Source organism: Hylaeus anthracinus, unplaced genomic scaffold, assembly GCF_026225885.1.
Source record: "Hylaeus anthracinus isolate JK02 unplaced genomic scaffold, UHH_iyHylAnth1.0_haploid 12002, whole genome shotgun sequence".
Classification (NCBI taxonomy): Eukaryota; Metazoa; Arthropoda; class Insecta; order Hymenoptera; family Colletidae; genus Hylaeus; species Hylaeus anthracinus.
The window spans coordinates 7,633,838-7,922,195 of record NW_026534349.1 but is presented as its reverse complement, the minus strand read 5'-3'; the positions used below and the strand labels follow the sequence as shown (position 1 = coordinate 7,922,195).

The 288,358-nt window shown below is 39.9% G+C and overlaps 1 protein-coding gene and 2 non-coding genes across 6 annotated transcripts; 1 reads left to right on the top strand and 2 right to left on the bottom strand.

Annotated features, from left to right (window-relative positions):
* Positions 1–133,978: 133,978 nt before the first annotated feature.
* Positions 133,979–269,872, bottom strand: LOC128891648 (homeotic protein distal-less). Of its 4 annotated transcripts, none has more exons than XM_054151301.1 (5): positions 267,609–269,872; positions 250,414–250,655; positions 139,798–139,969; positions 138,376–138,688; positions 133,979–137,323 (listed from the first exon to the last, which is right to left on the bottom strand). In XM_054151301.1, exons 1-5 carry the CDS (start codon positions 268,102–268,104, stop codon positions 137,305–137,307), a joined length of 1,242 nt encoding a protein of 413 aa, XP_054007276.1. In that variant the 5' UTR covers positions 268,105–269,872; the 3' UTR covers positions 133,979–137,304. The 4 variants fall into 4 exon arrangements, with proteins under 4 accessions (XP_054007276.1, XP_054007278.1, XP_054007277.1 ...); XM_054151303.1 differs by having other exon boundaries at positions 250,414–250,637; XM_054151302.1 differs by having other exon boundaries at positions 267,624–269,872.
* Positions 199,936–200,054, top strand: LOC128892568 (5S ribosomal RNA). The gene has a single exon (XR_008461097.1). It is a non-coding gene; the product is annotated as a 5S ribosomal RNA (ribosomal RNA).
* A 146-nt stretch (positions 269,873–270,018) lies between the features above and the next one.
* LOC128892571 (U6 spliceosomal RNA) lies at positions 270,019–270,124 on the bottom strand. Its single transcript, XR_008461100.1, has one exon. It is a non-coding gene; the product is annotated as a U6 spliceosomal RNA (small nuclear RNA).
* Between the last annotated feature and the right edge of the window lie 18,234 nt (positions 270,125–288,358).

The window sequence follows — 288,358 nt, the reverse complement described above, 5'->3', positions numbered from 1 at the left end:
ATATCTCGTAGTTCAAATCGATTGCAATTAGTCAAGGGATAAGTTTCTAGCCTTTTGAATCGCGAATTATTGCAAAAGTAGATCGTAAATTTTCCTTTTTAAGCAAGCAGTGAATGGGTTAAAACAATTTTTCTATCTGTAATGCTTTCTGCCTGGTGAAAATGTTTAAGATCATACAAAATTGATTAAGCATATGGATTTAAGGTAGTTGTATCGAGATAGTCACGTTCAAAAGTGTAGCTTATCAAATTTAAAACTCATGTCGTTTTTTATCAAATTTGGGTGGTCAATTTAAATCGAAATAGGCTCATTTGATTCATATTTAGTCAAAGAACAATCAAGTGAAGTTTTGTTAAAATCCTTCATTAAATAAATCCATGGTAAATATATTACCTTGATTCTAGAAAAGTGTTAGATGTGAATCTCTGTGGCAGTGAACGTGTTAATGTTAATAGATTACGTGTCAGACACGTTGGTAATAACTCTGTGGGAGAGGAGAGAAGGCTAATGTTTACCCCTGTCTTGTTTGCGGATTGGATAATTGTATCAAACTCAATCTGATGGGGTCAACGTAATTCGAGGTTGTTGAGGGCAATCTTGGCACCGTGTTCTAATCGCGACGAAACAATGAACAGATCTGCGGCTCGCGATCAACCGATATAACAATTCAATACAACTTACGGAATAATAGCTGTATTACATTGCTCGCGAAATTTCTCACAACTCCAACCTGTTCTGTTTCAATGTAAAATCCTTCGTTTAGTATGAAGAATATAATTTACAGAGTACAGGCGAGTCGTAGACGCACAAGTTGCGCTTTTAAATGTTGAACCTACCAGAAGATTGGTTCAGATTTCTTCAAATAACTTCTTTAAGCGAGCCCACCGGCGTAGTTAGACCGTCGTTTTATAGTTGCAATTTACTTAGCTCGGTACAAATTGCTAATTATCAGTCACGAACTTCCATTTCACAGACAGAGGTAGGCTCTTCTTTTCGTTTTCTTCAGGAATATGGCCCATAAACATGCCCTCGCCGAAGGTCCAGTTCACAGAGACATCTTCTCTTCCTGGCAGACGATATGGTGCACGAATTGGTGCATGTGGATTCATTAGATTACTTGGGTTCTTCTTTGAGAGCACGATGGTTTACGGAATAATACAGAATAAGGATGGGTAAACGATTAGGTGTTAGAGTGAATAAATGCACTGTTACTCAAAAGTATGCGGACACTAGGGTGGTCGTTAAAAATTAAATTTTCACAGACGCCTCATAAAGAGCTTTCGTTTAGTGAAAAGAACCGAGGAAAATTTTTCTTATTCAAGACAAATTTTTTAAACACGTGCCTCCGGAGGATCGAACTTCATGTTTTAGATGAAAACGCAGTTTTTTTTTTAAATATCTCTTGAAATATACAGAATTAAGAAAAAATCATAGAAATGGTTTTGTACGAAATTAAGCTCTCTACATAAAATGTTGTATCCATTTTTCTTCAAAAATATCTATGGATCTTATCTAGTAAGCATTTTAATCCATTATAACCCTTAGCTTTTTGTTTTTAATATCATACATTCAGTTGTTTTCTGGGGTATAGCGAAGGACCTATATTTCGTTACAGGTCGCGCGATATGGTCCAAAAAAGCCTCCCCTTTACTTTTAAAGCGACTCACAAGTTTAACTGTACGTGCGCAATTGATTACTCTGGCAGCTGAATTCTATTTCCTATGATGAGATCGGAAAGCTTCCTATCCGATGGAGAAAATGTATTTCTAAATCCATTTGTATTTTTATCTATCCTCAACAAAGCTCTGTAAAAAGAAAATCCGATTTATATTTGAACGAGCCTCGTACATCCAGTCATCGAGTTATTCTTAAAATTTCTTCAAGCGAAAAGACGTGTCCTTTTATTAGTTCCGAGATTCGGTTTTAGCAGGCTACCCCCTCGAGTCACGACGTCCGAAACGTGTCTCAGAGGTTCAGTTTCGAGGTCGCAGTCGGCTGTGTTTGGCGATGGATCGTGGATGGGCAAACGGATCGCGTAAGCCTGGCTACGCGGGCCAACCAGGACCGCGTAATAACACGGCAGCACGAAACAAACCGACGAATTAGGTACTATCGGGTTCTGCGAAAGCGGTCGACAGACGGACGTAGCCGGACGGGGACGGATGGACAGACAGCTAGCGCAAGAGGCCAGCGTGCCAAAGAACGAGGAACTGTTCGGGGGGGTTTCGAGGTCTGAGGTGGGAAGGGAAGTCTCGAGAGGGCCCGGCCTCGTGCAATTACGGGGCCCTGGCAACCCCGGCATTATCCCCAATTATCCGCGTGCGTTTTGAGGTTAGGTTTTCGGGGCCCTCCGGGCGGGAGACGCGCGAGAGCCACCGCGAGCCACCGCGACCTGTATCGTCCACGTAAACCCCAAAGAAACGGGAGACAAAGGCCTCGGGACTCGGAGAAGACTTTTCTGAATCTACAGGAGATCCATTATGTGGCGTCTGGGCGTCAGAAGCGGATCGATTCGACCAGTTTTTCTCTTTTCTCGGCTGTATGCTTTCTCGCGAACCGCATAACCGCAAGGCATGCAGCCGGTTCACCGCCAAGGGTTGATCTATGACTGCTTCTGCGACCGCAGATCGGACATTGCCGATGCAACCGCGGCGAAAGAGGTCGAGACATTCTGGAAACCGTTAGGGATTCGTTTTCGTGACCGAGAGGTCGCTTTCAAGCTGCTCTTTCTCTTTCTTTTTATAATTACCTGCCAAGGAGAACAGTATTGCAAGTATCGATCCTTTTAAGTATTTCTCCCAGGTAAAGATAAATGTTGACGTTGTACTCCTCTCAGATGTGTAAATAATAGCTGGAATAATTTTTCGATGCGGCGCTATATTTTCCATGTATGCACATGTGTCGTTGATACACGCGGGCACATTGCTGTTCATCACAAAGACTCGTTTTCTTTTCGGTCGAACATTTTTAGGGTTCACTATACTACTGGTAATTTCTGAGATACTATTATTTTCTAAAAAAATTGACGTCTCGTCAAACTCTAATGTTTCGTATTGATATCTAAATCAGCGGTGCTTTCAAACCAGAGGATCGATTCACCTGCTACAACCTCAGGTCTATTTCGAATTAGTAAATTTCAATCATCGACCACTGGTAGAAATCCAAATATACATATTCACCTTGCGTAGTTTAAATCTTGTGCTCCATTTCTACTCTAGAGTACTATCGACGAGAATCAAAATGATTCGAATGAAACGTTACCGCGCGAAAAGACGATCCTCTCCAACCAATCTAATAATTGCAGCAGAACCGTTAAACGGAAAGTTAACCGGGTCCAGCGAACTTCGGCCCGTTTCGGTACCGCGTGTAATTCGATGTACCCTTCGTGGTACGCGATACCTAACATTAGTTGCTTCGTCGAAGCGCAAACGAATCGAAATAGTATATTCATAACCGGCCGGTTGTAGGAGTCTAACCACGGTATAGTTTACTCTAGACTGACAGAACGCCCTGTTTTCGCATGAAGGGCGTAGTTCTTCGCGGTATCTGCTAACCTTTCACCGATCGTTCGCTGCGATCTAAAGCACTCTAAAGGCGGGAAGGGGTGAGGGAATGATAGCACGTTGAAAATAGGGCAGTTTCGAGGACTCGGGCGGACTTCGTGGCGGTTGGCGTGCTGGAAAAGATTTACAGTCTCCGCACCGGAAAGGATATCGAGAGGGCGGTTGGTGGAAGAATGGTTTCCGACGGTAGCTTCTACCTTCGGAGCCTACATCCATCGGGTCGATACGCGTGCCAGCCTGCGATAATAATCGGGGCTCCTTGCAGAAATTTTATCAACGCTACCAAGTTTCTTTTGGGCTCTCCTCTATTAGTCATTCTGTTTGTATGCGCGTCGCAGCGTCGACAGTTTTTAGCGACCATTACGCCTCGTCCTAATTGCACGTCGCGCGGTGACAAAATCGCGCGTATCTGAGCCGGCCGATTCAAACCAGCTCGAATCGTGTTGCTCCTTATCCAACTTTTAGTTACTAAAAGGTATTCTGAAAAGGATGTAATAGAATTGTGATGACAAACTCATTGCATCGCAAGTCCTTGCATCATCTTCCAAATGTCTGCGAAGAATTAATAAAACTTCACCATTGTGTCTAAGATGTTGCACTTGCAAAGCATGGCATTCCACGCACCTACTTGTTATATCCAAAGATATCATTACAAGTTTGCAGCCATTAGCTCGCTATTACTCGCGACAAAGAATAAACAAATGATTCTTTGTCGCGAGTAATACCGATTACCAGATCTCACCACGTGGAGGTTGCTGCGAGTGGAGACCCGCGAGAGAGATAGAAGGAAACAAAGTTCCCTCGATCTCCCTCTGTACAATCTTAGAAACTAAATACGCGAAGAAGGAAATAGAAGGAAACAAAATTCCTTCGATCTCCCTCTGTACAATCTTAGAAACTAAGTACTCGAAGAAGGAAATAGAAGGAAACAAAGTTCCTTCGATCTCCCTCTGTACAATCTTAGAAACTAAGTACGCGAAGAAGGAAATAGAAGGAAACAAAGTTCCTTCGATCTCTCTCTGTACAATCTTAGAAACTAAGTACGCGAAGAAGGAAATAGAAGGAAACAAAGTTCCTTCGATCTCCGTGCCTGTCTCTATCAAGCAATCGATTTAACTAAGAAAATGAAGCTAACACGCGAGAATAGACGCGACGCGACGCGAACCGTACAATCGACTTACTAGGTCAGTCCCGTTTCCTTTTGGCGAGTCCGATTCGAGAGAAAGACTGACGTCTCCGATCAGTACTCAACTCCCTGCGTCCGCAATCGGAACTACCGTAGGATCCGGCCCAAGACGACCGACAGGTAGACTCTCTGCATCCAAGTCGGGAACCAAATTGACTCAAAATCAAGATACTAAGAGATATCGTCTCTGCATCTCCCCATCGGGTCATTGCTGACCCCGCCTCGCGCGCGAGAACTGACACCGCCACGTTTTCGCGGGAGCCGATCGGTCAAGCCGACTTTTCCAGGTAGGAGGGGTTATGCCTCGCAACGGCTATGGCCTGCCTCTGTCATAACGCCCACGTTCAGGGGAAATACCCCATCCGCGTCTTCCCCCAAATCATTGTTGTATTCGAGTCAAAATAAGGGGAGTAATCTCTCTGCGTGACTCTATACCCAAGACGTCTTACGAGAAGAGAACTCCCCGAATGTTGTTCGAAGCCAACAATAATTTGAGTTCAGTACGTCTTACGATAAGGCATTACTCTGATCGTGTTTGTATACAACTCGGCCTTGGTCCATAAACCGACTTACGCGAGGGCCCACTGCCCGAGCAACCCGTTTCACCCGTCTTACGAGTTGGCAGACTCTACCCGAGTGTCGAAGCCAGCAACGACCCAACTTGACACGACTTACGATAAGATAACTCTCTGAATCTTGTTCGATAGTCAAAGTGGACCGACTCGGCATGTCTTACGAGAAGAAAACTACCCTGCACCTTGTACCGAATCCCAGGTAGATGCGACATAAGACGACTAACCAGGAGAGAGTGCTGAATTCGGAACGTATTGTCTTTCTCTCGAATAAGACTAACTAGAGGACGGCAACCGACTGTTCAGTTCGGTCACACGGCCGGTCACTTGCTTATTACATGAAGTCAAGTGACCGAAATGTGAATCGAAACAACGTGCCAATATAGGCAAACGAACCAACAAACGAAGCTACTTATTCACGATTGTTTGACAAGAGACAGCCATTCGCATACGCGCGGCTTAAATTATATTACAATAAATACGCGAAGAAGGAAATAGAAGGAAACAAAGTTCCTTCGATCTCCATTTAGGTACAATCTTAGAAACTAGATACGCGAAGAAAGAAATAGAAGGAAACAAAGTTCCTTCGATTTCCTGGTCTGACTCTGCCAAGCAATTATTGAAAATTTCCCTTTTTTAAAGGAGAAAATGAAGTTACAATGAAATCGCGAACGCGACGCGACCGTGTAGACAGACTTACTGGGTCAGTCCCGTTTCCTCTTAGCGAGTCTTTAGCAAGAGAAAGACGATGTCTTTCTTTCGAAAAAGACTAGCTAGAGGACGGCAACCGACCTTTCTGTCCATCTACACGGTTGGTCACTTTGCTTATTGCATGAAACAATAAAGACCGCAATGGACGAAATTACGCGCCTCTGAAGGCGGCCGAACAAACAAGAGAAAAACGGGTAATAATTACTTGGCCTTATGTTCTAACGCGACTTAGAACTAAGGTTCTCACGGCGGATGCGATGTCTTCGCTCGATGGAAGCAACATATTCGTTCGATGAAATACCTAGATAAGAGAAACTGAAAATCAGAATAGACATACGTATACATAAGTAATATAATGGAATAATTTGAAAATAGGAAAGGAAAACTATCAATTAAAATATCGAGTTACATAAAACTCCATCGATCGATACATATGAAACAATCGATCGCAGAATTCAAAGAAACAATTCAATTGCGTGTCGTTTCCCCACCATGCGAATCTACCTAGCAAAGAGAAATCAAAGCACTAGAACAATCAGGAAATATAAATAATACCATACAAAATAATTAAGGTAATATTAGTGCCGAATGAAAAAATGATAAATAATTAAAAATTAATACAAAAATAGAAATTAATAATTATTAGAAATAAGAATGAGAAAATTAAATTAAAAAATAGCCTGAAAATAAATATGCAAATTAAACATAATGTTGTATAAATTTAGTTAAACCTAATGAGAAAATTAGATTAAAAAATAGCCTGAAAATAAATATGCAAATTAAACATAATGTTGTATAAATTTAGTTAAACCTAACCAAAGACACATAATTGTGTCTTGGAATACAGGGAAATATAAGCGAGCATGATTATAACATTGCAAAAATAAAGAAAAAATAAAAAAATTTGCGTTCGCTCACCAGTGCTGATCATCATTTACCAATTGGTCAGTAGTGGTCAGTAGTGGTCAGTAGTGGTCAGTAGTGGTCAGTAGTGGTCAGTGGTCAGTAGTGGTCAGTAGTGGTCAGTAGTGGTCAGCATTGGTCAGCATTGGTCAGCATTGGTCACCCCCTGGGCATCCTAGGCCAGCTTCGGTCCTCGGTCGGCTCAACGCGCACACGCGAGGTCCGTACGACCTTTATCGCCCGAAGTATACGCGAGGACTGAAGACTCTGACGCTTGGGTACGTATCAGTCGGTGAAGGCCGAACGCGGATTGGTCGACGTATGTCAGCAGAGTCTGTCCGATCCAAGGACAATGGAATTGACGAAATGTTAATATTACAGAAAAATTATATTCTCGATCATAGTTTAAACAAATACTGTTAAGAATTAATTTAACTATTGTAAAAAATTAATATTTAAATGGTTCAATCAGTAGATATTAAAATATTAACAAATTATTCACGATTACTGTATAGAATGAATACTTATTTTTAATCGTAATTGTTATTAACGTTTAATCAAAGACTGAATGTTTCTTAAACATATTACAAACGTTCAATTATGTCGGAGATATTAAGTTTCTGAAGAGATATTAAGATATGAGTATTTTCTTTCAACTTCCATTATGTTTACAATTTTGCACATGTCTCGCGATTTATAGGTACATCGACGATGAAATTGTATAATAAAGAAGAAAATACTAAATAAACAAGAAAATCTCGAAACAAAGGATTCATTTAATTGATCCTATCGAACAATCAATGAATGTAAATTTTATTTTTCGTCAGTTTTTATATGCAGAACTCCGTTGTCTTGACAACCGTATAAATTGGGGGATAGGGTTCATATGCAAACAAACAAGGTATATATATCTTTTAATGCATGGTTAATTTTCCCGTGTCTTTCAATAGCCGTTCCATATTTCGCAAAGAATTCGCTAAATTATTTTCCACTCACTTTCTGGCATGCGTCGAACCACATGTCGATTTACCCCCGTCCCGTCTTCATTTTTATTATCGTTCAATCACGTGTCAGGTAACGCGCGTACGATTCTCGCATGTGCACGGTAATTCGTCATTGCATTCGCGGGTTACACCTTTTGAATACAATTTTCATAATGATATGCGAAGCGTACGCGGTACACACGGTCTGTTTCGTGGCTCCACCTGGCTTACAGAACGAAACGAGCAACCAGCTGTTCAATCGACGTCCACCTTCCAGTATTATATGCTTTCGAGCTCCTACTCTTTGATTCCAGAATAATGAGCCCTATGGATCGCACTCTTTCGTGTGGATAGCATATGACATTTACATTCTCGTTGTATCTCGCATTTCACAGCTATGGATCATCGAAGATTTACGATCGAGGGGTCGCATTTTATGATTTCGAGTAATCGAACATTTCTTTTCACGCAAAATTATTTCTTGGATCTTTGAAAATAATCCAAGTACTGTGTTTCATTCACCGTTTCGTTTATCTCTGATATAACGTCATGTTCTACTAAGGACAAAGAAGAACTAAAAAAACAAAACTATTCATGAAAGTAGAGAGGAGGAGAGGGAGAAACTTCAACATCTTTATAAAAATTAAAGTACCCCCTTTAGAAACGGATCTGTCACAAAATGCGTTGAGACTCAAAAAAGTTGAGGAAAACTGCTCTAACGCATACTTTCGGCCCAAGAAAGTTGTATTCCAAACTGAAGCCTTATTTTCAACGTTTTTTTTGAACTCCTCCCTTAAAAAACGGTTCTGACAAAGATAGCGTTGGGAATCAAGATGGTTGAGAAACACTGCTCTAAGTTTTGGCCCAAGAAAGTTGGATTTGAACAACGAGTCAGCTGGAACATGGCTGATTTCTCACGCAAATTTCCGCGTGCAGTAGGAATCGCGAGACCGTGTATTCGAACGATGTGCACCACAGGTTGGCTCTCGAGCGCGTGTGCAGATTTCGAAATATCATGTTGCCCCGCTCTATAGTTCGGTGCCTATCAATCACTTGGCGCATGGTCCGGCAATAAGACTTCTCCAAGGAGGGAGCTATTATCCTGCCAGACTCCTGTGATGCACGACCTCCAAGCCCGACGCTGGACCTTAAGCTCCCGCCGAACGATCGCGCGGCGCACGAAAATTCCGCAACTGCACACGATCCAACACGAACAGAGCCATGCCCATCCCCCGGAGGTGTGATTCTCTTCTAGGAAAAGCCGCCTGAGCGGTGTGAAATGCCTTATGCCTTCAAACTCTGCGTGTCAACGCTACATCGAAACCTCTTGGCACTTACGAGGACTTTCTCATTGAAACTGTTGAAGGTACATAGGTGATATTAACCGAAGCTTCCGGGTGTCAGTCGTGTCCTTTTAGCACGATATTCTCACGTTTCACCAGCGTTACTGCTAGCTTTTTCTGGGGTCACATGACATTTTTATTAAGCGTAAAAATTAATGACGTAACTTTACATTCGTACGTTTGTAACTGTAGTCTAAGTGGAAATATTTACTGGTCATTTTGTTACGTTAAATTGCTAGGCTTTTATATCTCGAACCTGATTTTCATTACAGCGGATCTTTGTAACCTAAAACTCAACCTGATGAACATTTCAATTTAGTTATACAGTCAGATATAACTTCTATATTAACTTCCTCCATTGAAGTTTACTTATACTTGCATTAATGATTACATGAGATTTTACCGATATTGTAGCTCCATTAAATCGATGTAATATTAAGTAAACTTTTCATCTTTCTCTATAGAATTACATAGAAAAAGAGGAAAAGCATGACTTACAATTGGATCTTTTGCTTAGGATTTGTAAAAAGCCTAAACGTTTCATTTCATACGTAAAAACCTGATATAAATGAATGGACTGAATGTATTCGATCAGAAATATATGTAGTAATATACTATAATATAATTAAAGAGGAAAATAAATTCATCACCGAAACCTGCACCGAAACCTGACACTTTAATTAACGCCACGCATCTTTTACGATTAAGAACCCCTTGCGTTTAAGTAGAAAACCAAATAATTTTTGAACCATACGAGCCTTTTAATCTGAATGGATAAATCGATCACAGATGGACGATTCGTCACAGTATGAGCATGGAAATGTAACAGCGCCGGAATAAATTACGCGCCAATGAAAAAATAACGTACGTGACGTCAACATTAAGGGGGAAGAGAATTATGATCGCAGTATGGCCCAGAAAGCTGTACGTTCGTGCTTTATCTTGGGAACGACGGTATAATGAAAAATCGGACACTGCGCATAAGTTAAAACCTTCTCGAGAAAGAACGATCGAGCTCGTTCGCCTCTTGAATATTCATTGATCATGGCCTCATCGTACAATGGCAGGGTTGAAGCCATCGAGCGAGAAAAGTGGACTTTGGTCACGTCGAATAAATGATTCGTAATTTATTACGATTCGTTAGAAACAAGAACCCAATGTCCTTGGACAGAGTTGTCGTTAATAAAAAGACACTTGATATAGTGCCATGAACTTCATAGAGCTATTAACTAGATAACAACCGAACTGGAACTTATTCTTATGTCTGGAATTTTTTTGTTTGGGTAATTGATATTATATTCTCGAAATGCTAAATTGAAAGAAGAGTACTAAATTGGACCACTTTGGACATTTTCTTGAACTGTTATATTTTCAAGTAACAAGTCGAAAGTATTTTAACCAATCTTTTCTTTCAATCGAGTCTTTCTCCGTGCATTAGAGTCGAATACATTCAAAGTACAAATACATACGTACAAATATTTTCGATTTGTTGGCTAAAGATATATAATTTAAAGAAACGTAGAAAGGGATTCAACTGAGGTAACGATCTCCTATAAATTTAAGTTCTTCCAGACATAATGCATCATTCAGGAAGCTACATGAATTATTTTATAACCTACTACTATCTACAATGAACATCAAAGATGAAACGGATGATATACCACTGGGGGGTACCAGGAGAAGGTGTAAATTGGTTATCGTAGAAATTGAGAAAGAATAAAACAACGAGTCGCATGCTTGAAAGAGTTCTTCTCTCAGAAACGTATGTCGACTGGGAGATAATTACAATTGAATGCATATATACAGTGTGTCCCACGAACTTTTATCACCTGAACATCTTCGTTATTTCACGAAGAAGATGTAAGATCTCATCAGATATTACGTTGTCCCTAAAGTTTCTTTTGGTGAAATTTGATTACCATATAGGAAAATTAAATTGTTTCAAAATGAAACATAATTCATGTATTTAAAAATTCATACATACTAAATGTCACGGAGAATTTGCAGTAAAAACTGCAAAGAAATTTAAAATGCAGTGTCCAACTGAACTGGAGATGATAACGTCGTTTTGAATTCAACAAAATCCTTTGGCAGATATATTTTAAAAGGTGTGCACTTCGAGTAAATGGAAAAATAGGTCGATGTTTTGAAAGTTCTAGACTGCAATGCCACCTTAAGGCGTCTAGTTTGAAATGAAGAAGATGTTTAGGTGATCAGAGTTCCTGAGACACACTGTATTCCATGACATTCTAATAAAGCGAGCCGAGGAGTGACGTTTCCGTTGCATCCGAACGGGAATACTTCCCGTTTCCTTTCGGAGTCCTTCTGCAAATTCACACTGGCTAGGTGCAAGAGGAGATTAACCTCAGGACGAAGTTGCGTTGCGTGATCCGTGAATTCCCTGCGGTTGGGCTCAGCCTTCGTTACACCCGCATTCGTGACAGCTCGGCTGTGTGGGATGCGTGTGTATCTCGTGGCTGAAAAGTATTATCGGTGCAACGTCTGTTCGCGTTATGCGCAAAACTACCAGAGCGTAATACGCACGCTACTGTATTACACATCGGCCTTATCCTTCCCAGCGGATTTGTAAATGCTTGCTTTACACGCAATTCCAAGGAATGCAGAGAGATGGTCTGCGCGACTTCTTGGACTTCAAATGCAGATGTCATTCGTTTCGGTAGAGTTCGACCAAGATTTTATGATTTATTTTCTCAAATTTAGAAATTAACCTGTGGTGACTTCCAGGATCTCAATTGACCTAACTCTGCTTAATTAAACCATTCACTGCCAAGATGCCTCGTAGTTTGCCCTACAGGCTCAGATTAATTGTAGTTAGTCCAAGAATAAGTTCATAGCCTATTAAGTTACGTATTATTAGAAAAGGAGAATGAAAATTTTATGTAATGCATATTTTCTTTTAAAGAGCGAATTTAATATGACTTCTTATCATCAAAATAATAACTTGGATTACATTGCAGCGTGAGGTCATCATTTTGAACAGTGTCCGCATTAAATAAGTGATAACAAAATAAGTAAGTGTAAATAAATAAGAAGAAAGACGAAAACTTTTTCGTTCCTTTTTCACTATTTTCTCTAAAACGGAGCAAAAACGAGCAAATCTCTGAAGGAGTCTTTTTCTTAGTTTATCGATGCCCTACATGCTCCCAAAGTTTTGACACTGAAATTAAGAACACCCTGTATAGAAGTCGTTTTTGTTTATCCCTAAAATAAAACTTCATGTTCCACTAAGAACAAAGAAAAACTATAAAAAAAAGCTATTTCTGAATGTAGGGGGGAAGAGACGCTTCAATATGTCTAAACGCGGCAAATTTGAATTTTTCGTGTTTACTCTAATACATCGATGGTTTTTTCGATTGTATTTTGCCCAACTCTGGTCTGGAATCACGAATTACGTTGAAAATGGACGCTGGGTATCGGTTGAAACGTCGAAAGTCGGGCGAAGTAAGATCTAGAGATTGAATTGGATTCTCGCGTTTCTCAAATGTACTTACTGAAGCGGCTTTAGGGCGGGTGTAATCGCTCACGAAGTGACATGCAAATGCAGTGGGCATCCAAGGCGAGTCTGGTTTTTCAGGGCGTTACCCTCGGAAATTCTGGTCGGTTGGTTGGTCGATAGCGAACGTCGAGGGCGGCGCATCTGTCAGCTGAAGATTTATATCCCGAGGCCGCGGTTCCTTCCACAGACTTACCCGTTACCAGTGTTACCTGCGTTGGACACGCCAACTGAACTTACCTTGCCTCGAATCTCTCGAATATTGTCCAATCCAGTTGCACCACTAATTATTGCGACGCGGAGATCGTTAACTAATTGGAGACATTTGGAACACTGATAACGAGCATATTTACCGAAACAATTTATCACATACCATTCAATATGTTCTTTTATTCAGTGAAGACTTGCTCGCTTGATTTTTCAAAGTTTCCAATTGTATAAGTTGGCGATTAGATAACAAATTTTTGTACGAAAATTTTGAATGTCAACATCCTCAGGTGCGAAAGATAAATATGTATTTGCGGTTGATAAATGAAAATTATTTAGGAAGTGAAGGTGAACAATATTTATTCACCTAAAAAAATATGTCCAGCTTCAGCATACAAACATTGCAAGGCTGTATGCTTTTCAAATTGAATTTCGCGGATTTTGCTGAAAAATAAATGAATCTAATCTGATCTTGACGTTATTTCGTGACTCTTGAGGATCTCTATTTTTATCTATCGGGATAAGGATGCCAGTGCAAGTAATCAGCCACATTTGCGAGCGTGGCACCGAGGTTACCAAGCTCAAACTCAAAATGGAGGACTCGGCCAAGACGGCGAGAAAACGATGCTCTTCGGCGCGATTATACTCGGCCGCGAGGGCCGTCCGGTCTATCAAAACCCGCTCGGCCATACATCAATGCCATCTATACGTATAATTTCGTTGTCGACTGCCGCTCGTTTTATTTGCCGCACGCAAAATTCGAGACGTACGCAGCGCAGTTTAAAGTTAAGTTGATCGACACTGCACACGCACTCTCGCGCTCTCAGCGATTCCGTTTAATCGAACAATGCAACACGGTCATTTGTAGACATTTATAATGCAGACAAAAAAGATTAATTTTAAAAATTAAATTGAAAACCGCACTCCTTGTTTGCATATTTAACTAGGGGCAACGATGTATGAGGCGTAGAGATGAATTCTGAACCTTCATATTCAATGATCTCAATTAAGTTTACATATATGATTCTAGTTTAAGTAGAAGTAACTACTTGACATTTTGCTGCATTCAAATACCAATCTTCAAAATCTTCAACTTAATCTCCATGAAAAGAACTCAACAATGAATTTATGTATATATGTAGATATCCTAAGTCTCAAACTGATGGCCATGAGAATATATCCATATGTTCAAAGTTCATTAGCCAACAAACTCTACTTATTGTTGTTTGTCTAACAGATTACAAATGTACTTGATAGTTATAATAATAGTAAGAGTATAATAATAAGCAAAATTTCGTGGCCATTAAAGTTTGCATAGATGAATTGCAATGGACATCGACACAAACCTTCGTTTATTACCAAAAAGAACTAAGAATAAAAAAACAAAATACGAGCAGAGTACGAGCAAGTACAAAACGTTTACAATATGTTTATATTTATATTTTCCTTTGATATACATAGATCTGATATTGCAACACAAAGGAAATTTAATAGTCTTCTAGTCTACTATTTTGTAAAAATTCTTGGACAATATATTAAAATAAATCGACACGATACAAAATAAATGAAATATTCAATTTTGGAGGAATTTTGATTCAGACCACTTTCATAATCACCAACATATATATTTGGTAGAAAATGATGGGCTAGTCAGGAACGACTTCATCGATTACGTGCCTTTTATTCGTAAGACAACGAACGTTGATGCGCGATAAATTGTTAGTTAACGTATTAAGACGCCGCGGAAGATGCACGGTATTATTGGCAGTTAAATGACACGGTATTATCCGAAGGCAATAAATGTCACAATGCAATGTAATGACTCTGTAATTTTGGTCACTTAACTGACGTTGCACCGTCATCTGTAGGGACGCGAGCGCCAACGTTGTCGATCTTCATTTAGTTTGCGCGGTAACAGGTTGAACAGATAAAGCCGCGATATTTATTGCGTTTTCCGTCTAGATACAAGTCTGCCGCAACACGTCTTGCTCTACATCGTAAATTTTCGCTATCCATCAAGCGGAAGAAAGTATTTACACTTGGACGTGTTGCTCGCTTTTCTACGTCGAGGGGAATTCGATTAAGCGTTCACAATACTGTAAACATTGTTTGCAAATCGATTTCTTTTGCATTGTTTGAAAGATACATATTTTAACAATGTTGTGCCAAATGTCGAAGAAGAAATCACTAAGATTGCCAGTGTCGAAACAGAAACAGAAACAGAAACCCCTTTTAAGCAAGATACTAAAAGTAACAGTTTGTAAATTAGAATGTTTCTATGATTTCCACTTACAAAAATTCATGTGTATTGTAGATACACCAACGAAAAAAACATGATAAATCAAAATTCTTCGATCCCAATATTTTACAAGAGAAAAAATCGCAAATGTTGCCTATTTTTTGACTGAACAAAACAGAAAGCCCCTTTTAAGGGTCGCTTCGGTTTTGTTGCATGCCTTCGTGCGCCTCTTTCTCAGACCGCTTCCACGAGCTGACACTTGGGAATTAACAGATCGCTCGATGGCAATTAAATCCCCCAAAAGTCCGACTCTCTTTTGGCCCCCTGGTTCCCATGGTTGCGCTATATGGCCCGTATCCTGGCGCACGCAAAAGGAAAGCACCGAAATGGAGGAAACGGTGGGATCGAGGGGGTTCAGCGGGATGCGGGACGAAGAAAACAGACATCATCGACAACCCTGGCGTACCACGGGGTACACGAAGATCCTACGGTTGCGCCGGGGTCGTGAGACCAGCGAGAAAAAAGACCCAGAGAAGAGAGAAAAAAAAGGGTCGTGGCCAGAGAAGATACTGCGCCGCTGCGGAGGGCAATATTTACGAGAAGGGTTGGGTTCGCCGAGTTTCAACCACGAGACGCGTAATTGCACCGGCAGGCTGCTCTGATTTATTGGGTTATTACGGGTCCCGCGTAAGAAAAGTTCCAGCGCGTGGTGTATGGATTTCTTTCGACACGCGGACATATCCGCGGCTTCCAAGATGGCGGGGGATACGTCGAAAATGATGCTCTTGTAAACGTAGCGCGCTGTGCTCTTCAACCCCACGCGTACTATGACGAACCTGCAGTAAAGAAAACTAAATCAAGTATAAATGCGCAGAGTATTTTTTATTGTATATGCAGGAATTAATTCTGTGCTTTTATATTCAATCTTAATTTTGTTACATTAAATTCTTAACATTTTACATTCTCAACCTAGATAACCAAAATCCTAATCTGATGGCCATTACAATTTATCCATATATTTTGCCAACAAATTTTGCTGTTTTTCATAAAAACTAATTATAGTACGATATTGATCGTGCCAAAAGAAAACAACGGACACGCTTTTCAAACATGCTTTCGTATATTCACATGAATAATGTAATTATTAATGACGAGACTATAGATAACGCTTAGAATCATAAAATGACAAAAGACAGTTCCCAAAAACATTTTCTCACATAGGCAGCAAATCTGTCAACGCACCAACTCTTTAATGTTTACCAGAAATATTGAGTCACCCTTGCTGGACAACTGTTACCGAATATTTACGTCACCGATGAATTTATTTCGTTTTTCCATCGATCGTGTAATTTTTTTCGAGACGTTCTTGGATCGAATTGTTGGTTAAGTGTGACAGCCAATATTTTGCGAAAAACGTTTGCGACATGCAACTGTGCGGTTGATTGACAGGCTACTTATGACGGAGAACGAGTGCGCCAGTGAAATTGTGGGATCCTAACAATTTTTTCTCTTTTTAAAAAGACCAGGAGACATTTACAATAGTCCTATGGGTCGCCATTATCGTAACAGAATATAAAACTGCTGTTCCAGACTGACGATATCCTCTGTTGCTTTTGTATGGACATATCGACGAAAAGATATCCACGAATAAATGTCCTTAGACCACATGAGATTAAAGTTGTACGAGGACTTGAAGTATATAATCAGGATGATTTAGGCAAACTATTATAAGAGAAGAAGGTTAGTTATTTCAGCATCGAGTCTCTTGGCTTTTGCCTTCTGTGGGAAGTATAGAATATGTTCAAAATGGCACCTGGATCCTGGAGTGTAACTCGTATATTTGGTTGAGGGTTATGTATAATATGTATCATTGTGTATACACAGGGTAGCCTCAAAGAATTGAATTATTTATTGTTTAATTACTGTTAAACTCATTGCTCAACAGCTCATTGATTTTTATCGATCTGGCATTGAAAATTTGCACACTAAATGGCAGAAGGCTGTAGATAATGAGGGCGATTATATAATTAATTAAAAGCAGAAATTTTATTAAAAATTTGTACACGTTTAATGTAAAAGAAACAGGATTACTTTCTAGTCTACCTAATATAATAAAATGATCGTTATTTACGATCACAATGCCTCATAGAATTAAAAATTATATGTACAATATTAAAGTTGGTCAGCATATTTCTAACCTTTCCTTAAGGGCTCCATCAAGTTCGAATACCCCAATTACTCACGGTATAGGAATGGTTGGAGATTCGGTGCAGGGGTGAAGCAACTTTATTCCGAGCCATTTTGGATCGGACGCCTTCGGCGTTTTGACGTTAGGCGATAAATCTCGAAACGAGGAGGCCCGGAGGGGTTCCCTCTCGAGCGCACCAAGAGGGAAGAGGGAAAAAAAAGAACGGAGGATGCGAAAACGAGAGAATGCGCTCTGCCAATAGATTTACGAGGCTATCCGTCTTCGTAGTGTGCGGCGGGCGCGTGTGTTCGCGAGAAATGACCCGCCTTAGTGTGAGTACTGCACGTATACAAATGTACCTACGATTCCAGAAGAACGGCTCGTTATTATAAGCCACGGGGCGTAATTGTTTCCAAGGAACCGACACGCCGGGGACCTTGCCTGGGAACGCCGAAGTGTTAGCCGCGTTCTACAGGACGTTCCACCGATAGTTACGGCCAACACTGGCAATTCTAATTACATTCCTGGATAAAAATGTTAGTACATGTGTCCCATCATCCAGTACTCAAGAATAGAGTCAAGATTTTTCAAATCTAGCTAACGGCATAAAAGAGTGACATCGTGTAAAATGATAAACACAAATAAAAAAATATTTGCATTTATCTATAACTCGCTCTGCAGAACGTTATTCTGCTCCGCCAGATTGGATTCGCCAGTTTTATTTCTGAATTTTTAGTCCAGATTTGTAATCGATAACCTCTAAAACTTCAGCGTACTAACTTTTATCTAAATTGAGTAGTTCTTTGCATTTTTGCATTTTAATATTGGGAACGTGATCATAAAACGAAGGAGTACAAAACTGAAGAAAACAGCGTAATTTATAAATTACTCTATGTAATATATAATTAAAAAGCTCTGCAACATTAGACACCTACCAACTCGAACGCATCTATCCGCCAATTATTTATTATTTCCGTAGTATGCCACGTAAATACCTAAGTACATAGAACCGGTACTAATTGCATTTGTAAATAGTTAGATTCACAATAAGCAATTACATTTAACCAAGAATTTTTCTATTTTCACCGATCGCGAATACGTTAATAGAACGGAAATGAGACCAAAAATACGACGACGAGCACTAGAAAAAAGAGAACTAGGGTTGTAAATTCGAAATGGCGGATATTTAATCTCGAGACATCCGTTATACGCTGCACCGGATTGCTGTTACATCATGATCGCATCAGATAGCGAGTCAATCTATCCCGAACCCTATTTCTATGCCTACCTGTGATACGTAGAAGGTGCAATTAAAATCCGAAAAAATTCCTGGAAACCAGTTTCAACAGCGGGGAAAATACTTTTGCCACAGGGCGGGCACGTAACGACACTGATCCACGATTATCTCATTTAATTACCGCAATCCAGTTATTCCCTCGATTCGCTATCCTCTGCTGACAAACTATTTATCTACAGTATCTTCAATAAGACCGGTTGTGATATAATCTGACGTTTGATTTCCAATTAAGGAGAATCTGTGCTGGGTAATAAATACATTAGCAGGCTTTTCTGATACGCGTTCGCTCGAAGATGTTAAATTTTAATTGTGCCACTGACCACAAGTTTATTTCTGCACTGAGGCTACGGAGTGTGGATCATCGATTTTAACACGTTGATACATAATATTGACAGAAACAATGAACTTTAAGGAACTTTGTTATCACGATATATAAATGATTAAATGTCACTTTTGACAACTCGTTTATTATCTAGCTCAGATTACGACTGAAACGTGAATTACAACTTGTATTCTTATTACAAGGTGTGTTTAAATGGCCTAAGAGCAAACGTAAATATATATAAATTTAAAATAACAAATTTTGTTTGATTTATTAAAGATTATTATAATTTGTGTAATATATTTGTATCGTATCATACACAGAAGCATTAAACTATATATTGGTATACAATTGCCAATCATTTAGGACGATTTTCATGTTTCGTACAAAAAAGTAGGTCAACTGTAATTGACGAAGTTTGGTAACCAAGAAATTTCACTTAGCGTTGTCTAATCTCCATTACAATAAATCTATACTCACAACCCAAGTCTCAACCTGATGGTCATTACAATGTATCTATACACAACCTATACACAAACATAAATAGCCAAGAAATTTCACTGATGGTTGTTGTTGTATAAACCTTCCAATCTCTGAATCAGTAGATGTGGGACTTTAAGTGACAGACACTATATGCAGTCTGACTGTATAACGCCGTTTCTACTTTAGAAACATCCTATAGAGGTTTGAACCTTTGAACATTTCTGTTTACTATATAATTAGGTTTACATTGATCATTCTCGATTATATGAATAACTTCAAATTATAATATTCCTGTTAAATGAAAAGATACACTCCGATCAAGTTTAATCTCTACACAAAAATTTGAGTGTTAACGATTTCGTTCTGTTAATGCGAGTTTGGGTTGTTTCGACCCATAGCCCGCGTAAAAGGTAATAATTCAAAAATGACACTTTTTAAAATTTATTTACTTCATAAATACATCCCTTAAGGTCGATGATGCGCGTTCGTAACCGCAGTAGAATACTACCTCCATTACCACGCGCGTTTGCATGCATCGCGATTGTAATTTTCGCTCCTTGGTATAACAGAAAAATTGGTAATCGACGGTGCCGTAATAACGATGTCACGTTTCCTGGAAGCAATATTCCTCGTTTGGTTGCATTCATAGGTCGGGAATTTTTTATGTTTTGTCGTAATAAACGGTCGCTGGTGGCAAGTATGGTACGCGTATGCGCGCGTGTCGTAACTTGATACGATACTGCTTCTTGGAAACAGTTTCGTCCCACGAGAATTACATTCGTACCGTAACGCGCGAAGAAAAGATTTCCCAGTTATTAGTACACGTTTGCGATTTTATACCGTTGCGAATTCGAGAAACGACGGCCATATCGGATGAAAAGAACGGCGAGTCGTCGAGTGGGAGGACATGGCCACCATTTTGAAAGATGGCGTATCCTGCGAGCCGTGGAACCTACACCCACGCAAAGGTAAGGCCGTGGAGAAAACTCGGGTCACTACACAACCACCCACGTTCCATTCCCATTGGCTGAGGCCTCCTCACCCACAGGATACCACACCACCCACGGACTACGGACCCCGTGCGGGTCACTGTCAGGCCTCTATGTACAGGGTGTTCCTAAAGTAGCCACACCGAATGGACTTTATACAGTCAGACTCCATACAGTGACTGTCTATATTGATATTTATTCTTTAACATATCGGTGACGAAGTTATGTGATTCTCTTTAGGGAAAGTGAACAGAAAACGTACCTAATAAAAAGAAGGAAAAATAATGTTCTTGAATAGCAGAACCACTTTGGGTAATTCAGAATGTAAAAGTCGCATTAATGATAAAAATATATATGTGAGTCCCACGATGGACATGCAAAATCGATCCAGTATTGATCAAGTATAATAAACGAAAACGACAAAATTAAACGACACGGATACGATTGTCCGTCTTGTGTACCTAATCACGTTAAATGTATGATATTTATGAAAAAGAAGAATTAGTAGAATTGTTGTCTGTAACGTTATAATTTACTGTAGTTTCTATTTTATATTTCTTGCAAAGCAAGATCATGTAAAATATGTATGCAAAATGAAGAGTTCATTTCTACAAAGTAAATTGTAGACAAATTGTAAATCGACATTCTCACTTGTTTTCTGTAATAATGTAACTTAAATACGTAAACATTGTTACTGTATATATACCTAACTAATGGCAAGTGGATATGTAAGAGAGGAATGGAAATCAGTGTAAGAAGTAAATGTTTATGCACGTGAAAAAAGTAGAATAACAAGTCGTTACGTAGCTGGCGCTTTACTAATGACGTTATATAGGAGTCGTCCAGTCTAGATATCGAAAATTAGGCATGCTCTACGAACCGAACCAAACGAAAAAATGGTATTATTATGCGCAACTTGTTTCACACTTCGCACGTAGATTTTTGCATATTCAAATACTAGTATAAACTTATTCAAGCATTAATGATTATTTATTCTCAAGTCACGTACTATTGTGTCCAAGGACTCAAAAAAAAAGAAAAACAATCTTTTTGATGTTATCAACGATTATGTCAGTTGTTATTTGAAAAAGAGGAAAATTGTGAAGGTTATTAGTCTGTACGAGTATTGTATGAGTATGGCTGACACAAACATGAATGAAATATCGAGTTTACAAAATTGTAGTAATTAAAAAGGGTAGACTTCAGTTTGATTGAATTATATGTATATAAACATATATATAGATATAACATATATTTTAGATTTCTAAGATTATATATATATATAATACTTCATGTATTGGATGCAGAAAGATTAAATAAATATCACTTATTCATAATTTATCAAATTATTGTTCTTCCCTGTCCTCCCTATGTAACAGTTGAATTTCTTATCAATTTTTTTATGAAATTTTTAAATAATTTTCGTATTAAATTTCTTATTTCTATTCTCCGACAATAAATCCGACAAACAAACAAAAGTAACCTGAGTCAGAACCAGATACATGGAACACTGACGAGAAAGTTTCTAAACATAGGCAACAAAAAGAACAAATCTTATGCAATTTACAGAATGCAATTAATCTTACGACGTGCGGCTCATTTTTTCTCGATTGTCATGTTTGACTCGTATCTAGTTCTGACGTAAGTGCCGTTACTAATAACTAGCCTGTGGAGTTTATGCAAAGTTATATTATCACAGATATAGACAAAGAATTGAAATCAAAATGGAAGTACGTTTTATCTTGTAAAATCTTTTATCTTTATAACGCATATTATTGTTAATATTTTATATATCTTAGCATTTGTGTATATTCTCATAAATGCCAGAAATGCATAAACATCCACAGTCTAACTAATAACTAACCCTTTGGACTCGGATGTCCCTTATGAGGGGACATCGTAAGTCTAAAGAATTTTGTTAGCGACACCACTTCAAATATAAAGCCTTTATAAAGGATTTATGATCAAGTCTAATAATACCAAAAAAGATACGTTTCCAAAATTGGGCTATTTTATGTAATGCCATTCCTGTTCGCACATTTTGCAACGAGATGGGGCAGAGTAGAAAGAGCTAATATTAGACTATTGCTTCGTTACAAAATTATGGTATTGCATGAAACCAATGAAAATGATCAGTTTGATCAGAAAAGTATTCTCTGTTTCATGTTGAATGGTTCAAAGCTTATCTGAATAACTGTTCAACGAAATAAACATCACGAATAAATCGTTAAGCAAAGTCAATCTTCGTAATCCTTTATTCGAATAAAATTTCTTTCATCTCTGGACGAAGGATATAGTCGATACCAACCGAATTCGACAGTCAACGTTCAAACAGCATTGGCAATTTTTGCCGAATGTACGCGCTAGAAACACGCTCAGAGGAATGGAGCAGGAAGAGGAGATCGACGAGTCCCCGACACGACTGCGCCGGCTCTCGGATTACACAGTGGGTTAGACCTAGCGCTAGATTATCTCAGTGACGGTAAGTATAGGTTGGATCGGCAACTCTAGCCCATCTTGCAGCCATACCAGGAGCATTGCTTCCCCGAACACGTAAGTTCCGCACACTCGAGGCACGCCGTGCCACGCGATAATTCATGGAACTTTATGCGCACCTCCTGTAATGCCAGTTTCTGCATAATTTTGTCTTTTTTCGAACGTCATGACGCACCGTGTTGCTGCACGGAGCCTTAAAAATCCCGTGGACGGTACATTTCAACGTGAAATTAAATGATAGTTTCCAAATAAATGTTTCATTATAAATGGACATATGTGTAACTTAGAGCAATATTGTTTTCTTATTCAGGTGCTGATGGAAAAAATGATGGGAGATAATGAAACGAAAATTTTCGTGTAAGATCAAAATTTGTATGCCAAATACAGACTTGGATCAACGAAAAATACGATTCTCGATTTCGAATACAAAGTTTCTTTTTCTTTTCAAGAATATATTTCGGTAACTACAAAATTGTGTAGAAAAGAATGGAAGACGCAGTACCTTTTGTATCTACAAAAATGCCTTGTGAGTGAAGCCATAATAACGTGATATTTCAATTAAAAATATAATAAATAAGGAAAAAAGACCAATAGATTTGTTTATAAGATATCATTAACATATTTCTTATTTCACTTACTTTTATTCCATCTTCCGTTGTCAGACGCAAGTTTAAATTATTTTTTTCGTCAATTTAACAAATCAAATTATATATCATAATACCTACATATTCAAAAACTTATAATTAACGATGTACACTTTGATTTTATAAGGAATATTATTAAAAAAAAGTATCTGATCGATTTCGTGAGTCTCAGTATGTGTATGTATCGATAGATTAATTAAAATGATTAACGGCACTAGTTAGGAGATAAGATCGATCGGCATAGTTTGTTGCAGCCATAATTTTGTAGGTTAAGACAGAGGAGATCGTTTATGGATGGGTGCCTATTAAAAACAACATTTTTCCCCTATTCCGTGGCCACTAAATTTTACTACAATTAACGCCCAGGAGCAAATTGCTACCGACGATCGCGGAGATAACCTAATTACTATATAATATCAGGCAGAGTTTGTGTGTATACGATGTGCCGCAAGGAAGGGAGAGGGAGTTTAAGTGCACCCGAAGCTTTAACGCCGCGGCGACCGCCGAGATAATTTTTCCACTGATTATGGGCGCGTGCAATATTTCCATTAGTTGTCAATTTAGTTGTCGGCGCCTGATGGACGTGCCGCGGGATATATACCTACAACCGTACGGAGAATAATTAACAATAAATTATCCGCGCGAGGTATCATTATGGCAGCTAATCGTGACAAATTGACCGTTATATTATTAAGTAGCTTGCAGACGTTAATTGCGTGCCTCCGTGTGAATCGTTTCGACGAAAGCAAGTGGATGGTCGTAATTGAATAATGAAAACCTCGGACTGATCGTTTAGAGCCGTAAATTGTGCTAAGCAATTGATCTTCTTTCGACCACTGGATTGCTACACTGCCTATCCAAATTGTAAGTCATAGATTTTCGAGGTTTCAATGTCTTGAAACAGTTTTTTATAAAAACTAATTATAGCACGATGTTGAACACGGCAAAAACATATTTCAATATGGAAAGAATTGACGTTATTATAGCTAAAAGTCGATTTATATACTTCTATTAGGATTTTATTACATCTCACGTCAAGCTCGTTTCATTGCTCGAATCTTGAGATCAATCTGATCTCCATTGCAATGAATCTATACTCACAACATAAGTCTCAACCTGACGGTTATTATAATGTATGTATATATACATATGAAGTATGGTAACCAAGAAATTTCACTTATTGTTGTTGCATTTGAATATATCTGTCTTTAGTTAAATTACAATTGAGACTCGAATGAACATATGCTAACAATAATGAACATCATCTACGTTGGGGAAAATTATCCCTTCTCATCCGACTATGGCTTTTGATTTATAGCCAATTCCAATAGTTTAATACAATTAATTTCTAAAAGAGAAACGAATAGAATTAAAATAGAAAACACCCATTTGAAAGGGTTGAGATAACACCAGCTTCCATATTCTAGTCTTCAACTGCATGGGGTTCTTTCGAGGTCAATAATTTTCCCATCGACTCTATCGAAACGTTTCGGATCTACACCCTCAGAGGACGCCACGATGCACGACTGAAATGCGAAGTTAGTTACCGCGCTGGCAGATGGCAGAGGCGGTATTTCAAATTGTGATCGCGCATCCAGGATCCATCGTGGAGAAACGCAGAAAGCTAGTCGATCGAAAATATTAGGTGTAGAAATCAATTCTGTGCTTTTCCAAAGTAAACTTACCATTTATTCGCAATAGAAGATCATACAACTTTAAACTCCTTACGGACGACTCACGTTTTGGTCGATTGAAAAAATGTTATCTCGATAAAGTTATACTAAAAGTGGTCCTTTGAATAACATTCTACCGTTGAACCCCGAAAACAGCCTTAGAAACTCGATTTATAACACACGACACCTAGAACTCATCTGTGACTGTGATTTACATGATCAATATTTATATACATACATATGCGAGTCATAATATAATCGAAATAAATGCGGAAAGACTTTTGGTTAAAATAACTAATTCTTACATATAACGATAATTATGAATACTACCTAGACGTATATTTTAGAAAGTTGTAGTGTCTCGTTAATTCTTGTTTATATTTCTTCTGAAATTCATGTCCTTTGTGAATAAGCTGGTCTTCAGGGTGGATAGTTGGTTTCGTATTTCTCGAATAATATTATGCATCGGACGTTCTTCTAACATATGTTTTACTGTGATTTTTCTTCACAGATACAATTCATCTTAAAACACAGAAAAAAAAAACTGAAATTTAAAATCAATGTATATCTTATCTTCTAAACGGTAGAACATACACATTCCCATACATTTCCTCATAATTTCATTTGCAGATACATTTGTGATGCATAAACATTCTCAGTTTAATTATGACAGCAAATGTCACGGTTTCAATGTTACTCTGTTAAATACGACACAAGTCCTGCTTCGACAATTTGCAAGAAGAACATGGCTCGGTGGTCGAAGCCTTAATAATCGAAATCGAACAAATTGTCCATCCACGGATTACATAATTGCCGATTCGCGTACAAAATTACTACCCAAAGGATGTCGATTGAAAAAGGTAGAAAAAGTAATGAAAAACAATAATGCCTTCTATTTAGCAAATGAACGGTTCTTTTTCGCTCCTACCGTTATTACTTATCGCGCCGCTATTGCGGCGGAGTAACTGAAAAATTAGCTCCGAGTAATTTAGTGCGGCGTTTAAGTTGATCGCCACGCTCTTAACGGATCCATTACGTTATCCTTGTTAAAGTAACACGTGCAGAGCGAAAACGCGCGCTCGTGTTTAACATGCGATCTTGAATTTAGAATTTTGACAGCGCGGTAAATCGTGTTCGCTGCGCTCAGCGCTAGGGTTAAGATATCACAGACCACCGAAGTTGCAGGAACCGCGGTGGTCCTCGATGATATCCTCGAAAACATCGAAATTGATATTATTCTTACAAGACGATACAAGTACGTTTTATATAATAAACAAATTCTTGTGAACGAAGGCCAAGCTCTAGGTAAATCTACGTCGATGCGGGAATCCCAATCGTCCGAGGTTTATCGGGTCGACGTGGCAAATGATTTTACACTCGAAGCGATTTCAATTTCTCTTCTTTCCCCTCTTGACACGGCGTTGCGAACGATTCCTCGTAATACGGGTCGCCCCCCGCCCACCCCACCCCCCCTCCGATCAAAGTGTAGAACCGCTCACGATCTCGCACAATCGCATATCCAAGCGAGTCGAAAGTGCGAAGCGTTTACACCGGTATTTGAACTTCGCTGATGACGGTAATCACGCTCGCTCGACGCTTCAATTGCACGTTTCGTCGGGTTTCTGCGCCTCGGTTACTTTACGATCGGGAGTAACCCAGCGCGGTGGTCAGGATCGGCGTCCTCCTCGTCCTCTTCGTCAATCTCTATCCCTCTTCGTTCGGGTCCTTTTTTCACTTCTCCTTCGCGGCCATCCTTTCTCGTTTCGGTAAATTAACGATAGGCGCGCGCGTCACGGCGCGTTGTTCCGCAGGTAAATTTATAAACTGTTTCCCTCGCGTTGCCGCGTGTCACCGACGTTGATCGATTAAGTGAGATTTATAGGCCAGTCCCCCATGGGTATTTTAATTCTGCGATTATTACAAGTAAACGTTTTAGAGCATTAATGGGTGCGAGTTTAACTCTGTTAGCGTTGACCCAAGAAGTTGAACCAGAGTGACAAGTGTTGAGTCTAACCGATGTTGTTTGATGTGATTTGATGAAGTTTGAAACAAGAATTGTATGAATTTAGATTTAGACGATTATTAAAGCTACGGGACCGTTACAAAATTTCGGAAAATACGTATGTTGTAGTTTGATCTGTAGTTTAAAAACGCAAATTGTCGTGATAATTAACTAACATTTTGCAATAAAAATGTATTAATGTTAATACATAATTTATAAGAATGAATTTTTCGGAAAATTGATCATAATCACGGCTCCTCGGTGTTGTCCCTGTTAATCTGAATGTAATCTCACTTTACACTGTACACTTTACAGAAGCAGCTTATGATATTAACAAAATTTTATGTGACATTGTTTGTCAGCGCAGCAGTCACGGCGTCATATGTGTTGGCGATCGGCAATATAATGAAACATTTTGTCGAGATCTCGACGAGAATTTGGAATAATCTTGATCTCGCCCAAATCTCGAATAACAAACGAACACGAAACATCGCAACTCTTCGTAAACGCCAACTTAACCCAGATCAGCGATTGACATTTACATGGAAGGTTGGAACCGTCGAAACGCCGCGGTGTAAACGCTCGAACCAGAATTTTATTATAAATGTACTAGCCACGGCAATTTCTCGTGTTTGCCCTGTCATTAATCGCCACCGCAGTAGAAAATACGGCGCCGCGACGCGGTGCTCGTAGCGCCACAGAAATTCTAGGATTCGCCAACAGTCGCGCGGCCGCAGTTGGAATTATTTGAAGTGTTTCTATACGGGGACGAGTTATTACGGCAAATTACTATTGTCACGGTTTCCCAGCGCTCGGTAACCGTCATCTTTTTGACGCGTACCGCGACAAGCGGTGCCTTTCAATTCGGGTTACTCAAATTAGCCGCGGTTCGATGTGTACACGGCTCGCGTAGTCCTTGACGAGTGTCGACGATCGACGAATTGGCCTGCCGAAATATGCAGCACCGGTTATAAGTTATCAATCGACCATCGAAAATTGGGAACAGGAACAAAAGACGTGATAAACATCACTTTTTTTTTAACTTGTGCGGAAAAGTTTATACTCCGTGGCAATTTTTGTAAAGTCTGCGAGAAAAATTCATCGCACTCCGTGAAGTGCGTCAGAGTGCGTAAACTAGTTAAAAAAAAAAACATCACCTCATTTTAAAGGAGATGGCGAGAAGGGGGAAGGAGGAAATAAAAATATGACAAATTCCGTTCGAAGTAGAGACTTCAAGCTTTGAAATGAAAAAAAAAATTATCTCATACGGTAATTTTTCGCGGAGTTATGATTATTTAAAGTTGAGTGAAATTTTAATAAGAATTTTTGTTCAAAGCGGTACTATAAATGTAAAATAGGACGTGAATATTACTTTTTCAATTTTATAGTATTTGGTACAAGTGCAATTTTTTTAATGGTTCATAACATATGAAATTTTCAGCAAGTTCCTAAATAGCATTTTGATTTAGATAGAAAAAATTCACGCGAAAATCTGTACGTTCCATAAGAGTCTGTGTTCAAATTACAAAATCTTGATATCGTCGAAATGGCTCGTATGATTCATGTTTAATCAACAAACAGTCAGGTGAAGTTTTATTAAAATTCTTTATGAAACAAATCCATGGAAAAACTACCTTAAGGGGGTATGCCTATCAAAGAGTACTCAAGACACATATATCTTTAAGAATTTTTTCAAGAGAAATCCTAGACTCTTGCTTTCCAAACGTTTGTCTATCGCAATAAGCATATTTTGATAAAGCTCTAGTAATTTTTTCAAAGTTTCCAGATGAGCATAAATCTTCGTATTCCTCGAAGAGATAATGTTCGATGTTCAGCAGCGACGGCCGCGAGTTTCGGGTCTCGCAGCGGTGGGTGCACGATAAGAGCACCGTGGATGCGGAACGGCGATGAGAATACCAAGAATACCACGGTTCGGATTCATTATGTTTCACCTGGAAGCGGTCCTTCCCGGACGTCCAGGCTGAGGATAAGTCGTGAGACTTCTCTCGGTCTTCTCTCTGGTCTAAGAGCTGGAGGAAAAAACAAGAGGGACGTTCCCCCGGAATGGTGGCGCGGCGACACGGTCGTTCGACGGTGTTCGGAAGGATGCTGCGACATTATCCTTTCCATGTAGCGGTGCAACGACGACGAATGCGCCCGCGCGTGTGGAGGACATACGCTCCGCGGGTACAGGAGCACGGAATCGCACGCACCGCACCGGTTCGACCGGAATCGAAGCTTCGTCGAAGCCCTGTGGCTCGATCTCTCACGACGAGAGAGATCCCGAGCGCGTGCATGGATGCATGCACACGTATACATACAGACGAGCAACACGAGGACGCACGCACGCGGGAACACGCGCGGAAAGTCCGAGCCAAAGCCCGGCAGTCGGTGGACGCTTTGATGTGGCCGCCGCCGCTACCTTCGCCACCCTGAATACCTTTATATCTCGTTCTGATCCTCTCCCTCTTTTCCGTTCTCCCGCAGCCACGTCTTCTTTCACTTTCTGCAGTTTCTGTCCTACTTTGAACCCGCTGCACCACGCTCACGGGGGTTTCGTTCCGCAATTCATCTCGGTGTCCGCGAGGACGCAGCGTCTGAACTTCACCCCCTGTTGCGACGGCTCGCTGCGAGTGCTGTGACGATCTCTTCCTGTGACATTGGCTATTCTTTCCTTGTGTTTTGGAATCTAGAGGATTCTTAGAGGGTTCAGGGAAGACGAGTCGAGGAGTGTTTTGGGTCGCGGGATGTGCGTGTCGTTTGGTCTTTAGATTCTTGTGTGGGGATTAGAAGCAGGGTCTTGTTTAGGAGAAAGGAAAAGATGCTGGGAGTAGTTTGAGGTATACATATACATACATAGTTCGCGAAGTTTCACCTTCAGATTTTATACTTTTGTTTCGTGAGTAGCTTGTTATGTAAGCGAATGAACGATTTAATTCTATTGTATAATTCTGTTTAATATTGGCGAGAAATGAAGAATCGAGGACAATCTTGGGTCTCCTTGTGATTGAAGATCTACTTCAAGATTGTCACGTATTTTCTTTCGTTTATCCATATCCATTACTTTTGTAACGTGTAATGGAACGGTCATCTATTATCCACTACTTCTTCAATTTCTAATGAACTGCTCTTCCATTGCCCATTACTTTTGTAATTTGTAATAGAACGGTCATCCATTGCCTGTATTTTTTCGTAAGTAGTTAATAATTTTTACATTACAATTTTCACATTTCTGGCGACTCGACACTCGACACGTTAATAAAATGCAGGAAAAGCAGGATCGAGGAAAGAGTCGCGAAATTGGCAATCTCACCTCCTACGAGGTTCGATGGAGATGTGTTTTGGACGCCAAGAAGCGATACGAGCGCGTATCGACATGTCGATCAAAGGAGCACGAAAGAGTGACGGAAAGCAAAATCCTCGGCGATGCCCGACGTGGCCGGAATGTGGGACGTAGAAAAAGCGGTGACGTCCCTTTCCCCTGCTTTGGCGGTACCAGATAGGAGCAGCACGAGGATATCGCGTTCCTGCGGGATCAGGAAAGAGGACGACTGTGACCAGCACCTGTAGCACGTAACCGTGCATCCATCTGTCTACCCGTACCATCGCTGGGAAGCCAAGTCCCTCACTTCTTGCAGTACAATCAATCGAGCCGCCGCCGTTGCCAGTTCCTATTCCTTTTCGTTCCCTTCTGCCCCCTCGACGTCATCTTTTCCGCTCATTGTACTCCACGCGTCTTTGGCACGTACGGTAAGGAGAAAAATGGACCGATCGCAAAAATTTGACTGAAGAGTGCTTTTTATTGTTTAAGCAGTTAGAGTTACTCGGGAGGTCGAAAAAAGATACGTGTTCGTGATTTTTCTTCTGTGCTCGGTTGATATATTTTATAATCAGTGTTTCTCTGTTCGAAAGATATATGCTTGAAGATGTAGCACACAAATTTTCATTTAAAAATACTTAAAATTCTTAGAGATACGAGCGACGTATTTGAGAATCTCCAAAAAAAACATGGTTAGCAGTGAACAATGATAGACAAAGCTGGATCATCTGGAATTGTAAATTCCTAAAGATTTCTTTAAAATAATGTTATAACTAGTATTCGATCGTAGCTGTCGGAAAAATATTGACTTTTAGAAAAATTGCGCGCATCTAAAGTCAAAAATCGCTTTTTCATGGAAAAGGTTGTTTTCAAATGCCTCGACTTTGAAATGCTTTAATCCTGAATTGTTTTATTGCTAAAATGCTTCCATTCCAAATTGTTTGTATGCTAAAATATTAAAATCCAGAAATGTTTCAATGTTAAAATGCTTCAAGTTTAGAGTGTTTTAATCCTGAATTGTTTCAATGCTAAAATTCTTCCCAGCTGCAATGTTTCGATGTTGAAATGCTTTAACTTTAAAATGCATCAATGTTGATCAATGTTATTTTGGGCGAATAAATTTTCTTTTTCTATTTTACAGCAAACCCTTCCAGAAAGTTTGGAAACCATCGAGTTCCTGACGCATGTCTCGAAACAAATCGTCGACCCACGAGAAAAGTATGAAGTGGAAAGCGATTCCGTTCGGTCGAGTTTTAAAAGTGGAACTCGTGTTGACGTTTTGCGAAGCGGCGAGAGACAAACGTGTGCGTGTTACGCCCGAAGACAGTTACGCAAGACTTCTCTGGATTTCATTCCCTTCGCGGTGCAAATTGGTAAAAAAATTCTGGCAGTGACAATTTATCTGGATCGATTTCGAAATTCCGTCGTGCCGATAAAGAAACGACGTCGAGTCAATGGCTACGAATTAAATAATATAAATGCGAGGTGATATTTACACAAGGTGATCCATTGTGGATTGTGCGATTGACGGGAGTCCGAATGACAGTGATTGCAATGGAAAGGTACAGGAAGATTGCAGGAGACTAAGAGTTGATAGATTCTTAAATAGATAAAGAAATTAGAATGTATAGCGTATTTAATTTTTCTATCCGGTGTTAGGACTTTGTCCTGAGATTTCAAGGGTGTGTCGAATTCATGTACTATTTATTAATAAAATAATATTTGTATAGACAAATTCGTCGACCTGTCATACGTGATCATTCACTGTAATCAATTTTGTATCAAAATTGTATCTCTATTGTTGAACTCCCCCTCTTCCTTTTCAATTATGCAATTCTAGGGACAAAACAGGATGACACCTCTAAAAAATATTGCTTCACAGTTTTACACTGGTCTACAACAGTGCCTGGGAGAAAAGTATTCAACCTGAACTGCAATTGTCAATACTTCTCACGCTTCTAGAAACGACAACAGCGACAGTAACGAAGGATGAAACGAATCCTGAAATTCGTAACGCTCGCAGGTCGAAATCTGCATAGCCATCGACCTTCTCTAGGATCCCTGTTTCCAGAATAGAGTGAAACAATGAGTCGAGGGGGCGGAGCCAATGGGAGGTGTTGAAGACAATCGACTGGTGACAAGAACAAGCGAGTCACGCTTTCGAATTTTTCTACCTCAGATATCGGATTATCGTTTGTTTTTTCCTTTTCCTTTTAACTGACACGATCAATTATCACGGTTGAGCTTCGAGGATCACCACAAGCTCTTTATCCATCAATTGTGTAATTTATATATGTTACGCTGTTTAAAAGATAGGGCATACTTCCATTGAAATCTCAATGTTTTATCTGAATCTTTACGAGAGAAACATTAACGTGTTGTTCTTTCATGTGATTGTATAGAAAGATTACCAAAATAAATGTGAAATCGACTATTTACAAATATTGCCTAAATCAATCCGCATAAACTAACACTTAACCCATACTAGACAGTACAGGTACTTATAGATAATGATTCCATTAAGTACTAAAAATATGCAATATAAGAATGCAATCAATCGTCGAGGAAGAATACTTTTGTGACTCACTGGATGCCTCTCCTAAATTGACTCCTATGTAAGTTCCTAGATATTTGTGCAATGCGATACGTCTAGCTGATCAGACGCGTTGTTCGTGGAATAACTGAGTTTGAATCGTCGAATAATAACCATAATCATATTCCACGCAGCGGTACTCGCAGCACCGGCACAATATAATTAACAGTAGCCATGTGCACGGCGTGCACAATGTCGGCTCGTCTTTGATGAGGGGACCCCCTCTGGGGGCGATAATTTATTATTTTCATTGGGGGTTATTCATCAATGACTGAATCTCTTTCTCCGTTCGCCATTTCCAGGTCGTCTAGAGCGGACGGAACAGGGAACAGGTGTCTAGATTTCGTGAGAAGCAACGTAATTGGCTTCGTGGGCAGCTTCTTGACATTTGTGGTAAAAGACTTCAGTGGCAGGATGGATCTTTTGTGTTCCAAAGTAGCAACGCAGAGCTCCAATATTTTGGTATTAGGCCCGTAGGCGTCGATATACAGAATTGAACGAGGACCATTTAAACCCTTTCTGAGTTATTATTATACGGCAGTTATTGTGTTTCAGATATTTCAAAGGACGATGTTTAGGTTTTAGATTTAATTAAATACAATTAACTATTTACATTTGATTGAATACAAATTTATGTGTTGGAAAAAACATTTTTTCAACGAACTTTTACATAACAAATGGTTAAACTATCAATGACATTTGAATTAGTGGTATCTTTATTTACCACTTCAGAGATGCCAAGTTAACAAACGGAGTCTTGAAATTACTTTATAAATGTTTTATTATTACTATAGTATCTTTAATCAACATCTTGAAGACGTCACGTGAAGAAAATGGAGTTTTCAAATTACTTTTTTTTATCATTAATTTCTTGAAACTTTCATGACATTTCTATTGGTAGTATTTTTAGTCCACATTTTTGAGACACCATGTTAAAAGATACTGCCTAAATTACTTTATGTACTTTTTATTATAACCTTCTTCAAACTATGTACTACATCACTGTCAAATCCCTTTAATCAACATCTCGAAGACGCCATGTTAAAGACATGGAGTTTCCAAATAATTTTTTATGGATATTTTATTATTACCTGAGTTCGTGCTGCTGGCCTACCGTATCGGTCGTTCTCGATACCGGTCTCTTTGCTCTATTTGCATTTAAACGGCTTGCCGCGGTTGACAAATGAGGCCGATATTATCGGACAATCGATCGGCGGGCTCGAGGAATCGCTTTGCTCGCGCCCGCCAAGCTGGTGAATCTCTTAACTTCGCGAGCCCGTTTTAGAAGAGGGCCGGGAAGAAGAGAACAATCGGGCCAGCGACATGCCTCTACAAGTGGACTCCGTGTTCTTCGTGTCTTCCCAGTTCTCTCCAGTGTTTCTCGTTCTCTTTCTTCGTCCATCTTCCTTTTTTTTTCTCTTATTCGTTCCTCGATTCGTGCGATTCGCCAAAGAGCGCCCCGTGTCTATGGGAACGAGTAAAACGCACGCTTTTGTAAGGAACCTTAAGGAGTTTGTTGTTCGGAATCATTCTGCGCGAAATACACCGTTTGCAATGGAGCGAGGAGTTAAAGTTAAATTTTATTAGTCTAACTAGCGTCGCGGTTTCACCCGCGTGGAATGCTATTTTTATTCGCGTAGGTGCAGTAATTACTGTAGTGTTTATGCGAATATGTAGTTAGGTCCTTCGTAACCCATGAACGGATTTAACTGGGTGTAATGTAGATGTGAATGTTAACGGCGAAGATGATCTATTATTCATTTCTCTGTGAATCGCATTCATTGTTCATTATCTTCTAAACTATGCGACCAAATAACATGTTGTACAGGGCAAATTTTATCTTTATGAAATCTCTCGGATGATAAAATGATTCTTTTTTTATAAAGATTAATTTATAAAGATAATTTTTATAAACAACCATTGCTATTGGAATCCCATAAATAATTTCAAATGTTACTCAAAGGTAATTATGGATAACGCGATACTCGAGGAGTTAAGGGTTAAACAAAGCCAGGGTAATGAAGTTATTTTCGGTCAAGGGCACGAGGTTTCTGAACCCTCTGGGAATCGAATCGGATAATGTTCGGGTCGCGTATGTCGCAGAGGAAACTCGGCACAGGCAATTACAATATTTCCTACGTTGTGAAAGAGGATGGGCTTGGCTGACACTCTGACAGCCCGTAGTCAAATGTTCCACGCTCCCTTGCGCTCGCATCTACGTTCGCCATTGTGTCTGTATATGCACATGCTTGCTTCTCTAACGACTTCTCCTTTTCGAGGTACACGTGTCACAGCCACGGAACCTTTCACTTGTTTCGCGCGATGTCTGATCGCTGATAGTCGAATCCACTTCGTCTGAACGGTTGAACATCTCAAACTCTCGTTGACCGACCAGTTCTCACAAATCATTAGGCACAAATCATTATTTACTTAATCGATAACATGCAGCAGTTACTTTTCGTAATATCATTCCTCAGGATGTACTTGATCATCTATACAGGTTGGTAACTTGTACACCTTAATTTATGAAAATGGGAATTCTGAAAGCAGTGCGTGAAATTCTCACATTACAAAATACTATTAGAAATAAAAAAGCAAACAAAATAGTTTAGATTCGTTTCACAACAACGCTTTTAGCATTTGTTCATCTTTGGATGATAGAAAACTTATGTCCAGTAGCGTCGCTAACAGGAACCTTTAATTTTACCTCAGCTTCGTATGGCTGACTCGAATTTAACTTCTGCTCCAAATGTATGCCTCGTTTTCCCTAATTTTTCCTTACTTCTCATCTTTCGTAATTTGCCTTCGATTGCCTCTAGCCTGTTTATCTACGAATAGTTTCCACTCTCTCTTTATTTCAAAATCACTCTAAAATCCTGAACAATTAAGCTAAATACGTCTTAGCACCTAATGCAGATTACACGACACCCCCTCACTCCTAACTTGCGTCCCAATATCGTATATTTTATGATTCACTGGTCAAGCTTGTTGCTGTTCACGTCGATCGAAATGACCATCGTTCACGTCTCCCCTTCGACCATATCTCTTTATCGACAGATTGCTGATCAGTGGTCGCGAGAGTACCTGGTGAATTCCCTAGCACGGAGAGAGGGACAACGGTTAATCCATGAAAGAATGAAAGGCTCACACTGGTGGATGCATTGCGCAAACGAAAATCTCATTATCGCGAGACAAAGGTAGGACGATTAATCATCATCATCGGCGTATCTCTTTGCGGGCAGTGCGGTATGGCTCGCGGCGGAAACGCGGGATGATAGACTCGAGGAGTCGAAACGGGAGAACGAAAGAGAACAGGATGAGGAACGAGCGTCACCGCGCGGCGTGGCGGTCGTGAAAGGTCCATGCGGAACTAAAGTCGTCGTTCTTTTGTTCTCCCGCTGCAGGAGCGTTCTGACTGTCTACCGTCGTTCCAGCTTCTTTCCCTTTATATATATATTTTTTTTCTTTCTTTATCCCCGTCTAAAAGACCATTTTTCCTCGAGCGATACCGCGACGGGAGTTCGATTCTTTCGCGATTCGACGCGGTTCGTGTGCGTATGGATCTCGACGATTCCGCAGGAGAGGACGACGCGCGCCTGGTCCCACGACTGCAGGGTAACGTAATTGTAATTGTATGCGCGGTGTAATTGTATTAGGTTGTATTAGGTTGTAGATTCGCTCCAATGAAAATCAAGATAAGGTTTAAGGAAGTTAAACGAGAATAAAGAAAAATTGCCAACAAAAGGAACCTGGGAATAACATCAAATTATTCACCAAAAAATTCCCCTTCTGTATATTCAATCAGGCACTTCATTAGCGCTAATCTTGCAGACACTTGAACCTGCATAGAATTAGGGTAGAAGAGACATTTCTTACATCCTTTGAAATAATAGTCGAATAAAGAAATGAACAAATAAGAAGTACTTAGGGGTCCCTTTAGCGCGAAGAGCCGAAGCCGAGGTTTCATTAGCTTCACGGTACATCCGCCTCTGGTGTTTATTACCGACGGCGCGTTTTCAATCGCAGCTACTTCATGTTGCGCGTCACTTAAAGATTAATTCGTGCCTTTGCAATCGGAATCTCGCCCCAGGGACGTAGCAACTTCGTACACCGCTTTTGAGCACACTTTGATTGCCGTGAGGCTAGCGTAAATATTAAAGGTACCTCGTGTGACACATGGCTGATGCGTTCCTGTCTCGTCGTTAACAATTTTACAACGGCGACCGCATGACTCGGAGCACCTGCTACCTCGCACGTATTTTTGGAAAACAGACGGCCGTTCCACTTTCCATTCAGAGTCTCTACAATTCCAGAAACGCTTTACGAATTGTGTACTCCGGGTAATTACAGACTTGACAAGGTATGTCATGGAAAGTTATCGGCTGAAATTTCAGGTCCCTCTAGTATGTCAATGTTCGTAATAGTAGCCAACTAAAAGTGGAATTGAGTAAAAATAAAAGGAATACGAATATATCGAGACTTTGGCTTCGGATGACGCAAGTACGTGTCATTAAAATTTATATATAGATTCTTGTGAAATTTATTATATGTAGTATCTCTTTGATATCATCTTAACAGTGGCTATTACGTAAAGACTTAACAAATTATAATATTTGAAAGAAACATTGACAATCTTGAAAATTTCATTAAAAAATGACCCTGGAAAAAAGAATATTTAAATCAGTGTTAGACAACTTTTATCGTTTTTAGGTATGAACCGCGTTATTCTATCAAAGATTAGACTCTGTGTTATTATCAACTATTCTTTAAGTTTAGAGTACCATTTGTTAACATATTTAGTGTAAAATTTTACGTTACAACGATGATTCCGTATCATGATAGAGGATCTCAAAATCAACGATTCAATGAATCGTCGAGTATATATTACATATATTGCCCCACCCTGTATATGTATTTTGTTTGCGACGGAGGACACAATGTCTTAATACATGAATATAAATTACATCAATTTTTCTTTAATAACAGTGATCAATTTTTCCCATAAAATTGTTCGTTACACGCGAAACGATGAACACGGTGGTCCATCTGAATAATTTTATTACCGTTCAAGGTACAGAAAACTGTTCAATGGCATAATTTGCAAAATTACTATAAGAAAGTACGATGCAAAACGAATTTTGTTGTTCTCAAGGTTAATACTTTCAAAGTTATAGAGGTCACATTTTTTCTCGTGAGTATACATATTTTCATTTTTACCATTTTTAGTTGAGTAAAAATGAAAGTAAGTTAAAGTAATGAATTTAAATATTTTTAATTATTTATTTAATTATATAAATTTAAGATCGACTATCTATATACATCTACGAATTTACATTATTTGCATACAAATCACAGTCTATTTATTATTATTGATTTCATGATATTACTTTATATTATTGATTGATGATGATTGTATGAATATGAATAAAAAAAAAAAGGAAATAATTCTTCTTCAATATGTTTAAATAGTATCCACAGTAAATCTAGTGTAAGAGACGCGTGGCCATCCCCACCAGTTCTTGGAATTGCTTACTCAAAACGAGCCTCGGCGTTAGGTGGCTATTTCTCATTTGTAACGTGAGACGCAAAGGCTGATTAAGAGGAAAACGGCTGATACATAATTGAAATGGACCCTATTCGACCCTCTTAACGAGCTTGTTTGTCGCGCCTTCGAGATTCGAGGTTGCAACATTATTAATTAAATGACAATTAACCCTTTTAGTGCCGACACGAGAAGTTTAACCTGACCGAGAAATACCGAGCCTAAATGATGTGGTTTATTAGAGTTTTAAACAAAACTTTAGAGCAGCATAGTTTTAGATAATTATTGCATAATTTAAAAAGAAACATGTTGCGATAATGGAAAAATTCATTACCGATTGAAATACTTCGATATTGGTTAAAAATTGATAATGTTTATATGAAATATAAAGAAAATTTGAATCGATGACTATCGCGCTTATAATTATCAACTTACTGTACACGACCATATGTTGTAGAAGCTTATCCCACTACTTCGATATATACTGTGTGCAATAATTAATCCGTGTTAATCTTTTATTTTACACCAAGCATCTGTCAAATCCTGATATCCATTGTAACAGAAGTTAAACTTACACAAACGTTATTGCTGGATGATTTACTGCGTGAAACCTAGTGGTGACGGAGAGTCATCTCTCAAGCGTAAAGGGTTAATACAGATGTGTAATCTAGGTTATTCGTGTTTAATACCAGTTCCAACACACGGTATCCCTTCACGCCAGGTAGCCAATGCACTTTAACGCAGCGCAGTTACGCGAGTGTTTACCATCTTTTTACTCTTATGAAGAACGGTCACCTTGTGGTACTGCACCCCGCGGAACGCATCTTAACCTGAGTTATCGCACCCGACAACACGATATCAATGATTCTAGAGTGTTGGCTTCTAATCTAGATTATCATTTTGATAACAAAAAGTGATATTAAATTTATTGTTTTAAAAAGAAAATTTACAATCTTCTTTTGCAATAATTCGTGACATAAAAGGCTATAACCTTATCCCTTGAGTAATCGCAATCAATATGACATCTCGTAGTTGCCAGTGAATGGGTTAATCGTGATCAACAACAATTCCCGTTCCCTTTGAGTTGCCCATGCCCAGTTGCAAGCCCCTTTGACAGTATTCACAGTAGTTAAATTGAATAATTAAAGGATAAGGAATTCTTAGGATTTTCAATATCGGGATTGAAGCTTCGATAGATCCGTTCCTGATACTGAGTATCGTAACGCGGGCCCGCGACGCGAAATAGAAGGAAAAACGAACAAAGAGTAAAGAACGTAACGCCTGTCGTCTCGCCAGCGAGGTCGAGCCGATCGAGGGCTCGTAATTATTGGGTTCTCGAACGAAACGGTCGGTGACGACAATGAAAAATCCTGGAAGAAGGATTAATTTCCACCTCACGGCACCGCCACTGGCTCCCGGCACCCTTCGGAACCGAAGGACGCGGCACCGTCTGCGCGGAAGTCCCATCGAAATTCCGGCGTGCACGTGGGGCCCATCAATCTTATTTATGCATATTAGAGATAACGCGTATATGTAAGTACACGGGATGGTACACGATACCACCGTGCAAAACGAAGAATTAACAACGTTGTCCGGCATCAATCTCTGCCTACGGTCCGTTCCGATGTCGCCGACCGGTTTTTAGGCGAACCTGCGGTGTTATTAAACGCTATTAGACACGCTGCTTGAGACAAGTGCCTCCGAGAAAAGCTCATCGAGCATCGACAACATTGATATTCCTATCGTAATATAGTTTTTTCTTTCTAACTTTAGAAAGAACTTTCTTTTCTTCTTAACACGTTTATCGCTGTCATATATGGATGACGGGGGGATCAGTTTCAAAATTCTTATTTTCAGATGACTTTGCAGTGGTAATAGCTGGTAACTCTAGGAAGCAAATGAAGACTAAAGCAAATTTTGGAAAAAGTCACTTATGAAGGTACGAAAAACAACACAACAAGGATTAAACGAACTCTTCAGACATTCTTTATGAAGAAACTGTACGACTAATTGTTTTTAAAGTTTCATTATGATTTATTGAATATTCAAACAAGCAAAAGCTGATCTCACAATGTCATCAACATGACTTTTTAGATGGATCAAAGTCTTTTTTAATCAAGATGATACTTTCAGTCTTTCGTCTGTGATTAATTCAAGATATTCTTCTCCATCCAACATCGATACAAGTTTGTCGTCCAGAGATATGACGTATAAGTAATTTTCTTCCGTGTGAAATATACATGCACCGATTCGATTTTTGTTAGCCTTTGTTCGCCGTTTGGAGAAGCATAGCTGCATCTGATCTAGCGTTAATCTCGAGGCGACTAGTGTCACAGGAGGTGGTCCACGATGATGAATGCGAAGCCTTAGGCGGACCTCACCGGTGGAATGGTAGGTAGCCGGATAGCCGACAGCACGCAGCAGGGATTCTTTACACCTGTGGCTCGATGGCACTGAATTACAAAGAAGGAACATGTTTCCGTTTGTGGGAAGCCGAGAAGTTCGATGTCTCTTGATAAGAAGTGTTTGCTACTTAAGGAGACAGACCACTGTAAAGCTACTTCTAAGAGAGATGTATTCAAGAAATGTTTATAAAGAAACTGTGCTATGAAATGTTTTGAAACTTTCAGTATGTTTTACTGAGCTCGATTTTCGATTTTCTCTTAGAAGAGCTTCATTGGCTGACCGTTTACCAAACACACCCTGTATAGTTGACAAAATATAGTAGGACAGATTTATATTACTGGAACTTCTTCCGTCCGATAACAGGTGGATAAAGGTATCCGCGATACGGAAGCACGCGAGACTAATTTTGCGTCGAGTGGATGATGAATTATCGAGGTAATTAGAAGCCGCGGTATGTGGAAATCGGGGTGTACGTTGAAGCCAATCGTTCAGATTTAATAACTCTTTCGCGAGGGATCATCGATCCCCTCGAAAACCATACGTTTCGTTAAACGTCTGTAATTGCAGGACAATCGTAACCTGTTCGTGATGCTAATCGTTGCCTCTTAGTCGCACAAAATGATTATCTCCGTATTTGGTACCGATCCTTACTTAAGAAATGAAGTCTCATAATAATCATGTAACACTTTTTTGTCCTTAGACAAATTTAAAAAATCGTTTCTACAACATTTAATTCTTTGGTAACAATACTCAATCGAATGTAACTATTAATTATCTGTAACTCCAGTTTAAACAGAAAGATTGACAGACAATATCATGAAAATTGTATATAAACTGATAAAAAATTAAACAATCAGCCCCTTAATTTGTACACATAATCCTTTACATACATGTATAAGTGAACGTACCAAATTTCAAGAGTTTGTATCAATTACTTTGGCTATAAAAAATTCACGAATATTGCCTCGAGACTTGTAAAAAAATAAAATAGTGCCCTCTTGATTTGTGTACATAACGGTTAACTTACAAATAAACGTTTACTTTGTTCTGCGTGAGCGCGAATTATCTGACACATCGAAGTCAGGGTGAAATTCGACTGGCTTTTCCACGTCGCGTCCGCAGCAGCTCTCCCACGGCTTGACTCCGCGAAAGGTATCCCCGGCACTCCTACTTAATTGTTGTTTAGTATCAAGCAATTCTTTTCAAACCTTGCCGCCCCGCGATATACGCGCACAAACACGCGCGTGGAGGCAGCACGTTAAAGAGACTCTCGCGTTTCACGGAGGCGCCCTTTTGTCGAGGAAGGCCGCATTTTTAACCTCTGAACCGGCGCTGACGGTCGCCGCCTCTTTGCGTCCCGACGTTTGCAAACGCCACTTTTTGCGTTCTGTAATCCCACACCAGCAAATGGGGTGTTTTCCTTTCTCTGCAACGATGCACTCGCCCTTCATCTGCCTCTTTACCCGTTCAATGTGAAGTATCTCTGTTGCGTTTGAAAAGCTCCGTGGCGAACCCAGCTAGAACATCCGACATTATTACACAACAGATAAAATAACAGACTTATATTGTTCATATCATGGTCACGTAGACTTTTTCTAATTGAAAAGTTGATACTCGGTTCGAACTTTCAATACTTAATTATTCTTCTTGTGATTTATTTTATTAGTCTTGTGTTTGATTCTTTCACATGTACAATAATTCATCTATAAATCCTACTTTCATACTCATTATTCTTTTCTATGTCTTGCAAAGACTGAAAAAGTGTTTCGATATTATTACGTAACAAGTGGCATACCAGATTCATAATACTGTTGATATCATAGATTCGTAGTGTTTTCATTGGACACCCGAATCGTGAAGTTGATACTCAGTTAATACATTCAATACTCACCTGAATTTTTAAAAATGTTCGAAAATATGTTGAAAATATTCGCTACAGAATGCGAGATTGTGGGGAATGCAAAAGTATGTAAAATATTAAGAATAAAATACATAAAACACTGTTTAGAAGATAAGATATACTTTTATTTAAATTTCAATTCTTTATTCGAATCTGTAAAAATGTGAATTTTCATACAAATCCGCACTCTACTTAGCAGATCATAATTCAAGTATATAGAGTTAAATTAAATACAATTCACCATAAAAGTTCACCATAAAAATTCTACCTGTCGTTATTTCAAATCTTCAGCGTGAAAATTCTTCGTGTAAATTGGACTTTACTGATTTTATAAGTCGAGGAGGATTTTCGAGACTCCATGAACAGTTTGCATGGGGGTTGCAAGCCGTTTTAAGGGGGCGGGTCGCATCCCCATGACAACCGTTGACCTCGCTGATGAATCGACTTCGTGCGCGGCACATCGGTACACCGTGAAATGTGATTCCAGATTACTTTGAAAGTTACGATCCTAATTAACGAGCCATGGACGCATTCGTTGCTTAAATTACCGCTTTCGTGGGTTCACGGTTCGGTGCACTGGAAACGAGTTCTGTAATTGAACCTCTGATAAAGTTCCTTAACAACCCAGACCTTAAAATGGCTTTGTTACATATTAATACATTGGATGGATCTTTAATATTTTCAGAAATCATTTTAACACCTCGCCGTGTCGGTTGCTTTGCACTAAGAATGTCTTCGATCCTTGTTTGAAACAGAATGATTAACATTAAACTTAACGACATTTTATTTATACCTGTTTCTACAAATGATTGGTCTTAAAAGATACCTTTTTCAGTTAGATGTAAAAATATTTCACTTGGTACTAAATTGGTTAATACATGAAACAATTGTAAATAAGAACTGCACACAAAAGCTTGAAAATGGTCATTTCACAGGTCGTGGAAGGTTTAGTGTTGAAGCATAATAGTGTTATTAATAGCGTTTGTTGGCATTAATGGCGTCACAAAATAAAAAAATCTTTAATTTTTACGTACACCTAAATACGTACATATAAACAAAAACGTTTTATTATGCTTCGTACTATACAATGAGTTAAATGCCAAACAAATGACAGCTTCCATAAATCCCACGACTAACCAAAGTCCGATACAATTTACTTAAGCCAACGAGACATGCCCAAAGGCTATCGTAACCCTGCGATTAAAGAGCCATGAAGCTGTAAAATGTCGCATCAAAATCTCGACTTCTAGCCATCCGTGGAGTCGTTCGAACGGAAACTCGCGGTGAAACGTTGGTCTCTATCTCCCTCTCGCCTCTCTCTCATCCATGGTAGAGACATCAGGTACTACGGTCGCTTTTCAGAAATTTTCCGCGGAGGAGGATGGAACGCCAAGTCGCGGGCTGTTGCAAATGTATCGCAAATTGTCGTTGCGAAGTGCTTAATGCAGGAGGCGAGAGGCGGTGGTCGTTGGAGGTGGCGGAGGACGCGGGCCAGGATTGAGGAGAGTAGCGGAGACGCTCTTAGACGAAGGGAGACGAGCCATTTCGTCGTGCCCGCCCACGCTCGAATTCGAAGCTGCCGTGACGTCAGAGGCGTAGCGGAACCGTCATCGGCGGTGGCTGACGGCAACGACTCCGACGATGCTCCTAATGGTTCGGTAATGTCGCGTGTAAAGATAATCGACCGTGAGATCTTCGACCGACGGCTTTCTTCCACAGAAATCTCCATGGGACCGCGAATCACGCGTCGCGAGGAAATGATTTTCCGCCTCCGGGACCAGCCGCGTTACACCGCGCCGCGCGGATACGCGAGGAGCGTTGTCATCAAGAGAGTGCACTTCGTGATGGAGCGTTCTTTGAGGTCTTGCTGCCGGTGACGTTCGCGAATTGTTTTTATCGCTACGCTCCACGGTAAATAGAGGCGTGATGCGACGTTCGCGATGGAAATCGTTCTTAGTGGATTTCGCTCCAGAACGAGGAGCTCCTGGTTCGATCGTGGCGCTCGCTGTAAATTTTATTTACTTCGTAAAATAGAGGAGTGTTTATGCTTTTGATAGGAGACGCTTTTCGAATTTATTGCACTTTTTCAAGCTTTCTATTCCTGAATAAATAATATTATCATGAAAATTGATTTTCTGGTCAACGTTATGTGAATCTCTTTTGAATAGATTGTGTTAGATTTATAAACTCTCGTCAACCACATTTTTCCTTATTTATTGAACAAGATATTCATCTGCCTGCAGTTATCTTTAAATTTCTGTAACAATATTTGAACACACCTTTACGTTTACGTTTGAAAAATTAAAAATAAATCAAACTGAAAAGTTATTACAGGCATTGAGAAGGCTTTCCTTAAATTCTCTATTCACCAACTTTCTTCTCCGTACGATGGATTTCCATTCGAAAGTACATATATCATATTGAATCCCTGGTAAAGGTCAGCTCCAATGCGTATTTCGGAGCATGTAGATCAATAGCTGAAAGTATAACTATAGGAAAGTTAATGAATATTTGGCACGGTCGTTTGGTCGTTTCCATCGGCCGTCTGGAATCTGCATTGGTACATTCGACTCAAATGCAGATCCGCCGCTATGTAGTAACATAATGGCCCCAACAACCCACGAGGGGTTGGGTCGGTGGCTCGGTTGCCCTCAAATCATCACGGGAGTGTGAGGCAAATGACGTTCGGCCACGCGGAAGTAACGCGATAATGGCAGCCATGAAAGGCTCCACCGTGATATCTGGTGCTTTGATGTTCTCTCCCGATGCTTCTTGCTTCAAAATCCATTCTTTTCACTAACACTTTAAAACCTCGAACCGACGAACAGCCCGACCGGCGCTCCGTTCCATCGATCGATACTTTATTGCGATCCGAGTGACGTAATGATCAGAATAAAATCAAGTACCGTCTGTCCGAATGGTAACTCGGTGTTGTAATTGACTGCAAGCAAGAGCTGCTGGATTCGCTACAGTTAAAATCACCCACGCCACTGATTGAGAGACGTGTTTCGATACATTCGATGCATATACGATTGATATCGATACTCTTGTGTCGAGTCATTTCAAGGAATGTCTTCGGACTGTAATGCGAACCTATTCGTTAGATGTATGTATTTATTTGTTCTTTCAAATTATGATACCAACCTTTTATTCACTCAGAGTCAGATGCTTGTACAATGTATATTGAAACATTACTCAGCGCCACGGGTTGTTCACTCAATGCTTTTAGATAGGATCGAATTTTTTATGTCTGCAGGACTGTTCAATATCAACGTAAAAGTAGAAAGTTACAGTTTGTAGAGACTTATAGTCATTTTTTTTTAATTGTAACCAATGTATTACAGTAACGTCATCAAGTCTCGAGATTTTTATATAGACATTTTATATATTTTTATATTCGATAATACAACAAATATTTTACATGCAACTTGATTGGTTTAGAGTGATCCATTCGTTGCCATACATTTTTTTTCCAATGTCTTAGTTTTTAAGGAGATTTCAACCAGCAGAAGCCATTTCGACCAGCAGATATCTTACCCTTGAAATCTCCTTAAAAAAATACGACGTTAAAAGAAAAGTATATTGCAGCGTATAGGCATTCTATACTATTCAAGTTCCATTTGGATTGCAATTTGATTGTATCATTGTTTGGACCCTTGGTAGCGTCTAACATGTTAAGCTTGTTAAAGACTTCTACAACGCTTATTGATAAAGTAGTGTTACGTTCGGAGACTTCACTCCGTTTTCGTCATTTCTATCAAACCTCTTCTCCGTAACATTTATTTGGCGCAACTCTCGCGGGACTTTGAGCGTCACGAACGTCCACGCGGAAACAAGAATGGCCCCGAGGGTGGGTTTTATTCTCTAATACCGGCAACGTTCGTGCGTCCCAACTGGATCACCTGTGCACGTTGCAATTTCCAGCGGAGCCGCGGAGTCGCCGGGCCATCATCCAGCCACGTCATTACGATGCTCCGAACCATGCTGGTATCTCTATTTATCGAGTTTGCTCTGGAGCCCCCACGGGTACCGTTCCATTAAACAACAAGGCAACTCGCAGCGGCAATTGCTACCCCGGGGATCACGAGATCGATTCCGAAAACCGTTTTTGACACACCGCTGGAAAAGGACTAGCAAAAAAAGGCGAAATTACGTCTGGGAACGGGCCGAGATCGCAGTCTACCGGAACATCGAGGACTCCCGTCCGTAGTCGCAGTTTGTCGGCCAATGGGACCAGACAGAAACGCAATCGCAATGCAGGCCAATCCCTCTGCCCCGTTCGTCCACCCGCTCGCTCGCTCGCCCTCCCGTTCCCGGTAATGACAATCATTACGGGGAATGATTGCAGCGTCGGGTCCGCCAGCCCGCCAGCCGCTATTGGGGGATGGAAACCACCTTATAGAGTCTCTCCTCGGTCCTCGATGCGAGCGGATTGTCACATGCTCCCGGTGCGGCAAAGTGTTTCCTCTTCGTACCGGCTTCCTTCGACTTCGATCGGCCGCCAGTGAAAAAAGGTTCCTTTCTCCGAGGTGCCTCATGGGATGGGAAATCGAGCCCTCGGTGAACACACCCGCGCTACTCGAATTACCCTCGACGCCAACATGGACAACTCCGCAGCGCGAAAACTCGAACCTAAACCTTGCGATACTCTCAACGATCCACATATTTCGATCGCGTGACATTTAGAGTGAATTCGTACGGAAAGAGTCTTAGACTCTATGAAAGTGCTCAAGATGGAAGATTAGAGTTTCGGGATACCGCTTGGGATATCGAGGACGAGATTCGAGTAAGTAGATTTGTAAGATTTTCATGTATTCCTGAAAATGCCGACGGCGAGGTCGTGTAAGCGTCAGTGATATGGTATGTCGTGTATTTTGAGATGCGAGTAGCTGAATGTTTCGAAGGGTTGTCAGTTGTCGGTTGTCGGTGAATGTTTGGATCATTGATCGGTGTTTTTGAGGTAAAGAAATGGCTTGGTTTCTCCGGCGACGGGGATCGAGCGCGAAGGAGAATATGGCGGTCGCTCGAGGCACCACGTGACCGCTTCTCCGCGTGGACGAAGTCGTATGGGAATTTAAAGTAACCCCAAATATTATGAACTGAACTCAATGATCAGTGAGTAACCGTACTATTTCGGTAATAGAGTCGTTAATTTGGAAAGTGGCAAACGTCGCTTTATTTTTTAATCAAGATGTACTGGAAACTGGCTCCCTTGGGACCACTGGTTAACCGAGACCTGGGGAGAAAGAGTTGATAGTGTTATTTGTATATACACCAGATATTTTAGTTGCATGCAATTTACTAATACAAATACAATCATAATTGTTGTCGATACAAATATATCACTACTGCAAATACTTGGCTTACATATTTCTTGATTTTGCAGAAATGTGTAAGGCTTCTTTTGGTGTATTACCACACTGTTTAAAATATCAAAATGCACAATATAAAATGAAAACGCATGATTCTTCATTATATGTTTCATTTTGAATACGAGCGAATATGTCTGCGAAATTTCTTTTTCATTTTCGTACATCCATTTTTCAAAATTACGTTCGTTTATTTCTTTCCATCTTTCCATATGATAAACATTTGAAAATTATATATAGTGTGTCTCGTCAAAGTCTCTAGTAACGCTTTTTTTTTTTAAGACTTTTAACTCCAACTTATTGTCAGTTTGGGACTGACTATTCCGATAGTAAGTTCTTCTACTTCTCTCGAAAACAAAAATTCAAAATAAATAGTATGGATTATCCATACTAAACAATAATGCATGTACTTATTCGACAACATTTTTCCAATTACTTCAGAGCAAATGCCAACTTTCGAAAAGATATTTACTTGTATTTGTTATCTCAGGATGCTTATATTATTTCTCAGTACATATAATTACATATAGTCGATACAAAATTACAATTTTTTATTACGGTAAAATGACTCATGCCAGTTTCAAAACAAACTGGTCAATTATGGTACGTGCATCTCACATCTACGCTGACCTAGTTATTGTCAATTTCATTCCATTTCATTATTATAGTTTACAACCCTTTACATTCGAAAGGTAACTCTATGTTGTCACTAGATATAAACTGCAACTACAACTACAACTTACAATAATGCAGAAAATGATATTTTGTAATGATATTGTTATTGCATGTTGCATAGATTCACATACATTTTGGTTATCTTCAATATGAACCTGGAGTTGCTAGGTTTTTTAGACAACACAAACACAAACAGTGGCATGAGCTTTTTAAATAAGAAAGAGCTCAAGACGAGATAACTCATTAACCCATTAACAATAAGCTCATGCGATTTAACTCGTCTTGAGCACGACAAGAACAAAATAATTTGACGAGTATACTCGCGCAGAGGACCGAAAAGGTTAAATACAACAAATATTATTCACACTCCACGAAATTCTCTGTCCTCTCATATTTTTGATACAAACTTTTCATACTTCTCACACTTCTATCATCCAAAGGGAAGATTTAAACAAATTTCTCGATAATTGGAACAATTAAATTCCTCACTAGTCGAATATGTCCAGTATCGTTATTTAAATCCACGCACACTCGATTCATTTTTTACCAGCCGAATCTATCGCGACGAACGGCCATGGCGGTTATTATTGTATCTCCGCTTGTTGCCTCAGTCGCTGGAGACCCGCCAAGTTTGTTGAAACTTCAGTCGAGATGCAGGCATCCGTGACTTGTAGAGTTAGGCGTTAATTGTTGTTTGAAAACTGATCGTTACCTGGACTCGACGAGTTACTTCGTCTGTGCTGACTGCGAAAAAGGCTGACCAACGATACTGGTAAGTAGATTAACCCAACCAGTGCCAGACAAATTTAAAGCGTTTTGCCTTGGGCGCCAAGACTTGATACTTCTTTTACAATAATTCGTGACTCAAAAGGATATAATATAAACTTTTACCTTGAATAATTGGAATCACCTAGGATCAAGAGGGGAACGGGTTAAGATAAATTATTTGATCGATCAGGGCATAAATAGATCCAAATGAATTGTCGATAGATTTAGTGCTAATCGTGTTAATTAATAGACTCTGTCGAGTACAATTTTATTCTTATTTTGTTAAATGTGATTCACAACAGTCTTTGAACAAATTTGATCTAAGATCTATATATTGACTGTTTTAATGCTTTAAGTTGTAAATGGAACAACACTATACTATACTCTTGACATCGTGGACTCTCATGCGATTTCATACAATTCGAGTCTACAAAAAGTGATCTTGTTTGCATATTTTGTGGCTGCAGTGCAGCTAAAGGACCCTCTTTCTTAGTTTACCGGTGTCCTACATGCTCCCAAAGTTTTGATACTTAAATTAGAGACATCCTGTACAATAGTTATGAATGAGGATGGAAAAGGTTGATTCGAAGCACCGAGTTCTTATGGATATGCACCTCAGCGTTCAGAACTTACGCCCTAACCCGACGCTAACATTTTTTCTCTGGCAAGCCAACTAGAACCTCGTCCAGCTTTTCCCCGCTCCATTTAATCCCGATTCAGCTGAAAGTATCGGTTAAAAAGTATCAAAGCGAGCCACGAGGTACGTCCAAGCACGCAAGAAAAGGAGATTGGAGACTGGGTGACCTGGGGATTCGCTGGTACTCTCAAGACTCGTGCGAGTGTGCGAGTACTTGGAGTTTGTTTGCTAGTGTGCGCGTCCTTTCTCGCCGCGGAAAATATAATGATGGCGAGCGAGCGGAGCTGCGAGCGTTCGTTCGTTCGTTCGTTCGGTCGGGACTCGCGTTGGAAACCGGCGATAAGGAGGGAGTGTCTACTGCCGCCATAATGATAGCCCTGAGCGGCTCTCTGACTCTGGTACACGCTGCACCGAGTCGCGGTGTGCACGTCGTCGGCGACTATGTGCGGTCCCGCACGGCGTGTGCACGCTGCACATGCACCGAGCCCAACACGGCATGCAGGCACGCATGCACGCGTGCACGCACTTTACGTGTTGCCCGGCCAGCGGGAAAGACCGAGACAAGGAGGGAAACAATGAGCGCGTTTCTTGCCGCGGCGAACCTCTCCAGGAACCAGAGATGGGGCGAAATTCTCTACTCGTATAATATCGGATAGAGGAGTGAGTTTTACTCGGTAAACTTTATTTACGTCGACATTTTTTGTCGCCAACATTTTACTTATTTCCAAGGGAAGATGAATGGAACTTTAATTAAAGTTTAATAGTTGATCGAATTATTATAGGTACGGACATTTAGTCTGTGCCTTTGTAGAGTAAACTTACTATTTATTTATACAATCGTTCATTCAATCGCATAGAACCTCTTTCTGGTGACCATTATATTAAAAAATATAGCAGTAATGAGTATAAGAAATGAAGAAACAAAATCTCTTCAATATATCGTTAATAAAGTTCTCGAAGAAAGTTCTAAATTTTAGAGAAATTATTAAAATATATTTTCTCAAGTTTATAACCTCTTTGTGGCGCCATTTATAAGGGATTCTTTCAATTAATACATGCAAGTTAGCCAAATGCAATGCTTAAAACTGCAAACTAGAAGTATTAACACGTACTTTTATCAACGCATCATCAATTTCATTTTCAATTCAGTGAAAAATCTCTTTATTGTCGATAAATCTAATCTGTCGACAGAATAACTTTCAACAATGTCTAAACAGTAAAAGGCACGCGTTTTTCCCGTCGGAAAACGGCAGCGTTGAAGTCACTACCTACTTTCTAGTAGCGATCGGCAGAAAGTAAGTGAGCCACTTTTAACGTTATTAAATTTAATAATAAATAATAAATTTTCGGAATAGAGCTTGATGTTAGGTTTTACATGGAACTTCCGGTTTCCTATCTTTTGATTCCGAATCCATCGAATCTTATAGCTAACAGTTGTTAATTGTGTTTGGAAGATTAGTACGAAACGTAACTCAAGGGTGTCCGTCGAAGATGAAATTTGAGAAACACTGGCGTAATGAATAGGTATCCCGCAAAAGTTAACACATTGTTGGACGCTTTAAGCGGATGGACTTTATTCCGTAACGCGCTGGTTAACACGAGATGTGAGGTTTGCGGCGAAAAGCACGAACGACGATTCCAGTTACCGAATGATCGCACAATGTTAACCTTTTAACTGTTGCGGCTCCGTTAATTCCATATTTGAAGAGCTTATTCTCAAAACGTCTTATTAACTTCAACAAATACGTAGTTGAAAAAATTGCTATTTTCTACTCGGTAATTAAGACACATACTTATTATCAATCTATACTAATATTGTACAGCGGTCGAATTTATGGTCCATACAGGGAATAATTTCTAGAACTGCTGAATTGATTCTAAAACTTTTTTCAGTAGTACAAAGCTACCCTTAGCAATATGTATATTTTATCTTGATAAAAATAAATTTTCGATTGGAAATCTCAATGTTTGTAAATCAAGTTGGAAGAAAAAGCGCTTCGTACAGATAGATTCAATTCATTGTAATGGAAACCAATTTGAGAATTTAGAAGGTTCAATGGCCAACAAAAAAGTTATTATAAATGTAACAAGTTGAGTATACCGGATGCGTTGACACTTATATTTAAGATTTTTTTAAAAGTGAGTCAATCGATTTGTGCAGTGAACGGCTCGTACAAGAAAATCATAGTTAAAAAACGATTAATAGGCTACAAGTCGATCAAGTGTTAATATTTGGACTTTGCATGTGGTAACCCCCCTTAAGTCCACCGCGTTGTATTTAGATGGCCCCTTCTCTAAATTTTTGCTCCACCTAGTATTAAAACCGCCTTATAGAACTGTTCCCCACATATTTGAACATTCCTAATGGGAATTCCCTGATGCAAGCCATAAATAAGCAAGAGATCAGCGGTTTCCCCGCTGGAGGGGTCGATCCTCCATCGCGTCGGAGATTCGCCGCAGTCGATAAATTAACCGGGGGACCGTGCCGCGTTGCGTAATAACCGCTGGAAATTTTCGAAAAATCCGCGGCACGATGCGTGCGTCGCTGATTCCGATCGCAGAAAAAGAGGAGGATTTTTCGATCGGTGCTCACCACACCCTGGGTTCCTGGTGTCCACGGACATCGCCACAAGGGTTACACGGGGTTCAAGCAGGAGTACGCCGAGGTCCCGCGATTGGTCGGCTCGGTTCGGATTCATTAGCACGCGAACAGCGATTGGCTGGCCGGCGGGGGCTATCGTCTTTTTGCTTTCTGCCCGCGTAATGACGTGCTGCGCGTCTCGAGGCTTATATGCAACCGAGCGATCGTGCATGGCAGATAGGTTTTGCTCGGTGTCTGCATGTGCATCGCCTCCACACCGACGTATGCGTACACGTACATACACGTGATCCCTACGTCGATACGTGCACGTTGGTCTCGCACACCTACGAGAACCGGCACGTCGAACCTGGAAGATACCACCAAGGGGCCAGAGGGGGAGGTTGTTGGTGTTGGTGTTGGCATCGGTGTGCCCGGAGTTACCTGCATCGCAAATGGGTCTCCGCCACGCAGCTCAGCCCCGAGTCTCTCGAGGATATATGTACGCCCTTTCCCTCGCACCCTCGGCGAATCGGCGATCATCGAGGGGAAACCCCGAATCACCTGATCGAGATCCCCAGATTTGGCGAAAAAATAATTACAACCGACGGAGGATACGTAGACCGGGCGAAATTCGACCGGGGGGATGCACGAACCTCCGCGGGCCTCCATTTTGAATTCCTCGCGTCGAGGGTGTAGCTGCTCGATCCGAGCGGCGATCGCAGTAATCCTTTCTATGTATTTCCCTTGTGTTTCACTCGGATGTGTCTCCGACTCTTGCCACTTTACAGCGGGAGTATTGTACTCGAAGTGCGCGTCGACACTTGCGCTTTGCACTACTAACAATAAGCACTGCATTTGGCTAACTTGTTAACAGATTCGCGACCGCTGGCGTGAATTCACGCCACTTCAAATTCTATTCTTCATTACGAACAAATTATGAAAATCTTTTTATTTTATACACTACGTATTTATAATATTTTGTAATTATTATCTTCGCCCTAACGATTCTGCGTCAGTTTCTTTATTGAATTCATATGTATACTAAAATACATGAAATGAAGAAAATAACATACATTCGTTGTTATAAAATGAATTACTGAAATGTGTTTTCCAAATAAGAAATTGTACGCTTCGATATATTTTTTGATATATTGAAGAGATTTTGTTTCTTTATTTTTTATACTTATTAATACTATATTTTGGAATACAACAGATATCTTACTCTGAATGTGTTTTTATAAATTCCATACTTATTTTTTTCCTTTCTATACAGTTCAATGTAACACACGAGTTTAACAATGTTCTCGACTAAAACTTTCATTATAAAACTATTCTGTTTAAAATTTTTTTCATCTACACAGTCATCGTCCCAATCATATTTTTGCATCCTGATGCCGCATTAGAATTGCTGTCAGTACAAACAGTTCTCATCTAAATTCCAATCATCGATATCAGACAAATTTTGAAGCAACTTGTAGACACACTTCGAACGCTGACATGAAAGAGGAAGAAGTAATAAAAATAAATGAAATTCATTTAGCGAGTAGAAACCAAATATCCATGTACGAAAATGTAAACAAGATAAAATTCCTTACAGAAGTGACTACAACTCGACAATTTGGTGCCAAATACTGCTCACCATGTTTAGCTTTAATTTTATTATTATAAACAGATCGTCGAATTAGGCATCGCAAATTGATATTCGAAGCGCTTCGACATGTAAGAATTGAAAAAATGAAAAAGTTGGCTGATACATCTGCCACTTAATATATTGCGTAACACTGCTGCGAAGAAGATCGTATTGGTTATGCGCATGCTAAGCGCCCAATTAGGGAATCACTGGACAAGGTGGACGAGCATGCCAAACGTCTAACAATATTTCATGTGACAGTCCTTTGATAAGCTTCCTAAACCAGTCCCCAGAGATTTTTTACGCGATATTTGCACAATTTTAGTCGAAATTTAAAACGCTGGATCTTGAGTATATTTTTAAAGTGAAATAGAAAGTAAACATGGTTTAATTTCATTTGCAAAACTCTGTATAATATCAACGATACAGTGCAAATATTGAGAAAACGTATCCTCTTCATCTCTTCTTTCCATTCATGCCTAACTGTGCCTGCAGAATGTAGTATACTATTACATTGATGTCCAAATACACCCATTAACGTAATAAAAGATCAACATCTATTTTTTATGTACTTATTTACAGGTTAAGTAAAATATCTCTTTACTACATAAATTATTTAACAGCTATAAAAATAGTGGATTACAATAATATTGATAGCTACGAAGTCATCTATTATTTATTTATTATTTCAGCATATAAATTATTTATCAGTTACAAAAACAGTGGATTCGAGGTGGAATACAAGAAGAAAGCTATTTCGTGATAAATTCATATTTATTGGCGTGGTGTAATCATATTTGAATTCATTGACAGGTTCTTCATACAAGTGGATAGATGATTTACTTAAATTTTACTTTCATTAAGGGACCTCATTGCTGGAATAGCCAGTGCATTTTAGTCAATTTTTAGTCTCTGGGGCTAGCTTATAAGATTCAATCGCGACAGCAGCACTTGGTAGGATTTCTACTTGTATCATGTGTTTTACAATGTGTAACTCGAGTGTCCCCTGTTCATTCCCTTGCTGTTTAATTACCGATCCAGACCACTGTTTCCTCTTAACGTTATAAGAGGCTGTAGGGCCGTGACTCTTAAATCGGTGCTCGAGTACCAATGCGTGAATGTCGTGACAGTACACCCCTATGCGTCGCCGAGAGGGCGCCGGGTTACATGTAGGGTGGGTTCGAGGGCCCTAGGAATACCGTCGAAAGCACTTCGCCTAACGTGGAGATCCTGTGTCTAATGCCTCGGAAAGAATTGGTCTTCGTTATCGGGTTACCAGCGTCGTCGTTCTTAGCAACTCTCAAAACATTGACGGATTCAAACGCAATGTACCGTTTCCATTTTAAACGGGAATTGTACTATACTACTATATCGTTCAAAATAAATCGATAGATATTTTTAGTGAAATTAAATGCTTCTACACGCGATGCATATAAAAATTGACAAAATTGAACAATTAAAAAAAAAAAAGACATTCATTTCTGGACGACCCAATAGATCTAATAGAAATAAATAACAGAATATCCGAGAGAGATAGGAGAAAACGATGGAACATTATATTAATTTCGTTTTTATTAAAAAGTACCTATTTTAATCCCACTGCCTGTAATAATGTGATAACCTCTTTCTTCTATAATTTTAACGTAAATTAAGCTAAGCAAACTAAATAATCCATCGCACTTTAAATATCATTTAAGCATGTATTACTTTTGTAAGCTCTAGAATGAAGTGGAATTATGTAAAGTCAGGAGCACGTAACGTTAAATTGTATGCAACATTGTTCGTATCACCGTTGCTTCCACGTCCTTTGTTTAAAATTTCAGTCCCAAGCGTCCTCGCGCATTATCCTCTGTCTTTCGATGCCTTCATTATCCGAACGCGATGCCACACTCTTTATACACCGCCGTGTTTCCCTGTCACGCCGCTGTTTGACTCTTCAACGATGCAACTCTCTCCCACGAGTTTGCATTTGACGTAATGATACAGCTGAAAATAATGCGTGACATTAGGCTAAATGTTAAACGGACACCACTACTATATGTAAACAGGAGAAATGTTTAACTGTTTTTGTAACGAACCGTGCCAATTTTCGCACTGAAAGTCGAATGTGATAACTAGACTGCGGACGTTTGTGCAAATTCATATTTTTACACGTCGAGATGAAAAAATAAAATGTAAATGAAAGTATGTCCTATAACCTAGGTCTCAACCTGATTGACAGTTTATTCATTGGACGTTTAGTTTCAAAAATAAAGATTAAAAGCTTAGAAGACATTTTTCCTGAAATTCAATTTTTCCAACGAACTTCTAACTGTCGAATTTTTATTTTCGAAACTAAACGTCCTACGAATAAACTGTAAATATGAAAGAGTTTCGTCTCATCATCCCTAATAAGCTGATATTTTTTAAAAATTGATTTAAAGGATATAAATATATCTCTGAGCCCATTTCTCGAGGGCGTATATATACGCCAGTTGCAGTCAAAGGGTTAAAGCGCGCCTTCGCGCGTTCGTTAACAATTGTCACAGTGTCGCAAAATTGTGCGAGTTTACCAAACGACTTTTAGTACATACTTTGGGGCATTGTGGGACTCGAAGACAGCCACTCTTCTTTCGCGACCGAATCCAAAATGGCCATTCAAACGCGATTCGACGCTAGCAGATATGGATCGCCCTCTCCCCGGAGGTCGGTGGGATCCCTCTGGTGCACGGGGAAACGGTGAACTGCCGGAGGACGGGGTTGGTGTCGCCATAGCAACAACGATCCCTCAGTAGCCGAGCCCTCCTACACCCTTCATTCAACTCTGCCACCCCTGTAATCCGCTCGAACTCGAAGACAGCCACTACGCAATTCTCGTGAGAGGATACGCGTTTCGACAGTGTCTCTCAGGGAGGAATTTCCACCAAGATCTTCGCAACTTCGATAAGGGAGATGGATAGAATTTTATTCGAATAGCATTGAGTTGAGCTTTTCCAGTGGATTGAGAATGCGTTGGCGTCTTTTTGTAGAACGAAACCTCTATGAGTTCGTGTAACTTTCAGGTAACATGTTAATATATCGACATTTTACTAATAAACTTTAGTTTTTTCACAAGATGACGTATACGTCTTAATTATATAATTACCTCTAATACCCAATAACAATATCCATGACCGTAGAATAAATTTGGTCATTATTAATTCATATTCCTAGTGCTCCTAGTTCTATTCGAATGATTATTCTTATAAATGATTCAATTATTCCAACTTATACAGCAGAAATAAAATAAACTATGCCAATATTTGTATGATTTGTATTAATAGAATAAAATCATTTTGTTAGTTTATATTGACGACACTGAAAATAATATTGGTTCGTAGTACCATCAACCGAACATATCAATGTAAATGCCAAGCTGTCTGCAAGAATAAAAATTCGTCTCACAGAGGGTTAAATACTTTCTAATGATCTTAATGCTCCAATTTCGAATAGCGCAAGGAAATTCGAGCAATGTCGAGGTTGAGCGATGGGAGCACAAAGCAGTAAGACGTTTAATTAATGGAGGAGTTTAAAAGGGCGCGGTTGACAGCAGCCGTCATCTGGATCCTTCATCAGGGTGTCTAACGAAGCGTCAAAACGCCGCTTGAATCGACAAATCGGTCAAGTCTGGCCTAGATAAATATTCATGAGCTCTGGCGAACCGCGAGCAACTTTGAAAACGTTTTCAAAAGCTGAATCGCTGCCTTCACCGTCGGCGCATCCATATTTTCCCATCTGCGACTCTTTCAAATCTAACCAAATGTAGGTACTTTAAGATTGATGAGGACCTTGTTTTAAATTTAAATATGAAGTCAATCTAGGATGGAATTCAATAACAAACGGATGTTGCGACATCCACGTTCGAGCTTCACTTCGGACGGCTCTCCGTCGCGACGGAACCCCCGCGATTTTCGTGCAGTCCTTTGCTCAGGAGTTTACGTGGCAACTCGATTGAGCCGTTCATTGCACAAATCGAATAACCCCATAAAACAAAAAGTTGAGAACTGCGATCAAAATGGCCTCTGAAATAAATTATTTATTATTCAATGGCGAAGACAATTTTGTCGTGTAATGGTGTTAATCTTTATTATTCGAGAAAGATATTATAAATATAAAAAATTATGACCTTAGCAAGGGTCTTGACACTTAAAGTTAAAATTTGTCAAAAAGTGGAGTTAATCGATTCGTGCAGTAAACGAATCAATTGGCTGTCGCGTAACGGCGACACTACTCACTCGCATTTTGGGTATTGGCTGCGTCGGTCACATCTACGAACTATCCGCGTAACGAAGGTCGCAAACGAGACATATCGAGACAACCTGGGAGAGCAAAGTAACTATTGGCGTAGATATATGTAAGAAAAATTTTAAAAATCGTGAAGGGTAAGATACACTTTGTTTTTAATCGACAATATAATATCTCAAAGGAAAGAGAGTTTCAGGGGTGAACAAAGGTGAACCGAACGGCGTAATCTCTTTGCTTCTCTCCCCTTCAGTTGATAGATGCCTCGCCAACTCCTTAGCAAAAGTCTGTACATTTTTCGTGAAGTTTTGCAACGCGTCGCGACGACTGTCGGGCCATCCATATATGCATAGTGCGGTCGCGGTCCAGACGTAGGCGAAAAGTCTCGGCGGGGACAGCCCTCGGGGTGGCGATACTAGGTATATTGTAATATCGTCGGCTCGATTAACATAATATCTCTACTCCTTTCGTATTCAAAATGGGCCACCGCCACGGCCGGGCTAATGGTACTCTCCATCCGTGTTTATACTAATGCTAGGTTCCCCGGGACGAGCTCTAAGATCATAATGAGGCTTCGATCGAATTAGGAAGGCGGGTGACTCTCTCTGCCAGGTCTCCCGTTACTCTTTCGCTCTCTTCGCTTTGGTGGCCACTTTTTTCGTCTCGTTTTCTCGGGGAACTTCGATACACTTTTTCACGGGGGCCTGGCTTTATTACGTGGAGGAGACGCCGCGCGATGCGTATGGTAACGCCGACGTTCGACAACCCCTTTCGCCCTCTTTCTTCGTCTCGCTCTTGTTTCACGGCTGATATTAAAAACGATTCAGAGAAGCGTCCCTCGAGCCCACCGATATTAGACGAGACGTCGTTACGTTCGCAGGATATTTTCTAATTGGTGAAAAGAAAAAAGGAACCTGGCCAGACGGTTCAAGCGCTGGATCGTCTCCTGCTCGGTTCGATTACGCTTGGTTGGGTCTCTCCATAGTAGTGCCGAGAAATAAGGTACAATATTCAAAACGTAAATAAATAAATATATATATTAACTTAATTAAAAATGTAACACTAGCCCTATAAAATACGTGCAATTCTAAATCAATTGCAGAGGAACGCATAGTAAATTAAGTGGATTTACCATTTTTAAGCAGAAATGCCTACTTGTTATTTTTTTATATTAAAATACCGATCTTTTGAAAGTCTTCAACTTAATCTTCATGAATCCATCTTTAAAATGAGTCTATATAGGTGGATAATCTAAGTCCCAACCTGATGCCAATATTTCGACTTGCTGTAATAAACATATAATAAACATCCACAGTTTAATTATATGTACAGATTTATTGTAATGGAAACCAAGTCGAGGACCTAGAAGATTAATAATTTAAGAAAATAATAATAAAATGGCGACGAAATATTCTACTTAAATTAGACTTATAAGTGATTCAATATAAAGGCACAGAATTAATTTCTACATCCAATATATTGTCAGCCATCGATCACTGATGTGTCGCTTCACGTGTTAATATCATCCAGCCCCGACAGGGTATCGATTCTCGAACGCTGCTAAGAGCAGACCGAGAGAGAACACGCACGGGAAAAGTAATTTCTCGTTCGTGGAAAATCAACAGTTTTTCCACGAAACGAGCTTAAAATCTCCCCCTCGTTGGCTGGAGGAGTACCATTAGCGGCGGCAGCGAGTACTTACTTTAGAAGCTTCCAGCTTCCCCGCCGCGCCGTTGCATCACCGAGCTTTCGAGTGAGGAGACACGATGTCGTCGTGGTCGTTGTTCTTTTATCGTCAATGACGTTCACGATATTGCACCCATTCCGCGATTCTCTCGTGAGGGGTTACTCGAACTGTTGCTTTCTTTTACTTGAATATCGAATCGGAGTCTCTCGGAAAATTCTAATTGTATTTTGCTTCATGTTTTTAAGAATGAAAATGATAATTCGAATTGCCACTTGACACGAAGTTTAACATTGTTAGTTCTTTAAGGCTTTCGACTCGAAAGAAAAAAATAATTTGGTCTGGACGGATTACAATCTCATCACTTACTCGGTATTAAAATTAGTAAGAATATCAAATAACATGTTTTTTATGAGATGTAGAAATTAGTTGTGTGTCTTTACATTTGATCATTTATTACTGTAACTTGAATATAAATATTTAGGCCCAATTTTGTTACGCTGACATTTCATCTACTTACTCAGTTTTGAAATTGGTGAGAACATCGAGTAACATGTTTTTTATTAGATGTAGAAATTAGTTACCTATGTGTCTTTACATTCGATCATTTATTACTGTAACTTAACGTATAAAAATGGTGCCTAAATATTTATATTTAACACTTTATCTACTGGAAGCTTAATTATAGGCTTTTTAATTCCAATGTTTACCTCCTGGTAATAATAAGTAGCTAGTCGAGAAATACACAAACTCTTCAATGTTTACCAGAATATCCAGAGAATGTGTGCAGAGAATATTTATCCCAATAGTAAATTTATTTCGTTCTTCCATCAATCGTGTAATTTTGTTTAATAGTAGTTTTATCTTCAGTTTGAGAATGTTTCCGATTCTATTTGTTGTTTATTAAATACATTAATGTTCCTGAATCACCTAAGACTACTTATTTCGATCTTTGTGTGCACCGTTATATGCGAAAATATCAACAAGAAGAAAGTGGGCAGTGCAACCCCCCCCCCCCCCCGTTCCCCTAATGCGAATGTATTCCGCGCATTTTTATTTGTCTTTTAAATCGTGCGCCTCGGAGAGTTAAGTGTTTCCACGCAGAAGATGACACGTTCCCTGAAATTCTGCCGCGTTTCCGTCTCGACGTCGCGTAAAAACGGTACGGAGCAATAATGCGCGTCCGACGCGCGAAATCGCCGACCGGGAAACCCGAGCGTTTAAATCGCACGGTTGCACGCCGAGCGACCGCGTCCCTGATCCAATGCGAATCCGGGATTAATGCGTTTTTAATAGTGACATAACTGCGCCGCTCGTTCGCCTTTTTTCCCTCCCCCTCGGTTTTTACACGCCAAGGAGTGTCGGTCGTTCGTCGTCGAATGCACTTCGCGGAAAGCCGAAACATCGGCCGTCGCAAATCGCAGTCGCAGCCGCCGCGCAGCCCGGAGTATTTTTAACGACCCCGTCGCGAAGAGAAAAGGAAAAGGCGCGGGCCAGAAAATCGCTTGAATACATTATACATATGCAACGACCGCGCTCCACTTTCGCGACGAAATCGCGTTTTGCAAGAAAGTCAACGGCGGGGCAAGCCTCGCCCCCAACTTATACAGAGGTGCGCAGAGTTCTGTTCTGACCTATCAAGTCTGCGCGACCTGGGGAGAAAAACTCGATCGTTTTGAGTTTTTCTAGTATCGTAGCATTTGAACCCTTTGCGCTCCAGAGGTGACTCTCAGTTACATCTTAACGTGATGCAGTAACTCGAGAGGTGACTCTTGGCCACCACCAAGTTTGACGCAGTAAATCGACTAACAATAATGTCTGTTTAGGTTTAGGAATACAAAATTCAGGAGTTTTAAAGAACGAATTCAGGTCCAAACGAACTCATTGCGAAGCAGAGGATCCGCTAGAATTGTAAAGAATATATGCAACGATCCACTTGCTTTTTGCAAGCGTATGGAGGAGCTCAGAGGGTTAAATAGATTAAATGCAGATCAGTTCAAATATTCCCCTAAAACCGTTTCCCTCGGCCTGCTATGACTAGATTGTCGTTCTTCATTTTCTGTGGCTGAATATCGCTGACGATCAACACCGATATCTTCCGCATCGTTTTCGCGAAACGGCGGTCACTACTCGCTGGAAGATTAAAAGCTTCTCCCTCGGTCGGGTCACGGGAAAAGGAGCCGAATAATTATTGGGATCGAGGGTTGTCTGTCGCGCCTACGAATTTTTCCTTTTCGCTTCAAATGGGGGAGGGGAAGGTGGTTCTTTTGACGTAATCCCGATACGAGGCAGGTGGAGAGCGACGCGATACGCCGATCCGTATCATAGTTTTATTCCTTCCACGGTCGGGGAAAAAATGTAATTGGCCCCGACCGAAATCTATCGCCTGGGCGGGGGGAGAGGAGAAGGCGCAGCGTCGAGGGATGCCAGGGGATGAACGAATGAGAAAAAAAGCACGTGTGCGAACGGGCGACCGAATGTAATAACAATGATTAGGACAACGAACGGACCATGAAAAAAAAAAAGAAGAGCAAGAAGGGGGTTCTGCCTTGGCTTCATCTCAAAATGGCGCTCAGCGAAGCGGGCCACGTGCAACCATCGACGGGCCCGCCGAACGGTACCCGCTTCTTTCATCATCGTGAACTCACGAATAATACGAAGACGCATTTAATGATGTACGGGAGGTAATCGAATTAATCGAATATCTTCGTAATTACGACATTTAAATGAACAAATTTGTAGTTATAAGCTTGTTTTCAATGTCGAGTTTCGAATTTAGCACGAATTCTTTTATTTTTATTTAATTTTAGAATGGAATTCGTAGATATTTTTAAGTTCTTTATTCTTAAATAAAGTTAATAACGTAAATATCGGGAAATATTTTATATATTGATATCTTTTAGTTAGTTTTTAAATAAAGATTGAATTTTGTGCATCGATGCCCAGTACTTCCTTGTGCACCAAATAAATTGAAAATGAAGATGAGGGATCAGGATGATTGTAAAAGCTTAAAGTGTCTCTAGTCTCGACTAGTGTCACCAAATACCCAGATTGAAACGGTTTCAATCACGTCAATATTCATAGACACGTGTACGCCGTTGTCGAAAGTATCCAAAAGGGTCGTGATTTATGAGCTAGTACGTCATTTGCAGTTTAATTTCACGGCGATCGGAGGTAGCACCACTATCCCGAGGACCAAGAACCACGATCCTCTCTTATCTTCGTATCTCCGAGTAGGTTAAATCGAGGGTTAATTCTTTGTCGTCGTCTCTTTTCTTCGTGTACGATGCGCCGGGGCCGAAGGAGGAGGTTGGAGGAGAAGGCGGAGGAAGCGAAGGAGGAAGAGGGTCCAGCATTGTTCGCGGACATTGTAAGTATGTCCGGAACAAAGAGCGGTAATCGACCCGTGTAACATTTATAACGTAATGGGAGGGCCTCACCGGCCCATAATAATATCAATTACGGGCCAAGCGGAGAAAGCAAGAGGGAGTCTAGGTCACCGAGAAAGATAGACAAGAGATAAAGGGAGATCGAAGCGATGAGCGAGACGGAAGACTTTAGATCGGGGGAGAGCATTGACGACGCGGATTCGCGAATCTGTCGGCCAGAAAATTGACCAAGGATCCCTCCCCAGCCAGCCAGATGTCTTCAGGGTCGGGGGAGGTCGTCGTGACGCTCTTGTTAACTCTCGTAATCAAGCCCGACGGTAACCAGATTCGCGTTTAACGGGGACGATCTCTTCTTTAGGTCTTTTTAAACCATTCGCTGCCAGGCAAATTTAGAGCGTCTTGCTCTGGGTGTCAAGATATATAATTAATATGTTACAACCGTATCGTCTAAATTATTATTTTTATAATAAAAAATGATATTAAATATGTCTTTTACGCTGCTATAAAAATATTCGCTGACCGATTATAATCAATTTAAACTTGTAGCGCAAACTACGAGATTTCTCGTAGTCAACGTTTCTCGTTGTTGGCAGTGACTGAGTTAAATCTCGAGCACTGGTCTTCCTCGAGATTTGGACAAGTTGGGGTTTGGGTATTGCAGGGACTACAGACGTAAGAATTTCTTGTTGTTGACAGATTGTTTGCCATGGCGGACACAGTTGTCTTCTCAGAATTTAAGCTTAAATTTAGTAATTTTTAACAGGTTGAGTGTCAAGTCGAATCGAATAATCTTGCCCCCTTTGTCGAGAGAAAAATTCAGGTTTCATTTAACCCATTCACTGGCAACTACGAGATGCCTCGTAGTTCAAATTGATTGCGATTACTCGAGGGATAAGTTTATTGCCACGAGTCACGAAGATTTATTATTACTTTTTATTATCAAAATAATAACCTAGATTGCAAACCAACGCTCTAGAATCATTGAAACTGTATTCTCGCGTGCGATAACTTAGGTTAAGATCCGCTTCACGGGGTGTGCGCAATACAAGATGGAGGTCCGTTTTTCACAAGAGTAAAAAGATGGTAAGCGATTGGATACTGCGCTGCGTTTTAACCCTCTGCAGTCCAGATTTTTTAACTTCGAGCCTGACTCGACATAGGACAGCAAAGGGTTGAAAAGCGTTGGCTACTTGGCGTGAACGGAACCGTGTGTTGGAAAGTGATATTAACCCTTTACACTCGAGGCCTTTTTTTCTGGTATCTACCGGCAACTCGAGATGCTTTCTTAGCATTCTATTGCCACGAATGCTAAAATTATATTGACTTCGAAAATGAGATCTCTAATTTGAGATTTGAGAATCAGGTCACCTTTGCCTCGACAGCAAGCATTTTATTGACACTTCGAGTTGCAAAGAAACGAAACCTAGTGAAAACCTAGTGGTGACTGAGAGTCACCTCTCGAGTGCAAAGGGTTAAACAACGAATAATTTAGATTACACATCTGTATTAAATCTTGGCGCGAAAGGTTAACCTCCCACATGATCGTGCCTAAAGAGACGGAAGACAACGTGTTAAATTTCCACCTGGGATCGATGGGATGCGTAGCGGACCGACACGTCGCGAGGGAATTACAATTGGTGTATAAGCATCGAAACGGTGCCGTGGCAAGGTCGAGAACGTATCGAGGAGGGCCTGAGACCCTTCGTTTTTTAATATCGCTCTCTTCTCGCAAGGTTTTATTTAATGGCGAAGGCGGTAACCACGCATAGAGCAGCCGACCAATGGGAGCCCGGCTGGAAATCATACGCGGCATCGCTGGCAGCGCGGCTGCCTCCGAGAGTGGAGGTGAAGTTAGGTTAGGTGAGGTTATGTTCGCTCCCCGCCGTCTCCTTAACATTCGACGGGCCTGTCCCGGCACGGCATCGCTCTCGCGAGAGGTGGGGCTCCGACTCTTCGATCGGCGTCAGGCATTTCTTCTTCTTCTTCGTATGCCTCCTCTCCCCACCTCCCTTCTTCTTCTCTTTTTCCCTTTTTTCCCTACCCAACACTTTTTCATCGGCGTTCTCCACCTCTTCTTCTTTCGTCGCTCCGTCATCGCCTCCTTCGCCCTTCCAATCTTCGCTTAGAAGGGTATTGCTCGCCGTATACTTATTCTTTGGGATTGCTTTCGTTTTTGAACGGGAACGCAAACCTCGAGATACGCAAACCGCTATCGCGAATACAAATGAGAGGTCAGAGGTGGAAAGGGCTGGCTATCGTGGCTCGGTATCTTTGGCCGAGAATATGTAACGACGGAGTGATAACACACTCGTCGCTTTTGTTTATGTTAGGCGCGTATAAGAGGGCTGAGTTTAAAAACGAAATTATCTCGGAAACTTATAAAATTTCATTCACCTGAAGAAAATCTGAACCGCAGAGGGATGTGAACAATCTTCAATCTTCAATCTTCAATCTTCAATCTTCAATCTTCAATCTTCAATCTTCATAATATCCATTGAAGATCGATTATGATAGCAATAGTGTTTTATACCTCGTATTCAGGTAAGAAGCTCATTTGTCATGAATTTGCCAGATTGTTCGAGCCATCACGAATATTCAAGGACTCCTTCATCTTGGTCTTGTTTCAATGGCTATCGGAAGACGATCGAATCCTGTAGGTGCTCGAATAATATCTCAATAATACAATGATTTATAGGCGCGATCTATGGACAAAAGAAATCTCATGTAAAAATGACAGTTAATTAGATTACGGCAGACATCTTCTATCAGTTCTCCACATATAGAAATTCCACCAAAAGTGGAACTATCTTGAAAACTAATGACATTTAATTTTCCCGAAGATAATCTAGACCGAAGGAGATAGAAACAATCTTCATTCTTTCTACTACGCTGTATTAGACTGTATTATGCTATATTATGCTGTATTGTTCTGTATATTAGCTGTATAATGCTACATCATGCTGTTCTATGCTGTATTATACCATATAAGGCTGTACATATTATTTTGTATCACTCTGTTTTATGACCAAGGATGATCGACCGTGATAGTAATAGTGTTTTGCACCTTGTATTCGAATAAGAAGCCCATTTGTTATCAATTTACCAGTGGTTTCGAGGCATCACGAATATTCAAGGACTCCTCCATCTTGGTCTCGTTCCAGTGTCTCCTCGATCAAATCTTGCGCGTGCTCGGATAATTCCCGACATCGGATTGATTTGTAGACGCGATCGATGGACGAGGGAAACGTCGTGTATAAAATTCTTCTATCGATATCTGGTTACAGCGAGATTGCCAATGGGTTGGATTTCAACTTCGTAGCTTCTGCTACTCCTGTGCTAATAATCAGGTTATCGGGCATCGATATGCCGAGAACTCTAATTACATTCTTCTGTGTTACTGCTTAACCGCGCTGCGCGCAATACCCTTCTCTTCTGTCAATACCGAACAAAGCGTTTCGCAATTCCTTTCGAGTAGAAGAAATTACGGGGTACGATTCGAAGACGTGGGAAGTGGAGGAGCTCCTCGAAGACCGAGAAACTCGCGGGATTATCGATGCTGTGGATCTGTCGATTACAGATAATTAACGTCGTCGGATGGATGAAATGCAGAAGAATGAAATCAGAGTCGGCTAAGGACAAATTAAGAAATCGATTATTAATGCAAAGGGTTAATTATTAAACTTAACAGACTTACCCAGTTCCTGTTGGTAGGAAATTATGATACTATCGCTTTGAAACTAAACCAGAAAAAATTAGAAGGAAGAGGAGAAAAATAACCATTGATAGAGTCCGCTTTCCGTTGATTCTTGCGTATATCGACCGATGTGACCGTAATTTTCGGATCGCGTGCCACATCACCTGCCACCTTCCTTTCCGATGCAGACCAATGTTATCGGGACGCCGAGCGTTTTTCCTCAAACTCGTACAATACTTTATTCTTTACACGGGACCAACGAATGCTCGTGTTCCTCGGACCGACGATAGAAAAAACTGATTAGACCTTGTTTGTAGGTTCACTAGCAATTATTTTTCCTTCATTTCTTGCTGGCAGATTTACGTTGCATCGACTTGGTCATTAGCGATTGCTTCGAGCATTTATTTCGGTATGAGGTCTATCTTCGAGTATATGCTGGAGTCTTCGAGATACTTTGTCGTGATTTTTATGTAATTTTATGCTGCCAGAACTGTAGTTTTGTCTTTGTGGTTCAAGTTTGCTGAGATAAGTTAAAAAAAAGAGTAATAGATATGGTTGTGAGTTTTTTGTAAAAAAAATTCAAGAGTTTCCTATCCAAACACGAATTTAAAGAGGATTGTAAGGAACGAAAAATTTATCTTGAAGCAAACAAAACTTAAGCATTGGACTTCTAAAGGAATCCCAGAATTCGTCTTATTTATTGATTCTTAGACAAAAACTAATATTTCCAACTGTTCAGTCAAACAACCGTCGCCGATGAATCACTTTTCGTTGCCACAATAAAATTTTCTTCGGTTCTGGCTGGACTTTACAGTCGGCAGCCAGTGTTGGAAAAATGGCGCGCAGGACGACGAGACGGCAATTATGTTTCCGTGTTCTTTTCTGTTGCAGGTGCAGCGCCGACGCATGGGCTAGGGGGAAAAAAGAGAACGAGAACCTTGAACCAATCGTAAATGGCGTGGAGTGAAAGCGGTTGGTCTCCGCGGTTTTCCCAGAAGAGCGCGCGAGCCACGAAATTATCGACCTGTAAATCGGAACGGGGGATCTCGTTTCTTACCTAGCGAATAGGCTCGCTTGCTCGCGAGGCGAAACACCTTCCAAATAGAACCTGAACACCGTATTAAATCGTCGAAAAAATTTACCGAATGTGTTATTCATCGACCAGGAAAATAATTATTATAAAAGATCGAAAGGGTTCAGCTTCGACGTCTATAATATTCTATCAAGACGTACAGAGCTGTGAAAAGGAATCCTCTATTCTATAATGTAGATAACTACTGTAGAAATAAACAAAATTGAAGGATGGTACATATTAGGTTAATTATTGCTCGAACATAAGTTGATTTTGTTGTCGGTACCAGAAAAGTATGTATTAACCCTTTGAGTGCCAGAGGGAATTTTCATACATATCCGAGAAATGCCAGACAATTGTCAATTCAATTGTTATACTTGTCTGTATATATAGATAAAAGTCATCGTAAGTGGTTGGAGAAAAATATAAACATATCAAAATCTATTTAATCGAAAATATTTTTATTGAAAAATATCAAGAAATCATATTAAAATTGACAAGGATAATTAAGCAGGCACACGCGATTGCATGAATATATATATATAGATCTAATTATAAGGACAAATTATATAATGTGGTTTTGTATTTTTAATGTTGTTCCACGCATTTGCCACCATGTAACAGCAGACTTTTAAATTTAAGTCTTTATATCGTCCTATCACACCGTCTTCATTTAAGTAAAACGTAAACAGAAGTTTGTTAAGCAATTCTTTTTTATATAGTCGTTTGAAGCACTCAAACCAGAGCCATATGCAGTAACTGACAAACCTAAAAGAAAACGAAAACAAAGAACATCTAATAGTTGGGAACACTATTCCTCGTATAAACGTAGACGAAGTTCAATACTCAAGCTTATACACCAAACATTCTTTTTCCACTCGATTCGTCGTTGTTTGCTATATCAATAACTATAAGGAGTGGCCAGAATATTTTAGTAGACAGTCACCTATAATAGACATTGCATCCCTATGATCGAAACTAGAGATCAGGAATGATCACTGCGAGAGAGACGTAGCGAGAACATCGACGAATGGAGAGACCAGGATCTAGGGAAACAAAATCGATCATAATGCTAGGCGATACTGCATCAACCGACTAAATCAGAAACGGTGGTCGTGCCCACGAGAAAGGATTCGACGCTGTAGTCACACCTCGAGCGATCAGAGACCCGCGATGCGGTTCAACGTTGACGCTCCGCGGACAATACCCTCTTGACTCGATTACACAGGAGTACCGTTAATCATCTTAATAGCGCGTGTATAATGCCAGATACGATCTGCGCGCGCCGACTAGATTCGTGCCACGCTTCTCCGCGGCTCCAACGGCCCACGTTCGGTCCGCGTTGCGCAGAATATGCCAAAGATGAAACGTTCTCGTCACGGATGAAAAAGACTCCGGACTAGGGGTGCGCAACCTAATCAAAGAGATCAATGCAGTTTGACACGTTGACTGCCACATCGCCCGTTATGTATGAGTGACAGTGTTTTTTCACTGAAGAACAAAAGAAATTCATTCGGGAAGTTCAGAATTCATTTTCTTTGACACTTAAGAAAATGAATTTTAATGAAATACTTGAATCTCGATGAAGTTACCAAAATAAATACCACAGTAAATGTTTGATTCTGTAGATTCCTGTCTGTAAATAAAATTTAATCACAGTAGAAATTTTCAAGAGCGTTAGTCTGGCAATCAACGTGTTAAAGGGGGAAGCCTAGCTAGGACGGTCCGAAAGACGAGCATATTTATGAATTTTTTGAGGACGACGGACAATTTTCTGGTAATATGTTCCCAGGCATTCGAACGAAAGTTTCTTAGTTCATGTGTCGCAATTTTTGTAATTTGTAACATTGTAACTGAAGTGATATTAAATAAAATAATTTAAAAAAAAGACATTGATTCTATTTATAGATTGATGTTACACATATGTACATAGAGTGTACCTAAAATCTGGTCATATTGAAAATCTTATTAAATACCTGGACAACATTCCTTATTCTCTATGTGAATGGTATTATTTTACCAAATAATTTTAGTTTTTTCACAAGATGATGCATACACCTCAATTATATAATGTCCCCGATACTCGATAATAATATTGACGACGGTTGGCAGCACCATCAACCTGAAATATCAAACTAATCCTTTGCAAGTTGTTTGCAGAAAAAAATTCGTCTCATAGAAGGTTAAGTAACTGCCTAAATTATGCAAAGTTTGTTCATTTTTTTTTTATTTATACATTTATTCATACTGAAAGACATGATTGTAATTTACACGATATTTTGAGGAAACGATCTTCCATATAAATCAGATGGTAGGCGTATAACAATTGCCATGCTTGCGATATAATAATCCTCGAACGTGAACAACTCGGTAAACCAGTGTTTATTGCTAAACAACCTTATATAAATGGATCAACGGACAGTACAATTGCGCATCCCTGTGATAGGCTGTGAATGAGCGTAAGAGACAATCGGGGGGGCGCCTGAATTCCGATTGGACGTTGCCTTCTAATTGAGTCATCGTGTCATGAGCGGCGTAATAATCGCGGGTCGTGCAAACGATACGTCTTTCTCCGTCGGCCGTTCGGTGTCGCAGGCCTCGAAGAACCGTACGTAGATCGGTGACCAATTACGCTCAATTACCCACGCCGATAATCGGCCACCGTCGGTAAAAGAATCATTATTCAGCGACTGATCGGTTAGAACGCCGACCTTGACTGGTATTGCAAGATCGATTGTCACGAGAAAAATGAGAAAGGGAAATGAAACGAAGAGCGCGATGAAATATGATCGAGGTTGATACTTGCTGATAAAAATTAGGTGCCTATCGACGATACTTCGGCAACTTGATAATGATAAGTTTTACAGGAACAGAATGGCAATTCTTTATTCGAGTAATGAGTGTCGAAATCTGTTATAAGGCGTAGAAATTGATTCTGTGCTTTCATATTCAATCATTCATGGCTGCAGTTTAAGTAAAAATATTTACTCGTCATCTTGTCATGTTGAAGTATAAACTTTTGTATTATTGTAATGAAATACACAGATTGGCTGGACATCTTGTTTTTTTTTTTTACAACTGTAGGTGCTCTTTTGGAATGTGTAACTAAAAGAAGATCGAAAGTTGTATGGTTTTTCTTAGTAAATAAATGGTATGTTTAGAAAGAAAATTTTAGAAAGGGACAGAATTAATTTCTACTTCTAATTATTAGCTTAACTACGTATTTTTAACTACATCGATTCGACATGATATTCATTGTTAAACGACATGCGAAAGACAAGCTTCTTTCCAGGAGTGAAATAAAATTTCCCCCTGAATTGAATCGGAATCCAGGTAATAATCTCGACCGTCAGAAATAGAATCGTGTGACGTCGTTATAATGTACATTCATCGAGGCCTATTTCGTTGGAATCCGAACGATGGGGAGTATTTTCGTAGCGAGTTGCCGGAACATCGCGTGCTGCCGAAATATTCTGGAAATATGCTAATTACCAGTTAGTCAGTTTCTCGTGGCATTGCGCCCGTTTCTACGATCGCTATTGCCCTAACCCTTCCAAACCCTGCTCTCCCTTTTTACCTTCTCCCACCGGTTCCTTCTTACCGTTTCTTCGTCCTGGTTTCCAGTGATATTCCTGTCGTTGCACTCCACTGACTCCGATCGTCTTTTCGTCGAACATGCGACGAGTTTACTATGTAGCGATTAGTCATCGCAATACCCGAACAATTCGGTACCAAACTGCACATCTGAATTACTATCGCAAGAAGAATTAGAATCGATCGTTTTAAATCAACCCACGTCATTAACAAATATTTTGATTGCCATCGTTGAATCACATTCGATATTTTCTCTAATTGTATTTTTTCTAATATATAAATTGAACATATTCTAATTTCTTATAGATTACAATGGAATTTTGGAGAAAAAAGTCCAAGATGCATCAACTCACCTATTATTAATACATTAAATGTAGGTACATTGATTAGGTTCGTGCATTTAATTATCTTTTGTAAAAGTAATACAAAAATTAGAACGTCTATAAAAATTCTCGTAGATCCATATATTTTTTATTTATGTTCGTCTCTTTTTTTTTTGTATGGACCAATGTTTTCTTTTTTCTAATATCACTTTATACTCCTAGTAGATGGATTAGAAGTGTTCATTACGTATTCATTATGTAACATATTGTATTGAATTTGTAAATAACTTTACTATAATTCAAAGTAAAGGAGCATCGTCCAACAACGAATTCTTATTACCGAAGCTGCATCGTTTGATCCTCGGTTCTTGTCTCTCGAGGGCTGAGCAGATCATTAGGCGTCTTCCGGTTCCGCGGCGAGACGACATAAGCAGAACAAAACACCATAAACCATGTTAAGCAGGACCATAAAACTCGGTCTGATGCGTGCGTATTCTAGCCGCTTGATTTCAAATCCCTGGAAGGATCCCCGATCAGGTTCCTTTTTACCTTGACACAGCCGACGTGTGTCGTATATATTTATCGGGACAATAAACCGCAATTATGGTCACCGTATAACCCCAGCTAACTATCCGCCTTGTGGTCGCCGATCACGATACTTTCAGGCTAATTTTCTTTCTTATTCTTTCTTTGACTAAACAGAACCGAGGTGAAGGGTCTCTCGTTTTCGGCCAATCGCCCCTTGCACCGTGAACCTAAATCGGTTGGAGATCGAAGAGTAAAGTTTCGCTGGGGCGCCACTGTGAATTTTCTATAATAACTACTTTCCAACACACGCTTTCCTTCACGCCAGGTAGCCAATGCTTTTTAATTAACCTTTTGATATCCTATGTCGAGTGAGACTCAACAGAATAGTATTGAAATCAGAAAATCTAGACTGCAAAGGGTTGTTTTGTTAAACCTAGTGTGCAGTGTATCATCTTTTTAGCTCTTGTGAAAGAATACACTCTCAATGATTCTAGAGCGTTGACTCGTAATCTAGGTTATTATCTCGATAATATAAAGTGATATTAAATTCGTTGTTTTAAAAAGAAAATTTACGATCTTCTTTTGCAATAATACGTGACTCGAAAGGCTATAAACTTGTCCTTTGAGTGATTGCAATCGATTTGAACTACAAAGCAGCTCGTAGTTGCCAGTGAATGGGTTAATATATTTATCCCAAATTTCCTAAATTTAAACTCACCGTAGTTTGAGTTACAAACTACATCGTTGAATCGTAAACGTGGCTTTAGTAATTATTCTAATTAACTGTTTGTATTAGGAGAAGAACAAACACGATCGTTTGCAAACGAAACCCCAACGAGACCAAACGAATCAACCTCGGCCTAACGACGAGCTCGTCGAGTGACCATGAGCCCGCAGCATAGCTGGGCATCGGCCAACGGATTTAATGATTATTACCGCGGCGATGATTGCGCCATAAAACAACATATTGCCGTACCTGGAACTCCGCGACGATGAAACTTCGGCTAGCTCGTACAATCTTTCGGGCGATAATAGAGCCGCCCTTGTTTCCGGTTGTTCTCCACTGTTGATGATTTTGTTTTCTGGTTATTCTAGCGTACAATTGTTTCTTCTTTTGCTTTGGTATCTGTTGTAATTGTAATCAGTAAAAATGTCAGTAGTTAGTGGGTGACTTTTTGACTGTCTTTTGTCTTTCTTATAGGCACTTTAAGAAATTTATGTGTTTCTAAAGAAATATACTTATATACTAAAAGTATCAGTGTATTCATTATTAGATTTACATATTCCTTTTAAGTTTCTTTGTTTATGTCTTAATAATGCCTAACCTACGTTTAATCTACATTATTTAAAAATTCTAAGTTTATTATATATATATTAAACCCATATTATTTTGCATATATCCCTTTGAAATTTCTTTGTTTATGTGTTACTAACGCTTAACTTACCTTTAATCTACATCATTTTGGGGATTACCACGTACTATTAAAACGTTAACAATTAAGGGAGGTAAATTAAAAAACGAATATAACAAAGTCGGTATTTAGAACGAAAAGATTAAGAAACTTCGACATTATATCTCCAGGTTTCGAAACACAGAAAGGCACTGAAAAACCAGAGTGGAAATCCAAGTATGCTACCTTTTATCTATTCTCGATTGCACGAGTTGTATCGATAATTACATGTCCAGCAAAGCTCCATGTTGCAGTTGTATAATATACCATTACGAGCCGATGGTCATGCATCATTCGTCGCGTTTAGAGAATTCTGCATCCTTCCTTGATAACTTAATGATAGCACGCGTAAGCTATCTTTTCGTCGTGGAGTGTATTTGAATGAATAGTCGATTCGAATGTGGACGCACCGACGCTGGATGGAATCGTACGGAAGCTTGCGGTTTCGCAGAAACGGGAGCGCCCTACGCGCGATTTCAAATGAATTTTTAATATTTCCAGCAGGCAGTAAGGCGGCAGTGTCGGCAAACGCGCAGAGGCAGGGTCGTATCGCGTGTAAATACTGGCGGTACATATTCAATTAATTCAGGGCGGATGTTGTAGGCCGACGATAGAGAGCCAAGGCTCGCTCCTCGGTCTCCAAACGGGAGGATAGCCGTGTACACGATGGAGTTAATTAATGGGAGCGAAGACAGAAAGTATACACGCTCGCGGTGCGAGCAACAAAGGAGCAAGGAAAGACGAGCGCTCGCGAGGTGTCAGGAAATCTTCAATTACGCCGCTCTGTCACGACATTATGACAAACGGATTATTCTACGCTAAATCGATTACTGCACTGCCTGCTATTAATTTCAATACACCATTGTATTTGTCATAATTCCGCGGTGGGATGCGAGTAAAAAGATAGTTTTTGATAAATGCATATTTATTGAAGCGAAGTAATGATATTTTTATTCATTAACAGGTGTTTCAAATAATTGGATAGATGATTTACTTAAATTTTGTTTTCATTAAAGTATCCTTAAAGGATCTTTAACAGGACACATAGCAGCCTACTGCGTTATTTTAACTGTAAATTTTTCCTAAAAGGAAACGCGTGTCTTTAGAAAGCAAAATTAAAATTACAAAACATAGCTTCATATATTTATTATTTCATGAATTGATATCCTCCTGTTTTTCATTTGCATTTTACCCTTGTTTCCATCATAATAAATGAATTTTATTAACCCTCTATGGGCCTATGGGTCTTTGACGTTTTTTCAAACAGGATAGGATTATCTTCGTTGTCGTAATATTCTAGCCGATAATAATAACAAATTAAACATGTATAATATGTTAACCTTCGGACAACATTGTGATGACTTATATTTATAAAATCAAATTATAACGTACACAGTCAACATATCATACGTGTTCGAATGTAAATAGACGAATCAGACAAACAAATAGAATAATATACAAACTGTAAGAGTAAAGAATTAAGTATGAAACTCGAGTACATGACTATGCATTCTAACAAACAAAATAAAACGAAAAAATAGTATTCAGTGAATCACTCTGTATAATAATGCGACAAGTGGGCAACGATAAATCGTCGTAAGGGTCTGCAAAAAGTGTCATGGTCCTAGTGTCGCGATCGAACGGATCTGTCAGGGTCTTTTAGCCTTTTCGCGATTGAAATTAAAGACCAATAATTCACGATGTATACCAAGGCTTACCACGTTATTCACTTAGCGCCGCTTACACTCGTAGACTTAATTGCGGCGATCAATTAGCCCGTCCTTGTCGTTAATTTCATTCGAAATTAGCCGGAAAAGAGACTAATGCTTTTATGCTATCCATAAGAGTGCGTAACGATAATCAGCTTAACGGTTAGGGTCTTTGTAATGTCTTCATTCGCGTCCAGCCGATGCACTGTGATCTGAACCAACTTGTTTGGTGATATCGGTGCATAATTTTTTAACTACAGTAGATGTCGAAATGAAATTTGTACTGAAAAATAGAACAAAATTGTCTGTATCCAATAATGCATAATTTAATATATATGACGTTTATTTGATGCTTCTTTATTCAATTTTGGTATGTTAATTATTATAAAAAAAAAAGGGCAATGGGACATTTCATATTTTATTTAATTTATTTTTAAGCGATTTGAATTGCATGTTGAAGACGTTTTTCCATTATTAAGTTGTAAAGAGAATTCGGCAGAAAATCATTGATATAATTAATATAATTATTAATATATATTTACAGGCTAGAGAAGTTAAAACATATTTTTATTTAAATCTTCATTCTTTATATAAAGTGATAAAAATATGAATTCCTCTAAACATCCCTGTGTAGATCAATTATGTATGTATAGTGTAGAGCGACGAGAGACAAACAAAGTTTTTATTGCTACGCAAACGTCCATTTGAAGTTGACCATTGTACAAACGCTGTTTACGTCCATTGTATAATTCGTAACCGGTGCATTCCCGATGTTCGATATTACAGAGGAGAACAGTTCTCATTATCCCTCGGTCGTCACGTTTGCCAAGCGTTTTATCAATTATATTGTTAGATCGTGCCGGTGAAATGGCACGGCATCTCCGTGTCCGCTTCGGTCATGGTAAATACACGGGTGTACAACAATGTCGAACCACCAAGCGCGTTAGTATAATTAAGATAAGAAGTAACGAACTTCTAATTGGCGCTCATCGACGAAACGTGGGGCACGAAGTGACTACACAGGAGATTAGAAAAGTAGAACGTTTACGTCGCTTATTTAGTTAATTATTGCGCGTTATATAATAGACGGTTCTGAACTGCCGTGGCGATGCACGCCAGTTGGCGACATTTCTGCGAGCGCGATAAACTGATCGGTAAACGTCAACAATTGTCCGTTTGGTCGATGAATTTTACCTCTAAACCTACCGCGACCGGTCAAATGACAGTTTTCAAACTATAGTGTATACTTCTTATATCTAATATTTGAATTACTAACTGCGTCCCGCGGTTTCACCCGCGTGGAATATCTATTTTTATTCACGGAGGTGCAATAAGTACCGCAGTGTTTAAGTAAGTACGTAGTTAGGTACTTCGTAACAAATGAACGCATTTAACTGAGTGTGAAGATAGATTTTTAAATGTAAATGTTAATGACGAATTCGATCGTCTGATGAATGACTTATAATTCATTTCTCGGTAAATTATTTTTATTTTTCATTATCTCCTAAGTTATGCGAGCAAATAACATACTGCAAAAGGTAAATTTTATCTTCATGAAATTTCCCAGATAACAAAATAAAATGAATGAAAAATTTAAATAAAATATTAAACTGTTCGATTACGAGTAATGTCAACTTTTTCAGGTTAGCCTATTATCTCTGAAACTGTCTAAAAATCGAGATGTACTCTCGATCACCGAAGGAGAATCGTCGAATCTATGCTGTCTTTGATCTTCGTGGCCTAGGAATCCTCGAGCCGTCTTCTGCGGACTGTCATTACGGGAAAACAAGTCGGGCTTTAATGTTAGGGTCGCCTCGAGATGGTTTCCGAAATTCCCAGTAAAGGAAACAAAGTATGGGCGAGGGATGGGAACATATTAAGGCGAAATGCAGCTAACAATTTCAAAAAGAAAGCCTTTAAGAACCTCTCGAATTAGATTGACTACTCAAACCAGGTTCAAGCTAGAACAATGAAACAAAATTAATTAGTTTCCTTAAAGAATGATTCGATTTTTTGAAACTACTAAAGTGGTGTAACCCCTTAAGTGTGCGTGAATATATTTCGGCCCGTGTCAATCGCGTCAGTATCGTCTGCCGCCGAGCGAAAGAATTTTGCAAAGAAAGACTGTTCACCGCGACGAGGGGAATAATACATTAACCTTCAGCAGTCGTAGCGTTGCGCGTCTTTATTTCATCAAGCTTTTTCCGGGTAAACGACATGATGGACGCGACGGGAAGAATGCAGTCATCGCGGCAAGAAGAAGGCGAGCTGCGCATTCTTACATAACAATCGCGAATTCAGTTGATAAATTATGATGCGTCTCAGGGTTATCGAGAGTACAAATAGATCTAACGATATAATTATCGTTGAGACATCGACGACTTGGATATGTAAACAGAAACATTGCATTATTGAAGAAACAGGAATATGTGGGGCGAAGAAGGCTGAAGAAGCCCACATAAGTATCTCCCTTGTCCTTTAATATATGAGAATTGTTTATTGTATGATTTCAATGATTTTGGAGGAGGAATGGTGTAGATAAGTTGTTCTTCTAACTTCAGGGCCTTTTCTATTAATATGACAATCTGTAATTGCTCATTTCAGAATGTCCACATGGGGACGAATTACTTTTAGGCAATCTGGTTGATCTGTGACAACTTGAAATATAATAAATGTTTTTGTTTGAAAAAATTTGAGAATATGCGTTAAATATGTATTAATATACAGACATCGTTTGGAATATTAAATATTTTACATAAAAATCTTGCGACCACGTTTGGAGTCGCGACCCATAGTTTAAGAAGCCCTGCCCTAAATGATACTATAAGTGTGCTATCACTTTTTCTAGGTTACTATGCGTCCCAGAGCTAGGTTTCCATTTAGTTTGACTAATTCGATTTGCAACATTTCCTAGTAAAAGATAGCCAGTGAAAGGAAACTTTCTGAAACTCTGCCAACGCTGTTGAATTTGCGGTTTACTGACACTGTCGGTACGTTCTGAAATTCACCTCCACGCGAACGGAGCTAGTAAAACCGAGCGATAAACATTTTATACCTCCGCGCGTCGTACGCTACGTCGGTTCCCGTGAAATAAATGCGACTTTCCTCCGTGCATTAAGGAGCCGGCCGCACGGAACGGTCTCACGAAGACATTTGCATAGACCGACACACGAAAGGCAATCGCGATGGCGCCGAAACTGTCGGTTCTGGAATTTCACGAAGCATCGTCGTGAGATCGAGGAGATCGGTGACGCACAGTAGCAGGGATCACGAACAGCGCTATGTGGAACCGTCACGCCAACGCTTCGTCATCTTTAAACGTAAAAAGGGTGTGATTCGGAGAAAATTCGCGAATGCAAGTGCAGTAGATCACTCGTTATTCGTTGTAATTCATCGTAATGGAGACCAGGTCAAGAACCTAAAAGAGTGGTAATTTAGCATGGAGTTATAGATGATTAACTCTAAACATACATGTCTATTTAAATTAGAGTTACAAATGATCGAATATAAAGGCACAGAATTAATTTCCACATCTAACAAATACAAGGAAGTTGATTACTCGGCCAAAAGGCAGATAATTTTCGGATCGGGAGCAGCGTGGGTCGGTGTCGTCGGTCGCGTATCGTGAAATCCGAAGCGCGTTGACGAGCGTCTCTCGCGATATAACTTTCCCTTCTACCGAGGATCTTTTTCGCGCACGGTGAACGGCACGATCGATGCCCAAGCGAAAAAATGCGGTCGATGCGGCAGGAAGGACGCAAGGTGGACACGGTCGAGAGAGGGTGCAGCAGGGTCGGTGCTTTCCGTGAATGCCGGCGGCTTCGTTTGATGGTTTTTACCGGGAGTCCTGGATACCGTGCGTTCCTATAGCACGATTGGCTCCTTCCATGGGCCCGCGATCGGTCATTGGTCCTTTCCAACAGGATCGTAGGTGCCCGTGGGACGACTTAAACAGACGTTACCGCGCCGCAACTCTCCGCGGCTCGCGGTGCAACTCTTTCGACTCCGCGCCGCGACGTGTGTATGTGCGTAACACCGCGACCGGCGAAACGACGGTTGACATTCTTTGGGCCACGTACGAGTAACCCGTACGAGGTTCGACCACGGTGAAAATGAAATAGTACGCAGTGTCGTTACGGGTGGCCGCAGGTTTCGCTTTTTACGGGCCGCGCGCGCGCCGCCTTTTCCGTCGATGACGGAAAAACGCGCACTCTCGCCCCCACATGCGGTCATGGCAACGTACAACCGGGAATTTGTGTCGAAGAGGTTGCCAACACTTTTCTTTTTGCGAGGAACAGGAAAAATGTAGGTTTTCTTCTTAGGAGGAAAAATGGAAAAGGGGAATGTAAGCTTCAAAGGAGTAAATGTTTAGGAGTAATTTACCCACAGTTAAGGGTGACTGTCGGAAGGAACATTGCCCATACTTTTGAGTTTTTATGATAATAACTATAATATTATGTAAATAGAGAATGCTGAATATATTATAACACCCTTGTAATCTTATATACACAATCTGTTAATGAGTTCTTTCCATTTATATAAATGAATAAGCGCAATATTTTCAATTATAATAAAACAATCTACTCACGCAGACCGCGAAACAAAGCGATAGCGTGCAGTATGCAAATAGCTCGATTCAAGTCTTCTACCAATGCAATCTTTCCTTAAGACTCAAAATTTCGTAATTATTTAATTATAAAATTCCATAGATTTTTGCTAATGGAGAATGAAATTATGAATTCTCGTTTTTGAATTTTACAAACTCCACGAACGTGTTTTCCACGCTTTCCTTGTGAACCATATATGGCTACTTCTCTCCGAGAAAGTTGTCCAAGCTACTAAATAGATGATAATGTGCGAGAGAGAGTAGTCTGTTGAGAAAGGCGCACGAGAAGGAACATTGTTTCCATTTGTTACAATTACCAGAGACATTTCCAGGATTACAACTTCCAGAATAAATAATTGTCAGTAGAGACCTTCTAATGAGATTCATGAAACAACGTTAAGGTAACGCTATTTTTCAGCTAATTCCATGATATTAAACGAGACAATAATGCGAATACATATTTGTCAACAATGGAGAGTTAAGTGTTAAATTCAAGTACACGACTAGACACTCTAATAAATTAAGTAATTAACTAACTATATTTGACAACATTCTTTCCACTTGCATGCAACTTCTTCAATGGCGAATTCTTCAATCTTCAAAGTTTTCAAAGACTTGTAAAGATACTCGAGTGAAGTTGTTTGAATTGGATCTAGAACTTTAGGATCCTAAAAAGATAATATATGATACTAATCCTTTTAGAACAATATATTAGTGCACCATAGTTAAGTATAGATCTTATTAGTGCTTTGTATGTCCATTATAGCAAACAGGCTAACGGACGTTTCGCCGGCAGGATCCGATTCTGGCGCGAACGCACAGGCTTGCTTCTTCATTATGTGGAGAGATGGCGCCACTATAGCGATCGATACGTCCTTCGCGGGAAGTACTTAAATTTATATGGATCTCTGCTCATCTGGGATTAATTGGCAATGAAGAGGCGAATAAACTTGCCAGAGAAGCAATCAACAATCATCCTCGATTCTTTTCGAAGTTCCGAACAGACGACTTTATAAGAAAGAGATGGAAAATAATTTGTTCAATGTGGGGAATAATTTGTTCAATAATTTGACCAATGATGCCTCTTCCTACATTCAAGGACCAAATAAAATTAAGCATTTGATCTTGTGCTTCGTCCAAAGGAGAATGGTTCCTTGGTTCCTCCGCATAAACCAATCAAAAAACATCGTTTCTAATTTCTATAGATCTGTATCATAGATGAAATCTTAGCCGTATGAAAGAATTCCTATTGAAAATGAATGTTATTCCTTAAAAATTCCTTCTCGCTGAAACATGAGCCCCATTTTACCATGCAATTTCCATATTTGAAATTTTCCATTCGGCCGATAGTTTTGGAGTTAGAGCTCCGTATCACTTAGGCTGGGACACTCTGTATGTCTTTCAGATACCAACCCCCCCCGCTGCCAGCCCATTCTTATTTCTTTTGTCCGTAGTTTCGCCGAAGTAGCCCCGACCACCGGTGTAATATGATCCTCTCCGATTGTTACGCTTCTGTCCAGTGTTTTCTTTTTCTCGGACCTCTTTCTTCTTTCACTATCTGTCCTTTTCTACATTCGACGCTCGCCTCGAGTCAAGTGTAAACAGATGACACCTCGAGTGTCAATATCTTGGGTCTCCGATTTTGCGTGCGTCCTTCAGTCGTTACTATATCGTCTAATGTTTTGCCAACAAACTTCGAGTGTAGAGAAGGACAGCGAATGAAGAAGAGGACGGAGCGACATGCGAAAATGGCGGCCAACACCGGGATTATTTCGGTGAGACAATATGTAGTAAATATGTTGCGAATTGAGTCGTGTTTGGTCGAAAAGAAAAATGTCAGGAATATGATGGTAACAGTCTTACGACAAAAACGGTAATAATAAAAAAAGTTTGATCGTTGCGTTAGCATTGTCTCATCGAGATATCCGATCCCGGATCATCTTACTGTCCATTTATCGTAGAGAAACTTGAGCATTTAAGGAGACTGTTGAATTATATATGTTGAATTGTATATGTACAAATTTAATAAAATTAATTACTTAATTCAACCGAAGAATGATAAACACCGCACAACATCGTTTTAAAATCTGATAAAATTCGAACAATTCTGCTTTTGCAATAACTCGTGGCTCAAAAGGCTATAAACTTATCCCTCAAGAAATAGCAATCAATTTGAACTACGAGACATCTCGTGGTTACAATTGAATGGGTTAACATGTTGGCTGACAGACCAAAATTCATGAAAATTTCTACGAAGTTCAAATTTCAATAATTTAATATTTGTCGTAGTATTAAATTGTCTAACCTCTCCAAGCTAGAAAATTCTGTCTAAATTTATTTTCATTGTCGCCTCACTTTTGGAATTAATATTTTTCGTTCTTTCGTGAAAAGTCCTGTCATCCATTTCTGGATCTCGGATCTGAAAGATGAGTCGCGCGCGGAAGACGTCTGCGAGCAACGTTCGAAGCTGAAAATCACGTCGCACGTTAAATTGTTACACGAAAAGCACCAAACACGCTGATGAAGTGCTTACAAAACGTTGTCCAGAGGAGAGACAGAATGGCAGGAGGGAGGAGGAGGACTCCCCCTTGCTGTTCCTTCAATTCAATTTAATTCTATTCCAGCGTGCAGTTGATATCATTGAGGTCGCCACTTAAATCCTCATTGTCGTTCGTCGCTTATTGTTTCACCCTTCATTCGGGTACCGACGAATGTACATACGTACGTTTCTCTTTCACATCCGTGCCCGCACCTCTAACCGACCTAAAGGAGGCCCAGACCACGAGGGTCCAGGGCACAGCCAGCTAAGAACGTAACTGTCGTTGTGGATCGAAAACTATGCTCTCTAGATACGGAGGAGTGGTTCCAAACGAAAATAATAGATCCAGCGTTTCCCAGCGAGACTGATCCTTGATAGACCTTCTAGTTAGGTGAATGGGTTGTAGTCCGTTGCTCAGGAGTTGGCGAGCCAGTTCGATTTGGCTGTCCTGTACATGGTTAATAAGAAGTGTGTCAACGCAATACAACGAAAACAAACAACGTAACATTTAATTGTTTTGTTCTGTCGGTTATTGAAGTGCTTAATTATTTTACATTAGTTATTACACTGGATCTATACATCGTTCCACACAATTATTTCCATTTTTCTTATCATTACTTTGTTTTCTATGACTCCTATATTATTTGAATACTGTTTGCAGTATCTTTTAACTCTCATTTTAAAATAGCCTTACATACAATGTTTTACCTCTGGACCAATCGATTCTGTTCGATGGAACACTAGATGAACGCGTTTATATCGGTTCAGATATGCGATTCTTCGTCGAAAGCTCTGCGATTCGTGGTCTAGCATACACAAACTGTAGAATAGACTGAAATATGATGTTTTACCTGTGGACCGATCGATTCCATTGAGTAGAACACTAGATAAACGCGTTTGTGAGTTTCTCACAAACGAGACTGCCCTAGAACTTTTAAAACAGAGTAGTACATTTCTCCGCGTAGTTTAACACTTCAACTATCGGGCTGTTTAGACACAGTTTGCAATTTTAAAAAGAATTTCCCACATTAGTATATTCATTTGTTATTTTAGACTGGCATTAAGTAGACACTCGATCACAAAGTGAATAAATTTCAGATGTTAAACACTGAAATTATAAAGCTTATAAATAGGTTTCCAGTAAACAAAGTGTTAATGGATATAGTACATCGTTTTCGCTCCACGACGGTCTCTACGTTAAGTCGTACAAGAAAATTTTCAAAAATTGTTTACTTAACGTTTAAGAAACCCTTCGCGTTTTATATACAATGAAAAAGAAAACCTGGTTTCTTGTTCCATCTGCGAGGTGAGGCTTCTCACGTATCAGAGAGAAACGTCAGACATTCGAACGATCGGAGACCACGCCGATGAAGCTTTTCTTCGATCGACCAACGTCCTGCACGTCTAAATAACAGCTTAGGTACTTGGAATCCGAATAACGCTGGGAGGGAGCAAGGAATATGCATAAATAGAGAGCGCAGCGCGGAGATGAGACTGGGCAGGAACCAAAAATTTGGTCACCCAACTCCCCTCCTGTCTGCCTGAAGGGTTTCCCTCGACTTCATCACCGCTCGAGGACGCAGGTAGCGCCATGCGACTCGACGCTACTTGCCGCGTAGCGAATTTCGAGGAGTGCACTTCAGGGTCTTTCAACAGTGGCCGGTGCGGTGGAGAACCCTTCGTACACCGCGAGGCCTGCAGCTCCGGCACGATGTTGTTGGCAACGCTTGCGACGGGGGCTACCCAACCCCCCCGCCGTCCAGGGAACCCCCGGCCACATGGAAACGTGGACGGAATAATGGACGAAGTGAAGTGCGTCGCGGTTGCTCCCGAAGTGGGCATTGTTGGCCCACATGCTCGCTCGAACAAACCAGGTTGATCGACTTCGTAGGAACACATGGGAACGCCGACCGTTTCTCCGTCTCTTTCGTCACGATCGCTCTATTTTTCTCACTTCTATTTCACCCAGCTTTGCTTCCGTCCGGTGTTGCGCGTCTAAGGCTAGCCACATACCATCGGCATTCCGACGATTAAGTCTGGGAAAATAGTTTTGACTTTACGTCGTACAAGAATTAGGTCTCGAGTCGGTGAAAGTCATGGGCCTGTACGAGAACAGTTGACTCTAAGACAATAGTATAGTCGAGATTAGGAACGAGAAATTCAACAAGTTCGTTTGGGGGATCTTTAAAATCAATTCTGTGTCGATTTTTTCTTCTTCTACTTCTTTTGATACTGAAACCACCAACGGTGAACGCATACCTATTCTACATGCGTATATTAGGGTTGTTTTTGTAAGGGTGAGTTTGGAATTTTAATACTCCCAGATGGCTTAGACGCTTCGAAGTAACTAAAAACAATTTCCCTTAAAATTTCAACTCTCTATCTCAATTCTTCTACTTGCATCACAAAGAAAAGGAGATAATTTGTTCTAGTCGCCAAAACTTGTCTTGATTGTGTTTAAATGGAACTGTTTCATAATAATAACGTGGCATAAATGAAGAATTTATTATTTTTCTTCAGTTCATTGTACATTAACCCTTTGGAGGTTCGGCAGGATAGGCCCACACAGCTCCAAAACTCCAAGTGGATCATCTGACGCCTCTTACTCTATCTTTCTTAATTCTTGTCTTATTTTGTCATGTAGAATTATCTTAGATTAGATTTATACGAAGCCTAGGGTTTTTGCCTATCACTGAGCAACGCTATACTTCTGCGATATCTAGTCAAAATCAAAGGGCTCCAAAGTACCAAACCTATTTTCCAGTTCCAAAACATAGGCTTCGAATAAATCCGAAGTTCGTTGATACGTTTGTCTCGTTTCCTTTTTAAACAAATATTCAATAGAGAAAAAGAGGGGCAAACATGTCAGCAAACTTCAGATTCATTCGAATCCTAATGTTTTGTCCATCGCTGGCGAATGCGATATTCCTGCGACGTAAGTCTGGCAAGATACTTCTGCGTTCGCCAGGATCAAAGGGTTCCAGGTTCCAAACCCATTTCCCGCTACGACGAGCTCTAGAAGCCTCGCAGCGATCGTGTAAAGTGAATTATCCCATCTGATTATATCGTCATTGTCATTAGGTCCCGATCTCTATCGCCTTCTCTCTGTCCCAACCACCTACGGTGGCCCCGTTAACAATCCCACTTGATTCCGTCATTGGCGACGTTGGAGTTCCTGAATGAGTTCGTAACGAGATGCGCAGCCAGAGGGCTGGCCCACGTCGGGGTTGCCAGCACGTGTCCTCAATGGACCAATCAAAGCTCACCCTCTTCTCGTCTAGTCTCACTCGCCGACTCCCTGCGTTTCTCTCCACCCGAGTCGAAGCTTACGTACATTAGCCTAATACGATGCGGAGGATTTTATGGGTCGGGGAGATTATCTTCGAGCGGAATTGCGCTCGACACGGGACATTTTCGCGACAAACAGGACCACGTCGCGTCTGCTCCTACGTTTCTTTGGCGGATTCGCGCTGGGGCTGTTGACTCGAGAAGTCCAAGGGCCCTAATCGTTGTAACTGGACTGCAGATTTTGTGTGCACATACCATTTGCACAAAATCCGTAATCTAGTTATAACCATAATTAGTGTTTGAAATGAATTCTGTGTCTTTCTAAAGTTTTACCATTTACTTTATAAAAAAAAGTCACGCAACTTTTGGTCTTCCCTAAGTCACACTTCCCAGAAAAGAATGTATAGTTGTAAGACTATACTTAAGACGGACTTTGCATCAATGTTTCCAGCTTTTCTTGTTGTTCGGTGGGTTAATTGTCGTGGAAAGATGAATCTGGGAATGATTCGTCGCCTTCCACGACGACGAATTCCGTGGGGATAGGACGCAATTCCGTCCGAATGAACACACGCGCTCCTCGTAGCGTCCCGTCGAGTGGTCCATCGCGTAAGCGGGCTTAATTTGCAATTTGACTTCTATAGCGACGCATCTCGGGCTTGTGGCTGCTTTCAGAGCATTCACAATGATTCATCGCGAAGATTTTGCTATTGGGAATCAACGGAGTAAAGAGTTTGTTTGCTACCCTATGTTCCTATTGAATAATTCAAGTGTAACGCAACTCAGTTGCATTTCTTTCTTGTTACTTCTTATATAACGACTTTATTTACCGTAATGAAAACAAAAAAATGAAGATTTAGTTACACGAGTGTAGAAAACAAGGTGAAAGAGTGTTGTTTTACTACTGCACTCCTGATTCAAATCTAATTTAACAGTTAAAAGTACGAAAAACATGAAAATATGGTGCTATTAATAGTATAATAGTACAATAAGTAGTAGAAATATATTAAATAATTATAAGTTGGAGATTTATAAATGTAATATTATTATTAATAATTACGTACAATAAAATTACGATTATTCATAATCGATAACTAATACGTATTCAGAGATTTCAGACTCTTGTTTATTATACAAAAGCCAAAATAAGGAAGCGATCAGGTGGTCCACGACGGTACAAGTAGCTACAAGCATCTTAGCCCTATCATTACAGACAACCATCTGTTTCCATAAAAACACATGCTCTTATACATGACGCACCGGTTCTAACAGCCATTATTAATGTCTGCCTTTACTTATTATAACGGCTAAAATATTATGCCGATTCATGTGTATTTATTTGAACGAATTCCATGTTATGGCCATAAAACTCACATCCTCTGGATAATACCGCTAGGTGGTTGAAAACTTGAACCTGTTTCCCGTATGTTTTATTAAGCAAATGACTCCGTACAGGAGTCAATTGAAGGAAGCAGAAATTGCATCTATCAGCAACCCAGGACGAAACGCGGTTTTATTAGAAAACCAGCTGTTCTCATAAAAGAGCATCCTCTAAACTCTTTGTAAAAAGTAACAGATCGATTCGAGTCGCCATTAGTAAGGCTCGTTATCGCTATTTATTACAAAATATTTTCCATTCAAACAGTTGAGAGAAGATTATGAGGGTTCATTTAGATTATCGAGCGTACTGTGTCAAAGAAATTTCTATACACCGAACTAGAATTTCTCAGGTGTTCATATTTATTACCATGTTACAGTATGTTATGGTATGTTAGGTAAATGGAACGATTAGCGCTGGAAAATTGATTTATCTGTTCCATTTCGTCTTTACAATTTTTAATTTATTCTTGCTAATTCTGATAAATATTAAGTATCTGTAACATAACCATATCTCTCTAAAATAAGATAACCTAAATAATAGAATATCACTTAATGTCAACTATGAAGAGCCTGGTTGTGAAAACCTCTGATATCTTAACAATACTGTACTTACACTTTTTAATCATATTTTCTAATTCTGATATATACGAAATTAATTTTTAATAGCCATATATCTTCGAAATAAGTTATTGTAAATAATCCAATACCAGTTAATATTACCTTTGAAGGACAATTTATGATTCATGATTACCCATGAAGAACTAGACTGTGAAAGATTTTTATACATATTTTTTTAAACCGTAATATTACGAAATAACTTACTGTAAATAATCGTGTTTTATACACCATTATCCAAAACATTTGACCCGGCGGTATCTTTAATTTTACCCAAGAAATACCTCTTCTCGACGACCACTGCGGCAGTTGTAAACCACGAAAATCCTAATTGCACGCGGAGTAGGCAAGAACGCAATAACGCGACACACGTACATCGTGTACGACCTTGTGTGCGCACGTAATACGTTTCTGTACATATTCAAGAGATTACGGAAAGACGTTGTATGTTGCGCAGTCCGACCAAGCCACGCGGTGGCTCGCCGACGACGATTGCGAAACTCCTTTTAACAACCACTCTCGACATCCAAGAGAAACTTGTGACATCAAAACTTCGAAGTACGCGATTACCGACACCGCGATTCATCGAGAAGGGACTCCTGAATACCCTGAATCGAAGCCCTGACTCGTCTCTACGCCGAGAAATCCGTGCGACGTTTTACACGACTCTCTCTCGAGGAATCTTTCATGTCTTCCGAGTCGAGTATCCTTGTACTTGAATTGGAAAGGTGCTGGTATTGGAAAGGTGCTGACCAGATGGCGATTTAGGATCCGCTTTCTTTGATCTTTTCAATGTTTATTCCAAATCTCTGTAATGATTGAACACATAAATAAAAATTGAAAACTTAAAAGATCATTTTCCCGAGATCTCGTAATGGTCTGAACCTGTTGTCTCAAAGAAAAAAAACAACAATCTAACAATCGAATTTAAGAAACCACCTTATAGAGAATGGCAAAACGAAACATTTTTATATTTACAGTTTATTCGTCACGATGCCGACGTTTAGTTTCAGAGATAAAAACTGAAAACTTAGAACACCTTTTTCCTGGAATTCAATTTTTCCAACGTACTACTAACTTTTCAATTTTTATTTTCGAAACTAAGCGTTCTATAAATAAGCCGTACATATATATAAAACTTTCGTCTTCTCGTTCTCTTTAAGATGATATTTTTGTTAAATTGATTCAACGAACATACACACTTCTCTGAGACCATTTCCCGAGGGCGTATATATGTATACACCCTTCGCAGTCAAAGGGTTAACTACAGTCTCATATGTTATAAGAATGTTTAACCTTGGGCATATATAGCATTGCTGAAATGTTAAGAAAATGTATCCTCCGAAAGCCCAAGATATAACTCTTCACTTCTTCACTTCCAGATTCATCCCGACCATATAACTAATATTCAATTCCAATCTTGAACTGTGTAAGAACGTTCATCCTCAAATGTCTTTACTGTTAAAGCTTGCAGTAAACAACACCAAGCTACCTCAACAACTCTTCCAGTCTTTCCACAGTTCATGATACCAGAATCATCTCCCGAAGGTATCCGTTCGTTTGTCGTTCACGCTCCCCATTTTCCTCGACGGAAAAATAACTCCGCGGCAGGCAACGTCCGCGAAAAGAACAAAAGCACTCACCAGCGGCGAGGAGGGTGGGGGGTACGCGCACCTAATTGAGAAAATCTCGACGGACGCTCCAGTAACAAAACGTGACTTTCGGGCGCGCCGCGGTTCGTGGAACGAGAACGGATTGGCTCGGGTTTCCACGGCGCGAAATAAAAGCCGCGCGGAGTAGATTCAATCAGGGCACGAGGTGGTTCGACGAGGGGTCGCAGGGGGGTTGAGGGAGCACAGAGCTCGATGGGGAGAGTGCTGTTGCGAGAGGCAGTCGGTTGAAGTGCAAAACCGAAGGGCCTCGTTTAATCCGTGCGTGCACACACGTGAATCACAGTGCACATCGACGTGCTCGATTCATGCGTGTACTCCCTAATATCGTAGAGTGCCTTGCGCGTTAAGTTAAGTTACACTTAACGATCGTCGTTGAACAGGATTACGCACAATACGTTAATGCACGCGCGCACAGCCGAGTGCGTATTGTTGGACGGGAACGCGAATTAAACGAGTCTCATCCTATGAATACTGATGTTAAATTATTACATAACGTTCGTTTAGAATCGCTTTCCCCCCGCTTAACTGGATCCTAATCGAATTTTCACGTGGGCGAGCAAATATTTGGGAACGATGACGTTGGGTGGATTTGTGACGAGATATTTATTGGTCTCTGGAGACCAGCGAAGGGTAACCCGTAAATTCTGTTAGGAAGATACTTTCAACTAAATCCTTCGCTGTCTCTGTTGAGGAAGATAACTTTGATCTACATCTTGGGCACCCCACTGACGTAGTTTTAACCAGCTCTATAACCATCATTCCTGAAGTAGCTTTGATCTACACCTCGCACATAACAATCCAAGTAGTTTTAACCAGTTTTTTGGACATGTTCGAGGTAGCTTCAACCACTACTTTAAACGTCATAATCGAGATAGCTTTAACCAGCTCTTTAAACATCATATTCGAGGTAGCTTCAACCACTTCTTTAAACATCACAATCTAGATAGCTTGAACCAACTCTTTAGCCATCCTCCCTGAGGTAGATTTAATTTCCACTTTGTAAATCATAACCGAGGTAAATTCAACCAGTTTCTTGGCTATCACCCCTGAAGTAGCGATAAATGTCTTGAGCATCATAACCAAGGTAGTTTTAACCAGCTGTATTTGGACATCGCAACCAAGGTAGCTTTCATCAGTTCCTTGGATCCTGTTTCGTAGTAACGAACGTACACGTGGGGTTACGTTTAAGGCTTCGTGGGTCATGCTTATAGGTCATCGCGTCAAAGGTTCTCGGTATCACGAATAGCCAGGCTTTCTGCACGCATTCGTCACAGCTCGTGTCGGTTAGCATTAGGCCAGTCAATTGGCCGCATCTGTTGACTGGTAACCGGGTGACCTCGCCTCTTATCAAGTGCGTTGACGCGATACGAGTCGAGAGGTCCATTTGTTGGGCGTTAACGTTGCATAAAGAGAACAAGCGAGGGGGAAATGCGGCGTTGATTGCGCGATACGATTGTCTCTGGAACGATAAATTCGGCCCTTCGTAGGGCTTCTTTTCTTCCCTCGTTCCCGACCGGGCCCGCGGGTAAATTAGACAATTACGAACGAAAGAAACTCCCCCTTTGACCCCCTGGCCTTCCCCTCCTCCAACATCTCGGTCGAATCAACGTCGCATCTTCGGTACGCACGTATGTAGGTAACCGCGAGGTCGAATGAATTAAATCCGTCTACCCGCGGCGATGACGGATCGAGACGAATAAATGTCTTCATGGGATTTGTGTGGCGCAGTTCTGCCACGCGCGAACACGATACATGGCGTACGAACTTCCTGACTCAACTTCCTGTCTCAATCAAAAATCAAATTATTAACTTAGACATAAATTCGTACAATGTTAGTTGTTAATACTTCTAAAGTCCAGGACAAAATGTAAGTAGAGGTAAGAATTTACTTCCTCCCTTTATTTGCCAACAGCTAAAATAATCTTCACTTTTCTTAAACCGTGAAAATACGAATGCTAATCATCTCACCATCTAAATGGAATTTCTTCTCATCTCTGAATATTACTCGCCACCATTGTTTCTTCCAACGTATGTGGACTTTCGCCAATTGTCTATGTACTGTAACGTTGACGGAGATCGATGCATCAATTTTTGTTGCTTTGTATGTTTGCACTGCTGCAAGTTGCGTAGTACATTTCTTTTATTTGTTGTAACATTTGCCGCTGGAACGATTTCTCTTGCTGCTTCTTTTAGGATTCGGAACTGTGCATTTAATGACTCGTTTTTCGCGTTCTGCTATTACTCGCGGTCGTCCAGTACTCTTCTTTTTTCCATAATTCGAAGGATCCTTTAATAAATTACTCGCTATGTCTCTACTGCTGTTTATTATGATAGTTTCTCGATTTCTTGCATCAGAATGCTTCTCTGAATTTTTGAAAATCACATTTATTTGGAACACCATCACATATGAAACGTTCGTTTTCTAGGATGTACCTTAATATGCATAGAATATTGAAGTTTATTTTCATAAATTATTTCCTGTACAAAATCGTTACGTGGTAATTGTTAGATGCCTCTCGAGATAAGTAGAAGGTAGATATAATAAAAACTGATGTCAAGTCACACTCGACATAGCAGTAAAAAGTGTTAACCCTTTCAGCCCTGAATTCACTTTGACTAAAATTAGTATGGAAAATATAAAAAAAATATTCTAATAGTGTAGTTTTCAAGGAAAACTGGTATTTCTTCATGTGCACAGATAAGAACATTCGCCTTAAACGATAGTTTGTCGTGGTAGTAAATTTTGTGTCCTCAATTGTGGACGCCATGTCTGAAAGGGTTAATAAGGACTTTTATCAATTTCTCACGGGAACCAAATATAACATTTATTCCAACCCGAATAATCTCATACGAAATGATCAAAGGATTGCATTCATATCAAGGTCGCGCCTGCGCTTCTTTCTCAACCCTCGTGTCTCCAGATAAGTAGAAGGTAGATGTCCGGTCGTTTTGCGAAATTTAATTGTGGGTTACGGGTCGTGGAGTAAGCAGCGCGATTAATCGGTACCATTATAGAGGGAGATCGTCGCTGAGGCGTCGATGTCCAGCTTTAAGAGGGGCGGCCAAAGAGTCGGCGCAGCCGTTAATCGAGGAAATTCGGTGAAACCGTAATTAGCGGGACGATCGTCGTTATGGCGGGCAGGAAAGTTCGTCGGCGGCAGCCTAATGAGTTCGTTACATATTTACACGTTGTTCGTGCCGGCAGACCGGCTCGGTGAGATCAGAAAACCACATCGAATTAAGAGGTCCTTTCGCAAATTGCAGACGGAACACGAGAGAGCGATTTAACCTTATCGATCCGTCAAACGACTTTCTGATCGGCTAAAGGCACACGTTCTCCACCGCCAGCGTTCTAGTTAACGATCGCGGACACGGCTGTTAAACCACTAATTCGATACAATTTATTATGAATTTATTATTGTGTATGCATACCTATTATCGACAACAAATTATTCATAATGAATTAAATATATGTTATTTTAATTAGAGTTTAATTACTCCTTGCGCAAGCTTTTGCGTTCGTTTTCTAGGAGTGTTGTGGTCTAGACTTGAAGCTATTTAAATAATTTTCTTGTATTTTGTAATATTTACAGAATATCATTTGAATACTTAAATATCGGAGTACCATTTGAACGTTTCGTGCGTTCACACGTGGATACACGTTAATGCGAACTGACCATTGTTCTCATAACCTGAATCGACTGCTAAATTAGCTCTCACGTGATACGATACACTCTGTATATATCACAGAAATTGGTGGCTAAACTACTCCACTGCTTATCGTTAAGTGTCCCCATCGCTGGTATCAATGCGGCTTTGTTTCATTAATTCGATACACAATACTCTAGGGCAGTGGTCAGCAACCTACGACATGCGAGTTCAACTGTGATTCACGGTGCCATAACAACTGATCCATCAAACTAGTACGACATGAAAAATAGTATTAAATAAAGTTAAGGAAAATTTGGTACTCCGTATTAATTTTGAATGCGAAAGTAACCATTAGACAGACACTAGTCAATATAACAATTATCGTTTTATATCTTTAAACCCTTAAGTTTATAAATCACTTTTTAAATAATTATTAATTAGCTATTAATTTCAACCTTAACATTTTTGTTTTCGATACAAATTTTAAACTGACATTTCTGCTTTGAATAAACAACTTCAACTTTAACGTTTTCATCTTCATGTTGTCACTCCTACTTAAATAAATACTTTCAAGAGATAATGAAAAATGAAAATAATTCACAGAAAAATTAATTATAGGTCATTCGTCACACGACCGAATTCGTCATTAATGTTTACATTTAAAAATTGATCTCTACTTTAGACCCAGTTGAATACGTTCAACTGTTACCAAGTACCTAACTCCATACTTGCATAAACACTACAATAATCATTGTACTTACGTGAGTGAACAATGCAATCACGAACGTGACATAAAAAAAGAATAGTATTCCACGCGGGTGAAACCGCGAGGTCCAGCTAGTTTGTTATATACATATATATATCTTAATACACGTAACACATTTGTATTTGATTTTCCATGGTATTCGAATAGAAACCTTTAAGGGATCATACACTTTCACAAATTTTACTCTCCCATAAATGTATCGTGTGTAATCACTAATAAAGTTTTCCTGGATTTACGATGTCCCCTCGGAAGAGACATCCGAGTGCAAAGGGTTAAAAGGTCACGCGAAGGTTGAGAAACTCTGACGTGAACCATGCCCGAGCCAACAATCTAATCACCCGTGGTTGGATTCGCTCGATTCCTCGCGGAATCTCCTTCTTTGTTGTCCTCTCTCACGAGGACAACGAGGTTCGCCAATTTGTCGTGGCATCGGTCGCGTTGCGTTCCTCGACAGAGACTTCGACCGTCGAGCGACGTCCAACACGGCAACGCGTGCGTGTTTGTGTGCCGTGGGGTTAATTGAATCAAGCAGCACGCAACCAGCTCTGTATACACAGCCGGGTCATCCGAGGTCAAATCGGTAATGGGCTGACCCTTAATTCGCCCATGTGGCCGGCCACCGAACGCCGATACGTCGTCGCTTCGTTCCTTGGGACATGCGAGCATCCTAGATTACCCGAATGACCTTGAACTCGAAACTGCCGGGACGACAGCGCGGATCCACGCCGACAACCTCGTCGACACGAAACCCACCCTCGACCCCGTACAAACACCGACCGGGCCTCGATAACTTCCGTTCTCTTTCGGGGCATGGTGTCATATCAGTAGATTGCGGATCTTTATGCATTTATAGGAAATTTGAATGTGCAAGAAGCTACAAAATGCAAACAATATGCAAGAATATAAAAAAGATTGAAAGTAAAGTTCACGTTATTATATTTGCAGAATAAAATAGATTTCTATTTAGGTGAAATTTTTCTAGGCACGTTCGCGAAGATTTTATTTCGCATAAAGATCCGCAGTCTACATATCAGGTTGACACAGAAGCTTTACTCGCGACTTGCACTCGGGTGGATCGTGTGGTAGTGTCTATGTAAATAAACAACCTTATATCTTAGAAACACGTTGCGACCGCTGACGTGAATTTACGTCATTTCAAATTCTATTCATGATTATGAAAAAATTATGAAAATCTTTTTACTTTACACGCTACATATTTACAACATTGATATTTCAAAACGTATTTTGTAATTTTTATCTTCGTCATAACGACACTTTGCGATGCCCAGCTTCAGAATTTTATTATTTTCGCCAGTACTCGGTATTGGAAACGTAAAATATCTGCCGGAAATCTATGAGAATGTGCACAAATGCAAAATTAAAAAATTATATTGACCTCCAAATCTCCTCTATTACTCCACTCACAAGGAAACAATTATTACTACATGATGTAGTCCGTCTTACCAAACACCTTTTTTAGGAACAGAAAAAAAAATTATTGAATATAGTCATGATTTCCATGGGCCCAAAGTAACTTCCTTCTTAAGTTCACCATCTAATACGAACAGCTCGCATCGAATTCTTCAAAAGACTCGCACGCAGTCTTCTTCAAACTACAAAAGCCCCATTCCTGGTTTAAACAAATCGGAATCGATAGTACGAAAGTAACCCGAATCGATTTCCCTTCCCAAATAGGGATAAAATTCCGCGGCAATTTGAACGCAACTGTCGGAACGAAGTCGATCGCGTCTCGAGGATGCAACACGTACACACGGACGAGACACCGCGAAGAGGAAGGTTGATTGCTGTTCGTACGGTACCTTAAACGTTTACAAGAAAGCGCATGCCTCGCTCCGCTCGCGATTTTGGGGTGCAATCATCCCGTCGTGGACCCTGACGAAGAGTACCTTGCGATTCCGGGAATTGATTTACCAAGGCGTGGCGCGGTATAGCATGTTTAATATCTTCATGCTGCGAATTCGGAATGGAGATGATCGATCGACGATCGATACAATGTCCAGGATGAAATTACACGTTACGCTACGATGTATTACTACGATTAAACGTTATCGTTCGACGGCTCCGCGAATCTGCATGCTGATATTACAGACGCGTTAGCTTCTTCAGTCATCCAACAAGAGAAATTTTGTACCAGGATAAATCTGAATCTGTAGTAAAAATTTTATTTCTTCTGACACTGACACTGACACACTGACTCTCAGACTTTGATCCGAGACTCCGACTCGGACTCTAAATCTGAGGAGGAACGTACCATACAGAGTGAGTGATAACACACTGATCATCACGTCACCCACATATATAATCTCATTTTTCACTGAGAAACTAAACAAATTAATTCTGAAAGTTAACTGTCGAAGAAAATGAATCTGAATGAAAAATTTGAACTTCGATGAAGTTACAAAAATAAATACCTAAATAAATGTAGTTTCTAATAGTCTGCAAATGAAATTTAGTCACAGTAGAAATTTTTAACAGTATCGGTCTGGTAGTCAACGTCTAATGAAAGTTCGAAAACTTTTGGAACAAACCATGGATAATAGATATGATATAGATATACATATAATAATAGATATGAGATTATCTTGAGTATATTAGAAAAGTGGCTGGCACGAGAGAGCAAAAGAGATCGATTTGGCGTGGAATGAGCCCTGCGCGGCTTTACCAGAAGCTGGCAGCCGTCATCCGTGGTCCGAGTGTGACCAATAATTCTTGATTAGAAAGCCGGTCGCCTTCATCGGAAGCGAAGGCGTACGGGCGGCGTGGAACGCGAAGCAACAGAAGAAGGGAGGAACGAACGTTGCGAGACGAGAGAGCATCGTCTGATTCGCCCGGAGACCACTCGGAGAGAGGATCCATCAATCACGAATGTCCCGCACCTCGAGAGTGCTGTTTCTCGCCGGTAGCAAGAACCAGCAGAAGCGTAGTAGCTTTTACAACGACGTCGCGGAGGAAGTCAGAATCCATCCTCCGAGCTCGGTCGTTCCAGGGTCGCCGAGCAAAAACCGCATAATAATCCATCGGCCGTTGTACCCCGAGCCAGAACGGGATAATATCGTTCTGTTTTCGAGGCGTTTCTTCAAATTTCTTGCGTCCCTTCGAATTCAATATAGGGGAGACTCGGATTACTCCGTGATACCGAGTACTTTTTGCTCGATTTGCCTCGAAAAATTAACACCGGGACTATCAAGCTGGCCGATGTGACCTACGTTAAGGGACAAAACCGGACGAGTCGCAAAAATTTGGCTTGGGGAGTATCTTCTATTATACGAAAATTCGCGATGAAGGGAAATTAACCCATTAGTAGACACGATCCCCATTTGGCGATTTTGGAATTTTACGTACACCACTCGCCTCCAGAAATATATTTGGTACGTCTCGCAGGCGTGTGTGTCGTGGCACATGAATTTTATTCTAAAATTCTTCGAAACGAGTATCGAATTTGAGCAGTGAAGTTGGCAAAAAATAGTACGCATTATGAATAAGATGTTTTCAATAATTCCAATAGAATTTAGATGAATTCAAAGCGAACTTTCGCGTCAGCCAATCTAAAGTAGAATATGTCTGCATAGCCAGACAACATGTCACGCTCTTTGCCGTATGTTTAGGATCCTCGTCGTGTTGGAAACTGATTTCTTCTTCGATGAAGGGCATATCGTATCGGTGTCTGTTTTCTAGATCTATTGATAATCAATATTCTTGTACTCATTATTTTCACGTATACCCAACAATTTGGTCAGCGAACGTTGATAAAGTAGCCAGGCAACGTTTTTCCTTCGACTTGATTTACAAATTTTCAGATTTCAAATTGTCTACGTACTTTTACCAAAATAAAACATAGCCTACGTTACTCAGGGATGCCGTAGTTTTCTATTACTGAAAGCATTTTCAAGGTCGGTTCAGTAATTCCGGAGATTAACAAAACTTAAGGAGATTAAACAAACAAACTTTACCTCTTTACAATATTAGTATATGTAGATTTCCGTTGACCGAGACATTTATAGTCTGCAACAGATCAATATTTTTGTAAGTATACTCATACACATTTCTCTCAAACAAAATTAACTTAAACAATAATAACCAAAGTCCCTCGAAATCCTCAGACAGTAATAAATTAAAATTCCTTCGGGTTCTTGACTCGGGTCACATTCCCAATTACCATCACAAATGACTCCGTTTGATACACCTAATAGGAAGCAATGAAAGAACCACAAGCCTTGGTCGATCAAAGAACTCCCCGATGCGTTATGCTTCCACATTGACGAATGAGGGTCGCGATAACTAATTTCTCTACCAGAAAAGGATTAACTCGGTTACCAGATTCTAGGATATTTCCGAGGCGTGTCGAAAGGAGTCGAGAGAAAGCCGCGGAACGGACGGGAAAAAGGGGAAAACAGGAGGGAAGAGATGGTCCATGGGGAGGAAGGAAGAGAACAACGAAGCCGACCATCTCGGAGGCGAGATTGTGTGTTAATGTATGGCTGGCATTCGGACGACAACCGTGACAAATTGCTTTATTAGGTTGGCAGCCCGGGAGCCTTTCCACTCGCGGCTCGCACCTCAGGGCCGCTACTCATCGTGATTGTACGCTCTATTCTCCTCCGCCTCTGTTTCTTCTGGCACGGCGTCGTCCTTCTCTTTCAATGCGAGGCGGAAGACAACGTAACACGCGGCGGGATGAATGGATGAACGAGAATGCTCCCCGCGGGAGGCCGATGCTTTTTTGAAATCGAACCGAATCGACTCACTCGAGCCCCGCGACTCTTGCCGCATCGATTTTCCTACCAGGCTCGAGATGAACGTGCGATGAGACTGTTCCCATCCACGCGGAACTAATCTCGGTATTTGTGATATCCTCTGATAAGAAGTTGAACAGAGAACGCGATAATTTAGAGGATATTTTTGTTTCTACCCATGACTGCTTCGAATTTGAATATTTTTATTTTGATGCTAAAGCTTCAATTTGGCAACTTTGGAAACTTTTCGTAGCTTCGAAACTAAATGATATATCGTAATGTTATTTGATTCGTATAAATCTATAGTCATCGAGGAGCATATCTATTGAAAAGAGCATAACGAAATATAATATCTTACAATTTTCTAAAGTATGGTAAAGTTTAAAGCTGTTATATATATATATATATATATATATATATATATATATATATATTATTATATATTAGGGTTGTCCTTATTCAATGATTTTGGAAATCTATGATACGCACCTCTTAAATATCTTGGAAATACATAAATAAAAAATTCCTGCAAAGTTGGAACTCTAAATTTTAACATGGACACGTGTTCAAATGTGTCCATAATTTGAAAGATTATACCGTTACTTTAGAATTTAACGTTTTACTCATTGGACTGGTTGCATTTGTTATTGCAAGAACCTCGATCAATGCACCAGTTTTAGTCCCGGTTTCCTACAAATATCAAGGTTCTGTTGCGCATAATTTTCTGTGAAGAAGCAGACTCAGGTCCAGGACCTGAGCCGTGCGACGGTAGCCAAGTCCAGGAAGCTGAGACGAAGGATTGACCGCTATTACGTCACCTGGCCAAGGCTGCCACCTTGCAGCTCGCGTCCGCGCGGCAATCGAGGCGAAGCTGCGGATTATTAATGTTTGCGTCGGGTCGTTAATGGATCGGGGTCTCCCATTCGAAGCGCGGGGAACGTAGAATGCGGGTCCAGCTGTGAACGCGTTATAAGATCCTTTTTTGCGCGGTACAATGTTCTGGCGACTCCCGGATGCGGCATCATTAAGTCACCTTCCCCCCTCGGACCCCCCGACACTCTTCTTCTTCGTCTGTTCCGCCGTGGAACTTTTGCTACACGTTCAGCCGACGAACCCCGGCGGAATCGAATATCGACGCTCCGAGGCTCGTGACCTCCCGTTTCTCTTCCTTTCGCTAGGTTATTAACTCTCCCCGGGGTAATTAGCCACCGTTGCTTAAACCAAGTCAACCAGCCTTAATGGTCTATCGTCACCTTCGACTCGCCGTTCTCCTTCACCCCTTTTCCTCCGCTCGCCTCGACCGGCCAAGACTCGACGCTCGTTCCCTCCTCGTTACATTTATTCCACCTGTTTAGTCGACGAATCGGCTGCTCGGAAATTGACGTACGGCTTGTTTGAAGATCATTACCGGCTACTTTGTCGGAATCGAATCAAGGACTCGAGTTTGACGGACTGCAAGGTTCTTTCGGCGAGTTTGATGGATGTCAGGGTGAAGTTTATTAGAGAGGCAGGTTGAAGAAACGGGTGGAAGTCGTTTCTCTATCGCAGGGGTCGTCAACCTCTTAGAGTGGCCAATGGTAAATATTTTCTGTTTCGAGGGCTGTGTGTAGCGAGATAGACGAATGACCGATAAAATAGTTTGCCTTTTATGTTCGACTGGATTGTCAGGTGGCATTATGAATAATATTAATGCTGATTGATTGACGAATGAATAAATTTAAATATTTTTATTGGAATATACGGTTACAGTACAAATTGATGATCAAATTATTCATAATATATAATAGTAATTAATAAAATAGAAATCACATTTCTCACCATTTTGTTTTATGGAGTTAATCGATTTGTGCAATAAACGGCTGATATTACTTTATGTCGGAAATGCAGAAAATCCGCAGTGTACGGAATCAACGTATTCGAGGGACAGTCGTAGGAGAGCAGAGTCTATTCGCATCCGAGGCCTGATAGGGATGTTTCGCGGGAGCTGGGTGGAGATGGGTGTGTTGATTCTGGAGCTATCAGACATCGTCTAAAGTCAGACGCGTGCGATTGGACCAAATGCTATAAGTGGAACATGGGAACAGTCCGGATTTCTGGTCCACGATCACGTCGCGCACGTCGGGCTCGTCAACGAATAGATAACGAAGGAGAATGAGCTAGTTGAGGCGGTTTGATATATCGGCGACATCGCCGCAACATTCATCTGCATAATTCATTCTTATCAGTACGATTCCCTCAAGCAGGGATTCTCAACCATCTCCCAACCGTACCTACGAGTTCCATTGTTTGCTCTTTCTGACGTGAAATATTTCGATCGATCACTGTATACAAATTTTTCCTAATCACTTTCCAAAACGATCGATCTTGCAATCCACTCGCGATCGAGAACCCGTACGCGTGGATCGTCGCGATTCCACGTAATCGTACACCGGAATAAGAACGTTCCAGTTCAGACCTCCCCCCCCCTCTCTCTCTCTCTCTCTCCCTCGTTAAAGTGCCAACATTGTTAACGCTGTTAAACTTGCCCGAGTCTTAGTCGACGGGCGAACCGAGCCGAGTGATGCCTTTGACGCGATGGCACGATATTAAGCGTGGTTCACAGGTCGCGGGATTCGCGTTCCTCGCACGTAAGAATGAGACGCCAACCGTATTTACCCGCTCTGAATTCCCGAGTCCGCGGTTCGCCCCCTCGCGAATTGTTGCGCAGCGCAAACCCAAACTCTTAACTCTTAAGCTCGCATGACTCGCCCGCCTGACCATCTAACGGGTGTCTGGCAACGTCCCCGAAATTTATCGACGATGGTGCATGAATCTTTCAGACAGAAAAATAAAAAATAAAAATATCGAAGTACTTTATGCGTAGTTTCGATGGCGTGCCTCGTAGGTTCGGTATTAATGGTAGTTTTAAGAGTGAATGGATAGATTATTAGTAAGTTCACGTTTAATCTAGAATTAGATTCAACCACTACGAAACAAGCTTTCGATGTGAGTAACGGTACCATCGAGTTATAAACTTTTAAAGTATCACCTCGTATACCTTTCGGTGATTAACTTCATTCCGTATGTATTTATTGATTGATGTATGGATTCTATATATTTTATGTACAAGAGTAGTATCGATGAAGAAACTGCCCCATCCATTGTCTCGTCGTCGTCATTGCAGAAGACGGGTGTCCACTCGTGTGTTGAGAGGTGATTTCTTTATTTTCAGTTCGGGACGAAGGCCACCGGCAGTGTCAGGCCAAAGATAAATCGCGATACTTCAAGAACACCCCGTACCTACACAGATGTTTAAGAGCTAAGCAACTACTCAGAGCGAGTGAGTTGATGCGAGCCGCGTATCACGAGAAGGAAGTTCAATTTAACCCAATAAAGGACAATCAGAGGCCGACGGCGACCAGAGACGAGTACCTACTACTCCTCTGATGGCTAAACGGATCGAGGGACTTCGCCTTTGGATCTTTTCGGGCTCGGAAGACGGAATATTTCTGGCCGAATTCGGTCTTCGTGTGAGCCTCGAACCATCTCAAACCATCTTTATTTATTTGTTTGTTTAGTTACAGGTTCATACGAATGAAGATCTGCAGAAAATGGACATTCTATTGGTTTTGAACTTTCTATTGGCCACAGGTGTAGCGGAAATAAAAATATAATAAAATAAATTGGTGAGTCATGTTTCTTTTTACTGTCGACTCTTGTGCTCACCTGGATCCCATCAAAGACAAAGTAGTGATAAGACGAATAGAAATAATTATATGGAAAGATGTATAGATCCAGTGCAACAACTAATGTAGAATGGTTAAGCACTTTAATAAACAACAGAACAGAATAATTAAATCTTAGAACACATCTTTTTAACATTTATATGTCGGCTACTTCGGATGGGTCGAACAGTTTAGTTATAGCACTGGTTTTTGTCGAGCGACGATTTTCATAATGTCGAAATTCATCGAACTACGTGTTTGCGTTTAATTTTGTATGAAAAGCAAACTTAACCGCTGGAGTCATGTAAGACAAAGTAATGATAAGAAGAAATATTATTCAAGAAGAACTTTTAGTGTAATAACTGTTGTATATGGTTACATACATTAATAAATAACGGAACGGAACGCATACTTTCATTCCCCGCATTTATTCGTTCCATTCGCTAGGAAGAGTTTTCGATTGGCAAATGCGTGTTACGGGCCGACCGACGGTCCACGCGAAAATGGAAAAGGCCAATTCGGGTTCATTCTTCGGGCTCGCTGCCCTGCGAACGACCATAAGCGTCTAGCTGTCCAATGGGTCGTAAAACCAGTGACATGGACCAAGTGGATTTTCAGGGGAGCGTGTCTCTTACAAAAGGACTTGAAAACACGGCGAAAAGGCTGCAGCGATCGGCCGTGAGAAGAAAAAAAGAGATACGATCAAATGGATTTACAGACTGATTCAAAATCCTCAATCGTGAGCATCGTTTTCGACAGATTCGAAAAGAGGCGATTGCTATCCATGAGCGATTCAAGAGTTTGATTAAAATGTTCGTATCGTTTCTCTCTTTCCTGTGCCGTTCTTCCATAGACGTTAAATTCCCTCTCAGTATAAGAAACTATTCTTAATAGAAACATAACTCTAGTGTCAAGTGCGACACATCGTTAAGAGTACGAGTCCTCGACGTAGAGAATATTAATTAGTTCAAGAATTCTATTATGTTACTTACTTAATTTTTGGTTTGTTATATAAATAAATATTGTATTGGTCGTACAACATATATTTAGGTATTTTCATTTCATTCACCTGGAAAAACATGAGGCGAAATACGACAGTTTTCCCTAGTGCGCAAATCTACAGTTAGAAACGGTTGAATGTAAATGCAAAAAAATTAATTCTTACACTCAATAGATCCACTTAGGTTTTCCGAAAGAGAGTACGTAACTTATGTTATGACAGAGTACGTCAGTTATATTATGTTACAATACAGGAATATTAATTAGTTGGAGAATTATATTATGTTATTTCTTTAATTTTTGGTTTGTATTTGTCTTGCAACATATGAATAAAACTTTTGTTTAACTGTAATGGAAACACGCAACACGCGCCCTATACAATTATTTTGTGAAATCCTCCTAAAGTTCGTTTCGATAGATACTTGGACGATATCGAGACTCTGAACGACCGAAAAATGGCAGCGATAATGGAGTGCAGAACGTGTATACATATATCGGTTCGCTTTCGAAAGAAATACAGAGGGAATCCTCTCGACGGGAGACGCGAAAGAGGCGAGAGCACTTTCGAAAATCTCGTGACTCGTCTCTTCCCTGTCATGATAATACCATCTAGGTGAAAAGAAGAGGTCGCGAGTAAGAGAGGAAGGAAGAAGAGAGATAGTTGCACTGGCTCGTAAAAGGAAAACGGAATCGAGGGTGAGACGGAGCGTGGCCATTTTGTCTGTTTAGTTCCACACGGAGACACTCGATGTATGGGCTCCGCGGTGCGTATAATCGCTAATGCTCAAACCCCCTTATCCATTCACGGAGAGGACTGAGCCCGAACCCCCGCTAATCTCGTACGTGCCTCTCGCTCTTTTCACGACACCCGTGAGATTTCGGGGACACCGTCGGTTCCGGTTATCTATCCAGCTCTACACGCTCATAAATTCATTGCAATTAACTTACACGTTTAGCACGTCGAACGTTAATTACCAGAGACTGAAAGTTAAGGTTAAATTCCTATAGTATCTTCAACAATATTCTTTTACATGTACGAAGTGTAGCAGTCATCGAATTTTTCCTTTTGTCAGTATTCGGTCACGTATAATTGTAGATTAAATACAAATATTTACTCGCTATTTTGTCTTTGGAACTCTTATGTGAACTCTTAGAATGTTGGAAGTTTTTCTTCAAAAATGAAGGGTAAGTTAATCTTGGAAAGGCACAGAATTATTTTGTACGGCGAATAAAGTCGTACCTTTGTAAATATCGTCAATAATCTATCGATAGATAAAATTGTTAGGCGATCGTCATTGCAGATTTTATCTCATAATATTTTATTTCACAACAACATAGAAAACATACATACAATGTAAACGATGTACGTTAACTATATTCTACAATTGATATAATAATGTTATTATTTCTTTATACATAAATCTACATACCTTTCAGTTATATTTAGCATGTATTTATTATATTTGTTTATGTCATAAATTCCTAAAATGAGCAGTCTAATCATTTTAAATAAAACTTCGCGCAGCTGTAGATCGCTCCAATTTTGTTCGCCATCTTCAAGTACCTATCTGTCCCGCCAGGATCACCGTGTCTCGAGATCACGCCCCATGCACCCTGTGACGCCGAACTATCGGGCATCCCCCCCCTGTCTCCGCGGGGTTCCGTCAGGGCACACTCTTTCCCGTTACAGTGGATATGCATGGGGTAATCTCTTTCCATTGGGACCCCGTAAACATCGGCTATTGAGAAGGGCATCCGCCCTCGGTAAATCCCTGGGCATGTTTAACACGATCATTTCGAAAATCGGATTTAGCCCCATTGTGCCCACTTAAGGGGATGACACCGATCTTACCCTCGACGGGTAAGCTACTTTCGTTTGGCGATGCATACCGCAACACGCCGCGACAGCCGACGAGACCCTTCGGGGACATTCCTGTGGACCAACGCGGGCCATATGGCGGTACTTCGATGGAATCTTCAGAGATTTATCGTCATAATATTACCTCTTGCTTTATTTATTTATATTCACACTTTCACGTATCCATTTTTATCCTCTTACTAGCATTAGAAAGCATAGAGAACATAGAAAGAAATATAAATAAGGTATACTAAATTGGTACACAAAATGAAAATATTTTTAATGAAGTCTGCAACTCTTACAACAGAAATTCAACCGTTCAAAAATTGCGACGTGAAATGCATACAGAAGAAAAATTACGCATAAAGAAAACAAATTTATATGGTTTCTAGTTTGCTGATAAAATATCATTGCAAGTGCATTTTTATGTCATTTATTAACGATTCATTACGTTCAATTTCAATTTTTTTATATTTGCAATACTTTTGGAAAAACAATGGCGATTTTACGCATGAACATAGATGAATTCGCAATTAATGCTTTCGTATTATACAAACAAATATTTAGCGTTCTATTTAAAAAATTAAAAATCACCCTTGTTTTTTTACCTCATTGTCGATATTAGATTCAGCAATTTAAATAGAAATCTTCAATTAAATATGCCCTTTTGACAAATTTGCGTTCGCGTAACCTCATCCTCTACAATTACTAACAAAGTTTGCGATGCTTCCACAGTCCTCTCAATGGGAACATCCGAGTGCAGAGGGTTAAAGTGATAAAGTCGTTTGATCTGGTGACACGTTAATTATTTGGAACGGCGTACGTTTACAGGAAATTTCGTGCGACGTTGAGACGGTTTAGCGTTTGGATTTGAGTATCCATTGATCGACAGCGGCTGTCAGGAAGTTCATTCAGAAATTAAGACAACCAGCGTTCGGCCTTTGCCGCGACGACTTTAATTGCGGCTAATTGTTACGAAGGTCGGAAGCGGTCCGTAAAGACGCGAACCCACGCAACTGATGGTCACACCACGCGATAATACTGGGTGATCGAGTAATAACGGCCTCGCGAGTCGCTTCTCCATTACAAAAGCTCAATCGTAATAGTTTCATGATTATTTAACAAACTTACATTTTTGTTCGTCGAGAAAGCAACTTTCAAGTAGCTATTTGTGAATTAAATCCATGACTGTGGTCCATTTTTGATATATCTAATGTAATGCATATAATGTAGTGTATATAATGTAATATATGTAATGAAATGTAATGTAATGTAATGTATGTAATGTAATGCATGTACCGTAATGGATCAAATGTAATATAATGTAATATACTTTATTTATTATGAACAACTATTCATCTAAGAATTTTTCTTCCAAACTAGAAATAAGTATAATGGTATTTATTACAACTGAATAATGATTTTAATTAGTATGATTATTTCGTAGAGTTTTTGAACTAGAACTTAAATTAAGTGTAAGATAAATCTTGAATACACGCAATGTATGAACAAGTACTATCTAATATATCAAAATAAATATTGTTTACCTATTTGGCCAACTCCAAACCATTATAAGATCAATCTTGAATACGTATAATGTATGAACAAGTATCGTAGATATCGTATAGAAAATGCCTAAGGTGGAACGAATACGATAAGACGCGAGATCCTTTTTCGTCCTTGAAGACGCGGACGATATTTTATCGAGCGTCGTACCGGCGCGTCTGATACTCGAAGAAGGAGGGAGAGTATTGGCTGTAAACACGTCGAAAGTATCAATCACCGATAATTTATTTCTCCGGGAAGCTCGCGGGATCGTTGTAATTACTTCATTAGTCGTGGAATTCTAATCTATCATTGTCAGTCGGTTTGTCCTTTAGTTCCTGCCCGATACAGTAAGGAATCAATTATAATGGTGCCCCACGGGTAATGCCATTAGCACGCAAACCGCCGCGTCTACGCTTCCACCCGGAGGTAAAAGAAAGAGGGAAAAGAATCTGTTCGCGGTTGCGTAATGCAGATGAAATCACGAATAGGACGGTTTTCCCGAGAACAGACGGATATTTTCCTGCGAACTCACGACAGGCAAGGACAAACACACCGCGTTACTTAACGAGCGTCGAGCGACTTTTCCGCTCGTTCCGTTCAGCTTCTCTAACATCGTTGGAGGATAGGGGCAAAATGATAATCCCCCATAGTTTTTGTAAATACACTGAAAATCCCTTTCGTGGAACGATCTTTACGAAAGTTATGGGAATAAGTATAAAACGAAACTAGAATTTGCAAGAGGTGTTAGAGCGTACGATCATATAATTTTTTTTGATAATGGTCAAAGCAAAAGCTTTAGATAAAAAAAGGGACATTGAGCAAATTCTGTATTATTAATGTGTATTCTGTATTATTAGTGTATAAATTAATTTGCGTATAAATACGTCAGTCATAAGAATTTCCCTAAAACATACGCGAAATCGCTGAGAAAAAATGTCATTCAAACGCAGAAGATTAAGATCTGCCAGGACAATTAACCTAAATAGCGCAGAATTGTTCCAAGAGTTTATTCGACCATTCCTCTGTTCTACTGAGTGATCGAAACGATGGTAGCGTATATGGACGCATCGTTAAAAATATTTCTTGTATTTCTTTACATGGCATCACAAACTTGGTGATACAAGCACGAGACGCGGTGTGCCAGCGGCTCGTATCGTGCAGAAATGACAATGGCCGAAAGGCAAATTGCGTCTGCGTGGCTCGACACGAAAAGCCGAGAGGCTCAGCCTTGAGAGACTTCGCGGGTTTCTTCGGTAACGTGAATAAAGGTGAGAGCAAAAAGAGGCGAACGAATACGATCCACGACAGGCGAGTGTGCACGCTAGAATTTTTCCCTCGCGTTCATCGTACTCGCGGCTCCTGTTCGTCCCTACCTTAACCCTTCATGCTCCGCCACTTTTCTTGTGTTTCGTTCCAGCGGCTCCCAAGGATATTGAGAGGATTTCACGGAAGCATCGCGCACGGTGTTTCGAATCTGAAGAAAAGTCTGATGAAAAGCAAATATATGTATATAGTGATATAACATATATACTGAGAGATGCATTACTAATTGTAAGAATTTTTGTCTCAACGCTTCGTTCTTGATTGTGAAAGCTTATAAAAAATTACCGAGATTATTGGTAACATTATAATCATACTATATTCGTGATTAATTTAATATTAACGTTACATACTGCACAGTGAGTGGTCTACCAAGAATTTTTAAAAAATAATACCAATATTTTATTTATAATCAAAATATCATTAAACAAATTTAAGAAACGAAGTGACAATAATGACACCGTACTGGTTGACAGGCTGAATGGGAATGGTTAAAAATTTCAATCTGTACGTAAATAGAACGCAGTAATATCAATTGAACGCATTCGTGAGTCGCAATGATCATCCGGTGACTCTCAATGAGGTAACTATAGCACCCACGATGATATAGTTTAATTCAATCACATTGCGTAATATTCTATCGTCGTGTGCTTGTGACAGTGAATATTTTACGTTATGACAATAATATTTATTATTTTAGAGTGAAAATGAAATATTGTCGAATACATTTACTTGAAGTTTTACAAAGGAAAAAGACGGGTGTCCAAAACGTTAGTAATTCACATTTAAATACAAAAATATTTTGCATAGAATGTAAAATACTGCAAAATATAGAATATTCCAGCATCATACAACATTATCTTTTCGTTCGAACGATTTCACTTCCTATTACTAAATTAGTTATATAATTTTGATCGATTAACAAGCAAAACTTTCTGTTACACCATATAAAAAAATTGAAACAATTAAAAGACAGGTATACAAGGCAAGAGGGTGCAGTTGCTCCCATGCACTGTCCCCTCCACCCTTAGAAGGGGAGGGGCACGAGGAAGATGGAGAAAGGGTAGATCTGCTCGAGCAGCGAAGCAGGCTCAACTTGGTGGCCAGGTATAAGCCGGTGGGATTCTGGGATTCATTAGCGTAATTAACGGTCCCTCATTAAGCGTATTATGGAATGAACGGGCTTCGTCCTTGCTTAGCGAGCCTCCGCATCGGGTGGCTTTCTGCAAACGGAACCACGCGTCAATTAGATTCGAGTCGCGTGCTGCTCGTTTCGCTGTGTGCCTCCGTTTATCGTTCACCATCGGCAGGACCTGCCTTTCCGGGGGTAAAGAAGTTCACGCACTGTTTTGTAGTAATTAACCCTTTCGGGCTGCGCGCCGAATTCAATTCGACGACATATTCGGTAGCAGAAATATTAAGAATGTCTGTAAGTTATATGGTTCTTTGATACTGAATCTACATTTATTTAAGGGGGTATTCTAGTGTAGAACTTTTAAGATATCGATTTTTTTCTTGCATTCTCACAACGTGTAGATCTTTAAAAACATATGTGCCAAAGGATTTTATTGAATTCGGCAAATTAACGAACTTAGGGACTGCAACTTGACCGAATGTCATCGAAATTCTTTCAAATCAATTACTGTTTATTAATATTTGATTGCAAATGAGTAGTTGTTGTCACAATCCTGTAGTTTGTCAGAGATTAGAGATGATTAAAATGCAGAATATTTTGTAGGGCACCTTGATATTGCTCCGATGGAAATTTATTCCTTCGATTAAATCTACTCTTCCCGTATTTCCGTTGTCTTTTATTTTCCCGTATCAAAGGAATCTTCGATCAACTTAACAGAAGACTATTCCTTGCCATAAAGAGATTAAAACATAATTAAATATTCCCTTTTCGTTGAGAGTCGTGTAGAGAGGCATACAGTACAGCTTGATATGAAATGTGCAAAGACGCAGATGGCCGTGATATAATGCTAGGGGACTGTAAAATTCTTTGTTGCCATTATTGACCCTTCGTAGTTATCTACGTATCGACATCACTTTCCGTTTCGAATTGAATTCTAAACAGGACTTTACGAGCCACATGCTCCAAGGAACACGTTCACTTTACCATTATCCTTATTTAATGACTTTCTTGGGCCGTGACAGAATACACATAAACTATAAGGCACAAAACATTTAAAACAGCATAAGCATTAATTACGCTGTGGAAAGACTATGACAAACGGGCAGGGTTTACGCTGCGGAGAATAACTATAGCACCACCTATATTTTTAAATGTTTCATACTTTTCAGTAGAAATGGATAAACTTTGTTACCTTTAACAGAGTTTTTTTTTCAATTTCAGAGTGCTAAGAAATCCATGAAAAAATCGAAAACGCCACCAATACAATTGAAAATTGAAATAACTTAATCATGTACCTTAAACAAACAAAACTATTCACCCATTTAGACGTGCCAGAAATTCATGTAATTGCTAATAAACCTGTGAGGTGGATGTAACTATAAAAACACAATAAAAAAAAAAAAATCCTTTTCTCAAAATAACCAAAACAAGTTCATACGACACTTACACAGTTGCATCGAATGCACAGTTTGGCTTAAAATAAAAGAGTACCCCACTCGCTGAAACGTGCCGGCCAAATTTCATTCTAGCCATCATCTAATGAGCGTTAAGTCGCACGATCCCGTTGACGGACAAATTCGAAAATAACAGTTTGGCGTGACCCGTTGTAAAATAAAACGCGCGATGCATGCGCCTAACAAAGGTCGAAGGGCGCAGCGTAAGAAGGGTTGTCGCGTGCCATCCGATCCCTGAAATCCGAAGCGATGATAGGTTGAAACGGTGATCCGTCGTCGCACCTCCGTCTGTTTCGTTATCGAGGCGACACGAGGGATCCCTTTATTCGACGCCCTTCAAGGAGGCACAACACTGTAGGATTTTTTTGACAAATCGATTTTGTTTTGTTCTTGAATTTTGAGAAAGAAATAGATATCTAGAATCGCTAGGGTTAAAATCTTGAGGGTGGAACGGTGTTAATTGTTCGACTCAAGGCTACCTGCTGAACTTTCAGGAAACGTCACAACGTTACAACGTCATAAAATTTAAAAAAAAAAAAATGGTTTTCTGTGGCTTTGTTTTAGGATTGTTGTTTCAAGTTTTGAGAGAGAAGTGTCTAGAATTGCTAGAGTTACAGGCTATTACAATTTTTAGGAAACACAACATTATAAAGTTTGAAAAAGAAATCGATATCTGTTGCTTTTAGATGGATTAGTCGGATCAATTTTTATTTGTTTAAATATTCAATAAAAGGTTATGAAAATTTGTTAAAACGTTTCATCGTATAGGTTTTTCATAAAAAATGTCTGAAGGCACTGCTCTTTTTAAGACCGTTATTGTGTTATACCCCCTTAATTTATCATCTTGCACGGGCTCGACGAACGTTAACTCGTTTGCCTGATGTCGATCGCGCACGATGCACGCTTTATCAGGATTATGGTCATAAACGGGCGCACGGAAATATGTACCGTCTGTATGCGTAAGAAGACCATTTTGTTAGAACCTGGACAGAACTACTCGAAGATGAGGGTACGTAGAATGCAGGACTGTAGAAACATGTGGACGCTCGCGACACGTTCTCGCTTCTAGGTAAAATATGACTCGTATGAATATGTAAAACACAATAGGTTGCTATGAGAGCGAAGAAAGGGTTTAACCAGTTTGCTGTCGCGACCACTTTGAGAAATGTATAACTAAAATGTGATGCAAACACCGTGACTTGTCAAACACAGAGTATATGCTATTGTTGTAAGAAAGAATTAGGTTGTGATGAAATGATTGCTTTATTTTTTAATTTTATTACTGATCTGGGGTAACCATTTTTAAGTGACGAGTGCGTGGAAAAGAGATTTGTTTGAGATAAAGTTGTTTCATTCTGTGTAGGGTGAAGACAGTTCTCGTCGAAGAAATTTTCTATAAAATATGCGTTATATGTTTCTCTCACTCAATATTTCACACGTAACTTGACGTGGAAACATTGATTTTTTGTTTATCTGTTTTACACTCGTTCCGATACTGTCGAATGTTTTTAAGGGTAAATATTTCACACTTGGGACATGTAGACCGTTGACTATACAATGAAAATATAGAGATGTAGCCGAATTCTATTTTCTATAATGGGATCAGAAAGCTTATGGATGATTATCTGATGGAGAAAATGTATTTCTGTTGAAGAAAAGTACGGAAAAAAATAAGGCACTCCATTTATCTATCCATCCACCATGTATCTATCACGAATAAAGTTGTGTACAAAAATTCCGGTTCATATTTGAATGACTCTCTTGACTATTTAAAAAACTTCAGCACCTTGAATCTCGAGGCCTCGAGACGGCAGCCCTCCAATGGTTCCCTTTAATCCCGCTCGATAAAGTCTCAAACTATTTCGGTCGATCAGACGCGGGCGTGGCGCGAAAGGGGTGGCGAGGAGGTGGCGACGAGTGGAATATTTTATAAATTAATGTCAATGCGAACGGCGATATCCGGTTACACCGGAAGCACCCGGTTCTGTGCCGCACGCGGCCGACTTACAGTCAGGGGGGTTGCCAGCACAGCCAAACAGAGAAAAGATAGAGGGAGAAGCAGGGGGAGGAATGCTGAGGCAGGGTGGAAAAAAAAAACTTACAACGGGGCCCGCACGAATTCCTCCCACATTGTAAAGTACCCCTGCGCTCCCGACACCGGTCTGCTTTTTCATCGCGAGCTTTTTTCCGTTTCTTTTTTTTTCTCCACCCTCCTTTCTGCCGCGACCCGATCGCGATTGTGTCCGAGACACCGGGGGCGTGAACTCGCCAATGCCGGCACTGGCCTCGAGGCGTTTTTCGCATTTACAAGGGCCCCGAAGGACCGTTGACGTTGGCGACTCGCGAGCTCGTCCAGCTGGCAACGCGCGAAACGCTCAAGGAGGTTGCGCGTGGTATGATTTTTATCGCGTCACCCTGTACGTATGTTTGCAATGGTTTATTTTATTGCCAGGGTATTTTATAAATTTAGTAGTGGCCGTGGATGCTCTAATATCTCGCAACATTGCGACTTATCGAACGGAGTCGATTACCGTGTAAATAATGAAGGGATTACACCACTTTAGTCGTTTCAAAAAATCGAATTTTTTGCTTGGTTAAAGTACTCTTTATATATACGAATGTTATCAGATTAATGAGAAATTGATATTGTAAGTATGAGGACAGTTTTGTGCTTCAGGAGTAGAGGCCCGCATCAAGATTGTCGTGCATTGTAATGACCACCAGGTTGAAACTTACACGGGTTATGTATTCAAAGTTTCAATTTCGAGCCCATTGTAATAGAGATTAGCTTGGAAACTCAAAATGACTTGTAAATATTCCTACGTATTCTAGAGTTATACATGTATGAATATAAAACTACAGAATTAATGTTGCACCTGATAATTTTTAAGTATGTTTATCCTTTGCACTCTGCGCCATCTCGTTACAAAATGTACGAACAGGAATGGCATTACATAAAATAGTCTAACTTTGGAAACGTGCCTTTTTTGCTGTTATTAGACTTGATTATAAGTTTTCTAAATGAATATAAACTATTATTTTAACAACGTGGTAAAATATAAGTACAATGGTACCTACATTTCCATTCATACTTATGTTTTATCTTTATCATTATTAATTTTAAGCAGTATTTTACATTTCGAATTTTTAATTATTTCATTATCGATTTCACTTAATTTGTCTCTACTGTCAATAAATAACCACGTCTGAGCTAACACAGGTTTCTTCTCTGTCCATTTCTGACAAATATTCCATTTTACTTCACTTTTTCTGCTCAGAGCTACGTGCACACCATACGTTTCACTCTACACGTCTAATTTTACAATTCACCGTATTGTTCTTCGCCTGAAATAATAATTCCAGGCTATGGCGTCTTCGAATGCTCGATCGCAATTCCCTGCAAAAGAAAACGTGTAATTGGCATCTTCGATTTCTCGACCGTAATCCCCTGCTAAAGAAAACGTGTAATTCGCATCTTCGATTTCCTTTCCTTTGCTTTGATTCAGAAGAAAACAGAGAAAAAAAAAGAAAATAACGTTAACTCTCCTAACTTCTTCAATTATTTATTTAGCTCATAATCGAGCGTTCGCTTTCCCTGTCTTTTTCTACATTTCCACGTGGGATTTTCAGACGACCAACCTTCGGGGACTGTAGCTCGAGTCTCGAAGACGCTAGGGGTGGTTCTATGAGGCGTATAGAATATCGCAGACAAGGGGTGGAGAGCTTCCGTCCCCACGATTTCATACCTTCAACTTTCTTCGTACTTTTCACTCGATTGTGACTGCTAACTAATTTATTGATATTTATGAAACTTGCCTAGAAATTAATGTAAACTTTTAATGCCTACAGTTCGAAGTCTCTCAATGATTATAGAGGACTGAATAATTATTAATGTCGATATCCCCAGCGAAGGCACATCACTATAGGTCATTGTATCTGGCTTGACCTCTGGATTACCATAACAATGTAAACATGAAGTTTATTAAAATATGTTATCTGTGATATATTGGAATCTAGAATTCTGATTGAAATGATCAATTATTTCATTATTAAAAGTTTTAGCTCTTTAAAACGTTTGACAAGTAATGTTACTTGAACGTTCGCCATTTTTCGTTATGTAATAGATTACTTACCACATAGAGTGTTACAAATTTCGTTCGTTCGTTGGTACGAAATGTTTTTCAAAGATTTAAATTACCAACATTAATTACCACCGTATTTAGATCTATAAGTGTACGATCTTCTAAGTGTACGAAGTTTCAACTAAATCTGAGATTACAAGTGCTTGCCTTCTCCTTGTAATAATTTTAGTCTCAACCTGATGGCCATTGCAATGCATCTATACGAACATTAGTAGTCATCTTATTTTGCTTATTTTTGCATATAATATAATATATGTATAAATTCATTGAATTGAAGGTTGGTAATTTAACATATAATAACAAAATGTTGATTAAATATTTCTACTTAAACTCAAGTTACAAATGATTGAGTATGAAGGCACAGAATAAATGTCTACGTCTAATATATTTAAAAAATTTTGCCCATTAGGAAAACGTAAGAGAAAAGGATACTTTCCATCCTGAAATGGTAAAGAAACTTTCTTAAAGGTAAGAAAATTTCAAGAACTCCCGCAAGTAGATGATCGGTGACGTCTACTTTAATGGAGTGAATAATACATGAAATGTTGGTCTTAGCAGCACGACAGACCAACTATCGACATAAGAAAGACGCACGGTACACGGAACGTTCGTTTAACCCTCCTAAATCATGCATGGACAATAAACAGACGTATCCGTCAATTCTAACTAAACTAATTTGTACCATTCGATTGGATTAAAAATCATTCTTTTTTACACCTCAAAGAAATAGCTGATGATTCTTTAGATATACATTTTTTTAATGCTTTATTAACACTCAACTATTCGTTAATTAATAACACAAATGTCTGAACATCACTCGTGCTACGTTTAATTTTGATTAGTTGTACCTGCAAAAAATTGTGTATGTCTTAAACTGTGAATAAATATGTGTGCAGAACCTTTTATAAAAATTCATTATAGATTAAAAAAGAAATCTTCATAAGAAACTAAAAATTGACGCTCTAGACTAGAATACCCCTTTATGGTAATTGTTTCGGGATACTCACGTTGAAAAATATAATTGGAAACTATCAGAAAAGTACAGTGTCACTGCTCTCACACACGTTCATGATACATCAGTATGTATATTTAAATATACATTCGTGATACTCGAGAAATGATTGTGGCAACACCGGTGACTATTACCGCGTAACTTCTCTAAGTTTTGTTTTAGAAAAATTCGATTTTTTGAAACGACCGGACCAGAGTGGCGTAGCCCCTTAATTCATCCCTCACTAAATCGAGTGACGGGGGAGGAAAGCCAGGTCGTTATCGAGGCCTCGATTTCGTCCCAGTTTCAGGCCCGTCGAGCAGATAAGATCTAAGATGATCACGGGCCCCGTTAACGTCAGATTAGCGTCACCAGCCCTTTCCTAAAGTGACCCCACTTGAGAGAGTGGGTCAGAGGCTCGGACGTGCGCCCGCTGTCCAATGGGCTTCAAATTCACCCGGCTTTGCGACTACGGTTGTCCGAAGCTGGATAGACCTTCCTTCAAATCTGTTTATTTTTGCATGGCTTTGACCGACAGGTAGCTTCTCCTCGAGTTCTTCGTCGTCGCAGGACTACCGCGACAGGAAAAGGAGCTCGTGTCCTCCGGAAACCGTACCCTACATCCAGGCCCACCGTCCTAATCCCTTAACCCTTCTTAACGTCAGACGTAAAGGAAGATGTCCATTGATCCGTTCGATGCACTTGACTTTCCACCTGAACGAAATCGGTGAACGCGTTTCGCGACTTCCGATTGGTCCACTCGCTCTAGGACCACTGGCGAGTCCTGATCAAGAATTGAGTGCGAGAATTAACTCCACTTTTCGAAAAATCTTTAATTCAAGTGGCAAAGTTTAGTCATAACTTTTTATATTTATAATAGGTTTCGTGAACGATCAAGATTAACACCATTAAACTACAAAATTTTGTTGGCCATTGAGTAATAAATAATTTATTTCAGAGACGATTTCATCGAATTTCTGAACTTCTTGCTTTATGGAGTTAATCGATTTGTGCAACGAATGGCTCATATATGTTTATAATGAAGTATTTATTCGGAAACACCAAACTCAGCCTAAACTATCGCTTAATTTAGCTTAATTTCTTCGATAGATATAGAAGGTACGAATACTTATAGGACTGACTGTATGTATACAATGATGCACTGAGTTTGGTGTTTCCAAATAAATCCTTCATTATGAACATACAGATGTATTAAATTTATTTATATATTGAAGTATTTATTTAGGAACATCGAATCTATATTTAATTTAAATTTCTTCAATAGGTATAGAAAGTACGAATACTTAGAACTTATACATATATAAGTAAATGAACGATGCAATTCTCATTACACGTGAAAAATTCAATATTCACAGATTTAGGAAGTGTTTGAAAGGGATTAACATTGAACGGGACAGATTTCCGTCACAGCAAGTGATCGAAAATACGTTGTTAAAGCTCCAGCGTTTTACGAAAACAGAAAAGCATAAATATTGACGAGAAACGTTTACTTGCTGGTAATAAGAAGCGAACCGAGACTCGAGACGACGGGATTAGCAATGGCTCCTTAATGAGCGTTAATGGCACGTGATTTCTTAATCACCTTAACGATCACCATGCGCATAACTCGTCGCCATGGACAGTCGGGAACCAATAAAAACCAATTTATCCGATATACTCTCCGCATTATGCCGATTTTTTTTCTACAACGCGGCAATAATTATCTCGCAGACATTCGTCATGAATGTTGATTGTTATTTTATGCCTTTTTTTTTGCCAGTATCAGTGTTACGTACGGTGTGTCCATCGCAATATGAGGCAGCATTTCAATTGACAATGTCACTTTGCAATTGTAATATATCGGGAAAGCGTACTTTGGCGAAAATTGTGAAAAATTGAAAGTACAGGCAATTTACATTACATTCGTTATAATTTTTTATTCTGTCCAGTCTACTCTCCAAGGTTCAATTGGTATCAGCGTAAAGGACTTGAAAAAAATTTACGCATACAATAAATCAATACTACGTTTAATGTTACGATCGATATGTGCCTTACTAACGTCGATACTGCTTTTTATCTACTTAACAATGAAAACGGGTGTGCCGTAAAAGAAACGAGGTGACTTGTAAATAACAAGATACCATTTGAAAGTTAAATGCTCGTGCGTACATATGTACATACTGTATCAAAGTTCAATCCTTTTTGCACGTCTACCTAATATTTCGTTTTTATGGCACCTATTTCACACGCCATTAACTCTATTATCCTGTCCATTCTACATTTTCCTAACACTATTTGCTAATATGTTGTATACGTCACTTTTTTCTTGGTGACTAATAAATAATTTATCATGTGCAGTAATATTTCTTAGCGACGACTGTTCTTTTTTTATCCATTTGTAATGTTCATCAGATGACAATACGATTGTTGCGCGTTATATTCTGTGAAAGATATTTATTATTAATGACTCCTTTAATGAGTACTTGTCAGGATTTTTCACAAACTTGAACTATTCAGACGTGAACATATAAAGAAGAACATAAATTAAGTTGAAGAAAACGAAAGTAAATGAATCAAATAAAACAAATGTAAACTCATGAAATGAAAAACGAAAATATCAATTTCACTTTCTTATTTATAATTACTGAATTGAACCAAGGGCAAGAAACTGAAACGAATAAATTTTCACCCTAGTAACGGTTTAGTCGAATGATTATTCCATATTATTCGAATGTAACGTTGACCATCTCAGACTCGCTGTTAAAATTCATCGAGCTCGTGTGCGTCTTTCTGCCACGTGGCTTCAACCCTTGCGAGACAAACGATCTGCTGGGCGGAGTTCTGCGTTCGTTTCCTTCCGACCTTTGTGCTCCTGTCCCGTGCAACTTCGCCAGCTGGATGTCCAGAAGGCGTCGCGACGGTTCCATTGTATGTAATGGGTATTTTGATATTAGTAGGGCACGATATCGGAGATGATTGCAAGAAAGTTCGTACGACAATGGGCTCTCTTCGACATCGACTTCAAATTTCGACCACTTCTGTCTCAACAGAAGTGGAAAGTTTCCAAAATTATACTACATAAGATTCTGGTTTATTTCATACTTCATATAGACAACAGATTAATCATGATTAGAGATGAATAAATAAAGTTTATTTACATTAGTAATATCGTGAATGTATCAGTGTGGAACAGATAATTACTTCATAAATATTAAATAACACATTCATGTTCATTTTATAAGTTACAGATTTGATCTTCCTCCGTACTCCTACATAACACTTATTAACAAATAATGCACATGTTTAATCGTAGTGTACTTGCGGTGACATGATTTGAGAATTAAAACAACTTTTAGGAAAATGTTAACTTAATCTTTATACAAATTGTAGTATATACATACGTCAAATCAAAAGGCAAACGTAGAATTTCAATTATAATTCTTCGACTATTGGAAACATTGAAACGAATGCAAGAAAATTCAACAAGTAGTCCGAGTACCTAATTCCGTTTAATTATAATTGAACGCGCCATATCCAAGGCAAACGTAGAATTTCAATTATAATTCTTCGACTATTGGAAACATTGAAACGAATGCAAGAAAATTCAACAAGTAGTCCGAGTACCTAATTCCGTTTAATTATAAATGAACGTGCCATATCTAAGGCTAAAGCAGAAGTGAGAAGAGAAACGTGCTCGGTCTCGCGTTATAACGACCAATCGAGCGTTTCAATGAACAAAAGTTGACTGTGAAACAGGTAATTCCCGGGCAGCGTGCTGATTAAAACGTTCTCATTCCTTTTTATCAGTTTTCCCAGCCACTCGAGTTTAGTTTAATACTTGTAATTGTGAAAGCAACAGTGACACCGTCGTCCCCACTCGACCGTAAACGTCGTTTCCTCGAGTTGCGGTCTTCGAGGGCGAATTCATTGGTTTTCATCCACATAAGAGTATTACGGGATTAACGCGCGAGGGTCGTCGAGAGAAAGATGGCAGGGGAGGCCAGAAGGTTAGGGTCGGCCGACAATGTCGCGCAAACGAGCGAGCCACCCCATGCGCGAGTCCGCCACGCCCTTCTTGCTGCGTGGAATCGCAAATTGGCACCCCCAACCTGACCGCCTCTTGCTTCTTCCGCCTCTAGCTTTTCCTCTTTTTCTGCCCAGCCGCCCCAACCCCTTTCGCTGCTCCACAGTTACAACGAGAATCGATCTACATGCATGTACGATTCTACTGTTTATTAACGATGCGCACGAGACGAGATAAATCTCGATCTCTTAGATATAAAAAGTGTAAAGTGTAAAGTGAGATTAGATTTAGATTAACAGGGACAACACCGAGGAGACGTGGCTGTAATTAGTTTTCAGAATAATTCATTTTTATAAATTATGTATCAACATTAATACATTTTTGTTGCCAAATGTTAGTTAATTATCACGACAATTTGTGATTTTAAATTACAGATCAAACTATAACATAGATTTTTGTGATAAGTACGAATTTTAACGAACTCGATGTGTTTCAGTACCTGAAATTTCCAAAGTATGCAGAAACAATGTTGTCAAGATTCGTGCAGTAAGATGATGGTTCAAAAGATTTTAAAATTACGATTTGCATATAATATTAGGATATTTGAAATATTAAATTCTAAATCATTCAAGCAGAGGGTAACAATTATTTTATTCAGCAATTTCTCACACAAGCTGTTAACGATTGGTTAACGCTTGTTATTCGTCGTTGTCAAGGTTCGTCGTGCAATAACTCCATGAATCTGTGGAGCAATTGTGTCTCGAATATTGATTTCTTATTTTTCGCTATCAGCTGACAATAATTATGAAAAGAATTCTATGAAATTAAATATACATGGACACGTACATAAATATTATACATAGGGACTTGCTAGTGCCTACTGTTTCGAGTAGTGGATAATTTCGGCGATAATCGCGTGTGAAAATCAAAACGGGACACCCTGTACAATTCATAGACGTATTGTAGAGCAGGAAAGGGAATTAGTATCGTGCAAGGGGTCAGGAAGAGCGAGCCTTGCCTCGTAAGACGGCGGACGATATCGAATAAACAAACGAACGAGTGGGAGTGCGGAGGAAGTGGCGGATATTAAGGTCTTCGTGACGGAACTTGGCTCGTATTATAGCGAGCTAAGTGAGGAGGCCTCCTCGTCTGGTCGAACTAATTCTATTACTTCATCCCTTCCTTCCACCGCTGTGCGCGACGTTCTATCTACCGTGGATCATCGTTAGACGGGGACCTCTTTCGGTCGCTAGAATTGTCTTTGGGACGGCACAGTTCCATCGCGACCGGTGCCAAGTGTCTGATAAATGTGTCCTTCGTTTGAATCGATGGAACCAATGGTTTCCAAAAGGCAGTCCTTGATTCACCGAAACCAGCTGAACAGAGTTTGTTTAACTTCGAGATTAGAAACGTGAACTGCTATTGGAAATAGGAATAATGAAATCGGTACAATAAAATACTAATTTTATTGGTCAAAAGTTTTGCTTTTATTTCATAAGCTGAGATCTTCTTCTCTACGAGGAACTGATCAAGACTAACTGACAAACGTTATAAGTAAAAGGTAAAAAGAATTTCTAGCACATTTGTGTAGAGCAGTTTAGGCTCTAGGAGAATATAGGAAGGGTCCTCAATGGCAATTGAGGGCTATATCCTAAATTTTCTCTTTTTCTTATTCTGCAGTGACTAATATATACATTGTACATATATTCTCAGTACACTTATTTTTGTAGTAAAATAAAAGGTTGAATTATAGTAAATATCCCAACGCTACAATATTAGTAAACATTTTGTGCGAAAGGATTTGTAGCAACGCTGGTACACCGTGAATATCTGTCAGTAAAATAAAAGGTTAAATTATAGTAGGTAAATATTCCAACATTCCACCTTACAGTTTATTCTGTTTCACACATCTTACCTCACACCGGTTATACTATGTTATCCTACAATGTAAACATATCATTCTTACCTGGCTCGGGACGATCCCTTCCACATCGCAAGATTTTTGTCCAACAGAGGGTCTCTCGCCGCTGAAATGCCTAATTTGACTGTACTAGAGGCGAAATCCGATGTGGGTTAAATGCTAATTGGTTGAAGTCGAGCAACCCCGTGTGGTCGGGTCGTGGCACGATCGCAGGCCACGATAAGAGGGAAACTACACGAAGTCCTCGCGTTCTTCTCCTCACCTACGTACCCGTGGGTCGGTTGAGATGATCACAACGCGCGATACTTAACTTCTCGAGCACTTTAATAGTTTAATTCTCTGCTCGCCTCCTGTTTGTTCTCCGGAAAATATTCGGATCTCATCTTCGGGAACGCAATTAAGGGAGTGGGGCAGACGCGCTTAATAGAATAGGGGATTTTGAGGGAAGGTGAACTAAACGAGGATTTATTCTATACTAGCTGCGGCCCGCGGTTTCACCTGCGAAATACTATTCCTTTTTCTTTTTTGTTTATTTATTGTCGCATCAGCTTGTGAGCTATTAGCGGCCACTGTGAGTTACATATTCAACATTTACAGCATATTAAATGCAATGCAACCTTTCCGGAGCGTAATTGATTAAAAATAGAAATTTATTAAAAATGTATTTGTTTGAATTTAACGTAAGAGAAATGACGTTACTTTTCGGTTTCCCTAATGTAAAGTGACAAATCTCCGACGAACAAAGAATAAAACTTATCCAAATTATAAATGAAATTTAGGAAGTCATTTATCCTCGGAGTATCTTTCAAGTACACGTGTAACCTGGCAGACTTGAATCGTTTAGATAATCAAGAAAATATTAAGTGGTCGCAATCAGTGGAGATTTGAAGAAACCAGATAAGAACTTCAAACTTAATCTTCATTAGTTCGAAGCCTAAGCAAGCTTATCAACATGCCTTCTTAGTCCATTATCTTTTATCTCACATCTAAATTCACACTTTCGGCGTTTTGAGCCGCGCTATGATATTCGCAGGACGCCGATCGACTGATATTTCCCAGCAACATTGTAAACTTGACTTCTAGGAGGTATATAAATTTAGATTCTACGAGGATCTACGGGTTGTCGAAGTCTTTAATATAGCGAGATAATGTGGCATGCACGCGACGCACCGATAAACTTGTTAGACCTGCTCTCGCTGGTCTATCGATATCTACCGTGTGCGCCGTTCGAAATTTACTGCGAGCAATCGATTCGTCCGGTAATGAAATACACGAGAATATTGTTATACACTGTTATTGTTATACACGAATACACTGTTTGAAAATTGCCGCGGAGGAAATATTGTTTCGCCTTCCAGGAAAATTGTTCATCAAAGAACAATTTTCTTATTCATTATCTACCACTTTTCATTCCGAATCTGTTAAAAATGTTGATAACTAATGCTTGGACTAAAACATTTTTATCTAAAATTCAAGCGTTAAAGATTTTTTTGATACAAGTTAATATAAAAAAATTAATGAACCTAAATTGTAAAATTGAAAGCGTTGAAAGAATTGGAAGTAAGAGTTAAGGTATTCTTGTACCAAAATGTCTCCTAATAAAGAATGGATGGATGGGTTCATGAAAATTTACAAAAATAAATAAACACGTTCAATTAGCATCGAACAGCAAATTGACCCTAATAATTCATATGATCCTGTTGCAAGTAACGTAAGCGACTTCTTTTCAGCCTTTACATGTGCGTAAGCAAATGTCATCTCCGCGGCTTTCTAACAGCGCCGCGTGATTAATAGCAAGCGTCTCCATGAAAACAATAGCAAAAACAGGAACATAGGAAGTAATAGCAGTATCTGACGTAACCGATAACGATGCTGCTCGTCCTTATCGGAATAAGAATTGACAAAGGAAAGCAAGCATAAGTTCAACTAGAACAAAAAATTATATAAACTCCACGGCTCTGGATTGCTCCTTGGTTCTACGTTAAATGACCCTTTCTGACCATATTTTCTGAGGGAATACTTCAAAAAAACATTACAATATTTCTTTGAATATATAAGTAAAGTGTTCTCAAAATTTCGATAGATTGAATATATTCGTGTCTTGAGAAAAAAATTCATACGTATCACTAAAAAAACGTAGTTCTAAACCTATTTCATCCCTTAACCAGCTGAAATTAATCAAAATATAGATTCCCTCTAATCCAACAACGATAAAGGTCGAAACTCGTAGCCACCGTGGTACGAACCCCCCGACATCGATGGCGTCTCGCTCTTCAGAACGAAGGAAAATCGGAGAACATCCACTCAACATAATCTTTTGGAAGGTACATCTCGGATGAATGCTGGTGCCTTCCCAGCCGAGATCCATCGACCATTGTGTCCATTATAAGTTTTTGTCCCTCGGTTGCAAAGAGGTTTCCCGTGAGTCCTGTGAGACTCTATGCCGCTGCATTGTCGTGGCGTCGCTCGCCTCGCTCGCTCTTTCGTTCGATCTCTCGCTCCACTTCCCTTTTTTTCCCTTTTCACCGAGTATAAGTTTACGTTTGGAAACCGCGGTTAGGCGCGCACGCTGCATTCATCGGGACATCGGTGCACCTTTTTCTGCCGATGGTCCCGCACGGACGGGCATACGTAGTCGCGCGTAACGAACGACTGACAAGGAACATCACTCAATTGTAACACGCCGATTTCGATGAAACTTGGTATACAGGTAGAACCGGTACAAATATTCGACGCGTACTTTATTTATGCTGGGCGATATTCGTGTTCAGGGGGTGAAAACTACCCTCCAACGAAATAAAATAACTCTTAGGTCGTTAACTAATGTCTAAGTTAATAAACGAAATTTATTGTCTACTGAATCTTATATATACAGATATATTGTAGTCCATCAGATTGAGACTCAGGTTATGTGTCTAAATTCATTGTAATGAGTATTTGGTTCATGTAGAAGGTTAGTACTGTAACAAAACAAAATGAAGAGCGAATATTATAAGTGTGTGAATGTAAAGAGATGGTTAAAAAAACTATATGTTTCCAATTGTTCTTGGACAAATCGGAAAATTGGGGAAATATGTGTGCTTATTGTCTGTATTCGTTTTTAATCATTTGCACTCGAAGTCATTTCGTTACACAATCTGTAAACAGGAATCATGAGATATTTATACACCGGGGAATACATTTATGCCAACAATCGACATTTTATACTACTCTATTACGTAGTATTAAGCGGTCACTGATATGTCCTATCTTTCAGGTTACAACCTTACAGTCTTAGAAAATAATCAGTTTCATTTTGCCAGCAAAATCATGTTTCGCAAGAAATATTTATGAAAAAGTTATTTTATTCGCAACTTGAAGGGTAATCCACTTCCACCCTTTGAACGTAAATATCAGCTAATATAAACAAAATTACACGCACATTATTTCTCAATCCTATACATGTGCTGGTACCAAGTTTCACGAAGATCGGCGTGTTGCAATCGAGTGATGTTTCTTGCGAGAGAGGCTCCGCTGGAACATGCTCGCTTTTGTCGGCCAAGAGTGGTCTTTGTCTCGCGGAAAATCGATATTCAGATAAACGAACGATTTAATCGCGCGGATACATAATCGCCTTATTAAGCTCTGTCACGGTTATTACCGTTGGCCAGAAGTGGCGAGCGCATTACAGAATCAACGGACATCTGGATCGGTAATAATCGATTTTTGATGGCATCGGTCCTGGCACAAGATGCGGTTTCTGTTGTTGAATTCAAATTCAGAGTAAGTATCCAACGAAGAATGAAGCTCTCCGATGCATTCTTCTACAATTGTGATTCATCAGAAGTTCGTAATGGCGAATCATTATAATCTTAACCTTTTTATGCGTACGATGGGGCGCTAGTCAGTAGAAAAATAAACCTGGCACGGTTATTAACTCATTTACATCGCACAGAAAAGTTGAGGGTACAATTTTATCGTAAAAATGATCCTTCAATGTGTTTAAAATTTAGAAATTTTGGGTGACGATCTTGAAAGTTGCTGAAAACATAACGGCTTGAGTGTACAACAAACGCAGAATATTATTGCACTGACATAAAAGGATGCATTGAAAATTAATAAAAGAAACAGAATTACGTGGAATCTATTTTGATTAAATATAGAATGTTTTAAAAATATTTAGTATAGTTAAATTTTCATTTGTATACATATACGACATTTCATATGGACCAATCTAATATTAGATGCAGAGTAACCATGTTATGCTTGCAAATTACGAATAAAAGTATTCCTAAAATTATAAGCTTCTCTTATATAGTGAGATAACACTTACTTTTTATCGATGAGAGTAGCACGAGGAACAATGTGTCACACCAACGCTAGAAAATCGATCGGAGGATGGCCTCTGCGTTTCACGAACTTCCCGCGGACATGACTTTTCAAAGACACCGGGTAGACACCTAGCAAGACGTGGGATAGTCGGTGACTTCGCTTTAAGCGAGATAGGAGTACAGTTATCCATAAAAGTAGACCATGCGTACGCTGCGCCGGCTCTAGAACGGCAGGTGGTGTCCGCTACCGCTGAACAAAGAGAAAAGGAAAAAAAGGAACTCGAACCTACCATCAGGACACCGCATGTCCGTTCGGCAGTCGTTCCTCTGAAATGATTGAATAATTGACCGACTCGATCGAAAACGCGACATGGGTTGCTGGTGGACAAACTAAACGTGTCCCGTGTCCAAGTGATCGGACATTTGATAAAGCTGTTCCTTAACATGTACAATATACCCTTACTAAGAAGTTTGCGTTCCTTTGCAAAAGTCAAGAAAATCGAGATTACAGTTATATCATTTTTTAGCAGTAACGTGCTTGAAGAGAATACTTTCTGAATGTTTCATTTACACATGACCAATACGCCGGTGAAAGGACATTTGATAGAGTTGCTCCTTAATATGTATAAGATACTCTTAATAAGAAGCTCGCATTCCTTTAAAAGTGTTAAGAAACTCGAGGTTTCGATTATATAATTTTCTCATAGCAATGTACTCGAGGAATATTTCTACACTAATCGTTTTTTAGATAAGATTCATGAAAGGGGAGTGAAGCGGACGAAGGGATGGGTAGAATAATTCCGACGGTCGATGTTTAAATTGAATTAATTAGTTATTATTCATATTTTATACAATAGTAATCATAATTAAGGTATTTTAGTCCTCGTAATATCTATATTCGTACAAGGGTACTCGATAAAATTGATAAATTGGGGTCTGCCGTGTTGTTAACCTATATGTATATAGACGATTTCTGGCTTCGCTCGCTTTCTTTTTCTTTCTCTTTTTCGTTCTCATATTCTTTACACTCTTATCACAATATCGTATTTTACACAGATTTTTTTCATTTACGGCTTACGTGCTAAGGGGGCGATATTTTGGGGGGGGGGGAGATTCGGGGGAGGGGGAGGGGGCCCGGTGCAATATGTACACGCATTCGGGGGTACGATCGCTCTGTCCACGGTGCTCTCGAATCGATCCCTGTGGCTTGCACCGAGACTAGTATACGCTAGTAAACTCTACGGACTCTTTCTCTCCACTTTTTTTCTTTTTCATATATTTTTCTTTTTTTTTTTCGTTTCCATCAAACGATACGTTCGCTCGTTCTATTTCGCGTCCACGGCCGGTGCTCTATCGAAGATGGGCGAAATTCTCAGTTAAATAACAAACAACGAACAATGAATGAATCGGTGAACAACCTTTGATACGTTATCGAGGAGATTTTATAACCTTTTTGTATTGCATTCGTTCGGTAACATTCGCAATCTTGGCAAATCGATCGATCTTTTGAGCGCAAATTTTGAAAACGAAAGCTGAGGTCAACGTGCGCACGGTATATCGATTATCTGAGGACATTTCTACGGTATTTTGGTCGTGTTAATGTAACAATTTGAATTTATGGCAACATCGTGTAACCTCGAGCGTAAATTAACACGTTCCGTGTCACGGAGAGGTGTGTAAACCCCAGGATCAAAGTTTTCCTTCAAACCGTTTGTAATTTTCATTGAGAAATGGAAAATTTTGTACAAAATTTGCTATGAACTTCGGTATTGACATTTGGATAACATACAAATCGTGTTTAACGTGTCGTATTACGTTTATAAGGCGTGTGATGATCATTTTTTTTTTCAATATATATACATATATATGTCAAGATTGGGCCAAATATATATGTCAAAATTGTTAAATTTTTATTTCTTCTATTAAACTAGTTACTCTAATAGAAGAAATAAAAATGTAACAATTGCACGAATACTTATTGCTTCTATATTTCTATCGATTTATTGTGTTTTCTTGTTAATTTCGCAACATATATAAATGACTAATTCTTTGTTGTACCTATTCCAGAGATTTCCAAGAATAATTTCATTAATAATAAAAAAGAAGTTAATAAATTACAATTTCACATAGATTTTTGGAAATTGATCGGTGTACGAATACTTTCTGCACCCACATAGTCTCTTTACGAAAGTAACCAAAAATTAGTGCACCACGGAACGCGTTAAACGTCGAAATAAAGTTTACTCGACTTTTCCAGGAAATACAATAAATCATCCAAATTTTCTCATTTAATTGCGACCGGAATCGCACGCAGTCGATTTACCTATCGCGGTAACTGTACAGACGAGTAAGCGTCATAGAAGATGTCCGTTCGCGTTCTATAATATTATCCGAATAAAATTCTGCCCATCTCCGGGTTCTATTATTCCGCGAGCCCGACAGAAGCGTGACGAAGCTGAACGAAGCGACGCGTGGCGTCCCAGGCCGTGGTTTGATTTGTCAACGACAGGAAATTGCGGACCGTTCGAGACGTTCTCGGCAGCGTTTCGTCTCGTTTTTCTTTCCTCCTTTACTTTGCCCCCAGTGGATCCACCGAATGGGGAAATAAGCTCGCGGTACTATATAACGGTTCCAGGGATCCCCGGTGGACGTCCAACGGCATACGCGAGCGACGCTTTCGTCCAGCTGCGTCGTTTCACGCTGTTTCGCGTAATTCACTCGCTCTACGCGCAATTTAGGAACTGAGGGAGCTTCGTCTTAAATTATACACGCATGCTGCTCTTTATTGCACCGAATCTAAACGCAACCCGTCTCCGCTGCTCGAGGTCGTTCCGCGCCTCGCAGCTCTACGCTCTAACTACACTTATTAACGTACAACCGAGGAATCCTCGTCGTCGACGTCGCGGCGCTCGAGCGCTCCCCGCGAGCCAGGAATTACGATCGACGATCGAGTTATTAGATCCGCGAAAAAGTTCTGACCTGTGGATTTTATATGATGAAAACGAAACTATTGTTTTATTTTACTTTATTTTATCGTCCTTTTACGGTTGCCAAGCGTCGACATTTAATTGTTTAAAATGTTACGCGATTCGGCATTTGAAGTATCGTTTTCGATAGGTATAACGAAAAAATGCATTCGTTACAGTATCACCTCGATGAACTTCCGTCATCGAAGAATTCGCAAACTGTCCATAAGGTAACGAAAGGTCATCGATGCAAATGGCGAATATTTTGTAGATTGTTTGTTTTTAAATAAAGATTAAATTTGTTTGGTACGTCACAGTTCAGAACGTTTTTGCGCACCTGTTACAATTGGTTTTCGTTCGCTTATCGTGATTCTTTCTTCTCGAGCCTTACGCGTGTACACAATCTGGCCATAGGTTCTGTTAACAGGGTAATATCGTACATAGCACAAGAACGAAAACACTGACTGTATGTGTATAAAGTTTCTATATGACATTATTATTCCGCTCTACCTGGCGTTGCTGTCCTATATACTTCTACAGTTATTGACAGAACCTACGGTGGGACTATGTACTGAAGGGTAGAATGAAACTGTAAATTTTTGATAATGAAACAGGAATAGTTGAGGGAAAATGAAAATTTCTTATTAAAATTAAGATTGTTCGTGTTCATAACAAACGTAGCTTTTGAATTTTTGAATAACATGTGTGCTTCTAACTCGTTTATAAAACATTCTTCTCGCGGGTTGTACCCAATGTTAAGGCTCGTAGAGGGTTGAAATATTCCGTTTTACGTGAAAAAAATATTTGTGGCTCCATAAGATACAGTGTTACCTTCGGATAAGTTTTACAAATATTATACGTTAGGTCACTGTATGATTGAAAACCTTAACAAATAAAGATACTTATCTAGAAAAAAATTGTTTTTTTTTCTTATTGAATTTTAAAATAAAGAGAAGGAACACGAAAAACCTACATTTGAAACATTTTTAAATGACACAGTTGGGTGAAATGTTTAAATTCGATGCTACAGGGCTACCTTAAAACTTAAATGGGTCCTGTTTATGAATTCTATTCCAGTTTCATCGCATAAAAAGTTGATATTTTATGTACAGATTCACTCCACCTTACTCTGGACTCGGTAGTTACAGTTTAACTTAATGTTTCTCAAACTGGAGTACCCATGTTCCGAGGAGACAAAGAATACGACGTCGTACAAAACACAACACTTCTTTGAACATTGTAATTTAATCACCCCTCCGTTTGGAATTTGGATCATCGAAAACCTGAACGAAATTTGACTTTTCTCTGACCTCCAAATTTATTTGTAAGCACTAATGTTGTAGAGACCTTCAAAATTAACTTCAAATGTTTCTAGACTCTTTGAAAGTCTGCTGCAGTAAAAATTAAACGTATTCCTGGAAAGTTTTCTGTTTTCGGTACCAAAGACATTAAAGAAAAAGCTGGAAACTGAAAGTCTTGAAAATACTTTATACATATATTTTCCTTATTCGTTATTCGTTACTTTTCATTCCGCTTTCGATAGGGTGAATACGAAATGACACAATCGATTAAACTTTTCGTTGTTCAATGAAACAGACGAATATGAATGAAAAACCAAATTGGATTAAATTTTTCGTCTTGCAATGAAACACCTGAAAGTCTATATTCTTTCCTTTCTCTAGTTCTTCCTCCTATATTGACAATTTGCATACAAAGTGATTAATTTCTTTCTTCCTAATTTCACTAGTGAATATTTAAACAAATGATCTATCAATAAATATCAAATTAACCCACTCTATTCACATTTTTCATACAAAATGAATTCCTTTCTTTTCTTTCCTCTCAATCTTAATCTTTTGCTCGCAACAGTTCATTTAGGCCCCCGTGGCTCGGTTTTCGAAACGTCTGTGGCCAATTTGAGGAATCCATTTGGCAACCGTTGAATTCCGTTGGGAAAGGACGTCCACTGGAAAGGAATCCTCTCGGCGCAGCTACTTTCCGCGGGTTTCGTGAAAGAAGGCAAAATCAGGAAGTGGAGGGATCGCGCGAGACCGCGTTCTCATGAGACGACCATTGTTGCACCGACACGCTGGAGGATTTGGGTCAGCGGTGGGGCTCCTCGGACCTCCCAGTTTCCCGTAGTCGCGAACCGCAACCGTCATTTTCTGCGGTTTCGTGGCGTCTCTTTGAAAGCTAGCTGACACGCTCGCGGGACGCAAGATGGCAAAGGTGACGCGACATGGCCGACGGGAACACTGCACAAACCGCTCAGAACAAGACAACTATCTCAGCCGATGCTTTAGATGGTTTACATTCTACAAACGAATTTTACGAATTTCAATTCAAAGTAGAATCATCGTTTCAGGAACTTTTCTTTGGGTACCATAGCGTTTTAACTCTATATTGCACAAACTTAGACTTTCCTTTCAAACAGGAAATATTTCTTTGTTATATATATGAGCACGAGGTAAGCAAAACGTGGTTCCAAGCTTGATGGTTTATCACCATTCTAAATTGCATTCTCGATTGCAGTCTCTAACATCTTCTCAGCTGATGCTTTCGATGATTTACATCCTCTAAACAAATCTAGTGAAGGTCGCTCTAAAGTGGAATTATAGTTTCAAGAACTCTTCTTTAGATACCAGAGCGTTTTAAGGCTGTATTGTACAAACTTTGACCTTTCTTTCAATTAGAAACTACATTTTTGTTACGTACATGAGCACGAGGTAAATAATATTCAGATAAAGCAACGAGTAATTGAATCTATGAAGAATAACAAAATCTCTATGAAATACAGGGTTAAATCATCTCATTGTTATTTTCATTCGAAAAATTGAGTGACAAATATAACACAGAGTACGGAAAAATTGAAGAAACCGCGCAGAACAAGAAAAGTCCAAACCGATTTTGACCTTAATCCACTTCTGGTTTGGGTTTTACAAGATATTGCGTATTTCGAAATCTTAATTTATCACGCGACAACCACAACAAAATGTGATTCCTAGCGTGGTGGTCTGTGGTCTTCTGTCACCGTTGGAAGCAATTGCATTCCTCAGCTGACGATTCAGATGCAGTTATCTCGTTAGTTATAACCACGTTTTGCTTCCAATCTCGAGAAACATGGCCTCGTAACAAATTTTTGGAAAAATTCCTTGCCAGTCCAAAGTAAAATTATGGTTTCAGTATGTAAGTATGGTCAATATTTTTTGGCGTAACCGATTAATAGAACGGAACGGACCTATAAACTGTGAGCAGTCTCTGTATAAACTTTACCTTTACAGATTATTCGTACAATGAGTCAGCATTGTATTTGTTAACGCAGAAAGTCCTTGTGGATAAAGTAATCGGTATTGTTTATGCTCTAGAGGCGACAGCTTTCTAATACGTAATCAAATTTGTCGAAATGTTGAAATTCATTCATTTTACAACGTAATAAATTTTTACGTTAGATATGATTGAGTCAATCCATTCACGTGACGAGCCATTCGAGTGTTACGTCAAGTATTTAAAGAGGCCACAAAGTTAACGATGTCGTGTGTGATAATTTGTGCAATTATTGTTGGTACGACTCTTTGTACGATAATAGCGAGGCATGTATGGTTTTCGTACGACTAGATTCAGCCCTTCGGATACATTTCCTTGGATATCAGAGCGTTTTGACCCTATATTACACAACTTTTTCCATGCATTTTAAACAGAAACTTTCTCTTTGTTATATATACGAGCATGAGGTTTGCAATATTCAAATCAAACTAAACGTACAAACAATAATAAAACATATTACCATGACTGCTTCCTTTGAGTTCTCATTTATGCAATACAGAGTTAACTCAATGTCTTCGTTCGAATAACTTGAGTAGAAATTTGATCCATTTCAGTGGCATTAAGTAAATTTTAACACGAACTCACATTAACATGATTTTTATTATAAAGAAAACATAGCACGATCGACTAATCCGTTTGCCACTCATTGCTAGGAAACAGGAATCTATAAGTTCGAAATACCTCCCATACGAGCATTTCGCGTCCCATAAGCAAAACAATTCTCAGAATCTCGCGTTCGTCTTTGAGGAGAAAGTGTTACTACGCGACTTACACAAAAAAAAAAAAAACAGAAAAGTTCAAGAAATTACTACTGAAACGCATGCAAATGTGTACCATGTTGCCAAACCACCAATTTAAGGTTTACGCAGGTACCGACGCACCGCGAAAACCGATAATTAAAGTTTGTAAAGTTTTTCATATTGATTTCTAGCTGAGTATGCAGTTCCTCGTGGCTCGTTAAAGCTATTCGTTTGATATCTGTTTGGTTTCATTGAGATAGGTAAACTTGGAACACCTTGGATGGTAGAAACTCTATGTTCGCTACAAAATCTTTTAATTGAAATCAATTTAGTCAAATTTATTTAAATTTATATGTTTCTCCTAATACATCTTTTAATTTAAACAAATTTATTCAAATTACCCAATACATTCTTTTATAATGTTATTAATTTGAATAAATTATTTCATGTATTTGTGTATTTTGTAAATTATTATATGTATTTTACTCAAATTTATTCAGACTCGTATATTCTTTCAATAGACCTTATAATTTAAATAAATTTTATTCAAAGTAATAAGGTACCTCGTCCATTAGGTGTTACAATATCGCCCTGCATTATGATCGAAAATTGGGACCAGGAGTTATCAGCGTGGGAGTGACATCGTGAGAACTCTGTGGTCGCAACTGGTCGAACTCAAATGCCACGGAAATCTCGATCATGGTCCCATTTTTGCGTGGGTTGGCACTAAGCGTATCAACACTTTAACTACTGGCCTATTTAGGAACAGTTTACACCTCAGAGGGGAACTCTCTACATTAATTTATATTAATCTAGGTTGACGTTGGCTTCTGTGTACTGTTAAAAATTGAGCATTGTAAATAGACTACTAACAACACAGTTAATCAATCCCAGGAAGTAAACACTGGAATTGAAAGGCTTATAAATAGATTTCCGATAGGTAAAGTGTTAAGAGGGTCGATGCAGAAGAGAAATCGATCCCTTCGCGGACTTTTTAATGGGTCTTTAAAAGCAGCAACTAAAAAACCAGTGGCAAGCGTAACTTCTACTTTTGGAAACGGAGCAACAAAATCACTTTTAGTGACGAGCAATACTACTTCGACAAAAGGAATCGATTTACTAGCAATCATTATTGCGAAAGTTCGGAATTTTGTTGTAATGGTGATTTCGACCTGTTTCATTGCCAAAACGAAAAGTAATTATTGTACATTATTAACGTTATCTGAATCACGTTTCTGCAAAGTTACGAATTTTTTGGGATTCTTGGGTCGTCGAACTTCCCTTGTTAGTCCCGAAGTACTTTTGCGAGTGTCTGAATTTCAGGTTTTAGGCATTCATGGGAATATGAAGAGCATATGCAAAATGAACAACATATTAACTCATGTAAAATTGAATGGTAAAATCGTTATATTAGTTTATGAAATTTGTATCTTTGTACAAAATGTATAAAGCAAATGTATGAGCAAAGTCGAATCGAACGGCGTAACCCCTATGCTTCCCTCCCCTTCAAATCGTAGGTGCTTCGCCAACTCCTGAGCAACGAAGTGTACCAGAGTCGGTTGCCCCATCCGGAAAGGCGGGACTGTTGATTCCGCGTCACCATAACTGTGGTGATCGTTTCGAGATCGTCAATAGGATTTCGTTGCTTCTAAACCGCCCGGAGGACCGACTTGACGAAGTTTATACAACACATCCCCCCCCTTCCTTCATTTTTTCCGTTCTCCGCCACCGCGATGGTCGTTTCGCCGTCGTTCGATCCGCGAGATCCAGCTTCCAACGCGAAGTGGGTCAGACGCGGTTGGCCAACTGTCGTGGGGGATCGAGCCGATCCAACGTCATCGACGATTGACATTTACCGCGGCGAATGGGGATCGGTAGGGATCGTGCCTAACCGCGGGGATCCCTGGGTGGAGGGGTGGCGAAAATATCCTCCGTCCGAGAGGATAATTGTTCGCCGGCGTTTCGAGAGATCGACCGCTATCTTGACATTTAACGAAGGAGATTGTCGCGGCTGGAGTGTGTAATCGGTTGCGATCATTGAAATTCTAGCGGTAATAGACCGTGGTTGACTCGCTCGGCTCTCCTGGCTCCAGAGATGGGGAAAATTCTCATCTAAATAGATAACTTCGAGCAGTGGGAGGTAAACAGTTCCTCCGTTCCTCGTCCACACGTTCACCGCGATAACTTTCTTATTAGGTCAAATAGTTGTAAGCATCTGTTTCTATTTTGTATTTCGCGAGATACGTATGACGTATTTGCGACACGGGTGTTGCTCACGTTCTTTTTCGGCAGTTAGGAAAAAGGGGGGACGCTAATTTTATTTTAAGCCGTTCTTTTGATTCCTATCGAAACATTTGTACTGGCCTCTAAAAATAAAGAGCTTAAATACTCTTCGTACATGGACTTTTCATTTGGATAAACGAGACCTTTAACGTTCCTTATCGTAGACACTCGAGAAAAAATAAAAGTTTCGTGCCGGGGCATGTATGTTCCCGTTCCGCGGTGAACGTGTCGAATTCGATTTACGAAAACGAAATACTTCGGAGGGAACAAATAAATCTGTAACTCCCCAATGGAACAAACGTGACGAATAAATAGTCCTACGAAACTTTGCCCATCTCTGCATCGGGACAGACGCAAAGATTCTCGGTTCTTGGACAGAAAATTCCTCGTCTGGATTCTTACTCTTCGGGTGCAACGTAGTCTTCGACCAGTCTCGTAGGTCAGGGAACGAGATCCTTCTCGTCAGGTCTGAATCCTCGAGATCCTTCTCGGATCCATGGTGGCTGGTGGGGGCTCCTCGAAGCCGTTGAAGGTGCCCCCTGTCGATCCTTGGGAGACTTAGCTAGTTTCGTCCGCTTTCATCGCGTGTTTCATCGCGCGGCTAAATTACTATTATCGTTATTAGTTCCCTGGCAGGACACGTGTCACGACGTCGCGATTAATCTTTCACTTCGACGGACGACCCGCATGGATACCGCCTGGCCGACCTGGCAGACGCGGCTCCCTCGTTAAACGAATAGAAACAATATTAACATCGAACGCGAATTCCATCGTGACAGGTGCTACACGTATTCACACTTTGGAGCTGGGGCGCTGGCGCGTCCACGGCGCTACGAAGAAGTGGTTCCTCCTGAACACAGCTCGAAGGACGTCTTCGTTAAACCGCCGGCCACACCCTGAAAAAGACGACAGACGAGACCGATTAAAACCCAACCCTCGAACCAACGATATAAGGAGAGGTAAATATACTACGAGTGGGGAGGTGAAGTCGTTTCTGACCGACTTCTTATTGTTAGCTTCGTATTAGCTTGTTCGAAAAGTTTCTTTCGTTTCACTAATAACAAGGGGAACTTATGATGTCATGGATCTTTATAAGAATTCTTGGGATTATTCTACAATATTAGTAAACATTTTGTGCAAAACGATTCGTACCAGAGAATCTTCGTTTTCGAGCAAAACAATTAAAATAATTTCCTCCGTAGGTTCCTTTGTATTCGTGCTAATAGGGACTCAATTTCGAAAATAGTTGAACGAGTATGTTTATGTTTTGAACAAGAAAATTACATAAAAATTACGATCTTTAAAGATCGTGCATGTTGTAAAAAATGTTAATTATTGTATAATTGAATAGTTTAGAAGTACTTCTATTTATATATTTCGTATACATAATTTTCTTGATAAAATAATCTATCGTCTACTTTTTTTTCGAAATCTGGTAAAAAATTCAGAAACGTTGGTTGCAAATAAAATCATTGCAAAAAACTGACCCGCAGCAAAATGCAAGGGGTTTCATCGATTTCAGGCAGATAAATAGTACCTTTTTTGCGATAAAAGTGGTAAAAGAATAAACCAAGGTCAAATGTTCTTTCATGGGACCAAGTGGCAGCGGTGCCCTATCAGATCCAAGAAGTGTTAATCCGATTGGTTTATCCATCTCAGAGTAAGCGGCAGTACACAATTTTTCGGTTTTTTTGAAAGAAAAAAAAAACAGGTAAAAAATGAGAAATCGCAAAATGTCTTGATAAACCTGGACCACCTGGGAGACATGCCCTACAAGATGCAGAAGGTTTCATCCCCATTGGTAATCGGTAAACAAACATAAAAAGAAATACATGCCGAATTGAGTAACCTCATTCTTTTCGAAGTCCGTTAAAAATCTCAAACAGTCCCGAGTCTTCCCTTAAAGAACTAGATACGAAGAAGAGAAACGTTGAGAATTGGTACTTACGTGAGTAGTCCAGGATTAGGATCCGCTTGGTACCAGGAGTACTGTGGCATGTAACCCGCGTGATGCGGCGGTGGCGGCGGGGGCGGTGGATGGTGACCCGGCGTGTGGGGGTGGTGGTGGGTGTGTGGTGGCGCGTGGGGGTGCGGATGGTGCTTCATCTCGCCCGGCCAGGAGGGCGCGGGTGGGCTCTCATTATGCTGAGGCGACATCTCGCTTCCGGGACTCGAACTGCCGGGGGTGTGACCCCCTGCGCCGCCTCCCATTCCCCCCAGGTAGCCTGTCGTCGGACTGCCCGACACGGAACTTCCGCCTCCTGAAACACAACAGAGAACGTTCGAGATCGATCTTCGAGATACTACCGTTATCTTTCGACTGCCACCACTGGATAGTATTATATTTTAGTCTGTACATTTACTATATAATTCATCTCTACAACCCTCTAGCCTATATTTTTTAGCTTCGAAGATTCATACTATTACTAGGTACCAATTCAAAATTGGACTTATCAACGGGAACCCAAATGGCATGTTGCTTTTTGACAATGTATGGGGTTGTCCAGAAAACATCGTGACAATTTTTAAGAAAAAATTGAAAGACACGTTTGAATTTTCATATATATTCATTGAATTATATAGGTATTATTTCGCTCCACAACCTTTCTACTTTTTAAGGGATGTACACATGTTATTTGTTTTCAACCATTCACGAACTTTCCAGACCACGCAATATAATACAAAATTCGATTTTGTTTAGGAGAAAGTTTGTAACACTTCGTTCACTCTAAAAACCTCTCGAAAAGCGGCTCTAGAATTCTGTTTTATTATTTTGATGGATATAAAGTTGATATAAATACGATTAGCTCGCCGTATGACTTATATTTCACTATCAAAGTATCGCTAAAATTTAGAATCTAGAACTCTGGTAATTTAAAAGCAATAATATAGAACGATATGTACATGGATATGAAAATATAATTGTGTATACTATCATAAAACGACATTACATATTGATATATGTACATACATGTAGATATTATACATATTCCAGTTTATTTGTTTTCCATTACATTCTAAAACTTCTTTTACTTCTTCAAAGCCTCCAGAAAAGAATGTAGGATTTTATTCCTAACTCAAACTCAAATTCGAAATTCGTTTACGAAATATGTTGATATAATATGTCTCGTTGAAAAATTTGCGAACAAGAATCGCGTTACATAAAATAGTCTAACATTGGAAACGTGTCTTTTTTGGTATCGTTAGACTCGATTATAAATTCTTATAGCTTTCTCGAAGCGTTGACTAACAAAATTCGTTAGACTTACGATGTCCCCTCATAGGTGACATCCGAGTGCAAAGAGTTAGACTTAAGGATCATCCGACTCAAATTGTAGAATAGGTTTAAAGCGATTACAAAGAAACGTACCTCCTTGCATGAGACTTCCGGGTTGGCCCGGTTGAGGGGATGGTCCTCCTGGCAGAGCGGTTCCACCAGCTAGAAGGCTGCCGTGCTGTCCGCCGCCGCCTCCGCCGCCTTGCTGCGCGGCCTTCATCATCTTCTTGTACTTACTCCTTCTGTTCTGGAACCAGATTTTCACCTGCAACAAAAATTGAGAGAACGCCCGGTCAGGTGAAACTCGTTTCGCGAGTTGTCAGTAGCTATTGCTCAGGAACGAACAGGTGGGACGCGAAAGGGGTGAGGGGTAGGGTGAAAGAGGGGGGAGAGTGTCCGTCGGACGGGTTGATGTACTATTTGACGTAGTTCGAGAGACGTGGGAAGCCAGCAATTTTCACTGTCTCTGCTCCCGTCCTTCCGTCCGTCAAACATCCGATAATTACAGACCCCGATATAAAGTTTCTGCGGAATACACACGCACCGCGTAACGATACACGCCTGTTCGGTTGGCAGGTATCAGGTCATTTCATAAGTCCGCGCGTATTTCAGTCTGGAAACTTTCGGACGTTGTAAACATGCTACACTGTTTAAAGAGTTCCAGGACAGGCTCGTTCGGGGACAGTAAAATGTCGTGGTATTTGCATTTATTGTGTGGTAAAGAGAGTAAATAGTCGCGTAGGGGCGATGAGTTTTTTTTTTCAAAAAGCATTTTTAAGAAAAAGGACGCCATTGAAAAAGAATATTTTGGTCTTTCACATTTTTTTATTTTTTATTTTCTTAACTAAATACAATTTTGACAAACGGCCATCACGAGAACATTTTTTTCACAAATTTTGTCTTAACTATGTATTAAATTTGTAACCTTCAACAATTGACTTTCTCTTCAGCTAACTCTCTGGTAGTCTGAAGTAGTATGAAGCTGTATACTATACATATACCGATCACCTCTGAAAACGTCTAAAATGGCATTTTGCCCTAAGATCCTTACATGCTTTCAACAAATTATATGTATTAACTCCGGTAATTCCTAAACGTCCAAAAATTAACTTTCCATCATTTTAACGGTTTACTTGAAGATCAATGTGGAGCTGTATATAGCGATCAATTCTGATAACACCTAAAATGGCACTTTGTGCTCTGTCATCCTTACATACTTCGAATAAAATGCATTAACTCTGCCATCTTCGAAATCTCTAAAAATTAACTTTCTCTCTATCATTTAATCGATATCCTTCGGAAACAGTATAGCGATCAGCTCTGACAACGCCCAAAATGATCAGCTCTGACAACACCATCAGCCCTGTCATCCTTCCAGTACGACGGTCGATCATACGTCTGGCCAACGGAACCCGACGTAACGCGTATCATCGTCGCGCTACCGAGTCGAGCAAAGGAAAAAAACCAGGAGAAGAAGAAGAAGAAGGAACTGCTCGTTTCGTAACTGTCGTTTCTTTTGCCTGTCTCTGCCTACACGCTGCATACAACGACGGGTACGGCCTGCAGCGGATACTAATGCGCGTGTGCCGCTGTTAGGATTGCACATGCGGTATTTTTTTGTGTCTTCGCGATCTATACGTATGCCGCGTGCACGTGACGTGCTGCTCAATCTTACATAACCTTGCCTCATAGAGTCCAACGCTGTGGAGCAACAGAGAATCCGACGGGAGGAACGTTCGTGTTTTGCCAGGACTAAATAAACGCCGCTCCAACCCCGATCCTCGAGAATTGCGCGAAGAGGAAGAAACGCCGTTCGTTCGGTAGGCTTTTTAAGGAAAATCGGCGTAAGTCCGGTCTCTTTTTATCCGGCATTGTCAGCTGGGAAATAGAATTTCCTGAGAGAAGGAAATATCTTGGTTGTAGCAATGTATACTTCAATATTACTCGTTTTTTGTTTAGTGGTGCAGTCTTTTCTAATGAGGAAGGCGTAAATCTCACGAGGGCCAGTTTTGAATATTTTAAAAAATGTTCAAAATTTAAGTAGAATTAAAAAAAATTTATGTTGCATCCGTCACCAATAGTTGCAGATATCCGTTTCCATAAAACTTTCTTCTGTTTTGTACCAGTGTACCAACACCATCTCATAACAAATTAAGATAAAAGTACTGAGTATGTATTATTTCACACCAAGGAGTGTTGATTGTCGTATCTTTAAAAATTTTAATACATTTTATAAACAATTTTAAGGGTCACATGAAACTCTTGCTGGTTCAAAGGCTAAAATATTCGACTTCTCTACAGTCCTGCAATTATGTGAAAAGAATATTTCTAACTAATAAATGCGATACTCCTGTAATTACCTATCACTGTGGATGATAGATTTTCTGATTTAACACCAATAAATTTTCCATTCTGGATAACTCAGTCAATGGTAGTGAATTTATCTCTTCTGGTCATGCAGCACGAAGAAGAATTCTCAGGAATGTAAAATGATGAGTCCATTAATACTTTGAAGGAACAATGGCATGCCTCTGCGATGAGGCAGAAACGAAATACCGAAGTGTAACTTGATTTTCAGGAAAATTACTATTGCTTTTCTTGTCGCCATACTTGGTTAAATATAGCATTAAACGACTTGTTACGGAAAATAATATGTAATAATAAGATATAATAATCACTATTTCCAAATTATGTATTTCCTTGTTTGCATTAAAAGTTGTTAGTTCGCCATGGCTGTTCTGGGTATTACCATGTCTCACTCCTTTCAGTGGCGAAGAGGAAATTGTAACACATCCAGTGATAGTGCACAATGTCATATTTCACGAGATTTTATAGTCAAACGACATGATAAAGGTATACTATTACGGCACGACGCGATAATAGTAGGTTGACCAGACAGGTGGTGCATTAATATCTTGATTGTAGTGTTGTGCATAATAGGTGTCTTGAAATTATTCAAAATTTAATTCTTTTCTTTACGATACAAAGTTACGCTGTTTGTGGTTATCTTTGGCGTAACCAATCAATCAAGTATTTTGTTTACATATAGTCTTTTGCACAGGAATTAGCGTGGCAGCTCAATTGGCTATCGCGTAAGGGTGACACCTCTACTCACACGCATTTTCGGTATTGGCTATTGTTAGTCGAGATAAACTGGGAGTAATAGTACCCATTGGCGTAGATATATCTAAGAAAAATTAAAAGAGTTCGAGACGGATAAAATGCACTTTGTTCTTAGCCGACAATGTAGTGTAGACTACGACTGTGCAGTGTGACTGCTCGAAAGAAAGGGGAACTCTGGGGAGACAAAAGCTGACCAGAATGGCATAATCCCCTTACTTTCCTACCCTTCAGTTCGTTGGTATCCCGCCAACGCCTGAGCGAAAGTCTGTACGTTCTTCATTTCCGGACACTGAATTAGGGTACTCCATAACTGTGCAAGCGCTGATTGCTGAACAACCATATTGAAATTTCGTAAGCTACTCAAAAATTGCCTAATCCTTTGATTGTACTATTATCAAATCAGACTATGTTATTATACATTCAACATGTTTTCTTTAATTTAATTTCTTTCCATACCCTCTTTAACGCCAACAGAAATAAATAACTCGGTATTATTCAAGAAAATTAAAGTTACTTTGCTATTCGAAAGAATCTACAATCTTCTATAAACTTTAATAATAAAAATTTATTAAATATTCCTTGATTAATTTTCTGCACACTTTCTCGTGCCTAATTATAATTAGTATTCGAAGAATCGTGAAACCCATTACAATGAACATTCTCGACACCTGTAATTTTTGTTAACTATTTCAAAAGTGACAAGGGCGGCACTTGCCATCAGACTCGAAAAGCTGGTTCAAATCGGTACCAGTGGAATACCTGTTGATATAAAGATGTCAAAGTTACATCACAGCGAATGAAAAATGCGCAAAACTCCTACAAAAGTCCAGATAAAATGCTAATGATAGGTAGTACTCCTTTCTTTTTTCTACGTGAGAACGTATAACATTTGCAATTGCGGACAAGATAATTGCTTTTTACATAGACGATCCTTTGTTTTATAGGCCTGCATTTATATAACACCATTTACACATCGTTCATTTGCGATAAGAGTGATACGACTCGAAGGTAATAAATTTGACAGGAGATACTTTTAAATTTTGCTGCCGACTGAAACGCAAATAATGTCAATGCAATTTGCAATCGTTCCTGATAAAAAAAGTCAGTACGGTAGGAGTCCAATGCCATCAAAAATGCTATATTTTTTTACATTTTCAGTCGTGTTAATTTTAAATAAATTCTCCAATGGACCTCATCTTTTTTTCAGAATATTTGGATGAATGGTGTACAACCATTGAAAAAAAAAATGGAGTTTCCGCGAGTAACGTTAATTACAAGTTTATAAATAAACTTCAGGTTTATCGCATTGGTAGGTTCCTGTAATCGTGCCGAATAAAGTTCAAATATAACGAGGAAAACCAACAGACTTGGTTAATGTAATCAAGAAAACATTTACTATGAAAATTGCCTAATTATATGTCCAGAGACATGAACATTTATAGACCAAAGACATCAATAGAATATCACGACGTTGAAGTAATAGTGGTGATAATGACAAACAATAAACATACATTTTTGAATTAATGTAACGGTTAAGAAATTAACGAAATGAGGGAACTGAAGTGAAGTGTATTGTATTCGGTCATTGTTATACTTATAGGTAATTTGAAAGTTAAAGAAAAGTAAGAAGAGCGATTTACAGCTGGAAATTTGAGTTATTACGAACCTATAGATTATATGATAGTTCTTTAAATTATATATTATCAGTCAACGGTGATTAACGCTACCTCAATAACAAGTATGTTGTCAGTCACTGGTAATACCATATTGTTAATTGTGAAAGTGGTGTACCTAAGTCCTTTTGTGGTCATCGAAAATATATTTCTTAGTAGATAATATCTATATGTATACTACAAACACCTGATAAACTTACCCATTTGCAGTCACTGAAAGCATACGACTTTATTTTCACATAGCAATAAATTTTATATCACAAGATAAGGATAAATTAACTTATACTATTACCACGATGCAGATCTCGTATATATGTACATTTTTCTTTAGTAATATTTAAAGAGTGATGTTCAAATATTGATGTACTGATATTAGAATACTCGTGATATTATAACGATACTAAAATATCTCGTATTCGACGTTTATTCGCGATACATGAATACTACAACTCAAGTAACAATATCGGAATAGCAATGCTCGGATACTCAGATAACGAATATTAAAGGAAATTTATACGTGATATTCTAATACTAGGCAAGAATTTGATTAATTAACTATTCTACTAATCCCAGGTTAAAACTGCCCGCGTCGTTGATTCCCAAGATCGACGCGCGCTGGTGAGTCGCGGTTGACGGACAACGAGAAGACGCGTATATACTAACGCAATGTCCCGCTCGTCAACCCTCGTTTCCGGCGTTGCGTAATCGTGTGCCTTCGAGGCCCTCCGGGTACTGGCGCGTTCGCGCGTCGACGACTTTTTACGCCTCGGGCGTCAATCAAAAACCGTACGGTTACTTTAATTAACTAAGTCGGGCCCATGGAGATGGGCCCCAGGCGGGACTAGGGGGGCGAGATGGTGGCTAGAGCCGCGAAGAAGAGGAAAGCTAAGCCAGAGAGGGTTGGGAGAGAGCGGCGCAGTCGTCACGTCAAAACGAGTTCATTAAAACCGCAGTGCGGGTTCGGCATAACCTCGAAAGAAACGCATCAACTTGCCACCCGGCATTGTTTCACGTTTCGTACGGCGGAATCGGCTCGCTGAAACGCTCTCGCGAAACTTGCACGCGCGCATCTGCGGACGAACGCTTGGAATGCGCGGCGTACGGGCGAGCAGCGCTCTGGCCAGGCCTTGGATTTCTTGCCGAATTTTTCGGTATTCGAAGAGTATTCCGATAACCAAATGTTCGGAGAACATACGAAAAAAGAGGTACTAGAAGGACGTTCCGGTCACCAAAGGATCGAACGAAGACTGTTGATTAGCGTTAACTGTTTTATAATCCGTGGATCGAAGGACAATGATTACGGTTGGTGGCAATTTTTGAGAAAAATTCGAAGGCACATTTGAATTTCGATACATATTTGAGCAGCTTATTGCACAACAAATCGATTAACTCCATAAAACAAAAAATTGTGAAATGCGATGATATATACATTGTTTTTTAAAATTTCCTTTGTAATATAAATTTAAATAAATATTGTAGAATGCATGAATAAAGATGTAGCTTTCATCTAACGGCGTGTCAAATTAATAAGAAGGAATAGCCGAAAAATAATCGTCAGTAATGTTGTAATTTTTATATGACTGATGGAGTATATCGATTTGTGAGAATCACGAAATGTGAAACGTTTTAAGCTCGACGCTAAGCCCAACGGGATCGAACACTTCCATTGCACGTTCAGCCAGGATGTAGAGTTGTTCCAAAGGATTTTCGCTGTACAGACGAAGAACACGGTTTGCAGTTACGAGCTACGGCGAATGAGAAAGTTTCGTGTCGCCCATGTCAGGTCAAGAAAACATGCGCTACTAGAAATTGCCTGGCACGTTACAGAAAGATTCTGGTCGGTATACAAATCTTGAACACTTGCAACGTCTCTGGCAGGTACTCCGGTGTTGGTTGAAAGTTAACGACCGGAAGTTCTCCTTGGAATCATGTATTTACCGATCTGTTTTCCCTGTTCTAGCTAGATGAATCCGAAATGTTGCCATTTAAAAATCCGTGAAGGTGATGTGGAGAGAGTTTATTTCTATTCAACAGGCAATTTAGAGGAGCTCCCCATTTCTATTTGAACCCTTTATATTACCGTGTCGCTGTTTATTTCTACCGCGGCGGTCACTCGATACTAGAAGAATCTGCACCTGCGCGCGTTCGTATGACAAGGGGACGCCGACGTTCTGGCAACTAAAAAAAAAAAGAGACGTAACTCGCGAGTCAGCATCGCGGACAAAAGCAGGGTCTCCGTCGGCCGCGGCATCGTATCCCGTGTCACGATGGTTGTAAATATCAATAAACAAAGCCAGTGGCGGTGGCGAATACTCGGGACTCGGCCGAACGCGGCGAAATAAACCACTGCGAGATGAGGTTTTAGCGCTGGGCCCTTTGTCGGGCGCCATCTCCTCGGCGCAACCGCGGCCGAGTTTTTCAGCGAGCAATTAGAAAGAGATTTATTTGCGTCGGCACGCCGGGCGCACGCTCGCCAATAAGACTCAACTCGCGAGAGAGAGAGAGAGCGAGTGAGAGAGAGAGAGAGAGGGGGGTGGGGGGTAAGCCCCGCAGTGTGTTCCAGCGCCGGCGTACTTTTCGACCGATACGCCGCGCACTACGCCGGCCATTTTACGCGACACGCGTCGATGACGGTCAGCGCAAGCATGGGACGAAGCTCGATGAAAGAGTGCTTTGCCCATTATAGTCTAACAATAAGAGCTAGTCACGGTTTTACTTACACCCTCGTTCATAAATACATACACTACCGATCAAAGGAACCTGGATACTTGCGAAATACATACGTATTAGCATTGCATAAAAGTTATTCAAGTACCTAAGGTAGTGACCAAAGTCAATTTTTATTAGTTTCTTACGAAATATCTAACGTTTTAAATTAAAAATTGCGTACGTGGAACTTAACAATACTACACTAAAATTAAGTACGGGTTTCATCGATGTAGATATTACCGCTTTCACCAATCTTGCACTAATTCTTATCTCACTCACGAGAACAGTGTACAGACACATAATGCATATGGAACAACTCCGAGTTCGTTTTGCGTATAGATGAAACAAAACGGAAATTGAGATTCTTTTAAAATTTTTCTCAGTAAAAAAATTAACTAAGAGAGAAACGAAAAGCAGGAAATTGAAGAATTAGGTGACGTAAGAATTTACAAAAAGTCAGGTGAGTGAAAGAAGTATCAATAAATGTACATTTCTTTTTTTTTGTTAAAGTAAAGTTTGAAGAGGGTCGTTTGACTTCGTTTGGTACGCGTTTACTATTAACGCTGTCGCTACAGTATTTCTCGCGGTCGTGCATGTTAATCACGAGTGCAGTGAACAGTTTTGCGTGATTTGTATTTTTGTTTTGTGTTTTGCGTGAAGAACGTGGGAATATTCCGGAAGCTTCCAGCTGTTTTTCAATTTAGAACTCAAATTGTACAATATTATAAAACAAAGATTAGAAAACATTGATTTATTTATTAGTGTCACTACTACCCCTTAATTTAGAAGAAATCATTCTATTTCTCTTCCACGCGTTAATTTGCGTAGATTCCCAACTCGAAATCTGGATTGTGTCAATTTGTCTAATCGCACGAACGGTGAGAAGAGACATCCGTGGTTGGATGGGAACCGACGAGAATTCAGGTAAAAAACGTTCGGTCCGTGGTTCGAAATGTATGCAAATGTCCGTGACGAGTCATCACCGCCTCGCGACGGAATACATAAGCACACGAGGTGGAGGCAGGAGCGAAAGAAGATGAAGAAGCGACAGAAGAAGAGCCGACGTATGCGGACCGAGTTTAACGCCGATGGCCACTGGAACGACGCGGTGGCAAGTTTCTTTTCCAAAGTTATAAATAACTGAGTGTAAAATATCAAAATGATAAGTAAATATTTCTGTTAGATGAAAAGTTATAAATAATTAACTGTAAAGTGATCAAAAATAAACCAAGATGGAATGTTTTTTTTTTATTGGACCAAGTGGCAGTGATGCTCCAGCATATGCAAGAAGTTTCCAATCCGATTGGTCCAATACACAATTTCTCGGTTTTTTGCAAAAAAAAAAAAAGGTAAAAAATGAGATATAGCAAAATGTGTTGATAACGGGACCACCTGGGAGACATACTCTACCAGATACAAGGGTCTCGACGTAATCGGTGAATGAACATTTAAAAAAAAATACATATATATATATATACATGTCGAATTGAGTAACCTCCTTCTTTTCGAAGTCGGTTAAAAAACAAAAGCAGACGGAAAAGTACTACGATGTCGTTGGGTGGCGTTCCCTCGAACGTCGTAGAGACCAGCTCCCGACGCCGACGTAGCTCCCGGCGGGACTGGTAACAGCCCCCGCTGTCGATATCGACGATGCATACTCAATGAGCGAGAGATCGTCGCCGCAGGGTAGAGGAACGTGGGGAAAGGAGGCAGACGATGGGTACAACAGCAGCCAGGACAAGCTTTCAGAGTAAAAAGTACGGTAATGTTGCACCAGCGCGAATCCTATTTAAAATTTATGAAAAGCATCTTGGAATAATCTATGCCAAAATGAAAACGCTCTCGCTGTTTCGAGACACCGAGACTGCCTGGGACAGCTGCTCGATTTCACTGGGCTTTCTATTTGTTTTTTGAATGGATATCAACACTTGGTTTACGGAGAACGATCCTTTTGGTACATTCTGAATCTCACGAGGGATGTTTCGGAAACTATTTACGTTTTATATCACCAACCACTTGTGCTGACTTTAATCTACGTAAAGAGACAAACTTACATTCAAATTACTCGATGAACAAATATAAACTTTTGCAAAGATTTTATTTTGATAACCGGAAAATACAACAAAGCTATAAAATATACTTTATTCTTTAGACTTTTAATAAATTTAAGGTTATTTTCGTAGCTTGATTATATATACATCTATATGTATAATATTCCAGCATAAAATAAATGTTGAAAGGACGTATTTCAGACGATGTTCGTAAGATTGCTATCTTGTAAACGGGCCGAAGGGATAAGCTTTGTCCTTTCCCTAGCCACGGTTGACCGATATTCGTCGCCGCTTTTATCGAGTGATGTATGTTAGCCGTTGGATGCCGTAATTGGTGCTCGCGAAAATGTAGTCCTTGACTTGATAATACTCGCTGATAGCGCCACGCCGCTTCACCGCGGCTCTGTTAACCGTAGTTACAACCTAGTTACGACAAGCACGGACGATAAAAGTTTCGGTGGGCTTCCAAAGTTTATGGTGAATTCTGACGTAAAAACGAGGAAGTTGCGTCTAACCAACGCGCGCCAGGACTTATCAAACAATGCTAGTGTTGTTTTCCTAGCAACATTTTTACAATTACAGCACTGGAAGATAACTTTAACATAGATAATAAAAAATGGCTATTCGATGTAATTGAAAATATTAACTGTAAGTTTTCTGTTTAGAGGACTTTCTCAGAAATATTATTAAAAATTTGTATATGATACGATTTTTGAGGGATGAAGTTGGGACACAAATTGAGATTTGCACTGTTATCGGGCAAACCCAAAAGAAACTTCGTACTTGATGAATTTAAAACAATTCGATGAATTGGAGGAAAATTTATGAATTTATTTAGGAACTTAGAATGCATCTTTCACCTTCAGACTATTCGAAAGTTTGCAATGTAAAAAAGCGGATCGTAATTACAGTGTTCTTCTAAACAGTATCTAACAGGAAACAATAATTCAATTTTTCGTAAGAGGTCAGGTTACTTTCTTCATTTTATGAAATACCTTGGATAAATAACAAATATGAACGGTGTTACGGTAATGGCTTTTCGATAGACCGCGAAGGTTATCTATCCCAATAACGGGTTAGCTGTATCATGACTCGAATAGTCTAAACCGAGGCTCGACAATTAAAAGCAATTACTCTAATGGCGGCCGCTGCGTGAGCAATAACGCGATACGAAACCAATAGAGCGATGGCTGGACGCTATAATTTCTTCAACATTGATAAGCCCTCGCCTGATATTGTTCCACGTTTTTAACACATTCCGTTTGACCACCGGCCACGATATTTATCTACGTATAATTACTTTGTTTTCGAATGAAGCGCATCGGTAAACCTGTTTACGCGCGTTCAACATACGCCAGCTATCGGCCTCTACGAGTGCCAACTGCACGGCAACTATACCAGCTAACTTATCATACTTCACGCAGCAGAATGTCACAAGTTTTAAAAATAATTCTTTCTGTTGTTAGGATCCCCGTGAGAAGTTTACTAATTTCGTATGAATTATTTTTACATGGAAGCTTAACCGATTAACGCGCGGTTATTCTTTCAAAGCTGATTGGTAACAGGCAGAACAATGTTTGAATAAAAATGTTTTCATGTATTTCATGATTTTTAGATGCATAGTAGTAGAAATTAAATATACCTAGAAAAATATAATAAGATAAAAATAAACGAGATGAAATGTAAAGAGAAATATATAATTTTGAATTTTAAAGTAAAATTAGAATGCAATTGCAATTTAGTGTAATTACCACAGACGAAAATAAACGACGTAGAATGTACGCATAAACAAAAATATAATTTTGGATTTTAAGATGAAATAAAAAAAAAAAAACATAAATGAAACCTAAAATCAACGGGACCTAATGATGGCCTATTTGAAACGACGTTGCATTATAAATATGAGGTCGCATAAGTAGCCAAAAATATATAGAATTATAGATAAATACATAGATAAGTACATTGCACAATATGTACGAAATTAATACTCTTAAGAAATGATAAAAGATTTAAATTAATCTGTACACTATTTAGTTTTAAACGTTATCGAATTACCCTACACGTTATTTGTCCTTAAAAATTGTTTAAAATGGGAAATACGACCATGGACATGCCAGAACTCAAGACAGCTTAATCTTTTGCATGGAAAACAAAGGTTCGGTCACTTGTATTTGTTATCAACGACAAGTGAATAATTCCTTCACAGAAGCTGAAGGCAAACAGATAGAAAATACAAAGGACATTAATAATTCATGTATGTGGAAGTATAATGTGGATATACAAAATAGTAATCAATTATTCATTTATCATATAAACACATTTTCCATTTTTGGTGTATTTATTTAGAAAAGTTAGATCAAAATATTTGTGCGAGATCGCTATTGAATTCTGACTTCCCTTCGAAATTCAAAATTATATTTTTCTTTATACGTACAAAATTCAAAAAATGACAATAAACGAGATTTGATGCATATAAAACTGCACATATGTAGATACATTGGAATGTCCATCAGGTTGAGATTTTCACTGTAACGAAAATTAGGTCGAGGCTTTAAATAGTTGGTACTTTGACGTAACAAGATGACGAGTAAATATTTCTACTTAAAGTAGAGTTACAAATACACTGCGAATTTTCATACATTTATGACGTACAGAAATATGGAAAACATATTAAAAATATGCATAATGTACGTTGAATATATTTTACAATGAATATACTGTACTAAACTTGTTATTTCACTTTGCACAAGTATACATAACTTCTGGTTATGGTTAGCATGTATTCGTTACATTAGTTTGTACCATAAGTGCCTAAAATCTCGTTATAAATGTATGAATATAAAGACACAATCGATATCTACATCTAATGTACATCTAAATAGAAACAAAACCAATGAGCGGGCTATCATTCCGTCCCACACCGTTTTGCAACGCTCTCGCCCCTGTTGCACTCTAGGGTCAGCCTATTCGCGATTCAACTAGTTTCGTCCCATCGGTTAATAGCTAAATCGTCGTGTCTGTGGACGCAATTAGGCTTTCAGCATCACCGGCGTGTCAGACACGAGTCTTGATCCTCCCTTCGTCGAACGCGAGTTCCCGCTGTTATGCAACAGCGCTCGAATTACGCTAGGAAATACAGCCGCGAATTATTTCACCAATGATGGCGATTCAGCCCCTTCCAGGGCAGGCCAGGCCGCGTGCAGACCGTCACTGACACAAAATTGGAGGTTATATCACAGTGGCGTATCGCTCGTTGGATCGAGTTATATTCCAGCGGCGGGTCGATCCCCGCCGTACAGAAAGGGACCCCCGTCGGCGTGTTCTGAATGATCCAATCTGTCCGCACAATAAATAATCACGCGTATCGGTACGGCCTACCTGCGCCCTCCGTAAGCCGAAAGCCGTAACAAACTAATCCGTCATCGGTACCGGACGACGCCCGCCCGTACAAATCGCTGAAGGGTTTTTCAACGGGCAGCAATCAGCGGCGACGGCACCGGGTACCGATGCATGGAGAGGCACGAGAAAACTCAGCACGTGAAGCGTTCTGAATTCCGAACGCGCGGGGGGACGAAACTGGACTGTTTAATTAACCTTTGTCGTTGAACGGGAGCTCGCGATTCTGAGAAATCGTGGTGGATCGTTGCTTGGTGCTGGGATAACTAGCAAGCCGTAGCAACTGTCTCAGCAAACATATATTCATCATACTATTTTTTTATAGTTTTTGAATTTTTTTACTTCAGACTATGTTGCAAAGTCGAGGAGTATTTTCCTAAATCGTGGAGCGAATTAAGAAGGTTGAATATTGCCGATTTGGTACAATCGTTCAGGAAAAGGGTCTTATTTCTTTAACTCAGGCTACAATTTGAGCACATAAAGAGCGAAAGGAGATTGTTTAATCAACAATTTCGTATTACATATTTCGCGGATTACATTCCCGTGACGACGATATTTAAAAAGACATGGTTTTCACCCCCAACTTTAGGGGCTGTTTTTACCCCTTCAACATGCACGATTGTCGATGAAAGAAATACGTGTCAAATAGTTTTTTTGAGGACTACCTACCACATAAATTTGATTAAAATCGGCGTGTGACAGTTGGATACGTTCCCTTGTAAGTTTCATTCGGAAACTCGCGTTACAATTCGCCTGCTTCCTTTACCAATACCATCCCCTATTCTTCTACACACGCTTCCGTTACTCTAGTTGAGTTAATTTCCAAATCGAATCCTTTTCTGATAAATCATACACGCGTGACACAGTTTCATCTCTCGCTGCCAGGATTCCACGACGCTACATTGGAGCCCGTCCGCAAGGTGTTAATATATTCAAATGTATACATAAACGGACGACATATGTCGCGTTTTCCTAACGCGGTCGTATGGTCGAACATGCGAACAGGTATCGCGGATACCTACGTTTTCTACCAGCGTAGGGTGGGTGGGCGGGTGGGGCGATAATAACAGCCGTGTAAATGCGTCACTAGGGCCCCGTTCGTTCGCATAATGCTATAATGCATCTTTTTCTTTTTTTTTTTTTTTTTTTTTTATTTCGCTCGCCCGCTTACTCCCACAATGCAACGCCGGTTCCCCTGTCCCCCGTGCCCCCCAGCGCCGTCCCCCTCACTGCTTCGGTGATTCCCACTTCCTGCCTGGCATCGGTGATGCGCAGTGCCACCTTAACAACAACGAAATTCCCCAGTGGTGCAACGGCCCCCTCGTTCGCGCTTTGTTATTCATCGTTTGGTTTCTCTCCTTCCATCGGGCTCGCAAATGAACACCGGGGAACCTCCAAATGTACTTATCCTCGTTAAACTCGGCATTAAAGTTTAAATGGGCCGAGGAGGGCTCGAGGAAGTAAAAGAAACCAGAAATTAAGCGAACTGATTTTATCGGTGGAGGTACATCAACGTTAAACCTACCGCGACCGGTCAAACGAACGTTTGTAAATTTTTCTATACTGTTTTCGTATGCAACGTATGAGCATTCTTCGCTTTTTAAAAAATCTTAAATTTAAATGTCGAATCACTCGGTATTGTCATAAGTTTTATTATTTATAATAACTTTCCTGAATAACATAGATTAAGACTATTAAACGACGAACATTATTACATCGCGTTTCTCAAATTTTTGTTTTATGGAGTTAATCGATTTGTGCAGCAATAATGTATTTAATATATAATACATTATACATAATTGTTTCATGCATTATTCAATTTATATTTAGATAGATTTCTTCATATTGACCTGTACGCCTGTGGGATTATAAACGGCATCGATTACTATTAAATTATTCCAATAATCTGAATCGAGTGGAAAAGAAAGCACCGTCGACACCCTGAGAAATTAGCATACCCGTTACCTAGTCCGATATGATCTGAATTTAATTCGGTTTCCGGTGTTCAAACGAGGTCGTTCATGACGCGCAGCGAGCAGATACCGATCGACGTTCACGCGACACGAGATTCTCCCGTTTTATCGCATCTCTGCTCGAGTCTATTATTTTTCATTTTTTTTTTTTTTTTTTTTTTTTTTGAATTGCGACGGCGAGAAGCATTTTGTTGGTGGCAACGATAACAATAGGACACGTGCCGGGCGTTTGTTCGCCGCTCGGGGGAATCTTAATCGGAAACGCGATTATCGCGATCGTTATTACGCGTCCCGGCGTGTATCTATGGTTCGCGGTATCGAGACGGCGAAAAATAGCTGGAAATCGAAACACTGTTTTACAAAGCGATCACGTAGCCGCGCTACAAACGGTGACACGGTGCTGTGACAGCCGGAATACGAGCGCGGCAAAGCGGTACACACGCGTACCCTGTCACCGTTCCTTTGTGCTGGGACCATTTGTTATTTTGTACATATTCATAACGGCGTTACATCATCGCGTACCGATGCATTCTCTCCTGGCCTTTTCCTCTTCTCTCTTTTTTTCCGTTTACTCGTTTCAGCCGCGCGCGAACGACCGAGTCCGCGCCGGTTACACTGTTCATCGATACCTCGATCTGAATTTATGAATTCGGTTGACAACGTTCCGATCGTCCGACACCTCCAAGCTTTGTTCGCGATCTTTCGGCTGACCAAGAGTCGATTCACCAGGAAGAGTGTATTAACATTAACCCTCTACGGGCCCGTGTAACTTTCAGATTTCATGCTAATATACTGACATTTAACACGTTCACGCCGGACTGCTATTTGCGATTCTCGGAGATGGGCAAAACACTAGGCCTCAAATAAATCTGAAGATTGCCGATGCGTTTGTCTCGTTTCCTTCGATTCGTTGGTGCCTCGCCAACTCCTGAGCAAAAATCTGTGCTTTCATTTAAGTTTCAATTGTTTTTCTATGTGGGAAAATACGATTTTGCATAAACATCCACAATATATTAATAAACTACGCAGTTCTCCTCGCTTCCGAACACTAAGGGTCTCTCCGTAGAAGTGAACGGTTCAAGACGAACCGACCTTCCGACGAAATATTACTCCACCGAAGGAAAACATAATTCTAACCGAGTACGCTCTAATTGTGGAACATTAAAGTAGCCGCGAGGCGAGACCTTGGACGAAGTTCGAAAGGATGCGAGGATGGACGCGGTTCCGTTAGTCGTTTACGTAGCTTTATGATAAAATGCAGATGCGGATCGGAGCGAGCGTTGAGCCACATCTCGCTGCTAGAAAGAGATCCTGCGTGAGAAATCTTAGGGAACCGTTATTGTATATCGTACTCCTTGTCGTTCGCAAGGCACAAAGGCCCTATTCATCCGCGTGCAATCGCATGCACAGGAACCGATCCTGACTTCCAGCATGCCTCGCATCGCATCGCTTCGCGCCATCCTCTACGTCAGGTACCTCCTTGCCCGTTCAACCTCGTTAAAGGCGAAAGAATAATATCCGGCGTCAGGGGATGCCATTTCACAAAATGAGATTAGGTGCACCTCGCCTCCGCGACTTTCTCGAAGGCTGCAGAATATTAAAGAAACTTGGGATCAAGCTATACGGGGAACATCTTAGTTGAGTTCAAATCTGTCCTACTAGCTTTAACGTTTTGTTTGAAGTTTTTATTCTGGTGACAATACTGTGGACCAGACTTGGTCACTTTTCGAGTGATATTGGTTGAAATATTAATAATAATAATACTTTATTTACGGGTAATGTGTCCTTGATATCAATCCCAATAACCAAAGAAAAAACACACAAAAAATCAAAGAAATGCATACTATCAGAGCGTATCATTGCATCGAATAACGTATTATTTTATTTTATGATTATCTGAAATAATTGTGAAATTGTTTTTCGAAGTTACATCGGGTGAAATCTTGAGTATATGACGATTTTGAATTCGAAATCGATGAAAATAAAATAGTAAACAGTTGCACTGTCCAAACTGAAGGATAAATAAATGTGTTGACAATTCGAAAAGGTAAAAGAGATAAATATCGAAAACTTAGAAGACGTTTTTCCTGAAAATCAATGTTTGCAACAAACTTGTAACTTTTCAATTTTTATTTTCGGAACCAAGCGTCCTATAAATAAACTGTAAATATAACAAAATTTCGTCTTGTCATTCCCTATAAGACGATATTTGTTAAAAATTGATTTAACGAACATATATATATACGTCCTTTGCAGTCAAAGGGTTAAGTAAAGTTCGCCTTCGATAGAGAAAGCGTGTAGCGCTGAGTAATCTTTCCTGCAAGCATCTACCTCGGTATAAACAGGAAGCATCCAGCAGAATTTGGAAGATAGGTAAAGAACAGATAGGTAAAGATGCAACGGGTGGGTCAAGTCTGCACAGCAGTATCCAGCAACTCATCATCCAACACCATAATGTCGCAAGTCGTCCAAGGCGCCTCGTTGAGCAGCCGTCACCAGAAAAGAGAAACTCGGTAGCGACGGAAGGTTAGGAAATCGAGGACCTCGTGGTCAACGACTGAGCCCGGTGTTTCGGGTGGTCTGTCATTGGCATAATCAACGATGAAGCGACGAGCCCGAGCGGTCCCGGGTCGATTCCCATGTCCGTATTCGCGAGTTTCCACGGGCTGGTCTCTCGGAATAAGTCCTCGTTTGTAGGTGGATACCTTCGTCACGGTGAGCGGTTCGCACCGGACAATCGTGGTGGACGCGCTCGAGGACGATGAGCGGAGACAGGACAGGTGAGCGAGAAAGGAACGCCTGGCTGAGAAAGAAGGAAAAAGAGCGACGTGTGGGACGAGGAGGGCGCGGGAGCAAGACAGAGACAGAAGGGACCTTCTTCTTGGTAGCGAGCCGCGGAGGAAGAAAACGTGGAGACCACCGGGAACAGGGAGGCAAGGGGCAAGGAGAATGTCGTGCTGTGCTCATCGAGGTGTAGATCCTCGTCCCCTGGGTCGTTCCTACGCCGTGGTCAGCGTCCCACTAAGCCACGGTCACGTTTACATTCGCGTTCTGACTACGTTTAAATTGCAGTTGCGCGTAGAAAAATGAGCCTCGGTTATTCCTTCGGTTGCGCTCGTTCGAAAAGAATGTCCTCGTCGTACTGTTACGCCGTAGACGAGTGGAAAGGGATGGCCTGCTGCTCGAGGAGCCCTCCTTAGTACACGGATAACACGATTTTCAGTGTGATTGGTCGATAACTAACTTCAGAAAATACATGGAACTTGATTAAATAATTCACTGCCAGTCAATATAATCTTGGCATTCGTGACAATAGAATCCTAAGAAAGCATCTCGAGTTGCTGGTAGATACCAGAGAAAAAGACCTTGAGTGCAAAGGGTTAATATACCACTCCCCCAACACACGGTTTTCTTCGCGCCAGGTAGCCAACTTTCTTTAACGCAACGCAGTAACGAACGGTTTGCCACCTTTTTACTTATTTGAGAAAACGGTTACCCATTTTATAAGGCACCCCGCGAAGCGCATCTTAACTTCATTACCGCACGCGACAACAATTATCAACAATGGTCTCAATAATTCTAGAGCGATGCTCGAAGCATGCCAGAGTCGAAGCTGCATTTTTTTGTAAATAGCTTTAGTAGCGGCATTTATAGTATCTTCGTATGAGATTGGTAGTGATTTTCTGTTTTGTTGTAGTTTCTAGCAGTACCAAAATAATGTAGGAGTTACGTAAGACAAACTAATGTTAAAAAGAACGGAAGTCATTGTATATAAAGACTGATGTGTGGATCCAGTGAAACTAACTGAAGTTTAAATCAGTCACACACTTTAATAAACCAACATCAAGCTCGGGAAGTCCTTCTTGCTCGATCTCCGTCCGTTTCGACACCTCGTACAAGTTTCCGACTTCTCCCACCTTCTTTCATCCATCATCGCAATAACGAACAGGCTCGCGGAAGCGGACAAAGCAAATATCTTGATCTCTCGCCGCGTCTAACCAGCAGTCCCCTAACAGGAGCCATGGACGTAACGATTTTCCGCACAATAATTTGTACAACCATCATTCGTACAACTATGGTCGAAACAGTCGTGTTTGAACCATAATTGCTAAGTGCGCGAGGCTGTTGCGCAACCTGACGTACGACGTTGTCGCGCGACTGTACTTGTTACTCGATGGCTGACTCGTCGCAGAATCGTTAGGTCTATGGATATACCGATGCTATCGACTTTCTGTCGCGCTAGAGTCGGTAGAGTTGGTAGTGGTCTATGCTACGTGTCCTCTCGAGACTCTTTCACTCTCGACAATCGCTATTGACATGAGAGAGAGAGAGAGAGAGAGAGAGAGAGAGAGAGAGAGAGTTTTCTTAGACCAATACATCGATAGGTGTTTCGGCAACCGAAACAATACTGTTAGGAGTGTCTACGACAAGTATGACACGGAGATTCGAATCCACGATCCTCGGGTCCACAGTCGACCGCTGTTCCTATGTGATCAATCCCGTACCCTACGATCTGTGTTGTCATTTGACTTAACTTATTTTTGGGTATGAGGGGGAGGGGTGATACTATTATACAATACTTTGGCCGTAGTTGTGCAGAATTGCAATTGAATTTGGCCACGAATTATCTTTACAAAGTAATTTAGTTGTATCATAATTCATTTACATGTGTATGTAGTTTGTAATTCAGTTATCTCCTTCAATTAAATTGTTCAGTAATTGAATCAGACTTTGACGTAAGTAAATTGTAATAACTACAATTGTTGTATGCTGTATAAGCCATACATGGTTTGCAGCAATATATAAATATTCATTCAGACTTAGTAATTAAGAGGTAAACAAAATGAGAGGTAATAAAGGGTGGGAAAGAGCTGGGTGAAAGTTTCGAACATTAAGAAGTAATTATCAGTGATTAATGTTATTATTCATCAATTCATAATATTTTACCAGAGAGCTGTATTTTAATTATACATTGTTATTCAATTAGATTCATGAGTACAGTAATTTACAGTTGAACTAATTGAAAAGTTTCGAATTATCTAATTCAATTAGCACAGCTACACCGTCAACACATGGATTCAAATACGTCGAGTAATTCCATCATAGTATGAATTATGATGGAATTCTTTGAGACCAGTCATTTAATTGATCAAGGAAGAAATAGATACAAATAAATGTCGGTAGGTTTAGCGTTAACTAATGATATTTAGCTCGAAGAACCTTGTATACTTTTTAATACCAAACCTACCGACATTTCATTTGTATCTACTTCCACCACTAACGATCAAATGACAGGTCTTAAAGGCACTTTTTTCAATTAGATGCAAAAATACTTCACGAGATACTACATTAAATAATACATGAAACAATATAAATGTATATCGTATATAGAAACAGTTCATAAAAGTTTGAAAGCGTGGTCGTGGTAGGTTTAACGTTAATGTATGTACCAAAAGTAGCCTAAAACTTGTGCACAGTAGTGTGTATTGCAGTCACCATTGGTGTCAGTAAATTCTATTCACCGAAGTGTGTGTGATTTCTATGGGATGGAAAATCCTCCGGAGCAGTAGTCAGCGGGTCGCCTAGGCGGACAACAGCTGCCTCCGCCGCGACTGATTGTGAGACGTCCAACGACGTCTCCTGCGGCGTCTAGACTCAAGAAGGACGCCGCGCCGGCGGACGGATTAAGATGTAAATGACACAGTGAAATGCGGCGGGCAGGCCGCGATAGGTCGACCAGTTGGCTGGCCTCCCTTTATTTCTCATTCGTGGAAACAGTAAACGCCATTTGAAGCGTGTTCAACGCGCGCACCGATGGGCTGCAAGAGCGTTTCTGGACTTTTACGGAAATCGGGAACCTGGGAGTAACGCGCCGCCATGTACAGTGCTCGGCGTATGGTGGCGAATGACCTAGCCCCATCCATATGCGTATCAGGCAGCCCCGAGCACCTCGTTTTCGAGCTCGAACGTCTCCCGTTTGCGGACACGTTCGACGACTGTGGTGTTTCAGCCAACAGCAGAGAAAAGAAAGCAGATTGAGATATCGCCGGTGTGCGCCGGCTGATAAACGAGCCGCTCGTACTGTTTTCTTTTATCAGGAACACGACCGCGACACGCCGGTTCGCGAATGGGGAGCGGAGAAATTGAAATGCTTCGAATGCTTCTCGGTGACTGGGAATTCATCGAATCCTGTGATCGGATTGATCGAGGATGATGGACTCGCGGGGGCTGTGCAACGTTGGATAGTCAGTAATGTAAGTTGTAATGGAAATTAAACTGCATCGAGCTTAAACTGCATAAACTATCGAGCTGGCCACTTTATGTATATCGAATTTCTTTCTAGAAATACTCAATTATTAACAAAGTTTTGCCGCGATTTTTAAAGATAATAACTAGAACAGAGAATTATTTATATTGATGAAACTATTTTCTCTTCCTTCCTTCAATATTGCCCTCAATGGGTATGGTTGATTGTAGCTATAGACTAATTACTATACTACTATACTAATTCCACGTGCAGTGAAGTGTTCGTCTTACAAATGTAAGAAATTTCCAAATGCTTCCTATTCCAGTGGCATTTTAAAAACGAGCAGAAACTTACGTTCATCGTGGAAACAATCGACTACCTCAAATTGTCGCCACGATAAATAATTTTCGTTAATATCTGTTGAATAGCGCAGATGGACAAAAAAAAATTGTAATTGTAGCACGTTGAATAGAGGGAAGATGCGGAGCAAGGTTAGCAGGTGGAATCGCCAAAGCAAACTCGAAAAAGAACGTGCTCGTTGGTTTTCAAGTACTTGGAAACACCTGTTATTGTACGTCAATCTACCAGACATATTAACAAGAGATAAAATTGGAGATGACGTGCCCTCAGGGAAATGAGAACGCAAGTACCGGACGGTAGAACTGATCGTAAGATAAATCTCCTATCTGTAACGAGCAGATTTAAGACACGCATGCTATAATATTGCAAAATCTTGATTCAAAAAATGCCTCGGACGTTGATTAAACGAACTTGATTTAAAGAGACCGTTGTGCAAAATTGCCTTTGAAAATAGACTGCTTAAGGTAGTTGTTTTGGGGATAGCCAGGTTCAAAAATATAATTGGAAACTTCCGTAAAAGTACAGTCTTACTGCTCTCACACATGTCCATAATAAATCAATACGTATATCTACCTAGAAGATCTAGAATCAAGATTGAAACTTACTATATATTTATCATAATAAAGTAAAAATTTGTAAAATTATTAAAAAATATTTAAAACTGAAGTTAGTACGAAAATATAGCGTGAAATATTAATTTCTATCGTTGATTGAATATTTAACTTTATAAAGCCATGAAACGCCGAGATTCCACTCTGTTGCAATCAAGAGCGTCCATACATTAGCCTAACCTCGAAGCATGACGCGGACCGACATACAGACTTATCTAAGGCGGGAAATCCCCGATGTTCATTAGCATTCGCAGCTTCCTAACTAATATCAAAGAAAATTACAATTGGTTCTGCAGAGATGTTCGATAGTAGAATGGAATTTCGAAAACGTAAATTATAATTATAATTAAGTGTATAATTACAAAGTAGGTGTTAAATTCAACACATTGGTCGTTTTCCTGAATTAGTACTCATTGTAATTAAACAAATTTCATAAGCAGACGGTGAATGTTTATGAAAATTCATATCTTTATATTTCAAACTTTAAACGAATTAAAGTAAACGCAATACAAATTGTATGTCTGGGGAACAGATGTCCTCGACTTTGTTAGGAAAGCATCTTTCAAAATGGAAACCGCTATAAAATGAATTTTTCTGTTAAAAGAACACGACGGAAGTGGGTGAAAAGTACATTGTTACCAAATAATGAGTTGTTGCTACCAACTAAATTGAAGCCTTTAGCAATGATTCTTAACCACTGTGGCGTAACGCATCACCGTGCCGTAAAGCCAACAATGCTGTGTAGCGAATATTTGCATGAGATCCAACGAATACTTTTTATCGTTTCAAAAATGTTAACTTTAATTATTCATGACTACGAAATGTATCGAGTTCATCGTACCTATAATGCATCGAGTGCTTGAGGGAAATTAAATCAGCGTAGTTTACAAGAACACTCGGTAGTGTAATTGTTATTTTTTGTTGAGGATTCTGTTGAGAAATATATATCTATATTAATTACATTGCCTCAAAATTCTCAACAAAAAATTATAATGATAATGACAATTGCATATATTTATATTGATGAATTAAACATTTACATATAAATATAGTATATCTTTTTGTAACGTGCACTATATAACATTGCTGAAAACGTAAAAATGCCTTCAAAGTAGTATATCTTCGTCAACTAATCCGCGTAAGTAGACAATGTGACGACAACTGGGATTTAACCTGCACGTGATATGTTATGACGGCCGTAACACCATTACGTACGTGTTAAAATATTGATAAATTGATACTTGGGCTTCTGACTACATCTTAGGATATCTGTCTCGTTATGCGCCGCGCCGGTACGCTAACCTGATTTACGCGAGCGTGGATCGCGATCCTCTCCGGTTGGCAGCGAATATTCGCGGTGATGTTTGGAGGCTCGCGATAGTATCGCTGCCGGATTAAATACCGCGGCTCGGTTTGGTTTTATTCAACCTGGGATTCCTGGCTGAAACGCGTCCGACGCTCTTCGATTCTTATCGGCGACGGCGGCGTGATTATCGGCCGCGTGTGATCCCCCCGAGCTTATGAATTTTGATGATATCTGATCGATGCTTCGCGAACAGAAAAATCCCGGCTCGTTAAACGAAAATTTATAACGGACCCTGTGTGCCGGGGAATCCTCGTTGGAACGGGAAATCATGCGCGCGCATCTCATGCACGAGGACTCCGTTTATGTAAAAATAGTATTGGTACAGTAACTTTTATAGGATCTTCCATTAATCGATTGCGTGGTTTTAAATTTCCCGGCGTTTACAGTAATTCGTTGACAGAAGTTGTTGATTATTCCCACCTTAATACGCATAGAAAATACTTGTATACTTACGAGAAAATTTAATGACACATTGTTTGCAGTTAATAATTACGATAAATACCTGATGATACATTTCATTGGGCCTTGGATTCGTCTAAGTAGAGATTTCGTGACTTACCTGAAACAAGAAGGAAAAAACAAGTTAGTGGCGAAGGACAACAATTTTAGCTTCGGTTAGTTATATATGTTTATAATGATAGAATAACAATTGTATATATTTAAATTGACGAATTAAACATTTTCGACAAAAATATGGCTCGGACGAAAATCGCATCGCTGAACGGATGTAAACATGTTTATCTATTGTCTCAGCTTTCGGAATCGATGGGTACCGAGGAAAACTTACGTATTTAGTTCTATTCTAAAGTTAGAGTATGCTAGACTACGATTCGCGAAAGTTTTTCATTCACGTTGCAATACTATGAACTAACGCCAAAAGTACAATTAGTGGAATTAGAAGTGTAAACAAGTCAAAACGTGTTAGCAAGCTACTGTTCTTCTGTGCAGCTTGAATTTTATTTTTCTTCTGTAATCGTGTGCCTCGCAAAGTTAAAACAATATAAATGCCAGTAGAGTTAATGACTTTAAATAAATACAAGATACGTTACCCGAAGCGCTCTTCGCCGTCTAGCGGGGTGCGCGCAATTTTCGAGCGGTTTCCGCAAATTCGATATCGGAGAAGGATGGCCAGAGGAGGTTGGCGACGGGAGAGCGAGGAGGGAAGAAGAAGAGGGCAATTTTATCCAAGCTGCTGGTAATTTTACGCTTTTACTCGGCCAGGTTAGCAAGCCGTGGCTCGTTCTCGTGGAAAATGTCGTCCTCCTCGCGACTCTCGCGATAGCCAACTCGCTCGCTCTCTAGCCGTCCTTCTCTCTCGCGGTCGGTAAAGGCCTTCGAGTGGGTGAGCACACGAAAACCGCGAGACCGTACATCCAGATAGTTACGGGACATGACTTCCTTGCTTGCAGGACTTTATCGCCCCAGAAATCTGCTGCCGTGTGCATCAACACTCGCGCGAGCGTGCATGCACGCACGCTGCGCACACCAACCTACCGTTTCGCGTTCTCGAACCTACCGCTGCGCACAAGATTCGCGACTGTTCACTCACTCGTGGTCCGTTGCCGAGCCATTCAAATAAACGGACGCGTGCACCATTGCGACGGGACAATTTGATCCCTCGTTACATGGAGGTCGATTCGGAAATATCTAAATTTAAAGACCGCGTTCAAATTACCGTACGCCGCGACTGATTACCTCGATAGTCTTCGAATACCTCTCTGTTTCTATGCCCGAAAACAAACATCCAAACGGTAGCGGTCCAGTATATAATACATACAGTCTAGTATAATACATACAGTCAGTCCCATCAATATTCCTTCCCTCTATGTTTATTGATAAAATTTGTTTAAATTAAGTGTTCTTCGTATCGTCTGTATCGTCTCCTCCTCCGGCAACCTCCTCTGGCCATCCTTCTTCAATATCCAATCCGCGGAGACGTTTATTTTCTAAACTTCAACATATACACATTACCACAATACCACTTTGAACCTAAATATTTCAGATTCTCTAGAAATTCTTCTCAAACTCCAATAATCTCACTACCACACTTCAAAAATTTCTAATTTTTATATTACAACCCGAAATCTTTTTCAACATAATACTTTTCGTTTTGAAATCGAAGGTAACTGAATTATTCCTAGATTCACAGGATGACACGTTGCAAGCTGTTTCCTTAATTTCACACTTTTCTTCGTGTTCCTTCAAAACATCCAACATATTCGCGCATTAATTACATGTTATTTTCTTTAAAAAGTTAAACAGCCGCTAAAAAAAGCTATTACGACTGTAAACGCGGCCGATTTTCCTTTCTAGTCCAACTTTTTCTTACGTTTTTCCGCCGACCGCATAACGGAGAGATCCACGAGAGCGGGTCGTACTTAGGCGCGCGCGTTTTACGCACGCATGCACCCACGCACGCGGCTGGCACGCACTCGGGAAGATCTCACGCGAGAAGTAGGATTGTTCGTTGCTCGAAGTCACAGGACGGCCGTTTGTTCCTCGGAGGGCCGAGTTGAAGGAGCAGTCGCTCGGAAGGAGCAACGAGCGATCGTTGATAAGGGTATAGATGCGCCCCGGGCGTAGGCGTAATAAATTGTTTGCTGATTCCATTGAGCCTACACGATGAAAACAATGGGGCAAATGAGGGACGGAGGGCAACCGAGAGGTACCTAGGAAAATGAAATATCGCCTCGGTCGCGGATGTCGCTGACGAAACACGTTCGATTTCTAATCACGAATTTTTCTCGGCTCTCAGACGACGAGCGATCGCAACGTCTTCGAGATACGATCTCTCGATAGTCGCGAAGCCCCGATATTATGGTGAGATTACCTCCAATCCTGAAATCGAAATTTCTATACAATGGATATCAACAGTTAAAGGGAATAACACTGGAAGAATGTATTACATAAGAACAAAGAATATATTCCATATGTAATATATTTCGTTCGTTCCTTTTAAATTTCTTTTTAAAATCTGTTCAATTTTAATCCAATTATAGCTATCAAATTCCCTCGGACAGGTCACGTAAATTTACGGACCATACATGGATGTTTATTTATTCTCTTACAAAGTGCCCTGAAACCGAGAATCCGTTAAGCGTTGATTCGGGCCGCGATTTTGGGATTTGTAGTCACCGTGCGTCGCGAAGTCCAAGTCGGCGTGAATCATTAAGGCCGGTGCTCGTCAAAAGAGCGCCGCGGCGAACGGTCCGTATTCGGTACTCCGCTTCAGGAGTCAGGCACCGCCGAGATCGCATATCTCCGCCACCTCGCGCTGTCTCGCGCGAGAGCATTGTTTTACGTTTAACGGCAAGGTGAGGTTACGCAATCTCCCCTGGTCGCGGAGGCGCAAAGAAGAGGAAGAGGACGAGGACGAAGGAGAAGAAGGAAGAAGCTGAGGAAGAGTAGGAGGAAGGAGGCAGGAGATCGTATCGCGGCGTACGATCACCGTGGCTAACTATGATGCGCCGTGCATGTGTATTTACGTGCACCCGTCTTTGCCACGATGCTTCGGGCCGCGAGTCCTCACCCTTTCTTCGATCTTTTCCCTCGATCCTCCGGGAACACGCGGAACGGGAGCCAAAAGGTTACATCTACATCCTCAGCTCGAATCGAACTCGATTCAACCCTGCGGAACATTTCTTGTATTTATCATACAGTACAACGTCGAGAGGAAACAGAATTTTCCCCTTCATGTATTCGCTGCTGGATGGTCACTTCAATGAACGTCAGATTTGAATTATTTAATTACTAAACCTATCGAATTATCGCTTCAGGAGCTAACTATTAACCAATAATTCTTAACGACGATAAACACAATCCCCCATAGTCATTTTTATCATTTTTATCATTCTTACAACAGACTAGCTAATGTTCTCAGGCATCGCAGGGATACAAGTTAATGCTTCAACTATTTTATCGGTATACAAAAATTTAGTTTACTTGGAACATTCCTTTCTTATTAAAAAAAAAAAAGAAAAAAAAAACAGAAAAATGAATTTATCATAATTACATTAATTCTTCAATCAAATTTATTTGATCCTGTAATCATCATATGTTATTATTAGACTGCGGGTCTTTATGCATTTATAGGAAATTTGAACGTGCAGGAACCTACAAAATACAAACAATATACAAGAGTACAAAAAAGATTGAAAGTAAAGCTCTGTATTTGCAGAATAAAATAAATTCCTATTTAGATTCAATTTTTGTAGGCACGTTCGCCAAGATTTTATTTTGCATAATGGTACGGAGTCTAGTTATTATGTATTTACCAATCGTTCTTCAATTCTTTTTGTAATAAATTTCGCGAGTTACAAAGAATTTTGTGAATTACGCATAGATTTCGCGTGCACATCGCGGAGCCGGTGTAAGGCGGGTGGAAAGCGTGACGCAAGGTTAAGAGAAGTGGGTCAGATTTTCGCGAGAACGGAGTTGGCTATCGATCTCTGTGTTCGACCGGGTCAAACGGTTCGAGTAACCGTAGGTTGTTCATCGAAGGATGACAGGCTCGAGGATTTCCCGCGCGCGCGCGCGGGAACCTGGCTGCTCGTTAGACTCGACTTTTATAGGCACGATTTTCGCGCAAGACAATGCACGACGACCTTAAGAAGCGTCGTTTTCCCGGCGCCTCTATGGCGCACGTTCATTAATCTCGATCGGTGAGTCACACACCGTGGAGTGCTTTCATCGAGGCGTGGGCCCTCGCTCGAGCCATTTGCTGTCGTCTATCCTAGAGTTGAGAAAATATTCAAATAAACAGTTTCAACGAAGAATAAGGGATCAAGAGGTCGACTCAACTCAATATTATAATCGTTAAATAAAAGTTAATGATAAAATGAAATATATATTATAAAATAATATGTAATTATTGTATTAATTGTGCTATATGTGAACAGAATGGAACGTATAAAGGAAATAGAAGAATGTCGGATTTTTAATGCAGATAATTTTATAATTTAACTTGAAATTTACAAACCTAAATTAAAGCAGGGAGTAATTCATTACACAAGAAAAATATCGCACCCCGTTGATGTTATAATATTTGTCGTGATCAATACTAGAGTTGGGAAATTATTCAAATAAACATTTTCAATGACGAATGAGAAACGTACAAATCTTAACTCTACTCCTTGAGTAAAGGTTTCACTTTCAATTATGAAATGAAATATTTAATTGTTGTATGTACCGCGTGCGAACAAAATGGAACGTATAAAAGAAAAATTATGAAACTACTCCTTATGAAACGCCTAATATTATAATTTAATTGAAATATATAAACCTAATTTAAAATAAAATGCAATTCATAATACAGGTGAAACGTCTCACATCATACCGAGATTTTATCACGATGTTACAGTAGCTATTGCAATACGAGATTGAAATATAAACGTGAGAAATATTGTTGATTTGTTCTTCGAATTTGTGAAGAAAAATATATAAATTATAGGTGTATTTCTTTTTATTGCTTCTAAGAAGAGTATTATTTTTTTATGATGACGTAGCAACTGATGTAACACTAAATTTACTTGGTATCAAAAATTCTACTTTTTTTTATGTTAGTTTTTCAAATGGATATTTGTACTCAACTGGCCAATGAAGCGATGAAATTCATCATTAACATTTACATTTAACAATCTACCTCTGCACCTAGTTAAATGCATCTATCTGTTACGAAGTACCTAACTACGTACATGCTTGCATAGACGCTACAATAATCATTGTATCTACATAAGTAAACAATGCAATTACGAACTTTATATATAGTAGAATAAGAATAGTATTCCACGCGGGTGAAACCGCGGAGCGTACCTAGTTTCCTATAACATTATCGAGTCCAAGCGTTTTCAACCCCGAGAAAGGTGTACTACCCATAAAGGGTGAAATTCAACAAAAATTTCCCATACTCGATGCGAAATTTGTGCGTGTCACTTTGTTGACATTTCAAATCATTCGTCCGAGGGGGGCGGAAAAGGATTAAATCGGTCCGCTGGCGGCGAGCAGGATCGCGTCTGATTCCCGGCGCGCGGCACGGTGGAAAGCCGTTATAAGGTGGCTGGCCGGGGAAACGGTGGTTAATAGGACAAATTACACTAATAAAAGGTAACAACGTCGGCCGTTTTCACGGTAGAATAACAATGGGCCTTCGCGGATCCATTTGAATATTTCCCTAATGCCCCTAGCGCTCTGGCGAGCGGCGACGGACATGCGCGCGCTTTTTCGCACGCATCAATGCCCCCGGGTACCGTCCGTTGGTCGTCTGTCGTCCGGAAGGGTAGGTCCTGGCTACCACGAAACAGTTCCCGAACCTCTGTCTCTCCCGTGGAAAGCGGCCAGCGTGTCCGACGACGTGGCATTAAATTCGTTCTGCCACCCCGGCCATTCGTCTGCGGGCTCGGGAGCGTGTGAGCGTGCGTATCCGTTCTTGCTCGCACACTGGATGCTTCGAATTTATTGTCTTCCGTAATTGGATTGCCGAGCTGTGACCGTCCTCGTGCGTTTGCTTTTTTTTTTCCCTTATTTATTGGTACTTAGTTTCGACCGTGCCGCTACTTACCGGTGTTTGCGTCGCTGTGTTTACAGTTTCGGACTAAATGGTAGCACCCTCGACGTTTTTATTTATATTTACTAGATATATGCGGAAGAATGGGTACGTTTTAGGCAGCCTATACGTAGTGAGACCAAATTTATGCAAATAAAAGTAGCACTTTATTTACTGGGAGCCTATTTGCAGGCTTTTTAGTGCTTAACTTCTAGGATTTATGCGCTGTGTTGGTGGCTGTTTATATATATGTATATTAATCATTATATGTTGCTTATTGCATCATTGAACTTCTATTTTGTGATTTTTATTTCGGTTGTACCTTCATTTTGCGTCGAAAGAAATGAATTATATCGAATAATAATTGCTTTAATTATATATATTTGGTTTTTCTTCTCGACTTACACTTTTTCCATTTGCCATAACTCCATGAACATTCGCAATCTGTTTATTACAAATTCTTCACAAACGATATAATTGATGTTTCTCGAATTATATAACAGCTTTATAAATTGAAAATATATAAAATTGTTATAATTTGAAAATATATGAACCACTTTAATTTCAAAAAATATATATAACTGTTATGATTCGACAAACATCAGCAATGGCATTTATGAAGAATTTATGATAAGAACGTTACATCGTTAATTTATATGATTTTATACGATTAAGGTGCAATTTAACCATTTGCTTTTTGATGTCCCCTGAGAGAACAAAGTCCAGTAAACTTTAATCATTTAAAAAACATCTATTATGACGATCAATAACGAACAATTTAAAATGTACTAGAAATTTAATATTTAACATATATATGTATATGTTCGAAAATCTCAATAACGAATATACATTCGTTATACGAAGCCAAAGCGATAAAAATGTTTGTATGGTAGAGTCATCGTTCAAAGTAGTCCAATTGGAGAGGAATGGAGGAATGGCTTCGGATTCATACGCCATGCTTGGTCGTCATCGGGAACTGGTTAGCTCGACGGTATTGGACGAAGATCGATTGCCGGCAGGGCAAGAGTCAGTCGAGGGGGTTCCTCAAATGCGGGGCTGTGTTAAAAGCACGCTTAATTTCACCGTGACACAGAGGTATCGCGTTCCGGCCAATCGGAGCATAGAATGACCGCGCAGGAAAAGGAGAACGCGATGACTGGAGCTGTATGGTGTTCCAGTAGGACTCGATGGCTCGAAACTTTCACGGTTTCGAGCGCGCAATCGTGTGGTTTTGATCCATCATGGTGTCTATGCCCAATCGTAACACTTTCAACTCCTCTCCAAGGTAAGAATTATTTTTAGCGATAATAAATAATAATAGAAACCATCTTTGGTCCCAATTTATTTTATTCTTCTGGAAATTTATATCTTTTGCTAGTTTGAATAAATGAGTGTATAAGTACCAATGATTTTTGGTTCTAATTTATTATATTTTACTGAAAATTTGTACTTTTTGCTATACTGAATAGTGTAAATACAAACAAGTATAAGTAAATGTAAATACTGTAACTGAAAGCAAAAAGATCAAAGAAAGTAAAAAATTAAAGAAAGATAAGTTTAAAAGAAAGAAATAATTTAGAGATATGTGACGAACATATTTGTCACATTTTCTTAAGTTTACTTAAATACAATTGATTAATATAAATATACCTATTAGCCTAACATTCCTCCATATTTAAGAAGAGCCCCAAATTACAGAAGGACTTCGGCAAGACGTCTTAGACGCAATTTGTGGTTGCTTTATCATGTGGTAGATGTTATTTACCCAACCCGTGTTGGCTGTATCTTTACTTCTTTTAGATCAAAATAAAATTCGCCAGTGGCTTACGAAATTCGCAGGCCACTACCGCTGGGTGACCAAGTGTCCAACTTGATTCTCGCAAGTTTTATTGAGCAATTGACTTCACCTAGAAGCTTCAGGTGTGTTACGGAACAAGTCTCAACGAAAATCCTCCGCAGTCGCAAACGACAAAAATCACTTTCTGGGAAACTGGTTGTTTTCGTTAAGTAACGTCTCTTGGATCTTCTCGAAAGATGATTATGCACCTTACGCAATGAATCAATTGCTATTTGGTAATAGTAATAATTGCAGTGGTTTAATCTCTTCCTATTACCTCTCTACCTCGTGGTTACGCTCGTAATTTACCAATGATCATGATCAGTTCCGAACTCCTCAATTTTATCCTTTTCATCGTTCGTGCATGGAGTACCACATGTGTCCGTATCGCGACCGCTTCTATTCAACGCGTATTTCCTAGATCGTCGCATTTGCGTATTAACGTAGGCGTATTCGATGCTACTTGCACACTGTAACGCGAACATCGTTGGCTAAGAACATTTTTTAATACTCTTGACTTTCGCGAAAATATCCATTCGAGATTCCATCGACTCTCCTGCGTCTCAATTCGCTTCAAATAATTGTTCGGATTCCACTCGCTCTCCTTCGCTACTTGTAGCGTCCATAAACAAGACTTATCTTTCACTATCGATTCGGATTTCAACATATCGATTCAATTGCCTTCACGTTTTCATAGTTGTAAATTTTCATATTTGTATTATTTATATAATTTGTACAGCGCCTTTGTATTAAAATCTATTTTTATTCAACAATCAAGTGTCCAATATTTATTTGACGGACATCAGTTGTAGATCACGGCAGTTTCGTCCTATTAACCTTTTGCACTCGAGAGGTGACTCTCAGTCACCATTAAGTTTCACGCAGCAAATCTACGATACCTAATGTTTCTTTAGAATATAGTTTCTATAAAATGATTGTCGCCGAGGTAAAGGTGACCTTATTCTCAAATCTAGATAGCTTAGAATTCATGGCAATAGAATGCTAAGAAACATCTCGAGTTGCTGATAGATACCAGAAAGAAAGGCCTCGAATGGAAAGGGTTAAAGGCTAGTTCGGGATGTAGAACCCCGGAAAGGAATTCTTTCCACGAGTGCTTGTTTCGCGACGTGACAAATCACTAAAACCGCAGAAAGACAACCATCAGGACAAACCGAATGAATTTTTCGGCCAACCTAACGGATATGGAAAAATGTATAACCCGAGGGTCTAGCTACACCCTCTTCCCTCCGAGTCGGCGTTTAAACAGCCGAAGGGACAAGGCGCACCCCGAAGATGCAATTCCGAGCGCGCAGAAAGCGTCCGTGGCTCGTTAATTTCAGTGGAGCGGCGGATGCACGAGTCGCTCGTTTCCAGGCCACTTTTCACGAGCCGTGCTCGAGCAGGATCAGGTGTCTGCCACGTCGAACCGTGGCCGTATCGCACTGGAAGAGCAGAATGGGCGGTGTCGGACGCGGAGTCCAACGAGTACGGAGACTTCACGGGCCAGAGAAACCATAAAGTTTCCCCCGTAACTTAGCGACCGGCAGCGGGGCAGTAAAGACGAGTCAGGGATTTCTATGCGGCGACTGAAAACGAGCGCGCTGATGCGTCCGCGGGACGTAAAATCGCGGCTTCGCGAGACTGTAAAACGCAGCTGTATCTTTTCGGACCTCTGCGCAGCGGTACCGACACTTTTCTACAGACTTTTGTTCAGGAGTTGGCGAGCCACCAACAAACTGAAGAGCAGAAAAGCGAGAGGATTACGCCGTTCGATCTGCCTTTATCCCCCGAAAGTACCCCTTTCTTTCGAGCAGTCGCACTGCATAAGTCACACTGCATAGTCGTAGTCCACGGTATATTGTCAGCTAAAAACAAAGTGTATCTTAGCCGTCTCGAACTCTTTTAATTTTTCTTACATATGAGCTGTCCACTGTATAAATCGATCAACTCCATCAGTCACATACAAATTGTAACATTACTGACAATTATTTTTTGGCTATTCTTCCTTATTAATTTTATATACCTTTAGATGAAAGCTACATCTATATTTATGTATTCTACAATATTTATTTCAATTTATATTATGAAGAGAATTTTGAAAAACAACATACATTATTTCGTCGCATTTCTCAACTTTTTATTTTATGGAGTTAATCGATTTGAAAAAGACAGAATTGATCTTCATATCTCCTTGACGCCTCCACCTACAGAAAAATTCACGAAAATAACGATTGACGATAAAGAATTGGAAAGTCATATCCTTAGTTACGCGGATGTAGTGTACGCTAAAAATATGCAAATCACCTTATTCAATATTTTTAATTGTTACTTACGATTTGTCACAAAACGCAGTTTAAGAAACGTTGACATCGGGGATGATAAAACGTTACGTTATAATTTCCCGAAGTCAGTGTGTAGCGTATCAAAGCACTACGCTAACCGGAAAGTCGCAGGTGTAAAGTAATAACTTCGTAAGTAACTCTAATTTACATTTCATCGCTTTAATTGAACCGTTCATTGCACAAATTGATTAACTCCATGAAACAACAAGTTGAGAAATGCGATCGAATTGGGTCCTGAAATAAATTATGTATTATTCAATGGCCATTGAATGGTCGTTTAATGATGTTAATCTTTATTAAGCAGGAAAGTTATTGTAAATATAAAAAGTTATGATTATATCAAGTGCTTTGACACTTAAATGTAAGATTTGTCAGAAAGTGAAATTAATCGATTCGTGCAGTAAACAGCTAAATTTATTATATGTTTTATCGTCTCTGAGTTTAAATAGTATATCAGGAATTCCCCTTAAGGTCTCAATTACTTGGCAAGCGTCTACTTGAATCTGTTCTCGGTCACGATTAAATAGATTCGATCTTGAATTCATTATCGTATAGACCGTGTATTTTCCATGGCATCGTTTCATGAATATTCGTCGGCAACGTTTCATAGGAAAACAGTCGATAAGTCATCTTACGAGGATCCTGGAATCCCCAGTACGAGAGAGCAATTAATGCAACGAAGACGTATTGGCGTCAATCCAATTAAATATACAGGACACTTATGCTATTAGGTTAATACATATATTAGAATTGTTCATAAATCGGTGGCGTTGGTATTATAATGCTCTCGTCGAAATAACTAGAAACAAATTCCTTGAAAATTTCAGCACCTTATTTCAATAACACAAATATTATTAGATGGTATATTCTTATAGGAAATAGAATGAAAAAAAAAATGATTTTCCAGTTGAATACTTATACAATACATTACCATACTTCAATGTCAATAAAATCCTGATATCGCCTCAATGAAGATTCTTGACAGAAGCCTGAAAACTCGAGTAGCCAAACTGGTGTAACCCTTTAAGAATGCTTTAGTTCCTGTTTGTTGTTAATTACGTAAATGAATTACTTTAGAATCCTTTAGTCCTGAATTACTGTAGAGTAATTGTTTTTATCTTCATATATGTGGTCTCTAATCCACACCAATTGGTTAGCACGTTGCGTTACACGTTGCATATTCCGCGACTGGTCGCGCGCCGGTAATTGTCAAAGTCGTAACAGGCAAGTCGACTAATGAGGCCGCCTCGTAACGACCTGTCGATTAAAATCGTACCTGCCGTCGCTCGTTTCGCGCGATTCCCGTTTATTGATATCGTTAAGCAATGCGAACGAGCGCGTTTCCTTTCGGAAATCAAGACGATCAGAAGCGTTTCTATTGGTCACGATTGATTCAAGATTTAATCGTCACACGGTTCGTTGTCCCCTGATGAACTATAAAATCAGCTCGTTTTTCGCTCTAGTATAGCATCTTCCTGTACTAATTTCTGAACCATCGATACGCAAACTAATTAGCAGGAAAAACGTGTCTCGAAGTTTAATTTAAAATTAATAATTCATCTGGATTATACGCTGGGATTACTTTGAGTAATACATTTCAGCGGTGGCTGATATATTTAGTTTGTTTCGTTTTAGTATAGTTTATCTGATGGCAGGAAATCGGAAATTTTATAAAAGGTGAAAGGACGAGGATGGACTAATGAGCCTAGTTTCAATCGATCCTGATTAGATCATCGATCTATAATATAAGATATGAGATGAACGATAGAGTGATGTTGAAGAGGAAGGCAATGATGGAGCGCTGTGGTTTTGTATGAATATAGAAATAGTGTGATATGTGAGTCATATTATTTATGCATATTTACAACAGGTTTCATGATGAATACAAATATGAATATAAATTACGAGAAACTAAAAGATGAACTAAGAATATTAAAAATAACAAAAATAGCAGTATATCGAAAACATCTGTGTTTTAAATGAACTAAAATGTGATCTAAGAATATTAAAATGATCAAAAATGGCAGCATATCGAAGATATCTATGCTCTAAATTTTGACTGAATCGTATAACTCTGTTGTTATCAAGGATTCTAGCACCTGTTGCCATTAAATCGAAACCAGTATGTTTATAATAAGTCTAATAACGTGCCAAGAAAAAGATACTGGAAAAACATCAGCCACGCATAAATCAGTCATAAATGGTAAAACGTATCTCCATTGACAGTCATTTGTGACAGCCTTACGTTGTGTTCATGGCAAGGGAACAAATGTGAAACGACAAGTGCTGAAGGTAGAATGTTACCATAAGAGAACGAGGTCGATTTTCTTATATGTACGTACAAAAATAAAATATATTAACTAGGCGGCTGTGAGAACTGGCAAACGCAAAAACTTCACGGTTATCCAGCGAACTTAATATATATGCTGACGAAATACATTTTATTCATCTTCTTTTTGCGAATCGGCAAGTTTGTACCTGCCAACAGACCGATGCATAAATTAATAAATACTTAGAATTGTCCGTTCTTCATTAGCGATCAAGGAGCAATAACGTGCACTTTGACTCGTTGACATTTCAGGTGTTCTTCGCGTCCCCTTTCTCGGTAACGTTTAATATTAATGTGGAACGATTGCGCACGATTTCAAGTATTACTTTCAATTTAACTTTTAACCTTTCGCGTGTTACATTTATTATAATTTTTCTCACGGTTCACATTTAATCTATTACACAATTAAATCGTCGAGAGGTTTGAATCCTCCGATCTCCTAACTCACAGGTCTAAACACTGTCTTTAGTTGAAAATTAACGAGTTTTACGGTACGAGGGAACTGGTCATTTGATATTCAGTAAACGACAAAATATATCTCAATAATATGGATTTTATTTCTTCTACAAGACTTTATTATAAATCAAATTAAAGTTATTCAATCAAACTAATAAAACAATTTAAATACTATAATTATCCGTATAGAAACTTCTTAAAAATGGCCATTTGAAATCTTGCACTCTTGTGGTTTGTCATTTTTAATTTACATATACATGTAAATAAAAATGTTCGTTTTCGATATTGAATGTGTATATACACAAACAACGTGTAAAAGGAAAAGTCAAGACTTGCTTTCCTCTCCTTGGAATAAATTCCTAAGAGGAACTTTGTTTTGGAGCAATTGGATCGCCTAGTCCCTTGAAGGGAAGTTACCCTACCGTGTTCGAACCCCTAAAAGGGAAATCGGGGCGAGGGAATCCGGTGCCATTCGCGGCACCCGAAAAGTTTCCCTTTTTCCTCTTTTTTCCAGGCGACGTCCGAGCAGAAGTTCGCGCGAAGTCTGACTGCTTTAAGAACAGCGTTGAACGGAATCGGCATGAAAGCGAGATAGCGATCCCGACAACTTTAATTAACTTTGACATTGCCGCTGTAATTACGGGCGTCATTAAAGCCACCGGCATTGTAATTGAGTTAAGAAAAGCGATTTGTACCGCTGCGAAACGGGAAAAGTCATGCCGCAGTTCGGACAGCTTCAACGTCGCGCGTCGATTTTACGTCTTACTTAGGTCGTTCCGCGCCGAATCGATCAGCCTTTATCTTCTATGTCAGAAAACATCGATTTAATTATATTACAGCTTGCGTGAAAATAGAAACGTTTTTATCCATCGTTGGATATTCGAAGATTAGTGTTTGTACATTTAATATGTAAAAAAGTATAGTGATAGATAGATTGTAGATTTTCATGCAAAATAAAATCTTTCTAAAGGTAACTAGAACAATTAAACCTGAATACTTAATTTTACTTTGCATGTTACGAAATGCATATTCAAACTTAAATTTTATTTGAAATTCTCTGAAATCAATATTTATGCTACATTTCATTTATAATTCAATTCAAATCAATATTTATGCTTCATTTCATTTACAGTTCTATTAAAATCAATATTTATGCTTCATTTCATTTAAAATTCTAATAAAAACAATTACAAGTTTAATTTTATCTAAAATTCTAGTAAAAACAATATTTATGATTAATTTTATTTGAAATTCTACTAATCAGTATTTATGTTTAAATGCATTTAAGATTCTATTTACATCAACATTAAACTTCAAATATATCTATGATTCTATCGAAAGATATATTTATGCACAATTTGAACAGATAACTTTTATACACATTTCTTATTTCATGAATGAACGGGTATTATCCGCTTTCCTCTCATATTCTACTTTTCCTTTCTCCAAAATAAATGAATTCAATTACGTAATAACCCATTGTACGCATCAATTGGAATAAAACCACCGATATCGACGGCAGCTCTGTCATTTGAACAGAACGAATCCACGAGTCGATCCTATCGGCTAGTTTTCGCAGCTCCTGGCACACGCTGACAACCGTTGACGTGAATCCACGACAGATTCGGAAAAAAATAAACAATAGATCTTGCCAGTTGGAACAGATCACGGGCAGCGATTGCGGAACGGCAGCCGCGGTTTTCCTCGCCGCGATTCCTCTTCGCACGCTGCCACGCAATCTGCCTCCGATCTCGCAGGGTCAAGAGATTATTTTATGAATATTCATAGGCGTTACTCATACATATATGTACATGACCAAGTAACTCATAATGGTCCACTCCCCCTCGACGTGCAACGACGCCGCATTAATATCTAGTTTACTCTCACATTTTGCGCGCCCGGTTCTACAAAGGGGGGATGGGGAGACCAAGGGGAGCAGAGAGAGGCCATTTTAAGTGGCTTGTCGACTTTGACAGAAACACGGTTACCACGAAACTGATATAACGTCATCCAGCGTAATTTCGCTTATGAATAGTTATCGAGCAAGGCCGGAGTAACGCGCGGTAAAAAAAAAAAAAAGAGTACTGAAAAGTACATAAGAGCAGCGATAATAAATGTCTAGGGTGAATAAATCCCTCCGATGGATACTAATTAACCTCCCTGCTTTTCAGAGAGACAATTTTAACCATCGCTCGGGACATCGAATGCAACGCCGATGTACATTTTTACGCGATCAACGATATGGGTTTTTAATTAATCGACCAGTCAGGGGGATTTCCATCTTCGCGCCACGATGCATTGTGCGCTCGCAAACGGACGTAATGAACGTGTTTATATAAACTGTGGGTAACGTAGAATCAAAGATAAGAGCTGGTAGATAGGAGTTAATTTGCAGTGGATGGTTGATTGCGTTCGAGATCGCTTTTATGATGCTGATCTTTCGTGGGCAGATTTCTCAAAATTGTTGAAATTATGGATTTTACAGGTATTTGAAAATCAGTTTTCTTCGAACATGCATTTCTTTTCAAAATTAATGTTAAACCAGTTTCTTTTTTTATATATCTAGGAAATATTCCTTAAAAAATTGAATTTTTCGCAAGGAGGTAGTTCAACGTAAAATACTGACCGACCACGTTAAGTTGGAAATATACTGAAAGCTTTATTACACATATGCTTGTATATTATCGTTGGTATTTTACATACGTTTCCATTTGCGCACATTTTCATAAATTGACTCATATTTCCACTCGCCATAAATGCATAAACATCTCCTGTCTAGTCACGATGATGTCCTCGACTATTGAATTACAGTCGTCGAGCTCCAGATTGTCACCAGGAGCCAGAGTTTTAGCTGAATCGGCTGTTTTGATAAATGTAACAATCGAAATCTATTTCGTAGAGAGTAGGGTGTGGCAAGATCTGGAAGGGAGGAAGTGGCGTGCTCGGAACGATCCACCCTCGACGGCTTCAGCGAGGGTGAAGATGCGTGTCGCGCAGGTTGCGCGCCAAAACTCGTCGTTTCCTAGGTAACGCGCCGAAGTGGCGCGCATCCCGTTCGCCAAAGCACTCCTATTGGCTGGTTATTGGCCGCTGAGATCCTATCTCCTAGGTAACGCTGGACCAACCGTCGGAATACGGGGTTGCATCGATACCATAGCAAAAGCAGAGTTAGACTGTTTCTATTCGAATTCTCGAAAAGGAATATAAATACACAGTTTTTTATTCGTTAGAGGAAAAGAAGTATACACGTCTGAGCAAAAAACATCGATAACCTTGAAAACTATCTCTAAAAGTAGACATTGGGAAACAAAAATTTGTTGCAGCGTATTGGAACCTTCGTATCGTTTGAATTGTAAAGGATAGTGACCAAACTCGAACTCTCAATTCATTGTTCCTGTGTGACTTTTTTAATGATGACGATAAAATTCAATTTTCAGTAACAAAAGATACTTTGATCGGTTACCAAAAAGCCTGCCTTGTAATTGTTTCGAGATAGTCACGTTTGAAAATATAATTGGAAACTTATATCTGGAAGTACAGTTTTCCTGCTCTCGCACATGTCCACAATGAATTAATACGTATATCAACACATACATACGTAATAATTTAGAATTGATTGTGGTATAACACTGAATGTTACTGCACAACTTCTCTACGTTCAGTTCCAAATTTTAACGAATTATATTTCAGTAACGATGTGATCAAACTGGAGTGGTGAATTTCAATCGGAATAGCCTCATATGACTCGTATTTAATCAACGAAAAATCAAATGAAATTTTGTTAAAATCCTTCATTAAAAAAGTTCACGGAACAACTAACGTAACTAGTTGTTCGATCGCTGCAATATGTCGCTGTTACGCCAAAGCATTCCAATTGTCACTCGCTCTCGTCTATGATAATGAAATCGATGTCCATTCTGACGTGAATTCACGTCAGCGGACGCGAATGCGTTAACTTCGGAGCACGGTACAGTCTTCCTACTTTCGTTTACGAGAGGACAGGGCAAGTTTCGAATTCGAGTAATTGTTTAGACATCGCCGTATTACCACGTCCATCGACATCGTCGTCGTAAACCGTACGCGTACTCGTGAATTAAACGTGACCGCTCGCTCGAATCCCTTCCCATCCCGTACGCATCTCTTTTTTCCCTTAAGCTCTGCACGCAAGGTGGGGAAGGGCGGAAAGGGAAAGAACCATCCGAGGGAGACAGAGGCAGAAAAACGAGGGGAACGGGAGAAGGAGCACGGGCGAACGCTCCGGTATTGATGCATAAAACGTGCATATTTACGAAGCCTGTTTTCACGGATGTGAACACCCGGTATGCGCAGCGCTCGAGAGGAAGGCAACCAACCTGGCCCCGGACTGCATCGCGAGCGCCATTTATTTATTTTACCCCGGCGGATGGATAAAACTTGTTTACGGTACACGGACACCGGTGTACGCGTGCGGAGAAAACGCCTGATCGTGTACCTTGGTGCCACGGAGCTGATCGTCCAGCAGAAACCGCGGATTTGTCGGTAATGAACGACGACAGCATCCGACACGACTCAACGTTCAACGCTAGGATGATTTTTCAAAATTTTTCCATCGAATGATTGATGGACTTGCCTGTGTTGGGAAGAAATTGAGGGTCGGGCTGTGGTCGACTATGATCACTGGGACCGGGTGGATCCTGGTCGAGGACGATGTCGATCTTGAGAACGATCGGCTCTTGAAAGACAAGCACCACTTTTTGATACCATCACTTGGTTGGAAAACCAAGTAACGAAAGCTTTGTTCGACGATGTTAGTTCCATCCAAAAGCTTTGACAAATCATATTATCATTATTAGAATGACCGGAGAGCTCACGTTAAGTTGCCGTTGAATCAGATTCGCCGCTCAGACTCGAAATACGCATACGTATTTTGGTTATTAGACAAAGAAAGTCAAAGAGAGGCTTAAGAGTGACGAAAACGAGTGCCAATTGAAATGCATTGGCATAACAGCGAAATATTACAGCGATCGAACAACTACTCACAGTAGTTATTCCGTCAATTTTTTAATGGAGAATTTTAACGTTTCAATTGATTTTTCTTTAATTAAATATGAATCGTATGAGCCTATTTCGATTTAAATTCACCATTCCAGGGTTATCGCATCGTAACTGAGACATAATTCATTGAAATTTGTGTTGTATATCCATTTTTTACACTGATCATCTCGAGGAAGAAGAAGGAAGAAATATGCGAAATAATAATCTTCATTTTTTCATTTACAGGAGCGTAAAATGAATAATTCATTCAATATATATTTCTACATAGATATCAAAAAGTATTTTCGTAAACCAATATATCTATTTCAAATTTTACTGAAATACAATCATCCAAGCCAGGCTAGAGTCAACAGACTTCGTTTCCAAAAGTAATAATTTCTTACATTGCAATGTTTTGTTTATTAAGAACGTGTGTGTAATACTGTATGATTATTTAGCAAACACATTGTAAAGATAAACCAGAATGGAGGAGACAGTCGCGTCTTTGTTTCTCTGTCGCAGGATGATTGATTCTACCGCGATACGGAAACGTTAGCCGTTAGAAGATTGATTATGCCCGCTCAGGCAAACTCAGCTTAACATGCATAATCGTTGTAATTTGCATACGCTTAATCTGCAACTCGATCGTGTCTCTAATTATTAATTTATTGCGCCCAAGACGCACAGAGCTCTTTATAGATCATTTGGCTTCGTGAATCGTTTAAGAAAAAATACATGTTTATTAACGAAACTGAACGCAATTTTTATATGGAACACGGAACTCCAACCGTCACTAGACCATTCGTATTCATTTATCACAAAGTTTAAGCGAGAAGGAGATACATACTTTTTGTATTTAAATTTTTAATTTGTTAAATTATTTGTAGGTGTTGCTTAGTTATGATTATTTCTGATACTTATTTGATGTTCTTGTATTAATTTACCAAAATAGAAAATTTCATTAATATCTCTGTATTTTAATAGTAATTATCTTCATCTTCTCGTAGCTTTAAACATTCACAGTCATAAATGAGCAAATGCAAGTGCATCAATGGTGGTTAGTGTATTTTATTTTTTTATACATACGTTCCACTATATACCAAAAAGAGACGTACACGCGTTACATATCTATTTGATCTTAAGAGACGAACAAAAAGTGAAATTATTAATATTATTAGTCAAAATACTTAATTACTATGTGCAAGTCATGTGCATTGAATAGATTCCAGCCACTGATACATATATGAATTTAATTGCATGTACGAATTATATCAACCAACATGAATTAAATTGTATAAATGAAACAAGTCCATGTCATACCTTGAAATGTATAAATTAACTTAGCCAATTAAATGAATTTTATTGTAAGAATCAATCAATCAATCTAGTAATATGAACAAATTAAATAAATTAATAATATGCGTTAAAATGTGTAGCGCGTATCTATCAATTGCATAAACGCAATTATACGAATTTAATCGTACGAGTGAAACCAGCTAAATCGCTAAACCAGCGAATTCAGTGATTTCTGGGGTGGGAGTGACCGAGGGAGATCGGTTCGCATGAGGTTTACGATCAAGAAAATTGATTTTATCGACTGGCCACGGTTGAATTGCGAACGTTTGACCGTGGAGAGTGTTCCGTACAACGATACGTGATATTACGTATATTATACGTAAAACTTTATCCTCTGACGCGCACTTAGACGCGATCCAGATACGTGGGAAGCTGTGCACGACACGCGTAGGAAGTGCGTGTTACCCACGCATATGACACGTATAATCTACTCTTGCGTCGCGCTAGGAGATAGCCGTGCTAACATTCTTTGTCCGAAGAAGCGTACAAACCATAATTAACCCTCCATCAACCATCTAGAGCTCTTTGGGCATCAGCGAAATATCCAAATTCGCGATTTTAATAACCAATCGAGAACGTGCTAGAGATCTGGAAAAGTAACTCTGAACGCTTTGAGACTTTTTTAGAGGATATAGACAAATCGAGCTGATTTGCTCTTCCTTTATAACTATTTAGCCCTCTATGGGCTGAATTTTGATTCTGCAGACAACTTGCAAGGCAGTTATTTTGATATTTTAGACTCACGATAGGTTTATACGGAAAAAAACGAATGCTTTCTGTTAGTACGCGAATATAGGTCGCGATTAAACGAAGGATTAAAAATAAAAATGAAATTTGAATTTTGAGCAGAGTTGTACATAAAACTGTCCGATTTTATGACAAATCTAGACCATCTATTACCTTATAAAATAAGTTGTGATCAAAGAAAAATAAAATCCTTCGTTCAATCACGAACTAATAGAAAATGTTTTTTTATTTCAGATAAAGCTATCATAAGTTATCCTGACCACCACGTAAATTAAATCTAATAATAATAATTGTATAACATAATACACCTATTTACTAATATTTATAACATCGACAAATGAAATTTGTAAATACTGCATGAATAATATACACTCCATAAGTATAATATAATTGAAATAAATAAGAATATCCTCATTTTGTCGTTTTTACTTTGTAATATTTTGTTTGCGAAACACAGCGTTGACAATTTTCGTTTAGACATTGTTTGCTTTTAAATGCAGCAGATACTTTCAGCATTTAATTGCAGCATTTAAAATGCTGTTATCGTCGCCTCGTACGTTTCCTTTCGTATGGAACGTTTCTCATATTTTTCCCATTTTTTTCTTTATCGTGTGTTTCGAAATCGATTAACATCTACAGCAATCAGCGACAATGATGGCTCGCCTGAACAATAAAACGACCTCGAAATGTGTCTAAAAGTAATTGCGAGATAGAGCAACGTGGATTAGCGAAATTCTACGTTTCCATTAACGCAATATTTTTTATTGTCGTCACTCTCGCTGTGATCGCCGCAAAAGTGGTTTCCATTTCAGTAGTTTTCATATTAAACGCCAACATTGTTTAACAATGCGTTGCAAATTACGTACAGTCGTATGCGCACCAACTGCCACTGCGTATTGTCTTGATATTGGATGAACTCGACGCTCTTTTCAAAGTTGCACGTTTTTCATAAATATTCATATCTGTCGATCGACCTGTTCTGTTCTTTTTATTAGAATCTTCTGGATTTTTCATTGAGTTATATATAACTGCAAAATTAATTCCATTATATTAATTCTATTACAACAATTCCGTTATGTCAATTCCACTAAATCAATCCTATTATATCAATTTAATTAAATCAATTCCGTAATTGGTTCCATTGCATCAATACCTCATATGATCCTCATACGATCTTCATTATATCAATAAAATAATTGAACAATTCCGTTATAGCAACCTTACGCCTGATAATTTCCATTAAATCGATTCCATACTTGATCAATTCTATTTCATCAGCTTCACAATTGATACAAGCCAAATAAATTCTAGTTACTTCCTATAGAACCAATACCAAAGAACCGTTCCAAGTATAATTCCTAACTTATTCGAATAAAATTTCGCCCAATTCAGGTGGCCACGCGATCATTTTTACGGCAATTCGAAAAGACGTAAAGTGGGGGGAGGGGGGGGGGGCCAGCCGGCAGAGCCAGTTGCAGGTTGTCTGCAGTCGTCAGTTTGCCAACTGTTGCTGAAATATTCGTTGAACCTCAGGATTCGCTTTCGTTGCCGATAAATTACGTTTCTGTTCGACCACGACTGCGATCCACGTTAATTCGACCGTCAGTTCCGGTGGCCGCACTCGTCAAAGTCCTTGGCAAGAAATTAACTCCTCGAACGACGATTAACACGCGACGTTAATTCGACGAGTGCACGCGTATCGTCGACGGACACGAACCAAAGATAACGAACATTTTATTCGAGTAATAGATAATGATTAAAAGTAACAAACTGCGATTTTTGAGTATTTGAAAGGATTCAGACTTATTGTTCGTTAAGGATTCCATTGATTTGAAAATAATTGGTTTTTGAACAACCCTTTGAATGTTCTTGATGCTATTATTCGTTTAGAAAATGAAAATTAAAGGAGTCCGATTTAAAGCTCTGAGAAATTGCAAAGGATTATTATCAAGAGCACTATTTGATGGTAACTCTTGACGAAGGGGTTGGTCTTTCTCTTCTTTTCGCAGCAGAAAATTGCTACCAAAGTCTTGGAGCCCTTTACAATTGAGTTTCTATACACAAATCAGTTTCAAAGGAAATAAATCTGATTCGTGGATGCATCTCGCCAAATGTTTCACGACTTACAATTCAAAGAAACAATACAGAATTTAATACTACAGACTTCAATTTTTTTTTAAATCTAATGATACAGATAAAATCGTCTAGAGTTGCCAATTCTCCCTACTGCAAGAAGTTAATTTAATTTCTCTTTTTTTTAAATGTATTTTTAAACAAGTAATGGACTCACGGTTGCTCAATTTTTATTCAAATGGATGAGAATTTTGCCATATTTGTGCTCAGTACACGTCGCATTGGGATTCTCTTCTCGCGACCCGCGGAACCGCAGAGTTTTATTGCTGCGAAACGGAGAGGAAATAATTTTCAGCGCGTCCTCGCAGAAGGGGGGCATTTGTCCTCCCATCCGCCGACGGGCTCTTAATGGGTTTTTAGCCTGGGCCGTAAAACGCATTAAAACTCGTACCGATGACGAAGGAGGAGGTTCCTGCTTGCCAAAAATCAGGCTGTGCATCAAGCTTCCCCACCCCACCCCCCCTCCGATCCCCAAACCCCCCTTTAAAAATTCACGGTCGGCAACAGTGGTACTTAACACTCCCCGGACGCAACGATCATTCGAATCGTCAAATGAATTTCGATATTTGTTCGCCAATAAATGGGAATTATTCGACTTGCATCAATTATGAAACACGATGTCTTACAAATAGATTGCTGTAACAACAAAAATTTAGTTGCAATAAATTGGCACAAAAATTGGTAGAGTTTACATATAGTTTTAGATTAACTGAAAGAAATTATTCGAGATTTATCAATTGTGGAATCGATATAATGGAATTGATCAATTATAAAAAACAGAATTGATTAGGCGGTATTAATATAATAGAATTGATCAATTATGGAATAGACAAAATAGAATTGATTAATTATGGGACTGATATAATGGAATTGATCAATTATGAGATTAATATAACAGAATTGACCAATTACAGAATTGATATATTGGAATGGACATTTCGTGAGAAAATGTTGTTTCACAGACGGAGGTTTTGGAAGCCTAGCGTTGATATTATGGGGTATTGAGAAACACTGGCAGAACCATCGTGGGCGTACCTCAGCACATCCCATATACCTATGGACGTTATATACTGCTTTTCGTGTTTAGGCGCAGTCCTGCGGGTCCGCCGCTTTCAAAAACCGCCGGAGTAAGACGATACTAATTTTCTATTAGGGTGCAAATGTGCAAAAACCGCCGTTATTAGGTGACGAAAATCGATCCACGTCCCCTTTCAAGGAGACCCACGGTCCCATGTTCCTGTTCCGTCCAGAGGAAGACAATAATTCGTTCACGTCACGTAGCATTCTTCATATTTTACGTACTCGAGCGAATATACTTCTGCCCACACTTTCTTCTCCGTTAACCTGTTCAGGAATACTGGCACGCGTGCCTACAGTTCTCCGGTTGTTTTGTTCATCGTGACGCGCAAGTATTTCCTACAACTATGAATAAATATTCATAATTAAGTCGGCAGCATCGTCTTGGGGAGACCGATATTAATTAAAACGTTTGTTAATTGTGGACAAAGAATCATTTTTAATTGTAGATGTTAACGTGGTTTGTTTATTTATTATACAAATGGTTCTATCATTTATGTAATATTTTAACGAATTATCCGCATGCTCCAAACAGTTTTGTGATCGGCTTAAGTTCATAAATAAATATATATTCAATCTCAAACTCGCATTTATAAATGTACGTAGAATGATATTGAATAATTATTCATCATTCATTCATTCCCCAAGTACAAACAGTAAAATGTTATAATTTTATATAAATAAATAGTATTTATTTATATAAGCATATAAAAGACTTGTATTGAATTATGTAAATCTTACGATATTATTCTTATCCAATTACCAAAATCAAAGCAAGAATTCCAAAAAATCTACTGCATGTTATTGTTTATTTGGACTACGAATCACCTGTTTGTACTATCTTTCGCAGGTCACCCGATACGTGTGCCAATAGGTATCCGTCCCATTGCATTTCCGATATCCCACACTGCTGTCGGTGTTACGCAAGCAACGCCGCTCGTACGGCAGGAAGCAGATTGTCATCGGTATCTCGCGATTATCGACGGTCTCAAACGCCACGGAATCGAATACAATTTGCATCCAACTCGGAATTCGACCACTTTGCACGGTGATCCGAGGAAAAAGTACGAGTGGCTGGACTAGCAGTTCGCGATTTCCCGATAGATGTTGGAAACTTTAACGACGGAATAAATGCAGCGTTCAGGGCAAAAGAAAAGAAGATGCTTCCTGTTCGAGACCTTTTTAGAATTTCCACTCGTACCTTGAGCTAGAAGGAAGTAGAACGGAGGACTAGCGACTGGGTTCTTTAATAGTTCTTATAGTTAAAGTTATTAGTGCACAAAAGGTGTGGTGACCAAGAGAACTATGACCGAAAGTCAAACAGAGATTCATTCGCAATTTGTCGTTTCTTTCTTGCGATATACGTGTACATACTTGTATATTAAGTCTGTCGGAAAGTTCTGTCCGTTTTTAGAACAAAACGGAATAATAAATTTGTCACACCTTGAATAAACTTCATCGAATAATACATTTTCCATTGTTATTTGTTACTTCTTCATTTTTAATGAATATTCGCATACTTGTTGAAACCTGTAACCCGAACGGACAGAACTTTCCGGTAGACCTAACACATACTTACTCCAATTGAGGAAGTGTCCTTGCACTTTTGTGCGTGTGCGTGTGCGTGCGTGCACCACCGCTTATAAGTACAAGGACACTGCCTCGATTGGAGTAGGTGTCCAAAAGAAATTACGAGTCTGTTAATGACTATCACACGAGTTCACGTATTTTATTTGTGTTCCATTGAAGAATATATTTCATCAAACATTTACTTATATGTGTTCTCTTAAAACTTCTTTTACCAATCTTGGCACCCTACCTATTACTTTCTTCGTAGGAAAATATTAACAATAAAATACATGTTACCCTATTCAAAAAAACACGACGTACTTTCATTTAAATCGCATTTCTTTATCCCAATCCGTAGAGACGTAAATTTGCATAAGCATCTAGTAATAGTTTATGACGTAGATTAATTATTTATTCAAGATGGTAAGTGTCTTCATATTTATGGACGGGAGTGTATGGATTTATGTAATATAAATATATTACGCTGTCTGCACCACTTGGCCCCGTAAGATAAATATTGCATTAAAAGTAAATGTTCCTTAAATATCTCATATCTTCTCTTCGTTTCCCAGTAATAGTAACATCGAGGCCTACTCTAATTTAACTCCAGGTCCAGCGACTTTTTATATAGCAGAAGCTCTGAGAAAACTCGGTTATTGAGTCGTTGATCTGCAACGTAACTCGTCGCGTTATTGGCAGCGCGTAATTAAACGAGCACCCGTGAACCGCTCGTTAAACCGCTGCCCGCGATACATAGGATCTCCATAACACATACTCGGCCCCGTTACCTTCCTGGTCGTCCCGAAGCCGGCTGCGTTTCACGTTCGCGCGAAACGAGTCGCGGGGCAATTTGCACGCACTTATTTCCTGCTAAACAAGCCACCGATCCGCCTTTTAGCGTTTTATAACTCAATCGTCTCCGAACTGTCGAGCCACCTAGCGATTTCACTGTGGCCACTACCGCGTAGGACTCGCTCGATCGTTTTGGGTTTAGGACTTGGTTAGGTCTGGGTTTTGACTAATTGTGAGATCTCTGCGGTGAATTTCTGTAGAAAATCGTATCGTTGTATTTAATTGCACGTTTACTGTAATGTGTCGATCATATTCCGCTACACTTTTCAAAGAAATATTTATTTGTGATAACGGTATAATTTGTGAAAACATTCAAGCAGATATGCATACTAAACGTTATTCGGCATAAAATCGGTACATCGAACATTCTTCCTTTTATTTAAACTCCTTTATGTAATGGTGTCAAAGTTGTTATTTAATATAACAGTAGAAAATATTGGGTTCAAATGCGCCTTTGAATTTTTCTCAAATATTACCACCAACTTTCCGGGCAACCCAATATTTTAGTTTGTTTTATAACAAAAGTTGATCGGATAGCTCTCACAGAGGTTACGTTTACAATAACCTACTATCCTCAATATACCTGCAGATTATATTAATGTAATTATAAGAATCGTCGTAGCTACATCTATCGAATCATTACGATACGTGTTTATTCGCAGAAATAAATCAAGTACGTAGTCGAGAAAACGATTTATGCCGTTACAGATTTAATTGGAAGGTATTTCCTCTGCTAACCGATGTCTCCAAAAAAGAAACGAGTTACAGTCTTCCACTAGAATAATCGTGTTGGCCAGGTGCTCCACCATACACAGAGTGTCTCAATAATCGTAGTGCAACCACGAAGTATACAGAATTATCAAAGCATCGCACCATCTGTCTTTAACACAACCCTTATTTATTGCAGAAAGAAACCAAGTCAGGCGATGAAAAGACGTTTCGCCTTTACAGGTTTGTTCATAAGGAACATCACTCAATCGACCATTTACTTTTACAGTTGTACCGATTAAGTTTTAAGAGAATCTTACAGAATTGATGGATAAAAGTATTCAAGTTAAGGCGTATGTAATGATTGATCAATAAATACAAGTTACCACTCAAAAGAAAGTTGGTCTTACTTTGGTAAACTCTGAACAGCCGTATTATCGAAGCGTAGAAATCGTGTCGCATGATCATGATTCAAGGCGGAACATTTTCCAGCCATGATTTTTATGACGTTCGCGAGAAAATTGCGCGGGAACACTTCGCTTATTGTGATCCTCTTCCGCTGGTGAAAGCCACTTTGGTCCCGCGCGCTCCGAGAGGCGAAATCCTAAAAGTTCCGTCTACGTTTCGCTGGCTACGCGGAAATTTCTTTCCTACATCGTTCTAACGTCGCGCGAGTTGCGTGGAACTAGTCTACCATCGTGTTCAGATTATCTTAGCGTCAATTTCCTCGACGTTGCCGATGCATCCACAGAAACCACTTCGACAATATCCTACCAGCTTGTCCTGCGATTAACGAGACTCTGGGAACGTTAATTATGTCAGGCAGGTACGGTTAGCCGATAACTTCTCGCGATGCTCTTATTCCCGTTTCTAGAACACCACTGATACCGGTCATTCGCAGCGCGACGAAAGTAAAAGGTATTCGAGTTGAGTCGTCACGGTGTAATCGCGAATCTCTGGTGTTTATATATATATATATAACTCGACTTGCTTCTACACCTATAGGGTGACGCTTTGCTTTGTTTTCATATGACAATTGCTTTTCATTGGCAAATTTTGTGGGTCGGTCAGGCGATTTGATGTTTTGACTAAAGATTGATATATTAGGTAGACTGGAAAGTAATGTCGTTACTTTTACATTAAATTCAATCAGATTTTTAATAAATTTCTATTTTTAATCAGTTATGCAATCGTCATCGTTATCAACATCCTTTTGTCATCTATTGCGCAAATTTTCAATGCCAGATCGATAAAAATCAACGAGTTGAGTGATAAGCAAGTATTTAAAAACGACGTTACTTCCAGTCCACCTAATATTATCACACGTTCATTACAACATCAATCCATAAGAAGTTAGCTTGTCACATCATGTACAACTTGTGCGTCATTTTTATGGTGGATATATATTTTACAGAATTAAATTTCTCATAAAATATAAGTTTTCTGCGAATTGAATGAAAATGTATGCGTAGCCTGATGATCAGATTTGACGTATATCGCCGATGGTACACGTAGTACGGAACTATAAAAAATTGTTTATGCAGTGGCGCTACTGGAGTCGACCAGATTGTATTTATTTTTAAGTATCCATTTAACGTATCTCGATATCCAACTGCGAGTCAAATTACATTGTAAAAGTAAATGATTGGTTGGGTGATGTTCCTTATGAACAAACCTGTAAAGGCGAAACGTCTTTTCATCGCCTGACTTGGTTTCTTTCTTCAAACAAATAGGGGCTGTGTTAAAGGCAGATGGTGCGATGCTTTGATAATTCTGAATACCACTTTGTTGCACTACGATTATTGAGACACTTTGTGTATGGTGGAGCACCTGGCCAACACGATTATTCTAGTGGAAGACTGTAACTCGTTTCTTTTTTGGAGACATCGGTTAGTGGAAAAAATGTCTTCCAATTAAATTCCAATTAAACGGCATGAAACGTCTTCTCGTCTACTTACTTCAGGACCTGGGATAGTTCGTTGTTAAGCTTTTGTAGTATGGGCGAATAAAGTATTAGTAGGCTAAGTATTATTAATATTAGGATTAGTATGTAAGACAGGAGCGTGGACGAATGCGTTAGAAGATTTGCAACCAAGTCCATTCTTGGCTGTAAAGCTGATGTAAATATAAATGTCATATATATCTTCTACACAGTCTCCTTTAAAAGTAACATTTACGTATATAATAAGATTATCGTTCATAAAGGAAATCACATATTTCCCACCATAACCAGTTCCATGCATGCGATAACACATCATGTAAATAACAACCAGGCACCATGATGGGAAGATGTTTAAGAGAGAGAATGTTCAACAGTCTATTAAACAAGAAAATATGCTTATAATATAACTTTCTTACTTAAACTTTCCGAATGATACCGCTATCACACAAATCAAAGTCTCTTCCGAAGAGGGCCAAGAGTAAGATGGTCGACACGTTACAATAAATGTTGATAATTATGACATCGCCGTTATTTCAAAGCCGCTATTTACTTGCTTCCTTGATCTATTTTTACGATGTCTGTAAGTATGCTCCTCAACAAGTTAGTTAAAGAAAGTAAGACTCCAGTGACGGAATTGTATCGATATAACGTCACGGTGACGTTGTATCGAATATGCGGCAGTTACTGAAATACGGCGGTAAAAAAGTGTTTAAAGAGGGACGCGACCAGTAGCAATTCCAAGTCAATAATTAGCGTATAAATTAGAAAATCTAGGACTTAACTTTCCGTGGCACACGAGTTAAAAGAAGTAATAAAACTCAAGCTGCTCAGATTATTGCCATAACATTGACAACTTAATAATGCGTTTTGATTTGTAGGAATGACTGTTTTCACTGGTTTAACATTTGGCTTTCGTTTCACGTTTCACTTGTTTAACTTTAAATTAAATATTAATCTGTATGACTATGAATAATTTCAACTCTTTGACGTGGGTTAAAAATGATCTCGTCATGCATAAGATGGGACGATTTTTAACGGACCTAATCTCAAAAAGTTAAGCGCCTGTCAATTCTTATAGTACGACCTAACTATAGGACCTAACCACAGGGAAAATTGATGTTCAGACGATGAGATACACTGAAATTAAATACTAACAGAAGTAAAGTAATTGCTACCTTCAAATTTGTCCAATAATCTAGCTCTCGGATGGCACTTTCCCTCGGTTTTACACTTATAGATGTTTCCACTTCGTATCACAATACATACCTGTAACAGAAAGAAAATTTTAAGCATAAGTTTTCAAGAAACCACGTTCCTTACAATTACCGTATGACACATTAAATAGTTTGATTCTCGACGTTTATCATAAGATGACACTTTCGCTTTCATTTTTTTTTTTTTTTTAGTTAAGTGTAGAAATTAATTCCATGCCGCTCTAAAGTAAACTTATAATACAATCTTCAAAAGAACGGAACCGCAAGTAGATAAATTTCGTTGCAGATTTTCAACTTATTTTCAGACGAGGAATCGATTCGTCTTCGGTTGCGGCGCAGGGATTATAGGAACACCATGTATAGGGAACCAGTCGGTACAAATTAGATAAAAGACAAGAATCGTGCGATAGATAGGTAAGCGGGGAGGAGGAAAAGAGAAAGAGAATGGCAGCGAGGGAAACGTGTAAATTGCACGCCGGCAGAGCGATACCGATCTAATATGGTACTGGATAGAGCTGATTAGAACACGGCTCGAGCCGATTGAGCACCGCCGATCGATTCGATCCGCGGATATAAATCAGAGCGTCGTGCTCGAGTGATCTATAATAGTACGTGCCATGCTAGCGGCTAGTTTCCTGCGAATTACGCAATGCAGATGCGTCCTGAAAAATTCGTTCTTATCTACCTGGCGTCCGACGTTATTTTTCAGATAACTCTTTTTACCTAGGTTAACAGTATACGTAACGTAACAAGAATAAAGTTTACCTTTATCAGTTTGTGGGTAGCGAACTGACCTAAACATTCATAATTGGATCAATCTAAACTACTAGGTGTGGAAATTAATTTTGTGCCTTTATATTCAATCGGTCGTAATTGTAGTTTGAGTAAAAATGTTTACTTATCATATTGATTACAATGTGATATAGATTGCAATGAATCTGTACATGACCTAAGTCTCGACCTGATGGCCATTATAATTTGTCTATATATCCGAAGTTCAGTATCCCACAATGTTGTTTTTCTAATAGATTGTTAGTGTGCACGACAATTACTAGGTGTAAAAATTAATTCTGTGTTTTTAAATTTACAGGATTATTTATAACTCTAGTTTATATAGAAACATTTACTAGCCATTTCGTTATGATAGAGTACCAACCTTCGTAACAATGAAAGTCAATAGTACGCACTCTGTCAATTAGATGTGCAAAATGATACTAAAATTGTTCTGTTATACCAGATTAAACGATACAAAAAATATTTTCGAAAAATAATTAAAATATGGAGCATAATAGTTAAAATATAAATTGGATTTATTTCATATAAATTACTGGATTTATTTGATATAAATTCACTATTTGATATAAATTGGATTTATATTTTACATACGTATATCAAGGAAGTTAGTGGCTGATATAATCTTCTACTTATAATTGCATGTTCTCGATACACATTATTTCAATTATATAGATTCACACAATCAATTGGAATTTTCTGGTTCAATTATATTTACACAAACCCACTGTATAACTCGATGAACGTGAAAAACATTGCTTTTTATTCAATGAAAAGAATTCAATGCTGAAGAGGTAAGAATGTCCAGTTGTATGTTATTGAATTCTACCAGGTGACGCATATGCGTTCTCCAGATAGTGAGTCACTCGTTTAGCAATAATCGCTGTATAAATTTGTAAGAAATAAAGGCGATTACAACGCGCCCGTACTTATAGAAATTTAAATGTGTCGAATTCATTTTCTCGCGCAGGAACGAATACCTGTTTACATGATTGCGCGTAAACTGTCGAACGTATTCCAATGAAACTGTATATTCTCGTTTCACGATCTAACTCAATTTCGAGAAAAATCAGTCCATAAATAATCATCGTTACCTCTTTTGCGAATTAGACGTATATATACGTTTGCCAGAATTTTCAATCTCCTATATACTTGACGCATATATGAGTTTGTCACTTTTTTTTGGACCTGCCATCCTCTTGACGTATGTATACGTCCATTACCCACACAGACAACTTTTTCTCTGAAAGTATATACGCGTTTATAGTCCACACTGATAACTTTCCCTGAACACATATACATATGCGTATGTGCTTATACTATTGCAGTAGCTTCACTCGGAACGCGTATATACGTTCATGGTCCTCGCCAATAAATATCTCTGAACGCGTATATGCGTCCGTGATTCACACTGATAGCTTCCTCTGAACGTACACATCCGTCCACACCGATAATTTTCTCTGATCGAATACATGCGTTTGTACTCCGCACCGACAGCTTTCGCTGGACGAATATATGCGTACATATACATAGCACCCAAAACTTTAAATTACATTTATCATCGAGCCCCTCCTCCTGCACCTGTCTTTCTGTCACTAATTCTCCTTCTTTCGATTGGAACAGGCAAGGCAAATCACCTCCAAGAATTTTTCTCTTCCGTATGCAAAATTTGTTAGATTCGGTTGGGTGGAATAAGTGACCGTGGAAGGTTCCGAGTGCTGGTAACGGGTCTAAAACGAATCGAAGAGACGGAGCCAGACGCGCATAACGGCCGGTATCGACCAGAGCGGAACCTAAGGTGCATACAAGTGCATCCGCACACGTGGCTCGGCCGTATAGAGGCGCAGAAGTGGCCAAGAGGTAAAAGCGGTGCGATCTTCTTGGCTAGGTTGCCGCGCTCCGAACCCGTACATGTGTACCGGGCTTGTCGAGACTGAATATTTATGCGCGACCTCTCGAGCATCGCAGCCGGCGAAGAAATCCGCCGCATTCTGGAAAAGATACCGGCACCGCCGCGCCGCGCGCACAGAGCCGTTCTGATTTATAAGCGTGGCACCGCGGATTGGTTAGATCAGTGCCGCTCAATCGAGCCAGTATACCGATCGGTAAACGTCGAAACAGATCTATATCGCACGGTACCTGGCGTCGTTATTTATGCGTTTCACCTCTTGCTGCCCTTATCTCTAATCTCTGCTCGCCTTCTACGCGTGTAATGTCCGTTTTTCTTTTTTTTTCTTTTTTTGTTTTGTTGCAGCCAGTCCGCATCGACTGCAAACTGCACTATGCACCGTTGCCAGCCGAACGCTTTATGGCGAACCGGGGGATCATGAAATTTGGGTCGAACCGCTCGATGGTTACGACGATCTATCGATCCGGGCTTCTGCGCTGCGAGTTGCGGATTAAGTACGGATAAATCTTTGAGATAGAAACACCCGCTGTTGGGATAATTAGTCTGATAACAAAGTAGAGGGCTATGTTCAACGTTTACCTCTTTGGGGTTAGGTAAGTTAAAAACTGACCCATATTTTGCTTAACTTTCGAAGATCGGTTTACTTTCTTACAGAATTATTGATAAGTAATGAGATTATAATTCTGTAGAATTTGAGTTTTGAGTCTATCTTGAATCGTATCGTAAATTGGGTTGCACTCTGTGATCGATCACTTTAGTTTGTGCAATCAAATATTGTTTCTAAACTAATCGTAATCTGTTCACATTTGTAAGGTGTTTCTATTCATCATCCAATATTCGAATAAAAGTTTGCCCACCTGTAATCAGGAGAAACTTTATCGCGCGTTTATTTGGTTCCGTCACGTTCAGCGATTTCATGGTTCTCCAAATGGATTGTCGAGAGAAAAGTGTATTAAACCGTAGTTCGACTCGATCCACGGCCAGTATGGTTAATTAATACGGAAATATAATCGCAGTCTGCGTATCTTCGAGCTTCGACGACTGATCTTCGATAATAATGCATTTTCGTCTAGAAAGTCGATTATAAACAATGTTATGCACTGATTTCTTCTTCAGGAATTAATTGCAAGGGAACTATACGTTCGAAAAATTTTAGGCTTCTAGTATATGAATATACATTGTTTGCAGAGTATACAAATATCTGCATTATTTTTCAGAAATTTGATTTTCATTCAAAATGGTGACTTTATAAGAAGTGATTTTTTCTCAAACATGTCTCTCCTGGAATTAATTCTTTAACACGTTGGTCGCAACGTCGCCCAGAAATGAGTGACAGAAATTTCATTAACACTACGTTTATGGAGATTTCTTATCAAATTCTTATTACTAAAGATGCTTTAATAAGTGAAGTCGGTTTACTAAAATTAATTAAGAGGCTTGAATAAAATTGAATTTGAATACGTGCTTGTCTTTTTATATGGATCAAATTCAACACAACCGACTTATCTGATCTTCGACAGTCTCGTGACAAAATTTGAACTTTGTAGAACACAGAACTTTGTAAAGTTTTAGCCTGGCGGTCAACACGTTGAGCAAACAGAGAAGAAAAAAAACTAGATCAGAAAAATGGCCGTTTGTGCCCCTGATGCGTTGCAATCGGCGGCCGACGTCGACTCACGTGTCCGTTGCATCGCGATTAATTAGTGACGGATATGGTAAAATAATTCCATCGTTTCGCGTCGCGACGTCCATGAATAATTGAATAGGTAAACTATGTTGCACGATTGAGAAGAAAAACAAAAGAGAAGGACATCCACGGGCGGGCGGCGCGACGAGGGAACGAAGAAAAATGTCAGAATGCCGCTCGTTAATTATAATACCGTGATTAATCAGGTTCAACGAGGATTGCGCCATCGACGATACGTATTCCACTTGGACGGATGCGTCACGCGAGTCGTCAGACTGGCATTAATTTTGAAACGCGAGGAATTGCCATCGTCTTCTGACCAGAAGAATCACTTTCTGTTGTCAAATCAATCGGCAACTGCAAGCTACACTCGTAATCTTTATGATGAAGTGATTCGAAATAATTTATATATAATAAGGCGATAGCGCCTGAACATTAATTATTAAACGATAAGTGCGATTAGTGATTGATGTGCAATTCAATTTTGAATGTAAGAACGAAATTCATTTATTCTACTGCAAAAAATTCTTAGAAACTATGAATAGACAAACAGTGTAGCAATAATTCTGTGAAAATAATTAATTTCATCCTAACCTCTTAAAGGACGAATTTTACGTCATTTTGATATCAAAGCAAACGTACACACACGGGTTAATATCCCTCAAGAGGTTAACGTAGGATTCCGAATATTTTCAAACCTCCGTGGGCCGAACTTATTTTCTCCAGACAATTTACAAACCCGTCATCGATATAGTTATTGGTTATCAGGGACATTATATAATTAAAATGTGTACGTCATCATGTGAAAGAATTAAAATTATTTAGTAAAATCACGACGTATTAGCATGTGACCTGAAAGTTGCAAGTTGCATTATAGAAGGTTAATATTTCTAAAGAAATTATCGTTTATTTATCGTACTGCTGGCATCATAATTTTCTGAAACCTAAATGAATATCATCTCTCGTCACATACAAAATTAAACTTCGCATCTACATGTATCTTTTCGCACGTATGTTTTCGCATGTATGTCTCACAGATGCCACCCCCCTCCCCCCGCTGCCAGCCCATTCTTATTTCTTTTGCCCGTGGTTTCGCCGAAGTAGCCCCGACCACCGGTGTAATATGATCCTCTCCGATTGTTACGCTTCTGTCCAGTGTTTTCTTTTTCTCGGACCTCTTTCTTCTTTCACTATCTGTCCTTTTCTACGTTCGACGCTCGGCACGTGCCAAGTGTAAACAGATAAAACCTCGAGTGCCAATATTTTGGGTCTCCGATCTTGCATGCCTCATTCAGTCGATACTGTATCTTCTAATGTTTTGGCAACAAACTTCGAGTGTAGAGAAGGACAGCGAATGAAGAAGAGGACGGAGCGACATGCTGAGACAATATGTAGTAAATACGTTGCGAATTGAGTCGTGTTTGGTCGAAAAGAAAAATGTCAGGAATATGATGGTAACAGTTTTACGACAAAAACGGTAATAATAAAAAAAAGTTTGATCGTTGCATTAGCATTGTCTCATCGAGATATCCGATCCCGGATCACGATACTGTCCATTTATCGTAGAGAAACTTGAGCGTTTAAGGAGACTGTTGAATTATGTACGTATGTATGTGTATGTATCAAAAGTTTATCGAAGAATACAGATAATGATAGACTGGTATGAGTTAGATAATTAATGTAATAAACGTTTCTCAGTTTGAATCCTCTCTAACGGCGATTAATTAACTGAGATAATCGTAGAAGAAGCAAATATATAATTTTGTGTATAAAAGAGAGAACTGATGTGCGAGGAAAAGTATTACTTTTCAATAGCATTGAAGAAACAGAAAGTGTTAATGGAAAGTAGATAGGCAAATGATCTTTTCAATAAGTAATCCGAGTTCTAGGCTTATACATATGAAATGGAATAAATTGATTCTCGAGAGAGAAATGTCTCACGATGAAATCTGGAGTTTTTTCATGTTTTACTTGGAATCAAATTTGCTTAATTGTAATCAAGAGATACTTGTACAAATTTTTAATCCATTTAGAATATACACACATCATTTCGAAAACCTAAAAAATTTGAAATAAAAATAAAATGGCGAATTAAAGCAAGATAAAACAGACAGAAAGAAGTCTTTAATTATTTTTTTTTAATATTTGCATTTCTGCCATCGAATGACGAAATGCGAAGGAAATTCAATCTAGAGGTAAATCGAATAAATAGTTGTTAGTCAACGATCATATCACGTTGGAACCACCAGTTCTCGTCTGATCACTGAAGTTAAGCAGCGTTGAGCGCGGTTAGTACTTGGATGGTTGACCGCTTGGGAATACCGCGTATCGTTGGCACAAAAAATCCTTTTTGCCCATTTTTTGTACGACTAAGAGGTTCAAAAGGAAATATCTAACAGTGACCAATTATATGCAATAATGTCAAAGCATTTAAATTCTAAGTTTGATTTTAGAATGGTAATTGTAAAGAAATTGTAATTAATTAAATGTGCTTTTAGAAGCGTTAATTACAAAATGATGGATGGTTGTAAGTTTTATGATATCATTCCGAGAAGTCTAACCCAAAACGGAATGATAAATCTTTAGACCTGACCTCTTTCCTTCGTAAAAGACACATACGGCTAATTTTATATTTAAACAACGGATACACAAATGTACAAAATTTTTCAAATAAATAACATAAAACGATAACGTGATAGTTCAATGTAATTAATCATTCGCTATCGTTTATTTATCGAATATTCCATAGTAACGTTGCTTAGAGTCGAACGGTTCTTGTGTCGTAGATTCAGTAGAATATAGACAACAACGATCAGACCACGCCGAATCTCCAATATGGTGTAGTGCTGCAACGAAAAATCTAAAACAATTGCAAATATTTCAAAACAACTGCTCTAGATTAATTTTAGATGCCAGTAGGTACAGTAGAATAACATAGGTTTTTCACTTAATTTTCAGTGACATCAGTGTCGCAAGGTCCCCTTAGTTCTAATTCTTGGGAATGATACAGATAAATTTACTCTCAAAAATTCCATACAGTCTGGACTTGAACATATTTGCAAAGTTTACAGCAGCAGAACTTCTACTGGAATCCAGAACAATGGCTTCGGTCGTTACGATGACAAAAGGACTCGAAGAATGGATCAAGCAAAGGGCAATCTCAGTCTTCCCCGAACCGTCGAAATAAATTTCTCTGTTGAAGGAAAATTCCAACAAGGATTCCATTCAAGAGGAAGTCTGCGAGAAGAACTATCACGAAAGTATAGAACAGTGGCTTCAATTATAACGATTTACACTTAAAGGGCTCGCTCGAACAATCAACTAAAAAGCTACCCGAGACTCTTACAAGTGGCTCGATTGTATGTAAGTTCTCGCAACAAATTGTGCAATGTTTCCATTCGAGTAGTCAGGATCTGGAGTCGTTCGGAATAAAAATCATCGATCACTGTCACTTGGGCATTGATATCCATGAAAAACGGCGAGAACATGAATAAAACACGTTTATAATTAATGCAGAAATATTCTACCTATATTTTTTTTTATTACAAAACGTAACATAAAAAGTAACACTTTAATCAAGAAAAATATTCATATCCATATACTTTTAAACTTAAGTGGTGATTGCATACGAATTTAGAAATTATACATATTACAAATGATTATACCTACTTGTTGATCTTGGTTACCTTTCATTTCCAATTTACATGCGAATTTATAACTTTGTATGTACATTACGAATATATAAATACATTTATATTTAAATTTAGTTTGCTAGTGTCAAACAGATAGCTTCCATTGACAGTTTCGTTAGGTCTGATGAACTAATTCTCGTACGTTTGACGCTTTGAAGTATACGACTATGGTGCTAGTATGGTGCTAGTTTCAGCTACGGGGAACTAGAGGGTACTGAGCTCAATTACGGGAGGTTAGAGAGTACTAAGCTCAGCTATCGTGGTGCTAGAGGGTACTGGGCTCGGCTTTGGGAGGTTACAGAGTACTATGTTCAGCAATCGTGGAGTTAGAGGGTGGTAAGCTCAGCTATGGGGGAATTAGAGAGTGCTAGACTCAGCTATCGTGGAGCTGGAGGATGCTAAGCTCAGTTTCAAAGGGTTAGAGGGTACTGAGCTTCAGCTATGGCAAGCTAGAGGGTAACAAGGTAGCTGGTAAGGTAGAAGGTAAGCTCAGCTACGAGTTCGTGTGTCCGAGGCTGAGAATGATGTTCTTCGTTTAAGCGAGGTACTACTGAACGTTCTGGAGACCCGAAGATCCAGTCTTCGCAGTCGTTGCAAAACGTTGGCTCGAATCGCGACGATTCAGCGTTGACCAATAAGCGACTTGTTCGAACGATCGAGCGACAGTCAAAGGACTTCCGGGGCTTCCTGTGTCCCGTCTGAAAGGGCCGGATGCACCGATGCGTCCTCGTCGTTCTCGGTCTTACGCAACGGTGTACTACTGCGTGTTGCCGCGAGCGTCGCGTCGTCATCGACGACAGAGGCTGAGGAACGTGCTCGCTATGGAAACAACAGAGGACAGAAGAATATAGACGTTGACATATCTCGCTTCGAAGTGGGGAATTGCCTTACGTAATTCCTTCTTCTTGGAGCAACAGTTCTTCGGTGTACTTGCACACAAAGGAGATGAGCTCTGGGTACGCGTGAATAGATTGGAAGAGGAAGCCGAGCGACTGTTGCGTATCAGTCGTTTCGCGGAAATCTGACGTACCGTTGACGGTTTGTTAAGGCCAGAGATGGCCATCCTCTGGATCAGTTGTGGCGAATTTACGAATAGTGACGACTCTACGATTTCCGAGGGCTTTGGCAAGGAATCTTGTGTAGGTTGGTCTTCGATTAAAAGCATTCTCTATGTCAGTATATTTCTAATATAACAAGGGTTATATTGTAATATTTTCTAGAGAAGTGTTTTGAAAGTAATAACGATATTAATATTTGGAACAAAAGTCAGAAATGTAATAATGAAGAGAAAAGAACTTTTAACCGAATGTTAAAATATTATCAATGCAATTTAAAGTATGTTTTTAATATAATAAGAAATTTTTGTAATATTTTTTAGACAGATGTTTTAAAAATAATAACAATATTAATATTTGGAACAAAAAATTGTATATTAAGTATCGAAGAGCAATAAAAAGTCTAATGATAAAGAACAAGAATCTTTCAATTAAATGTTACAATGTTATTACTGAACTGAAATATAAAAATATTATAATTGCAATTAATTTTTTATTTTAAGAATTGTTTCTATCATTTAATGGCCCACGTACTGCAAGCGTGAAGTAATGTACGAGTGAATGCAAGATATATTTCTAATTACAAGATTTGCATCGTATAGAATACAAATTAGTATGTCCTATTTAGATCACGACTACACTCCAATATATTAAACACGTTTCACGTGATACCATTGGCGGATAGTGGAACAGTATGAGATCAAATCTTTATTCGTATTCCGAGGATCGTTAATACCTGTGCTACATAGATATTTTTTAGGAGGAATCCAATTTTCCGCTGCTTAAGTTATAAAAGTATGGACCACGTGAGCCAGTTAATCATATTGTTTCCATTCCCAATAACTATGCGAATAATTTAGATTTCTCCTTTGTTCATGTGCAATCCTCTGAAGATACATTATTCATGATATTGCATTCTGATATTGAGACTACTTAATCTTGCAAGGCTTTCCAACAGAGGCTTCAAGATTTTATTTATTAATGACAAAACTTCGACACTAACAGATTCCACGACACGTTAGGTACGGGTTGAAATTCGTATTGAATCGCGAAACGATCAAGAATCCGCTGATTCATTGGATCCAACGTGCAAACGTTTATTAGATTTCAGAAAATCGAATGCAACGTGTCCTTCGTCGCTCGTTTATGCGTGGTGTCTTTAATATCCATCGATACCGAGACCGTGTCGCTAACGATGATCGTTACTCTTCTTTTTTCCCCACCTGGTGTGCCATTAGCGATACGTTCGCTCACGTTTTTGTCAAGATTCCATTGCGCTGGAAAAACACATTAATGCAAGCAATCCGCGTGAAATGAAAATTCAAAAGGATCGCACGCTGCTTTACTCATTGAGCTCTGAGTCGTTATCTGTTTGTTTACTAATGAAATGACGAGATACTACATGGGCAAAATGTATAATAGCCCTTAGCAATAATTATTAGAGGCGAATACATTTTACTTTGAGTAATCCTTGGTAAGACTAGAGAAAAGGTTATAAAGGAATCGAAAGATGATCCAATAAATATTAAATACAGTAAACAAGAATGAAATAAATAATGTAAAATTGCACGAAGGAAGACTCGATCAATATACATTAACTAAAGATGGAAAAACATTCAATTTTGAAATTTACAAACGAAAGATTATATTTATAGTTTTACATTATCATTAAGTTGTCGACACTGTTGTAGTTAAGCTTGACCAATTTTTGTTATTGAACATTATTTGTATCGAACACATTTTATTATCGATGAAATTTATTGTTGAATTGTGTTGATTATTTATTAAAACAAACATATTAATTTCACCCTACTTATTATATTGATATTTATTATTCATTAAATGTTAATTTTATGCTGAATAAGTAATGAAATTGTAGTCTGTGCAGCCAGATATTTCTTTTCTTTTCTTTAAATTGTATGCCTCAAGAAGTCGAATGAGAATAATTATTTTTCTTTCTCGGTACTTCCAGTAATTTAATCAACGTCTGTATACCAACAATGTTCCCGTGGAATTATTTTTCGTGGTAGCAGGAATCGCGCTAATAAGTCGTTGACGCTGAGCATCACGTCAGCTGCGTATGACTGGCATTCCATATCCTCCCTGAAACGAGCTGCACCCGTTCCTCAAGCTTTCTATCATTCGATGAATTCTGAGCGTTCCTGGACTCCCGCCATCGTGGAATTCATCCTGCACACAATGGGCTCGCAGTATTCCACGTTCCTTGATCTTCTTCACCGAAAGAATTTCTCCTCGATCAGTTTTATACCATGATCGAAATATTATATTATTCTGAATGAAGGCACTTGTTAGTCGAATTGCTACAAAATAAAGAGTTCTTTAGGAATTATTCCAAGTAAATTACAACAAGTACCTTTTCTTGTTTTCGTTACGTGTCTGTTGAAAATTGTAATTATATACACTTTCATTTAAAATAGAGATTCCTAAAGCTTCTATTGAAGAACCCTTTGGATGAAAAGAAGTAGTCGATTGTACTATACCTGTCGAGCAGACCAACGAGAAAAAACAATCGCACACAAGCTCGTGATTGAGTCGTGTTAAATTTACTGGGTTTTAAGTTGGACTTATGTATCTGATTTTTCTTTTTCTCTTCATTTATCATGTTTTATTTATCATCTACATCGCGTACATTGTAACACGTATCACGCAACGCGCGCTTTATAATTCATTCTATATAAATACCGCACAGGTGTCACCAGAGAAGTACCGCACACAATAAACGCACACATTACACAAAATTAAACAAACCTTATATGCAAAATATGAATAGCATAGAATGTACAGAATTCGTGGAAAACTGTTATAAACGTCAAAACGTTCACGTTCTGCAAACTTGGTGTTAACCAACTCCAGGATCACTATGATAAAACCTACAGTGTAAATCTGCCAAGTAAATCGAACAGTTAAGTAAACTGCGAAGTGTATGTATACTCTGGAAACGATTTTTTATTAAAAAGTCTATGATTAGAGTCTCGGATCTTGAATATCCTCCTCTGAAAAGTACCATCGCCTGGTCGTGGAACCTGGCACCGTCTAGGTGAAATACTTTATCGCGCGGAATGGCGTTCAGCGCAATTCCAAGTAATTATGCCTGGAGCAGCAGCTATTCCGCGCGGCGCTTCAAAACGCAAACGCGCGTGCACGCTGCTTGCAGCAGAAGGGGGAGAAAAGAGGCTAAAAGGTAGAGAACCAGAGTAATAGCGATCGGCAGCCAGCAAGGAGGGGAAACGAAAAACGTAGAACCACCTGTAGCTGGTCACTACTCCCGTACCCTTTCGCGGTTATTCCGAGGAAGTCGTCGTAAAGACGCAAAACTACCCCAACTCCTCATAGAAAGATACTGATTTTGAGGAATTGTGAATCTTAATAGTTTGATATATATCGTAGAAGGTTCGAAGAGTATATGAATATGTATGGCTTTGAAGATTCTTGTAAAAAAGTCGGTTAATTAGTATTGAAGCAAAACTGTCCTAACTCCTCCTAGAAACATCTCAAGAATTTTGAATATTAATACTGTGGTATGTAATAGGTTTAAAGAGTCCATGCATACGTATCGCTTTAAAATTTCTTGTAAAATTAGTAAATTAGTAAAACTGCCCTAACTCTACCTAGAAACATACGTTGAAAATACGTAGAAAATAACGAAGATACTAGAAAATAAAATTTAACATTCACGAATGTTGCATTACGTGTTTGCATAAATCATTGAAGAGTGTGTCATATAATGCCTGTTTTTGTTGTTGTTGTTGTTGTTGTTGTAATACAGGAATGACAAAAGCGTGGCGCAAATTTAGAATATTTACGAGAAAACGAACACAATTATCAAGACAATAGAAGTTCTGCGGGGACGAGAAACCTTTGCGTAACAATAGGAAATTGAAACTAGAAGATCCTTATTCGTGAAAATCACTTCGAACAATTCCGTCTGTCAGAAACTTTGAAAGATACAGAATGCAATTCACGAGCCATCATTGCCAGTAGCTAGAACGCATTCCTGGCGATTTGCACGCCATTTCAGGCATTTCATGTGCAATAAATATCTGTGCTCCTGCGAGTCTATCTTTTTTACAAAACAGAATGCAACAAATAATTTCAGTCACCAGTTATTGAAATTATTGTCGGAATGCACCTGGTTCTCAGTGTTTCCCAACAATTCCAGCAGCTGAGTCGGACTATCGTTGCTTAGGTTCGATCTATGTGATATTAAACTGTTGATAATGATCAAGATAACGAGCATAGGTATTAGATTGAATTTGTTTAGATGTTTATTGAGAGTTACTAAGGGTTAAGAACCTACATTTGACTCCGTCATGACATCTTCTTCATCTTCAGCCATGAATTCTTCATTCTGAAGAAACATAGCGATTCTTGCATCTTCCAACATGGAATAATCTGTCGAATACGTGGAACGAAACTTGCTCACGAACCGTGTGTATTTCTCAAGGATGCTTGATCGTCAAAGGGTTAACCGAATCATTTCTGCTACTTCCGAACGTCAAACGATCTTCAAAGGCGGCGCGGGCGTCGAGATGTAGCCATTCCGATGGCGTATCTCCTGTACGCCGAGGCCGTTCCCGTAGCCGCGGGAATGACGACATCGGCATTTCGAGCAAACGACAGAAACGAAGGCAACAATAACGTGGAACGGGAGGTGGCGCGTGTTATGTAAGATTCCGTCGGTGCGGATGCGACGCGTCAGAGGATCCCTCGAGCGTGGCCGTTCATCTTGGCTTCGCGGTCCGAGCTGCCACCGAAGCTAGAAGAGGTTTCCTTCTCGACGACCGATAGAACCGCCGCCTTCCACTCGGTCAGAATTTTCCTTTTGGTCCCTCGCCAATCGTCCACCGATAGTCACGCTCGTCTTCCTTCACCGACCTTCGATCACCTTCGGCTTCCTGTTACGTCGTTTCATCTCTAGTCGTCCACCTTCTTGCCGCTCCCTCCAACTATACCCTATCTGTCCCCGCGCCACGCGGAGAAAAGGGCGCCCGCGGTCTTTCCAGTTACGCGAAAAATGCGGCTTTACGATGCTACCATGGCATTCGAGCGATCCATCGACCGTTCGCTGCGCTCTGGTCATTACGACGCCGCGCACCTATACAGGCTGTCCTGGCAATCGCGGTGCGACCATCAAGACGGGAATTTTTTCGCGCGGAACGGAACGGGAAATGCTAGAGAAATGAAATACGCGAGATGAGGATCCTCCAACCAATTTAACACGTCAGACTAGTTCTTGTGGAAAGTTTTAGGAGGCTGAGATTTTGTTCTTAGATAATTGGAGACTGCATAATCTAACATTTTTTGGACTACTTATTTCTGTGAGATACTTACGGAGTTATTTTCTTGAATTATTTAAATCTTCTTGTTCGAGTTGATAAGTATAATACACTGTATACACTGGAAGTACGTCGAAAGTATGCAAAATGAATTATTAATATCAAGATACTCATTTATAAAATATTCTCGGCATACGTTTTGTATACTTCTCATACTAGCGTACATTAAAAATGAATAAAATTTGAAATATATTTATTATAAAAGATAGAAAGTTAATAATAGTAACTAGACTTCAAAGAACTTGAAAATAAATAAAACTGACAATCGAATTACTAAAAATTAACCCTTTGACTGCGGGACGATTTTTGCTGGAAATTCTAAGAGTCGTAAAGGTGTAAATTTGAAAAAAGTATCGGCTTATAGAGAACGACAAAATGAAACTTTTTTATACTTACAGTTTATTCATACGACGTTTAGTTTCAGAGATAAACATTGAAAATTTAGATGACCTTTTTCCTAAAATTCAATTTTTGCAACGAAATTTTAACTTTTCAATTTTTATTTCCGAAATTGAGCATCCTATGAGTAAATTGTAAATATAAAAAAGTTTCATCTCGTCATTCCCTGTAAGCTGATATTTTCTAAAAATTGATTTGACGAATACAAAGAGTTAATGACTCTCGATGGGTACACGAATTTCTTCATTTCTTCTTTCGAATGAAAGAAAGTATATGCAGCTCAGGCGCCAATAAAATCGCAATCATAGCGAGGGTAATGGTATCGATTCCGATCGAAGGTCGCATCGAATGTTTCGAGTGAGTTCTCGCGGAAGCTGAAACGGTGACTCTGATTAATTGACGCGTCGGACGGGGTAAAAAGTGGGACGAAAGGAAGCGCCGCGACGCGACGCGGTACGAGGCGCGAATCCCGCGGTATGAAATCGCCGCGACGAATGAAAACCTACGAGGCCTTTTTAATGAGTCGTCGCTGGCCAAGTTCTCAAGACGCGGTCGAGGAGAAAGAGAAAAAGAGAGAACAGGTGCGTGACGTTAAGTGGGCATCGCTTCAGGTCCCCTCGAGCAGGGGCCCCTTGTATCTGTTCGCTAAAATATATATTAATTGTAGAAATTAATCCTGTACCTTTATATTCAATCATTTGTGACTGTAGTTTATAAAAGAAAGTTCATAAAAGAATAAACGATTTTTGAATTCGAACAAAAAAAAGAGCAACGTCTTGACTACATCACTGAAGAACATATAATTCATAATAGTTAAAGAAGATATATAAATAAGTATTCCAATCGTCACAATAAAAAAATTAATGGATCGAGGTTGTAAAAAATCAAAGGAGATTTTCTGTTTGATTGATTGTTAGTAGATGGTGTTATTTATTCCCATTTTAAACACACGCCGGAAAAACTGCATATTTATGAATGACTTAGTGATATGTAAATACCTGTGATGAGAAGTTTCTTTGGAAATCAACTGCGAATTCGTTTAATATGTTCCCGTGGCTTACCTGAAACAAAGAAAAATCAAGTTAGTGACAAAAGACAACATATATAGACAATCTTCTTCTTAGTTGTCATATATAGACTACGTTTAAAAGCAAGATTATAGAATCATCAATCCTGGAATTTTACTGATCGACGATAAATCCAGATATCGCTATAGTATTCGCAAAATATAAGGATGCCAACGTATTTCAAAAGAATGAAACGAACAAAAAGTAAAAGTAATCCTCTGCTTATTAGGCTATATCCTCAGATGATCGCGTATGTTTTCATCGATAAGAAGATTTCTAAGAATAATCGTCCTTACACCAAGACTTACTCAAGACTGGAGTTGTAAGGTGGTTTCAAGCATGCCAACTCGATAAATCGGAAAATAAAAGGGCCAGTTTTCCCAGCATTGAGTCTCCAGACCTTGGCCTTCAGAGGTTATGTTCCGAATGGTCCCCGAGTCCTGAATGTATAGTTAATATTCAGGAAGAGTACTCACTTGTGGAACGTACACTACATGCAACTTTCTATTGGAAAATAATTTCTATATAATTCTGGCTATCCTGGAAGACGATTCTTTGAGTCCTGAATGTACAGCTAATACTCATGAAGAGTACTCACTTGTAGAACATACATTACACGCAACATTCCATTCGAAAATAATTTCTATATAATTCTGACTATCCTGGAAGTTCATTCCTACCTAATCCCAACTGGATCAGTCCGCTCCTAATCGACAAACGACCAGTTGGAATCGTAGAAACCACCTTTCCAACAATAGCTACCGAAAGAAATGAAAAAAAAATGATTGACTCGTGAGATGGAACGAAACGATGGCAACGGGAACACCCGCGGTACCATAAACCTGTCTCCAAGGTGAGACAAACGACTGGACAACGGAGTTCTCCCGAGGAGGCGCACGCCACATTGTCTTCATCCTCGAAACGGAAAACGCCATGGCCACAGGGAAGGGGGAGGGCGAGGAGAGCGGCGCTTGTAAATTATGTATGAGAGCGTACTCACGAGGGATTACATAATGGCTTGTTTACGACCGCATGTAAACAGCAATCAATGGAGCGACCACTGTCTCTCACGATTCGTCCAGGATCACGGAGATCCGTCACGGGAGCACCTTGTGCCACGGCTCGACCTTGGAACGCCATAAAATCGAACTCCGTGTAAGCACAGCGAAATCGTGACGCGGAACCTCGCTGGCTCGATTAATTATTTATGGTGACCAACTGATTCTTTAATCGCCAGCGACACGCAATTGACAGTCGACCGCTTTTAAGGGGGCTCGGTCGCGTGGAGATCAGCTACCAGTTATTTCCTAGATCAAATTTTCAGAATATGTAGTCTTGTATGGTTTTCGTCGGTGAATTAAGTGGTGTAAAATTGAATTTGAGGATTGAATTTTTAATACAATTTTGAAAGATAATATTAAAACGCCTACATTAAATTGTATACTATTAATCAAACTTAATATTAATCTCATTTTTGATTTATACAAATTAATGCTTTCACATACTTGACATTTAGCATTAGTCCATTGACATTACAAGCAGAACGCCTTTATATCGTATTCGTTTACCTGTTGACGTTCTGTTATATTTGTTGAATATTAAAGTGTTGTAATGGTGAATCCGAAACGTAACAATATAAAGTGATATCAAATATGTTGTTTTACAAAGAAAATTTACAATCTTCTTGTGCAATAATTCGAGACTCAAAAGGGTATAAACTTATCCCTTGAGTAATTCCATTGAATGGGTCAAATAAAATATTAAACTCAATGACCATGAATAATTTCAACTTTCAATATTGGGTTAAAAAATATCCCATCATGCACCAAAAGCAAAGCAAAAGAAGGAAAACAGTTTCTATCCCACCTAACCCTAATCAGGTACCAGGAAGAAGCCACGATCGACGTCTGAGCCCCCCCCCCCCCCCCCATTCTTTCGCGTATTTCTCGTAGCTATACCTTCGACCTCGGAATTAACGTTGAAAGTTGGAAGAGTAATTAACGCGTCGGATTACGTCCACCCCTAACCGTGAGCTTTGGTGTTTCTGGTCGGGTGACTTTTGATACGGCATCCAGTAATCGTATTATAGAATTCCCGTATTCGACAGTGGCTCTAATGCGAGGATATACGAACGATAAGGCGGAAAAGACAGGGCCGCGTCGGTGAGAAAAATGCGAAATCCTTAATGATTATAACTCATCGTAGCATCGTCGCCGGGAGTTGCGTGCCGGTGGCATACTAGGATTGTAAATTACATGAATTAATTCGACGGTTTCTTTAAAAGCCTCTAGCCGAGCTTAACGAGCGTTTAACACAACGGAGCCTCATGCGAACGATTATTAATGACTGGGAATGCATTAACTGCTGTACGAGTGTCTCGGGAAATCTATTTGCATCGCGGACGGCTGCTGGGCTAACTGGCCTTCCGCGATTCGCTCCTGCCGCTTGTCCTCTTTTTCGCTCGCGAGGATCCCTATTATCTCAGCGACACTGTCTCTCAAACCACGTTCAATTGCACCGCATTAATCTCCAATTTTCGACTCGGTCCCGTCGGGCGACGCACGCTCCAACGAAGATCCTGAATCCTTCGATTTTCGCCGGATGATAAATGAGACCATCGATTTTTCTAATGATAACGACATTACGCTACCACTGCGCTCAACTGTATCTACGACCGAGCGATACACGGTGGGCAAAAACGTTGATCCAGACGAAACACTCAAAAATGGAATTTCGATAGGATTTTTGATCGATGAGTTCGGTAGAGCAACGGTACTACTGTAATTTAATTTTTAGGGTTAACACGAAGTAAAGCTAGTATAGAAAAAATAAAAAGAATCCTAATAATGTTAGTTTTTCAGGAAAATTAATCTTTCTTAATTTTTAAATTTTGGGTCCTTAATTGTGAACGCCAGGTTTGAAAGGGTTAAAAATTGCAAAAATTTATATATATACTCTTCAAATCTGCCGAATTGAGTTTAGAATGAAACATTTTAAAACTACTTATTTGTAGTAAGTGCCTCATTCTTTCGACTTTAGATTGACCATGTCACCAATCAATGAACTACTAAATTACTAAAACGACATCAGAATTTCGAAGTTCTAAATGGTGGATTTAATATGGCCGACATGTACATTAAAAATTTATTAGATTTGCGTAAAAATTGATGCATTATAGTTTTTGTGGTCGCTGATTATGAATCTGGCATCAGAATTTCGTAACAGCAAAAATTAATTCAGGTCTCTAAAAACATCTCAGTTTTGTCCAGGTAGATCAATGGATTTGCCCACTGTGCGGATCCCTTGTCTATCCTGCGCCGTCGTCCTTCCACCCCCACCCTCCCGTCATCGTTCCCTACAACCTCTCGCTTCATCTCTCTCGGGAGTTGCGTAGCAAAAATGTAATTAAAGGCGTACGCTTGCGCGGGCTCGCACACTTGTAATGAAAGTGGATGGCAACCAGCGCCAGCGGCTCGGACCGTTGCAAGTGAATGACGCCCGAAGGCCACGAAGGTGCCGCAACATGTGTGCAGTTGCAGTGCTTGGTTCCATGCTCGTGCGCGCGCAACGCTGGCTCGCGAGTGCCAATCACACGTTCGTTATACGTGTTAGGATTTTTATTATTCGGAAAATCATGCCCCTCGATTCGAAGGTTCCGGGATAAGTGGCATATATTGTAATAGTTTCCCATAGTCCTTCTACTAGAAAGCGCATCTCGAGGCCGGATCCTTGAGGAACTCCATTCGTCAGTATAGTATATTTTCACACATTCACTATTGTTGAAGAGTAGAACTCTCTTCAGACCCTGATCTAGTCATGAAACTTCAACGAAATGTGTTGGAAACATCCAAAGCATTGAGACAAGGCCCTTGACTTCGTGTGCGTTTGTTCTATTTCGCTGGAGTCGTTGTTTTATTGTATTTAATTAGTTAAAACGTCAGGCGAAATTAACCCCTTGTACTACGCTGAAACTAAATAAATTTAACAACGTGTCTGACTCGTGATTTTCAAGTTTGGCCTAAAATTTTCGTCACAAGTCAGACTCGTGAAAATAGTGCAAGGGGTTAAACGAAGTCAATGTAGATATTTCAGTGATACAGTGTAGCCTGTACAGAGTTCCTCGTGCTAAGACGTTTCGGACAATTCTTGCCTTCAATGGATAAAGTAATGAGTTTTATAGATTCAGGAAACGGAAAATAGAGAGGTAGAGATTATCTTAGGTTCAATGGCCGGTAGAGGGTAAGGTAACGAGGTAGAGGTCCGGGAATGATTAGCAAGGATGAAGTCATCAGTTATCGAAGGAAGGATTTTCGACTTTTTACTACCGGAGTTTGATTTGAGATGTTTGACGAAGGATGAAAAGGTAGTGTCTTAAACTAAAAATATTAGGGTGAATCAAAAGTTGTTGCGCTTTTTACGTTGCTCATTTTTTGTAGGGAGTCCTACAATAATAATGTATATCAGTAACGAAATAGTATCTACTAAAATAGTATCTAATCACTGTATGGAATCTGTGAACTGGCAAAGCGACGACTACAGATACTTACAAATAAGTACTATTAAACATCTTATACCAGATATCAAAATTTATTAAAAATTTCAATAACAGATATGAGAGAGATTCTGCAACGTGTCGTGAACAAATATAAGATTAGTAGACGGTAGAAGAAATGAGGAAATTACGGTGGGCTTGGGGGAGGAGAGGAACATGGATAGGGAAAGGGAAAAATAAGAACAAAGACCAATCAAAGATAGGCAGTTAAGAAAAGTAGGACAAGTTGTTGCGTAGGAAGTAAGTTAGGCGAGGGTGTAGATTATGTATGAAAGAGCAGATGTAAATATAGGGTAAGATATGCATTTCATGTAATATACCCAGTCTGTTCTGTAATCGAAAGGCATAAATTACTAATAAACTGCTATTGTACTACTACTGTTGCTACTATTATTACCGCTACTACTATTACTACTTTTTTCGAGAAATGTTCTGTACCATTCGATGAGTGTATACTTCATTAAACAAAGGATAATCGAGAAAATTTGGAGATGTAGATATTTGGTAACGACACCCTAAACATCTAGTAAACAATCCGGTACCTCAGGACGACTCGATTCCACTCGTGAATAAATCCCTTTCGAATCTAAATTGGTGCTCCTAAGTCAACACTTAGGTTCCCGAATAGTAAGCCAATTTCTTTATGTGTCGTGGCAATTTGAAGGAGATCTACCCTCTAGGTTTCTCGAGATCCCTAAAGATCAACACTTGGGGCAACTTGGCGTTTCATGTGTGTTCAGTGAAGAAATAAGTTGCCCTTTCGTGTTACTTTGTCGAGGACTGGAATCTTTCATTACATCCAAGTAAACAGATATTTGTAGCATAATAAACAGGAATTAACAAGACACCACAACCTTCTAAAATATACGTTTAACTCCTTGCCATACTTTGACGAGTCTGACTCGCGATGAAGATTTTTACCCAAACATGAATATCACGAGCCGGGTTCTTTTTTGTTTTAAAAACAGATTTACGATCTTCTTTTGCAATAATTCGTGACCCAACAGGCTGTAAACTTATCCCTCGAGTAATTTCAATCAATTTGAACAACGAGATATCTCGTAGTTGCCAGTGAATGGGTCAACAAATAAAAATGCTAGTCTGATAGCTTGAATAATCATTTTCATCTTCGTTGCACTAAAATTCCTACCGCAACTCCGCATTACAAAAAGACCTATATCCCACGAAGAAACATGGTTAACACAGTTGCGCGTGGAACAGATGAGACATGCCCGACCGCAACTACTTTCCACGTGTAATTGGGTTAGCTACCACTCCCACCTTTCCTTTTTCACCCGCGAGATTTCCCATTATTCCTCCCGATCCGCCGCAACCTTCGATTCCGCCGCGCTGCGATCCCTCGTTTGTAACCGGAAGACTGAGAAAGGTACCGAGAGAAAAAATCCTCAACTCTCTCGCTCCCAACAGGCTCGCCATGCCGTTGACTCCACGCTAATGGGTTGTCTCTCTCGTTCACCGCCTCGCGTCTCCCTTTTTCTTAATCAGGTAGACGCAACCATTATCCTCGTTTCCTTTCCCCGCGGCCGCGGCGAGGAACAGACGGCCTCGCAACTTCTCTGAAAACTTCTTTCTCCTCCTCTCTTTCATCCTCGACACTCTTTCCCTTCTGGTCGTCTTCGCTAGCTCTGCTCGGTGAACGTGCAAAAGGACAACTCGACGATTTAATAACTTTGCAGAGAGGAGGAAACCCCTGTGATCGACTGTCTGTCGCGAGAAACGATCAGAGTACGGCTGGGAGGGTGTGCCGTGATCTTCGATATGCCCGCACTCCCTGCGCTTTGATATTTACGTCTAACCACTTCTTGGATCTTTCATCAATCCCATGACGTAATTCTTCGCGACATTTTTAACGCGTCGACGCCATTGTCAGGAACTTCAGGACTTCTACGATTTTCTTAAGGGGCCACACGCAGTTGGCAGGTAAAATACGAGAATTTTCTTTTCAGAATTTAAATATCAGGCGGAGAAATTAACCCTTTGGACTCGAAATGTGACTCTCAGTCACCATTAGGTTTCACGCAGCAAATCTATCAGCAATAATGTTTCTTTAGGTTTAATTTCTTTGGAACTCGAAGTGTCAACAAAATGATTGTCGGTGAGGTAAAGGTGAGCTGATTCTCAAATCTAGATAGCTTAGCAATCATGGCAATAGAATGCTAAGAAACATCTCGTGTTGCTGGTAGATACTAAAAAAAGGCCTCGAACTTTAACCTGAAGTATTTTCTTTTAAGTTATCGACTTGATCTCCATTACAATAAATCTATATACATGACCCAAGTCTCAACCTGATGGTCGTTGCAACTTCTCAATGTATACGAAGTTCAGTAGCCAACAAATATCGCTTATTGATGTTCTTCTAACAGATTGCAAATGTACTTGATAATTATAATAATAGTAAGAGTATAATACGCGAAATGTCGTGGCTATTAAAGTTTGTGTAAATGGATTGCAGTGGCCATCAACACAAACCTTCGTTTATTATCAAAAAGAAACAAGAAAAAAACAAAATAATAGGTGCATAATGGAAACCCCCTCAAGTATCCAACTTTTCCATATTTACCAATTATTATACTATATTTACTAAACGTGTCTGACACTAGGAGTTACATACAATGCTACGAATCACCATCACAGCTAAAACAGACAAGACCATCCAGTAGGCACTTTAGATGTAAATTAAATACGAGTTAGTTGTAAATAATTAAATCTCTATTCCACAAACAAACTAGGCCACCCAATACGCAACGCGATAGAACTAATCGAAACAAAGTGTAAATTGCTGGTATAAATATTAAACATTCATCATATCGCAGTGTGATATTCAATCGATATCACACTGTCCAATCGTAGAAAAAAACTTTCGCGTTATTCTTTGATATTTATGTTACCGTACATGTAATATTTCTTACAAGGAGTAAAGGCATCGTTAAAAAAGAAAAAGAAAAACTGGAAGGGTGTGCCGTACCGACTGGAGGAGAATCCGAGGAAGAAATGCTCGCGAGGCGTGAACGCAATTAACGTGATAGTTCAGCCACGGACGTAATTGCTGTGCGACTTGTGTTCAGTTTTCCATCAGGCAGGATCGTGATAACTTTTACATTCAGCTTTCAATCTACGCGTGAAAGCATCGTTTAGAAGGGAAACTGTGGCCAGGACTCATTTCTGGAAGCAACGAGAAGAGAGAGATCTAGTGGCGTTGCGTACGGATAAAAAGATAAAACACGAGGGATACGTACAATTTAGTCGTACACTCTTGTCTCGTCTTCGCATCTGTATTTGATCGAATCGTGGAAAGTAACGGAGTTGAAATTATTCGTAAGTGGAATCCGGATGTTTACGCGTTTATGGCAAACGATATTACGGCAGAAAGAATGTCCACAAATAAAGTTGATTATACACATATTTATGAACTTATTAAATTAGTACATTTTTATCGAATTATTGGAATTATATTTATTTACAATTTATTGATATGATATATTCATGAATATGCATATAATCAATTTTATTTTAGATACGTTATCTATTTATCAGTATATACATCTATACATGTATATTAATTAACAATAAATGTATTTTATAGACAATATAATAAAAGTGTAGCATTTCATATTGAATTATAATGTCTAAGCATTTATGATTGAGAAAATGGTTTACATGTTAATAATTATCTATTTAATAGCTTATAATATACAAAATTTATATATTAAAAAACAAAAAACAGGTACAAAATGTGAAATCGCAAAATGTCTTGATAGCGGGATCACCTGGGAGACACACTCTACCAGGTGCAAGAGGTTTCATTCCGATTAAAAAAGTATACATGTCGAATCGAGTAACCTGCTCCTTGTCGAAGTCGGTTAAAAATAGACTCGATCAGAAACGAAGAAACCAAGATTGACAGACTTTTTAATAAGAATAGAGGTTGCGATTGTACGAAACGCGACGCGGTTGCTTGTGTTTTCGGAGATCAGAACGAGAGGAGACTATTGAAAAGCGCTAATTGACCTCAGGGGCCCGACTGACCCGGCGTGCGTCCGAGCTGACAGCCCTGGACCAGTCGACGATTAAACTTCCCGTTAATATTGCTCGCTCGTTCTCTCTTTTTGTCCCTTATTTCCTCTCTGCCTCCTCTCTCGCTATTTCTCTTTCGCTCATTGTTCCGCGGACCCCTCCGCCGCCCTGCACCCTCGGCCCTCCACCCTTGACGCGTTCGTCGAATATTTATGCCAGCAGTAATCCAATGCTGCAGCGCGTAGTGCCGAAAGTTCTTGAGCGTCGAGTACTTAGCTAGACTCGTTCTCTTTCGTCAAGTACCTTCACGCTCCTCGTGTAATGTGCGGAGCATGAAGGATCAGTCACAGAGTAGGGACACCTGATGGTGCGAGGAAAGGGAATCGTAGATGATGTAGATGTAGAGCAATTCTTGATTAATTGCAAGTCTTAGTCGTAGGCTAATTGAAACGTCGTCTGATGCAATGTGAGTCGAGTTCTTTGACCAGTTTTTCTTATTTCGTATAATATTGATAACAGAATTGTAAGCAGCATCGAGAAACTCTTGGTTGGTCGGTAGAGAAAGATTGTCGAAATGACGTGAGAGACACTTCTTCTTTGAGGATTTATTTTTCTTTCTTACAAGAAAGATCGAACCAGCTGTTTTCAACTCCTTTGCCATCTTTTTACTTTTCCGAAAAACGGTCACCCATCTTGTACTACACCCCGGGAAGCGTATCTTAATCTGAATTATCGCACGCGACAACAGTCTCAATGATTCTAAAGCGTTGACATGTAACCCAGGTTATTATTTTGATAATAAAGAGTGATATTAAATTTGTTGTTTTAAAAAGAAAGTGTACGATCTTCTTTTGCAATAATTCGTGACTCAAAAGGCTATAAACTTATCCATCGAGTAATTGCAATCAATTTCAATTACGAGACATCTCGTAGTTACCAGTGAATGGGTTAATCATTCCTGCTCGATTGCCAAGCTGACAAAAGCTGATCAATTTCCAAGTCTTATCCTTCTTTCTCATATTTCCTATCACTCGTGCATAGGAAACGCTGAGCGCATTTCAACTATTGATAGCACGAGATTCATGATACGTACTCTACCAATCGGAAACGATTACACGAGCAGATCCTTCTGCACGTTTGCGATAGTATGAACAGAATCGATTGAACCGAGTATATACACACCAGCATCAAACATACTTGTCCATCCTGCCGCAAACGAGCTGGAATCATCATCAATTAGCGTGCCTATCCAACCACATTCCACCAATCGGAAATCACGCGTTTGTAGTATACCGGAAAGTTAGAGAGAATGACCCTGAATTGAATCTATATTTAGTGAACAACATTTATATGAGGGATAGCAGTATTTTCAGTCATTTTAAATCCATTATTGCTCCGAGTTTCGTGCGACATAAACTCGTGTGTCTAATAGCATTGCTATCTTGAAAATTGAACACCACTTACGCTGAGACATGAACCATAGATAGAACTATTGTATATGTAGAACTCTATAAGTTCTTATAGTAGAGTATTTCAGCTTCTTTTCTTTTATCTTGTAATATCCAGAAATGTTAATGTTGTAGATATTTCCAAGGGTGAAAATGCCGGAGCTAAGATTATTTCTAGGGGTAAGAATTTAAAAATTCATTGTATTTCTAAAAGTAGGAAGATTACGGTCGAAGTTATTTCTAAAAACAGACACGCGAAAGTTTGTTATTTCTAAAAGTAAGAATTTTATAAGCGTACTTATTTCAGAAGGCAGTAATGATACAGTCCAAGTTATTTCTGAAAGTAGAAACCTTTCTTGAAAATGCAAACATCACTTATGCAGATACTCTATAGGTTCTTTCAGTGGAATGATCAAGTTTCCTTTCAGCCGGTATACACACAATTCCGATGTCCTCAAATGCAAGAATATATAAAATATCAATAATAATAAACATGCTGTACCGTTTAAAAGATAAGACATATTTTATTCGGGTTTCAATTTTTGTTCTATACTTTGGATGAATTTGCATAGACATCCGCATATGTAAAACAAACATAATTTATACTACATGTATTCTGCATCTAATATAAAATACGTTCTACGTGTCATCCTGAACTGCAACAAATTCTGTGAACTTCGGAACAAACTCCAATTAAAACCAACATCTAAATTGTCAGCTCTCTTGCTCTCTATAATGAAACTGTTGTCGAGTGCAAGGGGTTAACATCTAGAGTTGGGTCTCCGCTGGAAAAGCGAACGATTCCAACGGAATGAAAAGTGTTGAACGACACTACGTAACCGTGAGTAAAGCAGGGTGGGCGTCTCTTCCGGTCCCACAAGCCCCCGTTTCCCAGAAATCGCGTCGCCGTTTTTGGGTCGAGGCTTCACGGTTCGGGAGAGCCTTCACGGTGTCCGAGCCATCTTTCTATCGACCCGGACAGGAAGTCGAGTCTGGCCGGCGAGTATATACGACGACGATCGAACGGCGAGGAAGACGCGCGCGAGGACATCAAGGTGATTTAGCGATGAAAAATTTTCGTGGCCACTTCCGGATCTGGCGGTCGAGCACGTTGGGACCAACGAACGAGCAAACGAGTGCGCGCGAGCGCGGTGCCCCTGTCATTATTTCCCACAGCCGCCGTATGTTTCTACGGTTCCGCTAGGCTAATCCCGTGACTCGAAGAGAGAACGATAGAAGGATAGCCCCAGCCAGAGGGGCACCGAAACGAGGGAGGGAGACAGAAGCCACTGTGAGAGGAACGAAGGATTCCTCGAGGGGCCCCGCGTACAACCTGTCGTGTCCGCCTTGACAAAACAGCGAAATTGCCGTGGGGGATAACGACGGCGGCGACCGCGGTCAAGAAGAACAAATTCTTCTTTATCAAACGCTGAAAGAAACTGCCGGACGGAAAGCAAGACTTCGGGTGAAACTCGCTGATACCTCTTTCTCACGGATAGTGACGAGTCCAACGACATACTATCCCCCTTCAGAAACCTAACGACGAGTTAAATAGAACACAAACTGTTACATTTCTGTATTTATTATAAAATAACAGTACGAAATTAAAATGCAATAGATAGGATTAAGAATCACGTACACAACACATATTAAACTTTGTAACAAACAACTCTACACACGTTCAAACAGTTCCACGACAAGTTAAATAGAACTATTCCATCAATCATCGATTTCGATATTTATTATGAAATAACAGTATGAAATTGAAATGCAAATGATTGGCTTAAGAGCGACGTATGCAATATACATAAAATATGTAAAGAATATGGAAAGAAATATGTAAAGAAATTTCCTAAAATTATGTAAAGGTAAGTAACAATATAAGCATATTTCACGTGATATTAATAAATGCTGTTAAAGCTAAATATATAACAAATTACAAAAAGTTAACACGTTAAGAAGCGTTAAAATTACAGAACAAAAACTTTTGGAAATTTAAAGAGTTCATACCGAATCAATGATGTACAAGAAAAAATTGTTTAGACAACTTTACGATACGTACATCGATATATGTATACGAAATGATACATATCGTATTTAAATATCGTAATAAATATTACGATTATTTAAGCAAAAAAAGAATTCAATTTTTTGAAACGACCAAAGTAGTATAACCCCTTAAGTCAGACAGTCAAGTGATCGTCCACCAGGGAGCGTTATCGCCCAAGTTGTCAGCCCTTCAGCCCTGGCCTCCACAATTGGGGACACAAAATTTAGTTGAGGACTCGTACATTACCGACACTATCGTTTATTGCGAATCTCCTTACTTATACACGTTAAAAAAGACCAGTTTTCTCTGAACGGTACACTATTAGGATTATTTTTTTATATTTTTTCCAACCCTAAAAATGAAATTACATTGATACGAGAAAAGAAAAGTAATTCAAGGTCTGAAAGGGTTAAATAGCGAGGGTAATGCATGCTAACAACGGTTGAAACGAATTTTCATTCTCTTGTCTATGACGTAGACGTGCCACAAGTGCATCGATCTTTCCGGCAGTGTGACGCGGGTGTATAGACGACCGCGGTTATACATAGCTATCGTCGTAACGAATCAAGTTTGAATCTTTCTTCGGCTGTCGCTTTACTTCGTACTTTGGAGTGATGTTGGTTTCGACTTGGTTCGCGGACACAGCTGTCTGGTTGCACACGGTAAGTGCGCGATGCAACAACTACGGGAACAGTGGCTGGCAAAGAGGGCCAGAAAAACATTCACAAAGGCAGGATGCCGCTGCACCACGGTATGCCGACCACGAACCTACGAACTCCGACGACCTAGCTTTCATATCTGGCCTCACCACTGCATAATTCACATCTAGTCCTTACGGATATACGTAACAGCCTATATATAAAAGCCACTAATGGCTCTTAGCCCGCGAACAATGGAAACCTTCCAGCTGTATTCGAGTTACGCGACATTTCCTCGATTCGGCAAACGCGTGGACTTCTTTCTGGGGCTGTATTCCGTGTTAAGCAAATGTTGTAAACTCGCCCTAGTCTATGCGTGAGAGTGGAGGAGAAAAAAAAGAATGGAGCGGAAGATGCGAACGAGGCTCGAAACGAGCAGTTGCATTTTGGCGATAAGCAATACAAGTAATCAAGTACCAGAGAACCCTTTAATTGCCTCGCGATTTAACCCTTTGCACTCGAGTTGACAGAGGTGACTCTCAGTCACCATTAGGTTTCACGCGGCAAATCTATCAGCAATAACGTTTCTTTAGGTTTAATTTGTTTGGAGTTCGAAGTGTCGGTGAGGCAAAGGTGAACTTATTCTCGAATCTAGATAGGTTAGCTCTAGAATGGTAAGAAACGTCTCGCGTTACTGGTAGATACCAGAAAAAGGGGCCTCGAGTGCAAAGGGTTAATACTTCGAAAAAATATATTGCGTGTACCGTGCGAAACGTTCGCTCGAATTGCTTGGAAAACGATTCACTGCTCAAGGCTGTCGAGAGCTATCCACCTTGTACCGTTTAATCCTTTTAGTGCTGGATGCTTCTGGCCAAAGCACTCTGCGTACACGCATCTAATCGTTAATTATTATTAAAAATATTAACACATCGCCGCGCTCGACGCGTAGTCGATAACCCAGAAGACTCGAATCAATACTACCATTATATGAGCCGTTCACTGCGCAAATCGATTAACTACACTTTTTGAAAAATCTTAAATTTAAGTGTCAAAGCACTTGGTGCAGTCATTACTTTTTATATTTGTAATAACTTTTCTGAATAATACTGATTAACACCATTAAAAAAACAGACATTATTACATCACGTTATTATTACTTGTACATTACTTCATCGCATTTCTCAATTTTTTGTTTAATGGAGTTAAACGATTTGTGCAACGAACGGCTCGTATAATAGTATATTTAACAAGCGTAGAAACAATTATTAAACACGTAACTATCTCTTGCCGACTGCCTCAAAATATATTCATAAATAAAACATCTGTCACGATGGAGGATTCGGGAAGTTGCCCCTAGCTCTGAGGAATGTTCGATTGAAAAGTTGCACGGATTGATGTCACTCCTGCATGTTTCCACGGAGAGGTCGGCACTTAATTCTAGAGTGGTAGGTGTATCGACCTAGCTAGTACGGCACGGGTTAATAATAACAAAGAATTCCGTAGGCCCTCGTTTCGCTGTCGTTGCTCGCGTCGCTGCAGGCGGTTTTATAATGAAAGAAAGTTTCTAATCATCAGCGCAGCGGCTCATCGATCCTCGTCGTTATCGCGGCCGTTCCCGGTGATGGTGTGGTGGCCGTGCAAGGAAAACTTTTCGATTCAAATCGCTGGACAACTCGCCGAACGTATGATCGCCGTATGTAATCCGAATCGAGCGAGTCTAGCACCCCGTCGACGTCATCCTCTATCGCTGACATCGTCGGACGGTTCGCCGTGCGTATAGACTCGCTATAAAGACACGTACCAGGGACCGTTAAAACACCTTTCTCGACGTTTCCGTCACGGAAATGCCGCGACTATAACGCTACGACGTTCGATGAAGTTCAAGTGACTGTTCCGTGACGTTGATATCGCTGCGATTATCCGTTATCAACGGCTTGTTTTTTTCCTCGTTGGTGCATGACCGCGAGGAACGTGAATTCACGGAATCTGAATTCGTTAGAATGGGGTAGCCTACCTCGACCATTCCTTGTCACCTGACCCGATCGTTGGACTCATTTCTTTATTATAAAATAGTTTACTTGCTTGCAATAAAGGAGGATGTTTTAGGAGTAACTCCTGACACCTAAGTTATTGATAAACCATCATTCGTTAGGTTTCAAGGAATTGTGAATTCACGGAATCTGGACACGTTAGGCTAGGATAGCCTACTTCGAACTTTCCTTGTCGCCTAAATTGGTGGATTGATTCAACGAGGTTCATAGCTGAGGTAATTTTTCGAACTGAAGAATTGTCGACGACTAGATACTAATTTTTTGAAACAAACTTTTTATTCAAATATCGACGCTCCATTCCGGAGCAATTTAACTGATTATGTCGCTAATAATTGGTACTGAAGCAAGTCGACCCCATTTCCAATTAGGTTGCCGTTGAAATTATAAATTTCTAAGAGGAATTCAGGAATTTAGTCAATACTCAACTGGTGAGAGTTTCCTCTCATCTACATTCTCTCATTTTCATGGTACGACTATATAATATACCAGCTTCTCGATGTTCAACTGAAGGCCACACTTTGTAAAGAGAATCGTTTAAAAAATTGTTAAGAAGAAGACGTAGTTTAGAGTAACATTTAAACTCCACTTTTTCTCCTTTTAATGCTAGGAGTGTACAGTATAACATTAACGAGAGTACGTATACACGTAATATTGCAGTATTAATATAAAAAAAATTGAATACTCTACGCCGACTTCTCAATAATAAATTCCTGCATTAAAAAGTGTATTTCTTAACCGCAAATTTCCTAAGAATCTAGTTCCCAGAGTCCAGGTCAGCGACAACAAAATAAATTACGCCTTTATGTTTCCATTTTCAATCGAATGAAGTCATAAAGGCGGTATATACAAAGTGTATGCCAGGAAATCGTGGATTTCTCGCTGAATTTACTGTACCGTGCGCGGGGATTCAATTAAAAGCCAATACCATTCCATATTCCTAAGTAACTCGGTGTTTGCTAATAATCGTTGACGGGGAAGTTACGACTCCGCGATCCGCGGCCCTGGATGGTAGCGCAAAAATCGTAATCGCGCATTTATGGTCGAACGTCGTGATCGCGGCATCGGTTTCACGGATCGTTAATTTCGTCGTTACGACACGAGACCGGTAATGGTCGGGTGCAAAAACGTCTAGCCGCGGGAACCGTTTAATTTGGAAGAATTTCCCGGTGTCACGTACTTTCATCGGAGAAGCATATAGCTCCCTCTCCTTTCGTCGAGAAGAAAGGAGAGGGAGCTTTACCGCTCGCAACACTTTCATAGATCCGCGATCTAGGTTACCAGGGCCCGTCTCGTTTCATCAATTGCAGTAAACGAATAATTTAATTGTATCTTGAAATTCCAAGCTTCTTCTACGTAATTTTGACTCGAGGGGGAAGCCACCGTGATTAATTGAAAATTATAGCTATATTCAAGAATTATTTATTTGAAAATGATTGACTCGATGGAAGATCTGTTTGCTAGGATTTATTATACCTATTCTGAATAATAAAATAATAATTTTTATCTAGATTCTTTAAATAAAATAGCGATGCTGGAGCCATTACATCATAAGGATGATTTCTTCATTTATTCAAAAAAAAAAAACTTATCGTGTAATGGTTTCAATGTCGCTATTCTACTTAACAAATATAAATAAAATTTATTCTTTTACTATCGAAAATATGTATAATAAACCCTAGCAAACAGATCTTCCATTGAGTTGATTTTCAAATAAAAAATTCTTGAGTATCTCTATATCCCTATATCTCACTCTATTTAAATATACAAGTAGATCAAAAATGCTTGCCCCAGGCTGGTTTCACCTCGAAATCAGCGCGAACTTTTCGTCCAAGCCAATATTTAGACTAGCAAATTGAACGTATAAATTAGGAGTACGTGTTCCAACATTACCACCCGCTTATACATACCTCTGGAGGGGTAACGCGATACCGGCAAACCGCGGGCCGCGATTCACAAAGAGGATCGATCGACAAAGGGTATCTGATAGGCTCAGGTCGGGATCTCGCGTTGAATGGATCACGGTCGGTTCGTGGCGTGGTTTACGCGCTACGAAACGCGACCGGCATGATACCGAGGGTGTAAAGGCTGCGAAGCTTTAAGCCTGACTTACACGCGACACTTTGGCCCAATCTTGATTGGCAAATTGAATCGTCAAAAATGCCGGTAGACACGGACATGTAAAATTGAAGGGAGACGACCTCTATACAAATTTCAAACTCGATCGATGCCAAATGCGAAGAACAGGCTTCTTCGTCGTTAGGTGTACCATTTACTTCAACAAACAATTGCAGGCTTTGCGTTTGGTTTAGGTGAGGGGTTGTAGATGGAAAGTTAATTTTCTTTCTTGATATTATGTGTAGACACTGTGGTGCAAAAGTTAGATCGAATTGCAATATCTCTACCTTTTGTTATCGTGATGCAAAGGTTGGATAAAATCGCAATGTTCACACTTTGTTATCATGATACAAACGCTTAATAAGAGGATCATACTCGATCGATGCACGATAGAATGATTTCCTTATCGATTGATTTAGGAGAGGATTCTTATTAATTAAATAACGACACACTGTCTGATTCAATTTACTGTTCTTTTTCATGAACGTGTTTAGAAAATCCGTCCGCTCGACACCCTCGTGTGCCACTCGAGACGATTTGCCAGCGAGGATTTTTTTCCTGGAGTGAGGCTGGCTTAACGCACGGGGCCTACGGTTTTGGAGGAAGAGTATATACAAAACGCAAAGGGCTCGGAGCAAAGACGAGACGGTGGGCGGGGCGCTTCTCTGGCTCCAAGGCGATCCACTCCGACCTCAACCTTCTTACTTAGAGAGATAGCAAGGCGCGCATCAACGCGTTACATCTTTCATGAAACGGCAAATGAGAGTTAGAGATTGCATAAAAAACCAACGTTGGAGAAAAACGGCAGCTGCTCGAGATAGCCATCGGCGCGCAGAAGCAGCTCGATTTCGTGGACACGTCGGAATTAGTCTTTTTGCAGAACTTCCTTGGCGCAGCCTCTATACGAAACGTTTCGTGGTGTTGTCTTGGAATTTAGGGAAATAATTAACAATAATTGGAACAATAAACAGATAATTTAAGTTAGTGAATATTTACACAATAATAGGCTAGATTTGGAACAATGATTAGGCTAGACTTCTATGGACTTGATAGGCGCGGTGCAATTAATACGTTCGGTGCCAATTCACTTACGCATGGGTGACAAAGATTTTCACTGAGAAACTAAATAATTTAATTCTGAAGCTGAGGTCTTAAACAAAATAAATCTGGTTAGAATTGATAAATTTTAAAGAAGTTATAAAAATAAGCACTACCGTAATTGTTAGATTTTTTAATGGAAATGCGTACATTTAGGTATAGGAACAACCCACTAGATCATTTTTAAAGTTACAACTTTATAATATAGGCTTTACTTCGACTTTGAAACTGTTGGTGAATAGACGGGGACAAGCAGAATCGAATATAGTCGGTGGGAATGATCTCGCGAGCTCGTGCACGTTCCCTGGCGAGGAAGAAGACGTCTTCGATCGGATCGATCGATGCCGATTGAGACGTTCCTCGGGGTGCGCCCATGCCGGCGCGTCCTTTTTATTCTTCCGCAGCTTTGTGTGCAGAAACGGATTGACGAACGATGTGTCAGCGGTGACAACTGGCGCATGCGCAGCCTGAATACGAAATGAAGCCGTCGTTCGGTTGTCCGTTCGGCTTCTGCGGCGGCCTAACCGAACCCACGTGTCTTTGCCCGCCTCGATCCGAGATCCGTTTGATTTTTACAAATGTATCGAATGAATAATCGATGCAGGGGAACGGGATGACGATTGAATGCGTCCCTCCACGCATTTGTCATCACCATTTCGAATCTAACGACACGCATTCCTCCAATCCTTTCTCTTATTCTCCTTTCCTTTAACGCTCTTCTAACGCGAAAGAATAATTTAAAGACTCGTTAGGATAATAATAAATCAACACGTTCTCAGAAGATACGAAAATTTAAGTTATTACCGAAAGCAGACATTTCAAAATTGAACTCTATTCAGCAGATATAAATGATACGATCGAGGGTTTGTCTGATATAGGACACGCGTTTCTCTCGTTCCTTCTTACAAAGAAGAATAATTGAAAGACTTGTTAGGTTAATAATAAAATTAACACACAAGTACATGACGATTTTGAATTTAAAAGCGACGAACGTGAAAGAACAAGCAGTTCCACGTTCGGTAGCGCATTAAATAAATATGTCTGCGTGCACCATGTATGATCACGTGGCCTAAAGGCCAAGTTCAATATGTACCACAAATAGATAAGGAACGTGTTAAATTTGAAATACAAAAATAACGAAATAATTCGTTATTTGAACAAAGCTATTATTTCAAATGAATCGATATCATTTTTTTTCAAGTAGTTATTTCTTGTTTTCATTTCAATGAAAAATGCCCAAGTCTGGTTAAGTGTACATCGCGTCTGCTGGTTGCTATACCACCTCTGGTTCCTTAGGGGCCAGAAAAACTGCATAAAAAAACGAATGAAGACGTCTCTGAGGGCAGATGTGCCCTTCTCTCGCGATTCCACATCGCCCCCTCCCTCGTCAACGTGACATCTTCGCATTCGCCGTCGCGAATACTTGGTTTTTTCGTTCAATTAGCGTCGTATCTACCGACAGAGACGCGAAGCCCGCGAGCCTATCGGGACATCGAGAAATAAATTCAATGGAAACGCATAAATTTACGCGAAACGGTCGTACGCTTCCTCGGGTATGCGAATTAATTTATTTCTTACCGGCGAAGCGACGAAAGAAAACGGCATGCCTAGTCCGATAAATTGAATCGATATAGCTTGTCAATCAAGGTCGGGCCTCGCCTCGCGGAAATTCTCACAGTAAAAAATAAAACGTCACGTAACCTGAATTACATAATAGCGCACCTGCTGGTGGCCGCGACGCGACGCGACGGGGACAGCTGTGATCGCGGTCGTTTTCGCGGGCAAAAATGCACCCCGTTCGAACCCAACATCTTCATTCCAAATTAAAGAATGGTAATTTCCCAGTCTCGAACAAGGTATTATTTAATCGTTGCGCGACATCTTTCCACGCATTTTAACGAACACGTTTCGAATATTTGTGCTTATTATCATTCTCTATTCAAGAAAGGAAGACGGTGCAGATGAAGAGGCAAGAGGGTGCAGTCCTCCTCCTTGCAAGGTGGACAAAATCTAAAATAAAATATATAAACGATAAATTTCTGGAAAACTGAACAACAGGGTTATTTGTACGTATTTTGAGAAAACTATTTACAGAATAGACCCACTGGCGATATTTGTGACGAAGTCATAAGAAATCGAATTCAAAAAGCTGAACCACCCATTGCGTTTTGAATTGTTACAAAGATTAACGAAAAGTATATACAATGTTTTTTCTTCAAAAAGAACAAGTTTAATATTAGTTCACATTTTAAGAACACACAAATTTTTGAGCGTGTAAAAATAACATGTCAGAAATACGCCACAATGTCACACAGAAGAGTGAAATGCAAAGTCCTAATCCTAAATAACTGATGTTGGAACATGCTCGAAAGAATAAATTAGACAAATTCGATCCAATATCTCGATATTAACGTTCTGATAAATATCAACAGTCTATGTAGACCTTGTATACGCAGTCAAAGAATTAAACGAAAAAAAAAAAAATATATACATATCGAATAGAGAAACCTCCTCCTTTTCGAAGTCGGTTAAAAAATCGTTCGTGTCTTATTTAACTCGTCCCTAAACTTTTCAAGTAGGATAGTATGCTATGGCGTATCCCATTGTCGTAGAGTGGGTGAACACCTACGGAGGTCCGGTACCTCCCCACGAAGCTCTGGACAAGGTTGTAAAACGAGGCCCTGCCCGAGGAGCAATGCCGCAACTATGCGGTACATAGGGTCCCCGCAGCAATAGGAGGAAGGCGCATCGAAGGGCCCCGAGCGGATCGACGCCGACGCTGAGACAAGGCGAAAGGGGGAAGGAAGCGATGGAAGAAGGACAGGAGACACGAAGGGAGCCGCCATGAAACAAACGAATACCGAAAGGGCTCACCGTGGTGCTGTTGCGCGCGGCTGTCGCGGTGCGCGAGACGGAGAGGCGCTGAAAGAAGGAGAGGAAGACGAAGAAGAAGACGAAGAAGAAGAAGGCTACGGGTAAGAAACCGAGAAAGCTAAAGCGCGGGGACGGTGCCACTTCAAACGATCCGCGCATACGTCCTCCCTTCGACCGTCGTGCCGCTGGACCAGACCGAACGCTCCTGATGGAGGGAGACAGAAGAAGGAGAAAAGGACGAGGGGGCACCCGGGGACGACTACTCTGGATTCCTATAATTGTTCATTTTTGCAAATTCCCGGGTTTTTGCTCCGCGGTCCCCGGGAGTTCGCTAACCCCGCCACGAAACCTTTTCGCAGGTTCGGTTGCATCGTCACTTTAGACCACTGGAGAATCCTAAGTGAAACGGACGTACGGTGAGTTAAAATATTATTGTGACGGTAATACGAATGTATTAGAATCTGTAAAGAACATGATCCGCGTCAAACTGTTTTTCTCGACTTGTCGTTCAAATATTGAATGTTTTTTATTACAGACTTATGTATTATCAGTGATTACAAATATTAACTATTCTTTATCACCTCTTTTTAAGGATTTTACTGTTAAGGAATAGTTTCACTTTGTCTAGCTTTTGAATGTCCACGACAATTGTCCCGTATTGCTTAAGAAGGTTTTAATCTGTTTTGTTAAAAATTGTGAAATTTGATATTCTGATACAATCTGATACGACGGCTGCAAATAATCCATGGACGGAGGAATAATCAGAATGCAACTTTTATTCGAAAAAGCAAAACAAAATTCCCGCGGTAAATAGTTGAGATGACCGCGGTTAGCCGTCTGGGCTGTTTAGGAATTTCGTGGCCGTTGGCGTCGGTGGCTGGGAGTTCAGCTGAAAATACAGGGTGGTCTAACAATATGCAGAAACTCCGTGGCAAACGGTTGATCGCGAAAGCGAATGTGCAATGTCCGTTTAATATAGTCGCCGAGTTAACCTTGACGGAGGCAGAGAGCCAGTTTACTGTAATTGTGTAAAGCTCGTACTAATTGCTACACGTGATGACTTGTTTGAAATATTACTGTCATTACTGTTCTTAATATCGTTATTGTGAAGACTTTATTACGCAAATCAGAAGAAAGCGCACATGTCGTACCGGAGTAATTACATAATCGCGTGTGTGTAGGCGCAGTACGGAGGAAGGCTGGTTTCCAACATAATCTCAAATATATTACGCGACCACGATATAAATAGGACCTACGATTATTTAATTAACGCGTAATTAAATTTTAATAGAATTCGAGGGTTGTCTTCCTTTATCTGTTTCTTATAAACTCCAATTATTTTCTGTGGATTTTTATGGAAATTTATGTTTTTCCATATTCAGATAAAAAATTGAGATTTTAATGAATGTTTCTTCTCAACAGTGTAATATATATTTCGTTGTTGATATTGTGTATACTTTTCTATTTACGCACGTCGTATATTAATTTTAATCCTTCGATTTTATGATCTGTAGATTTTATGTGCGTAGAGATGTGCATAGATACATTGAAATAGAAATCAGTTTGAGGAATTAAAAGATTGGTACTTTAATGTACCAAAAAGAACTAAAGTTGTAAATGATTGATTATAGAAACACAGAATTAATTTCTACACCTAGTAATGCTCATCATCGCTATATTTTATCGATAGAATTAGTTTCTGCGATTACAGCAAGATTTCTTTTCCACTCTCATCGCTAATACCTACTAACGTAACTGAGATTATAGGGCTACAAAGAAACTATAATCTCAGCCTCACTTTTAAAGTTAATAACGATTGTATTTGTCGAAATTCCACGAGGAAGAGGAACTCTAGCTCCGCTAGAGACAAGGGTTTCTTCATAATTCGAAGGTTAAACCTTCCGCAGGCTATTCCCATCAGCCTCGCTGCGATGTGCTCTCCTCTCACTTTGTCTTTAACTTCGCAGAAGAAAGGAACGTCTTCCTTTCTTCTTCGCGTGATGCACTTCCGAGAAATCGTAAAACGGTGGGTGATACCAACAACTGAGTCGATACTCGCACGCTCGCGTGCGAATCGCGAGAGTTTTCGATCTGGGACGCCTCGTTAAATGCAAAACGCGTGAGTTCTCGCGACGAATACCTCTTCCGCCCCTCGTGACCGCCACAGGCAGACCAAGTTCGGACACCAAAGGTCACAGAACTTCAGGGTAGAAAATAATATAGTCAACACTAGATTTTAGGTTTAAAGGGTAGAAAATAATATAGTTAACACTAGTTTTTAGGTTGACAGGTTTAGATTTTACAAGGTTTTAGAGAAACCGTTTACACTTTTCGTCAACCACTTATACTGACATTTATCCATATAAAGAGATGAAGCATACACCCGAATTCATTTTTGTCTAAGTCTTCTATTTCATTTTAAAATCTAAATCTACTTCACTTATTAAAGCACCATTTCAGTAATAGAAATCTGATAAGAAATCTACGCGAACCTAGTGTTAAATTATAGTCCCCGGGCCAGGAAGTCTTCTGAAAATAACATGCTGAAGCTGGAAAATGTCTACGGAGTGTCTCCGAAGAATTACATAAAGTAGAACATGGTAAGGCCTAGGAACTATCCTGTAGAGCCTAGAAGTTAGATCATTTGTTCTCTACTTATGGTAGATACGAATGATACACTGGCAATGTCTAGGAATTTTAAGAATGTTCATACCGTCGTGCATTTGTAGGATAAGTGAGTATATTACGCTCACATGGTTACTTGGATTGCATTTCTCGTTGCAATACGTCCTGGTTTGTATCCGAATACATTTCCCGCAACTCGTTTTGCAATATATCTTCTCGCTCCGAGGTGAGAACATCAATTTATAGGAACCACCGTTTGCATTGCCGGGACAAATTGGCGGGCCCTATTCCGAGGACACAGCCTGTCGATTCTGGGTGTTCCCTCTTCCTCGAATTCTTAGATCCTGCCCCCTCTCCCCTGGATCGTGCGCGACTGCCACGGCAGAGGGTTCGAATTTACCGGCGAAATGTTGGATTTATTAGATCGAGATACGCGTGGGCGTGCCTGGCCGCAGACCCCTCTGCACCCCTTCGACCTTACCGTTAGTCTATGTATGTATGTATGTAGACGAGACTAGTACGTTGCACGAGACTCTTCCAACTCGCGATGCATCCTGTAACAACCTAGACGAGTGAGAAGCCCGCTACGCACGCGCGTAGATCGCCACGATTCTTCGATGCTAGATCGCGAGATCGATCCCCGTTACGATTCTTTTCATTCTTTCTTGGGAATTTTATTCGGGTAGAAGACTCGCGTGGAAGTCGATTCCGGAAAGTAAATAATCTTTACTGCATCTAGGCGTGGAAGGGATCAAGAATTACGTTTGAAAATCCACGGTTTGTACTATGTTGTACTATGTGTACAGAACATTCATGAATTTCATATATTTCATATATTCATACATGTATTTCGTATATTTCATATATTCATACATGAATTTCATGTATTTCATATATTTTATATCATATTTCATGTATTTCACATTTTTCATATATTCATGTATGAATTTCATGGATTTCATATGTTTCATACATTCATATATGAATTTCATATATTTCATATATTTCATATCATATTTTGTATCATATTCTATATCATATTTCATGTATTTCCTATGTTTTATGTATTCATGTACGAATTTCATACATTTCATTTGCCATTGCACTTTCGCCATAATTGTTCAAGATGTCCACCTCAAAGGGTTAAATAAATAAACGAATGAAACGAAAGATGCGAACCATGCATACGCGTAGGTCGGCTGTGAACGAGGAGAATCGAAGGTAGACCATCGCAGACGAGGCTTGATGAAACTTCGGAACTCCGCAACGCGCCGGGACGTTGCGCGTCGTTCTAGGAATCGTGGGGACCCGGGTATCGTGGATTCGATCGTCGGCGCCGAACGATGATTTACGAGGAAGAGCAAGAAAGACGACGGGCGTGGAGGAAGATGATCGGTGGAAGCAGGACGAGGAAGAAAACGCGGAGCGGGAGAAAAAGAACGACGAGCAAGGGAAAGCGAGACGGAACCGAGGCGGAACGACGCCGCGTGCAACGAAGGTTGGATCCACGCTCGTGGGAAACGCGATTCAACCCCTCGAACCGGGACTTATCGCGGCAAAAAGGTTAGAAACGCGCGGTAGTGTCTCGCGTAATGCTCGGCAATCTGGACTGCCAGTTATTTATCAATATGCGAAACACGGGTGGAGAGTTGTTTTTGTCGAATCTGGTCCAGTGGAAAATAATTCTATTGGGTTGATGCATAATTATTCCTCGTTTTTTTTCCACCGTTGTGTTGTTCGTTGTGCGTCGATAATCATATTCGTTTGCATTATATCGTCAGAAACGACAGATGAACAATGAGTTAAAGCTGAAGAGGGTAACCACATTAACGATTCAAGTATTGGGTGTTTCTTTTAGTTTATACAGATGAATTTATATTTTTATAACTGTCAGAATATTTTAGGTATGCTTTAAAGTAAATTTAGTATTATATATTAGAGGAGTTGAAAATTCAATGTTCTGGGATTGGTTCCACTATAAGATTGAATATGGCGCTCGAAACATTCAATATTATTAAATGTTGTTAAATACCCATCCCATATAGAATTTAGCATCAAAAATTGTGTAAAAATTATTTTTCTGTGTGTATTAATTATTCATCGAAACTAGTAAGTGTCCACATATTTGTGAACGAGGGTGTAGATATTTATTTAAATGTCTGGAATATGAGCAAAAGAAATGTAATGACAGTGTGTCTGTTATTCCGCAATCTGCACAAAAAATGGTGAAAATTGATACTTCTTGATAATCCACGTACGTTCCTACTTCCATGTGCCGATCGCGCGCGAAAACATCACGGTTCCTCGCGAAACAGTGCTCAAAGATTCGATGTAGAGGTCGTGGGTAAATGGCGTGTCGTTAACGCGGCGCTCGGGCTAACGAGATGCGTAATAGTAATGCAGCGAGGAGAGGCAAACGAAACGGAAGTCTCCGGCTTGGTAGCACCGACGGCGACGAGGGAAAGTCCAAGCACCGGGGTAGCACGGTAGGAAGAGAACGAAGCTAACTACGAGCCATCTAAGACCGATTCATCGACACAAAGCGCTCGTAGAGGAAGCCTTTCCTTTACCTCCTGGCGGCGAGCAACGCCGCTGCACCTCGCCGGGTTATTTACAGCTTCTTGGCATGGAGGTGAACTCTCTCGCGGAGCCCGGCCACTGCCAACCAAGAAGGAAGTAAGGATGATTTATATCCGTTGCTACCAGTCCTGCTCCCAACCCGCGATAATACCAATCATTATCATCGCTTAATAACAGGCATTACTGCCAACATTGAAATAATGTGTGCGTACCCCAACCTGGCTCGGCCATGGCTGACCCATTCTTACCATCGCGGAAGGTACTCGTCTTCTCTCTCTTTCTCTTTCATCTTTCTTCCTCCACGTTCACCGCCACCTACTCCCTTCTCCTCTTTCTCTATGGTTTGTCAGAAGTGCGTGGACCGCGGTATCATAGCTCCCTTTGCCCTTTTACCTCACGAGACGGTCAGGTGGAAGCAAGCGCCACAGACGAAACGCATTGCGCCGGCGGTGATCTTCATGAAAGATCTTCGAAGAAGGCGGGGAACGGGAGGAGGCTTTCGTTCCCTTCTCGGTGCAGGGATTCCACGCAGCAGGGAGGAAAGAAGAGGGCGCGCTTCTGCCGCTCCAAACCCCTCGAGCCTGTTTTGCGCGAATTCTTCGCCTCTCTGCCGTGGTTCTCCGCTCGAATGAACGCCGGGCTAGCCTTGGACTTTTGCACGTATCCGCCACGGAACCTCGAATTACGTCGGAAAAACGGCCTCGAAAGGTGCGATTAGCGAGGTTTCTGCCGCGATCGGTGTTTGCGGTGAGAGCGAGTTTTGGTTAAGTGTTGCCATTTTTAAGTTTAATCGTTGAATGGGGAAAATACATTTTTGTGTTGTAAACACGTTTATGCCGACGTGTACCACCGGTGTTAAATTGAAGAGAGTCTTCTCGAAAATGGAACTGGTAACTTGTATTGTACAGGGTGAGGCATTTGAATGGGAAGACTTGTATGTCTCTAATATTTGTGGTCGTATGACTGAATTACTCAGGATGATGCTTTTTAAGAGACACGTGTAACGATAGAAGCTAATGTTTAATGAGATTTCAAAATCATCGATACTGTTTACATTTGAAATCGTGGAATTTCCTTTGTACTCCTATGAATAATAGAATGATAAATGCAATCATCTACAACAGTATACGACTTGAAATTTTATAATGAGTAGCCTCGAGAAAAATTGTTTGTCTCATGTGCCTTTTAAAGTAGTTTCAGTTTATTCTGAGAAGTCTACTATATGCTTACTTATAACTATTTATGAGATAACCTGATATTTCTTCGTTAACAATGAATTATTATAATAAATACCTGTGACGAGAAGTTTCTTTGGAAATTGCCTGGGGATTCGTCTGTGTTTAGATTTCGTGGCTTACCTGAAAAAAAAACAAAGAAAAGATCAACTTAATGACAATTTTCCGAAAATAATTACGTAATTAGTGTGCACAACTCTTTCGATACTTGTACATTTCTCGAACGTAAATCGTTGGTAAGGGGGTTGAGTTAAGACCGAATTATTACTCCTATCTAAACACGTAACACCGCAATTTATAAATTACCTATTCTTTCGCATTAATTCTGCCACATTCCTGACCATTCTTACGACACTACGACTGTCCCAATTTCCAACACGTGAGAAGCATCCCCGTCAATCGTCGCACCGTTTCCGAGAATAAATCCTCGGGGCTGTTCGTCAGGCTGAATTATATCGTGCCAGAGCAAAAAGGATCCTTCGAAGACGCACGTGGACTCTGAGAGATCCCGGAGTACACGCCACGCGAGAACCAATAAAAAGAACCCCACCTTCCCGAGGTCTTCGTGGCGCCCCCTTATTCCATCGACACGGTGGCGGTGTTTTCGCGTCGTGTACACGAGGAATCGCGGCGGCCACAGTGTTTCTGCAAACATCGAACTGGTCTGCCGATAATTATTGGCATTTGAGACACTGTGGGAGGTCCCGCGAGGCACGCCAGGCTCTTTCGTCGCACGTACATACATGCACACGCCGCTGCGTAAAAATAATTATCGCTCCCCCTCTGGTTGTCCGTGAGACGGAAGGAGATGACCGCTAGGGAGACACCTAGGCTTACTTCTACGTTTATAATGGAAAGACGAGTTATCCGATGTTCTTTTTCGTCCCTTTCCTTTTCTCTCGCTTGGAAATCTTTAAGTGGTTTGATCACTTATATGTTTTACTTTTTCCTTTTTTTTTTGTAGTGTTTTTGTAGCGACAAGACCTTTGTTGAAGTGACAGAAGTGGGTTCTAACTAGAGCCCCCATTTATACGTGTACGCGTATACACGAGTTTCACGTGTAACACGTAATGTCGTGTAGAAATCCGAGTAGTAAATAGCCGTGTCCATATTACACGGATACACGTGTATACTATGGTTATAATTATTATGAATTATTTTTTAAAGTCAAAGGGTTGAAAGCAATAAAAGGAGATATACGATGTTCTAGACAAACGATCGATAATATGAATTACAGTATGTGTAGAAGAAAGAGAAAAAGAAGATTTGTTATTAATACGCTCACATATAAAATAATTGTTAAATGCATCGCGAATCGTAGTCATCGGGCCGATTTCGATGGAGACGAAGCTCCCACTGCCTCCGACCGATCGAAAACGCCAATTACGCTCGCCAGCAGCGTTCTCCGTGACGATAAGAAGATTTAAATTGAATGTCATGTTGCGTTTACTCAATTTAGACGAGACTACCGACGTCACGAACGTCGGTGGGCTCCGTGACGGGCCTGGAAACCGCAAAATCCATAACATTGATGATCAAATAATTCGTACTTCGAACACGAGTCTACGACGTTCTCTTATCGGCTGAAACTGGCTCAAAAATAATCCACTGCAATTCGCCGTGTTGGTAATTGCACCGAAACGCAAAAAGAGAACCGCTAGTATTCAGAAGAGGTGCACGAAGAACGTGGCTACGCCACTGTCAACGTCTACCACGGGAATCGATAGTATTTCTGTAATTTTATTCTTCGCCGCATTGAACATTGTTAATTACGTTCTCCATTTTTCATAGCGAAGAACGTAGTAGCGCGTGGAAGCGCGCGTGCGCGACGTAATTACGTCAGGCGCGTATGACACGCGCGAAATGGCAGACAGTGTATTGATGCAAGTTTCGTAGCCAGTGGAAAAACTAGTATTACTGGATTCACTTTTTTTCAGCGGCATAATGGCTGAATGCGTTTCCGTAACGTGGCAATTGCAACAAATTTCTCACAGGCCGCGACGGCAGAATATTAACGAGAACGCTACCGACCAATAACGTGCGTGAAATTCGCGAATCATACCTAAAACATTCCGACTTAACTGTTGACGACGACCTGCTAACTAGCTCGAAGTACTTTCGAGGATTATTTATTTGGTGGATAAGGTGAAGGTTAAGGTGGAGGTTAAGGTGACATCGATTTTAATTGCGCAGCATCGGACAGGTTAAGGTGGTTGTTCTGTGGATTTATTTAAAGAGGATTTTAACAAAACTTCACTTCATTGTTTTTTTGATTAAATATGAATCACGTGAGCCTATTTCGATTTAAATTGATCGTCTCAATTTGATGAAAAACGATATCAAAATTTTAGAATTTTAAGAAATTCTTTCTCGGTCAAAAAAAAAAAATCGCTCATACGTTAAAGTATAATATATACTTTCAAACAATAATCTTTGTTTAGAGTTAATTTATGCGAACGATAAAAAAGTGTGTCAAGGCCTTACAAAATCAGAAGATGCTAATTTCCAGACTCGAAAATGTCGTCAAGCGCATAAATTAAAAAGCATGTTCAAAGCCTTCGAAATATGAACACGTTGATCACCGTATATAGGAAAGAAAGATTTTCACTAAGAACTTACAAAATCAATCATAAAACTGATGTGTCAAAGAAAACTAATATGGATAGGATACATGAATTTCGATCAGGTTATAAAAAATAAGTACCATATAGATTCCAATTGTATAAAACGAAAATTCTATCTTCATAAGGTATTTTCGCAAGTATATCTAGCACTGAAAGCGTTAATAGTGCTCTCCCAATCGATTAGTTCGGAATTACGAATTGAATCACTGATATTATTTATCGTTCGAAACGGTAGAATTTCATCGCTGAAAGGATTAACGAGCCCCGAAGGTAGCGCGACTCGGCCGGAATAAAATTGAATTAAATAACAATCGTGTGGGATTTACGAGGCCGGGATGCACGAAAAGTAGACGGGGACGCGTGCGCGTGGGCGGGCTCACGAACGTCCGCGAAATTATAATAAGTCGTGCCATGCCGCGGCTCGCGTGCCACGAAACTTTCCCATTTGTGGATGGTGGACGTCGCCTTGGACAGATACAGCCCGATAGCGACATGTCGGTCGAACGTCTATTAGTTTTATTGTCCGGTGTCGATAATACCGGGAGTGCCTATTCGATGACGAACTCCGGACGTGTTCGCGGGAGACAGGACTGAAACTACCCAGGACACATCCCTATCTTGACACGCACGAACCAGCGAACGCGTCGATGAGATAACACCGCGATAAGCTGCTTCGATGCCGGTTCGGTTGACTGGAGAACGCGAGGGGTGAAATAGAACAGCAAGGAGAAAGAGGAGGAATGGACGTGGAAACCAGGAAGGTGGAAAAGAACCGGATAATCGGTCTTGTTCGACCACCGATGGAAGCCTTGTCGCACTAAATGCCCCTCGTATGCTTTCAAGCGAATCGCCGCGAGTCTAAGCACTAGTAGCCACTATTAACGAGCCTTTATATAATATACACGTCAGTGTATGCTTGGATTTAAATGAGTGGTTGCGAGAAACTTGCGGAAAAAGTAGAAAATGTAAAGAAACATCTGTATTTTGGTAGCTGTGCACCCATGAAATTGGTCGTTCGTACCTAGAGGATAAGAGACTCGAAGACGTTTAACCCGTTGCGTTATGATTTAAAGTTATTATCCAAAACAGTGACAAGAGCATTGTTAATAATTGAGTAATTTAAAAAGGAAGAATTTAAGAAATGAATTAAAGATGAATATTCGTAGCAGAGAAGGTTTACAATTGCTCAATCGACTGCTGTGATAGCTCTAGCGTTAAAAAATGAATATTCGTAGCAGGGGTTAGAATTGCTCAATCGACTACCCTGATGGTTCTAGCGTTAAAACATGGATGATCGCAGCAAAAAGGGGTTGCAGTTGCTCGATCGCAGCTCCCTCGGATACGCCGCAGATGGAAGTGTTCGACGCTACCCTCTTTCTTCATGGAATCGGGCCATATTGATTCCTATCACCACGCGATTAAAGTAATCACAATATTAGCACAAACATTAATACCCGGAACAACGTGACCGCCACTCGAACTTGGCGTACGGCTTTCACGCGACCGTCGTATAACACAGCCACGAAAGAACGGCGTTCGCTTAATGATTCATACACAGCTCCGTCCGCTGGAATCATCAATTACATTCGAGCCATTGTTCCGCGACTGGAGATCGAGCCCATTATCTAATACATCTAACCTACAAAACATGTACCAACGTCGGAGAGTGCCTCGGCCGCAACGTTCAGCGCTCGAATCCACGTTGGATCTGATAACGGCCACGGGGTGGTAACGCTTGGCAGATAAAGTGGCGATCGAATGAAAAATTCACACCCCGGCCGAGTTGGCACCCTCTACTCGAAAAGTCGCGCGGGACGCACAGTGATTAGCGCAGCCATCTATGCTATTCACTCGATATGCGCTCGCGATGATCAATCTGCTCGCGTAGGTGCTTCGTAGAGAAATAGAGGGAGTGGATTAATTAGTTTAATCCATTCACTGGCAGGCAAATTTGCCTTGGGCGCCAAGATTTTTAATACAGTTGTGTAAATCTAGGCTGCTATTCATTCGTGTTTAATACCACTTCCAACACACGGTTCCCTTAAATTTGTTGCCATTTAAATTTTATCAAATGCTTTGCATTATAGACTGAGAGTCCCGGTAGCACTGTATTGAATTATTAACCTCTTGTTAGAGTAAACTAGAAATTCAAGACTAATACGATATTATTGTATCATTACAACCTGAAAAACAGAAATTTTTAACGTTAAATAATTTATTTCTTCTCTGAGCAGTAAATTACGCACTCACCAGAGTGCAATTTGAAATTTGTCAAAGAAAACTTGTTTTGATATTTCAAAGTATAACATATTATATTTTCTAAAAAACTATATTTACTTCTGAAATGATTATTCTGGAAAACTATCTGATTTGTGCTTGTCCATGAAATTCTAAAGTTTACACGTGTTTAATTATTAGGATTATTTACAAACGAGATGCTAAGTAGAAGTTTTTGTTAGAGTGTCAAGCATGACTGTGTTTCGACATTATTTTTTAGAAATAGAAAATTGATTTTACCCTTCATGGATGAAATAATGACTAACATTAAAATTTGTCTAAAGAATACCGCACTCTTTCCTTGTATTTCCAAATTTTTAATCCCCCTCGGTCTTGTCTAACCCCTTACCGCGTTAATTCCGTTCTATTCGACATGCGTTTCCAGTATTTCTTCTAAACGCACCGTTCATTTTTTATTCCCTCCCATTTCCAATCATTCTATCCCTTGCACTTAACAGCATTTTATCGTCTGTCTTATTCATGAGACAGGTTTATTAGACTGCGGTTAGAATGTAAGGCAGCATATGCTGAACCTCGTCCATTCACCATGGAATAGCCAACATATATATTTTACATCCTCTGCCATTCCCTCGCGAGAACGTTTTCCAAGTATTTGGATATTGTTAGGGGATACATTTGAAACATTTCATTCTACGAGTTAAATTTTACTTTATTTTTTTACTACAAGTAATGACTACAAACTTGACCTATTTTTCAAGAGGTACTTAGAACGTTTATCTTTTACTCATTACTTGAAATTCTACTTTGGATAATAATTCTCCGAGAATTTTGATACTGTTTGGATATGTTTGAGACGGATTGCCAAAGTATCTCAATTAATCCGTGATCTTTCTCACTGTAAAATATTCAATTCTACAAACAATGACTCTAACACCGTTTTCAGTTAATTTCAATATACAGGGTGTCCCAACAATGTTGGAAGTCGTTGAGAGGGGTGGTTCGGGAGGTGATTTGAAACAACTTTCTCCTTAGCGAAAATGTTGTCCGCGGCTTCGTTGAGGAGATATTAACAGAAAACCCCGATCAATCAGCGGGCGCTCCATTGGCATACTCGCGCTCCGATTGATCAGTGTTTTCCGTTAATATCTCCTCAACGAAGCCTCGGACAACATTTTCGCTAAGGAAAAACTTGTTTCATCGTAGAGTGCGTTCGAATTCTCCGTGCCTTATTTTTCGTAAAGACTCCTACAATATTCAACTCCTTTCAGTTTTTATATTCAATAACTACCAATAAAATTTATTTCTCAATAATTATTCGAAACTCTTCCCTGGATAACAACGTTCTCTATATAACTTTGTACAATAGAATACAGCGATGTCTAAGCTTTCGACTGGAAAATCGCGGGACACCCTGTACGCCCGTGTTGTTCGCTTTTCTTATCTAAAAGTGTCGAGTTGCTCGAGTTGGCTCCCCGCATCCGCGGCTGAATCCTGCGCGCGTTAATTAGCGGATTCATTGTCGCCGCGGCGAGAAACTGACTTCGCTATCTGGTCTATCTGGTCCGATCAACCGGACGAAAGGCTCGCTGAAGCAGCGGTGCCGGGCATAAGCACAGGCGACGCCAGAGATAGGCAAGATAAATGGACGCAGATAAACGAGCGGAAAGCAAGGGAACGGTGGAGGGATACTTACATACGCGGCGGTTGTCCGTGGATTGACGTCTGCCACGATCGAGCGTTTCGCAAGTGATCCGGTATTACGTGGCGGTAGCCAGGAAAAAGGGGAAAATACCATAACACTGGCAATAACATAACTTTTTACGACACTTTTTATCTCACGGTGCAAAGAGTAACTCGCGATGGGAACTTTTAGAACTATAGGAACGGCAACACTACTCACACGCGTTTTCGGTATTGGCTGAGTCGGTCGTATCAACAAAGCATCCACGTGACGAAGCTCGTAAATGTTAGTTTTAGATTTTAGGTTTTAGGTAACGGAAAAACCTTTATTTGAATCGATACAATAATGAAGAAGTGTAAAATGTAACTCAACCGCGATGCACGAGTTGAAAAGACGATTGTATATATTCAGTATAAAATCATGCTGAAATTCTTGCGGTTCCCAGTACATGCCTGCAGATAAACTCTGCAAGAGGCGTCGCGACGCGATCGATGAACATGGGAGCATAGGAGTTAACTGATCGATGCCAGGGGAGCGAAGTGGGTTAGGTCGGTTCGATCGTTCGCCAATGACGATACGGGATTCCTAGCTTAGGTCTTGTTTCTTCGTCGCTATCAATAATAAATTACGAGACGCGGAAGGTACGAGCCTGGGTTTATTGCGATTTGCGCCAAGTGCTGGTGTCGAGCAAAAAAAAAAACCAACGGGCGTTCGAATCAATTCTTATTTTGATAATTGCTGGAATAAATTTGCTCACGAATAATTACTCGAATAGTTTTTTATTCGATTCATCGCACGAATACGTTCTTATACGAATGTTCATTTGAATATTTTATTCGAGTCAACGCACGAATTAATTTTTATTCCAATGATATTTTGTTCGACTGAACTTTCGGCTAACAAATAAATAACCTCTGGTTCACACTGGCAAAGTAACTGATGGCTAATTTATATTACTGGGAGTTATTGATCATCTTTTTGCTTTCTACACATATAATATGAATATGATACAATATGAAGTTTGTCTATTGAGAAACGATAGCCGAAACTAGCGCGGATATGGCGATAGTTAGATATATAATGAGGTGATTTCGATTACAAGAATTTTATTGATACTTGTACGTAAGTAGTAACAAATCGACGGCTACACCGGTCTTGAACAGACACAAAGGATTGTTTTCGGGCGCGCTTTATTGGTGTGCTTGAGAAAACGAATAGTATCAAAATTAGCGCGACCATATCAACTGCCAAAAACTAATCAATATGTTCCTAAGCATGTGTTTCAGAAATAGACGTAGAAGAAGAGCACAGAATATTACGAGGAAATAAGAGTTTTCCATGAACGAAGTTGTTATGTATACCCGATATTGAACGAAAGGTATAAGCATCTGTATCTTTGCTATAAATTAACTTCGATAATCGAAATAAGCCTCAGTACACTCGACGCACTTCTGCCAACCAGACACAGCATATAGCGAAATGGAAAATTCATATTTTAGTTAATTATCGTCAACTGGAGCCAGTCTCTGCGTCGTCGCGTGCCAATCATTACTCCCTTCGCAAATATTTGTCTCCAGCGTGAATAAATTATTTCCCACCCGACCGGAGTCTGGAGACGCACCATCCAAAACCCCGCGGAGCAGCTCACCCTAACTCCAACCCTAAATCGAACCTGGACCAGCGATCCGTGCCCAGGGGGACGGTTTCGGCAACGCTGGTTGGCCAAGGATTGAGATTTCGAATTCACCTCGCGTGCTGCTTCCCTCCTGCGCAACTTTCGAATCTCGTTTCGACGCGTTGGCATTCCCGGGGCCAATGAGGAGAGATCGGCCACGTTGGTCGACGAAGACGAAGAAAAAGGAACCACCACGCCCAAGGTACGTGGCAGGAACGTCAGGACGCGTCTGTGTTCGTAACCTACGTGTCTATCCTCTTGCACGTACACGCGAAGCCCGTTCGCGACGGTGTGCACTTCGCGTGCACAAGTACGCCCTGTCTTTCTTGCCCCCCATCCCCCCTCCCCACCCTCTGGCCTTTTTCCCTTTCCTCGTTCCTCTTTCCCTCCGTTTCGTCCCACTGTTCTCTCGTTCCCGTATTTACAACAGCAGCACGAAACGTTATAAGCCACCGGCGTCCTCAAATTGAAGCCCCCGAAGAAAAAGAGATGCGTGGTCTCGCTACTCTCCTTCAACCCTCGTGTTCGTCGTTTTCCGTGGCGAACTCTCAACGCCAGGGGAAACGGGGAGGAAAGGGAAAGCCGCTCTCGGGTAAGAAGATCATGTGAACGAGAGAGAAACAAAGAGAGAGAGAGAGAGAGAGAGAGAGAGAGAGAGACCGTGTAAGCGGGAGGGGGAGACCCAGCGACCAAAGGGAAGATGGAAGATGAAAGAGTCTGAGGAGTGCAGGCGCCATGTTGCTGGCGATGACAAGAAACCCGATGCGACGGTAGCAGGGGCCAACAGTACAGGCAGAGGCGCTTGCTCGAACGCCTTGATTGGCCGATTACAGATTATGCACGCTGCACCCTGGAGAGATCCATCGGCCGAGGGCTTCCATGCTAGTGGCGGAGAGCTTCGCCAAGCGCAGAAATAACCGTCGGCGGCGTGTTGCGAGATACCTCGCGCACTGGGAGTCTGCGTCTATCGTGGAACAACTGCCCCGTGCTGGGAAACCAACGAAGAAACGTAAACGTTGTTTAAGGTAGTTGTTCCGAGATAGTGACGTTCAACGGTATAAATGGAAACTTTTGTACAAGTACAGTTTTACTGTTCTCACACGCGACCATGATACATCAATACGCATAACTACGAATACATTCGTAATACTCGAGAAATGATTGTGGCAACAACGCTGACTCCGTGCAACTTCTCTACGTCCAGTTATAGGTATTAATAAATCATATCTCGGTAACGGCACGGTCTTGTGACTTTTTTTTTTTTTTTTTTTTTTTTTTAGTTTATGTATTCAATTTTTATAATACATCAAATTTTCAGCAACCTCTTATAAAGTGTACTTTGGTTTAAATTGAAAAATTCACATGAAAATCTGTATGTTCCATAAGGGTCTGTGGTGAATTACAAAATTTTGATATTGTTTTTCATAAAATTGCGGTGGTTTATTTAAATCGAAATAGACTCGTATGATTTATATTCAATCAGAGTACAATCGAGTGGAAGTTTTGTTAAAATCCTCTATGAAATATATCCACGGACCAAGTATCTCAAGGATCTATAGGACGTACAACCGAAGACAAATGTATATGACATTGTAATTAATCGAATATCTTTGTAATTACGAAATTAAAATGAACAAATATATAGGTATAAGCTTGTTTTTAATGTCGAGTTCTAATTTACCACGAATTTCTTTGTTTTTTGCGGAGTGGAACACACAGGGACGAAGAGAAAGGGGTAGAGGGGTAGAGATGTGACAGGGAAGAAGATAGAGGGAATTAAATTAATAATAATAATTTCTACATCTTATATCAACCTAGGCGATTGATATAATCTGAAGAAACAACGTAACTTGAATGTACAATCCAGAAGTAAATCCTACGAGCGTTCACGAACAGAACAGATCTTATCACCCCATATATTAGAGAGTACCACTCGAGTAAATGCCAATTTAATGTAAATATATTATACTAGCAACGTGGCAATGCGATTGATAACCCGAGAAAGCAAAGTAACCAGGATAGATAGTCCAGTAGTCTCCAAGAATCCGGTCGTGAGAATCCTGTGGCGCCCCCCTAGGGTTAACGAGCGTTCACGAACAGAGCGTGCGGATCTATCACGATTTTATTGGATGCTCTTTTCAAAATCAACGAGAAAAAGGCTCGTTCCGTGGTTATTTTGCAAACAACCTGACCCATGACGCGACCAGCCATCAACTTGCGTCGCGGCTCGATTCTCTCAATGGGGAGAGGGGAACCGACTCCCGCGGTGCTCTGGCTAATGAAATTATCCGGTCCGGGACCCCCTGCGACGACATCAACAACCCACGACAGCCAGTTATCCCGTGATTACGCGATACTCGGTTACGTACCACGGCGTGCGTACCTATGAGAAAGCCTTTTAGCCTTTTGACGTCTTCGGGGTCGAGGGGTCGTTTCTGGGGAGATTAATCTTACTCGCAGCCGATGGCATTACTGTCGCCATTTACTGCATCCGACTCGAGTAATCAAACCTACGTATCATACTAGGTGGTTCTAAAAATTGAGGCAAAATGTACAGTGCAGATCTAATGTACTGATTCGTAGACAAAAGTAAACAGATAAGGAAAATGTATAAAAACTAACAAAATAATTCAGATTTTTAAAGATCCACACAGTCAGTCCCATAACTATATGTACCATCTATCTCTATTGAATATATTTGTCTAAATTAAATGGCAAGCTTAATTATTTTCCTATATAAGTATATACCTATAATGACAAATTGATATATTCGTAGAGGATACGAATACTTATGGGACTTGATTGTGTATTTGGACCAACATCTATCAATAAGAACACTCGTATAAAAGAGAGTCACTAATAACCAAAGGTTAATGCGACGTTAAATATGAAAGGAAAAAAAAATTGGCAATTTGTTTCAATATTTAAAGATTCGTACAGTCTTTGATCGCTACTTCGAAATCCTACTTCCCCCTCTCCACGACTCTTGAATCACCAAATACGCAAACTCACACCAATCGAATCGAATAAGGCTCCGTTCCAGATTTCGCGTCCCGTCAGCATGGAATAATTGAATAAGACGGCGGAACGTGTAATTGCCACCGTTGGGCGATCGTAATCCCAAGCCACTCGATAAATCGTCAACCCGCGAGCCCGGAATGAAGATTCGCGGGCCCGTGGAGTCTCGCTCCAATTAGCCCCGAGGCACGATTACAGTCTAATAAATCGTTAATTGGAAACCGTGGGACTATCGCGAGATATTCATGGCTTCTGGACGACCAGCGCCCAATTAGCTTTTGACCGCGGTACCCCCGCTCGGTCTAATAAATCGTTAATTGGAAACCAAGCGCGTGGTAATTAGCGGAAAGTCTTCCGACGATCGCGCGATCCCATCGCCACGGAGGAAAGCTGAAAAAGTCCGCGACCGTCCGCGGGAATAGGATTTACGGGCGTCTCGTTACTACGCGATGCTTTCCTCCACCCTTTGGTGCCGCTGGACGGCAACCCTATCCCCAGTGTCCAGGGCGTGGCGGATCGGTGATTTAGTAAAGTCATTTGTGCCGATAATGCTGACAGATGCCGTCCATCGAGGCTCCTGTTACACTGGACTGTCCGTGCAACAGGATCTTCTCGTGGTTCACCGAGCTGGGGGTGAACGCGAGACGCGCTGGTACCGTATCCCGAAAACCTCGCCAAAACAACAGTTTACGACATTCGAAACCCCATACTTCTATTTTGACGATGGAATATTATAGCGTAATGCGGTATGGTCGTTTTATTTTGATCTAGGAGTGGTATAATGGGATACTGCAATCCCCACGATCATTTATTTTTACCTATTCCTGAGGTATGGTAGCTTTCATTTATTTATAGTTTCTGGCAATCTCCTAGTAATACTATATAGGAATATGAATTATATTATACGTTAAATTGGCAATCAGTGATTGGAATACTATAATGAATCACTGCATGACCTGGTAATTTTTATTTCAACTATCTATAAGAAATGGTAGGCATATAGGTAATTATTTCTTCTGGTAATCGTGATGCTTGGATAGATCTACTAGCAGGTATGACCGCGTTTCAACAAATTCCTATAATTCTATTTTAATCTGAACTATTATAGCGGGACACTGCACTTCCCACTCATATTGGTTCTAGTCATTTCTAAGGAAGGTTCTACTCAGTAGCAGGTTTGAACTTGTTTAAACAAAATTCCATAGTACTATTTCAACAGTGTAATACTATAGTAGAATACCACATGACAAATTTATTTTAACCCTCTCATTTATTTTAGTTATTTTTAAAAGATGCTAGCACTTCGTACTCTATAGTAATTTGCGATCTCATACCAAAATCCTCCGCATAAACAAATCTGAACTTTTATTCTAATAAAATTCCATAATTTTATAGTGGACCAATACACTGCCTACTCGATAATATTTTATCTCTGTCTAAAAACCTCTGCCAGTCTTGTGTTTTGGAATGGCCTATTAGAATGGGCTATTAACAAGTTTGAACATGTTTGAATAAATACTACCATAATTTTATTTTAACCTGAAATGCTATGGTGCAGCACTGCATTTACTTCAATTTCCACGTACTCATAAAAATTTAAATTACCGCGTGGTCGTGTTTGGTACACTCTGCGATGTGTTCGGTCTCTGCTAATCTTAGGTGTACCAACAGTGCGTCTCGCCAATGATTTCTTAACGATACCCCCTTTAACGTAAATCATATCAAATTTTCATCGCGGACAACGCCTAATTACCGCGATAACAGCGCGAATACAATAAATTCTAGGGATAAGAAGTCACGGAACGACATGGCGCGCGTTGATTCGCGTGACGAGTCCGATATATACAAGGTGTCCAGTCAGACACTCGACAAACTTCTTTTACGTGTCGTATTAAAGGAAATATATGTAATGCTCATTTTTAAATTAATTCAAACTTCTCGCATCTTTGGCTGTTTTGAAAATTGTGTATACCAGTATCGACCATATAAACTTGACTTATAGGGATTTTTTGTAAATAATTTTGTACCCGTCGAACCTATATACGTTATTCTTTTCTAAAAATTTTGTGATCCTTGAAAAATATTCTTAAAAAGATAAAAGGAAATTTGTCTCACGTATTGCAAATATAAAACCGTACTTTTCGTTGGACCAAGCCTGTAATCGAGATAAAAAATTTTGTTTTATCATCTACATACTATCACTTATTCAGTCCACCTTTGGAAAAAAATATTGCTCCAAAATAACACAACTTCGTAGAACCACATACAGTCAGTCCCATAAGTATATTATAAATATGTACATATTTCTAATGAAAAATTCGTTTGGAAACAACACACCTGTCATTTAATTTAGACAAATTATCAATGGACATAAAGGGTGCGAATACTTATGGGACTGACCGTATGCGACATCTTCAGCTCAAAATTACCTGGCGAACACATGGTTGATGAGTTAATTGGCCACCCTGTATATCGGAGAGTTGCGCGCATGAATTTCGTTGGTTGCACGTGAGAAGATCGTTCGAGGGGTTGGGCAGTTCCTCGCGCGAATCGATCACGGGAAAGAAGGGAAAAGAAAAGGAGACTGACCTGCGTTTGCGTGAGTCCCAGGCTCGCGGCGAGCTCGGCTCGCTCTGGCAGAGCCAAGTACTGCGTCCTCTGGAACCGCCTGTTGAGCTGTTGCAGCTGCAGGCTGCTGTAGATCGTTCGCGGTTTCCTCATCTTCTTGCCCTTGCCGTTCCTCAGGGAACCGCCGCCGCCGCCGCCGAGTTCGTCAACGAGGCTGCCGCCCTTGTCGCCCAGCGGCGAGAGGTCTGCGAACATGCACCACCCTAACATCAACTTTCAGAATCCTCGTCACCGGTGGCGTACGAACTAAAGAGAAATACAAATGAAACCTGACCACCGGCGTGAACGCGAACCGAGAAACGAATGGCAAACGTCCTTGCTTAATTTGATAGGGATACGCGTTAATATTCAAAGAGGCATTGTTGTTCATTTGCTCAGAATCTAATTGAAAGATTTTAAGATGAGAATTTTGAGTTTAATATGAAGCTTCTTTGAGACACAATTCCTGAGAGCCAGCAAGCTTAGAATATAATTGATCATAAAATAAATAAGTATAAATTAGTCATAAAACACAATTAACCCTTTGCACTCGAGAGGTGACTCTCAGCCACCATTACGTTTCACGCATCAAATCTACGATACCTAATGTTTCTTTAGCTTAATATAAAGTTTCCTTGAAATCCATTCAACCGTTCCCACGTAATTTCTCCTGAAAGACCAATGTGTATACTTGTAAAAAAGTCAAATTTTTCTTTCAACTGTCACCATTACTTTCTTATAAAGGTTAAATGAATTAACCAAAGCAAGTAGTTGCTCAGTTTTAATGTTAAAGCACATTCTCGTAACATTAGCTAAAAGATACACATGTCTAGAGACCAAAGCGCAAAGGCAACCAAAGACGCATGTATAGCTTGCCCGAACGAGAGTGAGGCCTGAAGGTGGACGCGCTTGAGGAGCTAAGTGGGGACAGACACTTTCTTTACGACCTAGGATGGGCAATTGAGGTCTTCTGCGAGCTGGGACGCTTCTTTTATGTTATGGGTCACGGTGAGTTACACTTGCCGACCAATTGATATTACGATGAGACACGAAGGAGAGGAGCGACTTCAGGAGTGGTCCTAAGGCCCAGAGTGACAAATGGAGGGAGAATTCGTACTCGATCGGGTTGGAACCTCACTCTCGCTAGAGAAAGCTACATATTTGCCTGGTTGATCTGTACGCGGCTCGAGATAAGGTTCTCTGAGGTCACTCATCGTGCACTGACTATGATTTTCGGGATGCACTCGGTTTAAAGTGTAATAATGGAGGCTTGAATTAATCCTAAATAGAAATTCTAATGAAAAATGGCTTAAATTCAAATGCATCCATTTGATACAAGCCTAAATCAATAAAAGAAACATTGAATATTATTGGTTATTTTACAAATCTGCTGAGTTTTATTAAAATTTGCGATAAACTCTTAAGAACAGTCTTGAAGAATGGGAATGAATGGGAATTGTCATGAGATGCCGACAACTCAGTTTTGTTTTCGTTTATTTAATACAATTAGAACCTCTCTATAGAAATTATATTCCTATCAACAATTCACTCTCTTGCGATGTCTGTATCATCAAGTGGTGCTAAAGGAAATAACTCTAAGTGGAGCCCTTGATTCAACACATAATAATAACGGTCTCAATTAGTCCTAAAAAGGAAAATATAAGATACAACGACTTAATTAGCGCGATTTTCGTAACTCTCCCCTATTCGAGTTTACCTCTAACTGTGCGTAATAAGAACGTACGCGAAAAGAAACTAATGATACGACTGTTCCAACGATAATTGCAAAGTATAGGATAGTAATGCGTAGGGTTGTTGTAATTACGACTTGTCCCACGTCACGGTCACGTAGGATAGTGGCACGATTATCGTACCGTAAGTCGTTACGTCTGCGGTCACTATTAGTTGCGTGTCGGTTGGATAAGACGGCGCTTCGACCAATAAGTAACACTTTTAGTAGAACTTGTCCACTCGTAGGCGTTGCTAATTGTAAGCCGATGTTGAAAGTTCTGACGAATAGGATGCGCGTTTTCTTCGGAACTGAACATCTGACCCGTATGCCATGGAACGGAGATAGGGGAGATCATCGAGCACTCTCGATCCCGTATATCAAAAATTCTTCAATTGTTATTAAGAGAAGAATTTTCATGTACATTTTACATATTACATACACTCATGTGATTAAATTATTACACTTGCCTTTTAAGACATTCCTTTGGTAATTGTAAAACATAGCTTTATATCTTTTTTATAAATTTGATAAATGAATTTAAGTAACTGGCTAAAGTACAATATACATATATGTACGATTCTTTTTTTTTCACCATTTTTCAGAAGGAAAGTCGTGATTGGAAGAAGAGATACAAAAATTCACAACCCAAAAGACCAACGAAATCATACACTCGCATCGTACAAGATAAAACTATAGACAAGTCTATGTAAAATATCTAATAACATAACAAATACTACCCTCGCTTAAACAAATTCTTCAAAATAAAATGCACACGTGTTTTAGACAATAATTAACCAAACACCCATATAATTCCGAGAGGAATTACACCACAGTCGTATATATTAATCGTAATGAGTGTTCCGCGAGCACTAACTATGTTGTACAACAAGGTCCATCCCGTTTAGATGCGAATAAATAAATAAATGATTATATTTAACCAGAGAGAAGAGGAGAGGTCCAATACGGGACCGACGAAGCATCGAACTCACCCGCCTAAAGGACCGAGCGGATTCCCCGCGTTGATAAATCATCGTTGATCCCGCGTAACTCGCCGACCGATTGCTATCGTCGCGAACAATATCGCGCCGCTAACCACGGAGTAATTAATTAAAGTAGAGGAGAGAGGAGAAATTGTTATAAATTAATGTTAAAATAATTACGCGCTGACTGAGTAAACGTATCGTGCCCGGCCGGCGACGCTATCGTCGGCGCGATCGCGGCCATTATGTTTATACCCTAATTACAATGTGCCCGTAATGCGGCGCGGTGTGAATCCTCGAACGTAACACAGTCATTTAGAAATCCAAACAAACCGCTCTGTCATTCCACCGACTAGCGGGGGCTCGTTTGTTATTTTCGAACAAACGCGACAACGTACGCCATAAATCTTGGTTTGATGAAAGGAGGGGGAGGGACGGGTCAGAGGAGCAAGGACACGTGTCAAAGGATGACAAAATTCAATTAATTATGTGTGTGCTTTGGTTATTACTCGTGAAGTTATAGCGTTTCTAATGAATAGCTGCATGGAACTGTTTCTTGTTATATTCTCGTATTAATAATCAATAGAAAGGCTCGATTCACGTCTTGTACCTCAAAACTTGGATTTTTCTTTACAAGAAAAGTAGAAAATTGAGTAAAGACTCAGATCAGTGTTCACACAAATAAATTTCAATCAGCTTTTTTAAATATCTCCATCTTTTCGAAACTTCCTCCATAAAGAGGATATGTCAAGAGGAACAAGGCCATACTCTCATTTTTCCCTAAATTTTACGTGTCCCTCGTATAAAAACAAGACACTTCTTCAAAATGATTTAAAAACAATTTTCAAAATTGTTCACCTTGACGTTGATTTTTCACATCCAAATATCACAAACGATTTCAACATATCTAAATTTGATAAAAATCTACGTTGTTACTCCCATTCGACGTCCAATTTCAAGTGGGACAACTCCAAAGGTAAACGAACTAATATTCTGTTGTTGCTTTGGGCGCCAAAGCTCCTAGATAGAGCCTAACGTGTGGGTGGGATGCGCAAATGAGATGTCGACGACGAAACTCGGAATTATCCGCGTAACGTAACACTGGGACTGCGCCTCCGTCGAACCATCCCCGCTGCGCGATAATAAACGTAACTATTAATTAATGTAATTTATGGCGAGCAACCGGACATGCACAGGCGCATACGCTGTATGATTCTCGTGATTTATTGCTACCCGTGTCACCGACGCTCGAGGGGCGTGGAGCCTCAACCCGAGGATCAACGAGTCGCAAGATCGATCGCGAACCGACACCGTAGATTTTCATTAACGAGCGCAAAAATGGACGAGAACCTCGCCGACTTCCTATGGTAGCACCGCGACACGCTCGTTGCGCGTTAGTCCTACTTTCGTCGAGACGCTATGGCCAGAAATAGGCAAATTTCTTATTTCGATATAATTTTCGAGCGACTGGCAATAGATAATCTTTCTACTCGTTATTCGTTCAATAGAAATTCAAGTGGGTACGAAGAGTGAAGGTTTTAAAAAATTAATTAAAAATGAGTCAAGTAAATAAAGATAGTTTTTTTTATAGAATGAAAAAAAACAGTGTTTATGATGATTCTCTGTTAATTATTGGGAAAATTACTTACGTATTTTATTGTATATTATATTAGTTTGTCTGGAAAGTCCATGACGATTTTTGGTAGGTGGTACACGCCTGCTTATATTGGAATGGTTGAAAACATTTAACATGGGTGTATCCCTTAAAAGGTGAAAAGGTTTTGGAACAAAATGGTACTTATATAATTCAATAAATATGTATCAAAATTCAAACTTGCCTTTGAATTTTTCTTAAAAATTAGCACGAACTTTCTGGACAACCCAATACTGCTAGGGTGTATTATATACAGGGTGGTTCCTACTTTTCCGGCAAGATTGTGATAACCCGTGTAAATTACGGTGAACCGTCAAGTTCAGGTGATCGGTCAGACTTCAACGACTGCTTTGCATATTGTCGCTTTCTCCTTCGACTATATCATCTCGCCAGTTACAAACGGTGGCAAGGAAAATTGTATATTGTTAAACGCGCCACCTTCCATCGCGGGGAACGCAACTCGAGGGTTTACGGACTTCTGTCGGCCGTCGTTGCATCACACGCTGTGATTAGGTGCGTTTGTAATCAATGCCAACGTGGCCGTAAATCCATTGTATCGAGCTGGAGGGCAATTCGCGTCAATCTAACGCGACGTATTTCTCTTCGCCGTTTATATGGATTCGTCTGGGATTTACGGGCGTAATGTCAACGCGTTCGTTCTGGAAACGCGGCTAAGGAAAGACAAATTACCGCTGAGAATTTTCTCGCTTCACGATCTCACGAGGAGGTGTCGATAAGGTGAAATTGAGATTGATTGCGAAATTAAAATTGAGACGAAGATTGAGTTTGTGTCACAGAAAAGTAGTGAATATATAGAAACTATTATTTAAGATAGATATTGCACATCTGTTAATAATTCTCTTTGAGATGACTAAGAGTCTCAACACTTTTATACCTTTCGTACCTATTGTGATTTGTTATGTACTTAAGATCGTTGCGAATTATGTTGATTCATGTATGAAACAATACCTGGTTAAAATAAAAATAATTTAGTTCGAAATTGTGATGCCTTCTTGTAACATTTTATTTTCTAGAAATAGAACTGCAGTAAAATCTAAAAAATATCCACATTGAAGAATTAATATACTTAATCAGTCCTCTATAGAAAACCATTAATACCTTCCATGTTTTTGCATAATAAATAGTCGATATTCGATAGCAGTCGAGTGATGAGATACATGCATAATATAAAATCTTCATCGAATCTAGTAAGAAATGTGTTTCAAATGTGTTTCAAATGTGTGAAATATTGAGTAAGTATGAAACAAATGTAGAATACAAGAAATGTACAGAATGTGCGAAAAGAATCAGGAATGAGCGGAGCATGTGAGTGAAATTGAAGTCTTTCGTAAAAGTATGAAAGAAGTAAGGAATGTGTGAAAAGTAAATATATTAAATTTGAGTGTAAATTTAGAAAAAGATTCGCTCGATATTACAATTCTTCTCGTTACCTTTCGCAACTGGCGAGAGGTTATAGTCGAAGAAGGAAGCAACCGTATGCAAAGCAGTCACTGAAAACTGACCGATCACCTGGAACTTGACGGTTCACCGTAATTCACACGGGTCATTTGCGAACTCGCGACGCGTTCTTCGCTCCCTTTGTGTACGGCGCGGCGTACCTACGTGCACCCTGTTTCCGAAGTAGCACGTGAACGAAATCGATTCCCACGAATAATCGGTCTGATAACTAATATAGCGATTTATTGACCTTCTAGTTACAAACGCGATGGGACGCTTGCTCGCGGTGACACACGATACGACTGGCACAGAGTTGAATTCTGAATACAATTTACTCTAAGTTGAAAGTTTACGAAAGATGGCAATGTTTGAAAATAATTATAAGGGATGCTAAGAATGCTTTTGATTGTATTTGTTGTTTATTACATGAATAGATGTTTCGGAATTATTTTAGAGAATTTGTTTTTATTATTGGGTACCTTGTATGCGAAATATCAAAAAGAAACAGGTGGGGGGGGGGGGGGGCCTTTACTGTATTCTCTGTAGAATTTCCTTATAATTTACATTATTTGTAGAATTTCATTATAAACTGCATTCTTTGTTGAATTTTCTTATACACTATATTATTGAATTATACGCCTAACTATTAATCGTTTTAGTTTCTCCTAATCTTGCCAACAGTTACACAACGTTTGATCCTCCGTAGTTTTTAACATTCATTCTAGTTACTCTAATCTTTGAGGCTTAACGGACGAACTCTAACGATAACTCTAATTGAACAACATATCGCCTTTTTGCACTGTAAGAGTAAACATCGCCACGATCGGTTCACCTTGTTCCCGCCATCGTCCAGGACCGACGTTTCACCGTAGCCTCGAACCAGAATCCAATTAGCCAGGGGGTTGTCTTGTACTTTCAGCCGAGTTGTGCATTAGTCACCGACCTGCCTAGCCACGGAACCAGCGGCCAAATTAATCCGGAACGGTTCAAAGACAATAGCGCCTCCTCGAGTCCCGAGGCTGGCGGCGGGTCAGGGTGATGGATTAGGTATTAAACGGTTGTTTTCACAAGGATTAGGAGCGGCCGCCAAGCCGAAAGCGGGCTCGTAGCAGGGATCGGGCATCGGGCGAGATCTCAACGGGAGGGCTGGACCTCGGGGATGATGGTGACGCCGATGACCGGAGAACTCGGGGCTCGAGGATTTGCGCGGAAGTCGTGTTTTCTCCGATGTAGATACATCCGCAGATATCGTGCCGGGTCTCGCTCAACCGGATCCCAGGAATTCGTTCGAACCCCCCCAGCTGACAATGAGAAAAGTAGGGTTCGAACGCTCGTCACGCAAAGTGCATCGTGCATCAACTAGCAGCCCACCGACTATTAACCGTTCCTCCGATTCTCGCTTTTTCCACGCGTTTCCGAGCTACTTCGTGTTCCTGATGACGAATTCCTGCTTTCCAGCTCTACCCTCCTATGCTAGGCACGGAATCTTTCTCCAGGAAACTTTTTTTTCAATTGGTGAAAGTATATCGAGCATTTATGTCATTTTTATGGCAACAAAACGGGATATTTTTAGCGAGTGTTTTTGTAATAATACCGTACGCGCTATTTATTAGAGTGAGTCCAAGAGTTTCCTGATTCTTCTCTCTTCTTTTTGTGCCACTTTTTAACGAATGTTTAAACCGCTGAAAAGTATTTTAGTTCTGTGTTATGTACGCTGTTTTGCGGTTCTTCAACTGTGTTTTTAGATCGTGTATTAAGTTGGAGAAAGAGGAAAGATCAGGACACGTTTTTCTAATTTTATAAATAATAGGGTTTACAAAGAAATTCTATAAGTAATGCAGTTTACAAGAAAATTCAACAAAGAATGTAGTTTATAAGGAAATTCTACGAAGAATGTAGTTTATAAGGAAATTCTACGAAGAATGTAGTTCATAAGGAAACTACGAATATAAAGTGTATTACAAACAAATAGAAGTATTCGATAATGTTTTCTCAAATCATAGCCGTTTTCCAAGTCATCGTGTATTGCACAAGAAAAAGGAATTTATGTTCAAATGACCAAGAATTCCTTTTGTACGCGGTGTGCAACAAAGTCACGAATAAACGGGCGGTGGTGTATCCATAGCCCGAGAAGGATGTGCAAACAATAGCGTGCTCCTTGGTAATTAACTCGATCTTGATTCCAAAACGATATTTATTATTTAACTAATCCAATCGCCTCCATCAGCGTGTCGCCATCACTGGTAACATCGACTTGCTAATTAAACGGCACGTTGTCGGATTTTTGCGATTCGTTGCGCGTATAAACTTGTCGCGGGGATTGATTACTGACAATAATTACCGACAATAGTTACACGCACTCTTTTCAAGGTGGTGCGAAACAACATACTATTACTTATAGAAGTCGAATGTACATTTTCGAAAGGACTAAATAAATGCATCAGTTTTACTATTCAATATATTGCAAAATATCTAGTTACAGTTCTGTGTTTAGGCTATTATAGATTTCATTAAAGTATAATACTATGGAATTATATCCAAAATTTTATTTTATTTTATTTCCATTAAAAATAATATTATAAACATTTAAGAGATTTTATTCATCTTAAATACTTGAGCTTGTCATATATTTCAAATGTATTGCAAATCGAATACAGATACATGATTATTTATTTTGAGAAATAATTGAATTCAATTGTTATCGTGATTTTAATTGATGATCTTGATCGCTCGATTATAATTTTATATTTGCATATATATGTCAATATAAAAATTGTTTGGCAAAATTCGATATGAAGCAAATACCTAAAAAATATTTCTATTTAACATAATTAATCACCTTTCTACAGTTAATTCATTTGAAAATATCAAGATATCAGATAAATAACATACTTTCAAAAATTGTAACAATTAACATCCTCGTGATATATTTCAAGATTTGCACCTTCTTCTGACACAAATCGAATTATTCTATTCTCAAATTTGCATAATTGCGTTAATATTATTCCCCTTGGTAACCACTAAACGTCTACACGAAAAGAACTGTAGAATACGATACCATTTCATCGAACAACTTCTCTGCACATCGATGCGCGCGTGTAGGTATCGAAACAGCTCGATGTAAAGTGATACTTATCTCCGTGGTATCGATATTAATACGGTATTATTCCCATCACCGACCATGGTCGCAGTTCTCCAAGAACTCGAGTCTCCAGCTAGCGTAATAATTTATGGAACCCAACCACGGTGAAATTGTTATACTAACGAGAGAAAATGATCTATAATCTACCCGTGGGACCATCTTCCCGTGATCGCAAACGTATCGAAACGCGATCACTGGCAACCCTTTCGCAGCCGACGGGGACACGTTGATCGGAACTTTTTCAATCGTAGTTTGCAACAAACGCGATATGGGCTCGAGGAAGGAAAAGACGAAATTGCCGAGAATTCAGAGGGTTGGTCGACGCGTCGCGAGATTCTTCGACAAAGGGAGAACCGTTCGCGAAGGGACGAACCCTTTTCGACGAACGCGGCACTCTTTCTTTTCCGTAGTAATTTTGATAATCCTACTGGCCTCGAGATTGCCTATAATAGACGTTCCCGCAGTTCTAAAGGGGGGTGGTTCCAGCTAGTCGGTGTCTTTGCGGTCTCTATAATGCAAAGACGCTACGCGAGACAGGTGGAGAGGAAGAAGAACCCCAGTCGTTATTCATTTACGTGACGCTAGGGGCTCCCGAGACTGTCGCCAGCCAACGGAGGATCCTTCTGTTTATTCTCAGAGGCATACGAATTGTCGTCAATCTGGAACTTACTCCTTTCGGTGTAAAGAACTGTCTAGGACCAGTCGACAACGAAGGTTCTTCTGTTGGATCTTCGTTTTACCTCGAAAGGGATTCGTTGCGATCGAGTACCAAGAATGAAATATTTAGGGGTGAATACGAAATTGCATAAACATTTACAGTCTTAACGTCACAATACGTTGCATGATTCCGAAGGTACACCATTCGATACAGCGTACTGGAAATGGAGTATAATGAAAGAATAAGATACTAATTTTATTAATTAAAAGTTTTGATTTTATTACTAAATGTCAAGAGTATGCTATATGATATACTCTACGAGCAGCTGGACAAGATTAAGAAACAAACGTTATGAGTAAAAAGATAAAAGAATTTCAAGCTGTCTTGACTTGATGATAACCATTGCAATGTAGGTATGTTCATATACAAAATTTGTTAATTAGAAAATTTTCTTTATTATTTTTCTAACAGACAACTTGGTAATTGTAATAATTGTTCTACTAAAGTTCGTATAGATGCATTATAATGGCCATCAGGTTGAGACTTAGAGGGTTGGCACTGTAATGCACCAAAATGGAGAGCAAGTAAGAGTTATAAATGATAGAATATAGATATATGAAATTAATTTCCGCACCTTATAAATTGAATCTCTGAAAATGAGATAATATTAAATCATTCAAAAAACGTAAAAAGATAAAAGAATTTCTAACCGAATACACTGGACTTTTCACGCATCTATTTAGCCTCTAGGAACTATAGGAAGGGTCCTCTTTGGCATAAACTTCCTCTTTTCTCACTCTGCAGTGACAGATATATACATTGTGCATATATCTTCGGTACATTTGTTTTTGCAGTGAAATAAAATCCCCATAGAAAACTTCAAAAAAGTGAAGGACAACAAGGAGTAGGCAAAGGAGTCACAAAAAAAAAATAGCAGATCTCCAGAAAAAAAAAACTACAAGAAAGTAGAAGAAGATGCGAAATTTGCAGTAAAATAAAATGTTGAATCGTAGTAAATATTCCAACACAACGCGATTCCATTTTCTGATCGTGCAAGAAGATGGCTCCAAATGCAAAGACCAGAAACTGAAAACTATTCGAAAGTGCCTTTACAATCTTTCCTATCTCCACTGCTGCGTTCCTCTAAAATTATCAGGCATAATCACCCACAATAGAAATTTTGCACGTCTTGCTACGCATAATTGGCAATTTCCACACGTCCGCAATGCCCGTCGCGCCGAGGCTGACAAGCGCGATCAAAGAAACCGTGCGATACCGACGCCGCTCGAATCACCGTTTTTAATCGGGCATCGAGGCTCGATACTCATTTTCCGATAAGGTCAGCGAGTATGGAACGCGATCGCCGGAGAAGTCCAACAAACCGGTGCAAAAGAGTGTCCGTCGAACGAGAAACGCAATTAGCTCGACTAGCGATTTCACGCAGGAAAGAAAAGTCGCGATCCGTCGCGCTAATGCGATTCCGCGAGGAGCGGGGAGCAGAGACGGGAGGGAGAGTTGGAAGAAGCGACGGAAGAAAAGAACAGCCGCGTATCTGGCGGACTGAATGTATCCGTCTCTCGAGGACGCGCCAGCCTCGCGACTCTTCTCCGTTCAGCCAACGGGCTTTTTGTTTCGTTCGTTAGCCGCTTTGCGGGACTTTTTCGGGTCCCGAGAGGATTCTCTTTCCTAGCCGTATATCTTATTCCGCTTCCCGGCGTTATTGTGCCCAGGCCATCGACCGACCGCTACCTGCTACTCCAGATTCCCTCTTCCGTTTTCGTTCCTTTTTCTTTTTTCTCGAGCAGTCGCGGCAGGGAAATCAGCATAGACCTTCGAAGGTGCTCGCTGGCGACTCTTCCCCCAATTTCTCGACTATTTCTCAAATTGTTGATTTACGCGATTGCAGATTTTTTTTGGTAGAAATTGGAAGACGATGACGTGTGGAACGAAGCGTTTTTAAATGGTGATGATTAGACTGCGGATATTTATGAAAATTCATGTTTTTATATGCACAGATGAAGGATAGAAACGTAGGTTGAAATGTGTTTTGATTTCTAAATTAAACATGATCGAATATAAAGGCACATGACACTTTTCTATAGCTAATATATGAAAAATTATACTCGAAAATTTCAAAACGGTCATTCGACCGACCATGATGTGTTGAGTGTTAAATAGAATACCTTGTTGGTGTACCTGGATAGTATTATTACTAGACTGTAGGTATGTATGCGTTTATGTACATCTTTGTATATTTTTGTGTATTTACACTTGTCACAAATTGAAATGGCCATTAGGCTGAGACTTATTGTAACCAAGTTATTGTAACCAGTTAAACTGGAGAAATGAATTAATTACTAATGTAAAAATTCGCAAATCTTGAGATATCAGAAAGTCGAGGAAAATACAAACACTATTTACGACTTGGACTTAAACCCAGACTTAACAATGACGCGTTCACGCGCGTATAATGCGCCCTAGATGAACCGATTTCACGCAAGGGGAGACCACCATGTTGCCAAAGTGTCACAGCGTACCACAATGGGACATATAATGGATATAAATCGAATAGAGGTCGAAATTCACACTAATCAATTCATCATCGTTCGAATGACGTCTAACATGTTTAAAATAAAATGTTGACTTAATTAAAATATCGTATTTCACGTTTGCAATTGCTATTTTTATTGATATAAAAATTAAAAGTGTTAAAATAATATGAAGCTATTTAAAAAGTGGATGTTAGCATATTTATCAACAGTAAGTATAGTAACATCGGTCACTTAATTGCCGAAATTTACTAAAAAGGCACATCGGTTTCGTGTAAGACAACGTGAAAGAAATTTCAACGACGCTTTTAGTTCAATAATCACTGTACTAATCGGTTTCATCTCGAATAGTTTTGGACACAAGACACTTTTTCACTTTATACGCTATCAAGGAAAATATATTTTTGATTACACGCGGAGGATGTGAACTATAATATCACGATAGAATCTGACAGTTCTTGAACCGTTCTTGAAGTTTCAGCTTCTGCTCCTGTCTTCTTCAAGTCATATTTCAATAAGCACAAGGGAGATAAAAGCCACGACTAATCTGTCAAATATGCAATACTTAATAAATTTATTAAAAACAATCACCCATAACCCGACTTTTGTGGATTCGTCTATTTAAAACTGATCACTTGTAACACACACTTTGTCCTAGTTCAGCACTGTTTGTTTAAAACATGAAACAAACCCGCCTATTTCTTCGGTGCCATTGATAATTTATCAAACAAATGTTCGACTGTACACAGAGTAGTGTAAATTTTTAGTGACATGTTAATAAGTGTAAAATCTTCTAACTGTAATACTTGCAACGAAGTCTAGCTAAACTTTTCAGGGTTTTAAACATAGACTTTGAGGCAACTTCTTGGTTTATAAACTACGACAGAAGTAAATGGTGAAACGAAGTAACCTAGTATCGAATGTTGTTACCAACTAAACGTTAAATGGTTGCCTTTACCGTGTATTCTTGAATGTTTCACGCTAATTACGGGCTATCACATAATTTAATCAATTACTATTATCGAATAAAGTTTAAGTATACCTTGTCCCATCAACATAGTAAAGTTTGGCGATATAAGACTTTACACTGCTATCTATTCATCGGGAAGGCAAAATATTATTTACTATTGACAGTCATTTATTTTAGGTGATCGCGATAAAAATGCATAAATGCGAAACATTTGTAAGCTCAGAAATCAGATTCAATTATGAGGCACAATCGGGTTTATTTGAAGAATTTTTAAACTAAATTAGCGGCTTAATTGTTAACGATTATTTTAGTCAATATAGGAGACAATAATGGTATTTATAAATTAAATAAAATATTCTCTAACTGTATTATTATTTCTACATATGGAATTTAAGAGTTGACAGCTTCTTTAATGAAACTTTTTCCAATTTACGCGAGGAACATTGGACGGCACGAGATCCGACGGTCTCAAACAATACCTAAAGCTTCCTTCTTATTCGATTTTTGTTGTCAATTTAATTCAATTTTTAATATAACAAAATTCAGTTGGAGAGTTCTCTCATTATAGCAACGTTTAGAAGATAAAGGGCACGACTTGAATGTTATAGAAATATATTAATTCGTCTCAGTTTTAAATTTTATTCTCGAAGTAACTATTCGTAAAATTCGTTGAGAAAGTGTACAAAAAAAATTTGGTAAAAGGAGTTAAACTGTTTATGCAAGGGACAGAACCGTAGAATAAGTTTGCTTTGCATTGTATAGAGTGTCCTTGTACTGAAACCTAAACAAAATAAATTGGTCCATCTTCTAATAGGCCATTAACAATGATTGATAAATAATTCTTATTGGATTTAGTGTAAATATAACCCACAAAGTGTATAGTCACTCCAGTTTAGGTCTACAGCTGTCATTTCCTATGTTCGCCATCCTTGATTAACAAAATATTATTTCGTTGGCTATTCGAATGATTTCCAGAATAATTACTTTAAGAACAAACCGTAATCCCAAGAAGACACGAAGAAAGACGTGACTGTCCTCGCTAAGAGATTTCGATGCTTACGAGAGTTTATCACCACGTAAAAATATACAAATTCTACAGATTTATGCGACGAACAAAATTTTCTTTCTCCGTCTAATACCAATTACAAACATTTTAGAACATTATCTATCTGTTCTAGAATTTGTTTATTACTCAATTGCAAATCTTGGAACTGACCGACGGAAAAGCATAAGACGTCAAATTTAAACAAACGAGTATCTCAATTTGTTACTATCGATAAAATAATGTTTATTATAATTTCTCAAGATTTTTGATCGTACGAACTAATGAAGGTCTCTGAGAAATTTTTGATTAATTTGTCGTCGAGCGAAAAAGACTCGACATTCGAATAGCTAAGACCTGTCACTATGAAAGAGACTGAAAATTCTGTTTGAATTCTCCAATTCCGTAAATTTCTAGTGAAACGCGTAGAAATTGATGAATTATAGCGTCAAAGACCATACAAAAACCTGAAGAGATCGCGACTAGGTAAAATCCAGGTTCGATTACCACACTCAATTAAAAAGTTTATTTCCCTATCAGTCTCGACTTTTTTCGTAAGAATTTTTTGATTTAAATTCGTTGTCGAGCGAAGAAGCTCGACTCTCGATGCTCAAGCAATTGAAATCTGTCGCTATGAAAGGGATTGAAAATACTGTTCAAATTCTGCGCTTTTTTAAATTTTTAATCAAACGTATCGAAATCGATCAAAGATTATACGAGAGAACTGAAGAGAACTATTCTAGATGGAGGTGAAATTGTACCATCGCAATTTGTAGAAAGGTTTATTTCACTGTCAGTCAAGATTTTAACTGTCGACACCGTCGCTACGATGAAACCGTATCTCACGAACGGAAAGACGAATTTCAATCGCGTTCGTAGTAATTCCTACACGGAAGTAGACCTAACGCGACCGTTTCTCGAATCTTCTACGCCTTATAAAACTAATGCGTCGAAGAGCCTACGTCGAACAAATTGTCGTTAAAGGACACGTGAAAAACAGAAGAACCGAAACATTGTTACGATCCATCTCACAGAATGTTGCAAAAACTTTGCCGTAGGCTCTTCAACGGCTCCCAGTTCCATGGAATCGTTAACCCTTTGAGTGCTAAATAATATTAGTCAAAACAATCGCAGGAGACCAGTGGGAACCCTGGCAATTGAATGTACGAAGTGACGCTCTATTTATTATTGTAATCCTTTTCTTAATTTGAAAAATAATGAATAGAGTGCAAATTCGATGAAAAGTAGAATGTGTATGCACCTACGTCAAACGAAACGTTACTATTCTTACATTAAATAATAGAATGTATTCTACAAGTATTATGCATATTTTTTGTATGTTTTTCATATCGATGTACACCATAAATATACAGTATGCAGTCTACTAATGAATCTAAATAATTAAATTTGAAAACACTGAAAAGTTTAGCAAATATATGCACTCATAAATCACACCTATGGGTTCATAGCACTCAAAGGGTTAACCACTGCCTCCGCTGAAGACTTGGACCGTCGACGGAGCAACTGGTACAATTGGACGAGTTAAATAAGATCCCCGGGCTCGGTTAAACACCGGTCCTTGTCATTCTTTTCTAATCTTATTTCTTTTCAACGATTCCAGATGACAGTTAGATAATCCAATCGCTTAGCCCCATCTCTATCGCTCGTTTCTTCGATCCCGAGTCGCTATTTTTGACAACCAAGAAGAAGAATGCCTCCGAAAAGTTCAAATCAATCCGTCTATCGTTTGCACAAGTGCGTAGATTGAATTGAACCTCGGAACGCGATCGACAAGGACGAGACCGGACGATTAGGTTACGACTCATAAGGAAAATACGCGAACTGTAACTCGAGTTGCCGAATGAAACTTTGCGAGCATGAAGATCATCATCGAAGTAACGTAATATGATGAAAATTGCAGGCGATCTTGATCTCTACACGTCGCTGCGTTTACAGGAATTTTCTTTTTTTTTTTGCTTAAACGTGGATGAATTAACTTCAGCCAAATCCTTTGCATTTCGAACATTCGTTTATAATTCACCATATGTGTAATTAATAGAATGTTTATGCATTTATGACAAATAGAGGGTAGATCTAGGCGACCTACTCGGTTAACACGTTCGCTGCCAGAATAAAATTCGTGAAAATCTTTACGAAGTTAAAATTTTGTCTCGAGACTGTTGATGATTAGATAATTTGACAATTGTTGTAGTACTTGATTTTTTAACTTCTCCAAACTAACAAATCCTATCCTTTATTTTCATTATCGTCTCACTTTTGGATATAATTGTTCAAGTTACTTAACGAAAAGTTCTGTCAGTCATTTCTGAGTAACATAGTGATCAACGTGTTGAACAAGCAGCGGTCGAAAGGGCATACGCACGAGCGTCCAGAAGCGTATCTCTTTTGTCTTTAGAAATTAAGCGACGAAAGCCGAATAACAGTAGCCAGCAGGCAGTCATCGACAAGTGTAAAGTTCTATGTATCGTCGATTTATACAAAATATATGACTTATATATTATTATACTCATATATTAATATATGACTCCAGAATCTATTCTGCACTCGAACACACTCCAATCCTACAGTAAGCTTGTCACTTTGCGTTTCGTGTATCTTTCCCTATTCACAAGTTTTCTTCTCTCTGATCGTCTCGGATTATCAATGCTATTATCATCGACAGTGACATTCTCGACCTATTCACAAAGTTTCATCCTCCACTTCGAGTTACAGTCAACGTATTTCCGTTCTTAGTCCACTTGTATCAGGTTAGATCTAAACGTTCGCTATCATGAACGATAGCACGCCGCAGAATGATACTCTTCGGCGATACCTCGGGGATCTTATCGAGCGCGTCGCGTCGCGTCGCGTCGCGTCGCAACAGTCCGAACGGAAGCGGCGGTCTAACGATTTCCAGGAACAAGGACAGCCGGATCTAGGTTAACTATCATCTATTATAAAAGTAGGAATAAAAAAGGCTGCGAATACATACAGTTGGGGTACTCACCGTCCTTGGGCGGTGAGGGGCATTGGGGCGCGTACGATCCCAGGTGATATCCGTAGGCGTTGTGTTGGTGCATGGGCGCGAACGGATATCCGGCGAGCGCGGACCTGGGACTGGGGAATCCGGCCTCGGCGTGTTGCTGGTTCCCGCTGCCAGGACCGGAGGTCTGATGTCCCAGCGCGCCGACCTGGTGCGAGAACTGATGGGCACCGGGTACGTTGTGTCCGCCAGGGTAACCGCCGCGTAGGCTCGCGGGGTTGTAGAGATTGTTGTGCTGGAGCTCAATGAACGCGGATTTTCCGCTCTGGGAGACGGGCGTGCTGGACGCGGTGCTGTCTCCGCCGTTGCCACCCTGGGGTCCAGGTGTCACCGATCCCAGGCCCGTGTGATGAAGATGCTGCTCCATGTCGGAGCCACCGCCGCCTCCTCCGCCGCCGCCAGCACCGCCACCGCCGCCACCCGACGGTCCACCGCCTCCCGACATGCTGTTCGGGGTCGGGGTGCTGGACGGACAGGGGTCGCCCGCCCCGAATGGGCTCCCCAGGTCCGTGAAGTTGAGCGTCGTCGTGCTGCCCGGACGCTCCACCTTAGTCGCGACGTCGATGCCGCCGCCACAGCCCACGGTTCTCGCGGACAAACTCGCCGACGACGTCGTCGCCGCCGCCGCCGTCGCGCGAATCCCGTACGGGGCCCGAATCTTGGGGCCTCTGGTCCCCGCGGGTCGCGAGCCTGGATGTCAACTACGTATCGGTCGTTACCTCGACGGTGCTCGACATTGATTTCTCCAAATCACCTTTGCGACTAATCCTCCACTGTTCGATCTCCTTCACTACCACGTGTACACTGTCCCTCGACCCGTTCGTTACAAAGTCTCGATACTCGCTAGCGTAGGATCACTAATCACTTCACCCAGCAACGGAGCAGCAGTTCTTCCTCGTTCTACCTAATCTCTTCACCACGTATACACTGTCCCTCGATTCTCCGCGAGAAAGTCCTGATATTCGCCGGAGTAGGATCACTAATCACTTCACCCAGTCGTCGAGCAGTCCTCCTTCTGCCTGATATCTTCACCACGTGTTCACTGTTCCTGGAGCCTTCCTCGGAGAGTCCTCCTTCCACGAGTTTCGATCACTGACCACTTCACCCGCGACGGGAATCCAATGACGGTCTGCTCGCGGTCGCACAGTGATTTCACTGGTGTCTCGTGGATCACCGACGGGTACGGTCACTGGGTTCGCGGTCGACGGATCGCGGGTTCGCGGCACTGACGGAGGAACGGTATCGGTCCAGCTTCGCCGACGGGAACCGGTAATCTGTCGTGGCCCGCTGGTGACGGCACACTCGCGCGAAACCGCGTAGCCGTGATTTAATTGCACGCTCGCCGGATGACACACACGCGTGCGCGCGCGCGCACGCTCGTTCCTCAGCCAGCGAGTGCTTTTTCCACGCGCGTCGCGGCGATTATTCGCGGTGGAGCATCGCGGATGCCCGAGCTGGCGACGATCCGCCCGGCCAGCGCAGGGAGGAAGAAGAAGAAGAAGAAGAAGAAGAGAACGAGAACCGAACGACGAGGAAGAGAGAAAAGCACACACGCGCGCCTGGCCCAGTAACTGCAGTGCACACCGCGCGGCGCGGACCGGTATAATGATACATAATGAAGCCAGAGCCTCTCCCCGGAGCCCGGTGCGCGGTTTCGGAAAGTTGCCGCGGTGGCGCCACTCGTGGCCACGCCTCTCGCGCCGCTCGCCGCGCCGCGCGATTGGCGCGCTGGCTCTATCCCCTCCGCTCCGCTGTGACGTCGAGCCGATTCACTGGTCGCGCGGAGGCCATTATGGTGTCCCTATGGGCGGAGCCACGGTCGAGCCATGCCCGCGCTCTCCCGACGCCCTCGGGGCACACCGTCGAGCGGAGGTGTTCTCTCTACCTGTCCAGGGACCCTTTTCGTTCGTCGTGCGCGCGCTATGTCGCCACTACTCTCCACGGACTCCGTCGGGGGTATGGCTCAGGAGGAAACAGAGAACCGCCGCCCGCTTCTATGCACGGACCTCCGAGTTTCGGCCACCGTTGAGATTCTCCGTTCTCTATCGACCGCAAATCCGCCGGGAATTAAGGGTTGAGAGCTCCGTGTCATCTGGGATGCGAGTGGATCCCGCTGGAACGAGAAAGATCGGATGCTTATAGTCTTCGCGATAGTACTCGTCACGAATTTGGACTAGGATTGTTCGAAGAAGGTTTATCGGTATATTCTCGCGAACCAAAAGTAATTCGTTATCGTCTCCAGGTATACTGAAACGTTTCAATAACTTGATGTTTGTCAGTAAACCTAACAGCTGGGTCAAATAACCGTTTACAAACTTTTGTATACAATTCTTATATACACGCAATATATGAATTATATACATGTATGGAACGTTTCACATATTTGCGTGTATTCTTGAGCAGGGGCCATGCTAATCTTCTCTGTATCATTCCAATTTTAGTATATGTACTGCCGAAGCAAGTACAATGTATGAATTATATACAATTACATATTTTGTTTCACGCATCATTCAATTTATTAGTATCGCGTGAAGTATTATTACATTTAATTGAAAAAAGTGCCTTTGAGACTAATCATTTGTCTGATCATGAAAAAAGCAGATACAAATGAATTCAGGGGCGCCTGAATTGTTATGAAACGAAATGTTGAGTTGCAATTAATCTTTACGTAGTGTTTCAGGAAATCCATTTGAAATTTATGGTTTAATGATATAATTCGTTTGAAAAGTTTCAGAACACGGATACGTACACACGTACAGTTCACATCATACGTCTTAAAAATAGAAACGTTGCTTGTTTTGTGTTGTATAAACAATTGAATTTCAAACGGAGATATCTGCGAAACAATTTCGTATTTTCAGTCTCGTAACTACCGTAGTATAACTCCGAAGAAATATGAAACACAATATAGTCGATAATCATAAATCATATTTTTCTAGATTCAACAAGAGAGTTGAAATATGAGCGAAAGTATATTTTATCTTTCAACCGCTGTAGCATGCAGTATATTATGGTTGATATTTTATATCTTCTTGCACTTGTGCACATTCTGATTTATATAAGCGTTCCTGTAAACATTCGCCAAGTAATTACGAAGACAGTAAACATATTCAGATTTGTCAAGGACGAGAATCATTGCAAAAATTTAGCAAGTAACTAAAGTTGCTGGTGGTATTCAACGAGCATCAAACGTTTGATGACTATAGTCACCGTTAGTACGTACATACATCTCAAGCATCAGGTGTTAGGTATCTAATTATAGTCGCCGTTAGTAAATCTCGTACGTCAGTCATGGCGCGAATGTATGTATTATGTACATGTTTTGAGCAACGATGTATCGTTGCAAGGAACACTTGGGAAAAATACCGTCGACGATATATCGTTGCGTACTCGACGCCGCGACGCCTCTAAAAGAAATGGCTCAAATTAAATTTATGTAACGGTACAAATGATCGAATTTCTTCTGAGAAATCTCGTGTGAAATATTCCGCGAATTGAGAAAATTGTTTATGGGATTAACTTTTTGACATATTCCGTGATTATAACAAAACACAACATGCAATGTACGGGTATACGCTAGACTGATAAGCAGATTACGAATATTTATGCATTTAGAATGCATAAATATATAAAATATGTAAAGTGAAATGGACGTAACAACATTTATAAAACAGAACATACTTTAATTTACATTTCTATTCTTCGTCTGTGTATATATACAAATATGAAATGTAGAAACATCTACAGTCTAGTAATAAGATTTGTAATGAATGATACTAAAATGTTTTTGTCACTGAAGTTATAATGGGTCCTATCTTCACGAATCAGATGTTTTGTAGTAGGCAACCATCTTGACGCTTCCTGCGCGTCATGAGGTTATAATTCAGTCATGTGTTTTGTGACAAATCTTGTGACAAATTATCAAAAGTACACTATTTAGGATTTATCTAACTTACACATTTTACATCAAGCTATAACCAAACGACGATTATATTTATTCCTAAATACTCTTTATAAAACATAACTTATCTATTATTTAATTTTTCCTACCGATATCAAATAACCTTTATTATTGGAATTTAGTTTTATGTTTAGATGTTTTCTATTTAACTTACACTACTACAGAAACCAATTCGATTCATATTTTTAATATTATAAGACATAATAATAATTACATTAATGATGTATTAATATTATTAGAGGTTTCTATTGCTTTATAATTATTTAACATTGAGACTCCTCCAATGTCATAAATACCTGCACTGTAATGGCCAGCAGGTTGAGACTCATATTATGCATTTAAATTCGTTATAATGAATATTAGGTTCACTTACAAGGTTGCTCCTCTAATAAAACAAAATGACGACTAAATATTTCTACTTACACTAGAATTTTAATATAATATAAATGTACGAGTATAAAGACACAGAATTAATTTCTGCAACTAATAAATATAATTTAGGTAGGATCTCCAAGTATAATAGTGTAATTCAATCTAAGTCGGAGTAATTTCAGATTTTTCTTTCGATAAAATGGAATTGAACGTTTATTGCAATTACTCAAAAATGTAGACTCGGGACAGTTTGTCTCCGACATAGAGACTCGCATCGAAACGAGGAATAAGGACGCGCATCCAATGAGAGACAGTAGAACGTCACCGTGACAGTTTGGCAACAGCAACGTCCTTGGCTCCGCCCATTAACCCACCGCGAAAGGAGTGGACCGCTGGCAGATGGAGGTGGAGCGGCTCCAAAGACACGTTTTTTCCGTCCCCGTGTACACGCAACCACGCTGCTAATCGCTGAGGATTTATATTTCAAGAATGGACCTTCCCGACCGATTCGTCGGGAGCAACTTCGAACCTCCATCGAGGTATATTTTTATTTTACGAAGACATTTACAATCGAACTATTACGAGCATTACGTTAGATTAAAAGTAGTGTTCAAGTTTGATTAGAAATTATTACTATCGCATAGGTAGGAGGAGTCTCTTTCCAACTGATTTTGGAGCAATTTTGGACTTTGGAGCAACTTACGAGCAATACGTTAGATTGAAAGTAACGATGAAGTTGGTTATAAATGATTATAATTGCGTAAATAGGAGAAGTTTTAGGTCTTTCTCCCCAGGGCTAAAATTTTCATTCAAGACAATTGGACACTGTACAATCTAACATTCATCGTAATAGTTATTGCTGCAACTTCATCTAAATTCGCGAATCCTATTTAGATTTAATTTTTTTAAATGCTCACCTTCGCAATTAATATATAGGATGCCTTGTCATCCATCATATGAGTGACATGAAGCCAAAAAATTCGAATTTCGTTAAAAAGTAGCTGAACAATTTCTATAATGTAAACCGATTGCAAAAACCACCTCGTAGATTCTTTAAAAAAGTTTCTCCTTGATGTCATAAAATATTTCGGTTTTTCTCTACTTTTCGATTCGAACAATGTTCCCAGTTTTCCAAGAGGCCACTTTCGAGTTAAATAAAAATTGCATTCCGTGAAATGACGTATGAACCACGATGCAGTAGCCAGTGACCTAAATTTTCTTCGAAAGATGCCAATCTCCGAGTGGCATTATGGGTAACAGAAAATTTTTATCGGGCCAATTTCACGATAAACATACAGCGCGGGAGAAAATGATAGCCCGTACAACGTTGTTGTTTTTATTTACAGATATACGTAAGGATAAATATATTTTGCACACTGTGTACATCGCGTGTCCTGTTTTATGTAAACACACTGACGATTGCTTTCGTGGAACAAGCTTTGCGAAGGTTACGAAACGAAATGTAACAGGGAATCTAAAATCAGTGGGACAAAATGAGACGATTGTGCATCTTGAATTTCATATTAGATGATACTAATTGTAAGCTATCGAAGGAAGTAAAAATCTACAGTATATTTTTAAGAAATACGCATCCCTGTTCTAAAACGTTGGCATGTACCCAGGTTATTATTTTTGTAATAATAAGTGATATTATATGTGTTGTTTTAAAAAGAAAAATTTACGATCTTCTTTCGCAATAATTCGTGACTCGAAAGGCTCTAAACTTATCCCTTGAGTAATTGCAATCAATTTGAACTACGAGACATCTCGTATTTGCCAGTGAATGGTTTAAGGTTTAACGTAGCCCCAATTTTTCATCTCGGTTATAAATCATTCTTCCTGTAGAAGCGTACGTTAGTACGACGGCTTTGTTTACGTGGAAATCGTTCTTCCGTGGTTTTCATTGTCCAACGGCGTGTAATTAATCTCACGTTCCCGGACGACTCTATCGGGAATAAATATTCGCGTAATTGAAGCATCGAGTAGGTGTGCGCCGCTGGAACGTGACACAATGTTAATGAATGGGGTATTATCCGTGCAACCAGTATTATTGCGAACGATACCCGTGGTCGGGACGGTAACAGTGCTCGGCGAGTGATTAGGCGTAATTATCATTCGGACGAAGAAATGTCCCCGCGCGGAGCGGCCCGTCGCGATGACAGCGGGCGTACGCTTTCAACTCCTGATTCTTCTTCATGATTTTCCCTTCTCTGCTTCTTTTTATCGGCCACTTCGGATTTCATTAGGAAAATATTGTTGTCGAGCTGAATTTTTGCATATGCCTTCATCTAGACCCGGTGTATCCAAACTTATTAGACGAAGGGATCTGACTCCTCTAACAAGCCACATCAGACCATGGATTTGCATGGACTGACGATCTAGACGTTTATTTTATAGGTAGAAAAAATCATAACTCTCGAAGCTTTTGTACCATTGGACCCTTAGTTTTTATAATACTAATTTGTAAAAATTTACAAATTAACATACGTGTGTAATTTACATATCATAAATATAGATATAGATCTATATATAGTGCGTGTGCAATTGTGTAGTGTGTGGACGTTTTTCGGTACATCATCTCTTAAAGAAGAAGACTGTCGCGCACTCGGTAAAATGCATTACTAGATGAATTTCTAAAAACGAAATGGCTAGAAAATCACGTCTTGAATTTTCATTACAACTACTCTGAAGTTATTTAACCTCGCAAAGAAGAAGACACTGTCCCACACTTGGAAAAACGCATTTCTAATTGAACTTTCATAAACAAAACAACTACATAAACATTTTTAGAACTTCTACTATAAGACAATGCTCCAAAGAAGTAATCCCCAAAATATCAAATATACGTATCGAGCAGAAGCAGTTGTAGGAGAAGTCTCGGGTCCAAATCGAGAGGCGATCGCCGAGGAGGAATGGAAAAGGCCACGGAAACTGCGAAATCCAGTGGCGAGAGAAAGTCCCTGTTTCGCGAGATGCAAGCGCAATTACACAGGGTGATAAAAGTGTTGCTTCGCGCTGTAATTTAGAAATATTTTTACGTCGGTCTCGTTCTAGCCGGGAAACGAGAGCCGAGAAACAGAACCGCCACTTTGCCGGGGCAATTTGTCCGTGAGTTTCCACGCTGCTCTTGTTTATATTCTACTTTCCACCGGAGAACTATCGCTAACGTTTCCCCCTACCGATAACAGGAATGTAAAATTCTAACCATAAAAAAAAAAGGCGAAACGTGTCGACGAGTTGTTGGAAGAAACCCCAATTTTTTAATTCGATTCTTTGCATTTCATTAACTATTTGCACTTGGGGTCATTTTATTAGGGAACGCGCAACCAGGAATCATGTCAATAATGTAATTTATTCATTATGAACGCATTTAACTGGGTGCAATGTAGACATAGATTTTTAACCCTTTGCATTCTGCGCCATCTCGTTGCAAAATTGCATTACATTGCAATCTTTATTGGTAGGCATTATTAGACTTGATTATAAATTTTTATAGCTTTCTTGTGCGTTAACATGAGTGCAAACAGAAATCCTTCATGTTATAAATGTCCTTTATGTCACTAACAAAATTTGATAGACTTACGATGTCTGTTCATAGGGGGCATCCGAGTGCAAAGGGTTAAATGTAAATGTTAATGACGAATTTGGTCGCGCGATGAATGACCTACAATTGATTTCTCTATGGATTATTTTCATTTTATGAGTGAAAATCATTTACAAATAGTATGGGTGCATATCTGAAAAATGTCACACTGACGTAACGCTTGATGAATTGTCAGGGAAGGCAATCGATTTTTGGAACAGTCGACTATTAAAATTAAGAGCTCCAATTTTGTAGGAATTTCTTTTTTATACATTTGGGGTAGCATAGATTCGAAATATCATTAAAATAAGAAGCATCCTTTTAAAGAGAAACGTTTGTCGCGCAACAGGAGGACCTATCGGCTTTAGAGAAGTTCATTGGCGGAGGCGGCGAGGAGCGTCGACGCGGGTCCTCTCGACGCCTAATTGAATGGCATTTTATTTAGCACAGTTCCCCGCATTCTGGATAGCCGCCATTTACCTCAATTACGTAATTCACCGTACACAACCGAGCGCGCAGCTACCCACCATGGGGCACTGCATGGCGATGGCTATACCGTTCCCGATGGTGGTGGTGGTGGTCAACTGATGACACGTGTTTGCGCTACCGCCGCCGTGCAATTAGCCCCCCAATGTAATTTCGCGCTGTAAGAGCGTGCCACGCTCTTTTGGCCTAGTGCCGTACCTGAGGGCGCATCCGTACCCCCCTATTACCAAGACGGAAGTGATTTCCTTACCGAACACGTAGAAAAATTCAATTTTAAGTACTCCACCGCCGGCAATTCGCGAGTTATTTTTGCATCCGGTTTTCTTCATCCACCAATCGAAATTCCACGAGTGGGACAGCTCGTTCCCGACCCATTGGTAAATATCTATCGACCCTGACATAACCTTTTTCAACAATTTTTCGACACCTGGGATATTCTTTGATAATTTCGAGCTGTCGATATTAATAAAGTTTTGTTATGATTAGGCTATGGAATATATGCATTTATAATATAAATTGATATAGTAGATACATGATAAATGTAACCAAAAGCTATGTACACTAATGCAAAATTAAATAGAAATGTTATTAGATTAATTGGAGAATACATTCAACATACATTGTGTATATTTTATATATGTTTTGTGTGTTATATTGTACGTCGTGAATGCATCAAGTACGTAGTCTAATTATAATGTTTAGATACATACATTACAAAGTGCATCGTCGAACCAATACGTCTGGAGGATTTTTTTCAATTTTTACGAGAAATAAGACGTTTAACACTATGAGTAAACATTGTCAAAATTAATAGGGAACTTTTTACCACCTCACTCAAGTATTGTACTCCATTTACCAAAAATATTTAACTGATAGATTAACTGGTACCTTTTAAACTCTTTTAGTCTTGCCACTGATTGATATTATTAATGGACGCGTTGGAGACAATGTGGCGGTCCTCCTTTCGTTGGAAACGTCTTCCATCTGTTTAATTTACATTGATAATGGCACGTCTCAGCAGCGTAAGTGCGGAATTGCGAGGAAACAAGCAACTTCGGAGGGCAGACCGGCCGATGGCGGATTCTTCTTAGAGAGGGGCTCCTCGACGCCCGAAGCAGTGACAAGCTTCGATCATAATTTTCGTTCTTTACTGCCTGGCAGTAAAAGCTGGGGCCAGTATGGGTGGGCGTTGCCCGCAAACAATGTGTTTGACCGTGTTCTACACGGAGTATTACCATGCCGTCCGAAATCGTTTACTATATTTAGCTCGGACCATGTCCCGCTCACCCTACGCTCTCAGACTACACACTCGACACTCGAAAAACATAAACCAATGTATTTAGCGTAATTAGTCCACGGATCGTTTGTACACAGATTTTTAATTATTTAAGTATTCAAAGTGCGACCTTTTAGAAGGTACAGCTGGTCAAAGTTGGCAAGTTTATAAGGTTTACTTTGGGCTCAAACTTGAATAATTCAGTCAATAATTCAGTTTTTCTATAGTTAATTCGCGACCGGCAGATATTTTACGTTTCTAATACCGAATACTGACGAAACTAATAAAATTCTGAAGCAGGACATCGCAAAGTATCGCTAGGGGCGAAAATAAAAATTACAAAATATAATGTAACATTTTTACATCAATGGTACAATTTAAATAAAATTAGAATATTCAATAGCTTAAGGAATTATCTTTTTAGTACGATTTCTATATTCCTCCGACAACTTCTTATCACTGTCGTGCAAACTTCATGCACTCATGACAAATATGAAAAACATGCAAAATGTAGGCAGTATTACATACAAACCTGCGTGAGATAACAACATGAATTACAACTTTGTCCTTAATTTTTGGACTATCGTGTTGTTTTATCAAAGCTGATAATATGCAATACATTCTAGCATTATAATCATTCCGATTTTATTAATAAATAAAAATCTTTAAAGCTGTTATATATAGGAACACAAAACCTATAGGTATTTTGTGTCTTTTTAAACAGAAGTATATGTGTATAAGTTTTATTAAAGGCCAATATTTCTTACTCAAAGGTGAAATCTTGATTATCATAACAATTCTCATTTTCAAGCATTTCTCGAGCTATCATCTAACATTAGCCAAACAAAGCTTCACTTCTTCCCACTACCACTCGACATATTTCTCCAGCTCCAACAATTTGTTCGTAAAAATTGAACATTCCCGCTCCTTACGAGGTTCCTTACACCCACCGAGAATCAAGAATGACAACTTTCGAGAATTTATCCAATTCCTATACGGCAACAAATAACGCTCACGTTATCTTTCCTTGCCTTGCTACTCTTTCCGTCTCGCTAAGTTACCTGGTGCATGCAGGCGTACGGATGTATGCGGGTATGAAATTGCAGATCAGGTGCACCAGATCGCATGAACATCCGGCTCATTAGAATTTCAGTTTCGTTTAATTCAACGGTGGTACGCAGCTTTGCGGCGGATCCCGGGGCGAGAAAAACAAAAAGAAAATAGCGCGAAGGAGCACGCAAGCCGTGTGGCGATGCGTCGAATGCGATGCGGCTTATCGTCGCTAATATTCAATGAGGATATACGCGCGTTGTCACGCGACTATCGATTGTGTGTGTTAATCTCTCGTAAAATACACTTCTAGTCGCAAAGATAGCACTGGTGATTGCTGTATCCGCGATAGCTGTGCCCGCAGTGTATCACGTCGGATAGAAAATAATGTCGATGTTCAATATCATGTTTCCAATGTATTCATTTCAGAAGCAAGTAGAGGAAAGTGACAAAAGTCGGACTCCCATGCGGCTTTTCTTGACGAACAATAAAGTTAAATTTACCTGTCAAAATTTAATTGTGAAATTTAAATTCGTGCTTTCCCTGTTGAATTTGGAAGACTGTCTTGGCAGAATTCGTTTATAATTTTGTATAAAAGTTTCATAAACAAAAACTCTTTTTCGGGTTATTCAACAATTTAGCATATGAGAAGTTTTGGTTGGGTTTAAGAAAATGAGGTGGTTTTTGTATCATAGATAGCCTTTAATCTGTCGATGATAAAGCTATCTATGATAAAAATTATGTAATTAATAAAATGACTGGCTCGAAGACGTCGAAATAGTACGCAGTGACGTTCTATGAAAGTTCTTTTAACAAAGACACTTACGTATAGCATCGAGGCTGAAATTTTGTTTACCAACAACTGACGAATTGTAAATCAAAGGTAGAAAAATGTCGATCAAGCATCGTGCCGGCGGAACAGCACGTGTGTCTGAATATTTAATAATAAAATTTGAAAGACGATTGTACATTTTCCAGAATGTAACGTTTATTTAATAAAACTGAATCATTTGCTTGCAAATACCCAGATAGTACAGGTTTGTGTGTTGCACAAAATTCTATTAACGAATAATTGATTACTAAGAATTATTATATTAATTCATGAAATATTTACAAAGTTTATGTCCCGTACGTATTTTCTATATTTTCCATGTAACAGATCCTACTATACTATTTTTCTCGTTACGCTTTAGTTAAAATATTACATTCTTCGATCAAGCCATCAACAACAATTAACTAAATATAAATACACGGACAGGTACAATTTACGATAATGCATCCTGTTTGCCTTGATGAGTGATTAGCAGGTCAATCTCGTGTTAATCTCTTGAATAATAAGTTACAGTAAAAGAAGATATTGCGAGGTAACGGCGCATATACAACACGAAGCTTCTAATTAATGGAGTGACATCGACGATCCCATCATTCTCACTTGCGTTTTTTTGAACGAATATTTCTAGAATATAATTTTTGTATTTTTTTATGAAATTTGAACTACCGCAATATTAGGACAAATTTGTGTTCTACTTTGGGACCATGTTATTTGATTAAAAATGACTTTTGAACTAAGGAAACTAATTGACTCGTTGATTCTTTGGAATTCCAAAATGTCCCAAATTTGACAAATTTGTGAAGTAATAAGTGTTTAATTAGAGGCGGTGGTTGGTAAAAAAAAATTGAATTTCGGCGTGTCGTTTTTCAGAAGGGACTGTACAAGATCACTTGCACGTGTGCAAAACCTTTTATAAAAATTTCTTACAGTTTAAAAAAAAAAATCCTCATAAAAGACTAAAAATTGACGCTCTGGACTAAAATACCCCGTTAACAGAGATAGTTACCTAACGTTTCCCTGGGCAGATTCAAGTGGGAAAGGGGGCAACATCCGCCGGCACCCGTAACCTCTCATCGAAAGGACGCTCGTGGCAGGAGAAGAGCACCGCCACACCCTTCGCGGTGGAGTCCTTTCACCCCCACCACGGGAATCGTTACTTTTGACGTAGCCGATGAAACGCGGCGTCCTTTTGTTTCTACCGTCCATTCACTGTGCGGGCGACCACCTTAAGAGTGACTTTCCTTTCCTTTTCCACGTATTCGGTCCGAGTAAGAGAAAAAATACAGCCCGCAGCGATCGGTGCTAGACGAGGGGACGAGAAGGGGTGAAAAAAGGACGAAAGGTACGAGAATGGAAGGGCAGAGAGTAGGAAACGGTCCTGTATAATTACAGAGGCGATCTTACGGGGGACCCACCGTGGATGAGTGACAGTGGAGACCACCTTTCTTAATCTAATGGGTCTTCCGCAAAGGAAGTGGTGATCCTAAATTAGCTTGGAAAAATTGGTTTTCTTCGAACCACCGTAAACAGTATGTGTGCAGCTGATTCGTACTCTAAACGTGGCTCAATTAAACTTAATATCGACTTCCAGCATCGACTTTTCCGTAAATATGTGTCGTTGTTTCTATTCTTTGTTATCGTCCTTAAGTGTCGCGGAAGGAGTTCTTTCCTTTCAAAAACACATGGTGAATTGAATATTTACTTCGTCGTTCGTTAAACTTGTAGGATTATTAAATAACTTCATAGAAAAACGTGATAGATCAGGCTACACCGTAGACTAGAATTTATTCTATTATAATCTTACTCCGTTTTTTGGACAGAGAAATTAATTCTTCGTTATATGCAAGATCTCGATCGACATATTATAATATAGAATAGTGGAATTTAAGTTGGGTAATTTAGTATAATTTCGTATAAAATTCACGTGGACATCTTCGCCACGATGAACGAATTTAACAAAGTAAAGCCATTCAAAGGGAGAGAACTTTTTTCAATATTTATTTGAATTTATATTACAGAAGGAATTTGAAAAAAAAAAGACAATGTACATTATTTCATTGCATTTCTCAGCTTTTGGTTTCATGGAGTTAATCGATTTGTGCAATGAACGTCTCATAGTGTGCGTTACTAATTAAGATTGATCAAAATTTGATACAGTGCAAAAGACATATTTAATATCACTTTTTATTATAAAAATAATAACTTAGACGATACGATTATAACATCATTATAACAACCTAATAATCGTCTCCTTGTCCAGACTTTCCATCGAACTTGGTCTGACGACCGTACACCAGTGCAGAGAAACGCGCGCACTGGACAGAGACGACGCGACGGATGACTAGGATATCATCCGGTAGCCCGGTGTCGACTCGGCGAAAAGGGTGGCTTTGTGGCTGCGTACAAAAGCGGGAAGACAATGGGAAGGGCGGAAAAGAGCGCGCACGGAGCACGGTCACGAAGAAGAAGGGGTGCACGTAGGAGAAGAAGAGAACGCGAGGGAGTGTATCGAGAGAGAACGTCAGCTGGCCACGTTCTCGCGTGACGACGCTCCGTACCCGTCGCGTTGGCTCGGTCGAGCCGGCTCCCTACGTAGCGAGGAAGACCCGCCTCGTATCTCTGTCCTTCATTACTATTCCATGTGTCGCGGCGAAGGGAGGCGTCCTGGCCGCGTCTCGACGTCCGTGTGGGCAAAGGGCGCGATCGCCTCCGTGTGCGTGCCTAAGCCGTGCGTGCACGCGCTCGCGCACGGCCGAGCCTCTAGCTCCACGGTTTGGTTCCCTTTACCAGAGAAACGCAACGGGGTGTTTGTTCGTAGCGTGTGCGTGTTGCCACGAGGAGCACACAGCGGCCGGGCCACGCTAGCCTGAAGCGCTCGATGTCAACTCGTTGCCATGCATCTGCCTAACCGGCCTTCGGGCTGTCACGCCATCAACAGGATCCAGGATCAATCAACGATTTTCCCTTGTTCGGCGCGGTCATCTCGAAGCGTTGTACAGAGGTGAATGCTTTTAGAGATATCAGCTCGAAGTCGCATAGATTCTGGTTAATCTATTAACTGGATATCCGCTTCGGTCCCGTTCAGAAAGTTCTTGCGGACGAATTTCAAATGTGTTCGCTGGTTATAAAGAAATGAAACATAGTATAAAGAGAAGTGGCAACAACCATGACTCCAAATAAAGAAATAGAAATCCCATATTAAGGCTTGATTGCACTAATACAACACACCTCGAAAGAAGAATTGAATAAAATATGGAACAACAAAAGAACCAAAAGTCACAATATAACACAAGACTTTTACCAAACGGTACCCTAGAGCAGCATGACCAGGAGAGAAAAAATAATAATGACTAGGCTGAGAATTGAACACTCAAACATCACGCATGAACACCAGTGTTTTTATTCGTAACTTAAAATTGATATCTGGACAAAAGATTTGTCAGTCTCTGATTGGCACGTGTAGTCGAGACTAGGAAGACGCTGCAGGCGGAAGGAAAAGAAGCTTGGAAGATTCTTCGCGTGGAATTCGTAAAAGGAACCGTATCAAGGGTTAATCCTGCCTTAACCAGAATCTTTGCGGTGTTTCCCCCCGTAGCCAGCGAGATAATTGACCCTTGCGAGGTCTAGTCTGATGCCAGAAGGGATTTCTAGGAGTTGATGGGCGAGACCAATTTAGGCGGCGTTTATATTCCACTAGAGAACCCGAGGGAGGGTTCATCGGTGATCTAATAAAAGTCCAATTCGATCTCCTCGCTCGTTACAAATACGACTGTATCGTTCTACATTGATTTAAGGAGCATAACAAATCCAGATTGGAAAACGGTAGCGTGTAAATTTTATTGATCGCACGTTTTCTTTCTCGTTTGCTGCGCAGTGATAAAGTCGTAACGCGAGCTACGGCTTCTCGACTTATAGCTTTCCAGATTTACGAATGTATTGACGAGCTTGAAAAAAGACATCGACGTCCAATGGAAGGTCCATCGTTGCATCGACTTTGTCGTAAAACTGTAATGCGTTCCGTTCCATGAAATCCGCATAAATCACCACCTGTAATTACTCTTTATTGAAAAGTTGAAGTGTTGGAGATGTACTTTCTTCTTTAGACTTCGTTTATAAATATTATATTAGGTGTAGACATTAATTTTGTCACTTTTCAAAATAAATTTTCTTGAGGACTCATAAAGTTGGTACTCTAATATAACACAATGATTTGTAAATATTTCTATTTAAACGAAAGTTATAAGTGTATGAATACTAAGGCAAATAATTAAATTCTACGCCTAATAATTTCCAATTTATACGTATAATTTGTTAGAAGAATAACAGTTGGAGAAACTGAAATGAATATTACGTGTATATATCGTAATGTCCATCAGGTTGAGACTTCGTATTTAGATCCATTGTAATGGAGATTAGGTTGAAAAGTTGCTACGATACAAATCGATGAAATGAAGAAATACGATAATCCAATAAATGAAAGATGAGACGATAAACTACATCGAGGAGATATAAATCGTACGGAACGATAGTTCTTGGAGAACAAAGGAGAATCAGTTAAAAGGGACAGAAACGAAACCGATTAGAGGGCCGCCAAAATAATTAGCAGTAAGCATCAAGAAGGTCGGGCGGAAGGTCGCGGCCAGGAAGCGGCGCGGGGAGTCCTGTGATCTTAGCGAAGTCACGGGTCAACTATGTGTGCTTTGGCTGCTTTTTGTTGGCGAATATTACCACGAGCAATTAGCCGAGGCTCATTAGTTACCGTCCAATCAATCAAGCCACGGAAGTAAGAAACGTTCCCGTAAAACGGCCGCTTGGAAATGGACGCGACAAACGCCAATGGCCATCCGAATCAGGCGAGGTAGCTCTTCTGAGAAACAACTTTCAAATTTGCTGGAAGAGCTATATTGCCTTTTTATTAAACGTAGATTGCAATGTCCATCAGGTTGAGACTTTAAGTACGTAGTTAAATCCATTGTAATAGAGATTAGGTCCTACTTTAAAAGATTGGTACTGTAACGTAACAAAATAACAAGTATTTCCACTTTAACTAGAGTTATAAATGTATGCATTACATACATTATTATCGTTACGGAGCATTAGAAACGAATAATAACCAAGGATGGGGTAATTACGAACATTTAAGTAACTAATCGAGTAAAACTACAGATTGCATTCGTCCTCGTATGTATTGTAGCATTTTATTAGCTTCTTAATTCGCACAACCTCTGAGTACCACTCACAGTGTCCAAACGCGAAGACGGCCCTGCCAAAGAGAACCGTTGCGTTAGACTAGCCTCGATTGATCGTCGCAGGATGATTGTACGGAAATCGCCGTCACGTGGCTGTTGAATTCCTCCCAGCAGGTAATGGTGTCTTGACGGGCCACTTAAATATCGATTAATTACACCGAGAAGGTTGAGCGAAACAATCCCTATCGACGCCAGACCCCACACGCGGAAAGCACAACAGTACCATGACATTTCCTCGGACTCTTTTTCTACGTACCTAACACGCCTGTATATCGTCAGCTTTACAGCCTTCGGTTCTCCACGATCGATTCGCATCCTGCTCCCATGACCTTTACCACTACATCCGCTCAATCGTATCTAGGGCTGAATTGAGAATAGTCTAGGTCTAGATAATGCCACAATGTATACATAAGTTAGATCCAAATCGAGTCTAGTGACCTCACCTACGCGTGGATACGTTAATCTAGACATCACCTCGACTGGTTCTCTTTGAGCGGAGTCACAGATCTGGGTCACACCTATGCTTTGATCTAGAATATCTCCGATACTCCGTCTCGATTGTGCTGAGAGTGGATCGGGACTTTGTCGAGGCTCCTCCGTTCGATCTATCGAGTGGTAAACTTAATTTTTGCTAGTTTCTTTTTTTGTCGACAACATTTATTTACTTTGAAAGGAAAATGAATGGAACCTTAATCGAAGCGATTTTCTCCATCTCGTCCCATCCCTTTGGTAACAGAACAATCTCAACTGATCAGAGAATCAGATGTGTACCGTAACAAGGAGCCTCGAAGCAAATTAAGTTGGCCTTATAGTCGTTGCTTGTTTACATTGAAGATTCTCAATATTGTAAATCTCCCGAGACTCTAATAAAACAATTATCAACGTTCATTTTTCTCTGTTGTGAAAGAGTGAAAAAGTGAAAAATAAATGATATAATTGATATCGATAGATTCGCAACTTTAAAGATATTTATTTCTATCGAGTGTCCACATACTTCGGAGCGAGGGTGTACGTAAAGACGTGTACCTAACGAGTGGGTGTAAAAGATTGATAACAGCACGCAATCCTAGATGGTATTAGGATTCGGTGGGCAAAGTTGGTCGAAGTAACGCTGTCGAAAGAGTGTGAACCGAAATGGTGGCACGTGGTTAGACGCAACACCTCCGAGGGGACAGAGTGTATACACGGTGGTGACGTGTGACACGACCTGACACGATGTCGGGCATGGTCCCGATGGTCGGGTGGGTACATCGCGGTCGTACATGATGTATATGGTGCGCAGGAATAGGGGCGGGGCGGAGACAGATGGGCGTGCGGAGGATCCCTTTGAGGCTGCCGCATGCGGCGCCAATGCCTCTGCCCTGGAACTTCTTCTTTTACCTCTTGCCCCATTCGAAAACCTGCGGACGGTGCTTCGAAGCCTGAGGAAGCTCGAGCACCTTCGAGCACCTTTCCCTCTGGCGCCACTACGATGGGACCGCCGAATCCTTTCACCGAGAGAATAACGAAGTACGGCAAGGAACAATAATGATAAGAAATAATCTTTAAAAACGCATATAGGTGCGCGTATTAGCCTTAAGGGGGTATCCTGAATTAGGAGGTGTAAAAAAAGCGAATTTTCGTAAATTTCTTTAGGATGCAAAAAAAATAATTAATTCCATCGAACTTTTTATCCTATTTTCATACATATTTAATTAGTCTGTACAAATTTTTTCAACAAGAAATATTCAAATTGAGTCGACTGCGACGCACATTTGTAGAACACCTCACAATTAAAACTTCCTATCGGCGGGAAAGATGCAGGTCGTAATTTTGGTTTGTCAGAAAAGAAAACCAAAAGAAATTTTCATTTTCATACATTTTTCTTCTATGCGAACTATATACATATGTACATAGTCATTATATTTGAAAAACAATTCAGAATTCAGTTATTTTTTGTACGATTCTAAAACTTTATTACAGAATTTGTTACACGGCACCATGGGATCCCGTACTTCTTTTAGTGTCATTCTCATATTTCACAGGAATGATACTTTCTCTTCTTGATAATAATGCCTCGTTTATTCCTGTTTCGCGTGTACCCATCTCATAATCGTGCCTCAACCGCATAAGAGATCGAAAAGAGTGACAAACGCATGTATACGTCCACAGCACTCAAAGAGATAAGCATATGTCGAGACTCCGAGCAGGACGGTCGCGCCGAGGCAAGCAGCGTTTCTAATGCGAATGTAATTACTCAATTTATCTTGCGCCTCGCTTAATTGCATGATTTACGTGATCGCGATTAGTCGGGCGAGCTTAATTGCCGCGTTTAATTTTATGATTTCGCGCAATTCGCGTGTCCTGTAATCAGACCCCTCAAGCTCGGCGAAAACATTGATTATGGAATCTCGTTTGCTTTCAGCTCGAATCCGTTTATTTAATCATGCTTGCCAGCACCGCGCATTAACGCGCGCAGGACACGAATTGCGAAGGATTCGTTCCTCTTTGTCAAACCTCTCCCGCGTCTTTGATAACAGTATCATTCTTTTTTTGTACGCTTTTGGGAATTTACAAATTTTAATTCAGTCGATACCAGACTATGGACGTTTATGCATTTATGGTAAATGTTATGTGTTAATCTATGAGAATGTGCACCAATAGGAACAATAGCAATTTTGTAAAATAAATCGATCCCTTTAAGAAACTGCATAACTTTTTTGCAATTAATTGTTTCATTGTTTCTTTAAGCTCTTATATGAGTTTGCCTCGGCAACTTGTTGTGAACGCACAGTAGTAGCATATAAACAACTAGTATTGTATTTTGAAAACAAATGATTCACACTTGTTTGGAAAACGTGGAATACCATGATAATAAATAATATTCAATTTTTGGACAAATATCGTCTTCGAAAAATAACAAATAATTACGAATCGACCTAATATTTGATAAAGATCCATTAATCAGTTGCGTAATTGTACAATGGAGGCCCGAACCAAGGATTCAGCGGGCCTTCGATAAATAAAAAAAAGGCCAGGACGAGGACCGTGGTCGAGGCACCAAGCCTGAGGCTACGGAGTCGCTTTACCGAGAAGTAGAGAAGCCTGGCTAGAGAGCCAGGAATTTCCCGCGAGGCTCGCGTGTTCCGTATTTCAGGATCAGGCCCTCGTGAATCCTCAGGCGTCCTCGATCTCCTCGAAAAAGGCCTCTTCGAGGGGTTGACCAAGAGTCCGCCTAGGATCGGGGCTCACGCGAACCCTGAGGCGACTTAGAAGTTGGCACGGAAACGTCGGCTCGTAGATCTTCCGTCTTCTAGGATTTGCAGACCAGGACTGCCTCGAAACTGAATTATGATTACATTGTCTCTGGTCTGTCCAGCTTGATTCACTTCGTCGCCGATTGATGACGTTGTATATATGCAGGAGATCTTTTCTGGGAAATAGGATTTCGATTGGATTGAACTTCAAAGTTTCCTCTTATTTTTAGCAATTCTTTGTAATTGTGGTGCTGTTCTGTCTTCTAAAGTATATCTTTCTTCTAATCTAATGATTACTATCTGTACTTAACTACTGCCAAATTCTGCCTCTCTAATATTCAAATTTATCCCTAATTATTAAAAACATTCCTTATGAATAGCAGAGGTCATGCCTATCTTCGAGCATTGATTCTCTATAACCAAACTACCTTTGCTTTAGCTTTCGTTACAAACAGATACGCATTGTCTTAGACAAAAGGAACAACCTTGCCAGACAATTTCACCAGCGTCTTCCTTTTTTTTTATCGCCCCCAAGAATCCGGTAGTAAATACGTTTCAAATTTGTTGGCCCATTCAAGTCCTCTGTCATCGGGAGTCTGCCACTGGGACCTGTCTGATTTACAATCCAGCATGAAAGCAGGCAACAGGACGGTA

Excerpts from the sequence above, each read along its gene's own strand:
- LOC128891648 (XM_054151301.1), bottom strand. The coding sequence starts at position 268,104 with ATGTCGGGAGGCGGTGGACCGTCGGGTGGCGGCGGTGGCGGTGCTGGC. Across the intron at positions 250,656-267,608 it reads GGACGGTGAGTACCCCAACT|GGTGGTGCATGTTCGCAGAC; the intron begins GTATGTATTCGC and ends AGTTGATGTTAG. Across the intron at positions 138,689-139,797 it reads CGGAAGTCTCATGCAAGGAG|GAGGCGGAAGTTCCGTGTCG; the intron begins GTACGTTTCTTT and ends GTTGTGTTTCAG.